Source organism: Phyllobates terribilis, unplaced genomic scaffold, assembly GCF_046119375.1.
Source record: "Phyllobates terribilis strain yellow unplaced genomic scaffold, ASM4611937v1 Scaffold_4__5_contigs__length_816908805, whole genome shotgun sequence".
NCBI classification, from domain to species: Eukaryota; Metazoa; Chordata; class Amphibia; order Anura; family Dendrobatidae; genus Phyllobates; species Phyllobates terribilis.
Genome location: NW_027362764.1, coordinates 675,723,794 through 675,992,843, shown reverse-complemented (window position 1 = coordinate 675,992,843; position 269,050 = coordinate 675,723,794). Strand labels below are relative to the sequence as shown.

The window sequence follows — 269,050 nt, the reverse complement described above, 5'->3', positions numbered from 1 at the left end:
AAATGATGATCTGGTGTCGGACTGCAATCGGGTTGAGAGGTAGAGACTACCAAGCCATGGTAGAACCCGTGTACTCAGACAGCAGGCCCACCATTTTGACAGCCCGGGGGGTGGTTGATGTCCGTCATGGGAGGGTGGCCGTCCGCATCCTCAACATTGGGGAGAGGGAAGTACACTTACCCAGGTACGCTACACTCGCCAAACTGTTTGTTGTCGAACACCAAGCTATCAGGGCCGTGGAACCCTTGCCTCCATCTCCTCAGGCGGAGGGTAATGGCTCCCAGAAACAAAAGGAGGACTGGTGCCAGAAACTCCATGTGGGTGCTGACTCCACTCCCCTGCACCAAAAACAAGGAGTCTACCGGGTGGTACAGGAGTACGAGAGAGTCTTTAGTAAGCACCCGCTGGACTTCGGCAGAGTAAAGGGGATAGAACACCACATCCCCACAGGGAGCCACCCACCAATAAAAGAGAGACACAGGCCTGTACCCCCTGCACATTATCAGAACGCCAAGGGCATGCTAAGAGAGATGAAGGAAGCTGGGGTCATTAGAGATAGCTGTAGCCCCTGGGCAGCCCCCTTGGTTCTGGTGAAAAAGAAAGACGGCACCATGAGAATGTGCGTGGACTATAGACAAATCAACCGTATCACCCACAAAGACACATACCCGCTGCCTAGAATAGAGGAGTCTTTAGCCGCACTAAAATCTGCTAACTTCTTTTCTACTTTGGACCTTACTAGCGGGTACTGGCAGGTTCTTGTGGCAGAGGCTGACAAGGAGAAGACCGCCTTCACCACCCTGATGGGACTGAGCGAGTTCAACTGTATGCCTTTCGGGCTCTGCAACGCACCAGGGACCTTCCAGCGGCTGATGGAATGCTGTCTAGGGCACCGAAACTTCAATACAATCCTCCTTTACCTGGACGACGTGATCGTCTATTCGAAGACCTACGAGGACCATCTAAAGCACCTGGCCGAGGTGTTCGAAGCCCTGGCAGGCTATGGCCTGAAGGTGAAACCATGGAAGTGTCACCTGCTGAAACCAAAGGTCCAGTACCTAGGGCACGTGGTAAGCGCGGAAGGAGTGGCCCCCGACCCTGACAAAGTCACGGCAATCAAGAGCTGGCCAAGCCCCTCGAACATCAAAGAGGTGAGACAGTTTCTCGGGTTGGTAGGCTACTACCGAAGGTTCATCCCCGGGTTCACTAAGATGGCAGCTCCTATGCAGGACCTCCTGATCGGACAGTCTAAGTCCCGAAGTCAAAAGCCACCCTTCAAGTGGGATAAACCGGAAGAGGAGTCCTTCCGCCAGCTAAAGATGGCCCTCACGGGGGATGAGATCCTGGCCTACCCTGATTACGGCCAGCCTTTCATTCTCCACACAGATGCCAGTAATGTGGGACTGGGAGCCGTACTGTGCCAAAACCAACAGGGCAGAGAACGGGTGATCGCATACGCCAGTCGGAAGCTGAGGCCCACCGAGAGGAACCCGGAGAATTACAGCTCCTTCAAGCTAGATTTCTTGGCGGTGGTGTGGGCCGTGACGGAACGCTTCAAGCATTACCTGGCCTCTGCAAAGTTCACCGTGTACACGGACAACAACCCGTTGACACACCTGGACAATGCAAGACTGGGTGCCCTGGAACAGCGGTGGATGGCCCGTCTCTCCAACTATGACTTCGTGATCAAGTACCAGGCAGGCAAAACCAACGCCAATGCGGACGATCTATCAAGAATGCCTCACTTACCTGAAGGTGACGAAGACCCAGAAGAGCTGGAGGAGGTAGAACTCCCCGCGTTTCACCGGTATGGAGCCGCTCAACACTCTCACCGCGTGAAGGAGGACTATCTAACAACTGTGATGATGAATCCCCTACCTCACCACAGCTGGGCCGAGACCCAAGATAGTGACCCTGCAGTCCGCCTGGTGAAAGATCTGCTGACCCGGGAAGACACCCGCCTAGATCCAGATGCCCCAGAGGAAGCCAAGCAGCTAAGGAAGGAGAAGAGCAAGCTGTTCCTCTACGAAGGCAAGTTGTGCAGAAGGATTGTCAACCACCGGACGCACGAGCTGACCTGGCAAGTCGTGGTCCCAAAGCGAGATGCAGCTATGGTCCTGGGGGCTTTCCATGACAGAGCGGGACACTTCGGTTGGAAGAAACTGGAGTTCCTACTAAGAGGAAGGTTCTTTTGGGTCGGCATGAGAGGAGCTGTAGAAAAATGGTGCAGAGACTGTGGCCCTTGTCACCTGAGGAGGAAGGACCGCACCAGCCAGAAGACACCCTTGAGGCCCATCGTCACCATGCAGCCTCTTGAGCTGGTAGCTCTGGACCATGTCAAATTGGCTCCCAGCCGGTCAGGATACATCTATGCCCTGACAATCGTGGACCACTATTCCCGTTTTCTAGTGGTGGTCCCGGAAAAGGACTTGACAGCCCAAACAGCGGCCAGAGCCTTCCAGCAATACTTCTGCCGTCCACACGGGTATCCGGAACAGGTCCTGACAGACCAGGGTCCAGCGTTCGAGGCTGAAATCTTCCAGGAGTTCTGCAACCTCTATGGCTGTAAGAAAATTCGGACAATGCCTTACCATCCACAAACCAACGGGATGTGTGAGAAGATGAACAATATAGTCATTGATCTCCTGAAGACGTTGCCCCTGGAGGAACGCAGCCTGTGGCCAGAAAAACTGCCGGACCTGATAGACCTATACAACAATATCCCGGTGAATGCTACCAACTGCACCCCGGCTTACCTGATGCGAGCCAGACCGGGTAAGCTGCCCGTAGACCTGGAGATGGGAGTCCTAATACCTGAGGACACCTCCCCGGATGCGGACTGGGATACGGAAAGGCAACTGCAGTACAAGAAGGTACAGGAGAGTGTGGAGAAGAGCCTGGCCCAGGTGAGAGAGAAGCAAGAAAGACTCTTCAATCAACACGCCCCTGCTGGTCCCCTAGAACCTGGTGAGCAAGTCCTAAAGCGAAAAAGAAGGCTACATAAGTTGGACGACCAGTGGGAAAGGGAACCCTACACCGTACTGCAGTCTGACCACGACAACCCAAAGGTGTGCGTAATCACCAAGGACGGAGGAGAAACCACTAGTGTCGTCTCCAGAGACCACCTCAAAAGGTGCCCCGAGCAACTCCGTAGTGCAGAAGAGGATCAGAGTGACCTTGAACCCGCAGAGGACAAGGAAGAAATGATCAGCACCATTCTCGGAGAGTTCCCTCAGTCCTGGACTCGCATAAATGATGCCATAGTGGTACCCGTCCTGCATTTCCTGCAACCGGCCCAGCAACAACCAACACCAGAGCCGGAAGGTGAAGAGGAGCCAGCAGTTCCAGAGGCAGAAGAGCCTGTACCAGCAGCCCAGGAGAGTCAACCCTCTGCTGACAGTGAGCCTGCCATGCCTGCGGTAAGCCAAAGAACCCGCAGACAGCTGCCTGCCCTACCTGTACACCCAGTTGGTAGCTGTACCCCTAACGCTAGTGGGGAAAGCCAGGTTGGTCCACCACCAGACAGTGGGTTAAGGAGGTCAACCAGGAGCACAAAGGGGCAGATACCCGCTCGCTGGAGAATATAGAGTGTACTAAGATTGTAAATAACCCTGTTGCCAAATGTTGAAATGTTTGCCAAGTTACCTGCATGTTTATTAATAGTGTGTTTCAGTTTCTTGCAGCTACCGTAAGGACTCACAGGTTATGGACTTTTTATAACCGGGACCTTGTATGGACTGCATTCTGAGCCTAACCCAGGAATGAACTAAGACTGTGAAGGACTTGGGGTAGGACAGACCCCCACCTGGTTAAGGCTCCCGTTGTATTGGTGATATGGACACCCGGTCACAGGCCACACTGTGACCTTAAGAACTCAATTTGTGCGTCGTCTGTCTATTAATGTTTTATTGTTATGCATATTGTCTTGTTTATTGTTTAGTCCCGGAGTACTAAATTTCACTAGGGGGGAATGTGTCACCCTGGCCTGGATGCCACAAAATGTATTAAAGCTGTGTCTGAGAGCAAGGGGGAGGTTCTCTGGTCAGGGGAACATTAGCATGCAATGCCTCCTGTCTCAGGCCAGAAGGGGGAGCAGGCTGCCCCTATAAAAGCTGGTGCTGGGGGCAGGGTTAGAGAGAACTGGATTGCCTGTCTCAGCTCTGAGACGTGTCCCAGAGTGGAGCAGGGACAGAAAGTTGATTGCACCTAAGAGGAAGTGTGGCAGGAGGAGAGCCACAAGCCAGAGACAAGAGGCGAAGAGAGTCTGTCTTGGCAGAGAAAAGACTTAATTTTACCAGACTTTGGTGTCTGAGGCTGGAAGGATTCCACATCCCCCAGCAGAGAACCAGTCCGCAAGGGACTGTACATTCCTTGGCCGAAGAAGCCTGGAGGCCCTGCCACAACTGAAGAGACCAGTAAAGCCGTACAAGGCTGGGAGCAGAAAGGAACCCACGTCGCAGGCCATACAGGCGAGAATACACGGAAAGCTCGAAAACGTGGGCTGTTACCCTATCAGGAGGAGATAGCCAGAAGGAGCGCAGAAAGCACGGTAGGCCTACACCCTCACCCTGACCAGGGCCAATTTCCCCATTGCTCTCAGACGTCCAGGTCCCCTCCTAGCCGGGACTGTTTATGGGTCAGTTTACCTGTTGTAGTAAAGACCCTGGACTGCAACTTGTTGTCTGTGTGCTCCTTGCTCCTCCCGCACTATCAGCACTGGGATTCTCACTGCCATCACTCCCACCATCCATTATACTGCCCTGGGGCCGCACTCTTCCCGCGGGGAGTCACACTACCCTAGCTGCACACCTCATCAGCCCCAGCGGTCTGCATGCAGCAGCGGTTCCTAATAACCGCAATCCACGGGTGGCGTAGTCGGACATTATTAGCAGAACGTAGCAGACTACCATTGGCCTGACCACCCTGAGCCACGGAACCGGGTCGCCACTACTACCCCCATCGTCTCCCTATTGCCCGGAACCGAGTGCCCCACGGCCCAGGGGGCGAGTCATATGCATCAGACTCTCCTGCCTGTTTTATGATTTCAGGGCCCTATCAGGAATCACCCCCCCCTCCCCAATTCCTTCTGCACCTTCCTTGCCTTCCTTGCACTGAGGTTAGCTCTTTGGCAGCCGTCTGGCTTGGTTACACAAGCTTCTTTGCAGAGATACATGTTACTTCTGCTGGCCCTCGCTAGGCGGCCGGCATCCAAAACCTTCCCTGGGCACCTGCTGAAAGCCTGGCCCCTTCACGGCCCCGGGTGCTTTTAACGCCATCATTTCCACGCGGCGAGCTGCGGAGTCAATAAGCACTCCTAGCCGTGACAAGGAGCTCGGTGTCAGGCCTGCGTGAAGGCGGCGGGGTAGCATACTTAGCTGCCAACTGGCTCAGAGGCCTTGGGGCTTCCATCATCTAAGTTACTTAAGGTCGGTGTCCGGCAAGGCGGCGGTCCATGCTAGCCGAGCTGGGCAGTAGGGCAAAACGTCATCAAAATGGTCTACAGCACCCGGTGTTCCCAGGAGGTCTCCCATCCAAGTACTGTCTGAGCCCAGCCCTGCTTTGCTCCCGAGATCAGACGAGATCGGGCGTATCCAAGGTGGTATGGCCAGTAGACGCTGCTCGATCCATCGCTCGGCCAGCCTTTCTCAGGATCGCTTGGTGGCGAGCAATCTGGCCGTGACGGGGCGGGCTCCGAAGGGTCCATGCAAAGTCTGTGCCGTCCCTACAGGTGTGGTTTGTTTAGCAGTGATTCACCCGCCGCATCAGGTGTCTTCAAAAATGTCTCGGCGCAGGGTCTCCTGCAGGCTAAACCCTTCATCACGGTAATGTGACAGAAAGAGCAAGCTGGACCCGTAACTTGGGGGCGGAGCGAGACGTCCAGGGGTGAATGAAGGAAGAGGGTGAGATGGTTGCCAGTGACTTTGAGCTGCTCTTCAGGGGGGAGGGTCGTGTTGCCTGCAAAAGTCTTCTGCTTGGGGTTACCGGTGGTTGCCTCCAGCCACGCGGGAGACGCTTGTCCTGGTGAAAAGGAGCCTAGTATTAAAAGTAAAGAAGCAACAATGCTGGAGGCCCACGGTGATCAGAAGGATGCTGGTATTTTGCAGAGATGAAATAGCGCAAGAGAGAAAGCAAATGAAAAAAAGAAAAGAGAATGAATGTGTGCACTTGTGAAAGGGAATGGAAAAAAGGCATAGAAGAGAGTGCCCCCTGCTGGTGGAAGGAAGGAAAAAGCAAAAGCCTACAGCACCTGGTATTCCCAGGCTATCTCCCATCCAAGTACTAACCAGACCCAACCATGCTTAGCTTCCAAGATCAGACAAGATCGGTCGTGTTCAGTGTGGTGTGGCCGTAGGCAGAAACAAGCCTCTCACTTGCTGCTTTTCTACTTTGACGTCTGGCTGCCGGCTGCTCTTTCCAGTGCTCAGCAAGACCAGGTCCTTTTGTGCTTTCCCTTTTCTTCAATTTTTTTGCTGGCTTCCTTAAAAGGTCTTGTAGACTCAACGCCCCACTCAGAGCCGCTGAGCTCACTGATCGGCTGCAGCGCTGTCGACGGTACGTCAGCTTCACGGCCAATGCCACAGGCCGGGAGCAGAGGCGAGACTCACCGGTAGACCCGGGTAGGGTGAGTAGAGCGCGGTTAGTTGCTTTCTAATAGGCTGCAGCCGGGGATTAACTTTTAATGAAAGGGAACAATCCCTTTGACTGTCTGCAGCACGCCACACCTAGGAAGCGCACTCTCACACACAAGCCAGCATGCACACGTGCTCGCACCTGACAACACCCCCTATCTGCACCTACAACCTCTCCGTCACCATGCGTCAGACTCTCCTGCCTGTTTTATGATTTCAGGGCCCTAGCAGGAATCACCCCCCCCCTCCCCAATTCCTTCCACATCTTCCTTGCCTTCCTTGCACTGAGGATAGCTCTTTGTCAGCCGTCTGGCTTGGTTACACAAGCTTCTTTGCAGAGAAACATGTTACTTCTGCTGGCCCTCGCTAGGCGGCCGGCATCAAAAACCTTCCCTGGGCACCTGCTGTAAGCCTGGCCCCTTCACGGCCCTGGGTGCTTTTAACGCCATCATTTCCACACGGCGAGCTGCGGTGTCAATGGGCACTCCTAGCCGTGGCAAGGAGCTCGGTGTCAGGCCTGCGTAGTAGCGTACTTAGCTGCCAACTGGCTCAGAGGCCTTGGGGCTTCCATCATCTAAGTTACTTAAGGTCGGTGTCCGGCAAGGCGCCGTTCCATGCTAGCCGAGCTGGGCAGTAGGGCAAAACGTCATCAAAATGGTCTACAGCACCTGGTGTTCCCAGGAGGTCTCCCATTCAAGTACTGTCCGAGCCCAGCCCTGCTTAGCTTCCAAGATCAGACGACATCGGGCGTATCCAAGGTGGTATGGCCAGTAGATGCTGCTCGATCCATCGCCCGGCCAGCCTTTCTCAGCATCGCTTGATGGCGAGCAATCTGGCCGTGACGGGGCGGGCTCCGAAGGGTCCATGCAAAGGCTGTGCCGTCCCTACAGGTGGGGTTTGTTTAGCAGTGATTCACCCGCCGCATCAGGTGTCTTAAAAAATGTCTTGGCGCTGTGTCTCCTGCAGGCTAAACCCTTCATCGCGGTAATGTGACAGAAAGAGCAAGCTGGACCCGTAACTTGGGGGCGGAGCGAGACGTCCATGGGTGAATGAAGGAAGAAGGTGAGATGGTTGCCAGTGACTTTGAGCTGCTCTTCAGGGGGGAGGGTCGTGTTGCCTGCAAAGGTCTTCTTCTTGGGGTGACCGGTTGTTGCCTCCAGCCACATGGGAGACGCTGGTCCTGGTGAAAAGGAGCCTAGTATTAAAAGTAAAGAAGCAACAATGCTGGAGGCCCACGGTGATCAGAAGGATGCTGGTATTTTGCAGAGATGAAATAGCGCAAGAGAGAAAGCAAATGAAAAAAAGAAAAGAGAATGAATGTGTGCACTTGTGAAAGGGAATAGAAAAAAGGCATAGAAGAGAGTGCCCCCTGCTGGTGGATGGAAGGAAAAGGCAAAAGCCTACAGCACCTGGTATTCCCAGGCAGTCTCCCATCCAAGTACTAACCAGGCCTGACCCTGCTTAGCTTCCAAGATCAGACTTGATCAGGCGTGTTCAGGGTGGTGTGGCCTTAGGCAGAGACAAGTTTCTCACTTGCTGCTTTTCTACTTTGACGTCTGGCTGCCGGCTGCCCTTTCCAGTGCTCAGCAAGACCAGGTCCTTTTGTGCTTTCCCTTCTCTTCAACTTTTTTGCTGGCTTCCTTAAAAGGTCTTGTAGACACAACGCCCCACTCAGAGCCGCTGAGCTCACTGATCGGCTGCAGCGCTGTCGACGGAACGTCGGCTTCATGGCCAATGCCACAGGCCGGGAGCAGAGGCGAGACTCACCGGTAGACCCGGGTAGGGTGAGTAGAGCGCGGTTAGTTGCTTTCTAATAGCCTGCAGCCGGGGAATAACTTTTAATGAACGGGAACAATCCCTTTGACTGTCTGCAGCGCGCCACACCTAGGAATCGCACTCTCACACACAAGCCAGCATGCACACGTGCTCGCACGTGAAAACACCCCCTATCTGCCCCTACAACCTCTCCGTCACCATGCGTCAGACTCTCCTGCCTGTTTTATGATTTCAGGGCCCTAGCAGGAATCACCCTCCCCTCCCCAATTCCTTCCGCACCTTCCTTGCCTTCCTTGCACTGAGGTTAGCTCTTTGGCAGCCGTCTGGCTTGGTTACACAAGCTTCTTTGCAGAGAAACATGTTACTTCTGCAGGCCCTCGCTAGGCGGCCGGCATCCAAAACCTTCCCTTGGCACCTGCTGAAAGCTTGGCCCCTTCACAGCCCCGGGCGCTTTTAACGCCATCATTTCCACACGGCGAGCTGCGGAGTCAATAAGCACTCCTAGCCGTGACAAGGAACTCGGTGTCAGGCCTGCTTGAAGGGCGGCGGGGTAGCGTACTTAGCTGCCAACTGTCTCAGAGGCCTTGGGGCTTCCATCATCTAAGTTACTTAAGGTCGGTGTCCGGCAAGGCTCCGTTCCATGCTAGCCGAGCTGGGCAGTAGGGCAAAACGTTATCAAAATGGTCTACAGCACCCAGTGTTCCCAGGAGGTCTCCCATCCAAGTACTGTCTGAGCCCAGCCCTGCTTTGCTTCCGAGATCAGACGAGATCGGGCATATCCAAGCTGGTATGGCCAGTAGACGCTGCTTGATCCATCGCCCGGCCAGCCTTTCTCAGGATCGCTTGGTGGCGAGCAATCTGGCCGTGACGGGGCGGGCTCCGAAGGGTCCATGCAAAGTCTGTGCCGTCCCTACAGGTGTGGTTTGTTTAGTAGTGATTCACCCGCCGCATCAGGTGTCTTCAAAAATGTCTCGGCGCAGGTCTCCTGCAGGCTAAACCCTTCATCACGGTAATGTGACAGAAAGAGCAAGCTGGACCCGCAACTTGGGGGCGGAGCGAGACGTCCAGGGGTGAATGAAGGAAGAGGGTGAGATGGTTGCCAGTGACTTTGAGCTGCTCTTCAGGGGGGAGGGTCGTGTTGCCTGCAAAGGTCTTCTGCTTGGGGTTACCGGTGGTTGCCTCCAGCCACGCGGGAGACGCTGGTCCTGGTGAAAAGGAGCCTAGTATTAAAAGTAAAGAAGCAACAATGCTGGAGGCCCACGGTGATCAGAAGGATGCTGGTATTTTGCAGAGATGAAATAGCGCAAGAGAGAAAGCAAATGAAAAAAAGAAAAGAGAATGAATGTGTGCACTTGTGAAAGGGAATGGAAAAAAGGCATAGAAGAGAGTGCCCCCTGCTGGTGGAAGGAAGGAAAAAGCAAAAGCCTACAGCACCTGGCATTCCCAGGCGGTCTCTGTTAAATGGTTAATTATGGAAATTCATTTGGAATGTTAATCGATAATCATTTTTCTGAGTTCTATCCCTCAGCCATCGTGTCTAGTTGACATGCGCTATTTGTGTGTGTATTTTTGGTTCACTACCATATGTAGAACAGGTGTCCATACGACTGGCTATAAAAGCCCATGGTACAGAAAGGGGGGCTCTCTTGCTCTGCCCACCCCACAAGACACAGAATCTTCATGCTGAGAAGCAGATGACATGTAGGCCTGGACACTTGCTGGACAAAGACATGATTTACCAGCCAGGATCCAAGGAAAGAGGGTGAATCTCAACAATTAAGCTAATTATGGACTAAGGGACAATTACTTTATAACTAATTATTGTATGTACCTGCTGCAATCTGATTCTTTTTAATGGACAATCCAAGAATAAATAGATACATTTTTTTATAAGAATATCGTGATATTGATACTTTGAGAAGACCTCAGTAGAAAAAAATAATACAGGAAGAGTATTATTTTACAATGGTGATCCAGCCAGTCCTGTTTTTTTTTTTTTTAATTAAGTAAGTGAATTTCTTCCGTGAACAAGGGGGAAGTCCTGACGAGCTGAACAGCTGTTGTTCACGTGTCAGTAAATTCACTAGTTTGTCACGAGAAGCAGAAAGGACCTACAGACTGAGGAAAGACAGGAAGCAGAGGTACTAACAAGGAACAGAATCACACAGGAAAAGAATCAGACGAACTGAAGACAGGACGTGCTGATAAAGAGAAGCCAAGGAATCTTAAGGTAAGCAAAATATGGATATAATTTCTTCTTTTGCTAAACAAAGTAATATTAATTTCAAAGTTAATGTAGGAGATGACAGAAGTTTTGTGGCTCAGTTTATACAAAGAATGTGAATTGCAGAATTTACAGTTAACTTCTAAATTGGTAAATAGAGACAAACAGAAATTGAGAAATATTCTACATTTGGTAGATTTTTTTCATAGTCTTGTGTTAGAGATTTCTAAGCAGGAAAATAGTGTAGAAGTGTCAGACGGTGATACTGATTCTGACTGTAATGTGGAAAATGAACAAGAAGTAAGACACGTGTCTGTAACTGAAGGTGACCTTGGGTCTGACCAAGAGACGGACATACAGAAACCTGACATGGGAGGAGACATGACTGACATATGAGAAACCAACATACTAGGTGATGTGGGAGGAGACGTGAGTGACGTAGGAGGAACGGACGTACAAGAGCCACTAAAAATATCAGAGAATTCTGGAATTACCCAGGCTCAACTACAAATTAAAATGAGGAAAAATTAGCTGAAATTATACAAAATCATGCCAAAATATGATGTCAAAATCCATGCCTGTAGAAATTCATAAACATTTGAGAGCTTCTCTGATAAGTTTGATTTATCCAATGAGGAGAGGAATCAATTATTTAAAATATGGATTCCTGTGACATTGTCCAGACGTTTACATTTAATGCCCAGTGAAAATGACTCTCCTAATGGATGGGAAAATGATTCGGACAGATTAAGATATTTGATTTATTGTGTCAGAAAGGATTTTCCCAACATAGAAGATCTGCAGAAACTAAGGATTGGTAGGAAGGAATGTACATATACATTCATGTCCATATTTGAACGGTTGTACAAAGCTCTCATCAAAAATGGAAAAGTACAACATATGATAACAACTTTTGTACAAAAATTCAAATTCCTAAATTCAGTTTCCCAAGTTATGGCATCACAAAAAAATTCATTATTTGAATGTGCGCAGATGCTGGATTTTTTTAGAAAACATGAGAATCGTGAAAAGAAAATAAATCAAGCTAAATTTATAAAACCAGGAAAGGTAAAATCTTACCAAAAGCCAATATCAAACTCTCCTAGACTGAGTCATCCCCATAGTGAACTCTATCAAATACGCAGAAGATTTCATATATGTTATAAGCCATATCAGCCAGTGCAAAGATCCATCTCTCCACAGAATGAGTTAATTCTCAATCAGAACTGTGATTCTCTAAAAAGGAAAATGGCTGAAACTGATGGACAGAGACAGGTGAGACGACCAACTCACAGTGACGTCATGGAATGTGGACAGAAGAACAGGCAGTTCTCTGAGGTTTTGAAGGATAGAAAAATGTCTTTCCTAAATAGGGCGTTCCTGGAGATATTTGAGAGAGACAGAAGATTTGGTTTAGGAAGTGGCTAAGGAAAAACTGTAATTACAATGTTGTATCAAAATGTAATACAATATCTCAATATTTATTTATAATCTTATACAGTAAAATTGTAGTTACATAGTTTCTAATAGTTCATATATATATATATATATATATATATATATATATATATATATATACACTTGTCTAAGTAGAGATTGCGTATAATTGTATTTATATATACGTTTATAAAATATATATATATATATTAATTAATAAATTAGAACTTCATATATATAAATTTAAGTAGCAATATTTTGAATTACATTAGAACCAACCAATATATGTATAAGATATTTAAATAATTCTGTTTCTGTATGAATTTGATATTTAATTTTATTTTCTTATATTTCCTTAGAGTTTTCATTCCAAAGCAGGATTTGATCAAAGAACTCTAAAATGGATTTATTTCTTTATTCACACAGGAAGTGAAAAAATTGCATGATTTTATGTGTATAACATTTTAAAATAATAACAATATATCTAGTTGAACTATAATATATATGTAATACTTATCAATTCTTTTGTGTTGCTAATATTTTCTGTGCATGAAGTGTTCGTGCAAATTAAAGTAGCTTTACAGCATGACGTGTGACAGCTGCGGCCTTTGAACTTTGAGCTAATAGTATAGGATCCCACTCATTCTATTTTCAACTGATGTAACTTAAGACCGGACAGCCAGTGAAAAAAGAATCTAAGACAAGAGTTTTTTCAAGTGTCTGAAATTCCAGTGACTTACTCTCATATTATATAATATCTACTTGGGGAATATTCAAAGAAATATAAAGATATTCAATTGATATGGCAATGCGCATTAATAAATTGGGATACAACAATTTTGGGTTAAATATATATATATATATATATATATATATATATCTAAAACTTCATATGTGGAATGTTTGAGTTGAACAGATCTGTGAATGTCAGAGTGAAGGTGACAGATGAGTAAATCAGCAGCTGCTAAGTGTGATTGATGTGACAGAGACCTCGTATGTTTGTATGTTTGAAAAAATAAAAATGTTTCTTTATGTGAAGGTACAAAAATATATTTAATTCTGAGGAAATTATAATACATAATTAGGTATTATCTACATATATATATTTCTATATTTCTTTAATAATTATTATTTCTTGATTTAACTAATAGTGGATAAGGGCAACCACACATCAAAATGGTTTACAAAGCAAATTTATATTTAGAATAATTTTCCACATGATAATATTCTTGAATAACTATAATATTATTTTTAATGGTTACCTAAATAGGTACACACCTCTCTTTAGTCAAATCTATGCTATTCATCGATATGAAATTTATGCACAATATTTCTAGAAGAATAATTATTTTTAATTTGGTTCTGATATATACATAAATTTTATAAAATAATATTTTTGGTATAAAGGGGGAAAATGTGTTTTTGATCCTGATTACATAATCACTTTTGATCAATACTTATTTTTCACACATTTTAATAAAGAAGAAATAATAATAAGATACTATGGTATAATTAAGAAAGGTATTGCATGCAAATTTCTTATTTTTTTCTTTTTTAATTTTTTAATTCTCATTTGATTTTATTTGAGTTCAATATCTCAATTGAGAAAACACATTAATATTTAATAAAGTAATGTCTAATACTAGAGTATTGCTTCATTAAATATATATTGCTAAGGAAAAAAACGTTTACATTTTCTGAGTAAACACTAGTGTTGAGCCACCCCCGTAGTGTTCGAGTTCGGTTCGGTTCGTCGAACACCCGTGTGGTCGCCGAACTGTTCGTCGAACTGTTCGTCGAACACCTTCGAACACCGTTAAAAACAATGGCAGGCAAACAAAAACACATAGAAACACATAGAAAACACCTTCAAAGGTGTCCAAAAGCTGACAAACTGCTCAGAAGACACAACTAACACATGGAAAAGTGACAAGTACATATAGTCATGCGAAAAGAAAAGAGGTGGAGGAGTAAAAGGAGGGGGAGACACAGATATAGGCATGTCATGCCCTTCTAAAATCCAAAAAGTGAGAAGCCGAGACGGCCAGTCCGCTCCTGCCCGTGCCACCTCCGTGTCGCCGGGTTTGTGCCAGAGCCGCGGTGAACCCTGACGGCCAGCCCCCCTCTCCCAATACTGGTGCCTGTCCGCTGGGGGGTCGAGAGAGCCCCCCTGTGGTGGAGGCAGCTCTAAGCTTTTTAATTTAAATTGTCCCTCTAATTTGAATGAATACACTTTAAATCCATTTACAAGGATCTATTGGAGGGCAAGTCTCATGCCAGCAGCCGCGTAATTCCAGCTCCAGTAGCGTCCACTAAAGCTGCTGCAGTTAAAAAGCTTTTATAAGGATCGAGCTCGGCTGTCCACCGCAAGGCATCCTAGTGCCAATCCCAGCCCCTATGCCTTGGGGTGCCTCCTGATGCTCTTCACTAAGTATCCCGTGGTCCCGAAGCATTTCCTTTGAAAAAATTAAGTGTCCAAACTACAGGTGGTGTAGCTTGCTTAACAGCCGGGATAATCCGCTGACTAGCAGACACTGCTACTAGGCACAAAGTATTTCCTGGGCTAGATGCAGTTAAAAATTTGTAAGTAGATACTCTCGTTGGATGCTGAGAAAGCATTCCATAGAGTCTCCTGGCACGCCATATATGATTCTCTTAAAAAGCTTGGGGTAGGGGTCTAGGGGACCCTTTTATAGCCAAAATCACGGCCCTGTATCACAATACGTCACCTAGGCTGAAGATAAATGGAACTGTAGCACCGAGGGCTCGGTTGCTACAGACGTATTGCACCTCACCCAGAGGTGTGATATCTCACTCTCAGATAAGGATGGAGTGTGGATCAGGACCCGACACCTGCATGCATTACACCACATTGCCGTGGGGCAGGGCGACCAATATGCCCCTGAGATGGGCACGACAGTCCCTGTCCCTGGCTGGAGTGGGGGGAGGGAACACTGAGGAAAGGGAACCCTGCAGTGCAGGAGCAGGGAGGAAGCAGTTCCTGGGTGCATTGAGAAGGGAGTATAAAAGGTGGGCACCATCTTAGTTCAGTGCAGAGAAGTCTGAGCAGAAGTGGCAGGGAGCAGGGGCTCTGCATGAGCTCTGCTCCGGAGGCGGGCCTAGTAACAGAGGCCCAGGCCTGCAAGAGGGAGAAGGAAGGAAGAGGAGCGGAGAAGGCTCCAGGAACGAGGAATGAAGGGATCCCAGGGGTGCGGACGGGCGAGTCGCCACCGCACGCCCGAATCCACCTGCGTGGAGGGGTCAGGCCAAAGGGGGAGACCGGTCCCCGAACTAGTGGAGGCAGGAAACGACCCTCAGCTAGAAACCGGAGGCTCTGACATTTTATGTGGCGCAGCCCCTTGCTCCACCCGCTAGGAAGGCACCACATAGGGTCAGGGAAACTGGCGCCAAGTTTACCAAGAGGAGGCCCGAGGCAGCCGGACAGAAGTGTTGGTAAGAAAGGCCAGACAAAGGACACACAAAGGGGGTCCTGTGAAGCGCTCCAAAGTTATCTGGGAGTTGTCTGAGCCCCTCACCTGGTGAGCACAGTACGACGTGGGCAGCCGTTACCTGCAGACGTGGTCTGGATAATAAGAACTGTGAGTAAAGGCCCTGAACTGCATCACTGACTCCGTGTCGTTACTGCTGCTGCCCTGCACCATCACCCCCATCCTCCGCATACACTGCCCTGAGGCTATACTCCTCCCGTGGGGAGTTATGCTGCGCTCTGCTGCACCCACAACACCAGCCTTAGCGGTCTGCCCTGTAGCGGCGGTTCACTCTGACCGCAATCCACGGGTGGCGTAGTCGGACATTTAAACATCAAAACCACATAAATAGTTCCGCCACTGGTTTGACCGCCCTGAGCCACGGAACCGGATCGCCGCCACGAAGACTACAACCACCAGCATCCACCAAAAAGGGTCCGGCTCCGGGTGTCCCAAGGCCCAGGGGGTGCGTCAGAACATTTTCATCACCTTTCACAATCACCAATGGGACAAGGCAGGGATGTCCTCTGTCCCCTCTCTTATACATCCTCGTGACGGAGCACCTGCTCTCATCAATTCGCCATAACCCCAATATTAGGTGGATTGAGGTGGGAGGCACCGAGCACAAGTGCTCTCTATTTGCTGATGATGTCCTAGTATATATCACTCAATCACATATATCCATCCCTGCTGTTATGGCTGAAATAGATCACTTTGTTACATGGTAAAATTTTAAAATCAATGCAGCGAAGTCTGAGGCCCTCGATGTCTCCCTCCCTAAATCCATATAGGATTCCATCCAGTCCAACTTTCCCTTTGCCTGGCCCTCACAGGGTATCAAATACTTAGGAATTCCTATTCATAGAGACCTCTCCCATCTATGTTATCTTAATTTTGGGCCCTTTATTGAACAATTCCATACAGACCACGGTTGGCAAGTTAGAACTGTAAGATTCACTACGTGAACCACTGGTGTTTTGTGGAAAAGCACATGTACACCGCGTTCCAAATTATTATGCAAAAAGTGTTTAGGAGTGATAAGGGAAGAATTTGTTTGTTTGTCAGTTAAACTCATTGATGGTGATGTGTGTCAGGGCTCTTTATATCACTGTAAGCAATTGCAGACACCTGTGCTAATTAGTTTGGCAGGTGTGTCCAATGAAAGGCAAGACTACTTAAGAAGGCTCTCTCACATTATTAAGCAGCCTACATTTTCTGCCAAAATGGGAAAGAAAAAGGATGTGTCGGCTGCTGAGAAGCAACAAATTGTGGAGTGTTTAGGTCAAGGCATGACTACAATCAACATTGTGCGATGATCAGGATGAAGTGTCTTGGCAATCAAGAAGTTTGTAGCTGATTCACAGTACACACGTGTGCGTGCTGATAAGGGCAAATTGACGACTCTTTCCTACAGGCAATTACGTCAGGTTGAAACAGCAGCGGCAAAAAAGCCTTGTCATAGCAGCAGACAAGTTTTTGAAGCTGCTTGTGCCTCCAACGTCCCCCGAACAACAAGATGCAGGGTCCTTCAGAGGTTTGCAGCTGTGCATATGCCATCCTGTCGACCTCCTCTATCCACTTCACACAAGCAGAAACGGCTCCAGTGGGCCAAACATTACATGAAGACTGATTTCAAAACTGTTTTGTTCACGGATGAGTGCCGTGCAGCGCTCGATGGTCCAGATGAATGGAGTGGAGGATGGCTGGTTGATGGACACCCCACGCAAACATGGCTACAGCGCCAACAAGGAGGAGGTGGAGTAATGTTTTGGGCTGGAATCATGGGGAGAGAGATTGTCGGCCCCTTTAGGATCCCTGAAGGCGCTAAAGATGAACTCCATAATGTATGTGGATTTTCTCAAACAGCACTTCCTGCCATGGTTCAAGAAGAAGAACCGTGTATTTCACAGCAAGATCATTTTTCTGCATGATAATGCACCATCTCATGCTGCACATAAAACATCTGCATCTCTGGCTGATATGGGCATAAAAGGGGACAAACTTATGGTGTGACCCCCATGCTCCCCTGACCTCTACCCCATTCAGAACCTTTGGAGCATCATTAAAAGGAGTGTCTATGATGGCGGGAGGCAGTTCACATCTAAGCAACAGCTCTGGGAGGGTATTCTGTCCTCATGCAAAACAATTGAAGCAGAAACCATCCAAAACCTGACAAATTCAATGGACGAGAGAGTTCAGAAGCTCCTTTCGAACAAGGGGTCCTATGTGAAAATGTAACATCACCTAGAATAAAGTTTTGAGTTGAAAACTGTTTGATATCAGTTTCTAACAACCTGCTAATGCTTATAATTTCAAAAATGACCATTTTTTTGGTCTTTATTAAAATGAAAAGGTTGATCGAAAAGTTTGGGGGATCTAAGAGTGTGGCAACCCAGTAGTCATGATTACTTCGAATTCTGACAATATGAGGGTCATGCTGCAGGTAGTGCAGCAAGAAGGCACTTATGTGTCTTGCGCATCTCGGAGCCCCAAAATTATTTTCCGGGCTAGATGCAGCTAAAAATTATTTTTAATTTTAAATCTGGTGAAGCTTATTATAGATGGCCTAATAGGATCAGTGCTGCACACTGCTACAAAGCCCAAATTATTTTCCAGTCAAGATACAGATAAACATGATTAGTAATTTGAAAGCTTAAAACGGTTGGTAGGGTGATTTTAACAAATCATCAAGCTTTTACTCTCCCCAGGATGACACAGGGGTAGAAAAGTCGTTTCGGATCCATGATTTGTTCATCTTTATGAACGTGAGTCTGTCTACATTATCAGTGGAGAGCCGCGTGCGCTTATCTGTCAGCACACCACCAGCAGCGCTGAACACACGTTCAGACAGAACGCTGGCTGCGGGGCATGACAAGATCTCCAAGGCGTAAGTGGCTAGCTCCGGCCATTTATCCAGATTGGAAGCCCAAAAAGAGCAAGGGTCCAGTGACACAGTCGTGGCTTCAATGTTTACTTGGAGATACTCCTGTACCATCGTCTCTAGGCGTTGACTATGTGTCAGACTTCTTGTCTCCTGTGGCCTTGCAAAGGATGGGCTAAAAAAGTGGTGAAATGATTCCGCAAAATTGATGTTACCAGCAGATACTGTGGTTCTGTTACGGTTTGAGTGCTGAACACTTGACGGTCCCACGGTTGGCAAGTTGGAACTGTGAGATTCACTACGTGCACCACTGGTATTTTGTGGAAAAGCACATGTAAGATTCTGCAACAGTCTCTGCTGATACTCCTGCATGCGTGCATCCCTTTCTATGGCAGGAATAATTACTGCAAATTTACTTTTGTACCGGGGATCTAACAGTGTGGCAACCCAGTAGTCAGGATTATTTCTAATTCTCACAATTCGAGGGTCATGTTGCAGGTAGTGCAGCAAGAAGGCACTCATGTGTGTTGCGCATCCAGGAGCACCAAGTCCCTGTTGTGTTGGTGGCGAGGTAACAATCATGCTTCCTTCCTCTGTCCTCTCCCCCCAACCTCGCACAACAGAAATGTGATCAAGGTCTCCCTCATCTGATGAGTCTTCCATCAGTTCGTCCTCCACTTCTTCCTGGGCTCCTGCACCTTCCTCACTAGTTTGGCTGCTACCATGCGCCCTGGTAATGTCACGGGTGTGTTGCCACGAAGATCGTCACGAGTACACAGCCTGACTTCTCGCAGCTGACTTGTTGGTGCTTTGTGTTTTCTCGGCAGTGTAGGAGTTAATTCTCTCTCTCTCTGGGCTAGCTGAGGTCCAGCCTCGCCCAGCTGCAATCAATGCTTCTTTAGTGAGACTCCTTTATATTCCTGCAGGTCTGTTTGGGAGGTGTCGGTGAAAGCTTTTCATTCAGACTTACAGAGCGGATCGTGGTGTTTGGAGTTGCTGAGATAAGTGTATTTGGAAGTGTGTTTTCCCTTTCCTCGCTTTATCATTTATCTCCTTTCCCGTTGGTGTTCCCTCTGTTGTAGTTGTTTAGAAGTTGTATGCAAGGTGGTTTTGGTTTTTCCCTTGTACTGTCTCGTTCGTCTAAATTCTGTGTGTGGGCATATTATTTCTGGTTCCCTATTGTTGTGATCGGGGTCCTTCTCAGGACTAGATTACTTAGGTGCAGGGATCCTCAGAAGGTAGGGGTTACGCTGGCGGCCTGGACCTCTGTACCTTTAACAGTACCTCCAGGATGAGGGATTAGTCAGGGCCCCAGCTTAGGGTCAGCTTAGGCCCCCTACCTCCAGTATTCTGTGACAGTGTGACATTTTCACCGACCATCTTAGTTTTTCTCCAGCTACCATGGATCCAGTAGCCGGTCTAGCTCGGCAGTTGCAGAGTTTGTCCATGGGGCTGGCGGACGTTAGGTCCAAGGTTTTGCATCCTCTGGAGCAAGCCGGACCAGAACCTAAAGTAGCTCTCCCTGACAGGTTCACTGGGGGGCGGGACAAGTTTTTTGTTTTCCGGGAGGCATGCAAATTGTACTTTCGGCTGCGGCCTCGGTCATCGGGCAGTGAAGAACAAAGGGTGGGAATTGTCATCTCGCTCCTACAAGGGGACCCACAATCTTGGGCGTTCTCTCTTCCCCCAAGCTCCCCGGTTCTCCAGTCAGTGGATAGGTTTTTCGCTGCTCTGGGACTCGTATATGATGACCCAGATCGGATCTCCCTTGCTGAGTCTAAGTTACGTAGGATTCAGCAGGGAGATCGTCCGGCGGAGGAATTCTGTTCGGAGTTCCGTAGGTGGGTCACGGACACCCAGTGGAATGACCCGGCTCTTAGGAGCCAGTTTTGTCATGGTTTATCCGACAAATTACAGGATGTGTTGGCACAGTATGACTCTCCCGCGTCACTGGAAGCCGCTATGGCCCTTGCTATTCGCGTTGACAGACGGCTTCGGGAGAGGTGCGGGATAACTCTACCCCCTGTAATGTCTCCACCTCCTACAAGGTCCCCTCATATGGTGGTTCCCCTGGTCAGTCCGGAGGAGCCTATGCAATTAGGAGGGACATCATTTCGGGGAAGGGGACCGGTGGTGCACCATAAGACAGGAAGGTGTTTTCTCTGCGGGAAAAAGGGACATTTTATTGGGGGGTGTCCATCCCGTCCCTTGCAGAGTAAAGAGTCGTCGAAAAAACTGTTGATCCCAGGTTGTGTGGTGGACGGCAATCTGGGAGTAGGTATTTCGTCCCTAGGTTCGTCTCAGTTTCTCGTACCGGCGGAGGTGGTGGTGGGTACGAGAACTGAGAGGATATCTGTTCTTCTGGATAGTGGGGCCGGGGCTAATCTGGTTGATGCTCGGTTTGCCCGGGTTCAAGGTATGCGATTGAGTGAGTTGGCTAAACCCATCCCCATATTCTCGATCGATGCCAGACCTCTCGGTCAGGGAAGTCTTTTGCAAGCTGTGCATGGCGTAAAACTTCAAGTGGGGGCAATACATAAAGAACTGTTGTCTTGCTACGTGTTGGAGGGTCTTCCCACTCCTATAGTGTTGGGCCTTCCTTGGTTAGCTAAGCATAACCCGGTTATTAATTGGCAAACCAGAGAGATAAGCCAATGGAGTAAATTCTGTAATAAAAACTGCATGAACACGGTCATCGGTGCGGTTACTCCTTGGGTCTTACCTCCATTTCTGGCGGACTTTGAGGATGTATTCTCGGAGAATGGGTGTCAGGAACTACCTCCTCATCGCGTGTATGACTGTTCTGTAAAACTGCTCCCTGAGGCCAAGTTACCTAAAGCTAGGTTGTATAACCTTTCTGGTCCTGAGAGGCAGGCCATGAAGGATTATATTTCTGAAAGTCTGGCTAAGGGGCATATTAGACCTTCATCTTCTCCGGTGGCCGCGGGGTTCTTCTTTGTTAAGAAGAAAGATGGAGGCCTACGCCCTTGCCTGGATTTCCGTGAACTTAATCGGATTACGGTCCGAGATCCGTATCCGCTCCCACTTATTCCCGATCTCTTTAATCAGATCGTGGGCGCCAAATGGTTCTCTAAGTTGGATCTCAGGGGGGCGTACAATCTGATTAGGATGAAGGAGGGGGATGAGTGGAAGACGGCTTTTAACACTCCGGAGGGGCATTATGAGAACCTTGTCATGCCATTCGGTCTGACTAATGCCCCGGCGGTGTTTCAACACTTTGTTAATGATATTTTTCGCCACCTGGTGGGACAGTTTGTTGTCATATATCTGGATGATATCTTAATTTACTCGCCGGATCTGGTGTCTCATCAGGAGCACGTTAGACAGGTGTTACAGATCTTGCGGGATAATAAACTGTATGCCAAGTGGGAAAAGTGTGTGTTCGCCGTACAGGAACTCCAGTTTTTAGGCTTCATGGTTTCAGCGTCCGGTTTTCGTATGGACCCTGGGAAAGTGCGGGCAGTTCTTGAGTGGGATCGACCGGAGAATCTTAAGGCACTACAACGTTTCCTGGGGTTTGCTAACTATTACCGGAAGTTCATTCGTAATTTCTCGTCCATGGTTAAGCCTCTCACAGACATGACTAAAAAGGGGACGGATTTTTCTAGGTGGTCTGACAAGGCTTGTCAAGCATTCTCCTCCTTGAAAAAATGTTTTGCCTCGGCACCCATACTCATTCAACCTGATGCGTCACAGCCATTCATTGTAGAGGTAGACGCTTCCGAGGTAGGGGTGAGAGCAGTATTATCACAGGGTTCGTCCCCTGGTAAGTGGCATCCGTGCGCCTTTTTCTCTAAAAAATTGTCGTCCGCTGAGAGGAATTACGATGTCGGCAATAGGGAACTCTTGGCCATTAAGTTAGCTTTTGAGGAGTGGCGCCATTTTTTGGAGGGGGCAGTTCATCCGGTCACCGTCATCACCGATCACAAGAACCTGCTATATCTGGAGTCCGCTAAACGTCTGAATCCCAGACAAGCTAGGTGGTCATTGTTTTTTACCAGGTTTAATTTCGTCGTTACATATCGTCCTGGGTCTAAAAATGTAAAGGCGGATGCCTTATCTCGTAGTTTCCCTGGGGCCGGGAATACGGACGACCCGATTCCTATTCTTCAGGAGGGGGTGGTGGTTTCGGCAGTATGCTCTGAGCTGGAGGAGGAGATATTGGAGGCTCAGGGAGACGCCCCTGTTGGACCTCCGGGGAGACTGTTCGTTCCAGTTGCGACAAAAGGTGATCGAGGCACACCATAACTCAGTTTTTGCAGGACACCCGGGGAGTAAAGCAACTGTGGATCTCCTCTCGCGTCGGTTTTGGTGGCCTAACTTACATAAAGAGGTGGTAACTTTTTTCGCGTCCTGTGGGGTTTGTGCGCGCTCTAAGACCTCACATACCCGTCCGTCTGGGGCCCTCTTACCTTTGAAGATCCCGGAGCGTCCTTGGACTCATCTGTCTATGGACTTTATTACTGACCTCCCTCCGTCTTCGGGTAAAACGGTCATACTCTTTGTAGTGGACAGGTTCAGCAAGATGGCACATTTTATCGCTCTTCCGGCTCTCCCTAATGCTAAAACTCTTGCGCAGGTGTTCATTGGGGAGATTGTGAGGCTTCACGGGGTACCCTCCGAGGTGGTGTCTGATCGGGGGTCTCAGTTTGTGTCCAAGTTCTGGAAGGCGTTTTGTGCACGGCGGGGGATGCATTTGTCATTCTCGTCGGCTTTTCATCCTCAGACCAATGGTCAGACGGAACGTATGAACCAGAGCTTGGAGACATATCTTCGGTGTTTTGTGTCAGAGAACCAGGAGGACTGGGCTTCTTTCCTACCTCTGGCAGAGTTTGCTCTCAATAATAGGCGGAGCGAGTCCACTGGTAAGTCCCCGTTTTTTGGGGCATATGGTTTTCACCCCCAGTTTTGTACTTTCAGTAGGGGGGGCTCTTCGGGGGTTCCGGAGGAGGAACGATTTTCCTCATCTCTCGCTTCAGTATGGAGAGGGGTGCTGAAGAATCTGAATACTATGGGGAACCGATACAAACGTATGGCTGATAGGAGGAGAGTGTCTGGTCCGGACCTAAGTGTGAACGATCAGGTATGGTTGTCTACCAGGAATATTAAACTTAAGGTTCCCTCCTGGAAACTGGGTCCCAGGTTCATCGGGCCGTACAGAATCAGTTCTGTTATTAATCCGGTGGCATTCCGTCTTGACCTCCCCCCTACGTTTAAAATTCACAACGTGTTTCACAGATCATTGCTTAAGAGGTATGTGGCGCCGGTGGTACCGTCACCTTTACCTCCCCCTCCTGTGGTTGTCAATGGTAACTTGGAGTTCCAGGTATCGAGGGTCATTGATTCACGCTTTAATCGCCGGTCCCTTCAGTACTTGGTTCATTGGAAGGGGTATGGTCCTGAGGAGAGGATGTGGGTTCCTGCATCGGATATTAACGCAGACCGATTAGTTCGGGCCTTCCACACGACTCACCCGGATAAACCTGGCCCTGAGGGTCCAGAGGCCCCTCGTAGAAGGGGGGGTACTGTCACGGGTGTGTTGCCACGAAGATCGTCACGAGTACACAGCCTGACTTCTCGCAGCTGACTTGTTGGTGCTTTGTGTTTTCTCGGCAGTGTAGGAGTTAATTCTCTCTCTCTCTGGGCTAGCTGAGGTCCAGCCTCGCCCAGCTGCAATCAATGCTTCTTTAGTGAGACTCCTTTATATTCCTGCAGGTCTGTTTGGGAGGTGTCGGTGAAAGCTTTTCATTCAGACTTACAGAGCGGATCGTGGTGTTTGGAGTTGCTGAGATAAGTGTATTTGGAAGTGTGTTTTCCCTTTCCTCGCTTTATCATTTATCTCCTTTCCCGTTGGTGTTCCCTCTGTTGTAGTTGTTTAGAAGTTGTATGCAAGGTGGTTTTGGTTTTTCCCTTGTACTGTCTCGTTCGTCTAAATTCTGTGTGTGGGCATATTATTTCTGGTTCCCTATTGTTGTGATCGGGGTCCTTCTCAGGACTAGATTACTTAGGTGCAGGGATCCTCAGAAGGTAGGGGTTACGCTGGCGGCCTGGACCTCTGTACCTTTAACAGTACCTCCAGGATGAGGGATTAGTCAGGGCCCCAGCTTAGGGTCAGCTTAGGCCCCCTACCTCCAGTATTCTGTGACAGTGTGACAGGTAAAACCATCTCCCCCACCCTCACATGCCTGCCGCCTTGGTGCTGCCGACCGTCTGGACCTTGCAGATGTTAGCCCTTCCGCATACAACTCCTCCTCCTCTACTTCCTCCACCTCCTCTTGTGCCACCACCTGACTCCGAATTCTGTTTAACATGTGCTCCAGCATGTAAATCACCGGAATAGTCATGCTGATAATGGCATCGTCAGCACTAAACATCTTCGTCGCCATTTCAAAACTGTGCAGAAGGGTGCATAGGTTCCTGATCTGAGACCACTCCTCCAGCATGATTTGCCCCACCTCTGAATCTCGTTGGCCCAGGCTATACGTCAGAACGTATTGCACCAGGGCTTGTCGGTGCTGCCACAGTCGCTGCAACATGTGCAGAGTTGAATTCCACCGGGTAGGCACATCGCATTTTAGCCGGTGAAGTGGCAGGCCCAACGACTTCTGTAGAGATGTAAGTCGCTGAGCTGCGGGATGCGAACGGCGGAAGTGAGCACACAGCGACCGTGCCCTCTGCAGAAGGCCATCTAGTCTGGGATAGTGGGCTAAAAATTGCTGGACAACCAGGTCCAACACGTGAGCCATACAAGGCACGTGTGTGACATTGCCCCAGCGAAGGGCCGCACCCAGGTTTGCAGCATTGTCGCACACGGCCTTCCCTGGTTTCAGGTCCAGTGGAGACAACCATTCATGAAATTGGTTCTCCAGAGCTGACCACAACTCCTCAGCTGTGTGACTCACATTTCCCAGACATTTCAAAGTAAAAACCGCCTGATGACGTTGAGCCCTACTGCCAGCATAGTAAGGAGGTGTGCAGGATCCCTTCTGCGCAGTTAGAAAGCTTGTGGCATGACCAGACAGGCTTTGGGTGCAGGTGGAAGACCGAGAGGAGGTTGAGGAGGAAGAAGCAGTGGAGGAACTTTGACATAAAGAGGATTGACGCACAACTCGTGGGGACGGCAAGACTTGGACAGCAGCCCCTTGTACTGCTGTCACCATAGTTACCCAGTGCCCAGTCAGCGACATGTAACGCCCCTGTCCATGCCTACTCGTCCAAGTGTCTGTGGTGAAATGCACCCTGTCACACACAGAGTTTCTCAAAGAAGCGGTGATGTTGTGTGCGACATGCTGGTGGAGCGCAGGCACACCTTTCTTTGAGAAGTAGTGCCGACTGGGCATCTGCTACTGGGGCACTGCGACGGACATAAGGTCTCGAAAATCCTCTGTGTCCACCAGGCGGAAAGGCAGCATTTCTGTAGCCAAGAGCTTGCAGATGGTGAAATTCAACCTCTTAGCTTTCTCATGGCTAGGAGGAAATGGTCTTTTACTTGTCCACATCTGAGGGACCGAGGGCTGGCTATTGTGCTTAGACGGGGTTGATAAGGGTGTCCCCGGCAAACTGCCGGTCTGTGAGGAAGATGCAGGCGGACATGTTAGGTTGCCTTGATCCAAAGGTGGTGCTATCGATGTCGGACAGCGCTCAACACCAGCTGGTGTTACCACCTCCAAAGAAAATGATGACCTGCCAATCACGCTGGCTGTTGCGGGTAAAGAGGTGGCAGGTCTGCGCCCCAAAACAGGTGTGACTGCTGTCCCCCCAGTCACAGAGGATGAAGAGGCCGCGGATGCACAAGATATGGCAGACGGTGATTGGCCCGGCTGGCTAGGCCGCATTGTAGCACACTGAGCTTCCCACTGCAACTTATGCTTCATGTCCATGTGCCGGTTCATGCATGAAGTACTCAAACTATGTATTTTTTGGCCTCTACTTAGCTTTTGCTGACAAATGTTACGGATAACACGAGTTGGGTCATCTTTATCGATCTGAAAAAATGCCCAGGCTATGCAAGGCTTAGCACCCATGCGACCTGAAGAGCCACCACGACTTGTGGTGAGAGGCAGAGTTGTGTTTGAGGATGCAGTTGTTGACGTGCTTCCAGTACTACGTCTCTGTCCAGGAAGGCGCAACCTGACCTCGTCGTCACTAGCATCTTCCTCCACCTCCTCTGCTGACCTCATCTCTTGGCTGACTGTGGGTTGACAGTAAGTGGGATCTCCGACCTCATCATCATCACCCTGTGCGTTATCACACCCGTCGTCCTCAGAGCCAACCTGTTCCTGCCCTGACAAAAAACTAAAGTTTTCGCTCCAATCAGGTATTTGAGTCTTATCATCGTCTTCCTCATTGTCTCCACCAACAGGAGTTACAGTTTGGGAATGAGGGTCTACATTATGGTCAGAACCTTCTGCGTCTGGTCCTGGATCCGACTCATAAATATTCTGGGCATCAGTGCAGATCATTTCCTCGTCTGGATTCACAGAAGCGCTGGAGTCGACCTCTGATTCCCAGGCTATAGTATGAGTAAACAGCTCTGCAGACTCAACCATCTGTTCTACCTTATACTCAGACGGGCAGCTGGAGATTTGGGAGCTGTGAGGAAGCAAGTGCGATTTGGGTGACACCTTTGAGGACTGGAGTATTTGTGATGTTGAAGTTGATGTGGAGGAGAACCCACTTAAAGGAGCACTTGATATCCGTTGAAGCACCTGCTGTTTTTGTGCCTCATCTGGAATTTGTAGCGATTGGCGTGGCCGTAAGAAAGGGATCTTATCACATTGTCCGCTAAAAGAAGTAGACATTTTAGTTTGGCTGGAAGATGGTCTTTCTTCTGCACCTACCCCACGGACACAACCTTTTTTCCCCTTCCCAACACGCCTATTCCCCTTTCCACCAGCAGCAGGCCTTTTTCCACTCATTTTGGTGGTTAACTAATTCACAACTCTGGAGTTGTTTGCACAAAAAAACAATGGATGGTAACCGAGCAGAGCTGAGTGGCCAAACTGTGGTATTAGGCCAAAACTATTGGCTGGGTTAGATGCAGAAAAAAATTATTTTTAATTTGCAACCTGATGGAGGTCAGTATAGATGGACTAATAGACCAAGTCCCACACACTGCTAGAAGCCCAAATATTTTTCAGAGCTAGATGCAGAAAAAAATTATTTTTAATTTGCAACCTGATGGAGGTCAGTATAGATGGACTAATAGACCAAGTCCCACACACCGCTAGAAGCCCAAATATTTTTTCAGAGCTAGATGCAGAAAATTTTTTTATTCAATTTGCAACCTGATGGAGGTCAGTATAGATGGACTAATAGACCAAGTCCCACACACTGCTAGAAGCCCAAATATTTTTTCAGAGCTAGATGCAGAAAAAAATTATTTTTAATTGCAACCTGATGGAGGTCAGTATAGATGGACTAATAGACCAAGTCCCACACACTGCTAGAAGCCCAAATATTTTTTCAGAGCTAGATGCAGAAAAAAATTATTTTTAATTTGCAACCTGATGGAGGTCAGTATAGATGGACTAATAGAACAAGTCCCACACGCTGCTAGAAGCCCAAATATTTTTTCAGAGATAAATGAAGAAAAAAATTATTTTTAATTTGCAACCTGATGGAGGTCAGTATAGATGGACTAATAGACCAAGTCCCACACACTGCTAGAAGCCCAAATATTTTTTCAGAGCTAGATGCAGAAAAAAAATATTTTTAATTTGCAACCTGATGGAGGTCAGTATAGATGGACTAATAGACCAAGTCCCACACACCGCTAGAAGCCCAAATATTTTTTCAGAGCTAGATGCAGAAAAAAATTATATTCAATTTGCAACCTGCTGGAGGTCAGTATAGAAGGACTAATAGAACAAGTCCCACACACTGCTAGAAGCCCAAATATTTTTTCAGAGCTAAATGAAGAAAAAAATTATTTTTAATTTGCAACCTGATGGAGGTCAGTATAGATGGACTAATAGACCAAGTCCCACACACTGCTAGAAGCCCAAATATTTTTTCAGAGCTAGATGCAGAAAAAAATTATATTCAGTTTGCAACCTGATGGAGGTCAGTATAGATGGACTAATAGAATGATGCTATGCCCAAAAGATTTTACTTCACTAGGTGCAGTAAAAAAATTGGTATTCTATACACAGGTGGTATATCTTGCAACACAGATAGGCTACTCCACTGACTAACACACTCTGCAATAGGCCAAAAAGGATTAGCTTTGCTAGATTCAGCCAAATGCTGTGAAAAAAACTTGCACAGCACTGGCACAGACCTGCCTGGCAAAAACTGATAGGAACTGATGTAACCTAGTCCTGAAAAGGACTCCAATTACAATTAGTCTTTACTCCCACAATCTATCTATTTAAGAGCACAGACCTGCCTGATAAAAGTCGTAGGAAATGCTGTAACCTAGTCCTTAAAAGGACTGCAATCACAACTATTCCCTACTCCCAAGCTATCTGTATATTTGTGCGAAAATTGGCTTGAAATTAACAAGGTATAGCGCACACAGCAACAGCGGTGCCGTCTAACACGCAGCTGCAGCAGTGAGAAAATGGTGGCGACGGGGAAAATGGCTTGGTCTTATAGGGCAAGGACATGTGACATACACTGCCAATCACACATGCCCTTGCTTGTGTGAAAAAAAGCACTTCGCTCCGTGTGTGCGCTGCTGATAGGCTGACAGATTGCACCTCCCCACTGCAAATGCGGGAAAGAGAAAAAAAAATGGAGATCTTCATTGTTCCTGCAGAGATCCATCCCCTGCCCCTCCCCCCGCCCCGCTGTACACTCAAACTGCGTATTAACATTAATTTTCATCATTACTGAGAAAAAATCCAGTTATGATTTTGGTGCACGAACAGTTATCGAACATAACCTCGAACAGCCGAATTTTTCTCAAATTGTTCGTGTTCGCCGACCGGCTCGAACACCGCCCAAAACAGCTCGAATTTGAGATTGGCGAACAGTTCGAGTAGAACAACGCTCAACTCTAGTAAACACAACAATTCATTCATTCATTTATTCATTCATTCATTCATTCATTCCTACATTCATATATTTATTCATTTTGGTTCAGGAGTATACATTCTTTGATATTATTGGTTTAATAAAGATATAAAAACTTGTTTTTTCAAAATACACTGACACCTATGGGTTGGAAAAGGTAATTACACCTATGACATAAAAATGTTCTATCATATGGAGAACTTGATTGATAATGAATTATTATCTATTATTGTTTATTATTCCAAACATAATTTATTTTAATATTTTGATAATAATTAGATGGATATTACTGATTGCTATGGTACGCTGTGATATTATAGGTTAGGAAAAACTGCCAGATTTGGTATCAGATTAGGGAATGAAGACTTCAATCAAGACATCGCAATTATGAATTCTATCTTAATAAAGACTTTTAATTTTTATAAATCAAAGAGATTCTCAAAAGTTACAAGAAGAAGCAACTGATATCCGGACGTCTCAGAAGGTAACAGGTGTGAATGCTGAGTGTTATAATAGACTGTGTCCATTACATACAATACAATTCACACCACTGATCACCAGGACGGCAGAGGACGATGATCCTATATGTACTGTGTTATGTTCAAGTTTCATCACGTTCCAGTGATTTCACCTGCAACGCTTCAATGAAAGCTGGTGAACAGGTAATACCTGGCATATGTGTAGTGTATATAAAGGACTCAGTACTGGTTATGGTGCTATATAAAGCAGGGAAGTGTTAAGTTAACCCTTGCTTTACTGACCAAAGACGTCACATCTGTTACCAAAAGTGACACGAGACCAGTGCGGACACACGGAAGATTCCAAAGACGATCCAACGTAAGTCCAGGTGACACTGCACAGATATTAAAGCTACATTTCATCCATGGACTTTGTTTTCTTATCAACTGACACACATGATCTTTCTAATAAAGAGTACAGTTTATGGACTGAACAATAATGAACACAATTATGGACTGTACAATATCTACATGCTGTAATTTATTTCAAAGGAGTTTTCATCTAAAGACTGTGTTATAAAAGAACCAAGAAGAAGACGAGACGACGACCCGATTACATCAGATGATGACGATTGAACCCGCGATTGCTTCAATTTAGATATAGGGAAGTATAATTATACATATTAAATGAATATTAGTCACGGCTTACCATAACATGAATTCACATCATTATATAGCAATAATCCGATATTGATACTATTATTACTATTATTATTATTATGGAAATTTAATGATATTGCCAAGGAAGAAGGAAAGAAAAAATGATTGATGAATGTATCTTCTTTTGAGATATTTCAGTTAAAGTCCTTTTATTCTCAAAAAAGGGGGAAATGTTAAATGGTTAATTCTGGAAATTCATTTGGAATGTTAATCGATAATCATTTTTCTGAGTTCTATGCCTCAGCCATCGTGTCTAGTTGACATGCGCTATTTGTGTGTGTATTTTTGGTTCACTACCATATGTAGAACAGGTGTCCATACGACTGGCTATAAAGGCCCATGGTACAGAAAGGGGGGGCTCTCTTGCTCTGCCTACCCCACAAGACACAGAATCTTCATGCTGAGAAGCAGATGACATGTAGGCCTGGACACATGCTGGACAAAGACATGATTTACCAGCCAGGATCCAAGGAAAGATAGGTGAATCTCAACAATTAAGCTAATTATGGACAAATGGACAATTACTTTCTAACTAATTATTGTATGTACCTGCTGCAATCTGATTCTTTTTAATGGACAATCCAAGAATAAATAGATACATTTTTTTATAAGAATATCGTGATATTGATACTTTGAGAAGTCCTCAGTAGATAAAAATAATACAGGAAGAGTATCATTTCACAGTCTCCCATCCAAGTACTAACCAGGCCCGACCCTGCTTAGCATCCGAGATCAGATGAGATCAGGCGTGTTCAGGGTGGTGTGGCCATAGACAGAGACAAGCCTCTCACTTGCTGCTTTTCTACTTTGACGTCTGGCTGCCGGCTGCCCTTTCCAGTGCTCAGCAAGACCAGGTCCTTTTGTGCTTTCCCTTCTCTTCAATTTTTTTGCTGGCTTCCTTAAAAGGTCTTGTAGACACAACGCCCCACTCAGAGCCGCTGAGCTCACTGATCGGCTGCAGCGCTGTCGACGGAACGTCAGCTTCACGGCCAATGCCACAGGCCGGGAGGAGAGGCGAGACTCACCGGTAGACCCGGGTAGGGTGAGTAGAACGCGGTTAGTTGCTTTCTAATAGCCTGCAGCCGGGGATTAACTTTTAATGAAAGGGAACAATCCCTTTGACTGTCTGCAGCGCGCCACACCTAGGAAGCGCACTCTCACACACAAGCCAGCATGCACACGTGCTCGCACGTGACAACACCCACTATCTGCCCCTACAACCTCTCTGTCACCATGCGTCAGACTCTCCTGCCTGTTTTATGATTTCAGGGCCCTAGCAGGAATCACCCCCCCTCCCCAATTCCTTCCGCACCTTCCTTGCCTTCCTTGCACTGAGGTTAGCTCTTTGTCAGCCGTCTGGCTTGGTTACACAAGCTTCTTTGCAGAGAAACATGTTACTTCTGCTGGCCCTCGCTAGGCGGCCGGCATCCAAAACCTTCCCTGGGAACCTGCTGAAAGCCTGGCCACTTCACGGCCCCGGGTGCTTTTAATGCCATCATTTCCACACGGCGAGCTGCGGCGTCAATAAGCACTCCTAGCCGTGGCAAGGGGCTCGGTGTCAGGCCTGCATGAAGGCGGCGGGGTAGCGTACTTAGCTGCCAACTGGCTCAGAGGCCTTGGGGCTTCCATCATCTAAGTTACTTAAGGTCGGTGTCCGGCAAGGCGCCGTTCAATGCTAGCCGAGCTGGGCAGTAGGTAAAAACGTCATCAAAATGGTCTACAGCACCCGGTGTTCCCAGGAGGTCTCCCATCCAAGTACTGTCCGAGCTCAGCCCTGCTTTGCTTCCGAGATCAGATGAGATCGGGCGCATCCAAGGTGGTATGGCCAGTAGAAGTTGCTCGAACCATCGCCCGGCCAGCCTTTCTCAGGATCGCTTGGTAGCGAGCAATCTGGCCGTGACGGTGCGGGCTCCGAAGGGTCCATGCAAAGTCTGTGCCGTCCCTACAGGTGTGGTTTATGTAGCTGTGATTCACCCGCCCCATCAGGTGTCTTCAAAAATGGCTCGGCGCAGGGTCTCCTGCAGGCTAAACCCTTCATCGCGGTAATGTGACAGAAAGAGCAAGCTGGACCCGTAACTTGGGGGCGGAGCGAGACGTTCAGGAGTGAATGAAGGAAGAGGGTGAGATGGTTGCCAGTGACTTTGAGCTGCTCTTCAGGGGGGAGGGTCGTGTTGACTGCAAAGGTCTTCTGCTTGGGGTTACCGGTGGTTGCCTCCAGCCACCCGGGAGACGCTGGTCCTGGTGAAAAGGAGCCTAGTATTAAAAGTTAATAAGCAACAATGCTGGAGGCCCACGGTGATCAGAAGGATGCTGGTATTTTGCAGAAATGAAATAGCGCAAGAGAGAAAGCAAATGAAAAAAAGAAAAGAGAATGAATGTGTGCACTTGTGAAAGGGAATGAAAAAAAGGCATAGAAGAGAGTGCCCCCTGCTGGTGGAAGGAAGGAAAAAGCAAAAGCCTACAGCACTTGGCATTCCCAGGCGGTCTCTGTTAAATGGTTAATTATGGAAATTCATTTGGAATGTTAATCGATAATCATTTTTCTGAGTTCTATGCCTCAGTCATTGTGTCTAGTTGACATGCGCTATTTGTGTGTGTATTTTTGGTTCACTACCATATGTAGAACAGGTGTCCATACGACTGGCTATAAAAGCCCATGGTACATAAAGGGGGGGCTCTCTTGCTCTGCCCACCCCACAAGACACAGAATCTTCATGCTGAGAAGCAGATGACATGTAGGCCTGGACACATGCTGGACAAATTCATGATTTATCAGCCAGGATCCAAGGAAAGATGGGTGAATCTCAACAATTAAGCTAATTATGGACAAATGGACAATTACTTTATAACTAATTATTGTATGTACCTGCTGCAATCTGATTCTTTTTAATGGACAATCCAAGAATAAATAGATACATTTTTTTATAAGAATATCGTGATATTAATACTTTGAGAAGTCCTCAGTAGAAAAAAATAATACAGGAAGAATATTATTTTCCAATGGTGAGCCAGCCAGTCCTGTTTTTTTGTTTTATAAATTAAGTAAGTGAATTTCTTCCGTGAACAGGGGGGGAGTCCTGACGAGCTGAACAGCTGTTGCTCACGTGTCAGTAAATTCACTAGTTTGTCACGAGAAGCAGAAAAGACCTACAGACTGAGGAAAGACAGGAAGCAGAGGTACTAACAAGGAACAGAATCACACAGGAAGAGAATCAGACGAACTGAAGACAGGACGTGCTGATAAAGAGAAGCCAAGGTATCTTAAGGTAAGCAAAATATGGATATAATTTCTTGTTTTGCTAAACAAAGTAATATTAATTTCAAAGTTAATGTAGGAGATGAGATAGAAGTTTTGTGGCTCAGTTTATACAAAGAATGTTAATTGCAAAATTTACAGTTAACTTCTAAATTGGTAAATAGAGACAAAGAGAAATTGAGAAATATTCTACATTTGGTAGATTTTTTTCATAGTCTTGTGTTAGAGATTTCTAAGCAGGAAAATAGTGTAGAAGTGTCAGACGGTGATACTGATTCTGACTGTAATGTGGAAAATGAACAAGAAGTAAGACACGTGTCTGTAACTGAAGGTGACCTTGGGTCTGACCAAGAGACGGACATACAGAAATCTGACATGGGAGGAGACATGACTGACATACGAGAAACCGACATACTAGGTGATGTGGGAGGAGACGTGAGTGACGTAGGAGGAACGGACGTACAAGAGCCACTAAAAATATCAGAGAATTCTGGAATTACCCAGGCTCAACTCCAAATTAAAATGAGGAAAAATTTGCTGAAATTATACAAAATCATGCCAAAATATGATGTCAAAATCCATGCCTGTAGAAATTCAGAGACATTTGAGAGCTTCTCTGATAAGTTTGATTTATCCAATGAGGAGAGGAATCAATTATTTAAAATATGGATTCCTGTGACATTGTCCAGACGTTTACATTTAATGCCCTGTGAAAATGACTCTCCTAATGGATGGGAAAATGATTCGGACAGATTAAGATATTTGATTTATTGTGTCACAAAGGATTTTCCCAACATAGAAGATCTGCAGAAACTAAGGATTGGTAGGAAGGAATGTACATATACATTCATGTCCATATTTGAACGGTTGTACAAAGCTCTCATCAAAAATGGAAAAGTACAACATATGATAACAACTTTTGTACAAAAATTCAAATTCCTAAATTCAGTTTCCCAAGTTATGGCATCACAAAAAAAATCATTATTTGAATGTGCGCAGATGCTGGATTTTGTTAGAAAACATGAGAATCGTGAAAAGAAAATAAATCAAGCTAAATTTATAAAACCAGGAAAGGTAAAATCTTACCAAAAGCCAGCATCAAACTCTCCTAGACTGAGTCATCCCCATAGTGAACTCTATCAAATACGCAGAAGATTTCATATATGTTATAAGCCATATCAGCCAGTGCAAAGATCCATCTCTTCACAGAATGAGTTAATTCTCAGTCAGAACTGTGATTCTCTTAAAAGGAAAATGGCTGAAACTGATGGACAGAGACAGGTGAGACGACCAACTCACAGTGACGTCATGGAATGTGGACAGAAGAACAGGCAGTTCTCTGAGGTTTTGAAGGATAGAAAACTGTCTTTCCTAAATAGGGCGTTCCTGGAGATATTTGAGAGAGACAGAAGATTTGGTTTAGGGAGTGGCTAAGGAAAAACTGTAATTATAATGTTGTATCAAAATGTAATACAATGTCTCAATATTTATTTATAATCTTAAACAGTAAAATTGTAGTTACATAGTTTATAATAGTTCATATATATATATATATATATATATATATATATAAATATACACTTGTCTAAGTAGAGATTGCGTATAATTGTATTTATATATACGTTTATAAAATATATATATATATATTAATTAATAAATTAGAACTTCATATATATAAATTTAAGTAGCAATATTTTGAATTACATTAGAACCAACCAATATATGTATAAGATATTTAAATAATTCTGTTTCTGTATGAATTTGATATTTAATTTTATTTTCTTATATTTCCTTAGAGTTTTCATTCCAAAGCAGGATTGGATCAAAGAACTCTAAAATGGATTCATTTCTTTATTCACACAGGAAGTGAAAAAATTGCATGATTTTATGTGTATAACATTTTAAAATAATAACAATATATCTAGTTGAACTATAATATATATGTAATACTTATTAATTCTTTTGTGTTGCTAATATTTTCTGTGCATGAAGTGTTCGTGCAAATTAAAGTAGCTTTACAGCATGACGTGTGACAGCTGCGGCCTTTGATCTTTGAGCTAATAGTATAGTATCCCATTCATTCTATTTTCAACTGATGTAACTTAAGACCGGGCAGCCAGTGAAAAAAGAATCTAAGACAAGAGTTTTTTCAAGTGTCTGAAATTCCAGTGACTTACTCTCATATTATATAATATGTACTTGGGGAATATTCAAAGAAATATAAAGATATTCAATTGATATGGCAATGCGCATTAATAAATTGGGATACAACAATTTTGGGTTAAATATATATATATATATATCTAAAACTTCATATGTGGAATGTTTGAGTTGAACAGATCTGTGAATGTCAGAGTGAAGGTGACAGATGAGTAAATCAGCAGCTGCTAAGTGTGATTGATGTGACAGAGGCCTCGTATGTTTGTATGTTTGAAAAAAAAAAAATGTTTCTTTATGTGAAGGTACAAAAATATATTTAATTCTGAGGAAATTATAAAACATAATTAGGTATTATCTACATATATATATTTCTATATTTCTTTAATAATTATTATTTCTTGATTTAACTAATAGTGGATAAGGGCAACCACACATCAAAATGGTTTACAAAGCAAATTTATATTTAGAATAATTTTCCACATGATAATATTCTTGAATAACTATAATATTATTTTTAATGGTTACCTAAATAGGTACACACATCTCTTTAGTCAAATCTATGCTATTCATCGATATGAAATTTATGCACAATATTTCTAGAAGAATAATTATTTTTAATTTGGTTCTGATATATACATAAATTTTATAAAATAATATTTTTGGTATTAAGGGGGAAAATGTGTTTTTGATCCTGATTACATAATCACTTTTGATCAATACTTATTTTCCACACATTTTAATAAAGAAGAAATAATTATAAGGTACTATGGTATAATTAAGAAGGGTATTACATGCAATGTTGCATAATTTAATATTTTTTGGTGGTACAAGGTTATGACAAATATGAAATCATCCAAATAATGGAGATATAAGGGTATTTTTTATGGAGAATAAAATTACTCTGCATTTGTTATTAAAATTTAAAGGCCTTATTTTTATTTTTATTCTTATTTTTACTCTTAATTTTATTTTTCATTTTTACAATTTTATTCTTACTTTATACTTCTTATTTTTCTATTTTTTCATTTTTTAATTCTCATTTGATTTTATTTGAGTTCAATATCTCAATTGAGAAAACACATTAATATTTAATAAAGTAATGTCTAATACAAGAGTATTGCTTCATTAAATATATATTGCTAAGGAAAAAAATGTTTACATTTTCTGAGCAAACACAACAATTCATTCATTCATTTATTCATTCATTCATTCATTCATACATTCATATATTTATTCATTTTGGTTCAGGAGTATACATTCTTTGATATTCTTGGTTTAATAAAGATATAAAAACTTGTTTTTTCAAAATACACTGACACCTATGGGTTGGAAAAGGTAATTACACCTATGACATAAAAATGTTCTATCATATGGAGAACTTGATTGATAATGAATTATTATCTATTATTGTTTATTATTCCAAACATAATTTATTTTAATATTTTGATAATAATTAGATGGATATTACTAATTGCTATGGTACGCTGTGATATTATAGGTTAGGAAAAACTGCCAGATTTGGTATCAGATTAGGGAATGAAGACTTCAATCAAGACATCGCAATTATGAATTCTATCTTAATAAAGACTTTTAATTTTTATAAATCAAAGAGATTCTCAAAAGTTACAAGAAGAAGCAACTGATATCCGGACGTCTCAGAAGGTAACAGGTGTGAATGCTGAGTGTTATAATAGACTGTGTCCATTACATACAATACAATTCACACCACTGATCACCAGGATGGCAGAGGACGATGATCCTATATGTACTGTGTTGTGTTCAAGTTTCATCACGTTCCAGTGGTTTCTTATCACCCTCAACGCTTCAATGAAAGCTGGTGAACAGGTAATACCTGGCATATGTGTCCTGTATATAAAGGACTGAGTACTGGTTATGGTGCTATATAAAGCAGGAAAGTGTCAAGTTAACCCTTGCTTTACTGACCAAAGACGTCACATCTGTTCCAAAAGTGACACGAGACCAGTGCGGACACACGGAAGATTCCAAAGACGATCCAACGTAAGTCCAGGTGACACTGCACAGATATTAAAGCTACATTTCATCCATGGACTTTGTTTTCTTATCAACTGACACACATGATCTTTCTAATAAAGAGTACAGTTTATGGACTGAACAATAATGAGCACAATTATGGACTGTACAATATCTACATGCTGTAATTTATTTCAAAGGAGTTTTCATCTAAAGACTGTGTTATAAAAGAACCAAGAAGATGACGACCCGATGACATCAGATGATGACGATTGAACCCGCGATTGCTTCAATTTAGATATAGGGAAGTATAATTATACATATTAAATGAATATTAGTCACGGCTTACCATAACATGAATTCACATCATTATATAACAATAATCCGATATTGATACTATTATTACTATTATTATTATTATGGAAATTTAATGATATTGCCAAGGAAGAAGGAAAGAGAAAATGATTGATGAATGTATCTTCTTTTGAGATTTTTCAGTTAAAGTCCTTTTATTCTCAAAAAAGGGGGAAATGTTAAATGGTTAATTCTGGAAATTCATTTGGAATGTTAATCGATAATCATTTTTCTGAGTTCTATGCCTCAGCCATCGTGTCTAGTTGACATGCGCTATTTGTGTGTGTATTTTTGGTTCACTACCATATGTAGAACAGGTGTCCATACGACTGGCTATAAAAGCCCATGGTACAGAAAGGGGGGGCTCTCTTGCTCTGCCCACCCCACAAGACACAGAATCTTCATGCTGAGAAGCAGATGACATGTAGGCCTGGACACATGCTGGACAAAGACTTGATTTACCAGCCAGGATCCAAGGAAATATGGGTGAATCTCAACAATTAAGCTAATTATGGACAAATGGACAATTACTTTATAACTAATTATTGTATGTACCTGCTGCAATCTGATTCTTTTTAATGGACAATCCAAGAATAAATAGATACATTTTTTTATAAGAATATCGTGATATTGATACTTTGAGAAGTCCTCAGTAGAAAAAAAATAATACACGAAGAGTATTATTTTACAGTCTCACATCCAAGTACTAACCAGGCCTGACCCTGCTTAGCTTCCGAGATCAGATGAGATCGGGCGTATCCAAGGTGGTATGGCCAGTAGACGGTGCTCGATTCATCGCCCGGCCAGCCTTTCTCAGGATCGCTTGGTGGCGAGCAATCTGGCCGTGACGGGGCGGGCTCCGAAGGGTCCATGCAAAGGCTGTGCCGTCCCTACAGGTGTGGTTTGTTTAGCAGTGATTCACCCGCCGCATCAGGTGTCTTCAAAAATGTCTCGGTGCAGGGTCTCCTGCAGGCTAAACCCTTCATCGCGGTAATGTGACAGAAAGAGCAAGCTGGACCCGTAACTTGGGGGCGGAGCGAGACATCCAGGGGTGAATGAACGAAGAGGGTGAGATGGTTGCCAGTGACTTTGAGCTGCTCTTCAGGGTTGAGGGTCGTGTTGCCTGCAAAGGTCTTCTGCTTGGGGTTACTGGTGGTTGCCTCCAGCCACGCGGGAGACGCTGGTCCTAGTGAAAAGGAGCCTAGTATTAAAAGTAAAGAAGCAACAATGCTGGAGGCCCAGGGTGATCAGAAGGATGCTGGTATTTTGTAGAGATGAAATAGCGCAAGAGAGAAAGCAAATGAAAAAAAGAAAAGAGAATGAATGTGTGCACTTGTGAAAGGGAATGGAAAAAAGGCATAGAAGAGAGTGCCCCCTGCTGGTGGAAGGAAGGAAAAAGCAAAAGCCTACAGCACCTGGTTTTCCAAGGGAGTCTCCAATCCAAGTAGTAACCAGGCCCAACCCTCCTTAGCTTCCAAGATCAGACGACATTGGGCCTGTTCAGGGTGGTGTGGGCAAAGGCAGAGACAAGCCTCTCACTTGCTGCTTTTCTACTGTGACGTCTGGCTGCCGGCTGCCCTTTCCAGTGCTCAGCAAGACCAGGTCCTTTTGTGCTTTGCCTTCTCTTCAATTTTTTTGCTGGCTTCCTTAAAATGTCTTGTAGACACAACGTCCCACTCAGAGCCGCTGAGCTCACTGATCGGCTGCAGCGCTGTCGACGGAACGTCAGCTTCACGGCCAATACCACAGGCCGGGAGCAGAGGCGAGACTCACCGGTAGACCCGGGTAGGGTGAGCAGAGCGCGGTTAGTTGCTTTCTAATAGCCTGCAGCCGGGGATTAACTTTTAATGAAAGGGAACAATCCCTTTGACTGTCTGCAGCGTGCCACACCTAGGAAGCGCACTCTCACACACAAGCCAGCATGCACACGTGCTCGCACGTGACAACACCCCCTATCTGCCCCTACAACCTCTCCGTCACCATGCGTCAGACTCTCCTGCCTGTTTTCTGATTTCAGGGCCCTAGCAGGAATCACCCCACCCTCCCCAATTCCTTCCGCACCTTCCTTGCCTTCCTTGCACTGAGGTTAGCTCTTTGGCAGCCGTCTGGCTTGGTTACACAAGCTTCTTTGCAGAGAAACATGTTACTTCTGCTGGCCCTCGCTAGGTGGCCGGCATCCAAAACCTTCCCTGGGCACCTGCTGAAAGCCTGGCCCCTTCACGGCCCCGGGTGCTTTTAACGCCATCATTTCCACACGGCGAGCTGCGAAGTCAATAAGCACTCCTAGCCGTGGCAAGGAGCTCGGTGTCAGGCCTGTGTGAAGGCGGCGGGGTAGCGTACTTAACTGCCAACTGGCTCAGAGGCCTTGGGGCTTCCATCATCTAAGTTACTTAAGGTCGATGTCCGGCAAGGCGCCGTTCCATGCTAGCCGAGCTGGGCAGTAGGGCAAAACGTCATCAAAATGGTCTACAGCACCCGGTGTTCCCAGGAGGTCTCCCATCCAAGTACTGTCCGAGCCCAGCCCTACTTTGCTTTCAAGATCAGACGAGATCGGGCGTATCCAAGGTGGTATGGCCAGTAGACGCTGCTTGATCCATCGCCCGGCCAGCCTTTCTCATAATCGCTTTGTTATGATCTGCTACAGAGACTAAGGAAAGAAAGGAGATCTATCCCTACAATAGAACTAAGCTAGATCCCTACGATGTAACGGGGAACCTGATCCTGCGATCAGACCCTCTAAAGTCCTCGGCTAGTCTGAACGCAGACCTATAGATGTGAGGGAGGGATCCCTACAAGATCTAGGGCCTGGGAAAAGTTGGACACCTCCTAGCAGAAATAGTAGCAGTCAAAGACAAACACACAACAAAAAGGCATAGGGGTCAGAAGACCTTGCAAAACTAACAGAGAACGGCAACAGAGCAACAAGCTAGCTCAACAGTAGTAAATACAAATGAAGTCCAGCAAAGCCAGGAGGGCAGAGCCGGATTAAATAGGCAAAATGGTCATGTGACCAGCAAACTAAAAAAAAACTAACAGGAGAGTTGTAACAGTACCCCCTCTTCTAAGAGGATCCTCCAGATCCCCTAGGCCCAGGCTTACCAGGAAACTTCCTGTGAAACGCTCGGACAAGTCTGGGGGCAGAAACATAATCCGCTCTCACCCATGAGTTATCCTCAGGTCCGAAACCCTTCCAAGCGACGAGATACTGCAAACTCCCTCTATACCGTCTAGAATTTAGGATGCGGGAAATTTCATATTCCCCGTCCTCCACCACCGGAGGAACAGTGGCAGAGGCGTCACCATCTGACACATCAGCTTTTTTCAACAGAGAAACATGAAACACCGGATTAATCCTCCAGGACGTAGGAACCTCCAGCCTAACAGCAGATTGGTTAACTATCTGAAGTACCTTAAAGGGCCCTACGAACTTGGGACCCAATTTTTTAGAAGGAATCCTCAATCGCAGATTCTTAGAGGACAACTAAACCATGTCACCAACTGCAAACAAAACCTTTTGCCGTTTCCTATCAAAGTACCTCTTAGATTTTTTGTTAGCCTCCTGAAGATTACCACGCACATCCGTCCAAACTCTCTCCAAATCACTGGAAAAACTCTCCTCCTCAGGCACAGCCGAAACCAATTTGGAAAATGACCCAAAAGACGGATGTCTCCCAGAACAACAAAAAAAATGCGAACACCCAGCAGAAGAGGATGTATGGTTGTTAAGAGCAAATTCATCAAGTGGCAGAAACTCAGACCACCCCTATTGATTGTCTGCCACAAAACAACGCAAGAACTGCTCAACATCCTGGTTCTTCCTTTCTGTCTGGCCATTAGACTCAGGATGATATCCGGATGAAAACGACAAATGAACTCCCAACCTGTCACAAAAGGCACGCCAAAAATGAGCCACGAACTGAGGTCCCCTATCAGAAATAATGTCAGTAGGAACACCATGTAGTCTGACAATCTCCTTGACAAAGGCCTTAGCGAGTGTCTTAGCGCAAGGCAGTTTGATGAAGGGAACCAAGTGACACATCTTGCTAAAACGGTCCACGACCAACCAGATGACCGTGAAACCTTCAGAGGGAGGAAGGTCAGTAATAAAGTCCATAGCCAGATGTGTCCAAGGTGCACTAGGAACCTCCAGAGGGCAAAGCATCCCCGCAGCAGGAGCATGCGAAGACTTGGATCTTGCACACACAGTACATTGGCGCACCCACTTAATGACTTCCTTCTGCCATCCAGGCCACCAAAAACTGCGACCCACAAGTCGCTTGGTCTCAGAAATTCCTGGATGACCTGCCAACCGAGACTCATGACACTCAACAAACAAATCTCTCCTAAAGGTCCTAGGCACAAACAACCTCCCATGGGGAGTGTTAGATGGGGCATTCTCCTGTGCTTTAAGAATCTCATCCTCCAAAACGGAGTCCAAAGCAGCAATCACAACACCTTCTTGTAAAATGGTCTCCTCTTCCTCCTCAACACCGACTATGGGAGAAAAGCTGCGAGACAAAGCATCCGCTTTAACATTCTCGGTACCCGGGATGTAAGTAACGGAAAAATTAAACCGCGAGAAAAAAAGTGCCCACCTAGCCTGACGGGCATTCAAGCGCTTGGCAGCATCAAGATAGATCAGATTTTTATCATCAGTGAAAACCTGAATGGGAAATTCAGCACCTTCCAAGAGATGACGCCAGTGTTCAAATGCGAGTTTAATCGCCAGCAATTCCCGATTATCAATATCGTAATTAAGTTCAGTCTCGGAAAATTTTTTTGAAAAAGAGGCACAGGGATGTACTCCATCCTTGTTTTCCTGAGACAACACCGCACCAACCCCCACCGAAGAAGCATCAACCTCAACCAAAAACGGCTTAGTCACATCAGGCTGCATAAGGATGGGAGCAGAGGTGAACCTCTCCTTTAGAAACACAAAAGCTTCAATGGCCTCAGAAGTCCACTGAACCGCATTAGCACCTTTCCTGGTGAGATCGGTCAGCGGTTTGACAATAATAGAAAATTTTTTTATGAATTTTCTGTAATAATTGGCGAAACCCAAAAACCTCTGTATCGATTTCAAACCAATAGGCCTAGGCCATTCCTGCACAGCTTGAACTTTAACCGGGTCCATCTCAAAACCTTCACTGGAGATAATGTAGCCCAAAAAACTAATTCTCTGTACAGCGAACTCACATTTCTCCAGCTTAGCAAAAAGCGAATTGTCCATTAATAACTGTAATACCTCACGTACGCTCCGCCAATGAGACTCCAGATCCGGCGAATAAATCAAAATGTCATCCAAATACACAACCACATTTTTGCCGATTAAAGGTCTAAGGATATCATTAATAAGATTCTGAAAAAATGCTGGAGCATTGGTGAGACCAAAAGGCATAACCAGATTCTCAAAATGACCGACAGGAGTGTTAAAAGCAGTCTTCCATTCATCACCCTCCTTCATGCGCAACAAATTGTATGCCCCCCGGAGATCAATTTTAGAGAACCACTTGGCCCCCACTAACTGGTTAAATAAATCAGGAATCAATGGCAGTGGGTAAGGATTGCGTACAGTAATTTTATTAATCTCACGAAAGTCCAGACAAGGACGTAAACCGCCATCTTTTTTTTTTACAAAAAAAAATCCAACAGCCACAGGAGACTTGGAAGGCCTAATGTGACCGGCGGCCAAGCTTGTCTGTATGTATTCTTCCAAAGCCTTTCTTTCAGGAATAGTAAGATTAAATAAACGACTCTTAGGAAGAGTCGCGCCAGGGACAAATTCAATGGTACAATCATAGTCTTTATGGGGAGGCAAAACCTGCGACTCCTCCTCAGAAAAAACTCTCCAAAAATCCTGAAGAGGTACAGGCAATTCCCCTCTATCCACAGCAGCAATGTGCCCGTTACAACACTTGTCATAACACTTAGGGCTCCAGGACTTAATTTCATTGGTAGACCAATCCAGTACAGGATTGTGCAATTTTAACCAGGGTAACCCCAATATTACTGGAGAAGGCAAATTATCCAATACCACCAAATCCAAATTCTCTTGATGAATACCATTAATAGTGAGGGGAAATTCACAGACCTTGTGAGTAACACTCTTCAAGGGAGAGCCATCGACAGAAACCACAGCAATAGGGGATGACAAAGTTTTAGGTTCTAATCTAAGTTTTTCCAAGAATCCCCCATCAATCACATTCAGAGTAGATCCACAATCCACAAATACCCGAAATTCAATTAATTCATCCTGAGCAGCAGTAGTGGCAGATAGGAATACTCCCTTAGAATTTAAACAGGCAATACGAGCATGACTGACCATTTTTTTTTTCTTTCTTCTTATGAAGCACACAGCTCTTAATAAAATGACCAGAATTTCCTCAATAGAAACACAAGCCTTCAGAAAGTCGGCGGTCTTTTTCCTGAGAGCGGGGTGCCATCGCCCCAATTTCCATCGGCTCTCCATTGTCAGCACAGAACCTCTCAGGACTCGAAGCTGACATAGCAGAGGATTTGCTCTCATTAACCCTTTCACGCAGTCTCCTGTCCACCCGTATAGCTAATTGCATTGCCTCCTGCAAGTTTCCAGGTGTGGGATAAGCAATCAGTAAATCCTTTACCCTTTCACATAGCCCTGCAAGAAACAAGCTTTTCAGAGCAGAATCGCTCCACCCCACCTGGGCAGACCACCGACGGAAGTGAGAACAATATTTTTCCACATTACCTGATCCCTGCCTCAAACGTCTTAATTCAGACTCAGCAGATGAGACACGATCAGGATCATCGTACAACAAACCGAAAGCAGAAAAAAAACTATCCACTGATCTAAAGCACGGATCACTAGGTTGGAGAGAGAAGGCCCATCCCTGAGGATCTTTGCGCAAAAGTGACATTATGATCCCTATGCGCTGTGATTCATCACCAGAGGATCCGGGTCTCAAACGAAAATATAATAGACAAGCATTTTTAAAAGAAAAAAAATCTTGTTTTTCGCCAAAAAATAGATCAGGCAGACGTACCTTAGGTTCCACAAAATGCGCTCCAGAACAGCTACTCACGTGTTGTTGGAGCTTGGTCACCTCCAGAGAGAGTCCCTGCAAGCGTTGAGCCAAATCTTGCACCGAGACCATGATGGAAAACTGGAGGTCTTTCCTTAGAGAATTTTTTTTTTTTTTTTATGGCTGGAATTACTGTTATGATCTGCTACAGAGACTAAGGAAAGAAAGGAGATCTATCCCTACAATAGAACTAAACTAGATCCCTACGATGTAGCGGGGAACCTGATCCTGCGATCAGACCCGCTAAAGTCCTCGGCTAGTCTGAACGCAGACCTATAGATGTGAGGGAGGGATCCCTACAAGATCTAGGGACTGGGAAAAGTTGGACACCTCCTAGCAGAAATAGTAGCAGTCAAAGAAAAACACACAACAAAAAGGCATAGGGGTCAGAAGACCTAGCAAAACTAACAGAGAACGGCAACAGAGCAGCAAGCTAGCTCAACAGTAGTAAATACAAATGAAGTCCAGCAAAGCCAGGAGGGCGGAGCCGGATAAAATAGGCAAAATGGTCATGTGACCAGCAAACTAAAAAAAACCTAACAGGAGAGTTGTAACACGCTTGGTGGCGAGCAATCTGGCCGTGACGGGGCGGGCTCCGAAGGGTCCATGCAAAGGCTGTGCCGTCCCTACAGGTGTGGTTTGTTTAGCAGTGATTCACCCGCCGTATCAGGTGTCTTCAAAAATGTCTCGGCACAGGGTCTCCTGCAGGCTAAACCCTTCATTGCGGTAATGTGACAGAAAGAGCAAGCTGGACCCGTAACTTGGGGGCGGAGCGAGACGTCCAGGGGTGAATGAAGGAAGAGGGTGAGATGGTTGCCAGTGACTTTGAGCTGCTCTTCAGGGGGGAGGGTCGTGTTGCCTGCAAAGATCTTCTGCTTGGGGTTACCGGTGGTTGCCTCCAGCCACGCGGGAGATGCTGGTCCTGGTGAAAAGGAGCCTAGTATTAAAAGTAAAGAAGCAACAATGCTGGAGGCCCACGGTGATCAGAAGGATGCTGGTATTTTGCAGAGATGAAATAGCGCAAGAGAGAAAGCAAATGAAAAAAAGAAAAGAGAATGAATGTGTGCACTTGTGAAAGGGAATGGAAAAAAGGCATAGAAGAGAGTACCCCCTGCTGGTGGAAGGAAGGAAAAAGCAAAAGCCTACAGGACCTGGTACTCCCAGGCAGTCTCCCATCCAAGTACTAACCAGGCCCAACCCTGCTTAGCTTCCAAGATCAGACGAGATCGGGCGTGTTTAGGGTGGTGTGGCCTAAGGCAGAAACAAGCCTCTCACTTGCTGCTTTTCTACTTTGAAGTCTGGCTGCCGGATGCACTTTCCAGCGTTCAGGAAGACCAGGTCCTTTTGTGCTTTCCCTTCTCTTCAATTTTTTTGCTGGCTTCCTTAAAAGGTCTTGAAGATAGAACGCCCCACTCAGAGCCGCTGAGCTCACTGATCGGCTGCAGCGCTGTCGACGGAACGTCAGCTTCACGGCCAATGCCACAGGCCGGGAGCAGAGGCGAGACTCACCGGTAGACCCGGGTAGGGTGAGTAGAGTGCGGTTAGTTGCTTTCTAATAGCCTGCAGCCGGGGATTAACTTTTAATGAAAGGGAACAATCCCTTTGACTGTCTGCAGCGCGCAACACCTAGGAAGCGCACTCTCACACACAAGCCAGCATGCACACGTGCTCGCACGTGACAACACCCCCTATCTGCCCCTACAACCTCTCCGTCACCATGCGTCAGACTCTCCTGCCTGTTTTATGATTTCAGGGCCCTAGCAGGAATCACCCCCCCTCCTCAATTACTTCCGCACCTTCCTTGCCTTCCTTGCACTGAGGTTAGCTTTTTGTCAGCCGTCTGGCTTGGTTACACAAGCTTCTTTGCAGAGAAACATGTTACTTCTGCTGGCCCTCGCTAGGCGGCCGGCATCCAAAACCTTCCCTGGGCACCTGCTGAAAGCCTTGCCCCTTCACGGCCCCGGGTGCTTTTAACGCCATCATTTCCACACGGCGAGCTGCGGAGTCAATAAGCACTCCTAGCCGTGGCAAGGAGCTCGGTGTCAGGCCTGCTTGAAGGGCGGCGGGGTAGCGTACTTAGCTGCCAACTAGCTCAGAGACCTTGGGGCTTCCATCATCTAAGTTACTTAAGGTCGGTGTCCGGCAAGGCGCCGTTCCATGCAAGCCGAGCTGGGCAGTAGGGCAAAACGTCATCAAAATGGTCTACAGCACCCAGTGTTCCCAGGAGGTCTCCCATCCAAGTACTGTCTGAGCCCAGCCCTGCTTTGCTTCCGAGATCAGATGAGATCAGGCATATCCAAGGTGGTATGGCCAGTAGACGCTGCTTGATCCATCGCCCGGCCAGCCTTTCTCAGGATCGCTTGGTGGCGAGCAATCTGGCCGTGACGGGGCGGGCTCCGAAGGGTCCATGCAAAGGCTGTGCCATCCCTACAGGTGTGGTTTGTTTAGCAGTGATTCACCCGCCGTATCAGGTGTCTTCAAAAATGTCTCGGCCCAGGATCTCCTGCAGGCTAAACCCTTCATCGCGGTAATGTGACAGAAAGAGCAAGCTGGACCCGTAACTTGGGGGTGGAGCGAGACGTCCAGGGGTGAATGAAGGAAGAGGGTGAGATGGTTGCCAGTGACTTTGAGCTGCTCTTCAGGGGGGAGGGTCGTGTTGCCTGCAAAGGTCTTCTGCTTGGGGTTACCGGTGGTTGCCTCCAGCCACGTGGGAGACACTGGTCCTGGTGAAAAGGAGCCTAGTATTAAAAGTAAAGAAGCAACAATGCTGGAGGCCCACGGTGATCAGAAGGATGCTGGTATTTTGCAGAGATGAAATAGCGCAAGAGAGAAAGCAAATGAAAAAAAGAAAAGAGAATGAATGTGTGCACTTGTGAAAGGGAATGGAAAAAAGGCATAGAAGAGAGTGCCCCCTGCTGGTGGAAGGAAGGAAAAAGCAAAAGCCTACAGCACCTGGTATTCCCATGCAGTCTCCCATCCAAGTACTAACCAGGCCCAATCCTGCATATCTTCCAAGATCAGATGACATTGGGCTTGTTCAGGGTGGTGTGGGCATAGGCAGAGACAAGCTTCTCAATTGCTGCTTTTCTACTTTAAAGTCTTGCTGCCGGCTGCCCTTTCCAGTGCTCAGTAAGACCAGGTCCTTTTGTGCTTTCCCTTCTCTTCAATTTTTTTGCTGGCTTCCTTAAAAGGTCTTGTAGACAGAAGGCCCCACTCAGAGCCGCTGAGCTCACTGATCGGCTGCAGCGCTGTCGACGGAACGTCGGCTTCACGGCCAATGCCACAGGCCGGGAGCAGAGGCGAGACTCACCGGTAGACCCGGGTAGGGTGAGTAGAGAGCGGTTAGTTGCTTTCTAATAGCCTGCAGCCGGGGATTAACTTTTAATGAAAGGGAACAATCCCTTTGACTGTATGCAGCGCGCCACACCTAGGAAGCGCACTCTCACACACAAGCCAGCATGCACACGTGCTCGCACGTGACAACACCCCCTATCTGCCCCTACAACCTCTCCGTCACCATGCGTCAGACTCTCCTGCCTGTTTTATGATTTCAGGGCCCTAGCAGGAATCACCACCCACCCTCCCCAATTCCTTCCGCACCTTCCTTGCCTTCCTTGCACTGAGGTTAGCTCTTTGTCAGCCGTCTGGCTTGGTTACACAAGCTTCTTTGCAGAGAAACATGTTACTTCTGCTAGCCCTCGCTAGGCGGCCGGCATCCAAAACCTTCCCTGGGCACCTGCTGAAAGCCTGGCCCCTTCACGGCCCCGGGTGCTTTTAACGCCATCATTTCCACATGGCGAGCTGCGGAGTCAATAAGCACTCCTAGCCGTGGCAAGGAGCTCGGTGTCAGGCCTGCTTGAAGGCGGCGGGGTAGCGTACTTAGCTGCCAACTGGCTCAGAGGCCTTGGGGCTTCCATCATCTAAGTTACTTAAGGTCGGTGTCCGGCAAGGCGCCGTTCCATGCTAGCCGAGCTGGGCAGTTGGGCAAAACGTCATCAAAATGGTCTACAGCACCCGGTGTTCCCAGGAGGTATCCCATCCAAGTACTGTTCGAGCCCAGCCCTGCTTTGCTTCTGAGATCAGACGAGATCAGGCGCATCCAAGGTGGTATGGCCAGTAGACGCTGCTCGATCCATCGCCCGGCCAGCCTTTCTCAGGATCGCTTTGTTATGATCTGCTACAGAGACTAAGGAAAGAAAGAAGATCTATCCCTACAATAGAACTAAGCTAGATCCCTACGATGTAACGGGGAACCTGATCCTGCGATCATACTCACTAAAGTCCTCGGCTAGTCTGAACGCAGACCTATAGATGTGAGGGAGGGATCCCTACAAGATCTAGGGACTGGGAAAAGTTGGACACCTCCTAGCAGAAATAGTAGCAGTCAAAGACAAACATACAACAAAAAGGCATAGGGGTCAGAAGACCTAGCAAAACTAACAGAGAACGGCAACAGAGCAACAAGCTAGCTCAACAGTAGTAAATACAAATGAAGTCCAGCAAAGCCAGGAGGGCGGAGCCGGATTAAATAGGCAAAATGGTCATGTGACCAGCAAACTAAAAAAAACCTAACAGGAGAGTTGTAACAGTACCCCCTCTTCTAAGAGGATCCTCCGGATCCCCTAGGCCCAGGCTTACCAGGAAACCTCCTGTGAAACGCTCGGACAAGTCTGGGGGCAGAAACATAATCCGCTCTCACCCATGAGTTATCCTCAGGTCCGAAACCCTTCCAAGCGACGAGATACTGCAAACTCCCTCTATACCGACTAGAATTTAGGATGCGGGAAATTTCATATTCCCCGTCCTCCACCACCGGAGGAACAGTGGCAGAGGCGTCACCATCCGACACATCAGCTTTTTTCAACAGAGAAACATGAAACACCGGATTAATCCTCCAGGACGTAGGAACCTCCAGCCTAACAGCAGATTGGTTAACTATCTGAAGTACCTTAAAGGGCCCTACGAACTTGGGACCCAATTTTTTAGAAGGAATCCTCAATCGCAGATTCTTAGAGGACAACCAAACCATGTCACCAACCGCAAACAAAATCTCTTGCCGTTTCCTATCAAAGTACCTCTTAGATTTTTTGTTAGCCTCCTGAAGATTACCACGCACATCCGTCCAAACTCTCTCCAAATCACCGGAAAAACTCTCCTCCTCAGGCACAGCCGAAACCAATTTGGAAAATGACCCAAAAGACGGATGTCTCCCAGAACAACAAAAAAAAGGCGAACACCTAGCAGAAGAGGATGTATGGTTGTTAAGAACAAATTCAGCAAGTGGCAGAAACTCAGACCACCCCTCTTGATTGTCTGCCACAAAACAACGCAAGAACTGCTCAACATCCTGGTTCTTCCTTTCTGTCTGGCCATTAGACTCAGGATGATATCCAGATGAAAACGACAAATGAACTCCCAACCTGTCACAAAAGGCACGCCAAAAACGAGCCACGAACTGAGGTCCCCTATCAGAAATAATGTCAGTAGGGACACCATGTAGTCTGACAATCTCCTTGACAAAGGCCTTAGCGAGTGTCTTAGCGCAAGGCAGTTTGATGAAGGGAACCAAGTGACACATCTTGCTAAAACGGTCCACGACCACCCAGATGACCGTGAAACCTTCAGAGGGAGGAAGGTCAGTAATAAAGTCCATAGCCAGATGTGTCCAAGGTGCACTAGGAACCTCCAGAGGGCAAAGCAACCCCGCAGAAGGAGCATGCGAAGACTTGGATCTTGCACACACAGTACATTGGCGCACCCACTTAATGACTTCCTTCTGCAATCCAGGCCACCAAAAACTGCGACCCACAAGTCTCTTGGTCTCAGAAATTCCTGGATGACCTGCCAACCGAGACTCATGACACTCAACAAACAAATCTCTCCTAAAGGTCCTAGGCACAAACAACCTCCCATGGGGAGTGTTAGATGGGGCATTCTCCTGTGCTTTAAGAATCTCATCCTCCAAAACGGAGTCCAAAGCAGCAATCACAACACCTTCTTGTAAAATGGTCTCCTCTTCATCCTCAACACCGACCATGGGAGAAAAGCTGCGAGACAAAGCATCCGCTTTAACATTCTTGGTACCCGGGATGTAAGTAACGGAAAAATTAAACCGCGAGAAAAAAAGTGCCCACCTAGCCTGACGGGCATTCAAGCGCTTGGCAGCATCAAGATAGATCAGATTTTTATGATCAGTGAAAACCTGAATGGGAAATTCAGCACCTTCCAAGAGATGACGCCAGTGTTCAAATGCGAGTTTAATCGCCAGCAATTCCCGATTATCAATATCGTAATTAAGTTCAGTCTCGGAAAATTTTTTTGAAAAAAAGGCTCAGGGATGTACTCCATTCTTGTTTTCCAGAGACAACACCGCACCAACCCCCACCGAAGAAGCATCAACCTCAACCAAAAACGGCTTAGTCACATTAGGCTGCATAAGGATGGGAGCAGAGGTGAACCTCTCCTTTAGAAACACAAAAGCGTCAATGGCCTCAGAAGTCCACTGAACCGCATTAGCACCTTTCCTGGTGAGATCGGTCAGCGGTTTGACAATAATAGAAAATTTTTTTATGAATTTTCTGTAATAATTGGCGAAACCCAAAAACCTCTGTATCGATTTCAAACCAATAGGCCTAGGCCATTCCTGCACAGCTTGAACTTTAACCGGGTCCATCTCAAAACCTTCACTGGAGATAATGTAGCCCAAAAAACTAATTCTCTGTACAGCGAACTCACATTTCCCCAGCTTAGCAAAAAGCGAATTGTCCATTAATAACTGTAATACCTCAAGTACGCTCCGCCAATGAGACTCCAGATCCGGCGAATAAATCAAAATGTCATCCAAATACACAACCACATTTTTGCCGATTAAAGGTCTAAGGATATCATTAATAAGATTCTGAAAAAATGCTGGAGCATTGGTGAGACCAAAAGGCATAACCAGATTCTCAAAATGACCGACAGGAGTGTTAAAAGCAGTCTTCCATTCATCACCCTCCTTCATGCGCAACAAATTGTATGCCCCCCGGAGATCAATTTTAGAGAACCACTTGGCCCCCACTAACTGGTTAAATAAATCAGGAATCAATGGCAGTGGGTATGGATTGCGTACAATAATTTTATTAATCTCACGAAAGTCCAGACAAGGACGTAAACCGCCATCTTTTTTTTTTACAAAAAAAAATCCAACAGCCACAGGAGACTTGGAAGGCCTAATGTGACCGGCGGCCAAGCTTGTCTGTATGTATTCTTCCAAAGCCTTTCTTTCAGGAATAGTAAGATTAAATAAACGACTCTTAGGAAGAGTCGCGCCAGGGACAAATTCAATCGTACAATCATAGTCTCTATGGGGAGGCAAAACCTGCGACTCCTCCTCAGAAAAAACTCTCCAAAAATCCTGAATAGGTACAGGCAATTCCCCTCTATCCACAGCAGCAATGCGCCCGTTACAACACTTGTCATAACACTTAGGGCTCCAGGACTTAATTTCATTGGTAGACCAATCCAGTACAGGATTGTGCAATTTTAACCAGGGTAACCCCAATATTACTGGAGAAGGCAAATTATCCAATACCACCAAATCCAAATTCTCTTGATGAATACCATTAATAGTGAGGGGAAATTCACAGACCTTGTGAGTAACACTCTTCAAGGGAGAGCCATCGACAGAAACCTCAGCAATAGGGGATGACAAAGTTTTAGGTTCTAATCTAAGTTTTTCCAAGAATCCCCCATCAATCACATTCAGAGTAGATCCACAATCCACAAATACCCGAAATTCAATTAATTCATCCTGAGCAGCAGTAGTGGCAGATAGGAATACTCCCTTAGAATTTAAACAGGCAATACGAGCATGACTGACCATTTTTTTTTCTTTCTTCTTACGAAGCACACAGCTCTTAATAAAATGACCAGAATTTCCGCAATAGAAACACAAGCCTTCAGAAAGTCGGCGGTCTTTTTCCTGAGAGCGGGGTGCCATCGCCCCAATTTCCATCGGCTCTCCATTGTCAGCACAGAACCTCTCAGGACTCGAAGCTGACATAGCAGAGGATTTGCTCTCATTAACCCTTTCACGCAGTCTCCTGTCCACCCGTATAGCTAATTGCATTGCCTCCTGCAAGTTTCCAGGTGTGGGATAAGCAATCAGTAAATCCTTTACCCTTTCACATAGCCCTGCAAGAAACAAGCTTTTCAAAGCAGAATCGTTCCACCCCACCTGGGCAGACCACCGACGGAAGTGAGAACAATATTTTTCCACATTACCTGATCCCTGCCTCAAACGTCTTAATTCAGACTCAGCAGATGAGACACGATCAGGATCATCGTACAACAAACCCAAAGCAGAAAAAAAACTATCCACTGATCTAAAGCACGGATCACTAGTTTGGAGAGAGAAGGCCCATCCCTGAGGATCTTTGCGCAAAAGTGACATTATGATCCCTATGTGCTGTGATTCATCACCAGAGGATCCGGGTCTCAAACAAAAATATAATAGACAAGCATTTTTAAAAGAAAAAAAATCTTGTTGTTTGCCAAAAAATAGATCAGGCAGACGTACCTTAGGTTCCACAAAATGCGCTCCAGAACAGCTACTCACGTGTTGTTGGAGCTTGGTCACCTCCAGAGAGAGTCCCTGCAAGCGTTGAGCCAAATCTTGCACCGAGACCATGATGGAAAACTGGAGGTCTTTCCTTAGAGAAATTTTTTTATTTATTTTATTTTTATGGCTGGAATTACTGTTATGATCTGCTACAGAGACTAAGGAAAGAAAGGAGATCTATCCCTACAATAGAACTAAACTAGATCCCTACGATATAACGGGAAACCTGATCCTGCGATCAGAACCGCTAAAGTCCTCGGCTAGTCTGAACGCAGACATATAGATGTGAGGGAGGGATCCCTACAAGATCTAGGGACTGGGAAAAGTTGGACACCTCCTAGCAGAAATAGTAGCAGTCAAAGACAAACACACAACAAAAAGGCATAGGGGTCAGAAGACCTAGCAAAAGAAAGGCAACAGAGCAACAAGCTAGCTAAACAGTAGTAAATACAAATGAAGTCAAGCAAAGCCAGGAGGGCGGAGCCGGATTAAATAGGCAAAATGGTCATGTGACCAACAAACTAAAAAAAACCTAACAGGAGAGTTGTAACACGCTTGGTGGCGAGCAATCTGGCCGTGACGGGGCGGGCTCCAAAGGGTCCATGCAAAGGCTGTGCCGTCCCTACAGGTGTGGTTTGTTTAGCAGTGATTCACCCGCCGCATCAGGTGTCTTCAAAAATGGCTCGGCGCAGGGTCTCCTGCAGGCTAAACCCTTCATCGCGGTAATGTGACAGAAAGAGCAAGCTGGACCCGTAACTTGGGGGCGGAGCGAGACGTCCAGGGGTGAATGAAGGAAGAGGGTGAGATGGTTGCCAGTGACTTTGAGCTGCTCTTCAGGGGGGAGGGTCGTGTTGCCTGATGAAATAGCGCAAGAGAGAAAGCAAATGAAAAAAAGAAAAGAGAATGAATGTGTGCACTTGTGAAAGGGAATGGAAAAAAGGCATAGAAGAGAGTGCCCCCTGCTTGTGGAAGGAAAGAAAAAGCAAATGCCTACAGCACCTGGTATTCCCAGGCGGTCTCTGTTAAATGGTTAATTATGGAAATTCATTTGGAATGTTAATCGATAATCATTTTTCTGAGTTCTATGACTCAGCCATCGTGTCTAGTTGACATGCGCTATTTGTGTGTGTATTTTTGGTTCACTACCATATCTAGAACAGGTGTCCATACGACTGGCTAAAAAAGCCCATGGTACAGAAAGGGGGGGCTCTCTTGCTCTGCCCACCCCACAAGACACAGAATCTTCATGCTGAGAAGCAGATGACATGTAGGCCTGGACACATGCTGGACAAAGACATGATTTACCAGCCAGGATCCAAGGAAAGATGGGTGAATCTCAACAATTAGGCTAATTATGGACAAATGGACAATTACTTTATAACTAATTATTGTATGTACCTGCTGCAATCTGATTCTTTTTAATGGACAATCCAAGAATAAATAGATACATTTTTTTATAAGAATATCGTGATATTGATACTTTGAGAAGTCCTCAGTAGAAAAAAATAATACAGGAAGAGTATTATTTTACAATGGTGAGCCAGCCAGTCCTGTTTTTTTGTTTTTTAAATTAAGTAAGTGAATTTCTTCCGTGAACAAGGGGGGAGTCCTGACGAGCTGAACAGCTGTTGTTCACGTGTCAGTAAATTCACTAGTTTGTCACGAGAAGCAGAAAGGACCTACAGACTGAGGAAAGACAGGAAGCAGAGGTACTAACAAGGAACAGAATCACACAGGAAAAGAATCAGACAAACTGAAGACAGGACGTGCTGATATAGAGAAGCCAAGGAATCTTAAGGTAAGCAAAATATGGATATAATTTCTTCTTTTGCTAAACAAAGTAATATTAATTTCAAAGTTAATGTAGGAGATGACATAGAAGTTTTGTGGCTCAGTTTATACAAAGAATGTGAATTGCAGAATTTACAGTTAACTTCTAAATTGGTAAATAGAGACAAACAGAAATTGAGAAATATTCTACATTTGGTAGATTTTTTTCATAGTCTTGTGTTAGAGATTTCTAAGCAGGAAAATAGTGTAGAAGTGTCAGACGGTGATACTGATTCTGACTGTAATGTGGAAAATGAACAAGAAGTAAGACACGTGTCTGTAACTGAAGGTCTGACCAAGAGACGGACATACAGAAACCTGACATGGGAGGAGACATGACTGACATACGAGAAACCGACATACTAGGTGATGTGGGAGGAGACTTGAGTGACGTAGGAGGAACGGACGTACAAGAGCCACTAAAAATATCAGAGAATTCTGGAATTACCCAGGCTCAACTCCAAATTAAAATGAGGAAAAATTTGCTGAAAGTATACAAAATCATGCCAAAATATGATGTCAAAATCCATGCCTGTAGAAATTCAGAGACATTTGAGAGCTTCTCTGATAAGTTTGATTTATCCAATGAGGAGAGGAATCAATTATTTAAAATATGGATTCCTGTGACATTGTCCAGACGTTTACATTTAATGCCCTGTGAAAATGACTCTCCTAATGGATGGGAAAATGATTCAGACAGATTAAGATATTTGATTTATTGTGTCACAAAGGATTTTCCCAACATAGAAGATCTGCAGAAACTAAGGATTGGTAGGAAGGAATGTACATATACATTCATGTCCATATTTGAACGGTTGTACAAAGCTCTCATCAAAAATGGAAAAGTACAACATATGATAACAACTTTTGTACAAAAATTCAAATTCCTAAATTCAGTTTCCCAAGTTATGGCATTACAAAAAAATTCATTATTTGAATGTGCGCAGATGCTGGATTTTGTTAGAAAACATGAGAATCGTGAAAAGAAAATAAATCAAGCTAAATTTATAAAACCAGGAAAGGTAAAATCTTACCAAAAGCCAATATCAAACTCTCCTAGACTGAGTCATCCCCATTGTGAACTCTATCAAATACGCAGAAGATTTCATATATGTTATAAGCCATATCAGCCAGTGCAAAGATCCATCTCTCCACAGAATGAGTTAATTCTCAGTCAGAACTGTGATTCTCTAAAAAGGAAAATGGCTGAAACTGATGGACAGAGACAGGTGAGACGACCAACTCACAGTGACGTCATGGAATGTGGACAGAAGAACAGGCAGTTCTCTGAGGTTTTGAAGGATAGAAAAATGTCTTTCCTAAATTGGGCGCTCCTGGAGATATTTGAGAGAGACAGAAGATTTGGTTTAGGGAGTGGCTAAGGAAAAACTGTAATTATAATGTTGTATCAAAATGTAATACAATGTCTCAATATGTATTTATAATCTAATACAGTAAAATTGTAGTTACATAGTTTCTAATAGTTCATATATATATATATATATATATATATATATATATATATATATATATATATATATATACACTTGTCTAAGTAGAGATTGCTAAACCTAAAAATAGACACATCAACCAATGAATAATAAATGATTAGATTTTATTAAATAGTTGAATTAAAAATCACAATGACAAAACGGGAAAGGGGATAAAATCCGAAAGAGACATACGCAAGGGAAAATTAATGACTGACTCCATCCATATAAATTATAATAGCATTAAAAGGATGGCAGTGGATATAAATAACAATATGTAAATGGGATAAAATCTATATAAATATAGATAAACAATGGATAGATAAAAAATATAAAGTGCACGATACAAATTCATACAAGTGTACTAATAATATATATGACCATAAATTATTAATGATATGAATTAATGAATATACAAAATATATTTCAATATAATAATAAATACAAAACAATAAATGGTATAATATATTAAATTAAATAGATGAAGTTTATATAAGGTGCATAATAGTATATCAATCCATTCAAAGAATCGCCAACTACATAAGAATACCACTAGTAATCACTCAGTGGGTAAAAAACAGTCAAGAGGGTGCATATAGGATTATGTAAGCACATGTACTAACCCGACGCGCGTTTCGCTGTTGCTTTCTCAAGGATACAATGAGACTGAATAAATCAGGGCATATATATATATGTAGAGCTAATAGCTCATTATTATAGACCGGTGGTGCATGAGGAGTAGCTGTGCAGATCATGCATGATCGTGTCGGCGCGGCCTCCCCCCAGGGAGACGCGTCTCCATAGAGCGCGGCTGTCCAGGATGAGGCGGCGCCGGCGTGCGTGTCAGCTTGGAGCGCAAGAAAAATGGAGGAACCGGAAATGACGTTAAACAGTGTAACGTTATGACAGGACGAGGCGGTGCCAACGTGCGTGTCAGCTTGGAACGCAAAAGAAGAGGAACCGGAAGTGACATTAGACTGTGTAACGCTAAGAATGAGGGAAATCCCAATCGTACTACTAAAAAGAAAACAGTGTAAAAATAGGTGTGGACAAATATGAAACAGTAGAAAAAGTGAAACAAAGATACAAATAAATCATTCCATAAATACATAAATACATAGGCATAAAGCCAAAAATGTATATATACATATATAAATAAATATATATATATATAAAAAAATATATATATACATAATGTACATATAAAACATGTGGTGAACATATAATAAGTCATATGACTGAAGTGATACATAAGTGTAAAATGTGAAGAATATATGTAGAAAGCGGTTCCATCATCACAGGGCGTTGATCCGGCGTTTTCACTAAAAATCACACAATAATCACGAACCACCAAGAAAAACCTTCGGATAGAGCAAAGAAACTAGAAAGAAATATAAAAAGGGGGCATTTAAAACGAATAAAAAATAAATAAATAAATACAAGAACCAATAAATGAAGTGCACATAAGTTAATCAAAGAAAGGGAGCAAAACTATAAGACTCATTAAGACCACGGGGAGACATAGATTCTAAAACGGCGATCCATTTCACCTCTTTTTGTGCCAAAAGTTTTTTCCATTTTCCACCCCGAATCCCCGGATAAACACGATCAATCCCACTTACCTTTAAAGTTGACGGATCACAGTTGTGGAATTTTTTAAAATGACGAGGAATGGTCTTTAATTCTTCAAGATTTTCATTGTCACTAGCTGCCCTTATGTCTAGGACATGTTCACGTGTCCTTCTATGTAATTCCCTCGTAGTCATTCCAATATAGATCTTATTACACGGACATCTGGCGCTATATATGACGCCTACTGTGTTACATGTCACTGTATGAGTAATTTTTAAAGTCCTAGAATTGTCAGCATTCGTGAAAATCTTTGTTGAGTCAATATTAGGGCAGGCTACGCACCCACCACAGGGTCGACAGCCCCATTGTGGGCCCTTGGAATCAAAGAGGTATTTGTTATTAGTTGTCAGATGACTATGAACTAGCATATCTCGTAGATTTCGAGATCTTCGATAAGTGATCGTAGGATTTTTTGAAATATAAGGTGCTAGTGATGGATCAAGTTCCAGAATCCGCCAATGTTTCTTCAATGCAGTCCAAATTTCAGGGCTTTTTGTGTTAAAAGTGGAAATGAATCTCACCACATCTGTTTCTTATATAATAGATCTTTCCTTTTAGAAAATTTAGCCCTTCGATAGCTACGCTGAATGATTTTATTATTATAGCCTCTTTCACGAAGTCGATTTTTTAATAAGTCAGCTTGGGTTTCAAATTTGGCGTCACTTGAACAAATCCGACGTATTCTAAGGAATTGTCCAATTGGAATGTTTTCCACAAGATTCCTAGGATGTGAGGAGGCAGCATATAGGAGGGAATTCACCGAAGTTGGTTTACGAAATACGTCTGTGTGAATAGAACCATCCTGGTCGATATCCAACAACACGTCCAAAAACTCAATTTTGTGTTGTCCACACTTAAAGGTCAGCCTTATATTGAGGTCGTTTTCATTGAGAGCCATCATAAAAGATACGAGGTCCTCATGGGATCCCTGCCATAAAAAGAAGATGTCATCAATGAAACGACCCCAATACAAAACCTTGTCAATATTGGGAATGGGATCAGTCATAAAAATCTTCCTCTCCCACAGCCCCAGGAACAAATTGGCATACGAGGGGGCACAAGCTGCCCCCATAGCGGTTCCCTGGAGCTGTAGGAAGAAGGCATCCTTAAAAATAAAAAAATTATGTTTCAAGACGAAGTCCAACAATATGGTGATGAAATCACCAAAATCCCTATCGACATTTGACATCTCCAAGAAGGCTATCACCGCCCTAATCCCATCATCATGGCGAATAGATGTATAGAGGGATTCAACGTCACATGTAACTAAGACGACGCTCCCATCCTCCTGAATTCCATCAATTTTCTTCAGAAAGTCTGAAGTGTCTTTTAGATATGACGGTAGGGTTTCCACAATGGGACGTAAGGTATAATCAATCAGTTTACAAATGGATTCACAATAGTTGTCGACACCAGATACGATGGGCCTACCTGGAGGATTGGTGAGGTCCTTATGGGTCTTAGGGAGGACGTAAAATGTTGAAATCAATGGATCTTTTTTAAAAAGGTAAGACATTTCTTGTTTATTCAAGGTTCCCCTCCGGACCGCATCATTGAGAATGATCTCAAGGGAGCTCTGAAATTTAGATAGAGGATTAAATGTTAATTTCTTATAAGTTGTTTCATCATTTAAATGACGTCTAACTTCTTTCTCATATTTTGGTAGAGGGAGCAGTACGATATTACCCCCCTTGTCTGAGGGTTTAATGACTATATTTGGAAGTGATTGTAATTCCTTAATCGCCTTCCTCTCCTCTCTACTACAGTTGTCAAATGAAATTGAGGTTGGTATCTGTTTAAATTCGTCACTTACCAATTGCACAAATAATTCTATATTCGAGTACATCGAAAGGGGAGGAAAACGCTGAGACTTCGGAATAATGGATGATGGAAATTTACCCATTGATTTGACAGTTTGCTCCTCCAAAAGACTCTCAAGGGTCCTCAAGGCCTCCCGTTCTTCTATAGTAGAGAAAACGTTATCATCATTACATTTTTTATGAAATATTTTTTTAAAAGTCAATTTACGGGCGAAGAGGTGAAGATCTTTGAGACCAGTAAATAAATCGAAACCACTAGTTGGTGAAAACGTTAAACCCTTCATTAGAACGTTAGTCTGAGGGGTAGTGAGAATGTGATCCGTCAGATTGATTACCTTTAATGTGGATTTAGACATGCCAGCCTCCATCAGAGTGGTTTGTTTAGAGTGATTTCTCCAGTGATTTTGCCTCTTCTGACCCAGTCTTGTGTTATAGTTGAATTTAGATGAAGAGGAATCAATAGATTCATTGTCGGTTGACATGTGGGAGGACTCTGAGCTTCTCCGTTCGTCCTGAAAGGATCTTGTAAATTTCCATTTATACATCCTATTACTGCTTTTGTCAGATTGATCACGTAGATATTTGTTGGTCTTAGTGGTGCTAATTTGTTTCTCCCATAAGGAAAAACAAGCTTCCATATCTTCACTAAATTTTTCAAAATCTGTCACTGGAATCAAGGATTTAAGTTTTGCTTCATTGTTACTAATCTCAGAGTCAATATCATTGAGAGTGGTGCCATTTTTATTAATAATGAGGCCCAAAAATTCACAAGAACATCTATCACAGGATTCCTCCCATCGATTGACAAAATCAGAGTCTTCCCTCCCATAGGAAGGAAAGACCTGTATGCGTAGGCCCCGTGGAATAAGTTTCTCCTTAACATATTGTTCCAACGAAAATTTGTTCCACCATGTTTTTATGCGACGGTGGTAAAGTAATTTCAAAGTGCGCTTACATTCATTGATGTCAACTTGAGCAGTGTTATCTAATTGAATCCCTTTCCCTTTAAATACTGATAAAGCTTGTGAATGCCATACGGCCTCTTTGGCTTTGAAATCCATGGTTGGAATGATCAGACCTCTGTAAATATACAGGATATATAACCACAAAAAAAATTAGCTTAATAAAGCAAAAAATATTAAACGTTTATGTGTCAATTACAAATCTAAACCTAAAAATAGACACATCAACCAATGAATAATAAATGATTAGATTTTATTAAATAGTTGAATTAAAAATCACAATGACAAAACGGGAAAGGGGATAAAATCCGAAAGAGACATACGCAAGGGAAAATTAATGACTGACTCCATCCATATAGATTATAATAGCATTAAAAGGATGGCAGTGGATATAAATAACAATATGTAAATGGGATAAAATCTATATAAATATAGATAAACAATGGATAGATAAAAAATATAAAGTGCACGATACAAATTCATACAAGTGTACTAATAATATATATGACCATAAATTATTAATGATATGAATTAATGAATATACAAAATATATTTCAATATAATAATAAATACAAAACAATAAATGGTATAATATATTAAATTAAATAGATGAAGTTTATATAAGGTGCTTAATAGTATATCAATCCATTCAAAGAATCGCCAACTACATAAGAATACCACTAGTAATCACTCAGTGGGTAAAAAACAGTCAAGAGGGTGCATATAGGATCATGTAAGCACATGTACTAACCCGAGCTGTGTCTCACATCCGACGCGCGTTTCGCTGTTGCTTTCTCAAGGATACAATGAGACTGAATAAATCAGGGCATATATATATATATGTAGAGCTAATAGCTCATTATTATAGACCGGTGGTGCATGAGGAGGAGCTGTGCAGATCATGCATGATCGTGTCGGCGCGGCCTCCCCCCAGAGAGACGCGTCTCTTGACTGTTTTTTACCCACTGAGTGATTACTAGTGGTATTCTTATGTAGTTGGCGATTCTTTGAATGGATTGATATACTATTATGCACCTTATATAAACTTCATCTATTTAATTTAATATATTATACCATTTATTGTTTTGTATTTATTATTATATTGAAATATATTTTGTATATTCATTAATTCATATCATTAATAATTTATGGTCATATATATTATTAGTACACTTGTATGAATTTGTATCGTGCACTTTATATTTTTTATCTATCCATTGTTTATCTATATTTATATAGATTTTATCCCATTTACATATTGTTATTTATATCCACTGCCATCCTTTTAATGCTATTATAATCTATATGGATGGAGTCAGTCATTAATTTTCCCTTGCGTATGTCTCTTTCGGATTTTATCCCCTTTCCCGTTTTGTCATTGTGATTTTTAATTCAACTATTTAATAAAATCTAATCATTTATTATTCATTGGTTGATGTGTCTATTTTTAGGTTTAGATTTGTAATTGACACATAAACGTTTAATATTTTTTGCTTTATTAAGCTAATTTTTTTTGTGGTTATATATCCTGTATATTTACAGAGGTCTGATCATTCCAACCATGGATTTCAAAGCCAAAGAGGCCATATGGCATTCACAAGCTTTATCAGTATTTAAAGGGAAAGGGATTCAATTAGATAACACTGCTCAAGTTGACATCAATGAATGTAAGCGCACTTTGAAATTACTTTACCACCGTCGCATAAAAACATGGTGGAACAAATTTTCGTTGGAACAATATGTTAAGGAGAAACTTATTCCACGGGGCCTACGCATACAGGTCTTTCCTTCCTATGGGAGGGAAGACTCTGATTTTGTCAATCGATGGGAGGAATCCTGTGATAGATGTTCTTGTGAATTTTTGGGCCTCATTATTAATAAAAATGGCACCACTCTCAATGATATTGACTCTGAGATTAGTAACAAAGAAGCAAGACTTAAATCCTTGATTCCAGTGACAGATTTTGAAAAATTTAGTGAAGATATGGAAGCTTGTTTTTCCTTATGGGAGAAACAAATTAGCACCACTAAGACCAACAAATATCTACGTGATCAATCTGACAAAAGCAGTAATAGGATCTATAAATGGAAATTTACAAGATCCTTTCAGGGCGAACGGAGAAGCTCAGAGTCCTCCCACATGTCAACCGACAATGAATCTATTGATTCCTCTTCATCTAAATTCAACTATAACACAAGACTGGGTCAGAAGAGGCAAAATCACTGGAGAAATCACCCTAAACAAACCACTCTGATGGAGGCTGGCATTTCCAAATCCACATTAAAGGTAATCAATCTGACGGATCACATTCTCACTACCCCTCAGACTAACGTTCTAATGAAGGGTTTAACGTTTTCACCAACTAGTGGTTTCGACTTATTTACTGGTCTCAAAGATCTTCACCTCTTCGCCCGTAAATTGACTTTTAAAAAAATATTTCATAAAAAATGTAATGATAACGTTTCCTCTACTATAGAAGAACGGGAGGCCTTGAGGACCCTTGAGAGTCTTTTGGAGGAGCAAACTGTCAAATCAATGGGTAAATTTCCATCATCCATTATTCCGAAGTCTCAGTGTTTTCCTCCCCTTTCGATGTACTCGAATATAGAATTATTCGTGCAATTGGTAAGTGACGAATTTAAACAGATACCAACCTCAATTTCATTTGACAACTGTAGTAGAGAGGAGAGGAAGGCGATTAAGGAATTACAATCACTTCCAAATATAGTCATTAAACCCTCAGACAAGGGGGGTAATATCGTACTGCTCCCTCTACCAAAATATGAGAAAGAAGTTAGACGTCATTTAAATGATGAAACAACTTATAAGAAATTAACATTTAATCCTCTATCTAAATTTCAGAGCTCCCTTGAGATCATTCTCAATGATGCGGTCCGGAGGGGAACCTTGAATAAACAAGAAATGTCTTACCTTTTTAAAAAAGATCCATTGATTTCAACATTTTACGTCCTCCCTAAGACCCATAAGGACCTCACCAATCCTCCATCGTATCTGGTGTCGACAACTATTGTGAATCTGTTTGTAAACTGAATGATTATACCTTACGTCCCATTGTGGAAAACCTACCGTCATATCTAAAAGACACTTCAGACTTTCTGAAGAAAATTGATGGAATTCAGGTGGATGGGAGAGTCGTCTTAGTTACATGTGACGTCGAATCCCTCTATACATCTATTCTCCATGATGATGGGATTAGGGCGGTGATAGCCTTCTTGGAGATGTCAAATGTGGATAGGGATTTTGGTGATTTCATCACCATATTGTTGGACTTCGTCTTGAAACATAATTTTTTTATTTTTAAGGATGCCTTCTTCCTACAGCTCCAGGGAACCGCTATGGGGGCAGCTTGTGCCCCCTCGTATGCCAATTTGTTCCTGGGGCTGTGGGAGAGGAAGATTTTTATGACTGATCCCATTCCCAATATTGACAAGGTTTTGTATTGGGGTCGTTTCATTGATGACATCTTCTTTTTATGGCAGGGATCCCATGAGGACCTCGTATCTTTTATGATGGCTCTCAATGAAAACGACCTCAATATAAGGCTGACCTTTAAGTGTGGACAACACAAAATTGAGTTTTTGGACGTGTTGTTGGATATCGACCAGGATGGTTCTATTCACACAGACGTATTTTGTAAACCAACTTCGGTGAATTCCCTCCTATATGCTGCCTCCTCACATCCTAGGAATCTTGTGGAAAACATTCCAACTGGACAATTCCTTAGAATACGTCGGATTTGTTCAAGTGACGCCAAATTTGAAACCCAAGCTGACTTATTAAAAAATCGACTTCGTGAAAGAGGCTATAATAATAAAATCATTCAGCGTAGCTATCGAAGGGCTAAATTTTCTAAAAGGAAAGATCTATTATATAAGAAACAGATGCGAGGAACAATGGATGTGGTGAGATTCATTTCCACTTTTAACACAAAAAGCCCTGAAATTTGGACTGCATTGAAGAAACATTGGCGGATTCTGGAACTTGATCCATCACTAGCACCTTATATTTCAAAAAATCCTACGATCACTTATCGAAGATCACGAAATCTACGAGATATGCTAGTTCATAGTCATCTGACAACTAATAACAAATACCTCTTTGATTCCAAGAGCCCACAATGGGGCTGTCGACCCTGTGGTGGGTGCGTAGCCTGCCCTAATATTGACTCAACAAAGATTTTCACGAATGCTGACAATTCTAGGACTTTTAAAATTACTCATACAGTGACATGTAACACAGTAGGCGTCATATATAGTGCCAGATGTCCGTGTAATAAGATCTATATTGGAATGACTACGAGGGAATTACGTAGAAGGACACGTGAACATGTCCTAGACATAAGGGCAGCTAGTGACAATGAAAATCTTGAAGAGTTAAAGACCATTCCTCGTCATTTTAAAAAATTCCACAACTGTGATCCGTCAACTTTAAAGGTAAGTGGGATTGATCGTGTTTATCCGGGGATTCGGGGTGGAAAATGGAAAAAACTTTTGGCACAAAAAGGTGAAATGGATCACCGTTTTAGAATCTATGTCTCCCCGTGGTCTTAATGAGTCTTATAGTTTTGCTCCCTTTCTTTGATTAACTTATGTGCGCTTCATTTATTGGTTCTTGTATTTATTTATTTATTTTTTATTCGTTTTTAATGCCCCCTTTTTATATTTCTTTCTAGTTTCTTTGCTCTATCCGAAGGTTTTTCTTGGTGGTTCGTGATTATTGTGTGATTTTTAGTGAAAACGCCGGATCAACGCCCTGTGATGATGGAACCGCTTTCTACATATATTCTTCACATTTTACACTTATGTATCACTTCAGTCATATGACTTATTATATGTTCACCACATGTTTTATATGTACATTATGTATATATATATTTTTTTATATATATATATATTTATTTATATATGTATATATACATTTTTGGCTTTATGCCTATGTATTTATGTATTTATGGAATGATTTATTTGTATCTTTGTTTCACTTTTTCTACTGTTTCATATTTGTCTACACCTATTTTTACACTGTTTTCTTTTTAGTAGTACGATTGGGATTTCCCTCATTCTTAGCGTTACACAGTCTAATGTCACTTCCGGTTCCTCTTCTTTTGCGTTCCAAGCTGACACGCACGTTGGTACCGCCTCGTCCTGTCATAACGTTACACTGTTTAACGTCATTTCCGGTTCCTCCTTTTTTCTTGCGCTCCAAGCTGACACGCACGCCGGCGCCGCCTCATCCTGGACAGCCGCGCTCTATGGAGACGCGTCTCTCTGGGGGGAGGCCGCGCCGACACGATCATGCATGATCTGCACAGCTCCTCCTCATGCACCACCGGTCTATAATAATGAGCTATTAGCTCTACATATATATATATGCCCTGATTTATTCAGTCTCATTGTATCCTTGAGAAAGCAACAGCGAAACGCGCGTCGGATTTGAGACACAGCTCGGGTTAGTACATGTGCTTACATGATCCTATATGCACCCTCTTGACTGTTTTTTACCCACTGAGTGATTACTAGTGGTATTTTTATGTAGTTGGCGATTCTTTGAATGGATTGATATACTATTATGCACCTTATATAAACTTCATCTATTTAATTTAATATATTATACCATTTATTGTTTTGTATTTATTATTATATTGAAATATATTTTGTATATTCATTAATTCATATCATTAATAATTTATGGTCATATATATTATTAGTACACTTGTATGAATTTGTATCGTGCACTTTATATATTTTTTATCTATCCATTGTTTATCTATATTTATATAGATTTTATCCCATTTACTTATTGTTATTTATATCCACTGCCATCCTTTTAATGCTATTATAATCTATATGGATGGAGTCAGTCATTAATTTTCCCTTGCGTATGTCTCTTTCGGATTTTATCCCCTTTCCCGTTTTGTCATTGTGATTTTTAATTCAACTATTTAATAAAATCTAATCATTTATTATTCATTGGTTGATGTGTCTATTTTTAGGTTTAGATTTGTAATTGACACATAAACGTTTAATATTTTTTGCTTTATTAAGCTAATTTTTTTTGTGGTTAAGTAGAGATTGCGTATAATTGTATTTATATATGCGTTTATAAAATATATATATATATATATATATATATTAATTAATAAATTAGAACTTCATATATATAAATTTAAGTAGCAATATTTTGAATTACATTAGAACCAACCAATATATGTATAAGATATTTAAATAATTCTGTTTCTGTATGAATTTGATATTTAATTTTAATTTCTTATATTTCCTTAGAGTTTTCATTCCAAAGCAGGATTTGATCAAAGAACTCTAAAATGGATTTATTTCTTTATTCACACAGGAAGTGAAAAAATTGCATGATTTTATGTGTATAACATTTTAAAATAATAACAATATATCTAGTTGAACTATAATATATATGTAATACTTATTAATTCTTTTGTGTTGCTAATATTTTCTGTGCATGAAGTGTTCGTGCAAATTAAAGTAGCTTTACAGCATGACGTGTGACAGCTGTGGCCTTTGAACTTTTAGCTAATAGTATAGGATCCCATTCATTCTATTTTCAACTGATGTAACTTAAGACCGGGCAGCCAGTGAAAAAAGAATCTAAGACAAGAGTTTTTTCAAGTGTCTGAAATTCCAGTGACTTACTCTCATATTATATAATATGTACTTGGGGAATATTCAAAGAAATAGAATCATAGAATCATAGAATGGTAGAGTTGGAAGGGACCTCCTGGGTCATCTGTTCCAACCCCCTGCTCAAAGCAGGATTCACTAGATCATCTCAGACAGATGTCTGTCCAGCCTCTGTTTGAAGACGTCCATTGAAGGGGAACTCACCACCTCTCGTGGCAGCCTGTTCCACTCATTAATCACCCTAACTGTCAAAAAGTTTTTTCTAATATCTAATCTGTGTCTCCTCCCATTTAGTTTCATCCCATTGCTTCTAGTCTTTCCTTGTGCAAATGAGAATAAAGATGATCCTTCTACAATGTGACAGCCCTTGACATATTTGTAGACAGCTATTAAGTCTCCTCTCAGTCTTCTTTTTTGCAAGCTAAACATTCCCAAATCCTGCAACCGTTCCTCATAGGACATGGTTTGCAGACCAGTCACCATTCTGGTCGCTCTTCTCTGAACTTGCTCCAGTTTGTCTATGTCTTTTTTAAAATGTGGTGCCCAAAACTGTACACATTATTCCAGATGAGGTCTGACCAAAGAGGAGTAAAGACGGATAATGACTTCACGTGATCTAGACTGTATGCTTCTGTTAATACATCCCAGAATTGTATTTGCCTTTTTTGCTGCTGCATCACACTGTTGACTCATGTTCAGTCTATGATCTATTAGTATACCTAAGTCTTTTTCACATGTACTGTTGCTTAGCTCTATTCCTCCCATTCTGTATATGCTTTTTTCATTTTTTATTGCCCAGATGTAGTACTTTGCATTTTTCCCTGTTAAAAACCATTCTGTTGGTTGCTGCCCACTGCTCCAGTTTATTTAGGTCTTTTTGAATCCTCTCTCTTCTCTAGTATTAGCTATCCCTCCTAGCTTTGTGTCATCAGCAAATTTAATCAGTTTACCCTCAATTCCTTCATCTAAATCATTGATAAAGATGTTGAACAATACAGGTCCCAGGACGGAGCCCTGTGGTACCCAACTTGAGACATTCATCCAGCTGGATGTGAAGCCATTTACAACCACCCTTTGAGTCCGATCACTAAGCCAGTTATGAATCCACCTAACAGTTGCCTGGTCCATTGCATACTTGGTCATTTTTTCAATAAGGATGGTGTGAGATACTTTGTCAAATGCTTTGCTGAAGTCAAGATATACTATATCTACAGCATTTCCCTGATCCACCCAGTCAGTGATTCTGTCATAGAAGGAAATTAAGTTAGTCTGACATGACTTGTTAGTTACAAACCCATGCTGACTCTGGTTAATCACTTCATTCTTATCCATGTACTTACATACATGTTGTTTAATAATTTGTTCAAAAATCTTTCCTGGTATAGAAGTCAGACTCACCGGCCTATAGTTCCCTGGGTCCACCTTCTTCCCCTTTTTGAAGATAGGAACAACATTTGCTCTTCTCCAGTCTTCTGGGACTTCTCCTGTTCTCCAAGAATTTTCAAAGATTATGGAGAGTGGTTCTAAAATTTCTTCTACGATCTCCTTCAGTACTCTGGGGTGTAATTCATCTGGACCTGGAGACTTGAACTCATTTATGTTAGCTAAATATTCCCTCACAATCTTTCTGTTTACAGATAACTTGGATTCCTCTATTCCTTTAAAAGGACAGTGGAGATCAGTTGATGTTACATTTTCTTTCTGAGAGAAAACAGATGCAAAATAAGAATTAAAACGTTCGGCCTTCTCAACATCCTCTCTTACCATTTCTCCATTTTCATCCTGTAAAAATCCTATAGCATCTTTGACTTTTCTTTTACTTTTGACATACCCCCAAAATCCTTTTTTATTGCTTTTGACATCTCTTGCAAGCCTTAATTCATTGTCAGCTTTAGCTAACCTGATACGTGCCCTGCTGGATCTACAGACTGCATTATAATCTTCTTTAGATATGCCTCACTCTTTCCATTTAATAAACATTTCTTTCTTTCTTTTTAGCATGTGTTTAAGTTCTGTGTTCATCCATCCTGGTTTCCTTAAATGCTTCCCATTCTTCCTACTTTTCGGGATTGTTAACGATTGTGCTTTGAGAATCTCATTTTTAAAAATTTCCCATCCTTCCTGGACATTTTTGTCCTTAAGGACATCCAGCCATTGGATCCCTCCTATTCTCTTTCTGATTCTCTTAAAATCTGCCTTTCTAAAATCTAACCTTGAAGTTTGAGTCTTCACATGTCTTCCTCCTCTAGTTATCCAAAATTCTATAATAGCATTATCGCTGCCTCCTAGGGTCCCAGCCACCTTTACCTCCTCAACCATTTCCTCCCTGTTTATAAGGATTAGATCCAAAGTAGCAGATCCACTTGTTTTCTCCCCTACAAGATAAAGTTGTCAGCAAGAGAGGATAAGAATTTGCTTGATCTGTTAGTTTTACTTGACAGAGATTCCCAACAAATGTCTGGATAGTTGAAATCTCCCATGACCACTACGTCATATTTTTTGAAGAACTTGGTCATTTGATACATAAAGAGTTCATCCATATCTTCAGCTTGCCCAGGTGGCCTGTAGTAAATGCCTACAATGGTGTCCTTTCCGTTGTTCTCTCCTTGTATTCTTACCCAAACAGTTTCCACAGAACTCCCAGTCTCTGAAGCTTCAATCTCTGTGCAGATATACGCTTTTCTAACATACAATGCAACACCTCCTCCTCGTTTATCAAGTCTGTTTCTTGCAAATAAGTTGTATCCTTTTAGCCTTTTATTCCAATCATGTGTATCGTCCCACCAAGTTTCAGTGATTCCAATGACATCATATTCCTTTTCCTGCGTTAGTAGTTCCAATTCTCCTTGTTTGTTGCCCATGCTTTGTGCATTTGTATAAAAACATTTTAGTTTGTGATTGGTTTCTCTTCCTCCCATATTTTTATTATTTAAATTGTTTTGTCTTTGTTCTTCCTTTCCACTTCCAGTAGCAGAGATCTCAATAGTATTTGTCAGCTGTATGGCTTTTTCTGGCCTTTTGCTTCCCTTCCCACATTGTTCTAGTTTAAAGCTCTTCTGATGAGTGTAGCAAGGCGACTTCCAAATACATGTTTTCCAGTCTTCGTAAGGTGCACCCCATCTCTAGCAAGTAGTCCATCGTATAGGTAATTCATTCCGTGATCCAGAAATCCAAATCCTTGTTGACGGCACCATCGACGTAGCCAGTTGTTCACCTGTAGAATCTTATTCCACCTCATTGTTCCATGGCCATCCACTGGGAGGATGGATGAGAAGACCACCTGCGCTCCCAATTCTTTCACTTTCTTGCCTAAGTCTTCAAAGTCACTGCAGATGGTTTCCAGGTCCTTTCTTGCGGTGTCATTTGTCCCCACATGTAGTAGCAGGAATGGGTAGTGATCTGTAGGTCTGAAGAATCTTGATATCCTGTCAGACACATCTTTAATTTTTACTCCTGGAAGACAGCGCATTTCTGTTGAGGTTATGTCTGGTCTGCAGATAGCGGCCTCTGTTCCTCTTAACAGGGAATCCCCCATGACCACCACTCTCCGTTTTTTCTTCACAACATTCTTCTTTTTCCATCCAGGAGGATTCTGAGGGCTTACAAGGTTATTCATTGCTGGCAAAGTCTTATTTTGCTGTATTTTTTCATGGTTCTCCTGCGTGAGAGCCTGGTACTGGTTCCTGAGCAGTATGGGTGCTGACTGCCTCTCGATCCTCCTGCTTCTGTTGGTCACATGCTTCCATTCCTCTGTTTCGTCAGGTGCAGTTCGAATTTCTTCTCTTTCTGAATCATGAAGAGATAATTCTGCTCTGTCTAAGAACTCTTCACCTTCCTTAATGATTTTCAAGGTAGTTAACCTCTCTTCTAGATTTCGCAACTTTTCCTCCAACAGGGACACAAGCTTGCATTTCTGGCATGTGAAGTTTGGCTTTTCCACTGGCAAGTCTGTGAACATGTAGCAGGATATGCAGCTCCCCAAATGGCTCCTGGACTCTTCCATGTTCTTATTGTTAATGTTCTGAAAACAGTGAAAAAAGCATAAAAAAAAAGCTTTACCGATGTCCTCTTTTCAGCTCCAACAGCCAAAATCCAGTGTTCTTTGAGCTCGCGGAGACTCTTTACTTACCCCAAAATGCAGTGGGAATATGCAAATTAGCTCCTCAGGACTCCTCCCCTGGTTTACCGATGTCCTCTTTTCAGCTCCAACAGCCAAAATCCAGTGTTCTTTGAGCTTGCGGAGACTCTTCACTTACCCCAAAATGCAGTGGGAATATGCAAATTATCTCCTCAGGACTCCTCCCCTGGTTTACCGATGTCCTCTTTTCAGCTCCAACAGCCAAAATCCAGTGTTCTTTGAGCTCGCAGAGACTCTTCACTTACCCCAAAATGCAGTGGGAATATGCAAATTATCTCCTCAGGACTCCTCCCCTGGTTTACCGATGTCCTCTTTTCAGCTCCAACAGCCAAAATCCAGTGTTCTTTGAGCTCGCAGAGACTTTACACTTACCCCAAAATACAGTGGGAATATGCAAATTATCTCCTCAGGACTCCTCCCCTGGTTTACTGATGTCCTCTTTTCAGCTCCAACAGCCAAAATCCAGTGTTCTTTGAGCTCGCGGAGACTCTTCACTTACCCCAAAATGCAGTGGGAATATGCAAATTATCTCCTCAGGACTCCTCCCCTGGTTTACCGATGTCCTCTTTTCAGCTCCAACAGCCAAAATCCAGTGTTCTTTGAGCTCGCAGAGACTCTTCACTTACCCCAAAATGCAGTGAGAATATGCAAATTATCTCCTCAGGACTCCTCCCCTGGTTTACCGATGTCCTCTTTTCAGCTCCAACAGCCAAAATCCAGTGTTCTTTGAGCTCGCGGAAACTCTTCACTTACCCCAAAATGCAGTGGGAATATGCAAATTATCTCCTCAGGACTCCTCCCCTGGTTTACCGATGTCCTCTTTTCAGCTCCAACAGCCAAAATCCAGTATATAAATATAAAGATATTCAATTGATATGGCAATGCGCATTAATAAATTGGGATACAACAATTTTGGGTTAAATATATATATATATCTAAAACTTCATATGTGGAATGTTTGAGTTGAACAGATCTGTGAATGTCAGAGTGAAGGTGACAGATGAGTAAATCAGCAGCTGCTAAGTGTGATTGATGTGACAGAGGCCTCGTATGTTTGTATGTTTGAAAAAAAAAATGTTTCTTTATGTGAATTCACAAAAATATATTTAATTCTGAGGAAATTATAATACATAATTAGGTATTACAGTGCCTACAAGTAGTATTCAACCCCCTGCAGATTTAGGTGGTTGACACATGCGGAATTAACTTGGCATTGTGACATTTGTACTGTAGATCAGCCTGGAAGTGGGAAATGCACTGCAGCAACTTTTTTTTTGTTTTTTTGTTTTTTTTAAAACGTTAAAAGTTAATTCAGAGTGTCATTTATTATTCAACCCCTCAAACCACAAGAATTCTGTTTGTTCCCTCTAAAGTATTAAGAAGTAGTTCAGGCACCAAGAATAATGAGCTTCACATGTGTGGATTAAAGATCTCTTTTGCCAGCCTTTTCTGACTATTTAAGACCCTCCCCAAACTTGTGAACAGCACTCAGACATGGTCAACATGGGAAAGACAAAAGAGCATTCCAAGGCCATCAGAGACAAGATCGTGGAGGGTCACAAGGCTGGCAAGGGGTACAAAACCCTTTCCAAGGAGTTGGGCCTACCTGTCTCCACTGTTGGGAGCTTCATCCGTAAGTGGAAGGCTTATGGAACTACTGTTAGCCTTCCACGGCCTGGACAGCCTTTGAAAGTGTCCTCCCGTGCCGAGGCCAGGCTTGTCCGAAGAGCCAAGGCTAACCCAAGGACAACAAGGAAGGAGCTCTGGGAAGATCTCATGGCAGTGGGGACATTGGTTTCAGTCAATACCATAAGTAACGTACGCCACCGCAATGGTCTCCGTTCCAGACGAGCCCGTAAGGTACCTTTACTTTCAAAGCGTCATGTCAAGGCTCGTCTACAGTTTGCTCATGATCACTTGGAGGACTCTGAGACAGACTGGTTCAAGGTTCTATGGTCTGATCGAGATCTTTGGTGCCAACCACACACGTGACGTTTGGAGACTGGATGGCACTGCATACGACCCCAAGAATACCATCCCTACAGTCAAGCATGGTGGTGGCAGCATCATGCTGTGGGGCTGTTTCTCTGCCAAGGGGCCTGGCCATCTGGTCCGCATCCATGGGAAGATGGATAGCACGGCCTACCTGGAGATTTTGGCCAAGAACCTCCGCTCCTCCATCAAGGATCTTAAGATGGATCGTAATTTCATCTTCCAACAAGACAACGACCCAAAGCACACAGCCAAGAAAACCAAGGCCTGGTTCAAGAGGGAAAAAGTCAAGGTGTTAGAGTTGCCTAGTCAGTCTCCTGACCTTAACCCAATTGAAAACTTGTGGAAGGAGCTCAAGAATAAAGTCCACATGAGACACCCAAAGAACCTAGATAACTTGGAGAAGATCTGCATGGAGGAGTGGGCCGAGATAACTCCACAGACCTGTGCCGGCCTGATCAGGTCTTATAAAAGACTATTATTAGCTGTAATTGCAAACAAGGGTTATTCCACAAAATATTAAACATAGAGGTTGAATAATAATTGACCCACACTTTTATGTTTAAAATTTAATAAAATTCAACTGAGCAACATAACTTTTTGGTTTGTAAGATTTATGCTTCTGTTCATAAAACCTACTCTCGTTTGCAGTTTGAAGGCTCTAACTTATTTGCAGGGGGTTGAATACTACTTGTAGGCAATGTATCTACATATATATATTTCTATATTTCTTTAATAATTATTATTTCTTGATTTAACTAATAGTGGATAAGGGCAACCACACATCAAAATGGTTTACAAAGCAAATTTATATTTAGAATAATATTCCACATGATAATATTCTTGAATAACTATAATATTATTTTTAATGGTTACCTAAATAGGTACACACCTCTCTTTAGTAAAATCTATGCTACTCATCGATATGAAATTTATGCACAATATTTCTAGAAGAATAATTATTTTTAATTTGGTTCTGATATATACATAAATTTTATAAAATAATATTTTGGTGTGAAGGGGGAAAATGTGTTTTTGATCCTGATTACATAATCACTTTTGATCAATACTTATTTTCCTCACATTTTAATAAAGAAGAAATAACAATAAGGTACTATGGTATAATTAAGAAGGGTATTACATGCAAAGTTGCATAATTTAATATTTTTTGGTGGTACAAGTTTATGACAAATATGAAATCATCCAGATAATGGAGATATAAGGGTATTTTTTATGGAGAATATAATTACTCTGCATTTGTCATTAAAATTTAAAGGCCTTATTTTTATTTTTATTCTTATTTTTACTCTTAATTTTATTTTTCATTTTTAAAATTTTATTCTTACTTTATACTTCTTATTTTTCTATTTTTTCATTTTTTAATTCTCATTTGATTTTATTTGAGTTCAATATCTCAATTGAGAAAACACATTCATATTTAATAAAGTAATGTCTAATACAAGAGTATTGCTTCATTAAATATATATTGCTAAAGAAAAAAATGTTTACATTTTCTGAGTAAACACAACAATTCATTCATTCATTTATTCATTCATTCATTCATTCATACATTCATATATTTATTCATTTTGGTTCAGGAGTATACATTCTTTGATATTATTGGTTTAATAAAGATATAAAAACTTGTTTTTTCAAAATACACTGACACCTATGGGTTGGAAAAGGTAATTACACCTATGACATAAAAATGTTCTATCATATGGAGAACTTGATTGATAATGAATTATTATCTATTATTGTTTATTATTCCAAACATAATTTATTTTAATATTTTGATAATAATTAGATGGATATTACTGATTGCTATGGTACGCTGTGATATTATAGGTTAGGAAAAACTGCCAGATTTGGTATCAGATTAGGGAATGAAGACTTCAATCAAGACATCGCAATTATGAATTCTATCTTAATAAAGACTTTTAATTTTTATAAATCAAAGAGATTCTCAAAAGTTACAAGAAGAAGCAACTGATATCCGGACGTCTCAGAAGGTAACAGGTGTGACTGCTGAGTGTTATAATAGACTGTGTCCATTACATACAATACAATTCACACCACTGATCACCAGGACGGCAGAGGACGATGATCCTATATGTACTGTGTTGTGTTTAAGTTTCATCACGTTCCAGTGGTTTCTTATCACCTGCAACGCTTCAATGAAAGCTGGTGAACAGGTAATACCTGGCATATGTGTCCTGTATATAAAGGACTGAGTACTGGTTATGGTGCTATATAAAGCAGGAAAGTGTCAAGTTAACCATTGCTTTACTGACCAAAGACGTCACATCTGTTCCAAAAGTGACACGAGACCAGTGTGGACACACGGAAGATTCCAAACACGATCCAACGTAAGTCCAGGTGACACTGCACAGATATTAAAGCTACATTTCATCCATGGACTTTGTTTTCTTATCAACTGACACACATGATCTTTCTAATAAAGAGTACAGTTTATGGACTGTACAATATCTACATGCTGTAATTTATTTCAAAGGAATTTTCATCTAAAGACTGTGTTATAAAAGAACCAAGAAGAAGACGAGACGACGACCCAATGACATCAGATGATGACGATTGAACCCGCGATTGCTTCAATTTAGATATAGGGAAGTATAATTATACATATTAAATGAATATTAGTCACGGCTTACCATAACATGAATTCACATTATTATATAACAATAATCCGATATTGATACTATTATTACTATTATTATTAGGGAAATTTAATGATATTGCCAAGGAAGAAGGAAAGAAAAAATGATTGATGAATGTATCTTCTTTTGAGAAATTTCAGTTAAAGTCCTTTTATTCTCAAAAAAGAGGGAAATGTTAAATGGTTAATTATGGAAATTCATTTGGAATGTTAATCGATAATCATTTTTCTGAGTTCTATGCCTCAGCCATCGTGTCTAGTTGACATGCGCTATTTGTGTGTGTATTTTTGGTTCACTACCATATGTAGAACAGGTGTCCATACGACTGGCTATAAAAGCCCATGGTACAGAAAGGGGGGGCTCTCTTGCTCTGCCCACCCCACAAGACACAGAATCTTCATGCTGAGAAGCAGATGACATGTAGGCCTGGACACATGCTGGACAAAGACATGATTTACCAGCCAGGATCCAAGGAAAGATGGGTGAATCTCAACAATTAATCTAATTATGGACAAATGGACAATTACTTTATAACTAATTATTGTATGTACCTGCTGCAATCTGATTCTTTTTAATGGACAATCCAAGAATAAATAGATACTTTTTTTATAAGAATATCGTGATATTGATACTTTGAGAAGTCCTCAGTAGAAAAAAATAATACAGGTAGAGTATTATTTTACAGTCTCCCATCCAAGCACTAACCAGGCCTGACCCTGCTTAGCTTCCAAGAGCAGATGAGATCGGACGTGTTCAGGGTGGTGTGGCCGTAGGCAGAGACAAGCCTCTCACTTGCTGCTTTTCTACTTTGACTTCTGGCTGCCGGCTGCCCTTTCCAGTGCTCAGCAAGACCAGGTCCTTTTGTGCTTTCCCTTCTCTTCAATTTTTTTGCTGGCTTCCTTAAAAGGTCTTGTAGACACAACGCCCCACTCAGAGCCACTGAGCTCACTGATCGGCTGCAGCGCTGTCGACGGAACGTCAGCTTCACGGCCAATGCCACAGGCCGGGAGCAGAGGCGAGACTCACCGGTAGACCCGGGTAGGGTGAGTAGAGCGCAGTTAGTTGCTTTCTAATAGGCTGCAGCCGGGGATTAACTTTTAATGAAAGGGAACAATCCCTTTGACTGTCTGCAGCGCGCCACACCTAGGAAGCGCACTCTCACACACAAGCCAGCATGCACACGTGCTCGCACGTGACAACACCCCCTATCTGCCCCTACAACCTCTCCATCACCATGCGTCAGACTCTCCTGCCTGTTTTATGATTTCAGGGCCCTAGCAGGAATCACCCCCCCACTCCCCAATTCCTTCCGCACCTTCCTTGCCTTCCTTGCACTGAGGTTAGCTCTTTGTCAGCCGTCTGGCTTGGTTACACAAGCTTCTTTGCAGAGAAACATGTTACTTCTGCTGGCCCTCGCTAGGTGACCGGCATCCAAAACCTTCCCTGGGCACCTGCTGAAAGCCTGGCCCCTTCACGGCCCCGGGTGCTTTTAACGCCATCATTTCCACACGGCGAGCTGCGGAGTCAATAAGCACTCCTAGCCGTGGCAAGGAGCTCGGTGTCAGGCCTGCGTGAAGGCGACGGGGTAGCGTACTTAACTGCCAACTGGCTCAGAGGCCTTGGGGCTTCCATCATCTAAGTTACTTTGGGTCGGTGTCCGGCAAGGCGCCGTTCCATGCTAGCCGAGCTGGGCAGCAGGTAAAAATATCATCAAAATAGTCTACAGCACCCGGTATTCCCAGGAGGTCTCCCATCCAAGTACTGTCCAAGCCCAGCCCTGCTTTGCTTTTGAGATCAGATGAGATCAGGTGTATCCAAGGTGGTATGGCCAGTAGAAGCTGCTCGATCCATCGCCCGGCCAGCCTTTCTCAGGATCGCTTGGTGGCGAGCAATCTGGCCGTGACGGGGCGGGCTCCGAAGGGTCCATGCAAAGTCTGTGCCGTCCCTACAGGTGTGGTTTGTTTAGCAGTGATTCACCCGCCGCATCAGGTGTCTTCAAAATTGGCTCGGCGCAGGGTCTCCTGCAGGCTAAACCCTTCATCGCGGTAATGTGACAGAAAGAGCAAGCTGGACCCGTAACTTGGGGGCGGAGCGAGACGTCCAGGGGTGAATGAAGGAAGAGGGTGAGATGGTTGCCAGTGACTTTGAGCTGCTCTTCAGGGGGGAGGGTCGTGTTGCCTGCAAAGGTCTTCTGCTTGGGGTTACCGGTGGTTGCCTCCAGCCACGGGGGAGACGCTGGTCCTGGTGAAAAGGAGCCTAGTATTAAAAGAAAAGAAGCAACAATGCTGGAGGCCCACGGTGATCAGAAGGATGCTGGTATTTTGCAGAGATGAAATAACGCAAGAGAGAAAGCAAATGAAAAAAAGAAAAGAGAATGAATGTGTGCACTTGTGAAAGGGAATGGAAAAAAGGCATAGAAGGGAGTGCCCCCTGCTGGTGGAAGGAAGGAAAAAGCAAAAGCCTACAGCACCTGATATTCCCAGGTGGTCTCCCATCCAAGTACTAACCAGGCCCAACCCTGCTTAGCTTTTGAGATCAGACAAGATTGGGTGTATTCATGGTGGTGTGGCCGTAGGCAGAGACTAGCCTCTCACTTGCTGCTTTTCTACTTTGACGTCTGGCTTCCGGCTGCAGTTTCCAGTGCTCAGCAAGACCAGGTCCTTTTGTGCTTTCCCTTCTCTTCAATTTTTTTGCTGGCTTCCTTAAAAGGTCTTGTAGATACAACGCCCCACTCAGATCCGCTGAGCTCACTGATCGGCTGCAGCGCTGTCGACGGAACGTCAGCTTCACGGCCAATGCCACAGGCCGGGAGCAGAGGCGAGACTCACCGGTAGACCCGGGTAGGGTGAGTAGAGCGCGGTTAGTTGCTTTCTAATAGGCTGCAGCCAGGGATTAACTTTTAATGAAAGGGAACAATCCCTTTGACTGTCTGCAGCGCGCCACACCTAGGAAGCGCACTCTCACACACAAGCCAGCATGCACACGTGCTCGCACGTGACAACACCCCCTATCTGCCCCTGCAACCTCTCCGTCACCATGTGTCTCAGCCTGGCCTGGATGCCACAAAATGTATTAAAGCTGTGTCTGAGAGCAAGGGGGAGGTTCTCTTGACAGGGGAACATTAGCATGCAATGCCTCCTGTCTCAGGCCAGTAGGGGGAGCAGGCTGCCCCTATAAAAGCTGGTGCTGGGGGCAGGGTTAGAGAGAACTGGATTGCCTGTCTCAGCTCTGAGACGTGTCCCAGAGTGGAGCAGGGACAGAAAGTTGATTGCACCTAAGAGGAAGTGTGGCAGGAGAAGAGCCACAAGCCAGAGACAAGAGGCAAAGAGAGCCTGTCTTGGCAGAGAAAAGACTTTATTTTACCAGACTTTGGTGTCTGAGGCTGGACGGATTCCACATCCCCCAGCAGAGAACCAGTCCGCAAGGGACTATACATTCCTTGGCCTAAGAAGCCTGGAGGCCCTGCCACAACTGAAGGGACCAGTAAAGCCGTACAAGGCTGGGAGCAGAAAGGAACCCACGTCGCAGGCCATACAGGCGAGAATACAAGGAAAGCTCGGAAACGTGGGCTGTTACCCTATCAGGAGGAGATAGCCAGAAGGAGCGCAGAAAGCACGGTAGGCCTACACCCTCACCCTGACCAGGGCCAATTTCCCCGTTGCTTTCAGACGTCCAGGTCCCCTCCTAGCCGGGACTGTTTATGGGTCAGTTTACCTGTTGTAGTAAAGACCCTGGACTGCAACTTGTTGTCTGTGTGCTCCTTGCTCCTCCCGCACTATCAGCACTGGGATTCTCACTACCATCACTCCCACCATCCATTATACTGCCCTGGGGCCGCACTCTTCCCGTGGGGAGTCACACTACCCTAGCTGCACACCTCATCAGCCCCAGCGGTCTGCATGCAGCGGCGGTTCCTAATAACCGCAATCCACGGGTGGCGTTGTCGGACATTATCAGCAGAACGTAGCAGACTACCATTGGCCTGACCACCCTGAGCCACGGAACCGGGTCGCCACTACTACCCCCATCGTCTCCCTATTGCCCGGATCCGAGTGCCCCACGGCCCAGGGGGCGAGTCAGCTTTGGCGTAGTCGGCAGGATTTCGTGCCCGCAACCACCGGGTACTGCGTGCCTGAAAAAGACTTTTGTAAACTTACCTGTGGCGAAGTTTCCCGCCATCCGGAGCCGATTCCCGCCATCGGACGCCATCTTGGACCGTTTCCCGCCGTCTTCTGCCTTCTTCCCGCCATCCGCAGCTGCTTCCCGCCATTGGACGCCATCTTCAGGACGCCGCGCGGGAAGAAGAGGGGCGTGGACGTCAAAACCGCGCGAGATCCGAAGCTCCGCCCCACGCTCCGACGCTGCGCAATTTCCTGGAAGGGAGAGAGAGCAACGCTGACGTCATTAGGACGCGACGCCAGGTCCTCGTCCATAGCAGCAGCAGCGGAGCCGCGGCCTACAGAAGAGGATCGCCGGAAGGTAGGCCACACTTAACTAGGGGGGAGGAAGATGTCAGACACAGAGGCACCCTCTACCACCAACGCAGCTGCAGCAGCAGCGATGCCCTTTTCCCTGCCCTACATCCCTGGAGCGGCCTGGCTGCCCAAATACTCAGGGGAGCCCCATGCCCTAACTGACTTTAAGGAAAGGCTATACAGTTTGTTCCAGGTTTACCCCCTGACAGAGGAGCAGAAGGTCAGCATATTGACAGGGCAGTTAACTGGCGCAGCCCAAAGGGAGGTAAAATCATGGCCCACTGAGGAGAAAAGGACTGTGAAGGGTATCCTGGCCCGGCTGCGGGGTACCTTTGATACACGTACCTCCGCTGAGATTAAAATGAGGTTCTATGGATGTAGGCAGCGGGCACAGGACAGCATCAGAGACTATGCCCTAAATCTGCAGGAAGCCTTGAGGGCTATTCAACAAACTGACCCTGGCAGTGTGCAGGAAACCGATAAGCTGCTAACAGAACAATTCATAGAAGGTCTGCTGTCTAGCGCCCACAGGGCCCAACTGCGCCTCATGTTCTTTCAGAACCCCGACCTGACCTTTGCCCAATTTATGGACAGGGCCATAAGGGTGCTCCGTGAATCTGCAACCAGTGGCGCTATAAACCCCCGGCGCCCTGCTATCACCTACCACCAGGAGGCGGCGCCCTCCTCTATGGACTCCGTGGAGGCTGATGCACAGGCCCTGAACCAAGCCCCGTCGAAAGGCCTGCACCACCAAGTCCAGGAGCTAACCAGGAGCGTCGCGGCTTTGACCAGAACCGTCCAGGCGTTGCAAGTGGACCCGTCAAGACCCATCGAGCTGGCTTCAAGTCCGGAGGATGTCCCGTGGCGTCGACAGAGGAGGATCCCGTCGTTCCGAGGGAGGCCCACAGACCGCTACGCAGAGGATGGACAGCCCATTTGCCGTCGATGCAACCAGCCCGGACACATTTCCAGGTACTGTAATTTAAACGGGTCCAACCTGGGGCAGAGGGCCGACCCCCAGGCATAAGATCACCAGGCCCTTATAATTGGCGTGATAAGTACGTTGGGGGGCACCCGGTTTTACCCGTGGTGCTGGACGGTATCCCCATGAGCGCCTTGCTGGATACTGGGTCGCAAGTAACCACAATCCCTTATGTATTTTTTAAGCAGTATTGGACTGATGCTGATATCACACGGTATCCAGACAGTAACTTGAGCATCATCGCCAGTAATGGCTTACCCGTGCCTCAGATGGGGTTCAAGGAGATGACCATTAAAATTGGTAAAGTTTAACTGCCGGCACAGGGAGTGATTATTGTGGACATTGACCGTCATGAAAGTCACCCTAAAATAACTGTGGGTACTAACATAATTGAAAATTGTCTTTCAGAGGTAATTGTAATTCTACAACAGGTGGCGGTGAATGCTAGTTCCAGCCAACAGAGGGTCCTCAACAAGGACATAAAAGCCCTGATGAGACGGCAGCAGGTAGAACTGTCTGGTGGTGAGATCGGTAGCGTAAGACTGAGTGACCCATTCCCCATTTCAATGCCTCCCAAAAGTGAAATGATGATCTGGTGTCGGACTGCAATCGGGTTGAGAGGTAGAGACTACCAAGCCATGGTAGAACCCGTGTACTCAGACAGCAGGCCCACCATTTTGACAGCCCGGGGGGTGGTTGATGTCCGTCATGGGAGGGTGCCCGTCCGCATCATCAACATTGGGGAGAGGGAAGTACACTTACCCAGGTACGCTACACTCGCCAAACTGTTTGTTGTCGAACACCAAGCTATCAGGGCCGTGGAACCCTTGCCTCCATCTCCTCAGGCGGAGGGTAAAGGCTCCCAGAAACAAAAGGAGGACTGGTGCCAGAAACTCCATGTGGGTGCTGACTCCACTCCCCTGCACCAAAAACGAGGAGTCTACCGGGTGGTACAGGAGTACGAGAGAGTCTTTAGTAAGCACCCGCTGGACTTCGGCAGAGTAAAGGGGATAGAACACCACATCCCGACAGGGAGCCACCCACCAATAAAAGAGAGACACAGGCCTGTACCCCCTGCACATTATCAGAACGCCAAGGGCATGCTAAGAGAGATGAAGGAAGCTGGGGTCATTAGAGATAGCTGTAGCCCCTGGGCAGCCCCCTTGGTTCTGGTGAAAAAGAAAGACGGCACCATGAGAATGTGCGTGGACTATAGACAAATCAACCGTATCACCCACAAAGACGCATACCCGCTGCCTAGAATAGAGGAGTCTTTAGCCGCACTAAAATCTGCTAACTTCTTTTCTACTTTGGACATTACTAGCGGGTACTGGCAGGTTCTTGTGGCAGAGGCTGACAAGGAGAAGACCGCCTTCACCACCCCGATGGGACTGAGCGAGTTCAACTGTATGCCTTTCGGGCTCTGCAACGCACCAGGGACCTTCCAGCGGCTGATGGAATGCTGTCTAGGGCACCGAAACTTCGAGACGGTCCTCCTTTACCTGGACGACGTGATCATCTATTCGAAGACCTACGAGGACCATCTAAAGCACCTGGCCGAGGTGTTCGAAGCCCTGGCAGGCTATGGCCTGAAGGTGAAACCATGGAAGTGTCACCTGCTGAAACCAAAGGTCCAGTACTAGGGCAAGTGGTAAGCGCGGAAGGAGTGGCCCCCGACCCTGACAAAGTCACGGCAATCAAGAGCTGGCCAAGCCCCTCGAACATCAAAGAGGTGAGACAGTTTCTCGGGTTGGTAGGCTACTACCGAAGGTTCATCCCCGGGTTCACTAAGATGGCAGCTCCTATGCAGGACCTCCTGATCGGACAGTCTAAGTCCCGAAGTCAAAAGACACCCTTCAAGTGGGATAAACCGGAAGAGGAGTCCTTCCACCAGCTAAAGATGGCCCTCACGGGGGATGAGATCCTGGCTTACCCTGATTACGGCCAGCCTTTCATTCTCCACACAGATGCCAGTAATGTGGGACTGGGAGCCGTACTGTCCCAAAACCAACAGGGCAGAGAACGGGTGATCGCATACGCCAGTCGGAAGCTGAGGCCCACCGAGAGGAACCCGGAGAATTACAGCTCCTTCAAGCTAGAATTCTTGGCGGTGGTGTGGGCCGTGACGGAACGCTTCAAGCATTACCTGGCCTCCGCAAAGTTCACCATATACACGGACAACAACCCGTTGACACACCTGGACAATGCAAGACTGGGTGCCCTGGAACAGCGGTGGATGGCCCGTCTCTCCAACTATGACTTCGTGATCAAGTACCGGGCAGGCAAAAAAAACGCCAACGCGGACACCCTATCAAGAATGCCTCACTTACCTGAAGGTGACGAAGACCCAGAAGAGCTGGAGGAGGTAGAACTCCCCGCGTTTCACCGGTATGGAGCCGCTCAACACTCTCACCACGTGAAGGAGGAGGATCTAACAACTGTGATGATGAATCACCTACCTCACCACAGCTGGGCTGAGACCCAAGATAGTGACCCTGCAGTCCGCCTGGTGAAAGATCTGCTGACCCGGGAAGACGCCCGCCTAGATCCAGATGCCCCAGAGGAAGCCAAGCAGCTATGGAAGGAGAAGAGCAAGCTGTTCCTCTACGAAGGCAAGTTGTGCAAAAGGATTGTCAACCACCGGACGCACGAGCTGACCTGGCAAGTCGTGGTCCCAAGGCGAGATGCAGCTATGGTCCTGGGGGCTTTTCATGACAGAGCGGGACACTTCGGTTGTAAGAAACTGGAGTCTCTACTAAGAGGAAGGTTCTTTTGGGTCGGCATGAGAGGAGCTGTAGAAAAATGGTGCAGAGACTGTGGCCCTTGTCACCTGAGGAGGAAGGACCGCACCAGCCAGAAGACACCCTTGAGGCCCATCGTCACCACGCAGCCTCTTGAGCTGGTAGCTCTGGACCATGTCAAATTGGCTCCCAGCCGGTCAGGATACATCTATGCCCTGACAATCGTGGACCACTATTCCCGTTTTCTAGTGGTGGTCCCGGTAAAGGACTTGACAGCCCAAACAGCGGCCAGAGCCTTCCAGCAATACTTCTGCCGTCCACACGGGTATCCGGAACAGGTCCTGACAGACCAGGGTCCTGCGTTCGAGGCTGAAATCTTCCAGGAGTTCTGCAACCTCTATGGCTGTAAGAAAATTCGGACAACGCCTTACCATCCACAAACCAACGGGATGTGAGAGAAGATGAACAATATAGTCATTGATCTCCTGAAGACGTTGCCCCTGGAGGAACGCAGCCTGTGGCCAGAAAAACTGCCGGACCTGATAGACCTATACAACAATATCCCGGTGAATGCTACCAACTGCACCCCGGCTTACCTGATGCGAGCCAGACCGGGTAAGCTGCCCGTAGACCTGGAGATGGGAGTCCTAATACCTGAGGACACCTCCCCGGATGCGGACTGGGATACGGAAAGGCAACTGCAGTACAAGAAGGTACAGGAGAGTGTGGAGAAGAGCCTGGCCCAGGTGAGAGAGAAGCAAGAAAGACTCTTCAATCAACACGCCCCTGCTGGTCCCCTAGAACCTGGTGAGCAAGTCCTAAAGCGAAAAAGAAGGCTACATAAGTTGGACGACCAGTGGGAAAGGGAACCCTACACCGTACTGCAGTCTGACCACGACAACCCAAAGGTGTGCGTAATCACCAAGGACGGAGGAGAAACCACTAGTGTCGTCTCCAGAGACCACCTCAAAAGGTGCCCCGAGCAACTCCGTAGTGCAGAAGAGGATCACAGTGACCTTAAACCCGCAGAGGACAAGGAAGAAATGATCAGCACCATTCTTGGAGAGCTCCCTCAGTCCTGGACTCGCATAAATGATGCCATAGTGGTACCCGTCCTGCATTTCCTGCAACCGGCCCAGCAACAACCAACACCAGAGCCGGAAGGTGAAGAGGAGCCAGCAGCCAGCAGTTCCAGAGGCAGAAGAGCCTGTACCAGCAGCCCAGGAGAGTCAACCCTCTGCTGACAGTGAGCCTGCCATGCCTGCGGTAAGCCAAAGACCCCGCAGACAGCTGCCTGCCCTACCTGTACACCCAGCTGGTAGCTGTACCCCTAACGCTAGTGGGGAAAGCCAGGTTGGTCCACCACCAGACAGTTGGTTAAGGAGGTCAACCAGGAGCACAAAGGGGCAGATACCCGCTCGCTGGAGAATATAGAGTGTACTAAGATTGTAAATAACCCTGTTGCCAAATGTTGAAATGTTTGCCAAGTTAAATGCATGTTTATTAATAGTGTGTTTCAGTTTCTTGCAGCTACCGTAAGGACTCACAGGTTATGGACTTTTTATAACCGGGACCTTGTATGGACTGCATTCTGAGCCTAACCCAGGAATGAACTAAGACTGTGAAGGACTTGGGGTAGGACAGACCCCCACCTGGTTAAGGCTCCCGTTGTATTGGTGATATGGACACCCGGTCACAGGCCACACTGTGACCTTAAGAACTCAATTTGTGCGTCGTCTGTCTATTAATGTTTTATTGTTATGCATATTGTCTTTGTTTATTGTTTAGTCCCGGAGTACTAAATTTCACTAGGGGGGAATGTGTCACCCTGGCCTGGATGCCACAAAATGTATTAAAGCTGTGTCTGAGAGCAAGGGAGGGTTCTCTGGTCAGGGGAACATTAGCATGCAATGCCTCCTGTCTCAGGCCAGTAGGGGGAGCAGGCTGCCCCTATAAAAGCTGGTGCTGGGGGCAGGGTTAGAGAGAACTGGATTGCCTGTCTCAGCTCTGAGACGTGTCCCAGAGTGGAGCAGGGACAGAAAGTTGATTGCACCTAAGAGGAAGTGTGGCAGGAGGAGAGCCACAAGCCAGAGACAAGAGGCGAAGAGAGCCTGTCTTGGCAGAGAAAAGACTTAATTTTACCAGACTTTGGTGTCTGAGGCTGGAAGGATTCCACATCCCCCAGCAGAGAACCAGTCCGCAAGGGACTGTACATTCCTTGGCCTAAGAAGCCTGGAGGCCCTGCCACAACTGAAGGGACCAGTAAAGCCGTACAAGGCTGGGAGCAGAAAGGAACCCACGTCGCAGGCCATACAGGCGAGAATACACGGAAAGCTCGGAAACGTGGGCTGTTACCCTATCAGGAGGAGATAGCCAGAAGGAGCGCAGAAAGAACGGTAGGCCTACACCCTCACCCTGACCAGGGCCAATTCCCCCGTTGGTCTCAGACGTCCAGGTCCCCTCCTAGCCGGGACTGTTTATGGGTCAGTTTACCTGTTGTAGTAAAGACCCTGGACTGCAACTTGTTGTCTGTGTGCTCCTTGCTCCTCCCGCACTATCAGCACTGGGATTCTCACTACCATCACTCCCACCATCCATTATACTGCCCTGGGGCCGCACTCTTCCCGTGGGGAGTAACACTACCCTAGCTGCACACCTCATCAGCCCCAGTGGTCTGCATGCAGCAGCGGTTCCTAATAACCGCAATCCACGGGTGGCATAGTCGGACATTATTAGCAGAACGTAGCAGACTACCATTGGCCTGACCACCCTGAGACACGGAACCGGGTCGCCACTACTACCCCCATCGTCTCCCTATTGCCCGGATTCGAGAGCCCCACGGCCCAGGGGGCGAGTCACATGCATCAGACTCTCCTGCCTGTTTTATGATTTCAGGGCCCTATCAAGAATCACCCCTCCCCCTCCCCAATTCCTTCCGCACCTTCCTTGCCTTCCTTGCACTGAGGTTAGCTCTTTGGCAGCCGTCTGGCTTGGTTACACAAGCTTCTTTTCAGAGATACATGTTACTTCTGCTGGCCCTCGCTAGGCGGCCGGCATCCAAAACCTTCCCTGGGCACCTGCTGAAAGCCTGGCCCCTTCACGGCCCCGGGTGCTTTTAACGCCATCATTTCCACACGGCGAGCTGCGGAGTCAATAAGCACTCCTAGCCGTGACAAGGAGCTCGGTGTCAGGCCTGCGTGAAGGCGGCGGGGTAGCGTACTTAGCTGCCAACTGGCTCAGAGGCCTTGGGGCTTCCATCATCTAAGTTACTCAAGGTCGGTGTCCGGCAAGGCGCCGTTCCATGCTAGCCGAGCTGGGCAGTAGGGCAAAACGTCATCAAAATGGTCTACAGCACCCGGTGTTCCCAGGAGGTCTCCCATCCAAGTACTGTCTGAGCCCAGCCCTGCTTTGCTCCCAAGATCAGACGAGATCGGGCGTATCCAAGGTGGTATGGCCAGTAGACGCTGCTCGATCCATCGCCCGGCCAGCCTTTCTCGGGATCGCTTGGTGGCGAGCAATCTGGCCGTAACGGGGCAGGCTCCGAAGGCTCCATGCAAAGTCTGTGCCGTCCCTACAGGTGTGGTTTGTTTAGCAGTTATTCACCCGCCGCATCAGGTGTCTTCAAAAATGTATCGGCGCAGGGTCTCCTGCAGGCTAAACCCTTCATCACGGTAATGTGACAGAAAGAGCAAGCTGGACCCGTAACTTGGGGGCGGAGCGAGACGTCCAGGGGTGAATGAAGGAAGAGGGTGAGATGGTTGCCAGTGACTTTGAGCTGCTCTTCAGGGGGGAGGGTCGTGTTGCCTGCAAAGGTCTTCTGCTTGGGGTTACCGGTGGTTGCCTCCAGCCACGCGGGAGACGCTTGTCCTGGTGAAAAGGAGCCTAGTATTAAAAGTAAAGAAGCAACAATGCTGGAGGCCCACGGTGATCAGAAGGATGCTGGTATTTTGCAGAGATGAAATAGCGCAAGAGAGAAAGCAAATGAAAAATAGAAAACAGAATGAATGTGTGCACTTGTGAAAGGGAATGGAAAAAAGGCATAGAAGAGAGTGCCCCCTGCTGGTGGAAGGAAGGAAAAAGCAAAAGCCTACAGCACCAGGTATTCCCAGGTTATCTCCCATCCAAGTACTAACCAGGCCCAACCATGCTTAGCTTCCAAGATCAGACAAGATCGGGCGTGTTCAGGGTGGTGTGGCCGTAGGCAGAAACAAGCTTCTCACTTGCTGCTTTTCTACTTTGAAGTCTGGCTGACGGCTGCCCTTTCCAGTGCTCAGCAAGACCAGGTCCTTTTGTGCTTTCCCTTCTCTTCAATTTTTTTGCTGGCTTCCTTAATAGGTCTTGTAGACAGAATACCCCACTCAGAGCCGCTGAGCTCACTGATCGGCTGCAGCGCTGTCGACGGAATGTCAGCTTCACGGCCAATGCCACAGGCTGGGAGCAGAGGCGAGACTCACCGGTAGACCCGGGTAGGGTGAGTAGAGCGCGGTTAGTTGCTTTCTAATAGCCTGCAGCCGGGGATTAACTTTTAATGAAAGGGAACAATCCATTTGACTGTCTGCAGCGTGCCACACCTAGGAAGCGCACTCTCACACACAAGCCAGCATGCACACGTGCTCGCACGTGAAAACACCCCCTATCTGCCCCTACAACCTCTATGTCACCATGCGTCAGACTCTCCTGCCTGTTTTATGATTTCAGGGCCCTAGCAAGAATCACCCCCCCCCTCCCCAATTCTTTCCGCACCTTCCTTGCCTTCCTTGCACTGAGGTTAGCTCTTTGGCAGCCGCCTGGCTTGGTTACACAAGCTTCTTTGCAGAGAAACATGTTACTTCTTCTGGCCCTCGCTAGGCGGTCGGCATCCAAAACCTTCCCTGGGCACCTGCTGAAAGCCTGGCCCCTTCAAGGCCCCGGGTGCTTTTAACGCCATCATTTCCACACGGCGAGCTGAGGAGTCAATAAGCACTCCTAGCCGTGACAAAGAGCTCAGTGTCAGCCCTGCGTGAAGGCGGCAGGGTAGCGTACTTAGCTGCCAACTGGCTCAGAGGCCTTGGGGCTTCCATCATCTAAGTTACTTAAGGTCGGTGTCCGGCAAGGCGCCATTCCATGCTAGCCGAGCTGGGCAGTAGGGCAAAACGTCATCAAAATGGTCTACAGCACCCGGTGTTCCCAGGAGGTCTCCCATTCAAGTACTGTCCAAGCCAAGCCCTGCTTTGCTTCCAAGATCAGACGAGATCAGGCGTATCCAAGGTGATATGGCTAGTAGACGCTGCTGGATCCATCGCCCGGCCAGCCTTTCTCAGGATCGCTTGGGGACGAGCAATCTGGCCGTGTCGGGGCGGGCTCCGAAGGGTCCATGCAAAGGCTGTGCCGTCCCTACAGGTGTGGTTTGTTTAGCAGTGATTCACCCACCGCATAAGGTGTCTTCAAAAATGTCTCGGCGCAGGGTCTCCTGCAGGCTAAACCCTTCATCACGGTAATGTGACAGAAAGAGCAAGCTGGACCCGTAACTTGGGGGCGGAGCGAGACGTCCAGGGGTGAATGAAGGAAGAGGGTGAGATGGTTGCCAGTGACTTTGAGCTGCTCTTCAGGGGGGAGGGTCGTGTTGCCTGCAATGTCTTCTGCTTGGGGTTACCGGTGGTTGCCTCCAGCCACCCGGGAGACGCTGGTCCTGGTGAAAAGGAGCCTAGTATTAAAAGTAAAGAAGCAACAATGCTGGAGGCCCACAGTGATCAGAAGGATGCTGGTATTTTGCAGAGATGAAATAGCGCAAGAGAGAAAGCAAATGAAAAAAAGAAAAGAGAATGAATGTGTGCACTTGTGAAAGGGAATGGAAAAAAGGCATAAAAGAGAGTGCCCCCTGCTGGTGGAAGGAAGGAAAAAGCAAAAGCCTGCAGCACCTGGCATTCCCAGGCGGTCTCTGTTAAATGGTTAATTATGGAAATTCATTTGGAATGTTAATCGATAATCATTTTTCTGAGTTCTATGCTTCAGCCATCGTGTCTAGTTGACATGCGCTATTTGTGTGTGTATTTTTGGTTCACTACCATATGTAGAACAGGTGTCCATACGACTGGCTATAAAAGCCCATGGTACAGAAAGGGGGGGGCTCTTTTGCTCTGCCCACCCCACAAGACACAGAATCTTCATGCTGAGAAGCAGATGACATGTAGGCCTGGACACATGCTGGACAAAGACATGATTTACCAGCCAGGGTCCAAGGAAAGATGGGTGAATCTCAACAATTAAGCTAATTATGGACAAATGGACAATTACTTTATAACTAATTATTGTATGTACCTGCTGCAATCTGATTCTTTTTAATGGACAATCCAAGAATAAATAGATACATTTTTTTATAAGAATATCGTGATATTGATACTTTGAGAAGTCCTCAGTAGAAAAAAATAATACAGGAAGAGTATTATTTTACAATGGTGAGCCAGCCAGTCCTGTTTTTTTGTTTTTTAAATTAAGTAAGTGAATTTCTTCCGTGAACAAGGGGGAAGTCCTGACGAGCTGAACAGCTGTTGTTCACGTGTCAGTAAATTCACTAGTTTGTCACAAGAAGCAGAAAGGAACTACAGACTGAGGAAAGACAGGAAGCAGAGGTACTAACAAGGAACAGAATCACACAGGAAAAGAATCAGACGAACTGAAGACAGGACGTGCTGATAAAGAGAAGCCAAGGAATCTTAAGGTAAGCAAAATATGGATATAATTTCTTCTTTTGCTAACAAAGTAATATTAATTTCAAAGTTAATGTAGGAGATGACATAGAAGTTTTGTGGCTCAGTTTATACAAAGAATGTGAATTGCAGAATTTATAGTTAACTTCTAAATTGGTAAATAGAGACAAACAGAAATTGAGAAATATTCTACATTTGGTAGATTTTTTTCATAGTCTTGTGTTAGAGATTTCTAAGCAGGAAAATAGTGTAGAAGTGTCAGACGGTGATACTGATTCTGACTGTAATGTGGAAAATGAACAAGAAGTAAGACACGTGTCTGTAACTGAAGGTGACCTTGGGTCTGACCAAGAGACGGACATACAGAAACCTGACATGGGAGGAGACATGACTGACATACGAGAAACCGATATACTAGGTGATGTGGGAGGAGACGTGAGTGACGTAGGAGGAACGGACGTACAAGAGCCACTAAAAATATCAGAGAATTCTGGAATTACCCAGGCTCAACTCCAAATTAAAATGAGGAAAAATTTGCTGAAATTATACAAAATCATGCCAAAATATGATGTCAAAATCCATGCCTGTAGAAATTCAGAGACATTTGAGAGCTTCTCTGATAAGTTTGACTTATCCAATGAGGAGAGGAATCAATTATTTAAAATATGGATTCCTGTGACATTGTCCAGACGTTTACATTTAATGCCCTGTGAAAATGACTCTCCTAATGGATGGGAAAATGATTCGGACAGATTAAGATATTTGATTTATTGTGTCACAAAGGATTTTCCCAACATAGAAGATCTGCAGAAACTAAGGATTGGTAGGAAGGAATGTACATATACATTCATGTCCATATTTGAACGGTTGTACAAAGTTCTCATCAAAAATGGAAAAGTACAACATATGATAACAACTTTTGTACAAAAATTCAAATTCCTAAATTCAGTTTCCCAAGTTATGGCATCACAGAAAAATTAATTATTTGAATGTGCGCAGATGCTGGATTTTGTTAGAAAACATGAGAATCGTGAAAAGAAAATAAATCAAGCTAAATTTATAAAACCAGGAAAGGTAAAATCTTACCAAAAGCCAATATCAAACTCTCCTAGACTGAGTCATCCCCATAGTGAACTCTATCAAATACGCAGAAGATTTCATATATGTTATAAGCCATATCAGCCAGTGCAAAGATCCATCTCTCCACAGAATGAGTTAATTCTCAGTCAGAACTGTGATTCTCTAAAAAGGAAAATGGCTGAAACTGATGGACAGAGACAGGTGAGACGACCAACTCACAGTGACGTCATGGAATGTGGACAGAAGAACAGGCAGTTCTCTGAGGTTTTGAAGGATAGAAAAATGTCTTTCCTAAATAGGGCGTTCCTGGAGATATTTGAGAGAGACAGAAGATTTGGTTTAGGGAGTGGCTAAGGAAAAACTGTAATTACAATGTTGTATCAAAATGTAATACAATGTCTCAATATTTATTTATAATCTTATACAGTAAAATTGTAGTTACATAGTTTCTAATAGTTCATATATATATATATATATATATGTATATATATATATATATATATATACTCTTGTCTAAGTAGAGATTGCGTATAATTGTATTTATATATACGTTTATAAAATATATATATATATATTAATTAATAAATTAGAACTTCATATATATAAATTTAAGTAGCAATATTTTGAATTACATTAGAACCAACCAATATATGTATAAGATATTTAAATAATTCTGTTTCTGTATGAATTTGATATTTAATTTTATTTTCTTATATTTCCTTAGAGTTTTCATTCCAAAGCAGGATTTGATCAAAGAACTCTAAAATGGATTTATTTCTTTATTCACACAGGAAGTGAAAAAATTGCATGATTTTATGTGTATAACATTTTAAAATAATAACAATATATCTAGTTGAACTATAATATATATGTAATACTTATTAATTCTTTTGTGTTGCTAATATTTTCTGTGCATGAAGTGTTCATGCTAATTAAAGTAGCTTTACAGCATGACGTGTGACAGCTGCGTCCTTTGAACTTTGAGCTAATAGTATACGATCCCACTCATTCTATTTTCAACTGATGTAACTTAAGACCGGGCAGCCAGTGAAAAAAGAATCTAAGACAAGAGTTTTTTCAAGTGTCTGAAATTCCAGTGACTTACTCTCATATTATATAATATGTACTTGGGGAATATTCAAAGAAATATAAAGATATTCAATTGATATGGCAATGCACATTATTAAATTGGGATACAACAATTTTGGGTTAAATATATATATATATATATATATATATATATATATATATCTAAAACTTCATATTTGGAATGTTTGAGTTGAACAGATCTGTGAATGTCAGAGTAAAGGTGACAGATGAGTAAATCAGCAGCTGCTAAGTGTGATTGATGTGACAGAGGCCTCGTATGTTTGTATGTTTGAAAAAATAAAAATGTTTCTTTATGTGAAGGTACAAAAATATATTTAATTCTGAGGAAATTATAATACATAATTAGGTATTATCTACATATATATATTTCTATATTTCTTTAATAATTATTATTTCTTGATTTAACTAAGAGTGGATAAGGGCAACCACACATCAAAATGGTTTACAAAGAAAATGTATATTTAGAATAATTTTCCACATGATATTATTCTTGAATAACTATAATATTATTTGTAATGGTTACCTAAATAGGTACACACCTCTCTTTAGTCAAATCTATGCTACTCATCGATATGAAATTTATGCACAATATTTCTAGAAGAATAATTATTTTTAATTTGGTTCTGATATATACATAAATTTTATAAAATAATATTTTTGGTATTAAGGGGGAAAATGTGTTTTTGATCCTGATTACATAATCACTTTTGATCAATACTTATTTTCCACACATTTTAATAAAGAAGAAATAATAATAAGGTACTATGGTATAATTAAGAAGGGTATTACATGCAAAGTTGCATAATTTAATATTTTTTGGTGGTACAAGGTTATGACAAATATGAAATCATCCAGATAATGGAGATATAAGGGTATTTTTTATGGAGAATATAATTACTCTGCATTTGTCATTAAAATTTAAAGGCCTTATTTTTATTCTTATTTTTACTCTTAATTTTATTTTTCATTTTTAAAATTTTATTCTTACTTTATATTTCTTATTTTTCTATTTTTTCATTTTTTAATTCTCATTTGATTTTATTTGAGTTCAATATCTCAATTGAGAAAACACATTAATATTTAATAAAGTAATGTCTAATACAAGAGTATTGCTTCATTAAATATATATTGCTAAGGAAAAAAATGTTTACATTTTCTGAGTAAACACAACAATTCATTCATTCATTTATTCATTCATTCATTCATTCATACATTCATATATTTATTCATTTTGGTTCAGTAGTATACATTCTTTGATATTATTGGTTTAATAAAGATATAAAAACTTGTTTTTTCAAAATACACTGACACCTATGGGTTGGAAAAGGTAATTACACCTATGACATAAAAATGTTCTATCATATGGAGAACTTGATTGATAATGAATTATTATCTATTATTGTTTATTATTCCAAACATAATTTATTTTAATATTTTTATAATAATTAGATGGATATTACTGATTGCTATGGTACGCTGTGATATTATAGGTTAGGAAAAACTGCCAGATTTGGTATCAGATTAGGGAATGTAGACTTCAATCAAGACATCGCAATTATGAATTCTATCTTAATAAAGACTTTTAATTTTTATAAATCAAAGAGATTCTCAAAAGTTACAAGAAGAAGCAACTGATATCCGGACGTCTCACAAGGTAACAGGTGTGAATGCTGAGTGTTATAATAGACTGTGTCCATTACATACAACACAATTCACACCACTGATCACCAGGACGGCAGAGGACGATGATCCTATATGTACTGTGTTGTGTTCAAGTTTCATCACGTTCCAGTGGTTTCTTATCACCTGCAACGCTTCAATGAAAGCTGGTGAACAGGTAATACCTGGCTTATGTGTCCTGTATATAAAGGACTGAGTACTGGTTATGGTGCTATATAAAGCAGGAAAGTGTCAAGTTAACCCTTGCTTTACTGACCAAAGACGTCACATCTGTTCCAAAAGTGACACGAGACCAGTGCGGACACACGGAAGATTCCAAAGACGATCCAACGTAAGTCCAGGTGACACTGCACAGATATTAAAGCTACATTTCATCCATGGACTTTGTTTTCTTATCAACTGACACACATGATCTTTCTAATAAAGAGTACAGTTTATGGACTGAACAATAATGAACACAATTATGGACTGTACAATATCTACATGCTGTAATTTATTTCAAAGGAGTTTTCATCTAAAGACTGTGTTATAAAAGAACCAAGAAGAAGACGAGACGACGACCCGATGACATCAGATGATGACGATTGAACCCGCGATTGCTTCAATTTAGATATAGGGAAGTATAATTATACATATTAAATGAATATTAGTCACGGCTTACCATAACATGAATTCACATCATTATATAGCAATAATCCGATATTGATACTATTATTACTATTATTATTATTATGGAAATTTAATGATATTGCCAAGGAAGAAGGAAAGAAAAAATGATTGATGAATGTATCTTCTTTTGAGATTTTTCAGTTAAAGTCCTTTTATTCTCAAAAAAGGGGGAAATGTTAAATGGTTAATTATGGAAATTCATTTGGAATGTTAATCGATAATCATTTTTCTGAGTTCTATGCCTCAGCCATCGTGTCTAGTTGACATGCGCTATTTGTGTGTGTGTTTTTGATTAACTACCATATGTAGAACAGGTGTCCATACGACTGGCTATAAAAGCCCATGGTACAGAAAGGGGGGGCTCTCTTGCGCTGCCTACCCCACAAGACACAGAATCTTCATGCTGAGAAGCAGATGACATGTAGGCCTGGACACATGCTGGACAAAGACATGATTTACCAGCCAGGATCCAAGGAAAGATTAAGCTAATTATGGACAAATGGACAATTACTTTCTAACTAATTATTGTATGTACCTGCTGCAATCTGATTCTTTTTAATGGACAATCCAAGAATAAATAGATACATTTTTTTATAAGAATATCGTGATATTGATACTTTGAGAAGTCCTCAGTAGATAAAAATATTACAGGTAGAGTATTATTTTACAGTCTCCCATCCAAGTACTAACCAGGCCTGACCCTGCTTAGCATCCGAGATCAGATGAGATCGGGCGAGTTCAGGGTGGTGAGGTCGTAGGTAGAAACAAGCCTCTCACTTGCTGCTTTTCTACTTTGACGTCTGGCTGCCGGCTGCACTTTCCAGTGCTCAGCAAGACCAGGTCCTTTTGTGCTTTCCCTTCTCTTCAATTTTTTTGCTGGCTTCCTTAAAAGGTCTTGTAGACAGAAGGACCCACTCAGAGCCGCTGAGCTCACTGATCGGCTGCAGCGCTGTCGATGGAATGTCAGCTTCGCGGCCAATGCCATAGGCCGGGAGCAGAGGCGAGACTCACGGGTAGACCCGGGTAGGGTGAGTAGAGCGCGGTTAGTTGCTTTCTAATAGTGTGCAGCCGGGGATTAACTTTTAATGAAAGGGAACAATCCCTTTGACTGTCTGCAGCGCGCCACACCTAGAAAGTGCCCTCTCACACACAAGCCAGCATGCACACGTGCTCGCACGTGACAACACCCCCTATCTGCCCCTACAACCTCTCCGTCACCATGCGTCAGACTCTCCTGCCTGTTTTATGATTTCAGGGCCCTAGCAGGAATCACCCACCCCCCCTCCCCAATTCCTTCCACACGTTCCTTGCCTTCCTTGCACTGAGGTTAGCTCTTTGTCAGCCGTCTGGCTTGGTTACACAAGCTTCTTTGCAGAGAAACATGTTTCTTCTGCTGTCCCTCGCTAGGCGGCCAGTATCCAAAACCTTCCCTGGGCACCTGCTGAAAGCCTGGCCCCTTCACGGCCCCGGGTGCTTTTAACGCCATCATTTCCACATGGCGAGCTGCGGAGTCAATAAGCACTCCTAGCCGTGGCAAGGAGCTCGGTGTCAAACCTGCGTGAAGGGCGGCGGGGTAGCGTACTTAGCTGCCAACTGGCTCAGAGACCTTGGGGCTTCCATCATCTAAGATACTTAAGGTCGGTGTCCGGCAAGGCGCCGTTCCATGCTAGCCGAGCTGGGCAGTAGGGCAAAACATCATAAAAATGGTCTACTGCACCCTGTGTTCCCAGGAGGTCTCCCATCCAAGTACTGTCCAAGCCCAGCCCTGCTTTGCTTCCGAGATCAGACGAGATCAGGCGTATCCAAGGTGGTATGGTCAGTAGACACTGAACGATCCATCGCCCGGCCAGCCTTTCTCAGGATCGCTTGGTGGCGAGCAATCTGGCCGTGACGGGGCAGGCTCCGAAGGGTCCATGCAAAGGCTGTGCCGTCCCTACAGGTGTGGTTTGTTTAGCAGTGATTCACCCGCCGCATCAGGTGTCTTCAAAAATGGCTCGGCGCAGGGTCTCCTGCAGGCTAAACCCTTCATCGCGGTAATGTGACAGAAAGAGCAAGCTGGACCCGTAACTTGGGGGCGGAGCGAGACGTCCAGGGGTGAATGAAGGAAGAGGGTGAGATGGTTGCCAGTGACTTTGAGCTGCTCTTCAGGGGGGAGGGTCGTGTTGCCTGCAAAGGTCTTCTGCTTGGGGTTACAGGTGGTTGCCTCCAGCCCCCCGGGAGACGCTGGTCCTGGTGAAAAGGAGCCTAGTATTAAAAGTAAATAAGCAACAATGCTGGAAGCCCACGGTGATCAGAAGGATGCTGGTATTTTGCAGAGATGAAATAGCGCAAGAGAGAAAGCAAATGAAAAAAAGAAAAGAGAATGAATGTGTGCACTTGTGAAAGGGAATGTAAAAAAGGCATAGAAGAGAGTGCCCCCTGCTGGTGGAAGGAAGGAAAAAGCAAAAGCATACAGCACCTGGTATTCCCAGGCGGTCTCCCATCCAAGTAATAACCAGGCCCAACCCTGCTTAGGCTCCGAGATCAGACAAGATTGGGCGTCTTTAGGGAGGTGTGGCTGTAGGCAGCGACAAGCCTCTCACTTGCTGCTTTTCTACTTTGAAGTCTGGCTGCCGGATGCCCTTTCCAGTGTTCAGCAAGACCAGGTCCTTTTGTGCTTTCACTTCTCTTCAATTTTTTTTCTGGCTTCCTTAAAAGGTCTTGTAGACAGAACGCCCCACTCAGAGCCGCTGAGCTCACTGATTGGCTGCAGCGCTGTCGACGGAATGTCAGCTTCGCGGCCAATGCCACAGGCCGGGAGCAGAGGCGAGACTCACGGGTAGACCCGGGTAGGGTGAGTAGAGCGCGGTTAGTTGCTTTCTAATAGCCTGCAGCCGGGGATTAACTTTTAATGAAAGGGAACAATCCCTTTGACTGTCTGCAGCGCGCCACACCTAGGAAGTGCACTCTCACACACAAGCCAGCATGCACACGTGCTCGCACGTGACAACACCCCCTATCTGCCCCTACAACCTCTCCGTCACCATTCGTCAGACTCTCCTGCCTGTTTTATGATTTCAGGGCCCTAGCAGGAATCACCCCCCCCTCCCCAATTCCTTCCGCATGTTCCTTGCCTTCCTTGCACTGAGGTTAGCTCTTTGTCAGCCGTCTGGCTTGGTTACACAAGCTTCTTTGCAGAGAAACATGTTACTTCTGCTGGCCCTCGCTAGGCGGCCGGCATCCAAAACCTTCTCTGGGCACCTGCTGAAAGCCTGGCCCCTTCAAGGCCCCGGGTGCTTTTAACGCCATCATTTCCACACAGCGAGCTGCGGAGTCAATAAGCACTCCTAGCCGTGGCAAGGAGCTCGGTGTCAAGCCTGCGTGAAGGCGGCGGGGTAGCGTACTTAGCTGCCAACTGGCTCAGAGGCCTTGGGGCTTCCATCATCTAAGTTACTTAAGGTCGGTGTCCGGCAAGGCGCCGTTCCATGCTAGCCGAGCTGGGCAGTAGGGCAAAACGTCATCAAAATGGTCTACAGCACCTGGTGTTCCTAGGAGGTCTCCCATCCAAGTACTGTCCAAGCACAGTGCTGCTTTGCTTCCGAGATCAGATGAGATCGAGCGTATCCAAGTTGGTATGGCCAGTAGACGCTGTGCAATCCATCGCCCGGCCAGTCTTACTAAGGATCGCTTGATGGCGAGCAATCTGGCCGTGACGGGGCGGGCTCCGAAGGGTCCATGCAAAGTCTGAGCCGTCCCTACAGGTGTGGTTTGTTTAGCAGTGATTCACCCGCCGCATCAGGTGTCTTCAAAAATGTTTCGGCGCAGGGTCTCCTGCAGGCTAAACCCTTCATCGTGGTAATGTGACAGAAAAGGCAAGCTGAACTCGTAACTTGGGGGCGGAGCGAGACGTCCAGGGGTGAATGAAGGAAGAGGGTGAGATGGTTGCCAGTGACTTTGAGCTGCTCTTCAGGGGGGAGTGTCGTGTTGCCTGCAAAGGTCTTCTGCTTGGGGTTACCGGTGGTTGCCTCCAGCCACCCGGGATACGCTGGTCCTGGTGAAAAGGAGCCTAGTATTAAAAGTAAATAAGCAACAATGCTGGAGGCCCACGGTGATCAGAAGGATGTTGGTATTTTGCAGAGATGAAATAGCGCAAGAGAGAAAGCAAATGAAAAAAAGAAAAGAGAATGAATGTGTGCACCTGTGAAAGGGAATGGAAAAAAGGCATAGAAGAGAGTGCCCCCTGCTGGTGGAAGGAACGAAAAAGCGAAAGCCTACAGCACCTGGTATTCCCAGGTGGTCTCCCATCCAAGTACAAACCAGGCCCAACACTGCTTAGTTTCTGAGATCAGACAAGATCAGGCATGTTCAGGGTGGTGTGGCCGTAGGCAGAGATGAGCCTCTCACTTGCTGCTTTTCTACCTCGAAGTCTGGCTGCCGGATGCCCTTTCCAGTGTTCAGCAAGACCAGGTACTTTTGTGCTTTCCCTTCTCTTCAATTTTTTTGCTGGCTTCCTTAAAAGGTCTTGTAGACAGAACGCCCCACGCAAAGCCACTGAGCTCACTGATCGGCTGCAGCGCTGTCGACGGAACGTCGGCTTCACGGCCAATGCCACAGGCCGGGAGCAGAGGCGAGACTCACCGGTAGACCCGGGTAGGGTGAGTAGAGCGCGGTTAGTTGCTTTCTAATAGCCTGCAGCCGGGGATTAACTTTTAATGAAAGGGAACAATCCCTTTGACTGTCTGCAGCGCGCCACACCTAGGAAGCGCACTCTCACACACAAGCCAGCATGCACACGTGCTCGCACGTGACAACACCCCCTATCTGCCCCTACAACCTCTCCGTCACCATGCGTCAGACTCTCCTGCCTGTTTTATGATTTCAGGGCCCTAGCAGGAATCCCCCCCCTCCCCAATTCCTTCCGCACCTTCCTTGCACTGAGGTTAGCTCTTTGTCAGCCGTCTGGCTTGGTTACACAAGCTTCTTTGCAGAGAAACATGTTACTTCTGCTGACCCTCGCTAGGCGGCCGGCATCCAAAACTTTCCCTGAGCACCTGCTGAAAGCCTGGCCCCTTCACGGCCCCGGGTGCTTTTAACGCCATCATTTCCACACGGCGAGCTGCGGAGTCAATAAGCACTCCTAACCGTGGCAAGGAGCTCGGTGTGAGGCCTGCGTGAAGGGCGGCTGGGTAGAGTACTTGACTGCCAACTGGCTCAGAGGCTTTGGGGCTTCCATCATCTAAGTTGCTTAAGGTCGGTGTCCGGCAAGGCGCCGTTCCATGCTAGCCGAGCTGGGCAGTAGGGCAAAACTTCATCAAAATGGTCTACAGCACCCAGTGTTCCCAGGAGGTCTCCCATCCAAGTACTGCTGAGCCAAGCTCTGCTTTGCTTCCGAGATCAGATAAGATCAGGCGTATCCAAGGTGGTTTGGCCAGTAGACGCTGCTCAATCCATCGCCCGGCCAGCCTTTCTCAGGATCGCTTGGTGGCGAGCAATCTGGCCGTGACGGGGCGGGCTCCGAACGGTCCATGCAAAGGCTGTGCCATCCCTACAGGTGAGGTTTGTTTAGCAGTGATTCACCCGCCGCATCAGGTGTCTTCAAAAATGTCTCGGCGCAGGGTCTCCTGCAGGCTAAACCCTTCATCGTGGTAATGTGACAGAAAGAGCAAGCTGGACCCGTAACTTGGGGGCATAGCGAGACGTCCAGGGGTGAATGAAGGAAGAGGGTGAGATGGTTGCCAGTGACTTTGAGCTGCTCTTCAGGGGGGAGGGTCGTGTTGCCTGCAAAGGTCTTCTGCTTGGGGTTACCGGTGGTAGCCTCCAGCCACGCGGGAGACGCTAGTCCTGGTGAAAAGGAGCCTAGTATTAAAAGTAAAGAAGCAACAATGCTGGAGGCCCACGGTGATCAGAAGGATGCTGGTATTTTGCAGAGATGAAATAGCGCAAGAGAGAAAGCAAATGAAAAAAAGAAAAGAGAATGAATGTGTGCACTTGTGAAAGGGAATGGAAAAAAGGCATAGAAGAGAGTCCAAAGCAGCAATCACAACACCTTCTTGTAAAATGGTCTCCTCTTCCTCCTCAACACCGACCATGGGAGAAAAGCTGCGAGACAAAGCATCCGCTTTAACATTCTTGGTACCCGGGATGTAAGTAACGGAAAAATTAAACCGCGAGAAAAAAAGTGCCCACCTAGCCTGACGGGCATTCAAGCGCTTGGCAGCATCAAGATAGATCAGATTTTTATGATCAGTGAAAACCTGAATGGGAAATTCAGCACCTTCCAAGAGATGACGCCAGTGTTCAAATGCGAGTTTAATCGCCAGCAATTCCCGATTATCAATATCGTAATTAAGTTCAGTCTCGGAAAATTTTTTTGAAAAAAAGTCACAGGGATGTACTCCATCCTTGTTTTCCTGAGACAACACCGCACCAACCCCCACCGAAGAAGCATCAACCTCAACCAAAAACGGCTTAGTCACATCAGGCTGCATAAGGATGGGAGCAGAGGTGAACCTCTGCTTTAGAAACACAAAAGCTTCAATGGCCTCAGAAGTCCACTGAACCGCATTAGCACCTTTCCTGGTGAGATCGGTCAGCAGTTTGACAATAATAGAAATTTTTTTTATGAATTTTCTGTAATAATTGGCAAAACCCAAAAACCTCTGTATCGATTTCAAACCAATAAGCCTAGGCCATTCCTGCACAGCTTGAACTTTAACCGGGTCCATCTCAAAACCTTCACTGGAGATAATGTAGCCCAAAAAACTAATTCTCTGTACAGCGAACTCACATTTCTCCAGCTTAGCAAAAAGCGAATTGTCCATTAATAACTGTAATACCTCACGTACGCTCCGCCAATGAGACTCCAGATCCGGCGAATAAATCAAAATGTCATCCAAATACACAACCACATTTTTGCCGATTAAAGGTCTAAGGATATCATTAATAAGATTCTGAAAAAATGCTGGAGCATTGGTGAGACCAAAAGGCATAACCAGATTCTCAAAATGACCCACAGGAGTGTTAAAAGCAGTCTTCCATTCATCACCCTCCTTCATGCGCAACAAATTGTATGCCCCCCGGAGATCAATTTTAGAGAACCACTTGGCCCCCACTAACTGGTTAAATAAATCAGGAATCAATGGCAGTGGGTAAGGATTGCGTACAGTAATTTTATTAATCTCACGAAAGTCCAGACAAGGACGTAAACCGCCATCTTTTTTTTTTACAAAAAAAATCCAACAGCCACAGGAGACTTGGAAGGCCTAATGTGACCGGCGGCCAAGCTTGTCTGTATGTATTCTTCCAAAGCCTTTCTTTCAGGAATAGTAAGATTAAATAAACGACTCTTAGGAAGAGTCGCGCCAGGGACAAATTCAATGGTACAATCATAGTCTCTATGGGGAGGCAAAACCTGCGACTCCTCCTCAGAAAAAACTCTCCAAAAATCCTGAATAGGTACAGGCAATTCCCCTCTATCCACAGCAGTAATGCACCCGTTACAACATTTGTCATAACACTTAGGGCTCCAGGACTTAATTTCATTGGTAGACCAATCCAGTACAGGATTGTGCAATTTTAACCAGGGTAACCCCAATATTACTGGAGAAGGCAAATTATCCAATATCACCAAATCCAAATTCTCTTGATGAATACCATTAATAGTGAGGGGAAATTCACAGACCTTGTGAGTAACACACTTCAAGGGAGAGCCATCGACAGAAACCACAGCAATAGGGGATGACAAAGTTTTAGGTTCTAATCTAAGTTTTTCCAAGAATCCCCCATCAATCACATTCAGAGTAGATCCATAATCCATAAATACCCGAAATTCAATTAATTCATCCTGAACAGCAGTAGTGGCAGATAGGAATACTCCCTTAGAATTTAAACAGGCAATACGAGCATGACTGACCATTTTTTTTTCTTTCTTCTTACGAAGCACACAGCTCTTAATAAAATGACCAGAATTTCCGCAATAGAAACACAAGCCTTCAGAAAGTCGACGGTCTTTTTCCTGAGAGCGGGGTGCCATCACCCCAATTTCCATCGGCTCTCCATTGTCAGCACATAACCTCTCAGGACTCGAAGCTGACATAGCAGAGGATTTGCTCTCATTAACCCTTTCACGCAGTCTCCTGTCCACCCGTATAGCTAATTGCATTGCCTCCTGCAAGTTTCCAGGTGTGGGATAAGCAATCAGTAAATCCTTTACCCTTTCACATAGCCCTGCAAGAAACAAGCTTTTCAAAGCAGAATCGTTCCACCCCACCTGGGCAGACCACCGACGGAAGTGAGAACAATATTTTTCCACATTACCTGATCCCTGCCTCAAACGTCTTAATTCAGACTCAGCAGATGAGACACGATCAGGATCATCGTACAACAAACCCAAAGCAGAAAAAAAACTATCCACTGATCTAAAGCACGGATCACTAGGTTGGAGAGAGAAGGCCCATCCCTGAGGATCTTTGCGCAAAAGTGACATTATGATCCCTATGCGCCATGATTCATCACCAGAGGATCCGGGTCTCAAACTAAAATATAATAGACAAGCATTTTTAAAAGAAAAAAAATCTTGTTGTTACCTTAGGTTCCACAAAATGCGCTCCAGAACAGCTACTCACGTGTTGTTGGAGCTTGGTCACCTCCAGAGAGAGTCCCTGCAAGCGTTGAGCCAAATCTTGCACCGAGACCATGATGGAAAACTGGAGATCTATCCTTAGAGAATTTTTTTTTTTTTTTTTTTTTATGGCTGGAATTACTGTTATGATCTGCTACAGAGACTAAGGAAAGAAAGGAGATCTATCCCTACAAAAGAACTAAACTAGATCCCTACGATGTAACGGGGAACCTGATCCTGCGATCAGACCCGCTAAAGTCCTCAGCTAGTCTGAACGCAGACCTATAGATGTGAGGGAGGGATCCCTACAAGATCTAGGGACTGGGAAAAGTTGGACACCTCCTAGCAGAAATAGTAGCAGTCAAAGACAAACACACAACAAAAAGGCATAGGGGTCAGAAGACCTAGCAAAACTAACAGAGAACGGCAACAGAGCAACAAGCTAGCTCAACAGTAGTAAATACAAATGAAGTCCAGCAAAGCCAGGAGGGCGGAGCCGGATTAAATAGGCAAAATGGTCATGTGACCAGCAAACTAAAAAAAACCTAACAGGAGAGTTGTATCAGACTTGGTTGCGAGCAATCTGGCCGTGACGGGTCTGGCTCCGAAGGGTCCATGCAAAGGCTGTGCCGTCCCTACAGGTGTGGTTTGTTTAGCAGTGATTCACCCGCCGCATCAGGTGTCTTCAAAAATGGCTCGGCGCAGGGTCTCCTGCAGGCTAAACCCTTCATCGCGGTAACGTGACAGAAAGAGCAAGCTGGACCCGTAACTTGGGGGCGGAGCGAGACGTCCAGGGGTGAATGAAGGAAGAGGGTGAGATGATTGCCAGTGACTTTGAGCTGCTCTTCAGGGGGGAGGGTCGTGTTGCCTGCAAAGGTCTTCTGCTTGGGGTTACCGGTGGTTGCCTCCAGCCACGCGGGAGACGCTGGTCCTGGTGAAAAGGAGCCTAGTATTAAAAGTAAAGAAGCATCAATGCTGGAGGCCCACGGTGATCAGAAGGATGCTGGTATTTTGCAGAGATGAAATAGCGCAAGAGAGAAAGCAAATGAAAAAAAGAAAAGAGAATGAATGTGTGCACTTGTGAAAGGGAATGGAAAAAGGCATAGAAGAGAGTGCCCCCTGCTGGTGGAAGGAAGGAAAAAGCAAAAGCCTACAGCACCTGGTATTCCCAGGTGGTCTCCCATCCAAGTACTAACCAGTAGAGATGAGCGTTGTTCTACTCGAACTGGTCGCCAATCTCAAATTCGAGCTGTTTTGGGCGGTGTTCGAGCCGTTCGGCGAACACGAACAATTTGAGAAAAATTCTGCTGTTCGAGGTTATGTTCAATAACTGTTCGTGCACCAAAATCATAATTGGATTTTTTCTCAGTAATGATGAAAATTAATGTTAATACGCAGTTTGAGTGTACAGCGGGGTGGGGGGAGGGGCAGGGGATGGATCTCTGCAGGAACAATGAAGATCTCCATTTTTTTTCTCTTTCCCGCATTTGCAGTGGGGAGGTGCAATCTGTCAGCCTATCAGCAGCGCACACACGGAGCGAAGTGTTTTTTTTCACACAAGCAAGGGCATGTGTCATTGGCAGTGTATGTCACATGTCCTTGCCCTATAAGACCAAGCCATTTTCCCCGTTGCCACCATTTTCTCACTGCTGCAGCTGCGTGTTAGACGGCACCGCTGTTGTTTGTTAATTTCAAGCCAATTTTCGCACAAATCTACAGATAGCAGTCCTTTTAAGGACTAGGTTACAGCATTTCCTACGACTTTTATCAGGCAGGTCTGTGCTCTTAAATAGATAGATTGTGGGAGTAAAGACTAATTGTAATTGGAGTCCTTTTCAGGACTAGGTTACATCAGTTCCTATCAGTTTTTGCCAGGCAGGTCTGTGCCAGTGCTGTGCAAGTTTTTTTCACAGCATTTGGCTGAATCTAGCAAAGCTGATCCTTTTTGGCCTATTGCAGAGTGTGTTAGTCAGTGGAGTAGCCTATCTGTGTTGCAAGATATACCACCTGTGTATAGAATACCAATTTTTTTACTGCACCTAGTGAAGTAAAATCTTTTGGGCATAGCATCATTCTATTAGTCCATCTATACTGACCTCCATCAGGTTGCAAATTGAATATAATTTTTTTCTGCATCTAGCTCTGAAAAAATATTGGGCTTCTAGCTGTGTGTGGGACTTGTTCTATGAATACATCTATACAGACCTCCATCAGGTTGCAAACTGAATATATTTTTTTCTGCATCTACCTCTGAAAAAATATTGGGCTTCTAGCTGTGTTTGGGACTTGTTCTATTAATCCATCTATACAGACCTCCATCAGGTTGCAAACTGAATATATTTTTTTCTGCATCTACCTCTGAAAAAATATTGGGCTTCTAGCTGTGTGTGGGACTTGTTGTATTAGTCCATCTATACTGACCTCCATCAGGTTGCAAACTGAATATATTTTTTCTGCATCTACCTCTGAAAAAATATTGGGCTTCGAGCTGTGTGTGGGACTTGTTCTATTAATCCATCTATACAGACCTCCATCAGGTTGCAAACTGAATATATTTTTTTCTGCATCTACCTCTGAAAAAATATTGGGCTTCTAGCTGTGTGTGGGACTTGTTGTATTAGTCCATCTATACTGACCTCCATCAGGTTGCAAACTGAATATATTTTTTTCTGCATCTACCTCTGAAAAAATATTGGGCTTCTAGCTGTGTGTGGGACTTGTTGTATTAGTCCATCTATACTGACCTCCATCAGGTTGCAAACTGAATATATTTTTTTCTGCATCTACCTCTGAAAAAATATTGGGCTTCTAGCTATGTGTGGGACTTGTTCTATTAATCCATCTATACAGACCTCCATCAGGTTGCAAACTGAATATATTTTTTTCTGCATCTACCTCTGAAAAAATATTGGGCTTCTAGCTATGTGTGGGACTTGTTCTATTAATCCATCTATACAGACCTCCATCAGGTTGCAAACTGAATATATTTTTTTCTGCATCTACCTCTGAAAAAATATTGGGCTTCTAGCTGTGTGTGGGACTTGTTGTATTAGTCCATCTATACTGACCTCCATCAGGTTGCAAACTGAATATATTTTTTTCTGCATCTACCTCTGAAAAAATATTGGGCTTCTAGCTGTGTGTAGGACTTGTTGTATTAGTCCATCTATACTGACCTCCATCAGGTTGCAAACTGAATATATTTTTTTCTGCATCTACCTCTGAAAAAATATTGGGCTTCTAGCTGTGTGTGGGACTTGTTGTATTAGTCCATCTATACTGACCTCCATCAGGTTGCAAACTGAATATATTTTTTTCTGCATCTACCTCTGAAAAAATATTGGGCTTCTAGCTGTGTGTAGGACTTGTTGTATTAGTCCATCTATACTGACCTCCATCAGGTTGCAAACTGAATATATTTTTTTCTGCATCTACCTCTGAAAAAATATTGGGCTTCTAGCTGTGTGTGGGACTTGTTCTATTAATCCATCTATACAGACCTCCATCAGGTTGCAAATTGAATATAATTTTTTTCTGCATCTAACCCAGCCAATAGTTTTGGCCTAATACCACAGTTTGGCCACTCAGCTCTGCTCGGTTCCCATCCATTGTTTTTTTGTGCAAACAACTCCAGAGTTGTGAATTAGTTAACCACCAAAATGAGTGGAAAAAGGCCTGCTGCTGGTGGAAAGGGGAATAGGCGTGTTGGGAAGGGGAAAAAAGGTTGTGTCCATGGGGTAGGTGTTAAAGCAACAGTAACATCTGCAGAAGAAAGACCATCTTCCAGCCAAACTAAAATGTCTACTTCTTTTAGCGGACAATGTGATAAGATCCCTTTCTTACGGCCACGCCAATCGCTACAAATTCCAGATGAGGCACAAAAACAGCAGGTGCTTCAACGGAGATCAAGTGCTCCTTTAAGTGGGCTCTCCTCCACATCAACTTCAACATCACAAATACTCCAGTCCTCAAAGGTGTCACCCCAATCGCACTTGCTTCCTCACAGCTCCAAAATCTCCAGCTGCCCGTCTGAGTATGAGGTAGAACAGATGGTTGAGTCTGCAGAGCTGTTTATTCATACTATAGCCTGGGAATCAGAGGTCGACTCCAGCGCTTCTGTGAATCCAGACGAGGAAATGATCTGCACTGATGCCCAGAATCTTTATGAGTCGGATCCAGGACCAGACGCAGAAGGTTCTGACCATAATGTAGACCCTCATTCCCAAACTGTAACTCCTGTTGGTGGAGACAATGAGGAAGACGATGATAAGACTCAAATACCTGATTGGAGCGACAACTTTAGTTTTTTGTCAGGGCAGGAACAGGTTGGCTCTGAGGACGACGGGTGTGATAACGCACAGGGTGATGATGATGAGGTCGGAGATCCCACTTACTCTCAACCCACAGTCAGCCAAGAGATGAGGTCAGCAGAGGAGGTGGAGGAAGATGCTAGTGACGACGAGGTCAGGTTGCGCCTTCCTGGACAGAGACGTAGTACTGGAAGCACGTCAACAACTGCATCCTCAAACACAACTCTGCCTCTCACCACAAGTCGTGGTGGCTCTTCAGGTCGCATGGGTGCTAAGCCTTGCATAGCCTGGGCATTTTTTCAGATCGATAAAGATGACCCAACTCGTGTTATCTGTAACATTTGTCAGCAAAAGCTAAGTAGAGGCCAAAAAATACATAGTTTGAGTACTTCATGCATGAACCGGCACATGGACATGAAACATAAGTTGCAGTGGGAAGCTCAGTGTGCTACAATGCGGCCTAGCCGGCCGGGCCAGCCACCGTCTGCCATATCTTGTGCATCCGCGGCCTCTTCATCCTCTGTGACTGGGGGGACAGCAGTCACACCTGTTTTGGGGCGCAGACCTGCCACCTCTTTACCCGCAACAGCCAGCGTGATTGGCAGGTCATCATTTTCTTTGGAGGTGGTAACACCAGCTGGTGTTGAGCGCTGTCCGACATCGATAGCACCACCTTTGGATCAAGGCAACCTAACATGTCCACCTGCATCTTCCTCACAGACCGGCAGTTTGCCGGGGACACCCTTATCAACCCCGTCTAAGCACAATAGCCAGCCCTCGGTCCCTCAGATGTGGACAAGTAAAAGACCATTTCCTCCTAGCCATGAGAAAGCTAAGAGGTTGAATTTCACCATCTGCAAGCTCTTGGCTACAGAAATGCTGCCTTTCCGCCTGGTGGACACAGAGGATTTTCGAGACCTTATGTCCGTCGCAGTGCCCCAGTACCAGATGCCCAGTCGGCACTACTTCTCAAAGAAAGGTGTGCCTGCGCTCCACCAGCATGTCGCACACAACATCACCGCTTCTTTGAGAAACTCTGTGTGTGACAGGGTGCATTTCACCACAGACACTTGGACGAGTAGGCATGGACAGGGGCGTTACATGTCGCTGACTGGGCACTGGGTAACTATGGTGACAGCAGGACAAGGGGCTGCTGTCCAAGTCTTGCCGTCCCCACGAGTTGTGCGACAATCCTCTTTATGTCAAAGTTCCTCCACTGCTTCTGCCTCCTCAACCTCCTCTCGGTCTTCCACCTGCACCCAAAGCCTGTCTGGTCATGCCACAAGCTTTCTAACTGCGCAGAAGGGATCCTGCACACCTCCTTACTATGCTGGCAGTAGGGCTCAACGTCATCAGGCGGTTTTTACATTGAAATGTCTGGGAAATGTGAGTCACACAGCTGAGGAGTTGTGGTCAGCTCTGGAGAACCAATTTCATGAATGGTTGTCTCCACTGGACCTGAAACCAAGGAAGGCCGTGTGCGACAATGCTGCAAACCGGGGTGCGGCCCTTCGCCGGGGCAATGTCACACACGTGCCTTGTATGGCTCACGTGTTGAACCTGGTTGTCCAGCAATTTTTAGCCCACTATCCCAGACTAGATGGCCTTCTGCAGAGGGCACGGTCGCTGTGTGCTCACTTCCGCTGTTCGCATCCCGCAGCTCAGCGACTTACATCTCTACAGAAGTCGTTGGGCCTGCCACTTCACCGGCTAAAATGCGATGTGCCTACCCGGTGGAATTCAACTCTGCACATGTTGCAGCGACTGTGGCAGCACCGACAAGCCCTGGTGCAATACGTTCTGACGTATAGCCTGGGTCAACGAGATTCAGAGGTGGGGCAAATCACGCTGGAGGAGTGGTCTCAGATCAGGGACCTATGCACCCTTCTGCACAGTTTTGAAATGGCGACGAAGATGTTTAGTGCTGACGATGCCATTATCAGCATGACTATTCCGGTGATTTACATGCTGGAGCACATGTTAAACAGAATTCGGAGTCAGGTGGTGGCACAAGAGGAGGTGGAGGAAGTAGAGGAGGAGGAGTTGTATGCGGAAGGGCTAACATCTACAAGATCCAGACGGTCGGCAGCACCAAGGCGGCAGGCATGTGAGGGTGGGGGAGATGGTTTTACCAGGGCGCATGGTAGCAGCCAAACTAGTGAGGAAGGTGCAGGAGCCCAGGAAGAAGTGGAGGACGAACTGATGGAAGACTCATCAGATGAGGGAGACCTTGATCACATTTCTGTTGTGCGAGGTTCGGGGGAGAGGACAGAGGAAGGAAGCATGATTGTTACCTCGCCACCAACACAATAGGGACTTGGTGCTCCTGGATGCGCAACACACATGAGTGCCTTCTTGCTGCACTACCTGCAACATGACCCTCGAATTGTGAGAATTAGAAATAATCCTGACTACTGGGTTGCCACACTGTTAGATCCCCGGTACAAAAGTAAATTTGCAGAAATTATTCCTGCCATAGAAAGGGATGCACGCATGCAGGAGTATCAGCAGAGACTGTTGCAGAATCTTACATGTGCTTTTCCACAAAATACCAGTGGTGCACGTAGTGAATCTCACAGTTCCAACTTGCCAACCGTGGGACCGTCAAGTGTTCAGCACTCAAACCGTAACAGAACCACAGTATCTGCTGGTAACATCAATTTTGCGGAATCATTTCACCACTTTTTTAGCCCATCCTTTGCAAGGCCACAGGAGACAAGAAGTCTGACACATAGTCAACGCCTAGAGACGATGGTACAGGAGTATCTCCAAGTAAACATTGAAGCCACGACTGTGTCACTGGACCCTTGCTCTTTTTGGGCTTCCAATCTGGATAAATGGCCGGAGCTAGCCACTTACGCCTTGGAGATCTTGTCATGCCCCGCAGCCAGCGTTCTGTCTGAACGTGTGTTCAGCGCTGCTGGTGGTGTGCTGACAGATAAGCGCACGCGGCTCTCCACTGATAATGTAGACAGACTCACGTTCATAAAGATGAACAAATCATGGATCCGAAATGACTTTTCTACCCCTGTGTCATCCTGGGCAGAGTAAAAGCTTGATGATTGGTTAAAATCACCCTACCAACCGTTTTAAGCTTTCAAATTACTAATCATGTTTATCTGTATCTTGGCTGGAAAATAATTTGGGCTTTGTAGCAGTGTGCAGCACTGATCCTATTAGGCCATCTATACTAAAGCTTCACCAGATTTAAAATTAATAATAATTTTTAGCTGCATCTAGCCTGGAAAATAATTTTGGGGCTCCGAGATGCGCAAGACACATAAGTGCCTTCTTGCTGCACTACCTGCAGCATGACCCTCATATTGTCAGAATTCGAAGTAATCATGACTACTGGGTTGCCACACTCTTAGATCCCCCAAACTTTTCGATCAACCTTTTCATTTTAATAAAGACCAAAAAAATGGTCATTTTTGAAATTATAAGCATTAGCAGGTTGTTAGAAACTGAAATCAAACAGTTTTCAACTCAAAACTTTATTCTAGGTGATGTTACATTTTCACATAGGACCCCTTGTTCGAAAGGAGCTTCTGAACTCTCTCGTCCATTGAATTTGTCAGGTTTTGGATGGTTTCTGCTTCAATTGTTTTGCATGAGGACAGAATACCCTCCCAGAGCTGTTGCTTAGATCTGAACTGCCTCCCGCCATCATAGACACTCCTTTTAATGATGCTCCAAAGGTTCTGAATGGGGTACAGGTCAGGGGAGCATGGGGGTCACACCATAAGTTTGTCCCCTTTTATGCCCATATCAGCCAGAGATGCAGATGTTTTATGTGCAGCATGAGATGGTGCATTATCATGCAGAAAAATGATCTTGCTGTGAAATACACGGTTCTTCTTCTTGAACCATGGCAGGAAGTGCTGTTTGAGAAAATCCACATACATTATGGAGTTCATCTTTAGCGCCTTCAGGGATCCTAAAGGGGCCGACAATCTCTCTCCCCATGATTCCAGCCCAAAGCATTACTCCACCTCCTCCTTGTTGGCGCTGTAGCCGTGTTTGCGTGGGGTGTCCATCAACCAGCCATCCTCCACTCCATCCATCTGGACCATCGAGCGCTGTACGGCACTCATCCGTGAACAAAACTGTTTTGAAATCAGTCTTCATGTAATGTTTGGCCCACTGGAGCCGTTTCTGCTTGTGTGAAGTGGATAGAGGAGGTCGACAGGATGGCGTATGCACAGCTGCAAACCTCTGAAGGACCCTGCATCTTGTTGTTCGGGGGACGTTGGAGGCACAAGCAGCTTCAAAAACGTGTCTGCTGCTATGACAAGGCTTTTTGGCCGCTGCTCTTTCAACCTGACGTAATTGCCTGTAGGAAAGAGTCCTCAATTTGCCCTTATCAGCACGCACACGTGTGTACTGTGAATCAGCTACATACTTCTTGATTGCCAAGACACTTCATCCTGATCATCGCACAATGTTGATTGTAGTCATGCCTTGACCTAAACACTCCACAATTTGTTGCTTCTCAGCAGCCGACACATCCTTTTTCTTTCCCATTTTGGCAGAAAATGTAGGCTGCATAATAATGTGAGAGAGCCTTCTTAAATAGTCTTGCCTTTCATTGGACACACCTGCCAAACTAATTAGCACAGGTGTCTGCAATTGCTTACAGTGATATAAAGAGCCCTGACACACATCACCATCAATGAGTTTAACTGACAAACAAACAAATTCTTCCCTTATCACTCCTAAACACTTTTTGCATAATAATTTGGAACGCAGTGTACATGTGCTTTTCCACAAAACACCAGCGGTTCACGTAGTGAATCTTACAGTTCTAACTTGCCAACCGTGGTCTGTATGGAGTTGTTCAATAAAGGGCCCAAAATTAAGATAACATAGATGGGAGAGGTCTCTATGAATAGGAATTCCTAAGTATTTGATACCCTGTGAGGGACAGGCAAAGGGAAAGTTGGACTGGATGGAATCCTATATGGATTTGGGGAGGGAGACATCGAGGGCCTCAGACTTCGCTGCATTGATTTTAAAATTTGACCATGTAACAAAGTGATCTATTTCAGCCATAACAGCAGGGATGGATATATGTGATTGAGTGATATATACTAGGACATCATCAGCAAATAGAGAGCACTTGTACTCGGTGCCTCCCACCTCAATCCACCTAATATTGGGGTTATGGCGAATTGATGAGAGCAGGTGCTCCGTCACTAGGATGTATAAGAGAGGGGACAGAGGACATCCCTGCCTTGTCCCATTGGTGATTGTGAAAGGTGATGAAAATGTTCTGACGCACCCCTGGGCCTTGGGACACCCGGAGCCGGACCCTTTTTGGTGGATGCTGGTGGTTGTAGTCTTCGTGGCGGCGACCCGGTTCCGTTGCTCAGGGCGGTCAAACCAGTGGCGGAACTATTTATGTGGTTTTGATGTTTAAATGTCCGACTACGCCACCCGTGGATTGCGGTCAGAGTGAACCGCTGCTACAGGGCAGACCGCTGAGGCTGGTGTTGTGGGTGCAGCAGAGCGTAGCATAACTCCCCACGGGAGGAGTATAGCCTCAGGGCAGTGTATGCGGAGGATGGGGTTGATGGTGCAGGGCAGCAGCAGTAACGACACGGAGTCAGTGATGCAGTCCAGGGCCTTTACTCACAGTTCTTATTATCCAGACCACGTCTGCAGGTAACGGCTGCCCACGTCGTACTGTGCTCACCAGGTGAGGGGCTCAGACAACTCCCAGATAACTTTGGAGCACTTCACAGGACCCCCTTTGTGTGTCCTTTGTCTGGCCTTTCTTACCAACATTTCTGTCCGGCTGCCTCGGGCCTCCTCTTGGTAAACTTGGCGCCAGTTTCCCTGACCCTATGTGGTGCCTTCCTAGTGGGTGTAGCGAGGGGCTGCGCCACATAAAATGTCAGAGCCTCCGGTTTCTAGCTGAGGGTCGTTTCCTGCCTCCACTAGTTCGGGGACCGGTCTCCCCCTTTGGCCTGACCCCTCCACGCAGGTGGATTCGGGCGTGCGGTGGCGACTCGCCCGTCCGCACCCCTGGGATCCCTTCATTCCTCGTTCCTGGAGCCTTCTCCGCTCCTCTTCCTTCCTTCTCCCTCTTCCAGGCCTGGGCCTCTGTTACTAGGCCCGCCTCCGGAGCAGAGCTCATGCAGAGCCCCTGCTCCCTGCCACTTCTGCTCAGACTTCTCTGCACTGAACTAAGATGGTGCCCACCTTTTATACTCCCTTCTCAATGCACCCAGGAACTGCTTCCTCCCTGCTCCTGCACTACAGGGTTCCCCTTCCTCAGTGTTCCCTCCCCCCACTCCAGCCAGGGACAGGGACTGTCGTGCCCATCTCAGGGGCATATTGGTCACCCTGCCCCACGGCAATGTGGTGTAATGCATGCAGGTGTCGGGTCCTGATCCACACTCCATCCTTACCTGAGAGTGAGATATCACACCTCTGGGTGAGGTGCAATACGTCTGTAGCAACCGAGCCCTCAGGGTGCTACAGTTCCATTTATCTTCAGCCTAGGTGACGTATTGCGATACAGGGCCGTGACTTTGGCTATAAAAGGGTCCCCTAGACCCCTACCCCAAGCTTTTTAAGAGAATCATATATGGCGTGCCAGGAGACTCTATGGAATGCTTTCTCAGCATCCAACGAGAGTATCTAATTACAAATTTTTAACTGCATCTAGCCCAGGAAATACTTTGTGCCTAGTAGCAGTGTCTGCTAGTCAGCGGATTATCTCGGCTGTTAAGCAAGCTACACCACCTGTAGTTTAGACACTTAATTTTTTCAAAGGAAATGATTCGGGACCATGGGATACTTAGTGAAGAGCATCAGGAGGCACCCCAAGGCATAGGGGCTGGGACTGGCATTAGGATGCCTTGCGGTGGACAGCCGAGCTCGATCCTTATAAAAGCTTTTTAACTGCAGCAGCTTTAGTGGACGCTACTGGAGCTGGAATTACGCGGCTGCTGGCATGAGACTTGCCCTCCAATAGATCCTTGTAAATGGATTTAAAGTGTATTCATTCAAATTAGAGAGACAATTTAAATTAAAAAGCTTAGAGCTGCCTCCACCACAGGGGGGCTCGCTCGACCCACCAGCGGACAGGCACCAGTATTGGGAGAGGGGGGCTGGCCGTCAGGGTTCACCGCGGCTCTGGCACAAACCCGGCGACACGGAGGTGGCACGGGCAGGAGCGGACTGGCCGTGTCGGCTTCTCACTTTTTGGATTTTGGAAGGGCATGACATGCCTATATCTGTGTCTCCCCCTCCTTTTACTCCTCCACCTCTTTTATTTTCGCATGACTATATGTAATTGTCACTTTTCCATGTGTTAGTTATGTCTTCTGAGCAGTTTGTCAGCTTTTGGACACCTTTGAAGGTGTTTTCTATGTGTTTCTATGTGTTTTTGTTTGCCTGCCATTGTTTTTAACGGTGTTCGAAGGTGTTCGACGAACAGTTCGGCGAACACACGGGTGTTCGACGAACCGAACCGAACTCGAACACTACGGGGGTGGCTCAACACTAATCAGAAGGATGCTGGTATTTTGCAGAGATGAAATAGCACAAGAGAGAAAGCAAATGAAAAAAAGAAAAGAGAATGAATGTGTGCACTTGTGAAAGGGAATGGAAAAAAGGCATAGAAGAGAGTGCCCCCTGCTGGTGGAAGGAAGGAAAAAGCAAAAGCCTACAGCACCTGGTATTCCCAGGTGATCTCCCATTCAAGTACTAACCAGGCCCAACCATGCATAGCTTCCAAGATTAGACAACATTGGGCCTGTTCAGGGTGCTGTGGGAATAGACAGAGACTAGCCTCTCAATTGCTGCTTTTCTACTTTGACGTCTGGCTGCCGGCTGCCCTTTCCAGTGCTCAGCAAGACCAGGTCCTTTTGTGCTTTCCCTTCTCTTCAATTTTTTTGCTGGCTTCCTTAAAAGGTCTTGTAGACAGAAGGCCCCACTCAGAGCCGCTGAGCTCACTGATCGGCTGCAGCACTGTCGACGGAACGTCGGCTTCACGGCCAATGCCACAGGCCGGGAGCAGAGGCGAGACTCACCGGTAGACCCGGGTAGGGTGAGTAGAGCGCGGTTAGTTGCTTTCTAATAGCCTGCAGCCGGAGATTAACTTTTAATGAAAGGGAACAATCCCTTTGACTGTCTGCAGCGCGCCACAGCTAGGAAGCGCACTCTCACACACAAGCCAGCATGCACACGTGTTCGCACGTGACAACACCCCCTATCTGCCCCTACAACCTCTCCGTCACCATGCGTCAGACTCTCCTGCCTGTTTTATGATTTCAGGGCCCTAGCAGGAATCACCCCCCCCCTTCCCCAATTCCTTCCGCACCTTCCTTGCCTTCCTTGCACTGAGGTTAGCTCTTTGTCAGCCGTCTGGCTTGGTTACACAAGCTTCTTTGCAGAGAAACATGTTACTTCTGCTGGCCCTCGCTAGGCGGCCGGCATCCAAAACCTTCCCTGTGCACCTGCTGAAAGCCTGGCCCCTTCACGGCCCCGGGTGCTTTTAACGCCATCATTTCCACACGGCGAGCTGCGGAGTCAATAAGCACTCCTAGCCATGGCAAGGAGCTCGGTGTCAGGCCTGCGTGATAGCGTACTTAGCTGCCAACTGGCTCAGAGGCCTTGGGGCTTCCATTATCTAAGTTACTTAAGGACGGTGTCCGGCAAGGCGCCGTTCCATGCTAGCCGAGCTGGGCAGTAGGGCAAAACGTCATCAAAATGGTCTACAGCACCCGGTGTTCCCAGGAGGTCTCCCATCCAAGTACTGTCCAAGCCCAGCCCTGCTTTGCTTTTGAGATAAGACGAGATCGGGCATATCCAAGGTGGTAGGACCAGTAGACGCTGCTCGATCCATCGCCCGGCCAGCCTTTCTCAGGATCGCTTGGTGGCGAGCAATCTGGCCGTGACGGGGCGGGCTCCGAAGGGTCCATGCAAAGGCTGTGCCGTCCCTACAGGTGTGGTTTGTTTAGCAGTGATTCACCCGCCGCATCAGGTGTCTTCAAAAATGTCTCGGCGCAGGGTCTCCTGCAGGCTAAACCCTTCATCGCGGTAATGTGACAGAAAGATCAAGCTGGACCCGTAACTTGGGGGCGGAGCGAGACGTCCAGGGGTGAATGAAGGAAGAGGGTGAGATGGTTCCCAGTGACTTTGAGCTGCTCTTCAGGGGGGAGGGTCGTGTTGCCTGCAAAGGTCTTCTGCTTGGGGTTACCGGTTGTTGCCTCCAGCCACACGGGAGACGCTGGTCCTGGTGAAAAGGAGCCTAGTATTAAAAGTAAAGAAGCAACAATGCTGGAGGCCCACGGTGATCAGAAGGATGCTGGTATTTTGCAGAGATGAAATAGCGCAAGAGAGAAAGCTAATGAAAAAAAGAAAAGAGAATGAATGTGTGCACTTGTGAAAGGGAATGGAAAAAAGGCATAGAAGAGAGTGACCCCTGCTGGTGGAAGGAAGGAAAAAGCAAAAGCCTACAGCACCTGGTATTCCCAGGCAGTCTCCAATCCAAGTATTAACCAGGCCCAATCCCGCTTAGCTTCTAAGATCAGACAAGATAGGGCGTGTTCAGGGTGGTGTGGCCGTAGGCAGAAACAAGCCTCTCACTTGTTGCTTTTCTACTTTGAAGTCTTGCTGCCGGCTGCCCTTTCCAGTGCTCAGCAAGACCAGGTCCTTTTGTGCTTTCCCTTCTCTTCAATTTTTTTGCTGGCTTCCTTAAAAGGTCTTGTAGACACAACGCCCCACTCAGAGCCGCTGAGCTCACTGATCGGCTGCAGCGCTGTCGACGGAACGTCTTCTTCACGGCCAATGCCACAGGCCGGGAGCAGAGGCGAGACTCACCGGTAGACCCGGGTAGGGTGAGTAGAGCGCGGTTAGTTGCTTTCTAATAGCCTGCAGCCGGGGATTAACTTTTAATGAAAGGGAACAATCCCTTTGACTGTCTGCAGCGCGCCACACCTAGGAAGTGCACTCTCACACACAAGCCAGCATGCACACGTGCTCGCACGTGACAACACCCCCTATCTGCCCCTACAACCTCTCCGTCACCATGCGTCAGACTCTCCTGCCTGTTTTATGATTTCAGGGCCCTAGCAGGAATCACCCCCCCTCCCCAATTCCTTCCTTGCCTTCCTTGTACTGAGGTTAGCTCTTTGTCAGCCGTCTGGCTTGGTTACACAAGCTTCTTTGCAGAGAAACATGTTACTTCTGCTGGCCCTCGCTAGGTGGCTGGCAGCCAAAACTTTCCCTGGGCACCTGCTGAAAGTCTGGCCCCTTCACGGCCCCGTGTGCTTTTAACGCCATCATTTCCACACGGCGAGCTGCGGAGTCAATAAGCACTCCTAGCCATGGCAAGGAGCTCGGTGTCAGGCCTGCGTGAAGGCGGCGGGGTAGCGTACTTAGCTGCCAACTGGCTCAGAGGCCTTGGGGCTTCCATCATCTAAGTTACTTAAGGTCGGTGTCCGGCAATGCGCCGTTCCATGCTAGCCGAGCTGGGCAGTAGGGCAAAACGTCATCAAAATGGCCTACAGCACCCGGTGTTCCCAGGAGGTCTCCCATCCAAGTACTGTCCAAGCCCAGTCCTGCTTTGCTTCCGAGATCAGACAAGATCGGGTGTATCCAAGGTGGTATGGCCAGTAGACGCTGCTCGATCCATCGCCCGGCCAGCCTTTCTTAGGATCGCTTGGTGGCGAGTAGTGTTGAGTGATACCTTCCGATATCAGGAAATATCGTATCGGATTGGATCGGGCCGATACCCAAAAAGTATCGGATATCGCCGATTCCGATACCGGAAACCAATGCAAGTCAATGGGACACAAATATCGGAATGAAAATAAACCCTTTCTTTCCTTGTAGGTTAATTCTACATGAAGTAAAACAACTAAGAATAATGTAGAATGACATGAAAAGCCGGCAATTCATCAGCGGCATTCACCGGTACCCGACAATTTACAACAGAAAGAATAGAGCTTCACACATAGATTAGATAGATAGAAACATGTCAGTCACATATATATGAAGTACAGTGACAGTGTTGCTTACTGTACTTGTCATTTAGTGTAAAGGATTTATTAAAAAAAATATTAGTGTTTTCGTGCACCGTCTCTTTAAAAAAGCCGGCCGGCAATTCAGCATCTGTACCCGACAATTTATAACAGACAAAATAGAGCTTCACACATAGATTAGATAGATAGAAACATGTCAGTCACATATATAAGAAGTACAGTGACAGTGTTGCTTACAGAACTTGTCATTTAGTGTAAAGGATTTATTTAAAAAAATAATAGTGTTTTCATGCACCGTCTCTTTAAGAAAGCCGGCCGGCAATTCAGCATCTGTACCCGACAATTTAGAATAGAAGGAATAGAGAATCACACATAGATTAGATAGATAGAAACATGTCAGTCACATATATATGAAGTACAGTGATAGTGTTGCTTACTGTACTTGTCATTTAGTGTAAAGGATTTATTTAAAAAAATAATAGTGTTTTCATGCACCGTCTCTTTAAGAAAGCCGGCCGGCAATTCAGCATCTGTACCCGACAATTTAGAATAGAAGGAATAGAGAATCACACATAGATTAGATAGATAGAAACATGTCAGTCACATATATATGAAGTACAGTGATAGTGTTGATTACTGTACTTGTCATTTAGTGTTAAAATAAAGGATTTATTTAAAAAAAAATTGGCGTGGGGTTCCCCTTAATTTTAGGCTCTAGCGGAGGTTAAGCAGACAGCTGGGGCAAATGTTTGAAGCCTGGGAAGGGGGTAATACCCACGGAGCTTCCCAGGCTACTAATATCAGCCCCCAGCTGAATACCTAGCCTTTACTAGCTATTAAAATGGGGGACCCCCCCAAAAAATTGACGTGGGGTCCCCCCTAATTTAATAGCTAGCACAGGCTAGGCAGACAGCTGGGGGCTGATATTAATAGCCCAGGAAGGGTGCCATGAATATTGGCCCCCTCCCAGGCTAGAAACACCAGCCGTCAGCCGCCCCAGAAATGGCGCATCCATAGGATGCGCCAATTCTGGCACTTAGCCTCGCTCTTCCACGCTGCCCTGGTGCGGTGGCAGGGGGTAATAGGGTTGGGGTTGATGTCAGCTTATAATGCCAGCTGACATCAAGCCCAGGTTAGTAATGGAGAGGCGTCTATAAGACACCCCCATTACTAACCCCATAGTCAAAGTTAAAAAAAACACAAACACCCAGAATAAAGTCCTTTAATTGAAATAAAGACACAATCCTTTATTGTTCTAAATTAAACCATACTTACCGTCACGCCCATTCCAGCTGAAGCCAACGATCTCCTGCAATAAAAGAAAAATAATAAAGCAACCTCATCCTTACCTTTCGATGGTTCCCAGGACAGCTCCAGCTCTGCTACATCGAGATGACAGGCTGGACCGCAGCAGAAAGCTGCCATCCAGCCTGTCATCCCGCAGACACTGAGAAGCGCAGGCATGCTTGCGCTCCTCAGTGTCTCTCTGTGACGTCATCCAGATGAGCCGAGTTCATGTCCAATGAACTCAGCTCACCTCATGCACGTCACTGACAGCGTGGGAAAATTCTCCTGCACTCAGCGCTTCAGCGTGAGAATTCTCCCACGCTGTCAGTGACATACATGAGGTGAGGTCATGTCCAATGAACTCAGCTCACCTCATGCACGTCACTGACAGCGTGGGAAAATTCTCACGCTGAAGTGCTGAGTGCAGGAGAATTTTCCCACGCTGTCAGTGACGTACATGAAGTGAGCGGAGTTCATTGGACATGACCTCGGCTCATCTGGATGCCGTCACAGCCAGACACTGAGGAGTGGAAGTATGCCTGCGCTTCTCAGTGTCTGCGGGATGACAGGATGGATGGCAGCGTTCTGCTGCGGTCCAGCCTGTCATCTCGATGTAGCAGAGCTGAAGCTGTCGTGGGAGCCATGGAAAGGTAAGGATGAGGTTGCTTTATTATTTTACTTTTATTGCAGGAGATCGTTGGCTTCAGCTGGAATGGGCGTGGTGGTAAGTATGGTTTAATTTAGAACAATAAAGAATTGTGTGTTTATTTCAATTAAAGGACTTTTTTCTGGGTGTTGTGTTTTTTTAAATACTTTACTAGAAATTCATGGTGGTCATGTCTAATATTGGCGTGACCCCATGAATTTTGGGCTTAGGGCCAGCTGATAATGCCAAGCTGGCCTTAACCCCTTTATTACCCAGTGAGCCACCGCACCAGGGCCCTGGATGAGTTGGGTACAGCGCCAGAAGATGGCGCTTCTATGAACGCGCCATTTTCTGGGGCGGCTGCGGACTGCAATTTGCAGCGGGGGTGGCCCAGAAAGCTTGGGTCTCCCTGCGCTGCGGATTCCAGCCCCCAGCTGCCTAGTTGTATCTGGCTGGGCACAAAAATAGGGCGAAGCCCCACGCATTTTTTTTTAAAATTATTTCATGAAATTCATGGAATAATTAAGAAAAAAAGGGCTTCCCTATATTGTTGTGTCCAACCAGGTACAAATAGGCAGCTGGTGGTTGGGGGCAGCCCATTCCTGCCTGCTGTACCTGGCTGGACACAAATATAGTGCGAAGCCCCACGTCAATTTTTTTTTAATTATTTCATGAAATAATTTTTTTAAAAAAGGGCTTCCCTATATTGTTGTGTCCGGCCAGGTACAAATAGGCAGCTGGTGGTTGGGGGCAGCCTGTTCCTGCCTGCTGTACCTGGCTGGACACAAATATAGGGCGAAGCCCCACGTCAATTTTTTTTAAAATAAGTCCTTTATTTTAACACTAAATGACATTTGAGGAGTTAATAAAGATGCAGTCCCTAAATTATTATTTATTTTTTAATTAATTTTTCCCAAAACTTTTGACGTGGGCTTCGCCATATTTTTGTATGCCAGCCAGGTACAGCATCCAGCTTCTATGAACGCGCCATTTTCCGGGGTGGCTGCGCACTGCAATTTTCAGCGGGGGGAGGGGGGGGGCAGAAAGCTTGGGCCTCCCTGCGCTGCAGATTCCATCCCCCAGCTGCCTAGTTGTACCTGGCTGGACACAAAAATAGGGAGAAGCTTCACGTATTTTTTTTTTTTAATTATTTCATGAAATTCATGAAATAATTAAGAAAAAAAGGGCTTCCCTATATTGTTGTGTCCAACCAGGTACAAATAGGCAGCTGGTGGTTGGGGGCAGCCCGTTCCTGCCTGCTGTACCTGGCTGGACACAAATATAGTGCGAAGCCCCACGTCAATTTTTTTTAAATCATTTCAGGAAATTCATGAAATAATTTAAAAAAATTGATGTGGGGCTTCGCCCTATATTTGTGTCCAGTCAGGTACAGCAGGCAGGAACGGGCTGCCCCCAACCACCAGCAGCCTATTTGTACCTAGCCGGACACAACAATATAGGGAAGCCCTTTTTTTCTGAATTATTCCATGAATTTCATGAATTTAAAAAAAAAAAAACGTGGAGCTTCGCCCTATTTTTGTGTCCAGCCAGGTACAACTAGGCAGCTGGGGGCTGGAATCTGCAGCGCAGGGAGGCCCAAGCTTTCTGGGCCCCACCCGCTGCAAATTGCAGTCCGCAGCCGCCCCGGAAAATGGCGCGTTCATAGAAGCGCCATCTTCTGGCGCTGTACCCAACTCATCCAGGGCCCTGATGCGGTGGCTCACTGGGTAATAAAGGGGTTAAGGCCAGCTTGGCATTATCAGCTGGCCCTAAGCCCGAAATTCATGGGGTCACGCCAATATTAGACATGACCACCATGAATTTCTAGTAAAGTATTTAAAAAAAACGCAAACACCCAGAAAAAAGTCCTTTAATTGAAATAAACACACAATTCTTTATTGTTCTAAATTAAACCATACTTACCATCACGCCCATTCCAGCTGAAGCCAACGATCTCCTGCAATAAAAGAAAAATAATAAAGCAACCTCATCCTTACCTTTCCATGGCTCCCACGACGGCTCCAGCTCTGCTACATCGAGATGACAGGCTGGACCGCAGCAGAACGCTGCCATCCAGCCTGTCATCCCGCAGACACTGAGAAGCGCAGGCATACTTCCACTCCTCAGTGTCTGGCTGTGACGGCATCCAGATGAGCCGACAATGAACTCGGCTCACCTCATGTACGTCACTGACAGCGTGGGAGAATTCTCCTGCACTCAGCGCTTCAGCGTGAGAATTTTCCCACGCTGTCAGTGACGTGCATGAGGTGAGGTCATGTCCCATGAACTCGGCGCACCTCATGCACGTCACTGACAGCGTGGGAGAATTCTCACGCTGAAGCGCTGAGTGCAGGAGAATTTTCCCACGCTGTCAGTGACGTGCATGAGGTGAGCTGAGTTCATTGGACATGACCTCGGCTCATCTGGATGACGTCACAGAAAGACACTGAGGAGCGCAAGCATGCCTGCGCTTCTCAGTGTCCGCGGGATGACAGGCTGGATGGCAGCGTTCTGCTGCGGTCCAGCCTGTCATCTCGATGTAGCAGAGCTGAAGCTGTCCTGGGAACCATGGAAAGGTAAGGATGAGGTTGCTTTATTATTTTACTTTTATTGCAGGAGATCGTTGGCTTCAGCTGGAATGGGTGTGGCGGTAAGTATGGTTTAATTTAGAACAATAAAGAATTGTGTCTTTATTTCAATTAAAGGACTTTTTTCTGGGTGTTTGTGTTTTTTTTAAATACTTTACTAGAAATTCATGGCGGTCATGTCTAATATTGGCGTGACCCCATGAATTTCGGGCTTAGGGCCAGCTGATAATGCCAAGCTGGCCTTAACCCCTATATTACCCAGTGAGCCACCGCACCAGGGCCCTGGATGAGTTGGGTACAGCGCCAGAAGATGGCGCTTCTATGAACGCGCCATTTTCCGGGGCGGCTGCGGACTGCAATTTGCAGCGGGTGGGACCCAGAAAGCTTGGGTCTCCCTGCGCTGCAGATTCCAGCCCCCAGCTGCCTAGTTGTACCTGGCTGGACACAAAAATAGGGCGAAGCGCCACACATTTTTTTTTTTAATTATTTCATGAAATTCATGGAATAATTAAGAAAAAAAGGGCTTCCCTATATTGTTGTGTCCGGCTAGGTACAAATAGGCAGCTGGTGGTTGGGGGCAGCCCGTTCCTGCCTGCTGTACCTGGCTGGACACAATTATAGGGCGAAGCCCCACATAATTTTTTTTTAATTATTTCATGAATTTCCTGAAATAATTAAAAAAAAATTGACGTGGGGCTTCACACTATATTTGTGTCCAGCCAGGTACAGCAGGCAGGAACGGGCTGCCCCCAACCACCAGCTGCCTATTTGTACCTAGCCGGACACAACAATATAGGGAAGCCCTTTTTTTCTTAATTATTCCATGAATTTCATGAAATAATTAAAAAAAAAAAAACGTGGAGCTTCTCCCTATTTTTGTGTCCAGCCAGGTACAACTAGGCAGCTGGGGGATGGAATCTGCAGCGCAGGGAGGCCCAAGCTTTTTGCCCTCCCCCCCCCCGCTGAAAATTGCAGTCCGCGGCCGCCCCGGAAAATGGCGCGTTCATAGAAGCTGGATGCTGTACCTGGCTGGCATACAAAAATATGGCGAAGCCCACGTCAAAAGTTTTGGGAAAAATTTATTAAAAAATAAATAATAATTTAGGGACTGCATCTTTATTAAGTCCTCAAATGTCATTTAGTGTTAAAATAAAGGATTTATTTAAAAAAAAAATGGCGTGGGATCCCCCATAATTTTAGTCTCTAGCGGAGGTTAAGCAGACGGCTGGGGCAGATGTTTGAAGCCTGGGAAGGGGGTAAAACCCACGGAGCTTCCCAGGCTACTAATATCAGCCCCCAGCTGAATACCTAGCCTTTACTAGCTATTAAAATGGGGGACCCCCCAAAAAAAAATGACGTGGGGTCCCCTCTATTTTAATAGCTAGCAAAGGCTAGGCAGACAGCTGGGGGCTGATATTAATAGCTCAGGAAGGGTGCCATGAATATTGGCCCCCTCCCAGGCTAGAAACACCAGCCGTCAGCCGCCCCAGAAATGGCGCATCCATAGGATGCGCCAATTCTGGCACTTAGCCTCGCTCTTCCACGCTGCCCTGGTGCGGTGGCAGGGGGTAATAGTGGTGGGGTTCATGTCAGCGCCAGCTGCCATGAAGCCCAGGTTAGTAATGATGGCCGTCTATATGACACCCCCATTACTAACCTACAAAGTGTTAAAAAGAAAAAACACACTACACCCAGAAAAAAATAATTTATTTGAAATAAAACACCATTTTATTTAATTCTTAGTTTACTAAAAAAAAAATAGTTACCTGTCCACGTTCCTGCTCTGATCTCCCATGCACAGCTGTCACATCTGGAGATGGTGACAGCTGTGCATGGCTGCTGTAAGCTCACGCTGCCGGGAACACGTCCGCTCCCGGCAGCGGGAGCCACTGACTGAGGTCACCGGAGTGCATTCAGGCAGCGCAGCTCCGGAGACCTCCTTTACGGCAGTGCTGTACCGTGGGAATTTCTCACGATACAGCAGTGCCGTAAAGGAGCTAACCGGAGCAGCGCTGCCTGAACTCCGGTGAACCCTTACGGCCCCGTCATTCTAGCGGCGGCAGCGGTTCAGAGCGGTCACATTCTATGTGGCTGCTCTGAACTGGAGATCTTCGTGGGACACTCGTGGACTACTACGGAGGGGTAAGGATAAGGTTGTGGTTTATTATTTTATATTTTATTACAGGAGATCGATGGCTTCGGGGAATTAGGTGTCTTGGTGAGTATAGGTGTAGTTTTTTATTTTTTACTTTATTTTAGGTGGCGATCGGCGGGGACAGGTAATGTATGAACTAATTTCTTTTAGGTAACCACTGGCCACCAATGACATGTATTTAACATTTATTGGGGACACAGTAGGGCAATTTAAATAGCAGGATCAGGCTGATGGGAACTACTGCTCCCATCGAGCTGATCCTGCTGGCAGGAGTGGACGGGGGACAGACATAGGCCGATGGGAGTAGTAGTGTCACATCGGCCTATGTCTGCCCGCACACACACCCGCACACACACCCGCACACACACACCCCGCACACACACCCGCACACACACCCCGCACACACACACACCCCGCACACACTAATCATGACGGGTCCGGGAGGTGAGGCTGACCTGTGCGGCCGTGGGAAAGTTGATGTGAGTTCATGCAGTCAAGCATGAACTCACATGAACCCTCTGAGGGCACCGCGGCTACTTCAAATGAACAGCTGATCGGCATCACCTGATACCTCAGCTGTTCATTTGAAATAACCGGCGGGAAAGCGCAGCACAGAACGGGAAAGCCGGCGGTGAAGTCTTTTCACTGCCGGCTTCCCCGCCCGGGTCCTTCGCTCCTTGGTGCTGCGCTCCCCGCCCGGTCCTAATTTACGATCGGGATGGGAGGTGGCGAGGGGAGCGGAGGATCGGGGTGGGAGGCTGCGGGGAAGCAGTATGGGGCTGCGTGATTGTTTAAAAGCCGGCGGCTTTTTACCGCGCGCCGGCTTTTAAACAATCAGGAGAATTCTCCCACGCTGGGATGGCATTCTGATGACAAGCTGGATCGCAGCTGAGCGCTGCCATCCAGCTTGTCATCCTTCAGAGACACTGCAGAGCGCAGGCATTATGGGAACTTCCGATTCCGGTATTCGATATTATAAAAGTATCGGAATTAAGTATCGGAATTCCTATACAGTGAATATCGGCCGATACCCGATATTTCAGTATCGGAATGCTCAACACTAGTGGCGAGCAATCTGGCCGTGACGGGGCAGGCTCCGAAGGGTCCATGCAAAGGCTGTGCCGTCCCTACAGGTGTGGTTTGTTTAGCAGTGATTCACCCGCCGCATCAGGTGTCTTCAAAAATGTCTCGGCGCAGGGTCTCCTGCAGGCTAAACCCTTCATCGCGGTATTGTGACAGAAAGAGCAAGCTGGACCCGTAACTTGGGGGCGGAGCGAGACGTCCAGGGGTGAATGAAGGAAGAGGGTGAGATGGTTGCCAGTGACTTTGAGCTGCTCTTCAGGGGCGAGGGTCATGTTGCCTGCAAAGGTCTTCTGCTTGGGGTTACCGGTGGTTGCCTCCAGCCATGAGGGAGACGCTGGTCCTGGTGAAAAGGAGCCTAGTATTAAAGTAAAGAAGCAACAATGCTGGAGGCCCACGGTGATCAGAAGGATGCTGGTATTTTGCAGAGATGAAATAGCGCAAGAGAGAAAGCAAATTAAAAAAAGAAAAGAGAATGAATGTGTGCACTTGTGAAAGGGAATGGAAAAAAGACATAGAAGAGAGTGCCCCCTGCTGGTGGAAGGAAGGAAAAAGCAAAAGCCTACAGCATTTGGTATTCCCAGGTGGTCTCCCATCCAAGTACTAACCAGGCCCAACCCTGCTTAGCTTCTGAGATCAGACAAGATCGTGCATGTTCAGAGTGGTGTGGCCATAAGCAGAGACAGGTCTCTCACTTGCTGCTTTTCTACTTTGACATCTGGCTGCCGGCTGCCCTTTCCAGTGCTCAGCAAGACCAGGTCCTTTTGTGCTTTCCCTTCTCTTCAATTTTTTTGCTGGCTTCCTTAAAAGGTCTTGTAGACACAACGCCCCACTCAGAGCCGCTGAGCTCACTGATCGGCTGCAGCGCTGTCGACCGAACGTCAGCTTCACGGCCAATGCCACAGGCCGGGAGCAGAGGCGAGACTCACCGGTAGACCCGGGTAGGGTTGAGTAGAGCGCGGTCAGTTGCTTTCTAATAGCCTGCAGCCGGGGATTAACTTTTAATGAAAGGGAACAATCCCTTTGACTGTCTGCAGCGCGCCACACCTAGGAAGCGCACTCTCACACACAAGCCAGCATGCACACGTGCTCGCACGTGACATCACCCCCTATCTGCCCCTACAACCTCTCCGTCACCATGCGTCAGACTCTCCTGCCTGTTTTATGATTTCAGGGCCCTATCAGGATTCACCCCCCCTCCCCAATCCCTTCACCACCTTCCGCACCTTCCTTGCACTGAGGTTAGCTCTTTGTCAGCCGTCTGGCTTGGTTACACAAGCTTCTTTGCAGAGATACATGTTACTTCTGCTGGCCCTCGCTAGGCGGCCGGCATCCAAAACCTTCCCTGGGCACCTGCTGAAAGCCTGGCCCCTTCACGGCCCCGGGTGCTTTTAATGCCATCATTTCCACACGGCGAGCTGCGGAGTCAATAAGCACTCCTTGCCGTGACAAGGAGCTCGGTGTCAGGCCTGCGTGAAGGCGGCGGGGTAGCGTACTTAGCTGCCAACTGGCTCAGAGGCCTTGGGGCTTCCATCATCTAAGTTACTTAAGGTCGGTGTCCGGCAAGGCGCCGTTGCATGCTAGCCGAGCTGGGCAGTAGGGCAAAACGTTATCAAAATGGTCTACGGCACCCGGTGTTCCCAGGAGGTCTCCCATCCAAGTACTGTCTGAGCCCAGCCCTGCTTTGCTTCCGAGATCCGACGAGAATGGGCGTATCCAAGGTGGTATTGCCAGTAGACGCTGCTTGATCCATCGCCCGGCCAGCCTTTCTCAGGATCGCTTGGTGGCGAGTGTAACATACCTGGCGGCGTCCTTGCATAGTGGTCCATCTCCCACTGTGCAAGAGCTCGCACTTGATCTCCTGTCCAGAATGTCTCTCTGGCTTCCCTCCATGCTGTCTGTTTGTGTCTGTTTCTGCTGCTTAAGGGCGGCGCCCGATCACTTCCTGCTTTTTGTACCTGCTGTTTGTCACACCCCTTGTGCGTCCTCAGCCTATTGCTGTCTGTCACCTGGTATATAGCTCAGCTGCTCCCATCTATCCCTGCCTGAGCATAGTGTTTCATTCAGTGTGTGCTTGCACTCTGAAGGTGCCAGGTCCCGTTCTTTGTCTCCTGCCTTGCGGTATCAGTTCCCGTGTCTGAACTGAGTCCTGTCTATGTCTCCTGCCTTGCGGTATCAGTTCCCGTGTCTGAACTGAGTCCTGTCTTTGTCTCCTGCCTTGCGGTATCAGTTCCCGTGTCTGAACTGAGTCCTGTCTATGTCTCCTGCCTTGCGGTATCAGTTCCAGTGTCTGAACTGAGTCCTGTCTGTGTACTCTTGCCTGCTGCCTCTCCTGGAGGCTGTATTTCCAGTCCTGTCTGAACACGCTCCTAACCTGTTCCTCCCGCCTTCTAGGGGCAGATTACCTAGACCCGCTCCTGTATCTTTTCTGTCCTGTCTGAACACGCTCCTTGCCTGTTCGTCCCGCCTCTCTGGGGGCCGTATTCCCAGACCCGCTCCTGTATTCCGCTGCAGTGTCGGTCTCCTCCGTACACTCAGTTCCAGTCTAAACTCTCTCCTATCCTTTACCTGTTTTGTCTCTATGTCCGTTCCCTTCCTTTTTCTGCAGAGTCTGAATTCGTACCTAACTCCTGCTTGTTGTCTCTGTACTCCCGTTTGTGAGTTTGTGGTCCACTCGCTACTTCACTGCAAGTACCCTGTGGGTATCTGGCTCTGCCTTTCTCTTCCTGTCTGTTCCGTGTGAACAGAGCCCTGTCCCCCCTGCTCTGCTTTGTTTGCCGCTCTGCGGTTTCCGCTCTGATCCTGCCTTGTTTACCGCTCTGCGGTTTCCGCTCTGCTCCTTCCTTGTTTACCGCTCTGCGGTTTCCGCTCTGCTCCTGCCTTGTTTACCGCTCTGCGGTTTCCGCTCTGCTCCTGCTTAGCTTGCCGCTCTTGCGGTTTCTGCCCTGCTCTTGCCTTGCTGGCCGCTCCTGCGGTTTCCGCTCTGCTCCTGCCTTGTTTGCCGCTCTGCGGTTTCCGCTCTGCTACTGCCTACTTAGCCGCTCTGCGGTTTCCGCTCTGCTCCTGCCTTGTTTGCCGCTCTGCGGTTTCCGCTCTGCTCCTGCCTACTTAGCCGCTCTGCGGTTTCCGCTCTGCTCCTGACTTGTTTACCGCTTTGCGGTTTCCGCTCTGCTCCTGCCTTGTTTACCGCTCTGCAGTTTCCGCCCTGCTCCTGCCTTGTTTACCGCTCTGCGGTTTCCGCTCTGCTCCTGCTTAGCTTGCCGCTCTTGCGGTTTCCACTCTGCTCTTGCCTTGCTTGCCGCTCCTGCGGTTTCTGCTCTGCATCTGCTCGCTGCTCCGGCAGTCCTGTCCTGCTCTGCTTCTGCTCGCTGCTCCGGCAGTCCCGTCCTGCTCTGCATCTGCTCGCTGCTCCGTCATTCCTGTCCTGCTCTGCTTGCGCTCGCTGCTCCGGCAGTCCCGTCCTGCTCTGCTCTTACCCACCGCTTCGGGCATTCCCTCTCTGCTGTGTTTGGCTGCTGCATCTGCGGTTCTGTTTCTGTGACCCAGTCTGTACTGGGTCTTGTCCTCTCTGTGCTCCAGCCCATCCTTTCGGCCAGTACCTCCCCGCCTGCATACTCGCCTGTATCCACCCGTCTGCATACCTGCCGTGTTCGCTTATATCCACCAGTCTGTGCCAGCCTATCCTGCCTGTTCCAGTAATCCCTGTGTGGGTCAACCCCCGTGTTCGGAGTTTGATCTGGAGTAGCACCTGGTCCCTCTGCTCGGTTTCTGCTTGGTGCACTGGCGTCGTATGCCGCCGTGCCACCTTGGTCGGATCGGCCAGATACTTAGTCACGCCCCTCCAGGCACTCTCCGGTTCATGGTCCAGTGGAACCACTACTCCCGCACACGCCAGTCAGTCCGGGCGTGTGCATAACAGCATGCTCAGGCCATGGTTCCCGTTGAGCCCCACGGCCTTCGCTCTCTGAGACGTTTTCTAGTGAATACATGTATTAAAAATAAATAGATAATTTTTTTTTTCCCTTAGCTGAGTTCCAGGCGAATTACGCACCGTCCAGATGGATCTATCAGCTCTCGTTCCTGCGGATCCGCCACGATACTATGGGGATCCAAGACAGTGTCGTGCATTTGTGGAGCAATGCATGCTACACTTTAAGGCCTACCCTCTCTATTTTCCTTCCGATTGGGCTAAAGTGGCCTTTATGATTGACTACCTAGCGGGTGATGCCTTGAAATGGGTCACCCCCCTATGGGAAGCATGGGATCCTGTCGTCCTTGACCTGCAGGCCTTTCTGGTGGCCTTTCGTGTGGTCTTCGAGGACCCTAACCCTGAAGCCCCTGCTGAAGCTTCACTTCCCAATATCCCGGAGCAGCCCCGATGGGTAATGTGTGTGGGTAGCGCAATAGTCCTCCAGCCCAATGAGACTACTGCCCACCCAGAATCCTCACAGGGTGACTACGCTTTCCGGAATACTTCTCCCAACCTCAAGAGGCAGTCCAGACGTGCTAGTCGTAGAGGCAAGCCGTCACGCCAGGGTCTGTCCTCCCTGAGACCTCCTGACCCCAACCTTGAAGTCCCTACTGAAGCTTCATCTCCCTGTATCCCGGAGAAGCCCCAACGGGTAATGTGCGTGGGTAGTGCACCAGTTCTCCTGCCCTAAGAGACTTCTGCCCATCCAGACTCCACACAGGAGAACTTCCTGCACCCGGCATCAGATGCTTCACCCACTTTAACCGGTGTGCATGTCCAAGGATGCTCCAAAGCTGTGGTTACCTCAGAGTCTGTGCACCTCTACTACCTGGTGGAGGACCCCCTGTTGCCTCCTGAATCCTCCGGGATACCACTCGATAACAAATGGAGAGAGACTTCTCTACACCCGGTACTCGATACATTGTCCGCTTCGTCCTGTGAGCCTGACAATGGGTACCCCAAAGTGGTAGTTACCCCCGAGTCTCTACACCCCTCCAACCAGGCAGAGGACCTCCAGTTGTCTCCTGAACCCTTCGGGGTGCTACCTGGTTGCGAAAGGACAGAGACTCTCCTATACTCTGTACCTGATACCTCGCTCGCTTCATCCAGTGAGTCCAACCTAGTGTACTCCGAAGCAGAGGTTAACCATGAGTCTCTACACCCCTCTGACCAGGCAGAGGACCTCCATTTGTCTCCAGAACCATTCGGGGTGCCACCTGGTGGTGAATGGACAGAGACTTTCCTATATCCTGGATCTGATACCTCGCTTGCTTCGTCCAGTGAGTCCGACCTAGTGTACTCTGAAGCAGAGGTTACCCGTGAGTCTCTACACCCCTCTGACCAGGCGGAGGACCTCCAGTTGTCTCCAGAACCGTTCGGGGTGCCACCTGGTGGTGAATGGACAGAGACTTTCCTATACTCGGTACCCGATACCTCGCCTGCTTCGTCCAGTGAGTCCGACCTTGTGTACTCTGAAGCAGATGTTTTCTCTGAGCCTCTGCACTCTTCTGACCCGGCGGAGGACCTCCAGTTGTTTCCTGAATCCTCCGGGGTACCACCAGATAACAAAGAGGCAGTGACTTTTCCTCATCCTGTACCTGATAACCCGTCTATTTCTTCCTGTGAGCTTGACAAGATGTACCTCGAAGCAGAGATTACCCCCAAGTCTCTGTCCCCCTCCAACCCGGTGGAGGACTTCCAGTTGTCTCCTGTACCCTCTGGGATGCCACCTGAATGTATGTGGAGTGAGACTTCCTTGTGTGCTGTTCCTGGTACTCCACCCATTTCGTCTGTTGCTAAGGGTGGCTGGATGGGAGGTAGCATCCTAGCTACCCAGAGGAGACCAGTTTTTCCGGTGGACAGTGGAAGTGATCTCTTCGAAGGGAAGAATTGGCCCTCAAATTCCCTGCGGGAGATTCTGGCAGGCCTGAAGAAGAGGGGGCGTAAGGGGGGGTACTGTAACATACCTGGCGGCGTCCTTGCATAGTGGTCCATCTCCCACTGTGCAAGAGTGCGCACTTGATCTCCTGTCCAGAATGTCTCTCTGGCTTCCCTCCATGCTGTCTGTTTGTGTCTGTTTCTGCTGCTTAAGGGCGGCGCCCGATCACTTCCTGCTTTTTGTACCTGCTGTGGGTCACACCCCTTGTGCGTCCTTAGCCTATTGCTGTCTGTCACCTGGTATATAGCTCAGCTGCTCCCATCTATCCCTGCCTGAGCATAGTGTTTCATTCAGTGTGTGCTTGCACTCTGAATCTGCCAGTTCCCGTTCTTTGTCTCCTGCCTTGCGGTATCAGTTCCCGTGTCTGAACTGAGTCCTGTCTATGTCTCCTGCCTTGCGGTATCAGTTCCCGTGTCTGAACTGAGTCCTGTCTTTGTCTCCTGCCTTGCGGTATCAGTTCCCGTGTCTGAACTGAGTCCTGTCTATGTCTCCTGCCTTGCGGTATCAGTTCCCGTGTCTGAACTGAGTCCTGTCTGTGTACTCTTGCCTGCTGCCTCTCCTGGAGTCTGTATTTCCAGTCCTGTCTGAACACGCTCCTAGCCTGTTCCTCCCGCCTTCTAGGGGCCGATTACCTAGACCCGCTCCTGTATCTTGTCTGTCCTGTCTGAACACGCTCCTTGCCTGTTCGTCCCGCCTCTCTGGGGGCCGTATTCCCAGACCCGCTCCTGTATCCCACTGCAGTGTCGGTCTCCTCCGTACACTCAGTTCCAGTCTGAACTCTCTCCTATCCTTTACCTGTTTTGCCTCTATGTCCGTTCCCTTCCTTTTTCTGCAGAGTCTGAACTCGTACCTAACTCCTGCTTGTTGTCTCTGTACTCCCGTTTGTGAGTTTGTGGTCCACTCGCTACTTCACTGCAAGTACCCTGTGGGTATCTGGCTCTGCCTTTCTCTTCCTGTCTGTTCCGTGTGAACAGAGCCCTGTCCCCCCTGCTCTGCTTTGTTTGCCGCTCTGCGGTTTCCGCTCTGCTCCTGCCTTGTTTACCGCTCTGCGGTTTCCGCTCTGCTCCTGCCTTGTTTACCGCTCTGCGGTTTCCACTCTGCTCCTGCCTTGTTTACCGCTCTGCGGTTTCCGCAATGCTCCTGCCTTGTTTACCGCTCTGCGGTTTCCGCTCTGCTCCTGCTTAGCTTGCCTCTCTTGCGGTTTCTGCCCTGCTCTTGCCTTGCTTGCCGCTCCTGCGGTTTCTGCTATGCTCCTGCCTTGTTTGCCGCTCTGCGGTTTCTGCTCTGCTCCTGCCTTGTTTGCCGCTCTGCGGTTTCCGCTCTGCTCCTGCCTACTTAGCCGCTCTGCGGTTTCCACTCTGCTCCTGACTTGTTTACCGCTCTGCGGTTTCCGCTCTGCTCCTGCCTTGTTTACCGCTCTGCGGTTTCCGCTCTGCTCCTGCCTTGTTTACCGCTCTGCGGTTTCCGCTCTGCTCCTGCTTAGCTTGCCTCTCTTGCGGTTTCTGCCCTGCTCTTGCCTTTCTTGCCGCTCCTGCGGTTTCTGCTATGCTCCTGCCTTGTTTGCCGCTCTGCGGTTTCTGCTCTGCTCCTGCCTTGTTTGCCGATCTGCGGTTTCCGCTCTGCTCCTGCCTACTTAGCCGCTCTGCGGTTTCCGCTCTGCTCCTGCCTTGTTTACCGCTCTGCGGTTTCCGCTCTGCTCCTGCCTTGTTTACCGCTCTGCGGTTTCCGCTCTGCTCCTGCCTTGTTTACCGCTCTGCGGTTTCCGCTCTGCTCCTGCTTAGCTTGCCGCTCTTGCGGTTTCCACTCTGCTCTTGCCTTGCTTGCCGCTAATGCGGTTTCTGCTCTGCATCTGCTCGCTGCTCCGGCAGTCCTGTCCTGCTCTGCTTCTGCTCGCTGCTCCGGCAGTCCCGTCCTGCTCTGCATCTGCTCGCTGCTCCGGCAGTCCTGTCCTGCTCTGCTTGCGCTCGCTGCTCCGGCAGTCCCGTCCTGCTCTGCTCTTGCCCACCGCTTCGGGCATTCCCTCTCTGCTGTGTTTGGCTACTGCATCTGCGGTTCTGTTTCTGTGACCCAGTCTGTACTGGGTCTTGTCCTCTCTGTGCTCCAGCCCGTCCTTTCGGCCAGTACCTCCCCGCCTGCATACTCGCCTGTATCCACCCGTCTGCATACCTGCCGTGTTCGCTTATATCCACCAGTCTGTGCCAGCCTAACCTGCCTGTTCCAGTAATCCCTGTGTGGGTCAACCCCCGTGTCCGGAGTTTGACCTGGAGTAGCACCTGGTCCCTCTGCCCGGTTTCTCCTTGGTGCACTGGCGTCGTATGCCGTCGTGCCACCTTGGTCGGATAGGCCAGATACTTAGTCACGCTCCTCCAGGCACTCTCCAGTTCATGGTCCCGTGGAACCACTACTCCCACTCATGCCAGTCAGTCCGGGCGTGTGCATAAAAGCGAGCAATCTGGCCGTGACGGGGCGGGCTCCGAAGGGTCCATGCAAAGTCTCTGCCGTCCCTACAGGTGTGGTTTGTTTAGCAGTGATTCACCCGCCACATCAGGTGTCTTCAAAAATGTCTCGGCGCAGGGTCTCCTGCAGGCTAAACCCTTCATCGCGGTAATGTGACAGAAAGAGCAAGCTGGACCCATAACTTGGGGGCGGAGCGAGACGTCCAGGGGTGAATGAAGGAAGAGGGTGAAATGGTTGCCAGTGACTTTGAGCTGCTCTTCAGGGGGGAGGGTTGTGTTGCCTGCAAAGGTCTTCTGCTTGGGGTTACCGGTGGTTGCCTCCAGCCACGCGGGAGACGCTGGTCTTGGTGAAAAGGAGCCTAGTATTAAAAGTAAAGAAGCAACAATGCTAGAGGCCCACGGTGATCAGAAGGATGCTGGTATTTTGCATAGATGAAATAGCGCAAGAGAGAAAGCAAATGAAAAAAAGAAAAGAGAATGAATGTGTGCACTTGTGAAAGGGAATGGAAAAAAGGCATAGAAGAGAGTGTCCCCTGCTGGTGGAAGGAAGGAAAAAGCAAAAGCCCACAGCACCTGGTATTCCCAAGTGGTCTCCTATCCACGTACTAACCAGGCCTGACCCTGCTTAGCTTCCGAAATCAGATGAGAGCAAGCGTGTTCAGGGTGGTGTGGCCGTAGGCAGAGACAAACCTCTCACTTGCTGCTTTTCTACTTTGAAGTCTGGCTGCCGGCTGCCCTTTCCAGCGCTCAGCAAGACCAGGTCCTTTTGTGCTTTCCCTTCTCTTCAATTTTTTTGCTGGCTTCCTTAAAAGGTCTTGTAGACAGAACGCCCCACTCAGAGCCACTGACCTCACTGATCGGCTGCAGCGCTGTCGACGGAACGTCAGCTTCACGGCCAATGCCACAGGCCGGGAGCATAGGCGAGACTCACCGGTAGACCCGGGTAGGGTGAGTAGAGCGCGGTTAGTTGCTTTCTAATAGCCTGCAGCCGGGGATTAACTTTTAATAAAAGGGAACAATCCCTTTGACTGTCTGCAGCGCGCCACACCTAGGAAGCGCACTCTCACACACAAGCCAGCATGCACACGTGCTCGCACGTGACAACACCCCCTATCTGCCCCTACAACCTCTCCGTCACCATGCGTCAGACTCTCCTGCCTGTTTTATGATTTCAGGGCCCTAGCAGGAATTACCCTCCCCCCCTCCCCAATTCCTTCCTTGCCTTCCTTGCACTGAGGTTAGCTCTTTGTCAGCTGTCTGGCTTGGTTACACAAGCTTCTTTGCAGAGAAACATGTTACTTCTGCTGGCCCTCGCTAGGCGGCCGGCATCCAAAACCTTCCCTGGGCACCTGCTGTAAGCCTGGCCCCTTCACGGCCCCGGGTGCTTTTAACGCCATCATTTCCACACGGCGAGCTGCGGTGTCAATAGGCACTCCTAGCCGTGGCAAGGAGCTCGGTGTCAGCCCTGCGTGGTAGCGTACTTAGCTGCCAACTGGCTCAGAGGCCTTGGGGCTTCCATCATCTAAGTTACTTAAGGTCGGTGTCCGGCAAGGCGCCGTTCCATGCTAGCCGAGCTGGGCAGTAGGGCAAAACGTCATCAAAATGGTCTACAGCACCCAGTGTTCCCAGGAGGTCTCCCATCCAAGTACTGTCTGAGCCCAGATCTGCTTTGCTTCCGAGATCAGACAAGATCGGGCGTATCCAAGGTGGTATGGCCAGTAGACGCTGCTCGATCCATCGCCTGGCCAGCCTTTCTCAGGATCGCTTGGTGGCGAGCAATCTGGCCGTGACGGAGCGGGCTCCGAAGGGTCCATGCAAAGGCTGTGCCATCCCTACAGGTTTGGTTTGTTTAGCAGTGATTCACCCGCCGCATCAGGTGTCTTCAAAAATGTCTTGGTGCTTTGTCTCCTACAGGCTAAACCCTTCATCGTGGTAATGCACAAGAAAGAGCAAGCTGGACCCGTAACTTGGGGGCGGAGCGAGACGTCCAGGGGTGAATGAAGGAAGAGGGTGAGATGGTTGCCAGTGACTTTGAGCTGCTCTTCAGGGGGGGGGGTCGTGTTGCCTGCAAAGGTCTTCTGCTTGGGGTTGCCGGTGGTTGCCTCCAGCCACGCGGGAGACGCTGGCCCTGGTGAAAAGGAGCCTAGTATTAAAAGTAAAGAAGCAACAATGCTGGAGGCCCACGGTGATCAGAAGGATGCTATATTTTGCAGAGATGAAATAGCGCAAGAGAGAAAGCAAATGAAAAAAAGAAAAGAGAATGAATGTGTGCACTTGTGAAAGGGAATGGAAAAAAGGCATAGAAGAGAGTGCCCCCTGCTGGTGGAAGGAAGGAAAAAGCAAAAGCTTACAGCACCTTGTATTCCCAGGTGGTCTCCCATCCAAGTACTAACCAGGCCCAACCCTGCTTAACTTCCAAGATCGGACAAGATCGGGCGTGTTCAGGGTGGTGTGGCCGTAGGCAGAGACAAGCCTCTCACTTGCTGCTTTTCTACTTTGACGTCTGGTTGCCGGCTGCCCTTTCCAGTGCTCAGCAAGACCAGGTCCTTTTGTGCTTTCCATTCTCTTCAATTTTTTTGCTGGCTTATTTAAAAGGTCTTGTAGACACAATGCCCCACTCAGAGCCGCTGAGCTCACTGACCGGCTGCAGCGCTGTCGACGGAACGTCGGCTTCACGGCCAATGCCACAGGCCGGGATCATAGGCGAGACTCACCGGTAGACCCGGGTAGGGTGAGTAGAGCGCGGTTAGTTGCTTTCTAATAGCCTGCAGCCGGGGATTAACTTTTAATGAAAGGGAACAATCCCTTTGACTGTCTGCAGCGCGCCACACCTAGGAAGCGCACTCTCACACACAAACCAGCATGCACACGTGCTCGCACGTGACAACACCCCCAATCTGCCCCTACAACCTCTCCGTCACCATGCGTCAGACTCTCCTGCCTGTTTTATGATTTCAGAGCCCTAGCAGGAATCACCCCCCCCTCCCCAATTCCTTCCGCACCTTCCTTGCACTGAGGTTAGCTCTTTGTCAGCCGTCTGGCTTGGTTACACAAGCTTCTTTGCAGAGAAACATGTAACTTGTGCTGGCCCTCGCTAGGCGGCCGGCATCCAAAACCTTATCGGGCACCTGCTGAAAGCCTGGCCCCTTCACGGCCCTGGGTGCTTTTAACGCCATCATTTCCACACAGCGAGCTGGGGAGTCAATAAGCACTCCTAACCGTGACAAGGAGCTCGGTGTCAGGCCTGCGTGGTAGCGTCCTTGGCTGCCAATTGGCTAAGAGGCCTTGGGGCTTCCATTATCTAAGATACTTAAGGTCGGTGTCCGGCAAGGCGCCTTTCCATGCTAGCCGAGCTGGGCAGTAGGGCAAAACGTCATCAAAATGGTCTACAGCACCCAGTGTTCCCAGGAAGTCTCCCATCCAAGTACTATCCGAGTCCAGCCCTGCTTTGCTTCCGAGATCAGACGAGATCGGGCATATCCAAGGTGGTATGGCCAGTAGACACTGCTTGATCTATCGCCCGGCCAGCCTTTCTCAGGATCGCTTGGTGGCGAGCAATCTGGCCGTGACGGGGCGGTCTCCGAAGGGTCCATGCAAAGGCTGTGCCGTCCCTACAGGTGTGGTTTGTTTAGCAGTGATTCACCCGCCGCATCAGGTGTCTTCAAAAATGTCTCGGCGCAGGGTCTCCTGCAGGCTAAACCCTTCATCGCGGTAATGTGACAGAAAGAGCAAGCTGGACCCGTAACTTGGGGGCGGAGCGAGACGTCCAGGGGTGAATGAAGGAAGAGGGTGAGATGTTTGCCAGTGACTTTGAGCTGCTTTTCAGGAGGGAGGGTCGTGTTGACTGCAAAGGTCTTCTGCTTGGGGTTACCGGTGGTTGCCTCCAGCCACGCGGGAGACGCTGGCCCTGGTGAAAAGGAGCCTAGTATTAAAAGTAAAGAAGCAACAATGCTGGAGGCCCACGGTGATCAGAAGGATGCTGGTATTTTGCAGAAATGAAATAGCGCAAGAGAGAAAGCAAATGAAAAAAAGAAAAGAGAATGAATGTGTGCACTTGTGAAAGGGAATGGAAAAAAGGCGTAGAAGAGAGTGCCCCCTGCTGGTGGAAAGAAGGAAAAAGCAAAAGCCTACTGCACCTGGAATTCCCAGGCGGTCTCCCATCCAAGTACTAACCAGGCCCAACGCTGCTTAGCTTCCAAGATCAGACGATATCGGGCGTATCTAAGGGTGTATGGCCAGTAGACGCTGCTTGATCCATCGCCCGGCCAGCCTTTCTCAGGATCGCTTGGTGGCGAGCAATCTGGCCGTGACGGGGCGGGCTCCGAAGGGTCCATGCAAAGGCTGTGCCGTCCCTACAGGTGTGGTTTGTTTAGCAGTGATTCACCCGCCGCATCAGGTGTCTTCAAAAATGTCTCGGCGCAGGGTCTCCTGCAGGCTAAACCCTTCATCGCGGTAATGTGACAGAAAGAGCAAGCTGGACCCGTAACTTGGGGGCGGAGCGAGACGTCCAGGGGTGAATGAAGGAAGAGGGTGAGATGGTTGCCAGTGACTTTGAGCTGGTCTTCAGGGGGGAGGGTCGTGTTGCATGCAAAGGTCTTCAGCTTGGGGTTACCGCTGGTTGCCTCCAGCCACGCGGGAGATGCTGGTCCTAGTAATTAAAGTAAAGAAGCAACAATGCTGGAGGCCCACGGTGATCAGAAGGATGCTGGTATTTTTCAGAGATGAAATAGCGCAAGAGAGAAAGCAAATGAATAAAAGAAAAGAGAATGAATGTGTGCACTTGTGAAAGGGAATGGAAAAAAGGCATAGAAGAGAGTGCCCCCTGCTGGTGGAAGGACGGAAAAAGCAAAAGCCTAAAGCACCTGGTATTCCCAGGCGGTCTCCTATCCAAGTACTAACCAGGCCCGACCCTGCTTAGCTTCCGAAATCAGGCTTGTTCAGGGTGGTGTGGCCGTAGGCAGAGACAAGCCTCTCACTTGCTTCTTTTCTACTTTGAAGTCTGGCTGCTGGATGCCCTTTCCAGTGTTCAGCAAGACCAGGTCCTTTTGTGCTTTCCCTTCTCTTCAATTTTTTTGCTGGCTTCCTTAAAAGGTCTTGTAGACACAACGCCCCACTCAGAGCCGCTGAGCTCACTGATCGGCTGCAGCGCTGTCGACGGAACGTCAGCTTCACGGCCAATGCCACAGGCCGGAAGCAGAGGCGATACTCACCGGTAGACCCGGGTAGGGTGAGTAGAGCGCGGTTAGTTGCTTTCTAATCGCCTGCAGCCGGGGATTAACTTTTAATGAAAGGGAACAATCCCTTTGACTGTCTGCAGAGCGCCACACCTAGGAAGCGCACTCTCACACACAAGCCAGCATGCACACATGCTCGCACGTGACAACACCCCCTATCTGCCCCTACAACCTCTCCGTCACCATGCGTCAGACTCTCCTGCCTGTTTTATGATTTCAGGGCCCTAGCAGGAATCACCCCCCCTCCCCAATTCCTTCCTTGCCTTCCTTGCACTGAGGTTAGCTCTTTGTCAGCCGTCTGGCTTGGTTACACAAGCTTCTTTGCAGAGAAACATGTTACTTCTGCTGGACCTCGCTAGACGGCCGGCATCCAAAACCTTCCCTGGGCACCTGCTGAAAGCCTGGCCCCTTCACGGCCCCGGGTGCTTTTAACGCCATCATTTCCACACGGCGAGCTGCGGAGTCAATAAGCACTCCTAGCCGTGGCAAGGAGCTCGGTGTCAGGCCTGCGTGAAGAGCGGCGGGGTAGCGTACTTAGCTGACAACTGTCTCAGAGGCCTTGGGGCTTCCATCATCTAAGTTACTTAAGGTCGGTGTCCGGCAAAGCGCCGTTCCATGCTAGCCGAGCTGGGCAGTAGGGCAAAACGTCATCAAAATGGTCTACAGCACCCGGTGTTCCCAGGAGGTATCCCATCCAAGTACTGTCCGAGCCCAGCCCTGCTTTGCTTCCGAGATCAGACGAGTTCAGGCGTATCCAAGGTGGTATTGCCAGTAGACGCTGCTTGATCCATCGCCCGGCCAGCCTTTCTCAGGATCGCTTGGTGGCGAGCAATCTGGCCGGGACGGGGCGGGCTCCGAAGGGTCCATGCAAAGGCTGTGCCGTCCCTACAGGTGTGGTTTGTTTAGCAGTGATTCACCCGCCACATCAGGTGTCTTCAAAAATGGATCGGCGCAGGGTCTCCTGCAGGCTAAACCCTTCATCGCGGTAATGTGACAGAAAGAGCAAGCTGGACCCGTAACTTGGGGGCGGAGCGAGACGTCCAGGGTGAATGAAGGAAGAGGGTGAGATGGTTGCCAGTGACTTTGAGCTGCTCTAAAGTGGGGAGGGTCGTGTTGCCTGCAAACGTCTTCTGCTTGGGGTTACCGGTGGTTGCCTCCAGCCACGCGGGAGATGCTGGTCCTGGTGAAAAGGAGCCTAGTATTAAAAGTAAAGAAGCAACAATGCTGGAGGCCCACGGTGATCAGAAGGATGCTGGTATTTTGCAGAGATGAAATAGCGCAAGAGAGAAAGCAAATGAAAAAAAGAAAAGAGAATGAGTGTGTGCACTTGTGAAAGGGAATGGAAAAAAGGCATAGAAGAGAGTGCCCCCTGCTGGTGGAAGGAAGGAAAAAGCAAAAGCCTACAGCACCTGGTATTCCCAGGCAGTCTCCCATCCAAGTACTAAACAGGCCCAACCCTGGTTAGCTTCCGAGATCAGACAAGATCAGGCATGTTCAGGGTAGTGTGGCCATAGGCAGAGACAAGCTTCTCACTTGCTGCTTTTCTACTTTGAAGTCTGGCTGCCGGCTGCCCTTTCCAGTGCTCAGCAAGACCAGGTCCTTTTGTGCTTTCCCTTCTCTTCAATTTTTTTGCTGGCTTCCTTAAAAGGTCGTGTAGACACAACGCCCCACTCAGAGCCGCTGAGCTCACTGATCGGCTGCAGCGCTGTCGACGGAACGTCAGCTTCACAGCCAATGCCACAGGCCGGGAGCAGAGGCGAGACTCAACGGTAGACCCGGGTAGGGTGAGTAGAGCGCGGTTAGTTGCTTTCTAATAGGCTGCAGCCGGGGATTAACTTTTAATGAAAGGGAACAATCCCTTTGACTGTCTGCAGCGCGCCACACCTAGGAAGCGCACTCTCACACACAAGCCAGCATGCACACGTGCTCACACGTGACAACACCCCCTATCTGCCCCTACAACCTCTACGTCACCATGCGTCAGACTCTCCTGCCTGTTTTATGATTTCAGGGCCCTAGCAGGAATCACCCCCCCTCCCCAATTCCTTCCTTGCCTTCCTTGCACTGAGGTCAGCTCTTTGGCAGCCGTCTGGCTTGGTTACACAAGCTTCTTTGTAGAGAAACATGTTACTTCTACTGGCCCTCACTAGGCGGCCGGCATCCAAAACCTTCCCTGGGCACCTGCTGAAAGCCTGGCCCCTTCACGGCCCCGGGTGCTTTTAACGCCATCATTTCCACACGGCGAGCTGCGGAGTCAATAAGCACTCCTAGCCGTGGTAAGGAGCTCGGTGTCAGGCCTGTGTGAAGGGCGGCGGGGTAGCGTACTTAGCTGCCAACTGGCTCAGAGGCCTTGGGGCTTCCATCATCTAAGTTACTTAAGGTCGGTGTCCGGCAAGGCGCCGTTCCATGCTAGCCGAGCTGGGCAGTAGGGCAAAACGTCATCAAAATGGTCTACAGCACCCGGTGTTCCCAGGAGGTCTCCCAATCAAGTACTGTCCGAGCCCAGCCCTGATTTGCTTCCGAGATCAGACGAGATCGGGCGTATCCAAGGTGGTATGGCCAGTAGATGCTGCTGGATCCATCGCCCGGCCAGCCTTTCTCAGGATCGCTTGATGGCGAGCAATCTGGCCGTGACGGGGCGGGCTCCGAAGGGTCCATGCAAAGGCTGTGCCGTCCCTACAGGTGTGGTTTGTTTAGCAGTGATTCACCCGCCGCATCAAGTGTCTTCAAAAATGGCTCGGCGCAGGGTCTCCTGCAGGCTAAACCGTTCATCGCGGTAATGTGACAGAAAGAGCAAGCTGGACCCGTAACTTGGGGGCAGAGCGAGACGTCCAGGGGTGAATGAAGGAAGAGGGTGAGATGGTTGCCAGTGACTTTGAGCTGCTCTTCAGGGGGGAGGGTCGTGTTGCCTGCAAAGGTCTTCTGCTTGGGGTTACCGGTGGTTGCCTCCAGCCACCCGGGAGACGCTGGTCCTGGTGAAAAGGAGCCTAGTATTAAAAGTAAATAAGCAACAATGCTGGAGGCCCACGGTGATCAGAAGGATGCTGGTATTTTGCAGAGATGAAATAGCGCAAGAGAGAAAGCAAATGAAAAAAAGAAAAGAGAATGAATGTGTGCACTTGTGAAAGGGAATGGAAAAAAGGCATAGAAGAGAGTGCCCCCTGCTGGTGGAAGGAAGGAAAAAGCAAAAGCCTACAGCACCTGGCATTCCCAGGCGGTCTCTGTTAAATGGTTAATTATGGAAATTCATTTGGAATGTTAATCGATAATCATTTTTCTGAGTTCTATGCCTCAGCCATCGTGTCTCGTTGACATGCGCTATTTGTGTGTGTATTTTTTGTTCACTACCATATGTAGAACAGGTGTCCATACGACTGGCTATAAAAGCCCATGGTACAGAAAGGGGGGGCTCTCTTGCTCTGCCCACCCCACAAGACACAGAATCTTCATGCTGAGAAGCAGATGACATGTAGGCCTGGACACATGCTGGACAAAGACATGATTTACCAGCCAGGATCCAAGGAAAGATGGGTGAATCTCAACAATTAAGCTAATTATGGACAAATGGACAATTACTTTATAACTAATTATTGTATGTACCTGCTGCAATCTGATTCTTTTTAATGGACAATCCAAGAATAAATAGATACATTTTTTTATAAGAATATCGTAATATTGATACTTTGAGAAGTCCTCAGTAGAAAAAAATAATACAGGAAGAGTATTATTTTACAATGGTGAGCCAGCCAGTCCTGTTTTTTTGTTTTTTAAATTAAGTAAGTGAATTTCTTCCGTGAACAAGGGGGGAGTCCTGACGAGCTGAACAGCTGTTGTTCACGTGTCAGTAAATTCACTAGTTTGTCACGAGAAGCAGAAAGGACCTACAGACTGAGGAAAAACAGGAAGCAGAGGTACTAACAAGGAACAGAATCACACAGGAAAAGAATCAGACGAACTGAAGACAGGACGTGCTGATAAAGAGAAGCCAAGGAATCTTAAGGTAAGCAAAATATGGATATAATTTCTTGTTTTGCTAAACAAAGTAATATTAATTTCAAAGTTAATGTAGGAGATGATATAGAAGTTTTGTGGCTCAGTTTATACAAAGAATGGAACGGACGTACAAGAGCCACTAAAAATATCAGAGAATTCTGGAATTACCCAGGCTCAACTCCAAATTAAAATGAGGAAAAATTTGCTGAAATTATACAAAATCATGCCAAAATATGATGTCAAAATCCATGCCTGTAGAAATTCAGAGACATTTGAGAGCTTCTCTGATAAGTTTGATTTATTCAATGAGGAGAGGAATCAATTATTTAAAATATGGATTCCTGTGACATTGTCCAGACGTTTACATTTAATGCCCTGTGAAAATGACTCTCCTAATGGATGGGAAAATGATTCGGACAGATTAAGATATTTGATTTATTGTGTCACAAAGGATTTTCCCAACATAGAAGATCTGCAGAAACTAAGGATTGGTAGGAAGGAATGTACATATACATTCATGTCCATATTTGAACGGTTGTACAAAGCTCTCATCAAAAATGGAAAAGTACAACATATGATAACAACTTTTGTACAAAAATTCAAATTCCTAAATTCAGTTTCCCAAGTTATGGCATCACAAAAAAATTCATTATTTGAATGTGCGCAGATGCTGGATTTTGTTAGAAAACATGAGACTCGTGAAAAGAAAATAAATCAAGCTAAATTTATAAAACCAGGAAAGGTAAAATCTTACCAAAAGCCAATATCAAACTCTCCTAGACTGAGTCATCCCCATAGTGAACTCTATCAAATACGCAGAAGATTTCATATACTGTATGTTATAAGCCATATCAGCCAGTGCAAAGATCCATCTCTCCACAGAATGAGTTAATTCTCAGTCAGAACTGTGATTCTCTAAAAAGGAAAATGGCTGAAACTGATAGACAGAGACAGGTGAGACGACCAACTCACAGTGACGTCATGGAATGTGGACAGAAGAACAGGCAGTTCTCTGAGGTTTTGAAGGATAGAAAACTGTCTTTCCTAAATAGGGCGTTCCTGGAGATATTTGAGAGAGACAGAAGATTTGGTTTAGTGAGTGGCTAAGGAAAAACTGTAATTATAATGTTGTATCAAAATGTAATACAATGTCTCAATATTTATTTATAATCTTATACAGTAAAATTGTAGTTACATAGTTTCTAATAGTTGATGTATATATATATATATATATATATATACTTGTCTAAGTAGAGATTGCGTATAATTGTATTTATATATACGTTTATAAAATATATATATATATATTAATTAATAAATTAGAACTTCATATATATAAATTTAAGTAGCAATATTTTGAATTACATTAGAACCAAACAAAATATGTATAAGATATTTAAATAATTCTGTTTCTGTATGAATTTGATATTTAATTTTATTTTCTTATATTTCCTTAGAGTTTTCATTCCAAAGCAGGATTTGATCAAAGAACTCTAAAATGGATTTATTTCTTTATTCACACAGGAAGTGAAAAAAATGCATGATTTTATGTGTATAACATTTTAAAATAATAACAATATATCTAGTTGAACTATAATATATATGTAATACTTATTAATTCTTTTGTGTTGCTAATATTTTCTGTGCATGAAGTGTTCGTGCAAATTAAAGTAGCTTTACAGCATGACGTGTGACAGCTGCGGCCTTTGAACTTTGAGCTAATAGTATAGGATCCCATTCATTCTATTTTCAACTGATGTAACTTAAGACCGGGCAGCCAGTGAAAAAAGAATCTAAGACAAGAGTTTTTTCAAGTGTCTGAAATTCCAGTGACTTACTCTCATATTATATAATATGTACTTGGGGAATATTCAAAGAAATATAAAGATATTCAATTGATATGGCAATGCGCATTAATAAATTGGGATACAACAATTTTGGGTTAAATATATATATATACAGTACAGACCAAAAGTTTGGACACACATTCTCATTTAAATATTTTTCTGTATTTTCTTGACTATGAAAATTGTACATTCACACTGAGGGCATCAAAACTATGAATTAACACATGTGGAATTATATACTTAACAAAAAAGTGTGAAACAACTGAAAATATGTCTTATATTCTAGGTTCTTCAAAGTAGCCACCTTTTGCTTTGATGACTGCTTTGCACACTCTTGGCATTCTCTTGATGAGCTTCAAGAGGTAGTCACCGGAAATGGTCTTCCGTCAATATTGAAGGAGTTCCCAGAGATGCTAAGCACTTGTTGGCCCTTTTGCCTTCACTCTGCGGTCCAGCTCACCCCAAACCATCTCGATTGGGTTCAGGTCTGGTGACTGTGGAGGCCAGGTCATCTGGCCTAGCACCCCATCACTCTCCTTCTTGGTCAAATAGCCCTTACACAGCCTGGAGGTGTATTTGGGGTCATTGTCCTGTTGAAAAATAAATGATGGTCCAACTAAACGCAAACAGGATGGAATAGCATGCCGCTGCAAGATGCTGTGGTAGCCCTGCTGGTTCAGTATGCCTTCAATTTTGATTAAATCCCCAACAGTGTCACCATCAAAGCACCCCAACACCATCACACCTCCTCCTCCATACTTCACGATGGGAACCAGGCATGTAGAGTCCATCCGTTCACCTTTTCTGCGTCGCACAAAGACACGGTGGTTGAAACCAAAGATCTCAAATTTGGACTCATCAGACCAAAGCACAGATTTCCACTGGTCTAATGTCCATTCCTTGTGTTCTTTAGCCCAAACAAGTCTCTTCTGCTTGTTGCCTGTCCTTAGCAGTGGTTTCCTAGCAGCTGTTTTACCATGAAGGCCTGCTGCACAAAGTCTCCTCTTAACAGTAGTTGAAGAGATATGTCTGCTGCTAGAACTCTGTGTGGCATTGACCTGGTCTCTAATCTGAGCTGCTGTTAACCTGCGATTTCTGAGGCTGGTGACTCGGATAAACTTATCCTCAGAAGCAGAGGAGACTCTTGGTCTTCCTTTCCTGGGGCGGTCCTCATGTGAGACAGTTTCTTTGTAGCGCTTGATGGTTTTTGCAACTGCACTTGGGGACACTTTCAAAGTTTGCCCAATTTTTCAGATTGACTGACCTTAATTTCTTAAAGTAATGATGGCCACTCGTTTTTCTTTACTTAGCTGATTTTTTCTAGCCATAATACAAATTCTAACAGTCTATTCAGTAGGACTATCAGCTGTGTATCCACCAGACTTCTGCACAACACAATTGAAGGTCCCAACCCCATTTATAAGGCAAGAAATCCCACTTATTAAACCTGACAGGGCACACCTGTGAAGTGAAAACCATTTCCGGTGACTACCTCTTGAAGCTCATCAAGAAAATGCCAAGAGTGTGCAAAGCAGTCATCAATGCAAAAGGTGGCTACTTTGAAGAACCTAGAATAGAAGACATATTTACAGTTGCTTCACACTTTTTTTGTTAAGTATATAATTCCACATGTGTTAATTCATAGTTTTGAAGCCTTCAGTGTGAATGTACACTTTTCATAGTCATGAAAATACCGAAAAATCTTTAAATGAGAAGGTGTGTCCAAACTTTTGGTCTGTACTGTATATCTAAAACTTCATATGTGGAATGTTTGAGTTGAACAGATCTGTGAATGTCAGAGTGAAGGTGACAGATGAGTAAATCAGCAGCTGCTAAGTGTGATTGATGTGACAGAGGCCTCATATGTTTGTATGTTTGAAAAAAAAAAAATGTTTCTTTATGTGAAGGTACAAAAATATATTTAATTCTGAGGAAATTATAATACATAATTAGGTATTATCTACATATATATATTTCTATATTTCTTTAATAATTATTATTTCTTGATTTAACTAATAGTGGATAAGGGCAACCACACATCAAAATGGTTTACAAAGCAAATTTAAATTTAGAATCATTTTCCACATGATAATATTCTTGAATAACTATAATATTATTTTTAATGGTTACCTAAATAGGTACACACCTCTCTTTAGTCAAATCTATGCTACTCATCGATATGAAATTTATGCACAATATTTCTAGAAGAATAATTATTTTTAATTTGGTTCTGATATATACATAAATTTTATAAAATAATATTTTTGGTATTAAGGGGGAAAATGTGTTTTTGATCCTGATTACATAATCACTTTTGATCAATACTTATTTTCCACACATTTTAATAAAGAAGAAATAATAATAAGGTACTATGGTGTAATTAAGAAGGGTATTACATGCAAAGTTGCATAATTTAATATTTTTTGGTGGTACAAGGTTATGACAAATATGAAATCATCCAGATAATGGAGCTATAAGGGTATTTTTTATGGAGAATATAATTACTCTGCATTTGTCATTAAAATTTAAAGGCCTTATTTTTATTTTTATTCTTATTTTTACTCTTAATTTTATTTTTCATTTTTAAAATTTTATTCTTACTTTATACTTCTTATTTTTCTATTTTTTCATTTTTTAATTCTCATTTGATTTTATTTCAGTTCAATATCTCAATTGAGAAAACACATTAATTTTTAATAAAGTAATGTCTAATACAAGAGTATTGCTTCATTAAATATATATTGCTAAGGAAAAAAATGTTTACATTTTCTGAGTAAACACAACAATTCATTCATTCATTTATTCATTCATTCATTCATTCATACATTCATATATTTATTAATTTTGGTTCAGGAGTATACATTCTTTGATATTATTGGTTTAATAAAGATATAAAAACTTGTTTTTTCAAAATACACTGACACCTATGGGTTGGAAAAGGTAATTACACCTATGACATAAAAATGTTCTATCATATGGAGAACTTGATTGATAATGAATTATTATCTATTATAGTTTATTATTCCAAGCATAATTTATTTTAATATTTTGATAATAATTAGATGGATATTACTGATTGCTATGGTACGCTGTGATATTATAGGTTAGGAAAAACTGCCAGATTTGGTATCAGATTAGGGAATGAAGACTTCAATCAAGACATCGCAATTATGAATTCTATCTTAATAAAGACTTTTAATTTTTATAAATCAAAGAGATTCTCAAAAGTTACAAGAAGAAGCAACTGATATCCGGACGTCTCAGAAGGTAACAGGTGTGAATGCTGAGTGTTATAATAGACTGTGTCCATTACATACAATACAATTCACACCACTGATCACCAGGACGGCAGAGGACGATGATCCTATATGTACTGTGTTGTGTTAAAGTTTCATCACGTTCCAGTGGTTTCTTATCACCTGCAACGCTTCAATGAAAGCTGGTGAACAGGTAATACCTGGCATATGTGTCCTGTATATAAAGGACTGAGTACTGGTTATGGTGCTATATAAAGCAGGGAAGTGTCAAGTTAACCCTTGCTTTACTGACCAAAGACGTCACATCTGTTCCAAAAGTGACACGAGACCAGTGCGGACACACGGAAGATTCCAAAGACGATCCAACGTAAGTCCAGGTGACACTGCACAGATATTAAAGCTACATTTCATCCATGGACTTTGTTTTCTTATCAACTGACAAACATGATCTTTCTAATAAAGAGTACAGTTTATGGACTGAACAATAATGAACACAATTATGGACTGTACAACATCTACATGCTGTAATTTATTTCAAAGGAGTTTTCATCTAAAGACTGTGTTATAAAAGAACCAAGAAGAAGACGAGACGACGACCCGATGATATCAGATGATGACGATTGAACCCGCGATTGCTTCAATTTAGATATAGGGAAGTATAATTATACATATTAAATGAATATTAGTCACGGCATACCATAACATGAATTCACATCATTATATAACAATAATCCGATATTGATACTATTATTACTATTATTATTATTATGGAAATTTAATGATATTGCCAAGGAAGAAGGAAAGAAAAAATGATTGATGAATGTATCTTCTTTTGAGATATTTCAGTTAAAGTCCTTATATTCTCAAAAAAGGGGGAAATGTTAAATGGTTAATTATGGAAATTCATTTGGAATGTTAATCGATAATCATTTTTCTGAGTTCTATGCCTCAGCCATCGTGTCTAGTTGACATGCGCTATTTGTGTGTGTATGTTTGGTTCACTACCATATGTAGAACAGGTGTCCATACGACTGGCTATAAAAGCCCATGTTACAGAAAGGGGGGGCTCTCTTGCTCTGCCCACCCCACAAGACACAGAATCTTCATGCTGAGAAGCAGATGACATGTAGGCCTGGACACATGCTGGACAAAGACATGATTTACCAGCCAGGATCCAAGGAAAGATGGGTGAATCTCAACAATTAAGCTAATTATGGACAAATGGACAATTACTTTATAACTAATTATTGTATGTACCTGCTGCAATCTGATTCTTTTTAATGGACAATCCAAGAATAAATAGATACATTTTTTTATAAGAATATCGTGATATTGATACTTTGAGAAGACCTTAGTAGAAAAAAAAAAATACAGGAAGAGTATTATTTTACAGTCTCCCATTTAAGTACTAACCAGGCCTGACCCTGCTTAGCTTCTGAGAACAGATGAGATTGGGCATGTTAAGGGTGGTGTGGCCGTACGCAGAGACAAGCCTCTCACTTGCTGCTTTTCTACTTTGACGTGTGGCTGCCGGCTGCCCTTTCCAGTGCTCAGCAAGACCAGATCCTTTTGTGCTTTCCCTTCTCTTCAATTTTTTTGCTGGCTTACTTAAAAGGTCTTGTAGACACAACGCCCCACTCAGAGCCACTGAGCTCACTGATCGGCTGCAGCGCTGTCGACGGAACGTCAGCTTCACGGCCAATGCCACAGGCCGGGAGCAGAGGCGAGACTCACCGGTAGACCCAGGTAGGGTGAGTAGAGCGCGGTTAGTTGCTTTCTAATAGCCTGCAGCCGGGGATTAATTTTTAATGAAAGGGAACAATCCCTTTGACTGTCTGCAGCGCGCCACACCTAGGAAGCGCACTCTCACACACAAGCCAGCATGCACACGTGCTCGCACGTGACAACACCCCCTATCTGCCCCTACAACCTCTCCGTCACCATGCATCAGACTCTCCTGCCTGTTTTATGATTTCAGGGCCCTAGCAGGAATCAACCAACCCCCTCCACAATTCCTTCCGCACCTTCCTTTACTTCCTTGCACTGAGGTTAGCTCTTTGTCAGCCGTCTGGCTTGGTTACACAAGGTTCTTTGCAGAGAAACATGTTACTTCTGCTGGCCCTCGCTAGGCGGTCGGCAGCCAAAACCTTCCCTGGGCACCTTCTGAAAGCCTGGCCCCTTCACGGCCCCAGGTGCTTTTAACGCCATCATTTCCACACGGCGAGCTGCGGAGTCAATAAGCACTCCTAGCCGTGGCAAGGAGCTCGGTGTCAGGTCTGCGTGAAGGGCGGTGGGGTAGCGTACTTAGCGGCCAACTGGCTCAGAGGCCTTGGGGCTTCCATCATCTAAGTTACTTAAGTCGGTGTCCGGCAAGGCATCTTTCCATGCTAACTGAGATGGGCAGTAGGGCAAAATGTCATCAAAATGGTCTACAGCACCCGGTGTTCCCAGGAGGTCTCCCATCTTAGTACTGTCCGAGCCCAGCCCTGCTTTGCTTCTGAAATCAGAAGAAATTGGGCGTATCCAAAGTGGCATGGCCAATAGACTTTGCTCGATCCATCGCCCGGCCAGCCTTTCTCAGGAACGCTTGATGGCAAGCAATCTGGCCGTGACGGGGCGGGCTCCGAAGGGTCCATGCTAAGGCTGTGCCGTCCCTACAGGTGTGGTTTGTTTAGTAGTGATTCACCCGCCGCATCAGGTGTCTTCAAAAATGTCTCGGCGCAGGGTCTCATGCAGGCTAAACCCTTCATCGCGGTAATGTGACAGAAAGAGCAAGCTGGACCCGTAACTTGGGGGCGGAGCGAGACGTCCAGGGGTGAATGAAGGAAGAGGGTGAGATGGTTGCCAGTGACTTTGAGCTGCTCTTCAGAGGGGAGGGTCGTGTTGCCTGCAAAGGTCTTCTGCTTGGGGTTACCGGTGGTTGCCTCCAGCCACGCGGGAGACGCTGGTCCTGGTGAAAAGGAGCCTAGTATTAAAAGTAAAGAAGCAACAATGCTGGAGGCCCACGGTGATCAGAAGGATGCTGGTATTTTGCAGAGATGAAATAGCGCAAGAGAGAAAGCAAATGAAAAAAAGAAAAGAGAATGAATGTGTGCACTTGTGAAAGGGAATGGAAAAAAGGCATAGAAGAGAGTGCCCCCTGCTGGTGGAAGGAAGGAAAAAACAAAAGCCTAGAGCACCTGGTATTACCAGTTGGTCTCCCATCCAAGTACTAACCAGGCCTGACCCTGCTTAGCTTCCGAGATCAGACAAGATCGGGTATGTTCAGGGAGGTGTGGCCATAGGCAGAGACAAGCCTCTCACTTGCTGCTTTTCTACTTTGACGTCTGGCTGCCGGCTGCCCTTTCCAGTGCTCAGCAAGACCAGGTCCTTTTGTGCTTTCCCTTCTCTTCAATTTTTTTGCTGGCTTCCTTAAAAGGTCTTGTAGACACAACACCCCACTCAGAGCTGCTGAGCTCACTGATCGGCTGCAGCGCTGTCGACGGAACGTCAGCTTCAAGGCCAATTCCACAGGCCGGGAGCAGAGGCGATACTCACAGGTAGACCCGGGTAGGGTGAGTAGAGCGCGGTTAGTTGCTTTCTAATAGCCTGCAGCCGGGGATTAACTTTTAATGAAAGGGAACAATCCCTTTGACTGTCTGCAGCGCGCCACACCTAGGAAGCGCACTCTCACACACAAGCCAGCATGCACACGTGCTCGCACGTGACAACACCCCCTATCTGCCTCTACAACCTCTCCGTCACCATGCGTCAGAATCTCCTGCCTGTTTTATGATTTCAGGGCCCTAGCAGGAATGACCCCCCCCCCCCAATTCCTTCCACACCTTCCTTGCCTTACTAGCACTGAGGTTAGCTCTTTGTCAGCCGTCTGGCTTGGTTACACAAGCTTCTTTGCAGAGAAACATGTTACTTCTGCTGGCCCTCGCTAGGCGGCCGGCATCCAAAACCTTCCCTGGGCACTGCTGAAAGCCTGGCCCCTTCACGGCCCCGGGTGCTTTTAACGCCATCATTTCCACATGGCGAGCTGCGGAGTCAATAAGCACTCCTAGCCGTGGCAAGGAGCTCGGTGTCAGGCCTGCGTGAAGGCGGCGGGGTAGCGTACTTTACCTGCCAACTGGCTCAGAGGCCTTGGGGCTTCCATCATCTAAGTTACTTAAGGTCGGTGTCCGGCAAGGCGCCGTTCCATGATAGTCGAGCTGGGCAGTAGGGCAAAACTTCATCAAAATGGTCTACAGCACTCAGTGTTCCCAGGAGGTCTCCAATCCAAGTACTGTCCGAGCCCAGCCCTGCTTTGCTTCCGAGATCAGACGAGATCGGGCGTATCCAAGGTAGTATGGCCAGTAGACGCTGCTTGATCCATCGCCTGGCCAGCCTTTCTCAGGATCGCTTGGTGGCGAGCAATCTGGCCGTGACGGGGCGGGCTCCGAAGGGTCCATGCAAAGGCTGTGCCGTCCCTACAGGTGTGGTTTCTTTAGCAGTGATTCACCCGCCGCATCAGGTGTCTTCAAAAATGTCTCGGCGCAGGGTCTCCTGCAGGCGAAACCCTTCATTGCGGTAACGTGACAAAAAGAGCAAGCTGGACCCGTAACTTGGGGGCGGAGCAAGACGTCCAGGGGTGAATGAAGGAAGAGGGTGAGATGGTTGCCAGTGACTTTGAGCTGTTCTTCAGGGGGGAGGGTCGTGTTGCCTGCAAAGGTCTTCTGCTTGGGGTTACCGGTGGTTGCCTCCAGCCAAGCGGGAGACGCTGGTCCTGGTGAAAAGGAGCCTAGTATTAAAAGTAAAGAAGCAACAATGCTGGAGGCCCACGGTGATCAGAAGGATGCTGGTATTTTGCAGAGATGAAATAGCGCAAGAGAGAAAGCAAATGAAAAAAAGAAAAGAGAATGAATGTGTGCACTTGTGAAAGGGAATGGAAAAAAGGCAAAGAAGAGAGTGCCCCCTGCTGGTGGAAGGAAGGAAAAAGCAAAAGCCTACAGCACCTGGTATTCCCAGGTGGTCTCCCATCCAAGCACTAACCAGGCCTGACCCTGCTTAGCTTCCAAGATCAGACAAGATCGGGTGTGATCAGGGTGGTGTGGCCGTAGGCAGAGACAAGACTCTCACTTGCTGCTTTTCTACTTTGACGTCTGGCTGCCGGCTGCCCTTTCCAGTGCTCAGCAAGACCAGGTCCTTTTGTGCTTTCTCTTCTCTTCAATGTTTTTGCTGGCTTCCTTAAAAGGTCTTGTAGACACAACGTGCCACTCAGAGCCGCTGAGCTCACTGATCGGCTGCAGCGCTGTCGACGGAACGTCAGCTTCACGGCCAATGCCACAGGCCGGGAGCAGAGGCGAGACCCACCGGTAGACCCGGGTAGGGTGAGTAGAGCGCGGTTAGTTGCTTTCTAATAGGCTGCAGCCGGGGATTATCTTTTAATGAAAGGGAACAATCCCTTTGACTGTCTGCAGCGCGCCACACCTAGGAAGCGCACTCTCACACACAAGCCAGCATGCACACGTGCTCGCACGTGACAACACCCCCTATCTGCCCCTACAACCTCTCCATCACCATGCGTCAGACTCTCCTGCCTGTTTTATGATTTCAGGGCCCTAGCAGGAATCACTCCCCCCCTCCCCAATTCCTTCCTTGCCTTCCTTGCACTGACGTTAGCTCTTTGTCAGCCGTCTGGCTTGGTTACACAAGCTTCTTTGCAGAGAAACATGTTACTTCTGCTGGGCCTCGCTAGGCGGCTGGCATCCAAATCCTTCCCCGGGCACCTGCTGAAAGCCTGGCCCCTTCACGACCCCGGGTGCTTTTAACGCCATAATTTCCATATGGCGAGCTGTGGAGTCAATAATCACTCCTAGCCGTGACAAGGAGCTCGGTATCAGGACTGCGTGAAGGCGGCGGGGTAGCGTACTTAGCTGCCAACTGGCTCAGAGGCCTTGGGGCTTCCATCATCTAAGTTACTTAAGGTCGGTGTCCGGCAAGGCGCCGTTCCATGCTAGCCGAGCTGGGCAGTAGGGCAAAACATCATCAAAATGGTCTACAACACCCGGTGTTCCCAGGAGGTCTCCCATCCAAGTACTGTCTGAGCCCGGCCCTGCTTTGCTTCCGAGATCAGACGAGATCGTGCGTATCCAAGGTGTTATGGCCAGTAGACGCTGCTTAATCCATCGCCCGGCCAGCCTTTCTCAGGATCGCTTGGTGGCGAGCAATCTGGCCGTGACGGGGCGGGCTCCGAAGGGTCCATGCAAAGGCTGTGCCGTCCCTACAGGTGTGGTTTGTTTAGCAGTGATTCACCCGCCGCATCAGGTGTCTTCAAAAATGTCTCGGCGCAGGGTCTCCTGCAGGCTAAACCCTTCATCGCGGTAATGTGACAGAAAGAGCAAGCTGGATCCGTAACTTGGGGGTGGAGCGAGAGGTCCAGGGGTGAATGAAGGAAGAGGGTGAGATGGTTGCCAGTGACTTTGAGCTGCTCTTCAGGGGGGAGGGTCATGTTGCCTGCAAAGGTCTTCTGCTTGGGGTTACTAGTGGTTGCCTCCAGCCACGCAGGAGACGCTGGCCCTGGTGAAAAGGAGCCTAGTATTAAAAGTAAAGAAGCAACAATGCTGGAGGCCCACGGTGATCAGAAGGATGCTGGTATTTTGCAGAGATTAAATAGCGCAAGAGAGAAAGCAAATGAAAAAAAGAAAAGAGATTGAATGTGTGCACTTGTGAAAGGGAATGGAAAAAAGGCATAGAAGAGAGTGCCCCCTGCTGGTGGAAAAAAGGAAAAAGCAAAAGCCTACTGCACCTATTATTCCCAGATGGTCTCCCATCCAAGTACTAACCAGGCCCAGCCCTGCTTAGCTTCCAAGATCAGATGAGATCAGGCGTATCCAAGGTGGTATGGCCAGTAGACGCTGCTCAATCCATCGCCCGGCCAGCCTTTCTCAGGATCGCTTGGTGGCGAGCAATCTGGCCGTGACGGGGCGGGCTCCGAAGGGTCCATGCAAAGGTTGTGCCATCCCTACAGGTGTGGTTTGTTTAGCAGTGATTCACCCGCCGCATCAGGTGTCTTCAAAAATGTCTCGGCGCAGGGTCTCCTGCAGGCTAAACCCTTCATCGCGGTAATGTGACAGAAAGAGCAAGCTGGACCCGTATCTTGGGGGCGGAGCGAGACGTCCAGGGGTGAATGAAGGAAGAGGGTGAGATGGTTGCCAGTGACTTTGAGCTGCTCTTCAGGGGGGAGGGTCGTGTTGCCTGCAAAGGTCTTCTGCTGGGGGTTACCGGTGGTTGCCTCCAGCCACGCGGGAGACGCTGGTCCTGGTGAAAAGTAGCCTAGTATTAAAAGTAAAGAAGCAACAATGCTGGAGGCCCACGGTGATCAGAAGGATGCTGGTATTTTGCAGAGATGAAATAGCGCAAGAGAGAAAGCAAATGAAAAAAAGAAAAGAGAATGAATGTGTGCACTTGTGAAAGGGAATGGAAAAAAGGCATAGAAGAGAGTACCCCCTGCTGGTGGAAGGAAAGAAAAAGCAGAAACCTAAAGCACCTGGTATTCCCAGGCAGTCTCCCATCCAAGTACTAACCAGGCCCAACCCTGTTTAGTTTCCAAGATCAGATGAGATCAGGCATGTTCAGGGTGGTGTGGCCATAGGCAGAGACAAGTCTCTCACTTGCTGCTCTTCTACTTTGAAGTCTGGCTGCCGGATACCCTTTCCAGTGTTCAGCAAGACCAGGTACTTTTGTGCTTTCCCTTCTCTTCAATTTTTTTGCTGGCTTCCTTAAAAGGTCTTGTAGACACAACACCCCACTCAGAGCCGCTGAGCTCACTGATCGGCTGCAGCGCTGTCGACGGAACGTCAGCTTCACGGCCAATGCCACAGGCCGGAAGCAGAGGCGAGACTCACCGGTAGACCCGGGTAGGGTGAGTAGAGCGCGGTTAGTTGCTTTCTAATCGCCTGCAGCCGGGGATTAACTTTTAATGAAAGGGAACAATCCCTTTGACTGTCTGCAGCGCGCCACACCTAGGAAGCGCACCCTCACACACAAGCCATCATGCACACGTGCTCGCACTTGACAACACCCCCTGCCCCTACAACCTCTCCGTCACCATGCGTCAGACTCTCCTGCCTGTTTTATGATTTCAGGGCCCTAGCAGGAATCACCCCCCCTCCCCAATTCCTTCCTTGCCTTCATAGAATCATAGAATCATAGAATGGTAGAGTTGGAAGGGACCTCCTGGGTCATCTGGTCCAACCCCCTGCTCAAAGCAGGATTCACTAGATCATCTCAGACAGATGTCTGTCCAGCCTCTGTTTGAAGACGTCCATTGAAGGGGAACTCACCACCTCTCGTGGCAGCCTGTTCCACTCATTAATCACCCTAACTGTCAAAAAGTTTTTTCTAATATCTAATCTGTGTCTCCTCCCATTTAGTTTCATCCCATTGCTTCTAGTCTTTCCTTGTGCAAATGAGAATAAAGATGATCCTTCTACAATGTGACAGCCCTTGACATATTTGTAGACAGCTATTAAGTCTCCTCTCAGGCTTCTTTTTTGCAAGCTAAACATTCCCAAATCCTGCAACCGTTCCTCATAGGACATGGTTTGCAGACCAGTCACCATTCTGGTCGCTCTTCTCTGAACTTGCTCCAGTTTGTCTATGTCTTTTTTAAAATGTGGTGCCCAAAACTGTACACAGTATTCCAGATGAGGTCTGACCAAAGAGGAGTAAAGACCGATAATGACTTCACGTGATCTAGACTGTATGCTTCTGTTAATACATCCCAGAATTGTATTTGCCTTTTTTCTGCTGCATCACACTGTTGACTCATGTTCAGTCTATGATCTATTAGTATACCTAAGTCTTTTTCACATGTACTGTTGCTTAGCTCTATTCCTCCCATTCTGTATATGCTTTTTTCATTTTTATTGCCCAGATGTAGTACTTTGCATTTTTCCCTGTTAAAAACCATTCTGTTGGTTGCTGCCCACTGCTCCAGTTTATTTAGGTCTTTTTGAATCCTCTCTCTCTCTTCTCTAGTATTAGCTATCCCTCCTAGCTTTGTGTCATCAGCAAATTTAATCAGTTTACCCTCAATTCCTTCATCTAAATCATTGATAAAGATGTTGAACAATACAGGTCCCAGGACGGAGCCCTGTGGTACCCCACTTGAGACATTCATCCAGCTGGATGTGAAGCCATTTACAACCACCCTTTGAGTCCGATCACTAAGCCAGTATTGAATCCACCTAACAGTTGCCTGGTCCATTGCATTCTTGGTCATTTTTTCAATAAGGATGGTGTGAGATACTTTGTCAAATGCTTTGCTGAAGTCAAGATATACTATATCTACAGCATTTCCCTGATCCACCCAGTCAGTGATTCTGTCATAGAAGGAAATTAACTTAGTCTGACATGACTTGTTAGTTACAAACCCATGCTGACTCTGGTTAATCACTTCATTCTTATCCATGTACTTACATAAATGTTGTTTAATAATTTGTTCAAAGATCTTTCCTGGTATAGAAGTCAGACTCACCGGCCTATAGTTCCCTGGGTCCACCTTCTTCCCCTTTTTGAAGATAGGAACAACATTTGCTCTTCTCCAGTCTTCTGGGACTTCTCCTGTTCTCCAAGAATTTTCAAAGATTATGGAAAGTGGTTCTAAAATTTCTCCTACGAACTCCTTCAGTACTCTGGGGTGTAATTCATCTGGACCTGGAGACTTGAACTCATTTATGTTAGCTAAATATTCCCTCACAATCTTTCTGTTTAAAGATAACTTGGATTCCTCTATTCCTTTAAAAGGACAGTGAAGATCAGTTGATGTTACATTTTCTTTCTGAGAGAAAACAGATGCAAAATAGGAATGAAAAAGTTCGGCCTTCTCAACATCCTCTCTTCCCATTTCTCCATTTTCATCCTGTAAAAATCCTATAGCATCTTTGACTTTTCTTTTACTTTTGACATACCCCCAAAATCCTTTTTTATTGCTTTTGACATCTCTTGCAAGCCTTAATTCATTGTCAGCTTTAGCTAACCTGATACGTGCCCTGCAGGATCTGCAGACTGCATTATAATCTTCTTTAGATATGCCTCCCTCTTTCCATTTAATAAACATTTCTTTCTTTCTTTTTAGCATGTGTTTAAGTTCTGTGTTCATCCATCCTGGTTTCCTTAAATGCTTCCCATTCTTCCTACTTTTCGGGATTGTTAACGATTGTGCTTAGAGAATCTCATTTTTAAAAATTTCCCATCCTTCCTGGACATTTTTGTCCTTAAGGACATCCAGCCATTGGATCCTTCCTATTCTCTTTCTGAGTCTTTTAAAATCTGCCTTTCTAAAATCTAACCTTGAAGTTTGAGTCTTCACATGTCTTCCTCCTCTAGTTATCCAAAATTCTATAATAGCATGATCGCTGCCTCCTAGGGTCCCAGCCACCTTTACCTCCTCAACCATTTCCCCCCTGTTTATAAGGATTAGATCCAAAGTAGCAGATCCCCTTGTTTTCTCCCCTACCTTTTGGAAGATAAAGTTGTCAGCAAGAGAGGATAAGGATAACCTTCCTTGCACTGAGGTTAGCTCTTTGTCAGCCGTCTGGCTTGGTTACACAAGCTTCTTTGCAGAGAAACATGTTACTTCTGCTGGCCCTCGCTAGGCGGCCGGCATCCAAAACCTTCCCTGGGCACCTGCTGAAAGCCTGGCCCCTTCACGGCCCCGGGTGCTTTTAACGCCATCATTTCCACACGGCGAGCTGCGGAGTCAATAAGCACTCCTAGCCGTGGCAAGGAGCTCGGTGTCAGGCCTGCTTGAAGGCGGCGGGGTAGCGTACTTAGCTGCCAACTGGCTCAGAGGCCTTGGGGCTTCCATCATCTAAGTTACTTAAGGTCGGTGTCCGGCAAGGCGCCGTTCCATGCTAGCCGAGCTGGGCAGTAGGGCAAAACGACATCAAAATGGTCTACAGCACCCGGTGTTCCCAGGAGGTCTCCCATCCAAGTACTGTCTGAGCCCAGCCCTGCTTTGCTTCCGAGATCAGATGAGATCGGGCGTATCCAAGGTGGTATGGCCAGTAGACGCTGCTCGATCCATCGCCCGGCCAGCCTTTCTCAGGATCGCTTGGTGGCGAGCAATCTGGCCGTGACGGGGCGGGCTCCGAAGGGTCTATGCAAAGGCTGTGCCGTCCCTACAGGTGTGGTTTGTTTAGCAGTGATTCACCCGCCGCATCAGGTGTCTTCAAAAATGGCTCGGCGCAGGGCCTCCTGCAGGCTAAACCCTTCATCGCGGTGATGTGACAGAAAGAGCAAGCTGGACCCGTAACTTGGGGGCGGAGCGAGACGTCCAGGGGTGAATGAAGGAAGAGGGTGAGATGGTTGCCAGTGACTTTGAGCTGCTCTTCAGGGGGGAGGGTCGTGTTGCCTGTAAAGGTCTTCTGCTTGGGGTTACCGGTGGTTGCCTCCAGCCACGTGGGAGACACTGGTCCTAGTATTAAAATTAAAGAAGCAACAATGCTGGAGGCCCACGGTGATCAGAAGGATGCTGGTATTTTGCAGAGATGAAATAGCGCAAGGGAGAAAGCAAATGAAAAAAAGAAAAGAGAATGAATGTGTGCACTTGTGAAAGGGAATAGAAAAAAGGCACAGAAGAGAGTGCCCCCTGCTGGTGGAAGGAAAGAAAAAGCAAAAGCCTACAGCACCTGGTAGTCCCAGGCTGTCTCACATCCAAGTACTAACCAGGCCTGACACTGCTTAGCTTCCGAGATCAGACGAGATCAGGCGTGTTCAGGGTGGTGTGGCCGTACAAGCCTCTCACTTGCTGCTTTTCTACTTTGACGTCTGGCTGCCGGCTGCCCTTTCCAGTGCTCAGCAAGACCAGGTCCTTTTGTGCTTTCCCTTCTCTTCAATTTTTTTTCCTGGCTTCCTTAAAAGGTCTTGTAGACACAACTAGTGTTGAGCCACCCCCGTAGTGTTCGAGTTTGGTTCGGTTCGTCGAGCACCCGTGTGTTCGTCGAACTGTTCGTCGAACTGTTCGTCGAACTGTTCGTCGAACTGTTCGTCGAACTGTTCGTCGAACTGTTCGTCGAACTGTTCGTCGAACTGTTCGTCGAACACCTTCGTACACCGTTAAAAACAATGGCAGGCAAACAAAAACACATAGAAACACATAGAAAACACCTTCAAAGGTGTCCAAAAGCTGACAAACTGCTCAGAAGACATAACTAACACATGGAAAAGTGACAAGTACATATAGTCATGCGAAAATAAAAGAGGTGGAGGAGTAAAAGGAGGGGGAGACACAGATATAGGCATGTCATGCCCTTCTAAAATCCAAAAAGTGAGAAGCCGACACGGCCAGTCCGTTCCTGCCCGTGCCACCTCCGTGTCGCCGGGTTTGTGCCAGAGCCGCGGTGGACCGTGACGGCCAGCCCCCCTCTCCTAATACTGGTGCCTGTCCGCTGGTGGGTCGAGCCCCCCGCGGTGGGGGGGGGAGTAACATCTGCAGAAGAAAGACCATCTTCCAGCCAAACTAACATGTCGTCTTCTTTTCGTGGACAATGTGATACGATCCCTTTGTTACGGACACGCCCATCGCTACAAATTCCAGATGAGGCACAAAAACAGCAGGTGCTTCAGCGGATATCAAGTGCTCCTTCAAGTGGGCTCTCCTCCACCTCAACTTCAACATCACAAATACTCCAGTCCTCAGAGGTGTCACCCCAATCGCACTTGCTTCCTCACAGCTCCCAAGTCTCCAGCTGCCGGTCTGAGTATGGGGTAACACAGATGGTTGAGTCTGCACAGCTGTTTACTCATACTATAGCCTGGGAAACGGAGGTCTGCTCCAGAGCTTCTGTTAATCCAGACGAGGAAATGATCTGCACTGATGCCCAGAATCTTTATAAGTCGGATCCAGGACCAGATGAAGAAGGTTCTGAGCATAATGTAGACCCTCGTTCCCAAACTGTAACTCCTGTTGGTGGAGACAATGATGAAGACGATGATGAGACTCAAATACCTGATTGGAGCGACAACTTGACTTTTCGGTCAGGGCAGGAAGAGGTTGGCTTTGAGGACAACGGGTGTGATAACACACAGGGTGATGATGACAAGGTTGGAGATCCCACTTACTGTCAACCCACAGTCAGCCAGTCGATGAGGTCACCCGGGCCTTTGCCTGGCCTTTGGGATGTCGCGGTGGTCGGCTCCCTGGCCCGTACCCTGGGGTCACTCTTTAAAAGGGTGGATAATTGTTAATTTTATAAGAGTTTGTGACACCACCTGTGGTATCTGGTGAGAAGCACCAGCGCTGCAGCAGTCCACTGAGGCCCGTGATAAGGCAGCTCGATGGTATAGCTCCCCACAGGTGGAGCTAGGTCTCAGGTCAGCGTATGCAGGGGGAATGCAGGACAGGCGAGACCCAGCTGGGTCAGAGCAAGAACGGAAACGGACACGGTAGTCACTTCAGTACCTTTTACTGGAGGAAATTCAGGCACATCCTGGAGCACTGTAGGGTGAAGGGTGCATATCAGGATCCTCCCCAATGAGCGGGTGTAGGGCCTCCTGTTTCTTGCCTCTGCGCAGTAAGTTTCTGACCTGCCTGGAGCTAGGCCTAACTTTGTCTCTGTCCTGCGCTGGCTGACCTTGTGGTAGGGCCTTCTCTTGAAGTTCACGCTCCCAGTATGCGGGGCCTAAGCGTCTCCTGGCTCTGTTACGTATCAGCACCTTAGCGATCCTGGGACTTGTAGTTCTCCAGGGATTCCGGTTATGCCTTACTGGGTCATAGAGATCCCGGTAAGCTCGGATCCGGTGTCCGGTAAATGCTTCGGGGTGAGCTGGTTAAGCTCCTCTGCCCCTTATGTACTAACTCGCCACTCGCCTTCGGCCTACTCGGGCCCTCAATAGGCTATACACACTAACGGCAGCTTGCCGCGCTTCACCGATCTTATGACGCCGGCACACCTTAAGCTCTATCTGGGCTCCCTGAATCTAGCTAGCAGGAGCCTCATGCTCCACTGCTGAACTATTAACTGAGTTCTCTAGACTAGACTGAGCTACACTGCAGACTGACCTCTCTTAGGCTTCTCTACTGCAGGAACTCTTCAGAGGAACTGAACTGCCTAGCTCCACCTTCCCTATTTATATCCCTAACGGGCTCCCTCTGCTGGTCTGAGGTGGAAGGTGGAGATGTGTGAATGTTTATGGGGGCCTCTTGTGGAGGATTCCATCAATACACTCTTCTAGGATCTGTGATACCAAGCACAGCGGGGCGTCACAGATGCTATTGAGGACGAGGTTAGGTTGCGCCTTCCTGGACAGAGACGGAGTACTGGAAGCACGTCAACAACTGCATCCTCAACCACAACTCCGCCTCTGACCACAAGTCGTAGTGGCTCTTCAGGTCGCATGGGCTCTAAGCCTTGCATAGCCTGGGCATTTATTCAGATCGATAAGGATGACCCAACTCGTGTTATCTGTAATATTTGTCACCAAAAGCTAAGTAGAGGCCAAAAAATCGATAGTTTGAGTACTTCATGCATGTACCGTCACATGGATATGAAGCATAAGTTGCAGTGGGAAGCTCACTGTGCTACAATGCGGCCTAGCAGGCTGGGCCAACCACCGTCTGCCCCATCTTGTGCATCCGCGGCCTCTTCATCCTCTGTGACTGGGGGGACAGCAGTCACACATGTTTTTGGACGCAGACCTGCCACCTCTTTACCTGCAACAGCCAGTGTGATTGGCAGGTCGTCAGTTCATTGGGAAGTGGAAACACCTGCTGGTGTTGAGAGCTCTCTGACATCGAGAGCACCACCTTTGGATCAAGGCAACCTAACATGTCCGCCTGCATCTTCCTCACAGACTGGCAGTTTGCCAGGGACACCCTACTCAACCCCGTCAAAGCACAACAGCCAGCCCTCGGTCCCTCAGATGTGGACAAGTAAAAGACCATTTCCTCCTAGCCATGAGAAAGCTAAGAGGTTGAATTTCACCATCTGCAAGCTGTTGGCTACAGAAATGCTGCCTTTCCGCCTGGAGGACACAGTGGATTTTTGAGACCTTATGTCCATCGCAGTGCCCCAGTACCAGATGCCCAGTCGGCACTACTTCTCAAAGAAAGGTGTGCCTGCGCTCCACCAGCATGTCGCACACAACATCACCGCTTCTTTGAGAAACTCTGTGTGTGACAGGGTGCATTTCACCACAGACACTTGGACGAGTAGGCATGGACGGGGGCGTTACATGTCGCTGACAGGGCACTGGGTAACTATGGTGACATCAGGACAAGGGGCTGCTGTCCAAGTCTTGCCATCCCCGCGAGTTGTACGTCATTCCTCTATCTAGAAGTTCCTCCACTGCTTCTGCCTCCTCAACCTCCTCTCGGTCCTCCACCTGCACCCAAAGCCTGTCTGGTAATGCCACCTGCTTTCTAACTGCGCACCTCCTTACTATGCTGGCAGCAGGGCTCAACGGCATCAGTGTTTACTTTGAAATGTCTGGGAAATGTGAGTCACACAGCTGAGGACTTGTGGTCAGCTCTGGAGACCCAGTTTCATGAATGGTTGTCTCCACTGGACCTGCAACCAGGGAAGGCCGTGTGCGACAATGCTGCAAACCTGGGTGCGGCCCTTCGCCGGGGCAATGTTACACACGTGCCTTGTATGGCTCACGTGTTGAACCTGGTTGTCCATAAATTTTTAGCCCACTATCCCGGACTAGATGGCCTTCTGCAGAGGGCACGGTCGCTGTGTGCTCACTTCCGCCGTTCGCATCCCGCAGCTCAACGACTTACATCTCTACAGAAGTCGTTGGGCCTGCCAGTTTACCGGCTGAAATGCGATGTGCCGACACGGTGGAATTCAACTCTGCACATGTTGCAGCGACTGTGGCAGCATCGACAAGTCCTGGTGCAATAGTTTCTGACGTATAGCCTGGGCCAACGAGATCCAGAGGTGGGGCAAATCACACAGCAGGAGTGGTCTCAGATCAGGGACCTATGAAATTGACGCGCCCCCTGGGCCGTGGGGTACCCGGAGCCGGGCCGGTAGACGCTGGGGGTTGTAGTCACTGTGGCGGTGACCCGGTCCGTGACCCAGGGCGGTCAATCCAACGGTAATTTGTATATATGGATTTTATAATGTCCGACTACGCCACCTGTGCAGTGCGGCCAAAGGGGCCGCCGCTGCGGAACAGTCCTCTGAAGCTGGTGGTTTTGCTGCAATGGTATTATTACTCACCACAGGAAGAGTGTAGCTTCAGGGCAGTGTGGGTGGATGATGGTGGTTGTAGTGCAGGGAGACAGTAATGAACACAGAGTCTGTGTGATGCAGTCCCAAGATCTTTACTCACAGTTGTTGCAGTCCAGATTACAGGTACCAGAGCTATCTCACCCGTCGTGCTGTGCGTACTCAGTGAGGGGCTCAGTCCACCCCCAGATAGCTCCGGAGTACTTAGCAGGACCCCCTTCTGTGTGTCCTTTCTCTGGCCTTCTCCCTGCACCTCACACCCAGTGACACTTCTATCCGGTATCCTCGGGCCTTGGCGGGCGACTTGTGTTCCGTCCCCTGGGTCCTATGTGGCTACCTTCTTAGTGAGACTGGTGTGGACTTTTGCCTGCAGTACATGAAATGCTGCAGCCTCCGGTTTCTAGTTGAGCCTTGCTGTTTCTCCTCTAGTTGAGGGACTGGTTCCCCTTATCTGGCCTGACCCCTCTACCTCCTGGTAGCAGCGGGAGTACAGGTGGCCTTCTGCACGGCCCGTAGCCCTAGGGTCCCTTTGGTTCCCGGAGCCTTCCTGCTCCCACTCCTCTCTTCTCTCCTTCAGTCCTGGGCCTCCCAGGCTAGGCCCGCCTCCGGAGCAGAGCTCATGTCGAGCCTCTGCTCCTGTCACTTTTCCTCCTCTGACTGGCTTGCTCTTTCTAAGATGGCTTCCTATTTATACTCTCCCTGTCATGTGCTCCCCTAAGCTGCTCCCCTAAGCACCCACTACATAGGATCCTCCCACCAGCTAGGGACCTGGGACTGTGCTCTCCCTTAGGAGCAATCTCACCCTAACCCCACTGCGGGTATGTGTTGGATGCAGGTGTTAGGGTCCCGAGCCATACGCCTTCCTTACCTGAGGGTGAGATACCACACCTCTGGGTGAGATGCAGTAACTCTGTGGTGACTGCACCCTCAGGGGCGCCACACACCTTTCTGCACAGTTTTGAAATGGCGACGAAGATGTTTAGTGCTGACGATGCCATTATCAGCATAACTATTCCGGTGATTTACATGCTGGAGCACACATTAAACAGAATTCAGAGTCAGGTGGTCGGACAAGAGGAGGTAGAGGAAGTAGAGGAGGAGTCGTATGCGGAAGGGATAACATCTCCAAGGTCCAGACGGTTGGCAGCACCAAGGAGGCAGGCATGGGAGGGTGGGGGAGAGGGATTAAACAGGGCGCATGGTAGCAGCCAAACTGTTGAGGAAGGTGCAGGAGCCGAGGAAGAAGTGGAGGATGAACTGGCGATGGGCATGGAAGACTCATCAGATGAGGGAGACCTTGATCACATTTCTGTTGTGCGAGGTTGGTGGGAGAGGGCAGAGGAAAGAAGCATGATTCTTACCTCGCTACCAACACAACAAGGACATGGTCCTCCTGGATGCGCAAGACACATGAGTGCCTTCTTGCTGCACTACCTGCAACATGACCCTCAGATTGCAGAATTCGAAGTAATCTCGACTACTGGGTTGCCACACTCTTAGATCCCCGGTACAAAAGTAAATTTGCCGAAATAATTCCTGCCATAAAAAGGGATTGACGCATGCAGGAGTATCTGCAGACGCTGTTGCAGAATCTTACATGTGCTTTTCCACAAAACACCAGTGGTGCACGAAGTGAATCTCACAGTTCTAACTTGCCAACCGCGGGACTGTCGAGTCTTCATCACTCAAACCGTAACAGTAACACAGTATCTGCTGGTAACAGCAATTTTGTGAAATCGTTTCACCACTTTTTTAGACCATCCTTTGCAAGGCCACAGTAGACAAGAAGTCTGCCACATAGTCAATGCCTAGAGAGGATGGTGCAGGAGTATCTCCAAGTGAACATCGAAGCCATAACTGTGTCACTGGACCCTTGCTCATTTTGGTACTCCAATCTGGAAAAATGGCCGGAGCTCGCCACTCACGCCTTGGAGATCTTGTCATGCCCTGCAGCCAGTGTTCTCTCTGAACGTGTGTTCAGCGCTGCTGATGGTGTGCTGACAGATAAGCGCACGCGGCTGTCCACTGAGAATGTAGACAGACTCACGTTCATAAAGATGAACAAATCATGGATTCGCAAGGACTTTTCTAATCCTGTGTTATCCTTGGGAGGCTAAAAGCTTGAGGATTTGGTAATATCACCTCACCAACCGTTTTAAGCAACTGTGGGGCAATTGATGCCACTTAACCCTAGAACGCATGACCATAAAAATCTACACTTTCATATACCTGGGGCCTTTTAGGCCCGTGTGCAAATAACATTGAATAACTCAAACTCAAATGACAAACAACTATATACATGAAGAATACCTAGAGTTTCAAAATTCTAACTAAAGTAATCTTGCAGAAAATAGAAAACAATTAACAGGGCGGGACTGCGAGGCCCCAGGTATGCGTTCTAGGGTTAAGTGGTGTCTGTGCCACAATTTTGGGAAAAAATGGAAACACTTTTTGGAGTCCCCTTGCTGTGTCTTACGTGACGTTGGCATCGTCAATTCCAGGTGGGTTGGGTCGCTCGCCCCCCCTTTTAACTGTAAGAAACTACATACACTATGGCTTGGGGTAACACAGATGATTGAGTCTGAAGAGCTGTTTACTCAGAGGTCTGCTCCAAATCTTCAGTGTCTGCTAGTCAGCGTAGAATTTTTAACTACATCTAGCCTAGGCAATACTTTGGGCGTAGTAGCCCAGCTGCGAAGCAAGCTGCACCGCCTGTGTATCTAATAAGAATTTTTAAATGCATCTAGCCTAGGCAGACTGTGGGGACCCCCAACCAAACCCAGACGCTCAGCCCCCCTACCGCCCCCCTTTCCTTGACAATACAATAATGTAACTCTTACAACTGGATGGGTGAGGATCGGTCACAGCTTTATTAACTCTTTATACTCATTCCATTAGAAAGACATTTTATTTCTAAAATAATTCAGCTTGTTGCAGCATGCCCTGGGTCTCCACTCCGGCAACTTGGCCAACAAGTGTAACTCTCCAACATGTCCTTTCTATTTCCAGGCCACGGAGGATCCTGCGTACTCGTATGCAGGACTCTGACCACCACCCATCACTCTTAACGCTTGTTCCACTCCGTCCTGGAGTCCTGACAGGAATATGTCCAGTCCAATATCCATTAAGTGAACACCGTCGGGCCGTATGAGGCCTGCTTTATCTCCTTCCAGTTGTCGGTGTCGTACCACTACACCGCCTCTGTCTCTTCTAAATTTTGCCATCCGAATATTTATTACCCGCCTTGTCCGTTCGATGGCCGTGATGTCTCGCGCACCTTGCCATACCGCTATCGGCACAATCTCTGACCATACTATAGCTAGTTTTGTGAAAAGTTCTCTGAAGCGCTCAGTGTCTAGTTTCATTATTGCCATTAGTTATGCGCTCTTGTGATGACCTAGGTTGTTTCCCCCGGCCTGTATAACTAAGATGACCAGACATCTTGCCTCTCTCCCTACCTTGATTACCTCCATTAGTACCTGTGGACATAGCAGGCCTCTAATACCTCTCCAGTTGAAATATGTGTTATGAAACTCTAATTTCCTCCCGCCTGGGCGGACTTTCGCCCTTTAATCTGCCCAATATATATACGAGTGGCCTATCACCCACACTGTTGGCTTAGCATCACCTGTAAAAGAAACAAACCACGTTAGGATAACAAGTCCGGTCTTATGTATCTTGCCAAACACGTGGATCACCATCTCTCTATCCTCTGAACTTCCGTTTCTGACAGTCCTGCTCTTGCTGCTTCTGTGGCCGCGCCTATGCGGAATGAGTGTGTCCCGTAATCTTTGGGGTGGTTCCCTGCCGATGTTATGCATTTATTAAATATAGCTTGGAACTGGTATCTTGATAATGGCGTCCCATCAATGTGTGATAGGAACAAATTACTTTGTGATCTGATGGTTAGATATGGTTTTACTATTGTTACCCGACTCAGTGTACCGTTTGTGGGTTGTAGAAGTACCCAAGTGCCCCTGCCCGCTGGAACCATTTTCGATTTGTGTATGCGTAGACGTATTGCATTATTGCCTATGACTACGTCCTGGTGTAATAAGCCTCCACTGGTGCTAATTTTGGATTGAGGGACTAATTCGCTTATGCATAGCGCCCCGAAGAAGGCGATCACAAATGCAGTAGACAGTAGTGTTGCTTCAAATTGTGAGTGTCATGTTAATGGTGTTAGGGATATGATGTGAGAAATCAGTTTTAGTGACACGGGACGGGACGTCTACACTCCTGACTTGGCTGACCCCTTTTCCACCCTTTTATGGATTGTCTGATGATGAATCTTTGTCACATCTCCCCAATTCAGTAGTTGGAAGTGAAATGCTACTCCGGTCAGACACCGCTGCGCTGACGCCCCTGATATGCCCCTCATCATTAGCTGGTGGAGAAATTCTATGGTGACTTGTGATCTGGCTTGTTCACATTGGTCAACCCATCTGCCTGCTACTAGTTGTGTCCACTCTTCCCATGCCTTAACGTATGCTTGCCACGTCGACGGGGCAACTGACGCTCTGATTAATGGCATCAACTATTCGCCACTAGATCCCATAGGGAAGGTGGGCAACTGTTGTCCCGATGGGTGGGCATTGTGGAAGAGCTCTGTGAAAATCTGCCAATTGAATTGTTATAAAGCGTTAGCAGCAGCTTTAGACCCCTCAGCATAGTGGCTAGCGCGGACCCATACATTGTGTTTTAGGCACAGGAATGCTAGCCTGGGTAGTAGGCCTAGCACTGGGAGAGACGATGATGCCATCTTATTAATGCAGTGCGCTAAGCTGGTGTTTTTTGTTATGAAGCGTATATTTTTGTAAGCCAGGAGCGCGCCCCATATTTCTATTGCTACCACTATTGGGAAGAAAAATTATTTTCAGGGCTAGATGCAGCGAAAAATTATTATTAATTGAAAAGCTGGTGGAGCTTGGTATAGATGGCCTAATACAATGAGACCCACACACTGCTAGAAGGCCAAATATTTTTTCAGAGGTAGATGCAGACAAAAAATTATTTTGAATTTGCAACCTGATGGAGGTCAGTATAGATGACTAATAGAACAAGTCCCACAGACTGCTAGAAGGCCAAATATTTTTTCAGTGCTAGATGCAGAAAAAAATTATATTCAGTTTGCAACCATATGGAGGTCAGTATAGATGGACTAATAGAACAAGTCCCACACACAGCTAGAAGCCCAAATATTTTTTCAGAGGTAGATGCAGAAAAAAATTATATTCAGTTTGCAACCTGATGGAGGTCTGTATAGATGGATTAATAGAACAAGTCCCACACACAGCTAGAAGCCCAATATTTTTTCAGAGGTAGGTGCAGAAAAAAATATATTCAGCTTGCAACCTGATGGAGGTCTGTATAGATGGATTAATAGAACAAGTCCCACACACAGCTAGAAGCCCAATATTTTTTCAGAGGTAGATGCAGAAAAAAATTTATTCAGTTTGCAACCTGATGGAGGTCTGTATAGATGGATTAATAGAACAAGTCCCACACACAGCTAGAAGCCCAATATTTTTTCAGAGGTAGATGCAGAAAAAAATATATTCAGTTTGCAACCTGATGGAGGTCAGTATAGATGGACTAATAGAACAAGTCCCACACACTGCTAGAAGGCCAAACATTTTTTCAGAGCTAGATGCAGAAAAATATTATATTCAATTTGCAACCTGATGGAGGTCAGTATAGATGGAATAATAGAACAAGTCCCACACACAGCTAGAAGGCCAAATATTTTTTCAGAGGTAGATGCAGAAAAAAATTATATTCAGTTTGCAACCTTATGGAGGTCAGTATAGATGGACTAATAGAACAAGTCCCACACACAGCTAGAAGCCCAAATATTTTTTCAGAGGTAGATGCAGAAAAAAATTATATTCAGTTTGCAACCTGATGGAGGTCTGTATAGATGGATTAATAGAACAAGTCCCACACACAGCTAGAAGCCCAATATTTTTTCAGAGGTAGATGCAGAAAAAAATATATTCAGTTTGCAACCTGATGGAGGTCTGTATAGATGGATTAATAGAACAAGTCCCACACACAGCTAGAAGCCCTATATTTTTTCAGAGGTAGATGCAGAAAAAAATATATTCAGTTTGCAACCTGATGGAGGTCAGTATAGATGGACTAATAGAACAAGTCCCACACACTGCTAGAAGGCCAAACATTTTTTCAGAGCTAGATGCAGAAAAATATTTTATTCAATTTGCAACCTGATGGAGGTCAGTATAGATGGACTAACAGAACAAGTCCCACACACAGCTAGAAGGCCAAATATTTTTTCAGAGGTAGATGCAGAAAAAAATTATGTTCAGTTTGCAACCTTATGGAGGTCAGTATAGATGGACTAATAGAACAAGTCCCACACACAGCTAGAAGCCCAAATATTTTTTCAGAGGTAGATGCAGAAAAAAATTATATTCAGTTTGCAACCTGATGGAGGTCAGTATAGATGGACTAATAGAACAAGTCCCACACACTGCTAGAAGGCCAAACATTTTTTCAGAGCTATATGCAGAAAAATATTATATTCAATTTGCAACCTGATGGAGGTCAGTATAGATGGACTAATAGAACAAGTCCCACACACAGCTAGAAGGCCAAATATTTTTTCAGAGGTAGATGCAGAAAAAAATTATATTCAGTTTGCAACCTTACGGAGGTCAGTATAGATGGACTAATAGAACAAGTCCCACACACAGCTAGAAGCCCAAATATTTTTTCAGAGGTAGATGCAGAAAAAAATTATATTCAGTTTGCAACCTGATGGAGGTCTGTATAGATGGATTAATAGAACAAGTCCCACACACAGCTAGAAGCCCAATATTTTTTCAGAGGTAGATGCAGAAAAAAATATATTCAGTTTGCAACCTGATGGAGGTCTGTACAGATGGATTAATAGAACAAGTCCCACACACAGCTAGAAGCCCAATAATTTTTCAGAGGTAGATGCAGAAAAAAATTTATTCAGTTTGCAACCTGATGGAGGTCAGTATAGATGGACTAATACAACAAGTCCCACACACAGCTAGAAGCCCAATATTTTTTCAGAGGTAGATGCAGAATAAAATATATTCAGTTTGCAACCTGATGGAGGTCTGTATAGATGGATTTATAGAACAAGTCCCACACACAGCTAGAAGCCCAATATTTTTTCAGAGGTAGATGCAGAAAAAAATATATTCAGTTTGCAACCTGATGGAGGTCTGTATAGATGGATTAATAGAACAAGTCCCACACACAGCTAGAAGCCCAATATTTTTTCAGAGGTAGATGCAGAAAAAAATATATTCAGTTTGCAACCTGATGGAGGTCTGTATAGATGGATTAATAGAACAAGTCCCACACACAGCTAGAAGCCCAATATTTTTTCAGAGCTAGATGCAGAAAAAAATTATATTCAATATGCAACCTGATGGAGGTCAGTATAGATGGACTAATAGAATGATGCTATGCCCAAAAGATTTTACTTCACTAGGTGCAGTAAAAAAATTGGTATTCTATACACAGGTGGTATATCTTGCAACACAGATAGGCTACTCCACTGACTAACACACTCTGCAATAGGTCAAAAAGGATTAGCTTTGCTAGATTCAGCCAAATGCTGTGAAAAAAACTTGCACAGCACTGGCACAGACCTGCCTGGCAAAAACTGATAGGAACTGATGTAACCTAGTCCTGAAAAGGACTCCAATTACAATTAGTCTTTACTCCCACAATCTATCTATTTAAGAGCACAGACCTGCCTGATAAAAGTCGTAGGAAATGCTGTAACCTAGTCCTTAAAAGGACTGCAATCACAACTATTCCCTACTCCCAAGCTATCTGTAGATTTGTGCGAAAATTGGCTTGAAATTAACAAGGTATAGCGCACACAGCAACAGCGGTGCCGTCTAACACGCAGCTGCAGCAGTGAGAAAATGGTGGTGACGGGGAAAATGGCTTGGTCTTATAGGGCAAGGACATGTGACATACACTGCCAATGACACATGCTCTTGCTTGTGTGAAAAAAAGCACTTCGCTCCGTGTGTGCGCTGCTGATAGGCTGACAGATTGCACCTCCCCACTGCAAATGCGGGAAAGAGAAAAAAAAATGGAGATCTTCATTGTTACTGCAGAGATCCATCCCCTGCCCCTCCCCCCACCCCGCTGTGCACTCAAACTGCGTATTAACATTAATTTTCATCATTACTGAGAAAAAATCCAGTTATGATTTTGGTGCACGAACAGTTATCGAACATAACCTCGAACAGCCGAATTTTTCTCAAATTGTTCGTGTTCGCCGAACGGCTCGAACACCGCCCAAAACAGCTCGAATTTGAGATTGGCGAACAGTTCGAGTAGAACAACGCTCATCTCTAGACACAACGCCCCACTCAGAGCCGCTGAGCTCACTGATCGGCTGCAGCGCTGTCGACGGAACGTCAGCTTCACGGCCAATACCACAGGCCGGGAGCAGAGGCGAGACTCACCGGTAAACCCGGGTAGGGTGAGCAGAGCGCGGTTAGTTGCTTTCTAATAGCCTGCAGCCGGGGATTAACTTTTAATTAAAGGGAACAATCCCTTTGACTGTCTGCAGCGCGCCACACCTAGGAAGTGCACTCTCACACACAAGCCAGCATGCACACGTGCTCGCACGTGACAACACCCCCTATCTGCCCCTACAACCTCTCCGTCACCATGCGTCAGAATCTCCAGCCTGTTTTATGATTTCAGGGCCCTAGCAGGAATCACCCCCCCCTCCCCAATTCCTTCCTTGCCTTCCTTGCACTGAGGTTAGCTCTTTGTCATCCGTCTGGCTTGGTTACACAAGCTTCTTTGCAGAGAAACATGTTACTTCTGCTGGCCCTCGCTAGGCGGCCGGCATCCAAAACCTTCCCTGGGCACCTGCTGAAAGCCTGGCCCCTTCACGGCCCCGGGTGCTTTTAACGCCATCATTTCCACACGGCGAGCTGCGGAGTCAATAAGCACTCCTAGCCGTGGCAAGGAGCCCGGTGTCAGGCCTGCGTGAAGGCGGCGGGCTAGCGTACTTAGCTGCCAACTGGCTCAGAGGCCTTGGGGCCTCCATCATGTAAGTTACTTAAGGTCGGTGTCCGGCAAGGCACCGTTCCATGCTAGCCGAGCTGGGCAGTAGGGCTAAACGTCATCAAAATGGTCTACAGCACCCGGTGTTCCCAGGAGGTATCCCATTCAAGTACTGTCCGAGCCCATCCCTGCTTTGCTTCCGAGATCAGACGAGATCAGGCATATCCAAGGTGGTATGGCCAGTAGACGCTGCTCGATCCATCGCCCGGCCAGCCTTTCTCAGGATCGCTTGGTGGCGAGCAATGTGGCCGTGACGGGGCGGGCTCCGAAGGGTCCATGCAAAGGCTGTGCCGTCCCTACAGGTGTGGTTTGTTTAGCAGTGATTCACCCGCCGCATCAGGTGTCTTCAAAAATGTCTCGGCGCAGGGTCTCCTGCAGGCTAAACCCTTCATCGCGGTAATGTGACAGAAAGAGCAAGCTGGACCCGTAACGTGGGGGCGGAGCGAGACGTCCAGGGGTGAATGAAGGAAGAGGGTAAATGGTTGCCAGTGACTTTGAGCTGCTCTTCAGTGGGGAGGGTCGTGTTTCCTGCAAAGGTCTTCTGCTTGGGGTTACCGGTGGTTGCCTCCAGCCACGCGGGAGACGCTGGTCCTGGTGAAAAGGAGCCTAGTATTAAAAGTAAAGAAGCAACAATGCTGGAGGCCCACGGTGATCAGAAGGATGCTGGTATTTTGCAGAGATGAAATAGCGCAAGAGAGAAAGCAAATGAAAAAAAGAAAAGAGAATGAATGTGTGCACTTGTGAAAGGGAATGGAAAAAAGGCATAGAAGAGAGTGCCCCCTGCTGGTGGAAGGAAGGAAAAAGCAAAAGCCTATAGCACCTGGTATTCCCAGGCAGTCTCCCATCCAAGTAATAACCAGGCCCATCCCTGCTGAGTTTCCAAGATCAGACGAGATCGGTTGTGTTCAGGGTGGTGTGGCCGTAGGCAGAGACAAGCCTCTCACTTGCTGCTTTTCTACTTTGACGTCTGGCTGCCGGCTGCCCTTTCCAGTGCTCAGCAAGACCAGGTCCTTTTGTGCTTTCCCTTTTCTTCAATTTTTTTGCTGGCTTCCTATTTTTTTGCTGGAGTCCTGAGGAGATAATTTGCATATTCCCACTGCATTTTGGGGTAAGTGAAGAGTCTCCGCGAGCTCAAAGAACACTGGATTTTGGCTGTTGGAGCTGAAAAGAGGACATCGGTAAACCAGGGGAGGAGTCCTGAGGAGATAATTTGCATATTCCCACTGCATTTTGGGGTAAGTGAAGAGTCTCCGCGAGCTCAAAGAACACTGGATTTTGGCTGTTGGAGCTGAAAAGAGGACATCGGTAAACCGCGCGCCGGCATTTTGAAGCTTTTTTTTTTTAAGCTTTTTTCACTGTTTTCAGAACATTAACAATAAGAACATGGAAGAGTCCAGGACCCATTTGGTGAGCTGCATATCCTGCTACATGTTCACAGACTTGCCAGTGGAAAAGCCAAACTTCACATGCCAGAAATGCAAGCTTGTGTCCCTGTTGGAGGAAAAGTTGCGAAATCTAGAAGAGAGGTTAACTACCTTGAAAATCATTAAGGAAGGTGAAGAGTTCTTAGACAGAGCAGAATTATCTCTTCATGATTCAGAAAGAGATGAAATTCGAACTGCACCTGACGAAACAGAGGAATGGAAGCATGTGACCCACAGAAGCAGGAGGATCGAGAGGCAGTCAGCACCCATACTGCTCAGGAACCAGTACCAGGCTCTCACGCAGGAGAGCCATGAAGAAATACAGCAAAATAAGACTTTGCCAGCAATGAATAACCTTGTAAGCCCTCAGAATCCTCCTGGATGGAGAAAGAAGAATGTTGTGAAGAAAAAACGGAGAGTGGTGGTCATGGGGGATTCCCTGTTAAGAGGAACAGAGGCCGCTATCTGCAGACCAGACATAACCTCAAGAGAAATGTGCTGTCTTCCAGGAGCAAAAATTAAAGATGTGTCTGACAGGATATCAAGACTCTTCAGACCTACAGATCACTACCCATTCCTGCTAATACATGTGGGGACAAATGACACCGCAAGAAAGGACCTGGAAACCATCTGCAGTGACTTTGAAGACTTAGGCAAGAAAGTTAAAGAATTGGGAGCGCAGGTGGTCTTCTCATCCATCCTCCCAGTGGATGGCCATGGAACAATGAGGTGGAATAAGATTCTACAGGTAAACAACTGGCTACGTCGATGGTGCCGTCAACAAGGATTTGGATTTCTGGATCACGGAATGAATTACCTATACGATGGACTACTTGCTAGAGATGGGGTGCACCTTGCGAAGACTGGAAAACATGTATTTGGAAGTCGCCTTGCTACACTCATCAGATGAGCTTTAAACGAGAACAATGTGGGAAGGGAAGCAAAAGGCCAGAAAAAGCCATACAGCTGACAAATACTATTGAGATCTCTGCTACTGGAAGTGGAAAAGAAGAACAAAGACAAAACAATTTAAATAATAAAAATATGGGAGGAAGAGAAACCAATCACAAACTAAAATGTTTTTATACAAATGCACATAGCATGGGCAACAAACAAGGAGAATTGGAACTACTAATGCAGGAAAAGGAATATGATGTCATTGGAATCACTGAAACTTGGTGGGACGATACACATGATTGGAATAAAAGGCTAAAAGGATACAACTTATTTGCAAGAAACAGACTTGATAAACGAGGAGGAGGTGTTGCATTGTATGTTAGAAAAGCGTATATCTGCACAGAGATTGAAGCTTCAGAGACTGGGAGTTCTGTGGAAACTGTTTGGGTAAGAATACAAGGAGAGAACAACGGAAAGGACACCATTGTAGGCATTTACTACAGGCCACCTGGGCAAGCTGAAGATATGGATGAACTCTTTATGTATCAAATGACCAAGTTCTCCAAAAAATATGACGTAGTGGTCATGGGAGATTTCAACTATCCAGACATTTGTTGGGAATCTCTCTCAAGTAAAACTAACAGGTCAAGCAAATTCTTATCCTCTCTTGCTGACAACTTTATCTTCCAAAAGGTAGGGGAGAAAACAAGGGGATCTGCTACTTTGGATCTAATCCTTATAAACAGGGAGGAAATGGTTGAGGAGGTAAAGGTGGCTGGGACCCTAGGAGGCAGCGATCATGCTATTATAGAATTTTGGATAACTAGAGGAGGAAGACATGTGAAGACTCAAACTTCAAGGTTAGATTTTAGAAAGGCAGATTTTAAGAGACTCAGAAAGAGAATAGGAGGGATCCAATGGCTGGATGTCCTTGAGGACAAAAATGTCCAGGAAGGATGGGAAATTTTTAAAAATGAGATTCTCAAAGCACAATCGTTAACAATCCCGAAAAGTAGGAAGAATGGGAAGCATTTAAGGAAACCAGGATGGATGAACACAGAACTTAAACACTTGCTAAAAAGAAAGAAAGAAATGTTTATTAAATGGAAAGAGGGAGGCATATCTAAAGAAGATTATAATGCAGTCTGCAGATCCTGCAGGGCACGTATCAGGTTAGCTAAAGCTGACAATGAATTAATGCTTGCAAGAGATGTCAAAAGCAATAAAAAAGGATTTTGGGGGTATGTCAAAAGTAAAAGAAAAGTCAAAGATGCTATGGGATTTTTACAGGATGAAAATGGAGAAATGGTAAGAGAGGATGTTGAGAAGGCCGAACTTTTTAATTCCTATTTTGCATCTGTTTTCTCTCAGAAAGAAAATGTAACATCAACTGATCTTCACTGTCCTTTTAAAGGAATAGAGGAATCCAAGTTATCTGTAAACAGAAAGATTGTGAGGGAATATTTAGCTAACATAAATGAGTTCAAGTCTCCAGGTCCAGATGAATTACACCCCAGAGTACTGAAGGAGATCGTAGAAGAAATTTTAGAACCACTCTCCATAATCTTTGAAAATTCTTGGAGAACAGGAGAAGTCCCAGAAGACTGGAGAAGAGCAAATGTTGTTCCTATCTTCAAAAAGGGGAAGAAGGTGGACCCAGGGAACTATAGGCCGGTGAGTCTGACTTCTATACCAGGAAAGATCTTTGAAAAAATTATTAAACAACATGTATGTAAGTACATGGATAAGAATGAAGTGATTAACCAGAGTCAGCATGGGTTTGTAACTAACAAGTCATGTCAGACTAACTTAATTTCCTTCTATGACAGAATCACTGACTGGGTGGATCAGGGAAATGCTGTAGATATAGTATATCTTGACTTCAGCAAAGCATTTGACAAAGTATCTCACACCATCCTTATTGAAAAAATGACCAAGTATGCAATGGACCAGGCAACTGTTAGGTGGATTCATAACTGGCTTAGTGATCGGACTCAAAGGGTGGTTGTAAATGGCTTCACATTCAGCTGGATGAATGTCTCAAGTGGGGTACCACAGGGCTCCGTCCTGGGACCTGTATTGTTCAACATCTTTATCAATGATTTAGATGAAGGAATTGAGGGTAAACTGATTAAATTTGCTGATGACACAAAGCTAGGAGGGATAGCTAATACTAGAGAAGAGAGAGAGAGGATTCAAAAAGACCTAAATAAACTGGAGCAGTGGGCAGCAACCAACAGAATGGTTTTTAACAGGGAAAAATGCAAAGTACTACATCTGGGCAATAAAAATGAAAAAAGCATATACAGAATGGGAGGAATAGAGCTAAGCAACAGTACATGTGAAAAAGACTTAGGTATACTAATAGATCATAAACTGAACATGAGTCAACAGTGTGATGCAGCAGCAAAAAAGGCAAATACAATTCTGGGATGTATTAACAGAAGCATACAGTCTAGATCACGTGAAGTCATTATCGGTCTTTACTCCTCTTTGGTCAGACCTCATCTGGAATACTGTGTACAGTTTTGGGCACCACATTTTAAAAAAGACATAGACAAACTGGAGCAAGTTCAGAGAAGAGCGACCAGAATGGTGACTGGTCTGCAAACCATGTCCTATGAGGAACGGTTGCAGGATTTGGGAATGTTTAGCTTGCAAAAAAGAAGACTGAGAGGAGACTTAATAGCTGTCTACAAATATGTCAAGGGCTGTCACATTGTAGAAGGATCATCTTTATTCTCATTTGCACAAGGAAAGACTAGAAGCAATGGGATGAAACTAAATGGGAGTAGACACAGATTAGATATTAGAAAAAACTTTTTGACAGTTAGGGTGATTAATGAGTGGAACAGGCTGCCACAAGAGGTGGTGAGTTCCCCTTCAATGGACGTCTTCAAACAGAGGCTGGACAGACATCTGTCTGAGATGATCTAGTGAATCCTGCTTTGAGCAGGGGGTTGGACCAGATGACCCAGGAGGTCCCTTCCAACTCTACCATTCTATGATTCTATGATTCTATGATTCTTAAAAGGTCTTGTAGACTCAACGTCCCACTCAGAGCCGCTGAGCTCACTGATCGGCTGCAGCACTGTCGACGGAACGTCAGCTTCATGGCCAATGCCACAGGCCGGGAGCAGAGGCGAGACTCACCGGTAGACCCGGGTAGGGTGAGTAGAGCGCGGTTAGTTGCTTTCTAATAGGCTGCAGCCGGGGATTAACTTTTAATGAAAGGGAACAATCCCTTTGACTGTCTGCAGCACGCCACACCTAGGAAGCGCACTCTCACACACAAGCCAGCATGCACACGTGCTCGCACGTGACAACACCCCCTATCTGCCCCTACAACCTCTCCGTCACCATGCGTCAGACTCTCTTGCCTGTTTTATGATTTCAGGGCCCTAGCAGGAATCACCCCCCCCTCCCCAATTCCTTCCACACCTTCCTTGCCTTCCTTGCACTGAGGTTAGCTCTTTGGCAGCCATCTGGCTTGGTTACACAAGCTTCTTTGCAGAGAACCATGTTACTTCTGCTGGCCCTCGCTAGGCGGCCGGCATCCAAAACCTTCCCTGGGCACCTGCTGAAAGCCTGGCCCCTTCACGGCCCCGGGTGCTTTTAACGTCATCATTTCCACACAGCGAGCTGCGGAGTCAATAAGCACTCCTAGCCGTGACAAGGAACTCGGTGTCAGGCCTGCGTGAAGGCGGCGGGGTAGCGTACTTAGCTGCCAACTGGCTCAGAGGCCTTAGGGCTTCCATCATCTAAGTTACTTAAGGTCGGTGTCCGGCAAGGCGCCGTTCCATGCTAGCCGAGCTGGGCAGTAGGGCAAAACGTTATCAAAATGGTCTACAGCACCCGGTGTTCCCAGGAGGTCTCCCATCCAAGTACTGTCCGAGCCCAGCCCTGCTTTGCTTCCGAGATCAGATGAGAACAGGCGTATCCAAGGTGGTATGGCCAGAAGATGCTGTTTGATCCATCCCCCGGCCAGTCTTTCTAAGGATCGCTTTGTGGCGAGCAATCTGGCCGTGACGGGGCGGGCTCCGAAGGGTCCATGCAAAGGCTGTGCCGTCCCTACAGGTGTGGTTTGTTTAGCAGTGATTCACCCGCCGCATCAGGTGTCTTCAAAAATGTCTCGGCGCAGGGTCTCCTGCAGGCTAAACCCTCCATCGTGGTTATGTGACAGAAAGAGCAAGCTGGACCCCTAACTTGGGGGTGGAGCGAGACGTCCAGGTGTGAATGAAGGAAGAGGGTGAGATGGTTGCCAGTGACTTTGAGCTGCTCTTCAGGGGGGAGGGTCGTGTTGCCTGCAAAGGTCTTCTGCTTGGGGTTACCGGTGGTTGCCTCCAGCCACGCGGGAGACGCTGGTCCTGGTGAAAAGGAGCCTAGTATTAAAAGTAAAGAAGCAACAATGCTGGAGGCCCACGGTGATCAGAAGGATGCTGGTATTTCGCAGAGATGAAATAGCGCAAGAGAGAAAGCAAATGAAAAAAAGAAAAGAGAATGAATGTGTGCACTTGTGAAAGGGAATGGAAAAAAGGCATAGAAGAGAGTGCCCCCTGCTGGTGGAAGGAAGGAAAAAGCCTACAGCACGTGGTATCTCCAAGGGGTCTCCCATCCAAGTACTAACCAGGTGCATCCCTGCTTAGCTTCCAAGATCAGATGAGATCAGGCGTGTTCAGGGTGGTGTGGCCATAAGCAGAGACAAGCCTCTCACTTGCTGCTTTTCTACTGTGACGTCTGGCTGCCGGCTGCCTTTTCCAGTGCTCAGCAAGATCAGGTCCTTTTGTGCTTTCCCTTCTCTTCAATTTTTTTGCTGGCTTCCTTAAAAGGTCTTGTAGACACAACGTCACACTCAGAGCCGCTGAGCTCACTGATCGGCTGCAGCGCTGTCGACGGAACGTCAGCTTCACGGCCAATACCACAGCCCGGGAGCAGAGGCGAGACTCACCGGTAGACCCGGGTAGGGTGAGCAGAGCGCGGTTAGTTGCTTTCTAATAGCCTGCAGCCGGGGATTAACTTTTAATGAAAGGGAACAATCCCTTTGACTGTCTGCAGCGCGCCACACCTAGGAAGCGCACTCTCACACACAAGCCAGCATGCACACGTGCTCGCACGTGACAACACCCCCTATCTGCCCCTACAACCTCTCCGTCACCATGCGTCAGACTCTCCTGCCTGTTTTATGATTTCAGGGCCCTAGCAGGAATCACCCCCCCTTCCCAATTCCTTCCGCACCTTCCTTGCCTTCCTTGCACTGAGGTTAGCTCTTTGTCAGCCGTCTGGCTTGGTTACACAAGCTTCTTTGCAGAGAAACATGTTACTTCTGCTGGCCCTCGCTAGGCGGCCGGCATCCAAAACCTTCCCTGGGCACCTGCTGAAAGCCTGGCCCCTTCACGGACCCGGGTGCTTTTAACGCCATCATTTCCACACGGCGAGCTGCGGAGTCAATAAGCACTCCTAGCCGTGGAAAGGAGCTCGGTGTCAGGTCTGCGTGAAGGGCGGCGGGGTAGCGTACTTAGCTGCCAACTGGCTCAGAGGCCTTGGGGCTTCCATCATCTAAGTTCCTTTGGGTCGGTGTCCGGCAAGGCGCCGTTCCATGCTAGCCAAGCTGGGCAGTAGGTAAAAACGTCATCAAAATGGTCTACAGCACCCGGTATTCCCAGGAGGTCTCCCATCCAAGTACTGTCCGAGCCCAGCCCTGCTTAGCTTCCGAGATCAGACGAGATCGGGCGTATCCAAGGTGGTATGTCCAGTAGACACTGCTTGATCCATCGCCCGGCCAGCCTTTCTCAGGATCGCTTGGTGGCGAGCAATCTGGCCGTGACGGGGCGGGCTCCGAAGGGTCCATGCAAAGGCTGTGCCGTCCCTACAGGTGTGGTTTGTTTAGCAGTGATTCACCCGCCGCATCAGGTGTCTTCAAAAATGTCTCGGCGCAGGGTCTCCTGCAGGCTAAACCCTTCATCGCGGTAATGTGACAGAAAGAGCAAGCTGGACCCGTAACTTGGGGGCGGACCGAGACGTCCAGGGGTGAATGAAGGAAGAGGGTGAGATGGTTGCCAGTGACTTTGAGCTGCTCTTCAGGGGGGAGGGTCGTGTTGCCTGCAAAGGTCTTCTGCTTGGGGTTACCGGTGGTTGCCTCCAGCCACGCGGGAGACGCTGGTCCTGGTGAAAAGGAGCATAGTATTAAATGTAAAGAAGCAACAATGCTGGAGGCCCACGGTGATCAGAAGGATGCTGGTATTTTGCAGAGATGAAATAGCGCAAGAGAGAAAGCAAATGAAAAAAAGAAAAGAGAATGAATGTGTGCACTTGTGAAAGGGAATGGAAAAAAGGCATAGAAGAGAGTGCCCCCTGCTGGTGGAAGGAAGGAAAAAGCAAAAGCCTACAGCACCTGGCATTCCCAGGCGGTCTCTGTTAAATGGTTAATTATGGAAATTCATTTGGAATGTTAATCGATAATCATTTTTCTGAGTTCTATGCCTCAGCCATCGTGTCTAGTTGACATGCGCTATTTGTGTGTGTATTTTTGGTTCACTACCATATGTAGAACAGGTGTCCATACGACTGGCTATAAAAGCCCATGGTAGAGAAAGGGGGGGCTCTCTTGCTCTGCACACCCCACAAGACACAGAATCTTCATGCTGAGAAGCAGATGACATGTAGGCCTGGACACATGCTCGACAAAGACATGATTTACCAGCCAGGATCCAAGGAAAGATGGGTGAATCTCAACAATTAAGCTAATTATGGACAAATGGACAATTACTTTATAACTAATTATTGTATGTACCTGCTGCAATCTGATTCTTTTTAATGGACAATCCAAGAATAAATAGATACATTTTTTATAAGAATATCGTGATATTGATACTTTGAGAAGTCCTCAGTAGAAAAAAAAATACAGGAAGAGTATTATTTTACAATGGTGAGCCAGCCAGTCCTGTTTTTTTGTTTTTTAAATTAAGTAAGTGAATTTCTTCCGTGAACAAGGGGGGAGTCCTGACGAGCTGAACAGCTGTTGTTCACGTGTCAGTAAATTCACTAGTTTGTCACGAGAAGCAGAAAGGACCTACAGACTGAGGAAAGACAGGAAGCAGAGGTACTAACAAGGAACAGAATCACACAGGAAAAGAATCAGACGAACTGAAGACAGGACGTGCTGATAAAGAGAAGCCAAGGAATCTTAAGGTAAGCAAAATATGGATATAATTTCTTCTTTTGCTAAACAAAGTAATATTAATTTCAAAGTTAATGTTGGAGATGACATAGAAGTTTTGTGGCTCAGTTTATACAAAGAATGTGAATTGCAGAATTTACAGTTAACTTCTAAATTGGTAAATAGAGACAAACAGAAATTGAGAAATATTCTACATTTGGTAGATTTTTTTCATAGTCTTTTGTTAGAGATTTCTAAGCAGGAAAATAGTGTAGAAGTGTCAGACGGTGATACTGATTCTGACTGTAATGTGGAAAATGAACAAGAAGTAAGACACGTGTCTGTAACTGAAGGTGACCTTGGGTCTGACCAAGAGACGGACATACAGAAACCTGACATGGGAGGAGACATGACTGACATACGAGAAACCGACATACTAGGTGATGTGGGAGGAGACGTGACTGACGTAGGAGGAACGGACGTACAAGAGCCACTAAAAATATCAGAGAATTCTGGAATTACCCAGGCTCAACTCCAAATTAAAATGAGGAAAAATTTGATGAAATTATACAAAATCATGCCAAAATATGATGTCAAAATCCATGCCTGTAGAAATTCAGAGACATTTGAGAGCTTCTCTGATAAGTTTGATTTATCCAATGAGGAGAGGAATCAATTATTTAAAATATGGATTCCTGTGACATTGTCCAGACGTTTACATTTAATGCCCTGTGAAAATGACTCTCCTAATGGATGGGAAAATGATTTGGACAGATTAAGATATTTGATTTATTGTGTCACAAAGGATTTTCCCAACATAGAAGATCTGCAGAAACTAAGGATTGGTAGGAAGGAATGTACATATACATTCATGTCCATATTTGAACGGGTGTACAAAGCTCTCATCAAAAATGGAAAAGTACAACATATGATAACAACTTTTGTACAAAAATTCAAATTCCTAAATTCAGTTTCCCAAGTTATGGCATCACAAAAAGATTCATTATTTGAATGTGCGCAGATGCTGGATTTTGTTAGAAAACATGAGAATCGTGAAAAGAAAATAAATCAAGCTAAATTTATAAAACCAGGAAAGGTAAAATCTTACCAAAAGCCAATATCAAACTCTTCTAGACTGAGTCATCCCTATAGTGAACTCTATCAAATACGCAGAAGATTTCATATATGTTATAAGCCATATCAGCCAGTGCAAAGATCCATCTCTCCACAGAATGAGTTAATTCTCAGTCAGAACTGTGATTCTCTAAAAAGGAAAATGGCTGAAACTGATGGACAGAGACAGGTGAGACGACCAACTCACTGTGACGTCATGGAATGTGGACAGAAGAACAGGCAGTTCTCTGAGGTTTTGAAGGATAGAAAAATGTCTTTCCTAAATAGGGCGTTCCTGGTGATATTTGAGAGAGACAGAAGATTTGGTTTAGGGAGTGGCTAAGGAAAAACTGTAATTATAATGTTGTATCAAAATGTAATACAATGTCTCAATATTTATTTATAATCTTATACAGTAAAATTGTAGTTACATAGTTTCTAATAGTTCATATATATATATACATATATATATATATACACTTGTCTAAGTAGATATTGCGTATAATTGTATTTATATATACGTTTATAAAATATATATATATATATATTAATTAATAAATTAGAACTTCATATATATAAATTTAAGTAGCAATATTTTGAATTACATTAGAACCAACCAATATACAGTGCCTACAAGTAGTATTCAACCCCCTGCAGATTTAGGTGGTTGACACATGCGGAATTAACTTGGCATTGTGACATTTGTACTGTAGATCAGCCTGGAAGTGGGAAATGCACTGCAGCAACTTTTTTTTTGTTTTTTTGTTTTTTTAAAACGTTAAAAGTTAATTCAGAGTGTCATTTATTATTCAACCCCTCAAACCACAAGAATTCTGTTTGGTCCCCCTAAAGTATTAAGAAGTAGTTCAGGCACCAAGAATAATGAGCTTCACATGTGTGGATTAAAGATCTCTTTTGCCAGCCTTTTCTGACTATTTAAGACCCTCCCCAAACTTGTGAACAGCACTCAGACATGGTCAACATGGGAAAGACAAAAGAGCATTCCAAGGCCATCAGAGACAAGATCGTGGAGGGTCACAAGGCTGGCAAGGGGTACAAAACCCTTTCCATGGAGTTGGGCCTACCTGTCTCCACTGTTGGGAGCATCATCCGTAAGTGGAAGGCTTATGGAACTACTGTTAGCCTTCCACGGCCTGGACAGCCTTTGAAACTGTCCTCCCGTGCCGAGGCCAGGCTTGTCCGAAGAGTCAAGGCTAACCCAAAGACAACAAGGAAGGAGCTCCGGGAAGATCTCATGGCAGTGGGGACATTGGTTTCAGTCAATACCATAAGTAACGTACTCCACCGCAATGGTCTCCGTTCCAGACGAGCCCGTAAGGTACCTTTACTTTCAAAGCGTCATGTCAAGGCTCGTCTACAGTTTGCTCATGATCACTTGGAGGACTCTGAGACAGACTGGTTCAAGGTTCTATGGTCTGATGAGACCAAGATCGAGATCTTTGGTGCCAACCACACACGTGACGTTTGGAGACTGGATGGCACTGCATACGACCCCAAGAATACCATCCCTACAGTCAAGCATGGAGGTGGCAGCATCATGCTGTGGGGCTGTTTCTCTGCCAAGGGGCCTGGCCATCTGGTCCGCATCTATGGGAAGATGGATAGCACGGCCTACCTGGAGATTTTGGCCAAGAACCTCCGCTCCTCCATCAAGGATCTTAAGATGGATCGTAATTTCATCTTCCAACAAGACAACGACCCAAAGCACACAGCCAAGAAAACCAAGGCCTGGTTCAAGAGGGAAAAAGTCAAGGTGTTGGAGTGGCCTAGTCAGTCTCCTGACCTTAACCCAATTGAAACCTTGTGAAAGGAGCTCAAGAATAAAGTCCACATGAGACACCCAAAGAACCTAGATAACTTGGAGAAGATCTGCATGGAGGAGTGGGCCAAGATAACTCCACAGACCTGTGCCGGCCTGATCAGGTCTTATAAAAGACGATTATTAGCTGTAATTGCAAACAAGGGTTATTCCACAAAATATTAAACATAGGGGTTGAATAATAATTGACCCACACTTTTATGTTTAAAATTTAATAAAATTCAACTGAGCAACATAACTTTTTGGTTTGTAAGATTTATGCTTCTGTTCATAAAACCTACTCTCGTTTGCAGTTTGAAGGCTCTAACGTATTTGCATCTTATCAAACCAGCTAAATCTGCAGGGGGTTGAATACTACTTGTAGGCACTGTATGTATAAGATATTTAAATAATTCTGTTTCTGTCTGAATTTGATATTTAACTTTATTTTCTTATATTTCCTTAGAGTTTTCATTCCAAAGCAGGATTTGATCAAAGAACTCTAAAATGGATTTATTTCTTTATTCACACAGGAAGTGAAAAAATTGCATGATTTTATGTGTATAACATTTTAAAATAATAACAATATATCTAGTTGAACTATAATATATATGTAATACTTATTAATTCTTTTGTGTTGCTCATATTTTCTGTGCATGAAGTGTTCGTGCAAATTAAAGTAGCTTTACAGCATGACGTGTGACAGCTGCGGCCTTTGAACTTTGAGCTAATAGTATAGGATCCCATTCATTCTATTTTCAACTGATGTAACTTAAGACCGGGCAGCCAGTGAAAAAAGAATCTAAGACAAGAGTTTTTTCAAGTGTCTGAAATTCCAGTGACTTACTCTCATATTATATAATATGTACTTGGGGAATATTCAAAGAAATATAAAGATATTCAATTGATATGGCAATGCGCATTAATAAATTGGGATACAACAATTTTGGGTTAAATATATATATATATATATATATATATATAAAACTTCATATGTGGAATGTTTGAGTTGAACAGATCTGTGAATGTCAGAGTGAAGGTGACAGATGAGTAAATCAGCAGCTGCTAAGTGTGATTGATGTGACAGAGGCCTCGTATGTTTGTATGTTTGAAAAAAAAAATGTTTCTTTATGTGAAGGTACAAAAATATATTTAATTCTGAGGAAATTATAATACATAATTAGGTATTATCTACATATATATATTTCTATATTTCTTTAATAATTATTATTTCTTGATTTAACTAATAGTGGATAAGGGCAACCACACATCAAAATGGTTTACAAAACAAATTTATATTTAGAATAATTTTCCACATGATAATATTCTTGAATAACTATAATATTATTTTTAATGGTTACCTAAATAGGTACACACCTCTCTTTAGTTAAATCTATGCTACTCATCGATATGAAATTTATGCACAATATTTCTAAAAGAATAATTATTTTTAATTTGGTTCTGATATATACATAAATTTTATAAAATAATATTTTTGGTATTAAGGGGGAAATGTGTTTTTGATCCTGATTACATAATCACTTTTGATCAATACTTATTTTCCACACATTTTAATAAAGAAGAAATAATAATAAGGTACTATGGTATAATTAAGAAGGGTATTACATGCAAAGTTGCATAATTTAATATTTTTTGGTGGTACAAGGTTATGACAAATATGAAATCATCCAGATAATGGAGATATAAGGGTATTTTTTATGGAGAATATAATTACTCTGCATTTGTCATTAAAATTTAAAGGCCAGATTTTTATTTTTATTCTTATTTTTACTCTTAATTTTATTTTTCATTTTTAAAATTTTATTCTTACTTTATACTTCTTATTTTTCTATTTTTTCATTTTTTAATTCTCATTTGATTTTATTTGAGTTCAATATCTCAATTGAGAAAACACATTAATATTTAATAAAGTAATGTCTAATACAAGAGTATTGCTTCATTAAATATATATTGCTAAGGAAAAAAATGTTTACATTTTCTGAGTAAACACAACAATTCATTCATTCATTTATTCATTCATTCATTCATTCCTACATTCATATATTTATTCATTTTGGTTCAGGAGTATACATTCTTTGATATTATTGGTTTAATAAAGATATAAAAACTTGTTTTTTCAAAATACACTGACACCTATGGGTTGGAAAAGGTAATTACACCTATGACATAAAAATGTTCTATCATATGGAGAACTTGATTGATAATGAATTATTATCTATTATTGTTTATTATTCCAAACATAATTTATTTTAATATTTTGATAATAATTAGATGGATATTACTGATTGCTATGGTACGCTGTGATATTATAGGTTAGGAAAAACTGCCAGATTTGGTATCAGATTAGGGAATGAAGACTTCAATCAAGACATCGCAATTATGAATTCTATCTTAATAAAGACTTTTAATTTTTATAAATCAAAGAGATTCTCAAAAGTTACAAGAAGAAGCAACTGATATCCGGACGTCTCAGAAGGTAACAGGTGTGAATGCTGAGTGTTATAATAGACTGTGTCCATTACATACAATACAATTCACACCACTGATCACCAAGACGGCAGAGGACGATGATCCTATATGTACTCTGTTGTGTTCAAGTTTCATCACGTTCCACTGGTTTCTTATCACCTGCAACGCTTCAATGAAAGCTGGTGAACAGGTAATACCTGGCATATGTGTCATGTATATAAAGGACTGAGTACTGGTTATGGTGCTATATAAAGCAGGAAAGTGTCAAGTTAACCCTTGCTTTACTGACCAAAGACGTCACATCTGTTCCAAAAGTGACACGAGACCAGTGCGAACACACGGAAGATTCCAAAGACGATCCAACGTAAGTCCAGGTGACACTGCACAGATATTAAAGCTACATTTCATCCATGGACTTTGTTTTCTTATCAACTGACACACATGATCTTTCTAATAAAGAGTACAGTTTATGGACTGAACAATAATGAACACAATTATGGACTGTACAATATCTACATGCTGTAATTTATTTCAAAGGAGTTTTCATCTAAAGACTGTGTTATAAAAGAACCAAGAAGAAGACGAGACGACGACCCGATGACATCAGATGATGACGATTGAACCCGCGATTGCTTCAATTTAGATATAGGGAAGTATAATTATACATATTAAATGAATATTAGTCGCGGCTTACCATAACATGAATTCACATCATTATAAAACAATAAACCGATATTGATACTATTATTACTATTATTATTATTATGGAAATTTAATGATATTGCCAAGGAAGAAGGAAAGAAAAAATGATTGATGAATGTATCTTCTTTTGAGAAATTTCAGTTAAAGTCCTTTTATTCTCAAAAAAGGGGGAAATGTTAAATGGTTAATTATGGAAATTCATTTGGAATGTTAATCGATAATCATTTTTCTGAGTTCTATGCCTCAGCCATCGTGTCTAGTTGACATGCGCTATTTGTGTGTGTATTTTTGGTTCACTACCATATGTAGAACAGGTGTCCATACGACTGGCTATAAAAGCCCATGGTACAGAAAGGGGGTAGCTCTCTTGCTCTGCCCACCCCACAAGACACAGAATCTTCATGCTGAGAAGCAGATGACATGTAGGCCTGGACACATGCTGGACAAAGACATGATTTACCAGCCAGGATCCAAGGAAAGATGGGTGAATCTCAACAATTAAGCTAATTATGGACAAATGGACAATTACTTTATAACTAATTATTGTATGTACCTGCTGCAGTCTGATTCTTTTTAATGGACAATCCAAGAATAAATAGATACATTTTTTTATAAGAATATCGTGATATTGATACTTTGAGAAGTCCTTAGTAGAAAAAAAATAACACAGGAAGAGTATTATTTTACAGTCTCCCATCCAAGTACTAACCAGGCCCAACCCTGCTTAGCTTCCAAGATAAGGTGTGTTCAGGGTGGTGTGGCCGTAGGCAGAGACAAGCCTCTCACTTGCTGCATTTCTACTTTGACGTCTGGCTGCCGGCTGCCCTTTCCAGTGCTCAGCAAGACCAGGTCCTTTTGTGCTTTCCCTTCTCTTCAATTTTTTTGCTGGCTTCCTTATAAGGTCTTGTAGACACAACGCCCCACTCAGAGCCGCTGAGCTCACTGATCGGCTGCAGCGCTGTCGACGGAACGTCAGCTTCACGGCCAATGCCACAGGCTGGGAGCAGAGGCGAGACTCACCGGTAGACTCGGGTAGGGTGAGTAGAGTGCGGTTAGTTGCTTTCTAATAGCCTGCAGCCAGGGATTAACTTTTAATGAAAGGGAACAATCCCTTTGACTGTCTGCAGCGCGCCACACCTAGGAAGCGCACTCTCACACACAAGCCAGCATGCACACGTGCTTGCACGTGACAACACCCCCTATCTGCCCCTACAACCTCTCCGTCACCATGCGTCAGACACTCCTGCCTGTTTTATGATTTCAGGGCCCTAGCAGGAATCACCCCCCCCTCCCCAATTCCTTCCGCACCTTCCTTGCCTTCCTTGCACTGAGGTTAGCTCTTTGTCAGCCGTCTGGCTTGGTTACACAAGCTTCTTTGCAGAGAAACATGTTACTTCTGCTGGCCCTCGCTAGGCGGCCGGCATCCAAAACCTTCCCTGGGCACCTGCTGAAAGCCTGGCCCCTTCACGGCCCCGGGTGCTTTTAATGCCATCATTTCCACACGGCGAGCTGCGGAGTCAACAAACACTCCTAGCCGTGGCAAGGAGCTCGATTTCAGGCCTGCGTGAAAGCGGCGGGGTAGCGTACTTAGCTGCCAACTGGCTCAGAGGCCTTGGGGCTTCCATCATCTAAGTTACTTAAGATCGGTGTCCGGCAAGGCGCCGTTCCATGCTAGCCGAGCTGTGCAGTAGGGCAAAACGTCATCAAAATAGTCTACAGCACCCGGTGTTCCCAGGAGGTCTCCCATCCAGGTACTGTCCAAGCCCAGCCCTGCTTTGCTTCCAAGATCAGACGAGATCGGGCGTATCCAAGGTGGTATGGCCAGAAGACGCTGTCTGATCCATCACCCGGCCAGCCTTTCTCAGGATCGCTTGGTGGCGAGCAATCTGGCCGTGACGGGGCGGGCTCTGAAGGGTCCATGCAAAGGCTGTGCCATCCCTACAGGTGTGGTTTGTTTAGCAGTGATTCACCCGACGCATCAGGTGTCTTCAAAAATGTCTCGGCGCAGGGACTCCTGCAGGCTAAACCCTTCATCGCGGTAATGTGACAGAAAGAGCAAGCTGGACGCATAACTTGGGGACGGAGCGAGACGTCCAGGGGTGAATGAAGGAAGAGGGTGAGATGGTTGCCAGTGACTTTGAGCTGCTCTTTAGGGGGGAGGGTCGTGTTGCCTGCAAAGGTCTTCTGCTTGGGGTTACCGGTGGTTGCCTCCAGGCACGCGGGAGACGCTGGTCCTGGTGAAAAGGAGCCTTCTATTAAAAGTAAAGAAGCAACAATGCTGGAGGCCCACAGTGATCAGAAGGATGCTGGTATTTTGCAGAGATGAAATAGCGCAAGAGAGAAAGCAAATGAAAAAAAGAAAAGAGAATGAATGTGTGCACTTGTGAAAGGGAATGGAAAAAAGGCATAGAAGAGAGTGCCCCCTGCTGGTGGAAGGAAGGAAAAAGCAAAAGCCTACAGCACCTGGCATTCCCAGGCGTTCTCTGTTAAATGGTTAATTATGGAAATTCATTTGGAATGTTAATCGATAATCATTTTTCTGAGTTCTATGCCTCAGCCATCGTGTCTAGTTGACATGCACTATTTGTGTGTGTATTTTTGGTTCACTACCATATGTAGAACAGGTGTCCATATGACTGGCTATAAAAGCCCATGGTACAGAAAGGGGGGGCTCTCTTGCTCTGCCCACCCCACAAGACACAGAATCTTCATGCTGAGAAGCAGATGACACGTAGGCCTGGACACATGCTGGACAAAGACATGATTTACCAGCCAGGATCCAAGGAAAGATGGGTGAATCTCAACAATTAAGCTAATTATGGACAAATGGACAATTACTTTATAACTAATTATTGTATGTACCTGCTGCAATCTGATTCTTTTTAATGGACAATCCAAGAATAAATACATTTTTTTATAAGAATATTGTGATATTGATACTTTGAGAAGTCCTCAGTAGAAAAAAATAATACAGGAAGAGTATTATTTTACAATGGTGAGCCAGCCAGTCCTGTTTTTTTGTTTTTTAAATTAAGTAAGTGAATTTCTTCCGTGAACAAGGGGGGAGTCCTGACGAGCTGAACAGCTGTTGTTCACGTGTCAGTAAATTCACTAGTTTGTCACGAGAAGCAGAAAGGACCTACAGACTGAGGAAAGACAGGAAGCAGAGGTACTAACAAGGAACAGAATCACACAGGAAAAGAATCAGACGAACTGAAGACAGGACGTGCTGATAAAGAGAAGCCAAGGAATCTTAAGGTAAGCAAAATATGGATATAATTTCTTCTTTTGCTAAACAAAGTAATATTAATTTCAAAGTTAATCTAGGAGATGACATAGAAGTTTTGTGGCTCAGTTTATACAAAGAATGTGAATTGCAGAATTTACAGTTAACTTCTAAATTGGTAAATAGAGACAAACAGAAATTGAGAAATATTCTACATTTGGTAGATTTTTTTCATAGTCTTGTGTTAGAGATTTCTAAGCAGGAAAATAGTGTAGAAGTGTCAGACGGTGATACTGATTCTGACTGTAATGTGGAAAATGAACAAGAAGTAAGACATGTGTCTGTAACTGAAGGTGACCTTGGGTCTGACCAAGAGACGGACATACAGAAACCTGACATGGGAGGAGACATGACTGACATACGAGAAACCGATATACTAGGTGATGTGGGAGGAGACGTGAGTGACGTAGGAGGAATGGACGTACAAGAGCCACTAAAAATATCAGAGAATTCTGGAATTACCCAGGCTCAACTCCAAATTAAAATAAGGAAAAATTTGCTGAAATTATACAAAATCATGCCAAAATATGATGTCAAAATCCATGCCTGTAGAAATTCAGAGACATTTGAGAGCTTCTCTGATAAGTTTGATTTATCCAATGAGGAGAGGAATCACTTATTTAAAATATGGATTCCTGTGACCTTGTCCAGACGTTTACATTTAATGCCCTGTGAAAATGACTATCCTAATGGATGGGAAAATGATTCGGACAGATTAAGATATTTGATTTATTGTGTCACAAAGGATTTTCCCAACATAGAAGATCTGCAGAAACTAAGGATTGGTAGGAAGGAATGTACATATACATTCATGTCCATATTTGAACGGTTGTACAAAGCTCTCATCAAAAATGGAAAAGTACAACATATGATAACAACTTTTGTACAAAAATTCAAATTCCTAAATTCAGTTTCCCAAGTTATGGCATCACAAAAAAATTCATTATTTGAATGTGCGCAGATGCTGGATTTTGTTAGAAAACATGAGAATCGTGAAAAGAAAATAAATCAAGCTAAATTTATAAAACCAGGAAAGGTAAAATCTTACCAAAAGCCAATATCAAACTCTCCTAGACTGAGTCATCCCCATAGTGAACTCTATCAAATACACAGAAGATTTCATATATGTTATAAGCCATATCAGCCAGTGCAAAGATCCATCTCTCCACAGAATGAGTTAATTCTCAGTCAGAACTGTGATTCTCTAAAAAGGAAAATGGCTGAAACTGATGGACAGAGACAGGTGAGACGACCAACTCACAGTGACGTCATGGAATGTGGACAGAAGAACAGGCAGTTCTCTGAGGTTTTGAAGAATAGAAAAATGTCTTTCCTAAATAGGGCGTTCCTGGAGATATTTGAGAGAGACAGAAGATTTGGTTTAGGGGGTGGCTAAGGAAAAACTGTAATTATAATGTTGTATCAAAATGTAATACAATGTCTCAATATTTATTTATAATCTTATACAGTAAAATTGTAGTTACATAGTTTCTAATAGTTCATATATATATATATATACACTTGTCTAAGTAGAGATTGCGTATAATTGTATTTATATATACGTTTATAAAATATATATATATATATTAATTAATAAATTAGAACTTCATATATACAAATTTAAGTAGCAATATTTTGAATTACATTAGAACCAACCAATATATGTATAAGATATTTAAATAATTCTGTTTCTGTATGAATTTGATATTTAATTTTATTTTCTTATATTTCCTTAGAGTTTTCATTCCAAAGCAGGATTTGATCAAAGAACTCTAAAATGGATTTATTTCTTTATTCACACAGGAAGTGAAAAAAATGCATGATTTTATGTGTATAACATTTTAAAATAATAACAATATATCTAGTTGAACTATAATATATATGTAATACTTATTAATTCTTTTGTGTTGCTAATATTTTCTGTGCATGAAGTGTTCGTGCAAATTAAAGTAGCTCTACAGCATGACGTGTGACAGCTGCGGCCTTTGAACTTTGAGCTAATAGTATAGGATCCCATTCATTCTATTTTCAACTGATGTAACTTAAGACCGGGCAGCCAGTGAAAAAAGAATCAAAGACAAGAGTTTTTTCAAGTGTCTGAAATTCCAGTGACTTACTCTCATATTATATAATATGTACTTGGGGAATATTCAAAGAAATATAAAGATATTCAATTGATATGGCAATGCGCATTAATAAATTGGGATACAACAATTTTGGGTTAAATATATATATATATATATATAAAACTTCATATGTGGAATGTTTGAGTTGAACAGATCTGTGAATGTCAGAGTGAAGGTGACAGATGAGTAAATCAGCAGCTGCTAAGTGTGATTGATGTGACAGAGGCCTCGTATGTTTGTATGTTTGAAAAAAAAAAAATGTTTCTTTATGTGAAGGTACAAACATATATTTAATTCTGAGGAAATTATAATACATAATTAGGTATTATCTACATATATATATTTCTATATTTCTTTAATAATTATTATTTCTTGATTTAACTAATAGTGGATAAGGGCAACCACACATCAAAATGGTTTACAAAGCAAATTTATATTTAGAATAATTTTCCACATGATAATATTCTTGAATAACTATAATATTATTTTTAATGGTTACCTAAATAGGTACACACCTCTCTTTAGTCAAATCTATGCTACTCATCGATATGAAATGTATGCACAATATTTCTAGAAGAAGAATTATTTTTAATTTGGTTCTGATATATACATAAATTTTATAAAATAATATTTTTGGTATTAAGGGGGAAAATGTGCTTTTGATCCTGATTACATAATCACTTTTGATCAATACTTATTTTCCACACATTTTAATAAAGAAGAAATAATAATAAGGTACTATGGTATAATTAAGAAAGGTATTACATGCAAAGTTGCATAATTTAATATTTTTTGGTGGTACAAGGTTATGACAAATATGAAATCATCCAGATAATGGAGATATAAGGGTATTTTTTATGGAGAATATAATTACTCTGCATTTGTCATTAAAATTTAAAGGCCTTATTTTTATTTTAATTCTTATTTTTACTCTTAATTTTATTTTTCATTTCTAAAATTTTATTCTTACTTTATATTTCTTATTTTTTTCTTTTTTAATTTTTTAATTCTCATTTGATTTTATTTGAGTTCAATATCTCAATTGAGAAAACACATTAATATTTAATAAAGTAATGTCTAATACAAGAGTATTGCTTCATTAAATATATATTGCTAAGGAAAAAAATGTTTACATTTTCTGAGTAAACACAACAATTCATTCATTCATTTATTCATTCATTCATTCATTCATTCATTCATTCATACATTCATATATTTTTTCATTTTGGTTCAGGAGTATACATTCTTTGATATTATTGGTTTAATAAAGATATAAAAACTTGTTTTTTCAAAATACACTGACACCTATGGGTTGGAAAAGGTAATTACACCTATGACATAAAAATGTTCTATCATATGGAGAACTTGATTGATAATGAATTATTATCTATTATTGTTTATTATTCCAAACATAATTTATTTTAATATTTTGATAATAATTAGATGGATATTACTGACTGCTATGGTACGCTGTGATATTATAGGTTAGGAAAAACTGCCAGATTTGGTATCAGATTAGGGAATGAAGACTTCAATCAAGACATCGCAATTATGAATTCTATCTTAATAAAGACTTTTAATTTTTATAAATCAAAGAGATTCTCAAAAGTTACAAGAAGAAGCAACTGATATCCGGACGTCTCAGAAGGTAACAGGTGTGAATGCTGAGTGTTATAATAGACTGTGTCCATTACATACAATACAATTCACACCACTGATCACCAGGACGGCAGAGGATGATGATCCTATATGTACTGTGTTGTGTTCAAGTTTCATCACGTTCTAGTGGTTTCTTATCACCTGCAACGCTTCAATGAAAGCTGGTGAACAGGTAATACCTGGCATATGTGTCTTGTATATAAAGGACTGAGTACTGGTTATGGTGCTATATAAAGCAGGAAAGTGTCAAGTTAACCCTTGCTTTACTGACCAAAGACGTCACATCTATTCCAAAAGTGACACGAGACCAGTGCAGACACACGGAAGATTCCAAAGATGATCCAACGTAAGTCCAGGTGACACTGCACAGATATTAAAGCTACATTTCATCCATGGACTTTGTTTTCTTATCAACTGACACACATGATCTTTCTAATAAAGAGTACAGTTTATGGACTGAACAATAATGAACACAATTATGGACTGTACAATATCTACATGCTGTAATTTATTTCAAAAGAGTTTTCATCTAAAGACTGTGTTATAAAAGAACCAAGAATAAGACGAGACGACGACCCGATGACATCAGATGATGACGATTGAACCCGCGATTGCTTCAATTTAGATATAGGGAAGTATAATTATACATATAAATGAATATTAGTCACGGCTTACCATAATATGAATTCACATCATTATATAACAATAATCCGATATTGATACTATTATTACTATTATTATTATTATGGAAATTTAATGATATTGCCAAGGAAGAAGGAAAGAAAAAATGATTGATGAATGTATCTTCTTTTGAGAAGTTTCAGTTAAAGTCCATTTATTCTCAAAAAAGGGGGAAATGTTAAATGGTTAATTATGGAAATTCATTTGGAATGTTAATCGATAATCATTTTTCTGAGTTCTATGCCTCAGCCATCGTGTCTAGTTGACATGCGCTATTTGTGTGTGTATTTTTGGTTCACTACCATATGTAGAACAGGTGTCCATACGACTGGCTATAAAAGCCCATGGTACAGAAAGGGGGGGCTCTCTTGCTCTGCCCACCCCACAAGACACAGAATCTTCATGCTGAGAAGCAGATGACATGTAGGCCTGGACACATGCTGGACAAAGACATGATTTACCAGCCAGGATCCAAGGAAAGATGGGTGAATCTCAACAATTAAACAATTAAGCTAATTATGGACAAATGGACAATTACTTTATAACTAATTATTGTATGTACCTGCTGCAATCTGATTCTTTTTAATGGACAATCCAATAATAAATAGATACATTTTTTTATAAGAATATCGTGATATTGATACTTTGAGAAGTCCTCAGTAGAAAAAAATAACACAGGAAGAGTATTATTTTACAGTCTCCCATCCAAGTACTAACCAGGCTCGACCCTGCTTAGCTTCCAAGATCAGATGAGATCCGGTGTGTTCAGGGTGGTGTGGCCGTAGGCAGAGACAAGACTCTGACTTGCTGCATTTCTACTTTGACGTCTGGCTGCCAGCTGCCCTTTCCAGTGCTCAGCAAGACCAGGTCCTTTTGTGCTTTCCCTTCTCTTCAATTTTTTTGCTGGCTTCCTTAAAAGGTCTTGCAGACACAACGCCCCACTCAGAGCCGCTGAGCTCACTGATCGGCTGCAGCGCTGTCGACGGAACGTCAGCTTCATGGCCAATGCCACAGGCCGGGAGCAGAGGCGAGACTCACCGGTAGACCCGGGTAGGATGAGTAGAGCGCGGTTAGTGGCTTTCTAATAGGCTGCAGCCGGGGATTAACTTTTAACGAAAGGGAACAATCCCTTTGACTGTCTGCAGCGCGCCACACCTAGGAAGCGCACTCTCACACACAAGCCAGCATGCACACGTGCTCGCACGTGACAACACCCCCTATCTGCCCCTACAACCTCTCCGTCACCATGCGTCAGACTCTCCTGCCTGTTTTATGATTTCAGGGCCCTAGCAGGAATCACCCCCCCTCCCCAATTTCTTCCGCACCTTCCTTGCCTTCCTTGGACTGAGGTAAGCTCTTTGTCAGCCGTCTGGCTTGGTTACACAAGCTTCTTTGCAGAGAACCATGTTACTTCTGCTGGCCCTCGCTAGGCAGCCGGCATCCAAAACATTCCCTGGGCACCTGCTGAAAGCCTGGCCCCTTCACGGCCCTGGGTGCTTTTAACGCCATCATTTTCACACGGCGAGCTGCGGAGTCAATAAGCACTCCTAGCCGTGGCAAGGAGCTCGGTGTCAGGCCTGCGTGAAGGGCGGCGGGGTAGCGTACTTAGCTGCCAACTGGCTCAGAGGCCTTGGGGCTTCCATCATCTAAGTTACTTAAGGTCAGTGTCCGGCAAGGCGCCGTTCCATGCTAGCCGAGCTGGGCAGTAGGGCAAAACGTCATCAAAATGGTCTACAGCACCCGGTGTTCCCAGGAGGTATCCCATTCAAGTACTGTCCGAACCCAGCCCTGCTTTGCTTCCGATATCAGACGAGATCGGGCGAATCCAAGGTGGTATGGCCAGTAGACGCTGCTCGATCCATCGCCCGGCCAGCCTTTCTCAGGATCGCTTGATGGCGAGCAATCTGGCCGTGATGGGGCGGGCTCCGAAGGGTCCATGTAAAGGCTGTGCCGTCCCTACAGGTGTGGTTTGTTTAGCAGTGATTCACCCGCCGCATCAGGTGTCTTCAAAAATGGCTCGGCGCAGGGTCTCCTGCAGGCTAAACCCTTCATCGCGGTAATATGACAGAAAGAGCAAGCTGGACCCGTAACTTGGGGGCGGAGCGATACATCCAGGGGTGAAGGAAGGAAGAGGGTGAGATGGTTGCCAGTGACTTTGAGCTGCTCTTCAGGGGGGAGGGTCGTGTTGCCTGCAAAGGTCTTCTGCTTGGGGTTACCGGTGGTTGCCTCCAGCCACCCGGGAGATGCTGGTCCTGGTGAAAAGGAGCCTAGTATTAAAAGTAAATAAGCAACAATGCTGGAGGCCCACGGTGATCAGAAGGATGCTGGTATTTTGCAGAGATGAAATAGCGCAAGAGAGAAAGCAAATGAAAAAAAGAAAAGAGAATGAATGTGTGCACTTGTGAAAGGGAATGGAAAAAAGGCATAGAAGAGAGTGCCCCCTGCTGGTGGAAGGAAGGAAAAAGCAAAAGCCTACAGCACCTGGCATTCCCAGGCGGTCTCTGTTAATTGGTTAATTATGGAAATTCATTTGGAATGTTAATCGATAATGATTTTTCTGAGTTCTATGCCTCAGCCATCGTGTCTAGTTGACATGCGCTATTTGTGTGTGTATTTTTGGTTCACTACCATATGTAGAACAGGTGTCCATACGACTGGCTATAAAAGCCCATGGTACAGAAAGGGGGGGCTCTCTTGCTCTGCCCACCCCACAAGACACAGAATCTTCATGCTGAGAAGCAGATGACATGTAGGCATGGACAAATGCTGGACAAAGACATGATTTACCAGCCAGGATCCAAGGAACGATGGGTGAATCTCAACAATTAAGCTAATTATGGACAAATGGACAATTACTTTATAACTAATTATTGTATGTACCTCCTGCAATCTGATTCTTTTTAATGGACAATCCAAGAATAAATAGATACATTTTTTATAAGAATATCGTGATATTGATACTTTGAGAAGTCCTCAGTAGAAAAAAATAATACAGGAAGAGTATTATTTTACAATGGTGAGCCAGCCAGTCCTGTTTTTTTGTTTTTTAAATTAAGTAAGTGAATTTCTTCCGTGAACAAGGGGGGAGTCCTGACGAGCTGAACAGCTGTTTTTCACGTGTCAGTAAATTCAATAGTTTGTCACGAGAAGCAGAAAGGACCTACAGACTGAGGAAAGACAGGAAGCAGAGGTACTAACAAGGAACAGAATCACACAGGAAAAGAATCAGACGAACTGAAGACAGGACGTGCTGATAAAGAGAAGCCAAGGAATCTTAAGGTAAGCAAAATATGGATATAATTTCTTCTTTTGCTAAACAAAGTAATATTAATTTCAAAGTTAATGTAGGAGATGACAAAGAAGTTTTGTGGCTCAGTTTTTACTAAGAATGTGAATTGCAGAATTTACAGTTAACTTCTAAATTGGTAAATAGAGACAAACAGAAATTGAGAAATATTCTACATTTGGTAGATGTTTTTCATAGTCTTGTGTTAGAGATTTCTAAGCAGGAAAATAGTGTAGAAGTGTCAGACGGTGATACTGATTCAGACTGTAATGTGGAAAATGAACAAGAAGTAAGACACGTGTCTGTAACTGAAGGTGACCTTGGGTCTGACCAAGAGACGGACATACAGAAACCTGACATGGGAGGAGACATGACTGACATACGAGAAACCGACATACTAGGTGATGTGGGAGGAGACGTGAGTGACGTAGGAGGAACGGACGTACAAGAGCCACTAAAAATATCAGAGAATTCTGGAATTACCCAGGCTCAACTCCAAATTAAAATGAGGAAAAATTTGCTGAAATTATACAAAATCATGCCAAAATATGATGTCAAAGTCCATGCCTGTAGAAATTCAGAGACATTTGAGAGCTTCTCTGATAAGTTTGATTTATCCAATGAGGAGAGGAATCAATTATTTAAAATATGGATTCCTGTGACATTGTCTAGACGTTTACATTTAATGCCCTGTGAAAATGACTCTCCTAATGGATGGGAAAATGATTCGGACAGATTAAGATATTTGTTTTATTGTGTCACAAAGGATTTTCCCAACATAGAAGATCTGCAGAAACTAAGGATTGGTAGGAAGGAATGTACATATACATTCATGTCCATATTTGAACGGTTGTACAAAGCTCTCATCAAAAATGGAAAAGTACAACATATGATAACAACTTTTGCACAAAAATTCAAATTCCTAAATTCAGTTTCCCAAGTTATGGCATCACAAAAAAATTCATTATTTGAATGAGCGCAGATGCTGGATTTTGTTAGAAAACATGAGAATCGTGAAAAGAAAATAAATCAAGCTAAATTTATAAAACCAGGAAAGGTAAAATCTTACCAAAAGCCAATATCAAACTCTCCTAGACTGAGTCATCCCCATAGTTAACTCTGTCAAATACGCAGAAGATTACATATATCTTATAACCCATATCAGCCAGTGCAAAGATCCATCTCTCCACAGAATGAGTTAATTCTCAGTCAGAACTGTGATTCTATAAAAGGGAAAATGGCTGAAACTGATGGACAGAGACAGGTGAGACGACCAACTCACAGTGACGTCATGGAATGTGGACAGAAGAACAGGCAGTTCTCTGAGGTTTTGAAGGATAGAAAAATGTCTTTCCTAAATAGGGCGTTCCTGGAGATATTTGAGAGAGACAGAAGATTTGGTTTTGGGAGTGGCTAAGGAAAAACTGTAATTATAATGTTGTATCAAAATGCAATACAATGTCTCAATATTTATTTATAATCTTATACAGTAAAATTGTAGTTACATAGTTTCTAATAGTTCATATATATATATATATATATATATATATATATATATATACACTTGTCTAAGTAGAGATTGCATATAATTGTATTTATATATACGTTTATAAGATATATATATATATATATATTAATTAATAAATTAGAACTTCATATATATAAATTTAAGAAGCAATATTTTGAATTACATTAGAACCAACCAATATATGTATAAGATATTTAAATAATTCTGTATCTGTATGAATTTGATATTTAATTTTATTTTCTTATATTTCCTTAGAGTTTTCATTCCAAAGCAGGATTTGATCAAAGAACTCTAAAATGGATTTATTTTTTTATTCACACAGGAAGTGAAAAAATTGCATGATTTTATGTGTATAACATTTTAAAATAATAACAATATATCTAGTTGAACTATAATATATATGTAATACTTATTAATTCTTTTGTGTTGCTAATATTTTCTGTGCATGAAGTGTTCGTGCAAATTAAAGTAGCTTTACAGCATGACGTGTGACAGCTGCGGCCTTTGAACTTTGAGCTAATAGTATAGGATCCCATTCATTCTATTTTCAACTGATGTAACTTAAGACCGGACAGCCAGTGAAAAAAGAATCTAAGACAAGAGTTTTTTCAAGTGTCTGAAATTCCAGTGACTTACTCTCATAATATATAATATGTGCTTGGGGAATAGTCAAAGAAATATAAAGATATTCAATTGATATGGCAATGCGCATTAATAAATTGGGATACAACAATTTTGGGTTAAATATATATATATATATCTAAAACTTCATATGTGGAATGTTTGAGTTGAACAGATCTGTGAATGTCAGAGTGAAGGTGACAGATGAGTAAATCAGCAGCTGCTAAGTGTGATTGATGTGACAGAGGCCTCGTATGTTTGTATGTTTGAAAAAAAAAAATGTTTCTTTATGTGAAGGTACAAAAATATATTTAATTCTGAGGAAATTATAATACATAATTAGGCATTATCTACATATATATATTTCTATATTTATTTAATAATTATTATTTCTTGATTTAACTAATAGTGGATAAGGGCAACCACACATCAAAATGGTTTACAAAGCAAATTTATATTTAGAATAATTTTCCACATGATAATATTCTTGAATAACTATAATATTATTTTTAATGGATACCTAAATAAGTACACACATCTCTTTAGTCAAATCTATGCTACTCATCGATATGAAATTTATGCACAATATTTCTAGAAGAATAATTATTTTTAATTTGGTTCTGATATATACATAAATTTTATAAAATAATATTTTTGGTATTAAGGGGGAAAATGTGTTTGTGATCCTGATTACATAATCACTTTTGATCAATACTTATTTTCCACACATTTTAATAAAGAAGAAATAATAATAAGGTACTATGGTATAATTAAGAAGGGTATTACATGCAAAGTTGCATAATTTAAAATTTTTTGGTGGTACAAGGTTATGACAAATATGAAATCATCCAAATAATGGAGATATAAGGGTATTTTTTATGGAGAATATAATTACTCTGCATTTGTTATTAAAATTTAAAGGCCTTATTTTTATTTTTATTCTTATTTTTACTCTTAATTTTATTTTTCATTTTTAAAATTTTATTCTTACTTTAAACTTCTTATTTTTCTATTTTTTCATTTTTTAATTCTCATTTGATTTTATTTGAGTTCAATATCTCAATTGAGAAAACACATTACTATTTAATAAAGTAATGTCTAATACAAGATTATTGCTTCATTAAATATATATTGCTAAGGAAAAAAATGTTTACATTTTCTGAGTAAACACAACAATTCATTCATTCATTTATTTATTCATTCATTCATTCATTCATACATTCATATATTTATTCATTTTGGTTCAGGAGTATACATTCTTTGATATTATTGGTTTAATAAAGATATAAAAACTTGTTTTTTCAAAATACACTGACACCTATGGGTTGGAAAAGGTAATTACACCTATGACATAAAAATGTTCTATCATGTGGAGAACTTGATTGATAATGAATTATTATCTATTATTGTTTATTATTCCAAACATAATTTATTTTAATATTTTGATAATAATTAGATGGATATTACTGATTGCTATGGTACGCTGTGATATTATAGGTTAGGAAAAACTGCCAGATTTGGTATCAGATTAGGGAATGAAGACTTCAATCAAGACATCGCAATTATGAATTCTATCTTAATAAAGACTCTTAATTTTTATAAATCAAAGAGATTCTCAAAAGTTACAAGAAGAAGCAACTGATATCCTGACATCTCAGAAGGTAACAGGTGTGAATGCTGAGTGTTATAATAGACTGTGTCCATTACATACAATACAATTCACACCACTGATCACCAGGACGGCAGAGGACGATGATCCTATATGTACTGTGTTGTGTTCAAGTTTCATTACGTTCCAGTGGTTTCTTATCACCTGCAACGCTTCAATGAAAGCTGGTGAACAGGTAATACCTGGCATATGTGTCCTGTATATAAAGGACTGAGTACTGGTTATGGTGCTATATAAAGCAGGAAAGTGTCAAGTTAACCCTTGCTTTACTGACCAAAGACGTCACATCTGTTCCAAAAGTGACACGAGACCAGTGCGGACACACGGAAGATTCCAAAGACGATCCAACGTAAGTCCAGGTGACACTGCACAGATATTAAAGCTACATTTCATCCATGGACTTTGTTTTCTTATCAACTGACACACATGATCTTTCTAATAAAGAGTACAGTTTATGGACTGAACAATAATGAGCACAATTATGGACTGTACAATATCTACATGCTGTAATTTATTTCAAAGGAGTTTTCATCTAAAGACTGTGTTATAAAAGAACCAAGAAGAAGACGAGACGACGACCCGATGACATCAGATGATGACGATTGAACCTGCGATTGCTTCAATTTAGATATAGGGAAGTATAATTATACATATTAAATGAATATTAGTCACGGCTTACCATAACATGAATTCACATCATTATATAACAATAATCCGATATTGATACTATTATTACTATTATTATTATTATGGAAATTTAATGATATTGCCAAGGAAGAAGGAAAGAAAAAATGATTGATGAATGTATCTTCTTTTGAGATTTTTCAGTTAAAGTCCATTTATTCTCAAAAAGGGGGAAATGTTAAATGGTTAATTATGGAAATTCATTTGGAATGTTAATCGATAATCATTTTTCTGAGTTCTATGCCTCAGCCATCGTGTCTAGTTGACATGCGCTATTTGTGTGTGTATTTTTGGTTCACTACCATATGTAGAACAGGTGTCCATACGACTGGCTATAAAAGCCCATGGTACAGAAAGAGGGGGCTCTCTTGCTCTGCCCACCCCAAAAGACACAGAATCTTCATGCTGAGAAGCAGATGACATGTAGGCCTGGACACATGCTGGACAAAGACATGATTTACCAGCCAGGATCCAAGGAAAGATGGGTGAATCTCAACAATTAAACAATTAAGCTAATTATGGACAAATGGACAATAACTTTATAACTAATTATTGTATGTACCTGCTGCAATCTGATTCATTTTAATGGACAATCCAAGAATAAATAGATACATTTTTTTATAAGAATATCGTGATATTGATACTTTGAGAAGTCCTCAGTAGAAAAAAATAATACAGGTAGAGTTTTATTTTACAGTCTCCCATCCAAGTACTAACCAGTCCTGACCATGCTTAGCTTCCAAGATCAGATGAGATTGGGCGTGTTCAGGGTGGTGTGGCCGTAGGCAAAGACAAGCCTCTCACTTGCTGCTTTTCTACTTTGACGTCTGGCTGCCGGCTGCCCTTTCCAGTGCTCAGCAAGACCAGGTCCTTTTGTGCTTTCCCTTCTCTTCAATTTTTTTGCTGGCTTCCTTAAAAGGTCTTGTAGACAAAATGCCCCACTCAGAGCCGCTGAGCTCACTGATCGGCTGCAGCGCTGTAGACAGAACGTCAGCTTCACGGCCAATGCCACAGGCCGGGAGCAGAGGCGAGACTCACCGGTAGACCCGGGTAGGTTGAGTAGAGCGCGGTTAGTTGCTTTCTAATAGCCTGCAGCCGGGGATTAACTTTTAATGAAAGGGAACAATCCCTTTGACTGTCTGCAGCGCGCCACACCTAGGAAGCGCCCTCTTACACAAAAGCCAGCATGCACACGTGCTCGCACGTGACAACACCCACTATCTGCCCCTACAACCTCTCCGTCACCATGCGTCAGACTCTCCTGCCTGTTTTATGATTTCAGGGCCCTAGCAGGAATCACCCCCTACCCTCCCCAATTCCTTCCGCACCTTCCTTGCACTGAGGTTAGCTCTTTGTCAGCCGTCTGGCTTGGTTACAAAAGATTCTTTGCAGAGAAACATGTTACTTCTGCTGGCCCTCGCTAGGCGGCCGGCATCCAAAACCTTCCCTGGGCACCTGCTGAAAGCCTGGCCCCTTCACGGCCCCGGGTGCTTTTAACGCCATCATTTCCACACGGCGAGCTGCGGAGTCAAAAAGCACTCCTAGCCGTGTTGCCTGCAAAGGTCTTGTGCTTGGGGTTACCGGTGGTTGCCTCCAGCAACGCGGGAGATGCTGGTCCTGGTGAAAAGGAGCCTAGCATTAAAAGTAAAGAAGCAACAATGCTGGAGGCCCAGGGTGATCAGAAGGATGCTGGTATTTTGCAGAGATGAAATAGCGCAAGAGAGAAAGCAAATGAAAAAAAGAAAAGAGAATGAATGTGTGCACTTGTGAAAGGGAATGGAAAAAAGGCATAGAAGACAGTGCCCCCTGCTGGTGGAAGGAAGGAAAAAGCCAAAGCCTACAGCACCTTGTATTCCCAGGTGGTCTCCCACCCAGTACTAACCAGGCCCAACCCTGCTTAGCTTTCAAGATCAGACGAGATTGGGCATGTTCAGGGTGAGTAGAGCGCGGTTAGCTGCTTTCTAATAGGCTGCAGCCGGGGATTAAATTTTAATGAAAGGGAACAATCCCTTTGACTGTCTGCAGCGCACCACACCTAGGAAGCGCACTCTCACACACAAGCCAGCATGCACACGTGCTCGCACGTGACAACACCCCCTATCTGCCCCTACAACCTCTCCGTCACCATGCATCAGACTCTCCTGCCTGTTTTTTGATTTCAGGGCCCTATCAGGAATGACCCCCCCCCAGTTCCTTCCGCACCTTCCTTGCCTTCCTTGCCCTGAGGTAAGCTCTTTGGCAGCCGTCTGGCTTGGTTACACAAGCTTCTTTGCAGAGATACATGTTACTTCTGCTGGCCCTTGCTAGGCGGCCGGCATCCAAAGCCTTCCCTGGGCACCTGCTGAAAGCCTGGCCCCTTCACGGCCCCGGGTGCTTTTAACGCCATCATTTCCACACGGCGTGCTGCGGAGTCAATAAGCACTCCTAGCCGTGACAAGGAGCTCGGTGTCAGGCCTGCGTGAAGGCGGCGGGGTAGCGTACTTAGCTGCCAACTGGCTCAGAGGCCTTGGGGCTTCCATCATTTAAGTTACTTAAGGTCGGTGTCCGGCAAGGCGCCGTTCCATGCTAGCCGAGCTGGGCAGTAGGCAAAACGTCATCAAAATGGTCTACAGCACCCGGTGTTCCCAGGAGGTCTCCCATTCAAGTACTGTCTGAGCCCAGCCAGGCTTTGCTTCCGAGATCAGACGAGATCGGGCGTATCCAAGGTGGTATGGCCAGTAGACGGTGCTCGATCCATCGCCCGGCCAGCCTTTCTCAGGATCGCTTGGTGGCGAGCAATCTGGCCGTGACGGGGCGGGCTCCGAAGGGTCCATGCAAAGGCTGTGCCGTCCCTACAGGTGTGGTTTGTTTAGCAGTGATTCACCCGCCGCATCAGGTGTCTTCAAAAATGTCTCGGCGCAGGGTCTCCTGCAGGCTAAACCCTTCATCGCGGTAATGTGACAGAAAGAGCAAGCTGGACCCGTAACTTGGGGCGGAGCGAGACGTCCAGGGGTGAATGAAGGAAGAGGGTGATATGGTTGCCAGTGACTTTGAGCTGCTCTTCAGGGGGGAGGGTCGTGTTGCCTGCAAAGGTCTTCTGCTTGGGGTTACCGGTGTTTTACTCCAGCCACCCGGGAGACGCTGGTTCTGGTGAAAAGGAGCCTAGTATTAAAAGTAAATAAGCAACAATGCTGGAGGCCCACGGTGATCAGAAGGATGCTGGTATTTTGCAGAGATGAAATAGCGCAAGAGAGAAAGCAAATGAAAAAAAGAAAAGAGAATGAATGTGTGCACTTGTGAAAGGGAATGGAAAAAAGGCATAGAAGAGAGTGCCCCCTGCTGGTGGAAGGAAGGAAAAAGCAAAAGCCTACAGCACCTGGCATTCCCAGGCGGTCTCTGTTAAATGGTTAATTATGGAAATTCATTTGAAATGTTAATCGATAATGATTTTTCTGAGTTCTATGCCTCAGCCATCGTGTCTAGTTGACATGCGCTATTTGTGTGTGTATTTTTGGTTCACTACCATATGTTGAACAGGTGTCCATACGACTGGCTATAAAAGCCCATGTTACAGACAGGGGGGGCTCTCTTGCTCTGCCAACCCCACAAGACACAGAATCTTCATGCTGAGAAGCAGATGACATGTAGGCCTGGAGACATGCTGGACAAAGACATGATTTACCAGCCAGGATCCAAGGAAAGATGGGTGAATCTCAACAATTAAGCTAATTATGGACAAATGGACAATTACTTTATAAATAATTATTGTATGTACCTGCTGCTATCTGATTCTTTTTAATGGACAATCCAAGAATAAATAGATACATTTTTTTATAAGAATATCGTGATATTGATACTTTGAGAAGTCCTCAGTAGAAAAAAATAATACAGGAAGAGTATTATTTTACAATGGTGAGCCAGCCAGTCCTGTTTTTTTGTTTTTTAAATTAAGTAAGTGAATTTCTTCCGTGAACAAGGGGGGAGTCCTGACTAGCTGAACAGCTGTTGTTCACGTGTCAGTAAATTCACTAGTTTGTCACGAGAAGCAGAAAGGACCTACAGACTGAGGAAAGACAGGAAGCAGAGGTACTAACAAGGAACAGAATCACACAGGAAAAGAATCAGACGAACTGAAGACAGGACGTGCTGATAAAGAGAAGCCAAGGAATCTTAAGGTAAGCAAAATATGGATATAATTTCTTCTTTTGCTAAACAAAGTAATATTAATTTCAAAGTTAATCTAGGAGATGACATAGAAGTTTTGTGGCTCAGTTTATACAAAGAATGTGAATTGCAGAATTTACAGTTAACTTCTAAATTGGTAAATAGAGACAAACAGAAATTGAGAAATATTCTACATTTGGTAGATTTTTTTCATAGTCTTGTGTTAGAGATTTCTAAGCAGGAAAATAGTGTAGAAGTGTTAGACGGTGATACTGATTCTGACTGTAATGTGGAAAATTAACAAGAAGTTAAACACGTGTCTGTAACTGAAGGTGACCTTGGGTCTGACCAAGAGACGGACATACAGAAACCTGACATGGGAGGAGACATGACTGACATACGAGAAACCGACATACTAGGTGATGTGGGAGGAGACGTGAGTGACGTAGGAGGAACGGACGTACAAGAGCCACTAAAAATATCAGAGAATTCTGGAATTACCCAGGCTCAACTCCAAATTAAAATGAGGAAAAAATTGCTGAAATTATACAAAATCATGCCAAAATATGATGTCAAAATCCATGCCTGTAGAAATTCAGAGACATTTGAGAGCTTCTCTGATAAGTTTGATTTATCCAATGAGGAGAGGAATCAATTATTTAAAATATGGATTCCTGTGACATTGTCCAGACGTTTACATTTAATGCCCTGTGAAAATGACTCTCCTAATGGATGGGAAAATGATTCGGACAGATTAAGATATTTGATTTATTGTGTCACAAAGGATTTTCCCAACATAGAAGATCTGCAGAAACTAAGGATTGGTAGGAAGGAATGTACATATACATTCATGTCCATATTTGAGCGGTTGTACAAAGCTCTCATCAAAAATGGAAAAGTACAACATATGATAACAACTTTTGTACAAAAATTCAAATTCCTAAATTCAGTTTCCCAAGTTATGGCATCACAAAAAAATTCATTATTTGAATGTGCGCAGATGCTGGATTTTGTTAGAAAACATGAGAATCGTGAAAAGAAAATAAATCAAGCTAAATTTATAAAACCAGGAAAGGTAAAATCTTACCAAAAGCCAATATCAAACTCTCCTAGACTGAGTCATCCCCATAGTGAACTCTATCAAATACGCAGAAGATTTCATATATGTTATAAGCCATATTAGCCAGTGCAAAGATCCATCTCTCCACAGAATGAGTTAATTCTCAGTCAGAACTGTGATTCTCTAAAAAGGAAAATGGCTGAAACTGATGGACAGAGACAGGTGAGACGACCAACTCACCTCACAGTGACGTCATGGAATGTGGACAGAAGAACAGGCAGTTCTCTGAGGTTTTGAAGGATAGAAAAATGTCTTTCCTAAATAGCGCGTTCCTGGAGATATTTGAGAGAGACAGAAGATTTGGTTTAGGGAGTGGCTAAGGAAAAACTGTAATTATAATGTTGTATCAAAATGTAATACAATGTCTCAATATTTATTTATAATCTTAAACAGTAAAATTGTAGTTACATAGTTTCTAATAGTTCATATATATATATATATGTATATATATATACACTTGTCTAAGTGGAGATTGCGTATAATTGTATTTATATATACGTTTATAAAATATACAGTACAGAGCAAAAGTTTGGACACACCTTCTCATTTAAACATTTTTCTGTATTTTCATGACTATGAAAACTGTACATTCACACTGAAGGCATCAAAACTATGAATTAACACATGTGGAATTATATAGTTAACAAAAAATTGTGAAACAGCTGAAAATATGTCTTATATTCTAGGTTCTTCAAAGTAGCCACCTTTTGCTTTGATGACTGCTTTGCACACTCTTGGCATTCTCTTGATGAGCTTCAAGAGGTAGTCACCGGAAATTGTCTTCCAACAATCTTGAAGGAATTCCCAGAGATGCTTAGCACTTGTTGGCCCTTTTGCCTTCTCTCTGCGGTCCAGCTCACCCCAAACTATCTCAATTGTCTTCAGGTCTGGTGACTGTGGAGGCCAGGTCATCTGGCGTAGCACCCCATCACTCTCCTTGGTCAAATAGCCCTTACACAGCCTGGAGGTGTGTTTGGGGTCATTGTCCTGTTGAAAAATGAATGATGGTCCAACTAAACACAAACAGGATGGAATAGCATGCCGCTGCAAGATGCTGTGGTAGCCATGCTGGTTCAGTATGCCTTCAATTTTGAATAAATCCCCAACAGTGTCACAAGCAAAGCACCCCCACACCATCACACCTCCTCCTCCATGCTTTACGGTGGGAACCAGGCATGTAGAGTCCATCCGTTTACCTTTTCTGTGTCGCACAAACACACGGTGGTTGGAACCAAAGATCTCAAATTTGGACTCATCAGACCAAAGCACAGATTTCCACTGGTCTAATGTCCATTCCTTGTGTTCTTTAGCTCAAACAAGTCTCTTCTGCTTGTTGCCTGTCCTTAGCAGTGGTTTCCTAGCAGCTATTTTACCATGAAGGCCTGCTGCACAAAGTCTCCTCTTAACAGTTGTTGTAGAGATGTGTCTGCTGCTAGAACTCTGTGTGGCATTGACCTGGTCTCTAATCTGAGCTGCTGTTAACCTGCGATTTCTGAGGCTGGTGACTCGGATAAACTTATCCTCAGAAGCAGAGGTGACTCTTGGTCTTCCTTTCCTGGGGCGGTCCTTATGTGAGCCAGTTTCTTTGTAGATCTTGATGGTTTTTGCAAATGCACTTGGGGACACTTTCAAAGTTTTCCCAATTTTTCGCACTGACTGACCTTCATTTCATAAAGTAATGATGGCCATTCGTTTTTCTTTAATTAGCTGCTTTTTTCTTGCCATAATACAAATTCTAACAGTCTATTCAGTAGGACTATCAGCTGTGTATTCACCAGACTTCTGCACAACACAACTGCTGGTCCCAACCCCATTTATAAGGCAAGAAATCCCACTTATTAAACCTGACAGGACACACCTGTGAAGTGAAAACCATTTCCAGTGAATACCTCTTGAAGCTCATCAAGAGAATGCCCAGAGTGTGGAAAGCAGTCATCAAAGCAAAAGGTGGCTACTTTGAAGAACCTAGAATATAAGACATATTTTCAGTTGTTTCACACTTTTTTGTTAAGTATATAATTCTACATGTGTTAATTCATAGTTTTGATGCCTTCAGTGTGAATGTACAATTTTCATAGTCATGAAAATACAGAAAAATGTTTAAATGAGAAGGTGTGTCCAAACTTTTGGTCTGTACTGTATATATATATATATTAATTAATAAATTAGAGCTTCATATATATAAATTTAAGTAGCAATATTTTGAATTACATTAGAACCAACCAATATATGTATAAGATATTTAAATAATTCTGTTTCTGTATGAATTTGATATTTAATTTTATTTTCTTATATTTCCTTAGAGTTTTCATTCCAAAGCAGGATTTGATCAAAGAACTTTAAAATGGATTTATTTCTTTATTCACACAGGAAGTGAAAAAATTGCATGACTTTATGTGTATAACATTTTAAAATAATAACAATATATCTAGTTGAACTATAATATATATGTAATACTTATTAATTCTTTTGTGTTGCTAATATTTTCTGTGCATGAAGTGTTCGTGCAAATTAAAGTAGCTTTACAGCATGACGTGTGACAGCTGCGGCCTTTGAACTTTGAGCTAATAGTATAGGATCCCATTCATTCTATTTTCAACTGATGTAACTTAAGACCGGGCAGCCAGTGAAAAAAGAATCTAAGACAAGAGTTTTTTCAAGTGTCTGAAATTCCAGTGACTTACTCTCATATTATATAATATGTACTTGGGGAATATTCAAAGAAATATAAAGATATTCAATTGATATGGCAATGCGCATTAATAAATTGGGATACAACAATTTTGGGTTAAATATATATATATATATATATATATATATATATATAAAACTTCATATGTGGAATGTTTGAGTTGAACAGATCTGTGAATGTCAGAGTGAAGGTGACAGATGAGTAAATCAGCAGCTGCTAAGTGTGATTGATGTGACAGAGGCCTCGTATGTTTGTATGTTTGAAAAAAAAAATGTTTCTTTATGTGAAGGTACAAAAATATATTTAATTCTGAGGAAATTATAATACATAATTAGGTATTATCTACATATATATTTCTATATTTCTTTAATAATTATTATTTCTTGATTTAACTAATAGTGGATAAGGGCAACCACACATCAAAATGGTTTACAAAGCAAATTTATATTTAGAATAATTTTCCACATGATAATATTCTTGAATAACTATAATATTATTTTTAATGGTTACCGAAATAGGTACACACCTCTCTTTAGTCAAATCTATGCTACTCATCGATATGAAATTTATGCACAATATTTCTAGAAGAATAATTATTTTTAATTTGGTTCTGATATATACATAAATTTTATAAAATAATATTTTTGGTATTAAGGGGGAAAATGTGTTTTTGATCCTGATTACATAATGACTTTTGATCAATACTTATTTTCCACACATTTTAATAAAGAAGAAATAATAATAAGGTACTATGGTATAATTAAGAAGGGTATTACATGCAAAGTTGCATAATTTAATATTTTTTGGTGGTACAAGGTTATGACAAATATGAAATCATCCAGATAATGGAGATATAAGGGTATTTTTTATGGAGAATATAATTACTCTGCATTTGTCATTAAAATTTAAAGGCCTTATATTTATTTTTATTCTTATTTTTACTCTTAATTTTATTTTTCATTTTTAAAATTGTATTCTTACTTTATACTTCTTATTTTTCTATTTTTCAATTTTTAATTCTCATTTGATTTTATTTGAGTTCAATATCTCAATTGAGAAAACACATTAATATTTAATAAAGTAATGTCTAATACAAGAGTATTGCTTCATTAAATATATATTGCTAAGGAAAAAAATGTTTACATTTTCTGAGTAAACACAACAATTCTTTCATTCATTTATTCATTCATTCATTCATTCATACATTCATATATTTATTCATTTTGGTTCAGGAGTATACATTCTTTGATATTATTGGTTTAATAAAGATATAAAAACTTGTTTTTTCAAAATACACTGACACCTATGGGTTGGAAAAGGTAATTACACCTATGACATAAAAATGTTCTATCATATGGAGAACTTGATTGATAATGAATTATTATCTATTATTGTTTATTATTCCAAACATAATTTATTTTAATATTTTGATAATAATTAGATGGATATTACTGATTGCTATGATACGCTGTGATATTATAAGTTAGGAAAAACTGCCAGATTTGGTATCAGATTAGGGAATGAAGACTTCAATCAAGACATCGCAATTATGAATTCTATCTTAATAAAGACTTTTAATTTTTATAAATCAAAGAGATTCTCAAAAGTTACAAGAAGAAGCAACTGATATCCGGACGTCTCAGAAGGTAACAGGTGTGAATGCTGAGTGTTATAATAGACTGTGTCCATTACATACAATACAATTCACACCACTGATCACCAGGATGGCAGAGGACGATGATCCTATATGTACTGTGTTGTGTTCAAGTTTCATCACGTTCCAGTGGTTTCTTATCACCTGCAACGCTTCAATGAAAGCTGGTGAACAGGTAATACCTGGCATATGTGTCCTGTATATAAAGGACTGAGTACTGGTTATGGTGCTATATCAAGCAGGAAAGTGTCAAGTTAACCCTTGCTTTACTGACCAAAGACGTCACATCTGTTCCAAAAGTGACACGAGACCAGTGTGGACACACGGAAGATTCCAAAGACGATCCAACGTAAGTCCAGGTGACACTGCACAGATATTAAAGCTACATTTCATCCATGGACTTTGTTTTCTTATCAACTGACACACATGATCTTTCTAATAAAGAGTACAGTTTATGGACTGAACAATAATGAGCACAATTATGGACTGTACAATATCTACATGCTGTAATTTATTTCAAAGGAGTTTTCATCTAAAGACTGTGTTATAAAAGAACCAAGAAGAAGACGAGACGACGACCCGATGACATCAGATGATGACGATTGAACCCGCGATTGCTTCAATTTAGATATAGGGAAGTATAATTATACATATTAAATGAATATTAGTCACGGCTTACCATAACATGAATTAACATCATTATATAACAATAATCCGATATTGATACTATTATTACTATTATTATTATTATGGAAATTTAATGATATTGCCAAGGAAGAAGGAAAGAAAAAATGATTGATGAATGTATCTTCTTTGGAGAAGTTTCAGTTAAAGTCCTTTTATTCTCAAAAAAGGGGGAAATGTTAAATGGTTAATTATGGAAATTCATTTGGAATGTTAATCGATAATCATTTTTCTGAGTTCTATGCCTCAGCCATCGTGTCTAGTTGACATGCGCTATTTGTGTGTGTATTTTTGGTTCACTACCAAATGTAGAACAGGTGTCCATACGACTGGCTATAAAAGCCCATGGTACAGAAAGGGGGGGCTCTCTTGCTCTGCCCACCCCACAAGACACAGAATCTTCATGCTGAGAAGCAGATGACATGTAGGCCTGGACACATGCTGGACAAAGACATGATTTACCAGCCAGGATCCAAGGAAAGATGGGTGAATCTCAACAATTAAGCTAATTATGGACAAATGGACAATTACTTTATAACTAATTATTGTATGTACCTGCTGCAATCTGATTCTTTTTAATGGACAATCCAAGAATAAATAGATACATTTTTTTATAAGAATATCGTGATATTGATACTTTGAGAAGTCCTCAGTAGAAAAAAAAGAATACAGGAAGAGTATTATTTTACAGTCTCCCATCCAAGTACTAACCAGGCCCAACCCTGCTTAGCTTCCGAGATCAGATGAGATTGGGCGTATTCAAGTTGGTATGGCCAGTAGACGCTGCTCAATCCATCGCCCGGCCAGCCTTTCTCAGGATCGCTTGATGGCGAGAAATCTGGCCGTGACGGGGCGGGCTCCGAAGGGTCCATGCAAAGACTGTGCCGTCCCTACAGGTGTGGTTTGTTTAGCAGTGATTCACCCGCCGCATCAGGTGTCTTCAAAAATGTCTCGGCGCAGGGTCTCCTGCAGGCTAAACCCTTCATCGCGGTAATGTGACAGAAAGAGCAAGCTGGACCCGTAACTTGGGGGCGGAGCGAGACGTCCAGGGGTGAATGAAGGAAGAGGGTGAGATGATTGCCAGTGATTTTGAGCTGCTCTTCAGGGGGGAGGGTCGTGTTGCCTGCAAAGGTCTTCTGCTTGGGGTTACCGGTTGTTGCCTCCAGCCACACGGGAGACGCTGGTCCTGGTGAAAAGGAGCCTAGTATTAAAAGTAAAGAAGCAACAATGCTGGGGGCCCAGGGTGATCAGAAGCATGTTGGTATTTTGCAGAGATGAAATAGCGCAAGAGAGAAAGCAAATGAAAAAAAGAAAAGAGAAGGAATGTGTGCACTTGTGAAAGGGAATGGAAAAAAGGCATAGAAGAGAGTGCCCCCTGCTGGTGGAAGGAAGGAAAAAGCAAAAGCCTACAGCACCTGGTATTCCCAGGTGGTCTCCCATCCAAGTAATAACCAAGTCCAACCCTGCTTAGTTTCCAAGATCAGATGAGATCGGGCGTGTTCAGGGTGGTGTGGCCGTAGGCAGAAACAAGCCTCTCACTTGCTGCTTTTCTACTTTGAAGTCTGGCTGCCGGATGCCCTTTCCAGTGTTCAGCAAGACCAGGTCCTTTTGTGCTTTCCCTTCTCTTCAATTTTTTTGCTGGCTTCCTAAAAAGGTCTTGTAGACAGAACGCCCCACTCAGAGCCACTGAGCTCACTGATCGGCTGCAGCGCTGTCGACGGAACGTCAGCTTCACGGCCAATGCCACAGGCCAGGAGCAGAGGCGAGACTCACCGGTAGACCCGGGTAGGGTGAGTAGAGCGCGGTTAGTTGCTTTCTAATAGCCTGCAGCCGGGGATTAACTTTTAATGAAAGGGAACAATCCCTTTGACTGTCTGCAGCGCGCCACACCTAGGAAGCGCACTCTCACACACAAGCCAGCATGCACACGTGCTCGCACGTGACAACACCCCCTATCTGCCCCTACAACCTCTCCGTCACCATGCGTCAGACTCTCCTGCCTGTTTTATGATTTCAGGGCCCTAGCAGGAATCACCCCCCCCCCAATTCCTTCCGCACCTTCCTTGCCTTCCTTGCACTGAGGTTAGCTCTTTGTCAGCTGTCTGGCTTGGTTACACAAGTTTCTTTGCAGAGAAACATGTTACTTCTTCTGGCCCTCGCTAGGCGGCCGGCATCCAAAACCTTCCCTGGGCACCTGCTGAAAGCCTGGCCCCTTCACGGCCCCGGGTGCTTTTAACACCATCATTTCCACACGGCGAGCTGCGGAGTCAATAAGCACTCCTAGCCGTGGCAAGGAGCTCGGTGTCAGGCCTGCGTGAAGGCGGCGGGGTAGCGTACTTAGCTGCCAACTGGCTCAGAGTCCTTGGGGCTTCCATCATCTAAGTTACTTAAGGTCGGTGTCCGGCAAGGCGCCGTTCCATGCTAGCCGAGCTGGGCAGTAGGGCAAAACGTCATCAAAATGGTCTACAGCACCCGGTGTTCCCAGGACGTATCCCATCCAAGTACTGTTGGAGCCCAGCCCTGCTTTGCTTCGGAGATCAGACGAGATCAGGCGCATCCAAGGTGGTATGGCCAGTAGACGCTGCTCGATCCATCGCCCGGCCAGCCTTTCTCAGGATCGCTTGGTGGCAAGCAATCTGGCCGTGACGGGGTGGGCTCCGAAGGGTCCATGCAAAGGCTGTGCCGTCCCTACAGGTGTGGTTTGTTTAGCAGTGATTCTCCCGCCGCATCAGGTGTCTTCAAAAATGGCTCGGCGCAGGGTCCCCTGCAAGCTAAACCCTTCATCGCGGTAATGTGACAGAAAGAGCAAGCTGGACACGTAACTTGGGGGCGGAGCGAGACGTCCAGGGGTGAATGAAGGAAGAGGGTGAGATGGTTGCCAGTGACTTTGAGCTGCTCTTCAGGGGGGAGGGTCGTGTTGCCTGCAAAGGTCTTCTGCTTGGGGTTACCGGTTGTTGCCTCCAGCCACCCGGGAGACGCTGGTCCTGGTGAAAAGGAGCCTAGTATTAAAAGTAAAGAAGCAACAATGCTGGAGTTCAACGGTGATCAGAAGGATGCTGGTATTTTGCAGAGATGAAATAGCGCAAGAGAGAAAGCAAATGAAAAAAAGAAAAGAGAATGAATGTGTGCACTTGTGAAAGGGAATGGAAAAAAGGCATAGAAGAGAGTGCCCCCTGCTGGTGGAAGGAAGGAAAAAGCAAAAGCCTACAGCACCTGGTAATCCCAGGTGCTCTCCCATCCAAGTACTAACCAGGCCCAACCCTGCTTAGCTTCCTAGATCAGATGAGATTGGGTGTGTTCAGGGTGGTGTGGCCGTAGGCAGAAACAAGTCTCTCACTTGCTGCTTTTCTAATTTGACGTCTGGCTGCCGGCTGCCCTTTCCAGTGCTCAGCAAGACCAGGTCCTTTTCATAGAATCATAGAATCATAGGATGGTAGAGTTGGAAGGGACCTCCTGGGTTATCTGGTCCAACCCCCTGCTCAAAGCAGGATTCACTAGATCATCTCAGACAGATGTCTGTCCAGCCTCTGTTTGAAGACGTCCATTGAAGGGGAACTCACCACCTCTCGTGGCAGCCTGTTCCACTCATTAATCACCCTAACTGTCAAAAAGTTTTTTCTAATATCTAATCTATGTCTCCTCCCATTTAGTTTCATCCCATTGCTTCTAGTCTTTCCTTCTGCAAATGAGAATAAAGATCATCCTTCTACAATGTGACAGCCCTTGACATATTTGTAGACAGCTATTAAGTCTCCTCTCAGTCTTCTTTTTTGCAAGCTAAACATTCCCAAATCCTGCAACCGTTCCTCATAGGACATGGTTTGCAGACCAGTCACCATTCTGGTCGCTCTTCTCTGAACTTGCTCCAGTTTGTCTATGTCTTTTTTAAAATGTGGTGCCCAAAACTGTACACAGTATTCCAGATGAGGTCTGACCAAAGAGGAGTAAAGACCGATAATGACTTCACGTGATCTAGACTGTATGCTTCTGTTAATACATCCCAGAATTGTATTTGCCTTTTTTCCTGCTGCATCACACTGTTGACTCATGTTCAGACTATGATCTATTAGTATACCTAAGTCTTTTTCACATGTACTGTTGCTTAGCTCTATTTCTCCCATTCTGTATATGCTTTTTTCATTTTTATTGCCCAGATGTAGTACTTTGCATTTTTCCCTGTTAAAAACCATTCTGTTGGTTGCTGCCCACTGCTCCAGTTTATTTAGGTCTTTTTGAATCCTCTCTCTCTCTTCTCTAGTATTAGCTATCCCTCCTAGCTTTGTGTCATCAGCAAATTTAATCAGTTTACCCTCAATTCCTTCATCTAAATCATTGATAAAGATGTTGAACAATACAGGTCCCAGGACGGAGCCCTGTGGTACCCCACTTGAGACATTCATCCAGCTGGATGTGAAGCCATTTACAACCACCCTTTGAGTCCGATCACTAAGCCAGTTATGAATCCACCTAACAGTTGTCTGGTCCATTGCATACTTGGTCATTTTTTCAATAAGGATGGTGTGAGATACTTTGTCAAATGCTTTGCTGAAGTCAAGATATACTATATCTACAGCATTTCCCTGATCCACCCAGTCAGTGATTCTGTCATAGAAGGAAATTAAGTTAGTCTGACATGACTTGTTAGTTACAAACCCATGCTGACTCTGGTTAATCACTTCATTCTTATCCATGTACTTACATACATGTTGTTTAATAATTTGTTCAAAGATCTTTCCTAGTATAGAAGTCAGACTCACCGGCCTATAGTTCCCTGGGTCCACCTTCTTCCCCTTTTTGAAGATAGGAACAACATTTGCTCTTCTCCAGTCTTCTGGGACTTCTCCTGTTCTCCAAGAATTTTCAAAGATTATGGAGAGTGGTTCTAAAATTTCTTCTACGATCTCCTTCAGTACTCTGGGGTGTAATTTATCTGGACCTGGAGACTTGAACTCATTTATGTTAGCTAAATATTCCCTCACAATCTTTCTGTTTACAGATAACTTGGATTCCTCTATTCCTTTAAAATGTCAGTGAAGATCAGTTGATGTTACATTTTCTTTCTGAGAGAAAACAGATGCAAAATAGGAATTAAAAAGTTCTTCCTTCTCAACATCCTCTCTTACCATTTCTCCATTTTCATCCTGTAAAAATCCTATAGCATCTTTGACTTTTCTTTTACTTTTGACATACCCCCAAAATCCTTTTTTATTGCTTTTGACATCTCTTGCAAGCCTTAATTCATTGTCAGCTTTAGCTAACCTGATACGTGCCCTGCATGATCTGCAGACTGCATTATAATCTTCTTTAGATATGCCTCCCTCTTTCCATTTAATAAACATTTCTTTCTTTCTTTTTAGCATGTGTTTAAGTTCTGTGTTCATCCATCCTGGTTTCCTTAAATGCTTCCCATTCTTCCTACTTTTCGGGATTGTTAACGATTGTGCTTTGAGAATCTCATTTTTAAAAATTTCCCATCCTTCCTGGACATTTTTGTCCTTAAGGACATCCAGCCATTGGATCCTTCCTATTCTCTTTCTGAGTCTCTTAAAATCTGCCTTTCTAAAATCTAACCTTGAAGTTTGAGTCTTCACATGTCTTCCTCCTCTAGTTATCCAAAATTCTATAATAGCATGATCGCTGCCTCCTAGGGTCCCAGCCACCTTTACCTCCTCAACCACTTCCTCCCTGTTTATAAGGATTAGATCCAAAGTAGCAGATCCCCTTGTTTTCTCCCCTACCTTTTGGAAGATGAAGTTGTCAGCAAGAGAGGATAAGGATAACCCTTCTTGCACTGAGGTTAGCTCTTTGTCAGCCATCTGGCTTGGTTACACAAGCTTCTTTGCAGAGAAACATGTTACTTCTGCTGGCCCTCGCTAGGCGGCCGGCATCCAAAACCTTCCCTGGGCACCTGCTGAAAGCCTGGCCCCTTCACGGCCCCGGGTGCTTTTAACGCCATCATTTCCACACGGCGAGCTGCGGAGTCAATAAGCACTCCTAGCCGTGGCAAGGAGCTCGGTGTCAGGCCTGCGTGAAGGCGGAGGGGTAGCGAACTTAGCTGCCAACTGGCTCAGAGGCCTTGGGGCTTCCATCATCTAAGTTACTTAAGGTCGGTGTCCGGCAAGGCGCCGTTCCATGCTAGCCGAGCTGGGCAGTAGGGCAAAAGGTCATCAAAATGGTCTACAGCACCCAGTATTCCCAGGAGGTCTCCCATTCAAGAACTGTCCGAGCCCAGCCCTGCTTTGCTTCCGAGATCAGACAAGATCGGGCATATCCAAGGTGGTATGGCCGGTAGACGCTGCTCGATCCATTGCCCTTCCAGCCTTTCTCAGGATCGCTTGGTGGCGAGCAATCTGGCTGTGACGGGGCGGGCTCCGAAGGGTCCATGCAAAGGCTGTGCCGTCCCTACAGGTGTGGTTTGTTTAGCAGTGATTCACCCTCCGCATCAGGTGTCTTCAAAAATGTTTTGGCGCAGGGTCTCCTGCAGGCTAAACCCTTCATCGCGGTAATGTGACAGAAAGAGCAAGCTGGATCCGTAACCTGGGGGCGGAGCGAGACGTCCAGGGGTGAATGAAGGAAGAGGGTGAGATGGTTGCCAGTGACTTTGAGCTGCTCTTCAGGGGGGAGGGTCGTGTTGCCTGCAAAGGTCTTCTGCTTGGGGTTACCGGTGGTTGCCTCCAGCCGCGCGGGAGACGCCGGTCCTGGTCAAAAGGAGCCTAGTATTAAAAGTAAAGAAGCAACAATGCTGGAGGCCCACGGTGATCAGAAGGATGCTGGTATTTTGCAGAGATGAAATAGCGCAAGAGAGAAAGCAAATGAAAAAAAGAAAAGAGAATGTATGTGTGCACTTGTGAAAGGGAATGGAAAAAAAGCACAGAGGAGAGTGCACCCTGCTGGTGGAAGGAAAGAAAAGGCAAAAGCATACTGCACCTGGTATTCCTAGGCAGTCTCCCATCCAAGTACTAACCAGGCCTGACCCTGCTTAGCTTCCAAGATCAGATGAGACCAGGCTTGTTCAGAGTGGTGTGGCCTTAGGGACAGACAAGCTTCTCACTTGCTGCTTTTCTACTTTGAAGTCTGGCTGCCGGCTGCCCTTTCTAGAGCTCAGCAAGACCAGGTCCTTTTGTGCTTTCCCTTCTCTTCAATTTTTTTGCTGGCTTCCTTAAAAGGTCTTGTAGACACAACGCCCCACTCAGAGCCGCTGAGTTCACTGATTGGCTGCAGCGCTGTCGACGGAACGTCAGCTTCACGGCCAATGCCACAGGCCGGGAGCAGAGGCGAGACTCACCGGTAGACCCGGGTAGGGTGAGTAGAGCGCGGTTAGTTGCTTTCTAATAGCCTGCAGCCGGGGATTAACTTTTAATGAAAGGGAACAATCCCTTTGACTGTCTGCAGCGCGCCACACCTAGGAAGCGCACTCTCACACACAAGCCAGCATGCACACGTGCTCGCACGTGACAACACCCCCTATCTGCCTCTACAACCTCTCCGTCACCATGCGTCAGACTCTCCTGCCTGTTTTATGATTTCAGGGCCCTAGCAGGAATCACCCCCCCCTCCCCAATTCCTTCCGCACCTTCCTTGCCTTCCTTGCACTGAGGTTAGCTCTTTGTCAGCTGTCTGGCTTGGTTACACAAGCTTATTTGCAGAGAAACATGTTACTTCTGCTGGCCCTCGCTAGGCGGACGGCATCCAAAACCTTCCCTGGACACCTGCTGAAAGCCTGGCCCCTTCATGGCCCCGGGTGCTTTTAACACCATCATTTCCACATGGCGAGCTGCGGAGTCAATAAGCACTCCTAGCCGTGGCAAGAATCTCGGTGTCAGTCCTGCGTGAAGGTGCGGGCTAGCGTACTTAGCTGCCAACTGGCTCAGAGGCCTTGGGGCTTCCATCATCTAAGTTACTTAAGGTCGGTGTCCGGCAAGGCGCCGTTCCATGCTAGCCGAGCTGGGCAGTGGGGCAAAACGTCATCAAAATGGTCTACAGCACCCGGTGTTCCCAGGAGGTATCCCATCCAAGTACTGTCCAAGCCCAGCCCTGCTTTGCTTCCGAGATCAGACGAGATCAGGCATATCCAAGGTGGTATGGCCAGTAGACTCTGCTCGATTCATCGCCCGGCCAGCCTTTCTCAGGATCGCTTGGTGGCGAGCAATCTGGCCGTGATGGGGCCAGCTCCGAAGCGTCCATGCAAAGGCTGTGCCGTCCCTACAGGTGTGGTTTGTTTAGCAGTGATTCACCCGCCGCATCAGGTGTCTTCAAAAATGGCTCGGCGCAGGGTCTCCTGCAGGCTAAACCCTTCATCGCGGTAATGTGACAGAAAGAGCAAGCTGGACCCGTAACTTGGGGGCGGAGCGAGACATCCAGGGGTGAATGAAAGAAAAGGGTGAGATGGTTGCCAGTGACTTTGAGCTGCTCTTCAGGGCTGACAGTCGTGTTGCCTGCAAAGGTCTTCTGCTTGGGGTTACCGGTGGTTGCCTCCAGCCACGCGGGAGACGCTGGTCCTGGTGAAAAGGAGCCTAGTATTAAAAGTAAAGAAGCAACAATGCTGGAGGCCCACGGTGATCAGAAGGATGCTGGTATTTTGCAGAGATGAAATAGCGCAAGAGAGAAAGCAAATGAAAAAGAGAAAAGAGAATGAATGTGTGCACTTGTGAAAGGGAATGGAAAAAAGGCATAGAAGAGCGTGCCCCCTGCTGGTGGAAGGAAGGAAAAAGCAAAAGCCTGCAGTACCTTGTATTCCCAGGCAGTCTCCCATCCAAGTACTAACCAGACCCAACCCTGCTTAGATTCCAAGATCAGGCAAGATCGGGCGCATTCAGGGTGCTGTGGCTGTAGGCGCCAACCAAGCCTCTCACTTGCTGCTTTTCTACTTTGAAGTCTGGCTGCCGGCTGCCCTTTCCAGTGCTCAGCAAGACCAGGTCCTTTTGTGCTTTCTCTTCTCTTCTATTTTTTTGCTGGCTTCCTTAAAAGGTCTTGTAGACACAACGCCCCACTCAGAGCCGCTGAGCTCACTGATCGGCTGCAGCGCTGTCGACGGAACGTCAGCTTCACGGCCAATGCCACAGGCTGGGAGCAGAGGCGAGACTCACCGGTAGACCCGGGTAGGGTGAGTAGAGCGCGGTTAGTTGCTTTCTAATAGCCTGCAGCCGGGGATTAACTTTTAATGAAAGGGAACAATCCCTTTGACTGTCTGCAGCGCGCCACACCTAGGAAGCGCTATCTCACACACAAGCCAGCATGCACACGTGCTCGCATGTGACAACACCCCCTATCTGCCCCTACATCCTCTCCGTCACCATGCGTCAGACTCTCCTGCCTGTTTTATGATTTCAGGGCACTAGCAGGAATTACCCCCCCCTCCCCAATTCCTTCCGCACCTTCCTTGCCTTCCTTGCACTGAGGTTAGCTCTTTGTCAGCCGTCTGGCTTGGTTACACAAGCTTCTTTGCAGAGAAACATGTTACTTCTGCTGGCCCTCGCTAGGCGGCCGGCATCCAAAACCTTCCCTGGGCACCTGCTGAAAGCCTGGCCCCTTCACGGCCCCGGGTGCTTTTAACGCCATAATTTCCACACGGCGAGCCAATTGTGCTTAATGACACGGAGTCAATAAGCACTCCTAGCCGTGGCAAAGAGCTCGGTGTTCGGCCTGCGTGAAGGCGGCGGGGTAGCGTACTTAGCTGCCAACTGGCTCAGAGGCCTTGGGCTTCCATCATCTAAGTTACTTAAGGTCGGTGTCCGGCAAGGCGCCGTTCCATGCTAGCCGAGCTGGGCAGTAGGGCAAAACGTCATCAAAATGGTCTACAGCACCCGGTGTACCCAGGAGGTCTCCCATCCAAGCCCAGCCCTGCTTTGCTTCTGAGATCAGATGAGATCAGGCGTATCCAAGGTGGTATAGCCAGTAGATGCTGCTCGATCCATCGCCTGGCCAGCCTTTCTCAGGATCGCTTGGTGGCGAGCAATCTGGCCGTGACGGGGCGGGCTCCGAAGGGTCCATGCAAAGGCTGTGCCATCCCTACAGGTGTGGTTTGTTTAGCAGTGATTCACCCGCTGCATCAGGTGTCTTCAAAAATGTCTCGGCGCAGGGTCTCCTGCAGGCTAAACCCTTCATCGCGGTAATGTGACAGAAAGAGCAAGCTGGACCTGTAACTTGGGGGCGGAGCGAGACGTCCAGGGGTGAATGAAGGAAGAGGGTGAGATGGTTGCCAGTGACTTTGAGCTGCTCTTCAGGGGGGAGGGTCGTGTTGCCTGCAAAGGTCTTCTGCTTGGGGTTACCAGTGGTTGCCTCCAGCCACGCGGGAGACGCTGGTCCTGGTGAAAAGGAGCCTAGTATTAAAAGTAAAGAAGCAACAATGCTGGAGGCCCACGGTGATCAGAAGGATGCTGGTATTTTGCAGAGATGAAATAGCGCAAGAGAGAAAGCAAATGAAAAAAAGAAAAGAGAATGAATGTGTGCACTTGTGAAAGGGAATGGAAAAAAGGCATAGAAGAGAGTGCCCCCTGCTGGTGGAAGGAAAGAAAAAGCAAAAGCCTACAGCACCTGGTATTCCCAGGCAGTCTCCCATCCAAGTACTAAGCAGGCCCAACCCTGGTTAGCTTCTGAGATCAGACAAGATCAGGCTTGTTCAGGGTAGTGTGGCCATAGGCAGTGACAAGTCTCTCACTTGCTGCTTTTCAACTTTGAAGTCTGGCTGCCGGCTGCCCTTTCCAGTGCTCAGCAAGACCAGGTCCTTTTGTGCTTTCCCTTCTCTTCAATTTTTTTGCTGGCTTCCTTAAAAGGTCTTGTAGACACAACGCCCCACTCAGAGCCGCTGAGCTCACTGATCGGCTGCAGCACTGTCGACGGAACGTCAGCTTCACGGCCAATGCCACAGGCCGGGAGCAGAGGCGAGACTCACCGGTAGACCCGGGTAGGGTGAGTAGAGCGCGGTTAGTTGCTTTCTAATAGCCTGCATCCGGGGATTAACTTTTAATGAAAGGGAACAATCCCTTTGACTGTCTGCAGCGCCTCACACCTAGGATGCGCACTCTCACACACAAGCCAGCATGCACACGTGCTCGCACGTGACAACACCCCCTATCTGCCCCTACAACCTCTCCGTCACCATGCGTCAGACTCTCCTGCCTGTTTTATGATTTCAGGGCCCTAGCAGGAATCACCCCCCCCCTCCCCAATTCCTTCCACACCTTCCTTGCCTTCCTTGAACTGAGGTTAGCTCTTTGTCAGCCGTCTGGCTTGGTTACACAAGCTTCTTTGCAGAGAAACATGTTACTTCTGCTGGCCCTCGCTAGGCGGCCGGCATCCAAAGCCTTCCCTGGGCACCTGCTGAAAGCCTGGCCCCTTCACGGCACCGGGTGCTTTTAACGCCATCATTTCCACACGGCGAGCTGCGGAGTCAATAAGCACTCCTAGCCGTGGCAAGGAGCTCGGTGTCAGGCCTGCGTGAAGGCGGCAGGGTAGCGTACTTAGCTGCCAACTGGCTCAGAGGCCTTGGGGCTTCCATCATCTAAGTTACTTAAGGTCGGTGTCCGGTAAGGCGCCGTTCCATGCTAGCCGAGCTGGGCAGTAGGGCAAAACGTCGTCAAAATGGTCTACAGCACCCGGTGTTCCCAGGAGGTATCCCATCCAAGAAATGTCCGAGCCCAGCCATGCTTTGCTTCCGAGATCAGACGAGATCAGGCGTATCCAAGGTGGTATGGCCAGTAGACGCTGCTTGATCCATCACCCGGCCAGCCTTTGTCAGGATCGCCTGGTGGCGACCAATCTGGCCGTGACGGGGCGGGCTCCGAAGGGTCCATGCAAAGGCTGTGCCGTCCCTACAGGTGTGGTTTATTTAGCAGTGATTCACCCGCCGCATCAGGTGTCTTCAAAAATGGCTCGGCGCAGGGTCTCCTGCAGGCTAAACCCTTCATCGCGGTAATGTGACAGAAAGAGCAAGCTGGTCCCGTAACTTGGGGGCTGAGCGAGACGTCCAGGGGTGAATGAAGGAAGAGGGTGAGATGGTTGCCAGTGACTTTGAGCTGCTCTTCAGGGGGGAGGGTCGTGTTGCCTGCAAAGGCCTTCTGCTTGGGGTTACCGGTGGTTGCCTCCAGCCACCCGGGAGACGCTGGTCCTGGTGAAAAGGAGCCTAGTATTAAAAGTAAAGAAGCAACAATGCTGGAGGCCCACGGTGATCAGAAGGATGCTGGTATTTTGCAGAGATGAAATAGCGCAAGAGAGAAAGCAGATGAAAAAAAGAAAAGAGAATGAATGTGTGCCCTTGTGAAAGGGAATGGAAAAAAGGCATAGAAGAGAGTGCCCCCTGCTGGTGGAAGGAAGGAAAAAGCAAAAGCCTACAGCACCTGGCATTCCCAGGCGGTCTCTGTTAAATGGTTAATTATGGAAATTCATTTGGAATGTTAATCGATAATCATTTTTCTGAGTTCTATGCCTCAGCCATCGTGTCTAGTTGACATGCGCTATTTGTGTGTGTATTTTTGGTTCACTACCATATGTGGAACAGGTGTCCATACGACTGGCTATAAAAGCCCATGGTACAGAAAGGGGGGGCTCTCTTGCTCTGCCCACCCCACAAGACACAGAATCTTCATGCTGAGAAACAGATGACATGTAGGCCTGGACACATGCTGGACAAAGACATGATTTACCAGCCAGGATCCAAGGAAAGATGGGTGAATCTCAACAATTAAGCTAATTATGGACAAATGGACAATTACTTTATAACTAATTATTGTATGTACCTGCTGCAATCTGATTCTTTTTAATGGACAATCCAAGAATAAATAGATACATTTTTAATAAGAATATCGTGATATTGATACTTTGAGAAGTCCTCAGTAGAAAAAAATAATACAGGAAGAGTATTATTTTACAATGGTGAGCCAGCCAGTCCTGTTTTTTTGTTTTTTAAATTAAGTAAGTGAATTTCTTCCGTGAACAAGGGGGGAGTCCTGACGAGCTGAACAGCTGTTGTTCACGTGTCAGTAAATTCACTAGTTTGTCACGAGAAGCAGAAAGGACCTACAGACTGAGGAAAGACAGGAAGCAGAGGTACTAACAAGGAACAGAATCACACAGGAAAAGAATCAGACGAACTGAAGACAGGACGTGCTGATAAAGAGAAGCCAAGGAATCTTAAGGTGAGCAAAATATGGATATAATTTCTTCTTTTGCTAAACAAAGTAATATTAATTTCAAAGGTAATGTAGGAGATGACATAGAAGTTTTGTGTCTCAGTTTATACAAAGAATGTGAATTGCAGAATTTACAGTTAACTTCTAAATTGGTAAATAGAGACAAACAGAAATTGAGAAATATTCTACATTTGGTAGATTTTTTTCATAGTCTTGTGTTAGAGATTTCTAAACAGGAAAATAGTGTAGAAGTGTCAGACGGTGATACTGATTCTGACTGTAATGTGGAAAATGAACAAGAAGTAAGACACGTGTCTGTAACTGAAGGTGACCTTGGGTCTGACCAAGAGACGGACATACAGAAACCTGACATGGGAAAATTCAGAGACATTTGATAGCTTCTCTGATAAGTTTGATTTATCCAATGAGGAGAGGAATCAATTATTTAAAATATGGATTCCTGTGACATTGTCCAGACGTTTACATTTAATGCCCTGTGAAAATGACTCTCCTAATGGATGGGAAAATGATTCGGACAGATTAAGATATTTGATTTATTGTGTCACAAAGGATTTTCCCAACATAGAAGATCTGCAGAAACTAAGGTTTGGTAGGAAGGAATGTACATATACATGCATGTCCATATTTGAATGGTTGTACAAAGCTTTCATCAAAAATTGAAAAGTACAACATATGATAACAACTTTTGTACAAAAATTCAAATTCCTAAATTCAGTTTCCCAAGTTATGGCATCACAAAAAAATTCATTATTTGAATGTGCGCAGATGCTGGATTTTGTTAGAAAACATGAGAATCGTGAAAAGAAAATAAATCAAGCTAAATTTATAAAACCAGGAAAGGTAAAATCTTACCAAAAGCCAATATCAAACTCTCCTAGACTGAGTCATCCCCATAGTGAACTCTATCAAATACACAGAAGATTTCATATATGTTATAAGCCATATCAGCCAGTGCAAAGATCCATCTCTCCACAGAATGAGTTAATTCTCAGTCAGAACTGTGATTCTCTAAAAAGGAAAATGGCTGAAACTGATGGACAGAGACAGGTGAGACGACCAACTCACTGTGACGTAATGTAATGTGGTCAGAAGAAAAGGCAGTTCTCTGAGGTTTTGAAGGATAGAAAAATGTCTTTCCTAAATAGGGCGTTCCTGGAGATATTTGAGAGAGACAGAAGATTTGGTTTAGGGAGTGGCTAAGGAAAAACTGTAATTATAATGTTGTATCAAAATGTAATACAATGTCTCAATATTTATTTAAAATCTCATACAGTAAAATTGTAGTTACATAGTTTCTAATAGTTCATATATATATATATATATATATATATATATATATATATACACTTGTCTAAGTAGAGATTGCGTATAATTGTATTTATATATACGTTTATAAAATATATATATATATATATACAGTGCCTACAAGTAGTATTCAACCCCCTGCAGATTTAGCTGGTTTGATAAGATGCAAATAAGTTAGAGCCTTCAAACTGCAAACGAGAGTAGGTTTTATGAACAGAAGCATAAATCTTACAAACCAAAAAGTTATGTTGCTCATTTGAATTTTATTAAATTTTAAACATAAAAGTGTGGGTCAATTATTATTCAACCCCTATGTTTAATATTTTGTGGAATAACCCTTGTTTGCAATTACAGCTAATAATCGTCTTTTATAAGACCTGATCAGGCCGGCACAGGTCTGTGGAGTTATCTTGGCCCACTCCTCCATGCAGATCTTCTCCAAGTTATCTAGGTTCTTTGGGTGTCTCATGTGGACTTTATTCTTGAGCTCCTTCCACAAGTTTTCAATTGGGTTAAGGTCAGGAGACTGACTAGGCCACTCCAATACCTTGACATTTTCCCTCTTGAACCAGGTCTTGGTTTTCTTGGCTGTGTGCTTTGGGTCGTTGTCTTGTTGGAAGATGAAATTATGATCCATCTTAAGATCCTTGATGGAGGAGCGGAGGTTCTTGGCCAAAATCTCCAGGTAGGCCGTGCTATCCATCTTCCCATGGATGCGGACCAGATGGCCAGGCCCCTTGGCAGAGAAACAGCCCCACAGCATGATGCTGCCACCACCATGCTTGACTGTAGGGATGGTATTCTTGGGGTCGTATGCAGTGCCATCCAGTCTCCAAACGTCACGTGTGTGGTTGGCACCAAAGATCTCGATCTTGGTCTCATCAGACCATAGAACCTTGAACCAGTCTGTCTCAGAGTCCTCCAAGTGATCATGAGCAAACTGTAGACGAGCCTTGACATGATGCTTTGAAAGTAAAGGTACCTTACGGGCTCGTCTGGAACGGAGACCATTGCGGTGGAGTACGTTACTTATGGTATTGACTGAAACCAATGTCCCCACTGCCATGAGATCTTCCCGGAGCTCCTTCCTTGTTGTCCTTGGGTTAGCCTTGACTCTTCGGACAAGCCTGGCCTCGGCACGGGAGGACACTTTCAAAGGCTGTCCAGGCCGTGGAAGGCTAACAGTAGTTCCATAAGCCTTCCACTTACGGATGATGCTCCCAACAGTGGAGACAGGTAGGCCCAACTCCTTGGAAAGGGTTTTGTACCCCTTGCCAGCCTTGTGACCCTCCACGATCTTGTCTCTGATGGCCTTGGAATGCTCTTTTGTCTTTCCCATGTTGACCATGTCTGAGTGCTGTTCACAAGTTTGGGGAGGGTCTTAAATAGTCAGAAAAGGCTGGCAAAAGAGATCTTTAATCCACACATGTGAAGCTCATTATTCTTGGTGCCTGAACTACTTCTTAATACTTTAGGGGGACCAAACAGAATTCTTGTGGTTTGAGGGGTTGAATAATAAATGACACTCTGAATTAACTTTTAACGTTTTAAAAAAACAAAAAAACAAAAAAAAAGTTGCTGCAGTGCATTTCCCACTTCCAGGCTGATCTACAGTACAAATGTCACAATGCCAAGTTAATTCCGCATGTGTCAACCACCTAAATCTGCAGGGGGTTGAATACTACTTGTAGGCACTGTATATATTAATTAATAAATTAGAACTTCATATATATAAATTTAAGTAGCAATATTTTGAATTACATTAGAACCAACCAATATATGTATAAGATATTTAAATAATTCTGTTTCTGTATGAATTTGATATTTAATTTTATTTTCTTATATTTCCTTAGAGTTTTCATTCCAAAGCAGGATTTGATCAAAGAACTCTAAAATTGATTTATTTCTTTATTCACACAGGAAGTGAAAAAATTGCATGATTTTATGTGTATAACATTTTAAAATAATAACAATATATCTAGTTGAACTATAATATATATGTAATACTTATTAATTCTTTTGTGTTGCTAATATTTTCTGTGCATGAAGTGTTCGTGCAAATTAAAGTAGCTTTACAGCATGACGTGTGACAGCTGCGGCCTTTGAACTTTGAGCTAATAGTATAGGATCCCATTCATTCTATTTTCAACTGATGTAACTTAAGACCGGGCAGCCAGTGAAAAAAGAATCTAAGACAAGAGTTTTTTCAAGTGTCTGAAATTCCAGTGACTTACTCTCATATTATATAATATGTACTTGGGGAATATTCAAAGAAATATAAAGATATTCAATTGATATGGCAATGCGCATTAATAAATTGGGATACAACAATTTTGGGTTAAATATATATATATATATATCTAAAACTTCATATGTGGAATGTTTGAGTTGAACAGATCTGTGAATGTCAGAGTGAAGGTGACAGATGAGTAAATCAGCAGCTGCTAAGTGTGATTGATGTGACAGAGGCCTCGTATGTTTGTATGTTTGAAAAAAAAAATGTTTCTTTATGTGAAGGTACAAAAATATATTTAATTCTGAGGAAATTATAATACATAATTAGGTATTATCTACATATGTATATTTCTATATTTCTTTAATAATTATTATTTCTTGATTTAACTAATAGTGGATAAGGGCAACCACACATCAAAATGGTTTACAAAGCTAATTTATATTTAGAATAATTTTCCACATGATAATATTCTTGAATAACTATAATATTATTTTTAATGGTTACCTAAATAGGCACACACCTCTCTTTAGTCAAATCTATGCTACTCATCGATATGAAATTTATGCACAATATTTCTAGAAGAATAATTATTTTTAATTTGGTTCTGATATATACATAAATTTTATAAAATAATATTTTTTGGTATTAAGGGGGAAAATGTGTTTTTGATCCTGATTACATAATCACTTTTGATCAATACTTATTTTCCACACATTTTAATAAAGAAGAAATAATAATAAGGTACTATGGTATAATTAAGAAGGGTATTACATGCAAAGTTGCATAATTTAATATTTTTTGGTGGTACAAGGTTATGACAAATATGAAATCATCCAGATAATGGAGATATAAGGGTATTTTTTATGGAGAATATAATTACTCTGCATTTGTCATTAAAATTTAAAGGCCTTATATTTATTTTTATTCTTATTTTTACTCTTAATTTTATTTTTCATTTTTAAAATTTTATTCTTACTTTATACTTCTTATTTTTCTATTTTTTCATTTTTTAATTCTCATTTGATTTTATTTGAGTTCAATATCTCAATTGAGAAAACACATTAATATTTAATAAAGTAATGTCTAATACAAGAGTATTGCTTCATTAAATATATATTGCTAAGGAAAAAAATGTTTACATTTTCTGAGTAAACACAACAATTCATTCATTCATTTATTCATTCATTCATTCATTCATACATTCATATATTTATTCATTTTGGTTCAGGAGTATACATTCTTTGATATTATTGGTTTAATAAAGATATAAAAACTTGTTTTTTCAAAATACACTGACACCTATGGGTTGGAAAAGGTAATTACACCTATGACATAAAAATGTTCTATCATATGGAGAACTTGATTGATAATGAATTATTATCTATTATTGTTTATTATTCCAAACATAATTTATTTTAATATTTTGATAATAATTAGATGGATATTACTGATTGCTATGGTACGCTGTGATATTATAGGTTAGGAAAAACTGCCAGATTTGGTATCAGATTAGGGAATGAAGACTTCAATCAAGACATCGCAATTATGAATTCTATCTTAATAAAGACTTTTAATTTTTATAAATCAAAGAGATTCTCAAAAGTTACAAGAAGAAGCAACTGATATCCGGACGTCTCAGAAGGTAACAGGTGTGAATGCTGAGTGTTATAATAGACTGTGTCCATTACATACAATACAATTCACACCACTGATCACCAGGACGGCAGAGGACGATGATCCTATATGTACTGTGTTGTGTTCAAGTTTCATCACGTTCCACTGGTTTCTTATCATCTGCAACGCTTCAATGAAAGCTGGTGAACAGGTAATACCTGGCATATGTGTCCTGTATATAAAGGACTGAGTACTGGTTATGGTGCTATATAAAGCAGGAAAGTGTCAAGTTAACCCTTGCTTTACCGACCAAAGACTTCACATCTGTTCCAAAAGTGACACGAGACCAGTGCGGACACACGGAAGATTCCAAAGACGTAAGTCCAGGTGACACTGCACAGATATTAAAGCTACATTTCATCCATGGACTTTGTTTTCTTATCAACTGACACACATGATCTTTCTAATAAAGAGTACAGTTTATGGACTGAACAATAATGAACACAATTATGGACTGTACAATATCTACATGCTGTAATTTATTTCAAAGGAGTTTTCATCTAAAGACTGTGTTATAAAAGAACCAAGAAGAAGACGAGACGACGACCCGATGACTTCAGATGATGACGATTGAACCCGCGATTGCTTCAATTTAGATATAGGGAAGTATAATTATACATATTAAATGAATATTAGTCGCGGCTTACCATAACATCAATTCACATCATTATATAACAATAATCCGATATTGATACTATTATTACTATTATTATTATTATGGAAATTTAATGATATTGCCAAGGAAGAAGGAAAGAAAAAATGATTGATGAATGTATCTTCTTTTGAGATTTTTCAGTTAAAGTCCTTTTATTCTCAAAAAAGGGGGAAATGTTAAATGGTTAATTATGGAAACTCATTTGGAATGTTAATCGATAATCATTTTTCTGAGTTCTATGCCTCAGCCATCGTGTCTAGTTGACATGCGCTAGTTGTGTGTGTATTTTTGGTTCACTACTGATAGGAAAATTAGTATACCATATCAATTAATCCCTTTTAATATAACCCTTTAACACTCCTATAAACCAATGTAGTAAAATATGCTGCTTAAACAACTAAATTATAATAAGATTAATCAATAATCTCTAAGCAAAGATGTAAAGTTTACCCAAGCCACTGTGGAATTTGCAGGGGTTGCTTATCTTAGTCAAAATGCCCTTTTGAGGTCAGGTTGATCTAGGGAAAGCACATTGACCAACAAAACAGGTACATTGCATCAAGTAATTATATAAGTACATAGGTAAGTATTTTATGTAATCGCCTGATTACTAATGATTCGATGCTAGTTGTTTATATTGTAAGATGATTGGTTATGTTATAATCTTCCTATGTCCCACCTACTATGTACAACCCACAATTTATACTATAAGAATTGTGCCCCAATACAATGGAGGCAGTTCTGTTCTAATATTGATCAGAGCTCTTGTGGCTACAATAAAACTTTCTTTAATCTGCAGAGATAGTGTGTGCACTCATCCTTTCGGAGACTGAGACGTTATTCCATATCAGTTGGTGCCGAAACCCGGGACCTCACGCCGCTACTTTGGACGGGAGAATTGCAAGCTGTATGCTGGCTGGACAGGTGGATCACTACTACAAAAGCGCGCTGCAGGTGAGAATTCCCTGTTGTTTGGGTGGTCATCCACTTTGGGCTGTCAGTAACTTCTTGTTCCTGTCCAGTAGCGTCTGAGGTATTTATTTTAGCCTTTATTTTATCCACTCTCCCAAAGGGTATATAGTAAATGTACGTAAGGTATTAGAGTTTATTTCAATGTTATAAAGTTTTACTGTCATGTAAATATTGCTGATATTTCTGGTCTGTTTCCTGAGAGAGCTGTGTAATATACTATTGTTACTATTGTTTACCTAATCAATATATCACTCACACTCACTGCCAGTTTCTCCTGTTCAGTGAACGTTTCACAAGCACAAGCTAATGAGACGGGACAGTGGTATTAATATTGCACAGCACTCTGAGCAAACATATTGGAATAACCAGATAAAAATTACAAATAGACATACGGTTATTGTCATTAATTGTTTGAACTAATAACTTAGTTTAGAAAAATAAGTTTGAAAAGTGATAAGAAACTTAGTATCATTCATATATATATATATATATTTACACTGAATATTGTTAACTCATAAGTTGGTCTGACGAGACCCACATTTATTTCCTGTAATAAAATAACTCCAAAGAGGAAATGGGGAATGTCCATAGCAATTGTGCTAAACCCGGCAAAACCCCACAGAAGGAAATTAAATGTGTACAATACTCAGAAGGGAGTCCAATGATTTATATGATTGATACATATGGGCAACCAGCATTCAATATATGGACTAGATGGAGATCTGTTTTGCCTGATCTACCAATCGAAGGCACATTAGATATTACTCTATTAAAGACTATATCACCTTGCTGTATCAGTGAGGAAGAACAGAAAATGTACTGTTCTTGGTTAGAAGTAGCTGCATCTACCACTAATCCAGTATCCGTGACTCCTCTTATGCCTCTTGCCCCACCATCATATTATTCTAGTAAACCAAAATTATTAAATATGATGGATTGTGATGATGAACAAATGATAGCCTGCATGGCCCAGAGCCTGATAGACCAAGCCCGGGCTGCCAGAGTTGCACAAGCAGCTCAGCCTTATGCATCCGTAACCACACCTTCCCCATTGCAAGCTTCTGCCCCAATAGGTCCCGATGCACCTTTATCCATGATCACAGATACTGGTTTTATAAAAACAAGCCCATCATCATCTGGTGCTAGTATAGATGAGAAGGTGCATGAAGGAACACTTGCTAGAACCACTGTAGTAAGAGAAGAATTATACCCAAATAGGGAATTGGAAGAATATTCTGACAAAACACCAATAATAGATAAAAATTATACCAATGTAAGCACAGATAACATTATAACTGAAGGTAGAAGGCGCCTACAAAGCAATCCCCCTGCTCAAATGTACCCCATGCAAGAAATCACAGGCCCAGGTAACCAGTCATGGAAGATGAGAAAACCTTACACTTGCACTGATTTGTTTGAGATAAATAAGCAAGTGGGTGAATATAGGAAAAATCCCAGAAGATCTTGGGAAATGTTAGATAAGATCTTTCATACACATCAACTATATGGTCAAGATATTCTACAAATCTTGCATACTGAATTTACACCTGCAGAGGTTGTAGAATTACTTAAGAATACTCAATATACTGGACCTAATCCAGAGTTCAAAATTGATGAGGTACAAAATCAGTGGGATAAAATTCGTCACAATTATAAGGAAATGTTTAAGCAAACCCCTGATTGGAATGCTATAAGCAATATACAACAAGGGTCAACTGAATCAGTAAGAGAGTATTATCACAGATTCAGTCAGTTGGTGAAAGATCAGAGTGGTGAAAAAAGTCTATTTGAAGTTCCTGAAGTAGCTATAATTCTTATCCAAACATTTGTTGATGGGTTAACTAAGGTGTTAAAAAGCAGATTAACCACTCAGATGCCTCATTGGAAAACTTTAACTATGGATAGTGTGTTAGCTGATTTATATCATTACGAGAAAAATCTAGAGGGGGCACAAAAGAAAAAGGAAGAAAGATTAATGCAGTTACAAATATCTGCTACAGAGAGAACTCTGAAAACCACAGGCACTGCTAACAAGGATGACAACTCAAAAGGGAAGGATTTTAGGTGTTTCAATTGCAATGGGAAGGGTCACATTGCCAGGTATTGCAAGAAACCAAAGAAACAACAAAAGCAGGAAGAAGATAAACAGAGTTGACTAGATGATAGTGAAACTGTGCAATATATGGTTAACCCTTTAATGCCTTTAAACACTTCTTCCTTTTCCTCTAGAGAACCAGTTTTACACTGTGAAGTGGCAGGAGAAACTGTACCTTTTCTCATTGACACAGGTGCTTCAGTGTCTCTAATTAATGATAACTCATTCCTTCCCAAAACAGGAGAAAAATTGAAAATGGTTGGAGTCACAGGAAAACCTAATTTTCTTTCTATTTCAGATCCAACTAGGGTTACTATAGGTCCCATTACAACTGAACATTCTTTTCTGTTGTCAGCAGATGCCCCAATAAGCCTCCTGGGACGGGACCTGCTATGTAAACTGAATTGTACCATATTTTGTACCCCGGATGGAGTACATTTACAGGTACCCAAGGGTCATACGGAGGATGCAGTGAATTTATTGTACATGAGTCCAGATACCATATTGGTCTCCAAAATATTGGATCCGGCGGTAGAATCAATGTTGACAAAGGTCCCACCTAAATTGTGGAATGCTGATTCTACTGAGGTTGGTAACATGAATCATGTCCAACCTGTACAAATTGACTTAAAACCTCACTGTATCCTCCCCTGTAAACCTCAATACCCATTAAAACCAGAAGCTGAAGTTGGCATAGCCCCAACTATTAAATCACTCTTGATACAAGGTGTGTTGAAGAAAATTCAGAGTCCATGTAACAGTCCTATTTTCCCCATCAAGAAACCTGGTAGTAAGGGACAGTGGAGGATGGTTCAAGATCTAAGGACCATAAATGAAGTGGTTGTACCATTACACCCAGTCGTTCCAAATCCAGCTACTATCTTAATGCAGATCCCAGCAAATAGTTCTTATTTTTCTGTCATAGATCTGTGTTCCGCTTTCTTCTCCATCCCCATTCACCCTGACTCCCAGTACCTTTTTGCCTTTACTTACAGAGGACAGCAGTATACATGGACTCGGTTGCCACAAGGTTTTCTAAACTCACCTACCATCTTCAGTCAAGCACTCAGTAACAACCTGGCAGATCTAGTGCTCCCATGCGGATCCATCTTGATTCAGTATGTGGATGACCTGTTGTTGTGTTCTGTTTCAAAAGATGAGAGTCTGGAAGATACAGAAGCCCTTCTGTGCTTTCTAGCAGAAAACGGACACAAAGCAGCACTTGCCAAGTTGCAACTGTGCCAGACTAAGGTAGTATACATTGGACACTGTTTGACAAAAGGACTAAGACATCTCTTGACAGAAAGAGTAATGGCCATTAAACATATGACCATTCCCTATAACAAGAAACAGATGAGACAGTTTTTAGGGATGGTTGGATACAGTAGACAGTGGATTCCTTGTTTTTCTTTATATTCCACACCACTGTATGCCCTTACCAAAGATACTGTCCCAGAACCTTTTGAGTATACAGAGGAAGTTCAAACTGCTTTTGTAGAACTGAAGGAAGCCTTGATCTCTGCCCCTGCTCTTGGTTTACCCAATTATGCTCTCCCTTTTCATCTTTTTTGCCATGAAGTACAAGGGCATGCTCAAGCTGTATTGACTCAACGTCATAATTATGCTAACAAACCAATTGCCTACTACAGCTCAGAACTAGAGCCGGTTGCACGAGGAATGCATGCTTGTCTTAAGGCCGTTGCAGCAGCAGCATTTTCTGTGGAGAAATCTGCAGACCTGGTTCTCATGCACTCCTTGATTGTATGGGTCCCCCACTCTGTGTATGCACTGCTCAACTGCCAGAGGACCAAGCATGTCACCCAGGCCAGACTTACCAGATGGGAAGTGACACTCTTACAGCCAAGTCACATCACTTTACGCAGATGTTCCCAGTTGAACCCTGCTACTTTACTACCATATGAGACACTCTTGTCTCAGAGAGAGGGAGTGAATGGTGAGACTGGTGAATTTGACACAGACAGTGAGTTTGACAGAATGGCATGCCCTGATGAACATGATTGTGTACTTCACACGCAAACATTGACACTGCCTAGGGCAGATTTACAAGAAGAACCGCTGCAAAACCCAGATATGGTGTTTTACGTTGATGGAAGTTGCCACAGGCAAACAGACACAGGAGAATTGAATTCTGGGTTTGCAGTAGTGGATGACCACAATGTGGTCCATGCTGAAGCATTAGGAACACCACACTCAGCACAAAGAGCAGAACTAATTGCACTCACAAAAGCATGCCAGCTAGCAGAAGGACAACGTGTTAACATTTATTCAGACTCAAGGTACGCATTTGGTGTAATACATGATTTTGGTACTATATGGAAAATGAGAAATTTTCTCACTGCTAGTGGTTCTCCAATAAGCCACTCAGGAGAAATTGCTCAGTTACTTGATGCAGTGAATCTCCCAAAGGAGATTGCTGTCATCAAGTGTCAGGCTCATACCACTGGACAAGATCCAGTAGCAAAAGGAAACAACAGAGCTGATGCAGCTGCAAAAACGGCAGCAAGCAAAGTTTTAAACACCCATATGATGAATCTGATTGAAATCCCAAATTGGGAAAAACTGTAAACAATGCAAAATAATTGTTCTCCTCAGGAAAAGGCCCGATGGAAGGACATAGGATGCACCCAGGATTCAGAAGGCCTCTGGAGAAACGGTGAAGGTAAACCAGTGGCCGCAAAATCTCTGCTGACAGCGTTAGCAGATGCTGCACATGTTTTAACCCATGGAGGTAAAACCGTGATGCAAAATTTGGTATATACGTACTGGTGTGCACCAGGTTTCACAGTTATTGCAAAAAGAAAATGTTTGTCTTGTCAAACATGTCTCCAGCAAAATGCTGGAGGAGCTGTGAAAGCCCCACCTTCTCACCTCCCATCAACCACGGGTCCTTTCCAAATTCTGCAGATTGATTACATTCAACTACCTAAAGTTGGTAGATTGCAATATGTCTTGGTATGTGTTGATCAATTCTCAGGGTGGGTAGAGGCTTATCCAACAGCCTCACAGACAGCAGAAATAACTGCTTCAAAGATATGTAAGGAATTTGTGTGTAGATATGGTATTCCACAGGTAATATCTAGTGATCAAGGTCCTGCATTTACAGGTAAAGTGTTCCAAAAAGTATGTTCAATGATAGGAGTAAAACAACAATTGCATACTCCTTATCACCGACAAGCTAGTGGGAAAGTGGAAAGGTATAACCGAACCATAAAAGAGAAACTAGCAAAATGTTGTAAAGAAACAGGTATGAAGTGGCCAGATGCCCTACCTTTGGTATTAATGGATATCAGAATAACACCACGAGGTCTTTTACAGTTATCACCTTTTGAGATTCTGTATGGCAAGATACCTAATCACCCACTTTCACCCCCAGAAACTGCCCAGGCTGCTCAGAATACCTTGAATGTGGACTACGTCTTACGATTGCAAAAACAACTAAAAGACATTGCCCAGAGTGTACATCTACAGCAACCACAAGTCACTTTGTCCTGTCACGAGGTGCAGCCAGGAGACTACGTGTTGGTACGTAAATTCTTGAGATCTGGTTCCCTTACAGAACGGTGGGAAGGTCCATACCAAGTCCTGTTGACAACCCCTACCAGCGTTAAGGTAGAAGGAAGAGGGACGTGGATCCACGCATCTCACTGCAAAAGAGTGCAACCCACTGCCGAGACGACATCTTCATCTGCGCCAGATAAAGAAGATCCAGCTGACATCATCTGTACCACACACCCTGAGCTGCACCCCTAAGTAAGTTTTTGTGGTCTGAGACAAAGCAGAAATACGCTTCTCTCAGGCTGCCACCTAAGTCGCTGCTGTAACAGCTGAAGATTATTCCAGCGCTGTTCTTCCATCGCGTGCAGAGGATAAAACAAAGAAGAAGATGTCACTCTATGAGCAGTTATATGGACTACATGCGAGCAAAAGACTCTGGGGAGCGGTGATAGGCCTATGTAGTCTTTTGGTGATAATGGTGTGTTTACACAGTTTAAGTGAATGTTCTACGTCCACAGATACTGATAATCCAATAATACCACTAGATCCATTCTTGGGAGGGAGGAAGAAAAGAGGTATCCCAGATGTTCATGACTGTATAGAGTACTATTGTAAACCTAATGGTTATGAAGCCCGGTGCATAGTTTGGTGTTTTGATGATAGAGAATTCCTTCGAGGTAAACGGGAGTTACATGAACACCTACAAGAGCCGTGGGACAATAAATTGTTAAATATGCATGACACTATAGCCAAGCGCACAGGAACTAAAGATTGTTGGATATGCACTCTGCAGCATCGGCGTCTCTGCCCCGTTCTAGGCAGAGACGCCGTCCCTCTCACCTCCCCGCTCCTGGCGCGGCGTCCTCCAGCGCTTCTCTCCCCGCTGCTTCCGGCACGCGCTCCTTCCCCGGCAGTGTGCTTAGGGCGCGCGCGCGCTCCCCCTCTCTTAAAGGGACCGCGCGCGCCGTCCTAAGGAGTCCCCGGCCAATTGCCGGAGGACCTCCCATATAAAAGGCACCTCCTCCAAAATGGAGGTGCCCGAGCAATGTTGTAGCACTGTTCACTACTCTGCTTCAGCCCTCAGGTCCCGTTTCCAGTTACCTGCCAGATACCTGCCAGATTCCTGCCAGTCTGCTGTCTAATTCCTGCCTGTTATCCTGCTACCTGCCTGATAGCCTGAGGTCCGAAGGTCTGCCTTCCAACTCCTGTCAGTCTGTCTAAGGACCAGCTTGCCCGCTCACCTGGGAGCGCTCATCTGCTGCCTGTCTGCTAGCCTACCAGGAGGCTCTGCCGTCACGTGCTGTGACCACCCGCCTGTCCAGAGACTCCTGCCCGCTCACCTGGGAGCGCTCATCTGCTACCTGTCTGTTGGTCTTCCTGGAGGCTCCGCCGTCACATGCTGTGACCACCCGATTATCCAGAGACTCTCGCCTGCTCACCTGGGAGCTCACGTCTATCATCTGCCGCCACAGGTCGTACCAATCCTTTACCCAGAGACTGCCCCGGTCACTTGCCGTGACCTCCTGCCCGTTCATCCAGAGACTGCCCCGGTCACTTGCCGTGACCTCCTGTCCGTTCATTCAGAGACTGTCCCAGTCACCTGCTGTGACTGCCTGCCCGTCTACCCTGGTCGCCACCCGCTCCCTTACAATGACCGCCCCCTTGTATAGTAGCTCAGAAGTTCCGCCTCCCAGACCCGTTACAGTTTGCTCGGGCACCGGAACCCGGTGGCACCCAAGCTCCCTCGCTCTCGGACCTGTGTCATGAACTGTCCCGTCAGAGGTCCCAACAGGAGTCCATCCTGGGTCACCTGCGGAATGTCAATTCTCGCCTGGACACTCTGACTGCTCTGCCTGCAACCACCGCCAGTGCCATTACTCGCAATCCGGCAGCTCCACTGCCCACTAATAACATGGTATCCTACCCCAGACCCCGGCTTTCTGCACCTCCTCGTTTCGGAGGCGACTCCGCCCATGCTCGGGGCTTCATAAATCAGTGCACCCTGCACTTTGAACTCCTGTCTCACCAGTTTAACTCCGACCGGGCCAAAATTGCCTTCATCATGTCCCATCTCACCGGAGAGGCCCTGGCCTGGCTAAATCCTCTATGGGAGAGAGGAGACCCCCTGGTGTCCGACTTGCCTGCCTTTCTCACGGCTTTCCGGAAAGTCTTCGACGAACCCGGACGGAAGACCTCATCCGCATCATCTCTGCTACGCCTCTGTCAGGGAAGTCTCACCGTGGGCCAATATGCCATACGGTTCCGTACCCTTGCCTCGGAGCTGGCCTGGGATAATGACGCTCTGGTTTCCGTCTTCTGGGAGGGTCTGTCCGGCCGTATTAAAGATGAACTTGCCGGTCGGGACATTCCTACCACTCTCGATGACCTAATAACTCTTGCCATCCGGATTGACCTGCGGTTCCAGGAGCGTGCCAAAGAGGTCACCCGTGAGAGGAGGTTTCCACGTCTAGCTCCTACTTTTCAGAAACCCGTCACTCCCTCCGTCTCTCCTCAGCTACACTCTCCTGAGCCTATGCAGGTCGACCAGACCAAGACGGTCGGTTCTCGCCAAGAATCTCGCCGAGCCGAGGGAAGCTGTTTCTATTGTGGCAGTATGAAGCACTTCATCCGTTCCTGCCCGGAAAAGCCGGGAAACGCCAGTGTCTAGGACCACTCGGAGAGGTCGTCCTAGACAAAAGTAAGCCCTCTCCGTCTCTGACCTTACCGGTCTCTATTGCTTGGGGAGAAAACTGTCTCTTTGAACTCGCCCATCTGGATTCTGGAGCTGCTGGAAACCTCATCTCCCAGTCTCTGGTAGAGAGATACCATATTCCCACCAAGTCCCTGGCTGAACCATTGTCAGTCGCCTCCGTGGATGGAAGACTTCTCTCGGAGACCATCCTGCTCGTCACCGAACCCATAACCCTGCAGGTGGGAATGCTGCACTCTGAGGAGATCTCATTCCATGTGCTGTCCGGACTTTCTCACTCCCTGTTGCTAGGTCTACCCTGGCTCCAGACATATGAAACCGTATTGAACTGGCGGTCCGGTGAAGTACTCCGATGGGGTCCTGACTGCCATAGGACCTGCCTGGTCCCGGTCCGTCCACTTCGCCCTCAGCCTACTCCAGCTAACTTACCTGGTCTCCCGGCTCCCTACTGGCCCTATGCGGACGTCTTTGGTAAGAAGGAAGCTGAGACGTTGCCACCCCATAGGCCATACGATTGCCCGATCGACCTGGTACCTGGCACCACTCCTCCCCGTGGGCGTATCTATCCGTTGTCTGCAGCCGAGACCCGAGCCATGTCTGAGTACATTGAAGAGAATCTGGCTAGGGGATTTATCCAAAAATCTACCTCCCCGGCTGGAGCCGGATTCTTCTTTGTCAAAAAGAAAGACGGCTCGCTACGTCCCTGTATTGACTACAGAGGACGCAATCTCATCACGGTAAAAAACAAATATCCCCTGCCACTCATCTCCGAATTGTTTGACCGTCTCAAGGGCGCCAGGATCTTCTCCAAGCTGGATCTACAAGGAGCGTATAATCTGGTCCGTATCCGTCAAGGAGACGAGTGGAAGACGGCATTCAATACCCGGGACGGTCACTACGAGTACCTTGTGATGCCCTTCGGTCTCTGTAATGCTCCCGCGGTCTTTCAGGAACTAGTCAACGACATCTTCCGTGACCTCCTGTACTCCTGCGTAGTGGTATACCTGGACGATATCTTGGTCTTCTCTCCGGATCTCCCCACACACCGGAGGGATGTTCGTCAGGTCCTGCTTAGGCTTCGGCAGAACCACCTTTACGCCAAATACGAGAAGTGCCTCTTCGATCAGACCTCCCTTCCGTTCTTGGGCTATGTCATCTCCCAAACAGGTCTGCAAATGGATCCCGAGAAGCTCTCTTCCGTTCTAAAATGGCCTCGTCCTGAAGGTTTGAAGGCGATACAGCGATTCCTGGGCTTCGCTAATTATTATCGTCTTTTCATCCCACACTTCTCGTCTCGGACTGCTCCCATATCTGCACTTACCCGTAAGGGGGCTAACCCCAGGACATGGTCGCCTGAAGCCGAGGAGTCCTTCCTTTCCCTAAAGAAAGCCTTCGCCTCTGCTCCCGTCCTGCACCGTCCGGACTGTAATAAACAATTCTACCTGGAGGTTGATGCCTCCTCCTCCGGAGCCGGAGCGGTGCTCACCCAGAAGTCTTCTACCGGGAGAATGGTAACGTGCGGCTTCTTCTCCAAAATCTTCTCCTCGTCGGAGCGCAACTACTCCATTGGAGACCGGGAATTGCTAGCCATCAAATTGGCACTGGGAGAGTGGCGCTATCTGCTTGAAGGGGCTCTCTACCCGGTAATTATCTACACGGATCACAAAAACCTGGCATATCACCAAAATGCCCAGAGACTCAATCCTCGCCAGGCCCGGTGGTCGTTGTTTTTTGCCCGCTTCGACTTCATTCTTCATTTCCGTCCTGCGGACAAGAACGTCAAAGCTGATGCCTTGTCCCGGTCCTTCCTGTCCTCCGATCAAGAGGAGGAACCTACGCACATCATCGACTCCTCCAAGGTGATGAATGTGGCCCCCTTGGATCTGACTCGTCTTCCACCCGGTAAGACGTTCGTAGCTGTGCCAGATCGGGAGAGGGTTCTTCGCTGGGGACATTCTTCTAAACTAGCTGGCAATGCTGGCCAAAAGAAGACCTTCCAACTTATTACCCGGCATTACTGGTGGCCTACCCTGCGTAAGGACGTGGTAGACTTCGTCGCGGCCTGTTCATCCTGTGCCCGTAACAAAGTTCCCCGACATCTACCTGCCGGCCATCTCCTGCCCCTTCCCGTACCTGCTGCTCCTTGGCAACACATCGCTATGGACTTTATCACCGACCTTCCAGTTTCTGCCGGTTGTACTGTCATTTGGGTTGTCGCTGACCGTTTTTCTAAGATGGCCCACTTCATTCCCCTGCCTGGTCTTCCGTCTGCACCCAAGCTGGCTAAAGACTTTATCCGCCACATCTTCCGTCTCCATGGTCTGCCCCTCCACATCGTGTCGGATCGTGGGGTTCAGTTCACCTCTCGCTTCTGGAGAGCCACATGTAAGCTGCTGGACATTACCCTGGATTTCTCCTCCGCTTACCACCCTCAGTCCAATGGTCAAGTGGAGCGGATCAATCAGATCTTGTCCAGCTACCTCCGGCACTTCGTTGATGCTCACCACTCGGACTGGGTGGATCTCCTACCATGGGCCGAGTTCTCTTATAACAACCATGAGAGCGAGTCCTCTTCCAAATCCCCGTTCTTTATAGTCGGTGGCCAACATCCCCGGATTCCACTTCCTGTCTCCGTTTCTGTGGACAACCCTGCTGCGGAGTCTCTTGTCAGCGAATTTTCTACTATTTGGGAGAGCACCAGGTCCGCTCTTCTTCTCTCCTCTGAGCGGATGAAGAGATATGCTGATAAGAGACGTCTGGATCCGCCCCAATTCCGTCCGGGAGACAAGGTTTGGCTCTCATCCAAACATGTGCGGCTCAAAGTACCCTCCTACAAGTTGGGTCCTCGATTCATCGGCCCCTTCGAAGTCCTCAGGCAAATTAACCCTGTGGCCTACAAATTAAAACTCCCGGCCACCCTACTGATCCCCAACTCCTTCCACGTATCTCTCCTCAAACCCGTTGTCTTTAACTTTTTTTCCAAAAATCCAGGTGCCCCTCCTGCTCCGGTTTCCGCTGATGACATCTTTGAGGTAGAGAGTATTCTGGCCTCCAAGAGGGTAAGAGGAAAAACCTTTTTTCTGGTAGATTGGAAGGGGTTTGGTCCTGAGGAGAGAACTTGGGAACCCAGGGAGAACATCAACGCCCCGCTTCTCCTTGAGAAATTTCTTTCTGACCAAAAAAAGAGGGGGCCTAAAGGGGGGGGTACTGTAGCATCGGCGTCTCTGCCCCGTTTTAGGCAGAGACGCCGTCCCTCTCACCTCCCCGCTCCTGGCGCGGCGTCCTCCAGCGCTTCTCTCCCCGCTGCTTCCGGCACGCGCTCCTTCCCCGGCAGTGTGCTTAGGGCGCGCGCGCGCTCCCCCTCTCTTAAAGGAACCGCGCGCGCCGTCCTAAGGAGTCCCCGGCCAATTGCCGGAGGACCTCCCATATAAAAGGCACCTCCTCCAAAATGGAGGTGCCCGAGCAATGTTGTAGCACTGTTCAATACTCTGCTTCAGCCCTCAGGTCCCGTTTCCAGTTACCTGCCAGATACCTGCCAGATTCCTGCCAGTCTGCTGTCTAATTCCTGCCTGTTATCCTGCTACCTGCCTGCTAGCCTGAGGTCCGAAGGTCTGCCTTCCAACTCCTGTCAGTCTGTCTAAGGACCAGCTTGCCCGCTCACCTGGGAGCGCTCATCTGCTGTCTGTCTGCTAGCCTACCAGGAGGCTCTGCCGTCACATGCTGTGACCACCCGCCTGTCCAGAGACTCCAGCCCGCTCACCTGGGAGCGCTCATCTGCTACCTGTCTGTTGGTCTTCCTGGAGGCTCCGCCGTCACATGCTGTGACCACCCGATTATCCAGAGACTCTCGCCTTCTCACCTGGGAGCTCACGTCTATCATCTGCCGCCACAGGTCGTACCAATCCTTTACCCAGAGACTGCCCCGGTCACTTGCCGTGACCTCCTGCCCGTTCATCCAGAGACTGCCCCGGTCACTTGCTGTGACCTCCTGCCCGTTCATCCAGAGACTGCCCCGGTCACTTGCCGTGACCTCCTGCCCGTTCATCCAGAGACTGCCCCGGTCACTTGCCGTGACCTCCTGTCCGTTCATTCAGAGACTGTCCCAGTCACCTGCTGTGACTGCCTGCCCGTCTACCCTGGTCGCCACCCGCTCCCTTACAAGGACCGCCCCCTTGTATAGTAGCTCAGAGGTTCCGCCTCCCAGACCCGTTACACACTCATTCACCAATATCCTCAAAATCTATGCCTTTCTTAGCTACTCCTGTACCAATGGAGGAACTTATCCTGTCATTGGAAGAAACTTTCACATTCCCCACAAATCTAAGTGCTTCACGATATAACAACACTCGTGTGTCCCTTCCAATAGCAGGATGGACAGCTCCACCATGGTGGGTAGCGATTCGAGATCTATCCCTCATTACACCCCACAGCATAGCTGTATGTGGTCCAGGATCTACCAGCATACGATGTAATAGAATTAATATTACAAATAATGAGTTGGGATCCATACCTGTTAATCTAGAATCATTACAGGTTATATTTCTACCAAGTCATGTCCCTTATACATCAGAAAATAATGAAGGATCTACTATATTCGGGGGCCTAGTATACGAATTAACCGAAGGAACATCAGGTTTGTTGCATGATTTAATAAATAGTTCAGGATATAATGAAGATACGAATACATGCAATCAAACAGTAAGAGGAATACTAAGACACCCCTGGTGCCCGTCCCCGAGGTTACAACCCCTCATATGGTATGCATCTGAAATTTCTTATAGGTTACTATCCCATTTAGGTGGAGAACATATCATTCTTCCAGAAAATATGTATTATGTTTGTGGAACTTTTGCTTACAAATTTCTACCTTATGATGGCGTTGGTACATGTACCCTAGCAAGATTGACCCTAGCTAAATGGACCATCGCCCATGATGAGATAGACCTTGATCAGATACCAATACATATGATGCAGAAGAGAAGAGCTAAAACCCAGCCTTTGATACACACTCCATGGTACACAAAGTTTGGACTCACTCTCACAATTACAGGATTGGCTATCCACAATTCTCATAACATTGAACAATTAGCAGAATTGCTTGATAATGTCACAGATGAAGTATTCGATGCCATCCTAATACTAAACAATCAAACTCGGTTTCATGCAAAAGTACTAAATCAACATACTATAGTATTGGACTATTTAACGGCCAGTCAAGGAGGTATGTGTCAGATAATCGGTCCTGCCTGTTGCAACTATGTAGATGCCAATTTTTCAGTCAGAGTAGATAAACACATCGCCAAAGCCATGGAATTAAAAGAAAGATTCAGAGAAGAACATTCCCATGATGATGAAACCATTTTTAGCAGTTGGTTACAATGGTTGAAACCTGCTAACTGGTTTAAAGGTATAGGAGGATGGATTGTCGGTGTAGGTCACATGTTCCTACAAATTTGTCTGTTTGCTTTCATCATCATATTGCTCATAAAATTATGTAAGTGGGCCATAAACAAAATCCGAAGACCCAAGAACGTCTTAAACGTTCATCTCCTTCCGGCAAATGAAAATTCTGAAATACCTCTCCTTGCTCCTCCCCCTCCTTTTCGGAGAGAGGGCAGAAGATACTATTACTTTGATGTAGAGGTGTAAGTGACAAGTGATAATATTATTATCAGAGAGAGGAAAATGATAGGAAAATTAGTATACCATATCAATTAATCCCTTTTAATATAACCCTTTAACACTCCTATAAACCAATGTAGTAAAATATGCTGCTTAAACAACTAAATTATAATAAGATTAATCAATAATCTCTAAGCAAAGATGTAAAGTTTACCCAAGCCACTGTGGAATTTGCAGGGGTTGCTTATCTTAGTCAAAATGCCCTTTTGAGGTCAGGTTGATCTAGGGAAAGCACATTGACCAACAAAACAGGTACATTGCATCAAGTAATTATATAAGTACATAGGTAAGCATTTTATGTAATCGCCTGATTACTAATGATTGGATGCTAGTTGTTTATATTGTAAGATGATTGGTTATGTTATAATCTTCCTATGTCCCACCTACTATGTACAACCCACAATTTATACTATAAGAATTGTGCCCCAATACAATGGAGGCAGTTCTGTTCTAATATTGATCAGAGCTCTTGTGGCTACAATAAAACTTTCTCAAATCTGCAGAGATAGTGTGTGCACTCATCCTTTGGGAGACTGAGACGTTATTCCATATCAACTACCATATGTAGAACAGGTGTGCCATACGACTGGCTATAAAAGCCCATGGTACAGAAAGGGGGGGCTCTCTTGCTCTGCCCACCCCACAAGACACAGAATCTCCATGCTGAGAAGCAGATGACATGTAGGCCTGGACACATGCTGGACAAAGACATGATTTACCAGCCAGGATCCAAGGAAAGATGGGTGAATCTCAACAATTAAGCTAATTATGGACAAATGGACAATTACTTTATAACTAATTATTGTATGTACCTGCTGCAATCTGATTCTTTTTAATGGACAATCCAAGAATAAATAGATACATTTTTTTATAAGAATATCGTGATATTGATACTTTGAGAAGTCCTCAGTAGAAAAAAATAATACAGGAAGAGTATTATTTTACAGTCTCCCATGCAAGTACTAACCAGGCCCAACCCTGCTTAGCTTCCGAGATCAGATGAGAGCGGGCGTGTTCAGGGTGGTGTGGACATAGGCAGAGACAAGCCTCTCACTTGCTGCTTTTCTACTATGACGTCTGGCTGCCGGCTGCCCTTTCCAGTGCTCAGCAAGACCAGGTCCTTTTGTGCTTTCCCTTCTCTTCAATTTTTTTGCTGGCTTCCTTAAAAGGTCTTGTAGACACAACGCCCCACTCAGAGCCGCTGAGCTCACTGATCGGCTGCAGCGCTGTCGACGGAACGTCAGCTTCACGGCCAATGCCACAGGCCGGGAGCAGAGGCGAGACTCACCGGTAGACGCGGGTAGGGTGAGTAGAGCGCGGTTAGTTGCTTTCTAATAGCTTGCAGCCGGGGATTAACTTTTAATGAAAGGGAACAATCCCTTTGACTGTCTGCAGCGCGCCACACCTAGGAAGCGCACTCTCACACACAAGCCAGCATGCACACGTGCTCGCACGTGACAACACCCCCTATCTGCCCCTACAACCTCTCCGTCACCATGCGTCAGACTCTCCTGCCTGTTTTATGATTTCAGGGGCCTAGCAGGAATCACCCCCCCCTCCCCAATTCCTTCCGCACCTTCCTTGCACTGAGGTTAGCTCTTTGTCAGCCGTCTGGCTTGGTTACACAAGCTTCTTTGCAGAGAAACATGTTACTTCTGCTGGCCCTCGCTAGGCGGCCGGCATCCAAACCTTCCCTGGGCACCTGCTGAAAGCCTGGCCCCTTCACGGCCCTGAGTGCTTTTAACGCCATCATTTCCACACGGCGAGCTGCGGAGTCAATAAGCACTCCTAGCCGTGGCATGGAGCTCGGTGTCAGGCCTGCGTGAAGGGCGGCGGGGTAGCGTACTTAGCTGCCAACTTGCTCAGAGGCCTTGGGGCTTCCATCATCTAAGTTACTTAAGGTCGGTGTCCGGCAAGGCACCGTTCCATGCTAACCGAGCTGGGCAGTAGGTAAAAACGTCATCAAAATGGTCTACAGCACCCAGAGTTCCCAGGAGGTCTCCCATCCAAGTACTGTCTGAGCCCAGCCTTGCTTTGCTTCCGAGATCAGATGAGATCGGGCGTATCCAAGGTGGTATGGCCAGTAGAAGCTGATTGATCCATCGCCCGGCCAGCCTTTCTCAGGATCGCTTGGTGGCGAGCAATCTGGCAGTGATGGGGCAGGCTCCGAAGGGTCCATGCAAAGTCTGTGCCGTCCCTACAGGTGTGGTTTGTTTAGCAGTGATTCACCCGCCACATCAGGTGTCTTCAAAAATGGCTCGGCGCAGGTTCTCCTGCAGGCTAAACACTTCATCGCGGTAATGTGACAGAAAGAGCAAGCTGGACCCGTAACTTGGGGGCGGAGCGAGACGTCCAGGGGTGAATGAAGGAAGAGGGTGAGATGGTTGCCAGTGACTTTGAGCTGCTCTTCAGGGGGGAGAGTCGTGTTGCCTGCAAAAGTCTTCTGCTTGGGGTTACCGGTTGTTGCCTCCAGCCACCCGGGAGACGCTGGTCCTGGTGAAAAGGAGCCTAATATTAAAAGTAAAGAAGCAACAATGCTGGAGGCCCACGGTGATCAGAAGGATGCTGGTATTTTGCAGAGATGAAATAGCGCAAGAGAGAAAGCAAATGAAAAAAAGAAAAGAGAAAGAATGTGTGCACTTGTGAAAGGGAATGGAAAAAAGGCATAGAAGAGAGTGCCCCCTGCTGGTGGAAGGAAGGAAAAAGCAAAAGCCTACAGCACCTGGTATTCCCAGGCAGTCTCCCATCCAAGTACCAACCAGGCGCAACGCAGCTTAGCTTCCGAGATCAGACAAGATCGGGCGTGTTTATGGTGGTGTGGCCATGGGCAGAGACAAGCCTCTCACTTGCTGCTTTTCTACTTTGAAGTCTGGCTGCCGGATGCCCTTTCCAGTGTTCAGCAAGACCAGGTCCTTTTGTGCTTTCCCTTCTCTTCAATTTTTTTGCTGACTTCCTTAAAAGGTCTTGTAGACACAACGCCCCACTCAGAGCCGCTGAGCTCACTGATCGGCTGCAGCGCTGTCGACGGAACGTCAGCTTCACGGCCATTGCCACAGGCCGGGAGCAGAGGCGAGACTCACTGGTAGACCCGGGTAGGGTGAGTAGAGCGCGGATAGTTGCTTTCTAATAGCCTGCAGCCGGGGATTAACTTTTAATGAAAGGGAACAATCCCTTTGACTGTCTGCAGCGCGCCACACCTAGGTAGCGCACTCTCACACACAAGCCAGCATGCACACGTGCTCGCACGTGACAACACCCCCTATCTGCCCCTACAACCTCTCCGTCACCATGCGTCAGACTCTCCTGCCTGTTTTATGATTTCAGGGCCCTAGCAGGAATCACCCCCCCTCCCCAATTCCTTCCTTGCCTTCATAGAATCATAGAATCATAGAATCATAGAATGGTAGAGTTGGAAGGGACCTCCTGGGTCATCTGGTCCAACCCCCTGCTCAAAGCAGGATTCACTAGATCATCTCAGACAGATGTCTGTCCAGCCTCTGTTTGAAGACGTCCATTGAAGGGGAACTCACCACCTCTCGTGGCAGCCTGTTCCACTCATTAATCACCCTAACTGTCAAAAAGTTTTTTCTAATATCTAATCTGTGTCTCCTCCCATTTAGTTTCATCCCATTGCTTCTAGTCTTTCCTTGTGCAAATGAGAATAAAGATGAACCTTCTACAATGTGACAGCCCTTGACATATTTGTAGACAGCTATTAAGTCTCCTCTCAGTCTTCTTTTTTGCAAGCTAAACATTCCCAAATCCTGCAACCGTTCCTCATAGGACATGGTTTGCAGACCAGTCACCATTCTGGTCGCTCTTCTCTGAACTTGCTTCAGTTTGTCTATGTCTTTTTTAAAATGTGGTGCCCAAAACTGTACACAGTATTCCAGATGAGGTCTGACCAAAGAGGAGTAAAGACCGATAATGACTTCACGTGATCTAGACTGTATGCTTCTGTTAATACATCCCAGAATTGTATTTGCCTTTTTTGCTGCTGCATCACACTGTTGACTCATGTTCAGCCTATGATCTATTAGTATACCTAAGTCTTTTTCACATGTACTGTTGCTTAGCTCTATTCCTTCCATTCTGTATATGCTTTTTTCATTTTTATTGCCCAGATGTAGTACTTTGCATTTTTCCCTGTTAAAAACCATTCTGTTGGTTGCTGCCCACTGCTCCAGTTTATTTAGGTCTTTTTGAATCCTCTCTCTCTCTTCTCTAGTATTAGCTATCCCTCCTAGCTTTGTGTCATCAGCAAATTTAATCAGTTTATCCTCAATTCCTTCATCTAAATCATTGATAAAGATGTTGAACAATACAGGTCCCAGAACGGAGCCCTGTGGTACCCCACTTGAGACATTCATCCATCTGGATGTGAAGCCATTTACAACCACCCTTTGAGTCCGATAACTAAGCCAGTTATGAATCCACCTAACAGTTGCCTGGTCCATTGCATACTTGGTCATTTTTTCAATAAGGATGGTGTGAGATACTTTGTCAAATGCTTTGCTGAAGTCAAGATATACTATATCTACAGCATTTCCCTGATCCACCCAGTCAGTGATTCTGTCATAGAAGGAAATTAAGTTAGTCTGACATGACTTGTTAGTTACAAACCCATGCTGACTCTGGTTAATCACTTCATTCTTATCCATGTACTTACATACATGTTGTTTAATAATTTGTTCAAAGATCTTTCCTGGTATAGAAGTCAGACTCACCGGCCTATAGTTCCCTGGGTCCACCTTCTTCCCCTTTTTGAAGATAGGAACAACATTTGCTCTTCTCCAGTCTTCTGGGACTTCTCCTGTTCTCCAAGAATTTTCAAAGATTATGGAGAGTGGTTCTAAAATTTCTTCTACGATCTCCTTCAGTACTCTGGGGTGTAATTCATCTGGACCTGGAGACTTGAACTCATTTATGTTAGCTAAATATTCCCTCACAATCTTTCTGTTTACAGATAACTTGGATTCCTCTATTCCTTTAAAAGGACAGTGAAGATCAGTTGATGTTACATTTTCTTTCTGAGAGAAAACAGATGCAAAATAGGAATTAAAAAGTTCGGCCTTCTCAACATCCTCTCTTACCATTTCTCCATTTTCATCCTGTAAAAATCCCATAGCATCTTTGACTTTTCTTTTACTTTTGACATACCCCCAAAATCCTTTTTATTGCTTTTGACATCTCTTGCAAGCCTTAATTCATTGTCAGCTTTAGCTAACCTGATACGTGCCCTGCAGGATCTGCAGACTGCATTATAATCTTCTTTAGATATGCCTCTGTAATGCACACGCCCGGACTGACTGGCGTGTGCGTGTTTATGTAGTGATTCCACTGTGCCATGAACCGGAGAGTGCCTGGAGGGGCGTAACTAAGTATCTGCCCGATCCGACCAAGGTCGCACGATGGCATACGACGCCAGTGCACCAGGGAGGAACCGAGCAGAGGAACCAGGGTCTACTCCAGGTCAGACTCCGGACACGGCTGTTGACCCACACCGGGGAATACAGGAACAGGCAGACTAGAGCACAGGCTGGGTAGGGTCCAGTACAGACTGGGAGACAAATTCGAAACCGCAAACGCGGTGGACAGAGCTGAGCAAAGCGAAAACCGCAGACGCGACGGACAGAGCAGAGCAAAGCGAAAACCGCAGACGCGGCAGACAGAGCTGAGCAAAGCGAAAACCGCAGACGTGGCGGACAGAGCAGAGCAAAGTGAAAACCGCAGACGCGGCGGACAGAGCTGAGCAAAGCGAAAACCGCAGACGCGGCGGACAGAGCAGAGCAAAGCGAAAACCGCAGACGCGGCGGACAGAGCTGAGCAAAGCGAAAACCGCAGAGGCGGCGGACAGAGCTGAGCAAAGCAAAAACCGCAGACGCGGCGGACAGAGCTGAGCAAAGCGAAAACCGCAGACGCGGCGGACAGAGCTGAGCAAAGCGAAAACCGCAGACGCGGCGGACAGAGCTGAGCAAAGCGAAAACCGCAGACGCGGCGGAAAGAGCTGAGCAAAGCGAAAACCGCAGACGCGGCGGACAGAGCTGAGCAAAGCGAAAACCGCAGACGCGGCGCACAGAGCTGAGCAAAGCGAAAACCGCAGACGCGGGGCGGACAGAGCAGAGCAAAGCAAAAACCGCAGACGCGGGGCGGACAGAGCAGAGCAAAGCGAAAACCGCAAACGCGGCGGACAGAGCAGAGCAATGCGAAAACCGCAGACGCGGCGGACAGAGCTGAGCAAAGCGAAAACCGGAGACGCGGCGGACAAAGCTGAGCAAAGCGAAAACCGCAGACGAGGCGGACAGAGCTGAGCAAAGCGAAAACCGCAGACGCGGCGGACAGAGCTGAGCAAAGCGAAAACCGCAGACGCGGCGGACAGAGCTGAGCAAAGCGAAAACCGCAGACGCGGGGCGGACAGAGCAGAGCAAAGCGAAAACCGCAGACGCGGCGGACAGAGCAGAGCAAAGCGAAAACCGCAGACGCGACGGACAGAGCTGAGCAAAGCGAAAACCGCAGACGCGGCGGACAGAGCCGAGCAAAGCGAAAACCGCAGACGTGGCGGACAGAGCCGAGAAAAGCGATAACCGCAGACGCGGGGCGGACAGAGCTGAGCAAAGCGAAAACCGCAGACGCGGCGGACAGAGCTGAGCACAGCGAAAACCGCAGACGCGGCGGACAGAGCTGAGCACAGCGAAAACCGCAGATGCGGCGGACAGAGCTGAGCAAAGCGAAAACCGCAGACGCGGCGGACAGAGCTGAGCAAAGCGAAAACCGCAGAGGCAGCGGACAGAGCTGAGCAAAGCGAAAACCGCAGAGGCGGCGGACAGAGCTGAGCAAAGCGAAAACCGCAGACGCGGCGGACAGAGCTGAGTAAAGCGAAAACCGCAGACGCGGCGGACAGAGCTGAGCAAAGCGAAAACCGCAGACGCGGCGGACAGAGCTGAGTAAAGCGAAAACCGCAGACGCGGCGGACAGAGCTGAGCAAAGCGAAAACCGCAGACGCGGCGGACAGAGCTGAGCAAAGCGAAAACCGCAAACGCGGCGGACAGAGCTGAGCAAAGCGAAAACCGCAGACGCGGCGGACAGAGCTGAGCAAAGCGAAAACCGCAGACGCGGCGGACAGAGCTGAGCAAAGCGAAAACCGCAGACGCGGCGCACAGAGCTGAGCAAAGCGAAAACCGCAGACGCGGGGCGGACAGAGCAGAGCAAAGCAAAAACCGCAGACGCGGGGCGGACAGAGCAGAGCAAAGCGAAAACCGCAGACGCGGCGGACAGAGCAGAGCAAAGCGAAAACCGCAGACGCGGCGGACAGAGCAGAGCAAAGCGAAAACCGCAGACGCGACGGACAGAGCTGAGCAAAGCGAAAACCGCAGACGCGGCGGACAGAGCCGAGCAAAGCGAAAACCGCAGACGCGGCGGACAGAGCCGAGCAAAGCGATAACCGCAGACGCGGGGCGGACAGAGTAGAGCAAAGCGAAAACCGCAGACGCGGCGGACAGAGCAGAGCAAAGCGAAAACCGCAGAAGCGGCGGACAGAGCTGAGCAAAGCGAAAACCGCAGACGCGGCGGACAGAGCTGAGCAAAGCGAAAACCGCAGAGGCGGCGGACAGAGCTGAGCAAAGCGAAAACCGCAGAGGCGGCGGACAGAGCTGAGCAAAGCGAAAACCGCAGACGCGGCGGACAGAGCTGAGTAAAGCGAAAACCGCAGACGCGGCGGACAGAGCTGAGCAAAGCGAAAACCGCAGACGCGGCGGACAGAGCTGAGTAAAGCGAAAACCGCAGACGCGGCGGACAGAGCTGAGCAAAGCGAAAACCGCAGACGCGGCGGACAGAGCTGAGCAAAGCGAAAACCGCAGACGCGGCGGACAGAGCTGAGCAAAGCGAAAACCGCAGACGCGGCGGACAGAGCTGAGCAAAGCGAAAACCGCAGACGCGGCGGACAGAGCTAAACAAAGCGAAAACCGCAGACGCGGCGGACAGAGCTGAGCAAAGCGAAAACCGCAGACGCGGCGGACAGAGCTGAGCACAGCGAAAACCGCAGACGCGGCGGACAGAGCTGAGCACAGCGAAAACCGCAGACGCGGCGGACAGAGCTGAGCACAGCGAAAACCGCAGACGCGGCGGACAGAGCTGAGCAAAGCGAAAACCGCAGACGCGGGGCAGACAGAGCAGAGCAAAGCGAAAACCGCAGACGCGGCGGACAGAGCTGTGCAAAGCGAAAACCGCAGACGCGGCGGACAGAGCTGAGCAAAGCGAAAACCGCAGACGCGGGGCAGACAGAGCAGAGCAAAGCGAAAACCGCAAACGCGGCAGACAGAGCTGAGCAAAGCGAAAACCGCAGACGCGGCGGACAGAGCTGAGCAAAGCGAAAACCGCAGACGCGGCGGACAGAGCTGAGCAAAGAGAAAACCGCAGACGCGGCGGACAGAGCTGAGCAAAACGAAAATCGCAGACGCGGAGGACAGAGCTGAGCAAAGCGAAAACCGCAGACGCGGGGCGGACAGAGCAGAGCAAAGCGAAAACCGCAGACGCGGCGGACAGAGCAGAGCAAAGCGAAAACCGCAGACGCGGCGGACAGAGCTGAGCAAAGCGAAAACCGCAGACGCGACGGACAGAGCAGAGCAAAGCGAAAACCGCAGACGCGGCGGACAGAGCTGAGCAAAGCGAAAACCGCAGAGGCGGCGGACAGAGCTGAGCAAAGCGAAAACCGCAGACGCGGCGGACAGAGCTGAGTAAAGCGAAAACCGCAGACGCGGCGGACAGAGCTGAGCAAAGCGAAAACCGCAGACGCGGCGGACAGAGCTGAGTAAAGCGAAAACCGCAGACGCGGCGGACAGAGCTGAGCAAAGCGAAAACCGCAGACGCGGCGGACAGAGCTGAGCAAAGCGAAAACCGCAGACGCGGCGGACAGAGCTGAGCAAAGCGAAAACCGCAGACGCGGCGGACAGAGCTGAGCAAAGCGAAAACCGCAGACGCGGCGGACAGAGCTAAACAAAGCGAAAACCGCAGACGCGGCGGACAGAGCTGAGCAAAGCGAAAACCGCAGACGCGGCGGACAGAGCTGAGCACAGCGAAAACCGCAGACGCGGCGGACAGAGCTGAGCACAGCGAAAACCGCAGACGCGGCGGACAGAGCTGAGCACAGCGAAAACCGCAGACGCGGCGGACAGAGCTGAGCAAAGCGAAAACCGCAGACGCGGGGCAGACAGAGCAGAGCAAAGCGAAAACCGCAGACGCGGCGGACAGAGCTGTGCAAAGCGAAAACCGCAGACGCGGCGGACAGAGCTGAGCAAAGCGAAAACCGCAGACGCGGGGCAGACAGAGCAGAGCAAAGCGAAAACCGCAAACGCGGCAGACAGAGCTGAGCAAAGCGAAAACCGCAGACGCGGCGGACAGAGCTGAGCAAAGCGAAAACCGCAGACGCGGCGGACAGAGCTGAGCAAAGAGAAAACCGCAGACGCGGCGGACAGAGCTGAGCAAAACGAAAATCGCAGACGCGGAGGACAGAGCTGAGCAAAGCGAAAACCGCAGACGCGGGGCGGACAGAGCAGAGCAAAGCGAAAACCGCAGACGCGGCGGACAGAGCAGAGCAAAGCGAAAACCGCAGACGCGGCGGACAGAGCTGAGCAAAGCGAAAACCGCAGACGCGACGGACAGAGCAGAGCAAAGCGAAAACCGCAGACGCGGCGGACAGAGCTGAGCAAAGCGAAAACCGGAGACGCGGCGGACAAAGCTGAGCAAAGCGAAAACCGCAGACGAGGCGGACAGAGCTGAGCAAAGCGAAAACCGCAGACGCGGCGGACAGAGCTGAGCAAAGCGAAAACCGCAGACGCGGCGGACAGAGCTGAGCAAAGCGAAAACCGCAGACGCGGGGCGGACAGAGCAGAGCAAAGCGAAAACCGCAGACGCGGCGGACAGAGCAGAGCAAAGCGAAAACCGCAGACGCGACGGACAGAGCTGAGCAAAGCGAAAACCGCAGACGCGGCGGACAGAGCCGAGCAAAGCGAAAACCGCAGACGCGGCGGACAGAGCCGAGAAAAGCGATAACCGCAGACGCGGGGCGGACAGAGCTGAGCAAAGCGAAAACCGCAGACGCGGCGGACAGAGCTGAGCACAGCGAAAACCGCAGACGCGGCGGACAGAGCTGAGCACAGCGAAAACCGCAGATGCGGCGGACAGAGCTGAGCAAAGCGAAAACCGCAGACGCGGCGGACAGAGCTGAGCAAAGCGAAAACCGCAGAGGCGGCGGACAGAGCTGAGCAAAGCGAAAACCGCAGAGGCGGCGGACAGAGCTGAGCAAAGCGAAAACCGCAGACGCGGCGGACAGAGCTGAGTAAAGCGAAAACCGCAGACGCGGCGGACAGAGCTGAGCAAAGCGAAAACCGCAGACGCGGCGGACAGAGCTGAGTAAAGCGAAAACCGCAGACGCGGCGGACAGAGCTGAGCAAAGCGAAAACCGCAGACGCGGCGGACAGAGCTGAGCAAAGCGAAAACCGCAAACGCGGCGGACAGAGCTGAGCAAAGCGAAAACCGCAGACGCGGCGGACAGAGCTGAGCAAAGCGAAAACCGCAGACGCGGCGGACAGAGCTGAGCAAAGCGAAAACCGCAGACGCGGCGCACAGAGCTGAGCAAAGCGAAAACCGCAGACGCGGGGCGGACAGAGCAGAGCAAAGCAAAAACCGCAGACGCGGGGCGGACAGAGCAGAGCAAAGCGAAAACCGCAGACGCGGCGGACAGAGCAGAGCAAAGCGAAAACCGCAGACGCGGCGGACAGAGCAGAGCAAAGCGAAAACCGCAGACGCGACGGACAGAGCTGAGCAAAGCGAAAACCGCAGACGCGGCGGACAGAGCCGAGCAAAGCGAAAACCGCAGACGCGGCGGACAGAGCCGAGCAAAGCGATAACCGCAGACGCGGGGCGGACAGAGTAGAGCAAAGCGAAAACCACAGACGCGGCGGACAGAGCAGAGCAAAGCGAAAACCGCAGAAGCGGCGGACAGAGCTGAGCAAAGCGAAAACCGCAGACGCGGCGGACAGAGCAGAGCAAAGCAAAAACCGCAGACGCGGGGCGGACAGAGCAGAGCAAAGCGAAAACCGCAAACGCGGCGGACAGAGCAGAGCAATGCGAAAACCGCAGACGCGGCGGACAGAGCTGAGCAAAGCGAAAACCGGAGACGCGGCGGACAAAGCTGAGCAAAGCGAAAACCGCAGACGAGGCGGACAGAGCTGAGCAAAGCGAAAACCGCAGACGCGGCGGACAGAGCTGAGCAAAGCGAAAACCGCAGACGCGGCGGACAGAGCTGAGCAAAGCGAAAACCGCAGACGCGGGGCGGACAGAGCAGAGCAAAGCGAAAACCGCAGACGCGGCGGACAGAGCAGAGCAAAGCGAAAACCGCAGACGCGACGGACGGAGCTGAGCAAAGCGAAAACCGCAGACGCGGCGGACAGAGCCGAGCAAAGCGAAAACCGCAGACGCGGCGGACAGAGCCGAGAAAAGCGATAACCGCAGACGCGGGGCGGACAGAGCTGAGCAAAGCGAAAACCGCAGACGCGGCGGACAGAGCTGAGCACAGCGAAAACCGCAGACGCGGCGGACAGAGCTGAGCACAGCGAAAACCGCAGATGCGGCGGACAGAGCTGAGCAAAGCGAAAACCGCAGACGCGGCGGACAGAGCTGAGCAAAGCGAAAACCGCAGACGCGGCGGACAGAGCTGAGTAAAGCGAAAACCGCAGACGCGGCGGACAGAGCTGAGCAAAGCGAAAACCGCAGACGCGGCGGACAGAGCTGAGCAAAGCGAAAACCGCAAACGCGGCGGACAGAGCTGAGCAAAGCGAAAACCGCAGACGCGGCGGACAGAGCTGAGCAAAGCGAAAACCGCAGACGCGGCGGACAGAGCTGAGCAAAGCGAAAACCGCAGACGCGGCGCACAGAGCTGAGCAAAGCGAAAACCGCAGACGCGGGGCGGACAGAGCAGAGCAAAGCAAAAACCGCAGACGCGGGGCGGACAGAGCAGAGCAAAGCGAAAACCGCAGACGCGGCGGACAGAGCAGAGCAAAGCGAAAACCGCAGACGCGGCGGACAGAGCAGAGCAAAGCGAAAACCGCAGACGCGACGGACAGAGCTGAGCAAAGCGAAAACCGCAGACGCGGCGGACAGAGCCGAGCAAAGCGAAAACCGCAGACGCGGCGGACAGAGCCGAGCAAAGCGATAACCGCAGACGCGGGGCGGACAGAGTAGAGCAAAGCGAAAACCGCAGACGCGGCGGACAGAGCAGAGCAAAGCGAAAACCGCAGAAGCGGCGGACAGAGCTGAGCAAAGCGAAAACCGCAGACGCGGCGGACAGAGCTGAGCAAAGCGAAAACCGCAGAGGCGGCGGACAGAGCTGAGCAAAGCGAAAACCGCAGAGGCGGCGGACAGAGCTGAGCAAAGCGAAAACCGCAGACGCGGCGGACAGAGCTGAGTAAAGCGAAAACCGCAGACGCGGCGGACAGAGCTGAGCAAAGCGAAAACCGCAGACGCGGCGGACAGAGCTGAGTAAAGCGAAAACCGCAGACGCGGCGGACAGAGCTGAGCAAAGCGAAAACCGCAGACGCGGCGGACAGAGCTGAGCAAAGCGAAAACCGCAGACGCGGCGGACAGAGCTGAGCAAAGCGAAAACCGCAGACGCGGCGGACAGAGCTGAGCAAAGCGAAAACCGCAGACGCGGCGGACAGAGCTAAACAAAGCGAAAACCGCAGACGCGGCGGACAGAGCTGAGCAAAGCGAAAACCGCAGACGCGGCGGACAGAGCTGAGCACAGCGAAAACCGCAGACGCGGCGGACAGAGCTGAGCACAGCGAAAACCGCAGACGCGGCGGACAGAGCTGAGCACAGCGAAAACCGCAGACGCGGCAGACAGAGCTGAGCAAAGCGAAAACCGCAGACGCGGGGCAGACAGAGCAGAGCAAAGCGAAAACCGCAGACGCGGCGGACAGAGCTGTGCAAAGCGAAAACCGCAGACGCGGCGGACAGAGCTGAGCAAAGCGAAAACCGCAGACGCGGGGCAGACAGAGCAGAGCAAAGCGAAAACCGCAGACGCGGCGGACAGAGCTGAGCAAAGCGAAAACCGCAGACGCGGCGGACAGAGCTGAGCAAAGAGAAAACCGCAGACGCGGCGGACAGAGCTGAGCAAAACGAAAATCGCAGACGCGGAGGACAGAGCTGAGCAAAGCGAAAACCGCAGACGCGGGGCGGACAGAGCAGAGCAAAGCGAAAACCGCAGACGCGGAGGACAGAGCAGAGCAAAGCGAAAACCGCAGACGCGGCGGACAGAGCTGAGCAAAGCGAAAACCGCAGACGCGACGGACAGAGCAGAGCAAAGCGAAAACCGCAGACGCGGCGGACAGAGCTGAGCAAAGCGAAAACCGCAGACTCGGCGGACAGAGCAGAGCAAAGCGAAAACCGCAGACGCGGCGGACAGAGCTGAGCAAAGCGAAAACCGCAGAGGCGGCGGACAGAGCTGAGCAAAGCGAAAACCGCAGACGCGGCGGACAGAGCTGAGCAAAGCGAAAACCGCAGACGCGGCGGACAGAGCTGAGCAAAGCGAAAACCGCAGACGCGGCGGACAGAGCTGAGCAAAGCGAAAACCGCAGACGCGGCGGACAGAGCTGAGCAAAGCGAAAACCGCAGACGCGGGGCGGACAGAGCAGAGCAAAGCGAAAACCGCAGACGCGGCGGACAGAGCAGAGCAAATCGAAAACCGCAGACGCGGCGGACAGAGCTGAGCAAAGCGAAAACCGCAGACGCGACGGACAGAGCTGAGCAAAGCGAAAACCGCAGACGCGGCGGACAGAGCCGAGCAAAGCGATAACCGCAGACGCGGGGCGGACAGAGTAGAGCAAAGCGAAAACCGCAGACGCGGCGGACAGAGCAGAGCAAAGCGAAAACCGCAGAAGCGGCGGACAGAGCTGAGCAAAGCGAAAACCGCAGACGCGGCGGACAGAGCTGAGCAAAGCGAAAACCGCAGAGGCAGCGGACAGAGCTGAGCAAAGCGAAAACCGCAGAGGCGGCGGACAGAGCTGAGCAAAGCGAAAACTGCAGACGCGGCGGACAGAGCTGAGTAAAGCGAAAACCGCAGACGCGGCGGACAGAGCTGAGCAAAGCGAAAACCGCAGACGCGGGGTGGACAGAGCAGAGCAAAGCGAAAACCGCAAACGCGGCAGACAGAGCAGAGCAAAGCGAAAACCGCAGACGCGGCGGACAGAGCTGAGCAAAGCGAAAACCGCAGACGCGGCGGACAGAGCTGAGCAAAGCGAAAACCGCAGACGCGGCGGACAGAGCTGAGCAAAGCGAAAACCGCAGACGCGGCGGACAGAGCTGAGCAAAGCGAAAACCGCAGACGCGGCGGACAGAGCTGAGCAAAGCGAAAACCGCAGATGCGGCGGACAGAGCTGAGCAAAGCGAAAACCGCAGACGCGGCGGACAGAGCTGAGCACAGCGAAAACCGCAGACGCGGCGGACAGAGCTGAGCACAGCGAAAACCGCAGACGCGGCGGACAGAGCTGAGCAAAGCGAAAACCGCAGACGCGGCGGACAGAGCTGAGCAAAGCGAAAACCGCAGACGCGGCGGACAGAGCTGAGCAAAGCGAAAACCGCAGACGCGGCGGACAGAGCTGAGCAAAGCGAAAACCGCAGACGCGGCGGACAGAGCTGAGCAAAGCGAAAACCGCAGACGCGGGGCAGACAGAGCAGAGCAAAGCGAAAACTGCAAACGCGGCGGTCAGAGCTGTGCAAAGCAAAAACCGCAGACGCGGGGCGGACAGAGCAGAGCAAAGCGAAAACCGCAGACGCGGCGGACAGAGCTGAGCAAAGCGAAAATCGCAGACGCGCCGGACAGAGCTGAGCAAAGCGAAAACCGCAGACGCGGCGGACAGAGCTGAGCAAAGCGAAAACCGCAGACGCGGCGGACAGAGCTGAGCAAAGAGAAAACCGCAGACGCGGCGGACAGAGCTGAGCAAAGCGAAAATCGCAGACGCGGAGGAAAGAGCTGAGCAAAGCGAAAACCGCAGACGCGGGGCGGACAGAGCAGAGCAAAGCGAAAACCGCAGACGCGGCGGACAGAGCAGAGCAAAGCGAAAACCGCAGACGCGGCGGACAGAGCTGAGCAAAGCGAAAACCGCAGACGCGACGGACAGAGCAGAGCAAAGCGAAAACCGCAGACGCGGCGGACAGAGCTGAGCAAAGCGAAAACCGCAGACGCGGCGGACAGAGCAGAACAAAGCGAAAACCGCAGACGCGGCGGACAGTGCTGAGCAAAGCGAAAACCGCAGAGGCGGCGGACAGAGCTGAGCAAAGCGAAAACCGCAGACGCGGCGGACAGAGCTGAGCAAAGCGAAAACCGCAGACGCGGCGGACAGAGCTGAGCAAAGCGAAAACCGCAGACGCGGCGGACAGAGCTGAGCAAAGCGAAAACCGCAGACGCAACGGACAGAGCTGAGCAAAGCGAAAACCGCAGACGCGGCGGACAGAGCCGAGCAAAGCGATAACCGCAGACGCGGGGCGGACAGAGTAGAGCAAAGCGAAAACCGCACACGCGGCGGACAGAGCAGAGCAAAGCGAAAACCGCAGAAGCGGCGGACAGAGCTGAGCAAAGCGAAAACCGCAGACGCGGCGGACAGAGCTGAGCAAAGCGAAAACCGCAGAGGCGGCGGACAGAGCTGAGCAAAGCGAAAACCGCAGACGCGGCGGACAGAGCTGAGCAAAGCGAAAACCGCAGACGCGGCGGACAGAGCTGAGCAAAGCGAAAACCGCAGACGCGGCGGACAGAGCTGAGCAAAGTGAAAACCGCAGACGCGGCGGACAGAGCTGAGCAAAGCGAAAACCGCAGACGCGGCGGACAGAGCTGAGCAAAGCGAAAACCGCAGACGCGGCGGACAGAGCTGAGCAAAGCGAAAACCGCAGACGCGGCGGACAGAGATGAGCAAAGCAAAAAACGCAGACGCGGGGCGGACAGAGCAGAGCAAAGCGAAAACCGCAGACGCGGCGGACAGAGCAGAGCAAAGCGAAAACCGCAGACGCGGCGGACAGAGCTGAGCAAAGCGAAAACCGCAGACGCGGCGGACAGAGCTGAGCAAAACGAAAACCGCAGACGCGGCGGACAGAGCTGAGCAAAGCGAAAACCGCAGACGAGGCGGACAGAGCTGAGCAAAGCGAAAACCGCAGACGCGGCGGACAGAGCTGAGCAAAGCGAAAACCGCAGACGCGGCGGACAGAGCTGAGCAAAGCGAAAACCGCAGACGCGGCGGACAGAGCTGAGCAAAGCGAAAACCGCAGACGCGGCGGACAGAGCTGAGCAAAGCGAAAACCGCAGACGCGGCGGACAGAGCTGAGCAAAGCGAAAACCGCAGACGCGGGGCAGACAGAGCAGAGCAAAGCGAAAACTGCAAACGCGGCGGTCAGAGCTGTGCAAAGCAAAAACCGCAGACGCGGGGCGGACAGAGCAGAGCAAAGCGAAAACCGCAGACGCGGCGGACAGAGCTGAGCAAAGCGAAAATCGCAGACGCGGCGGACAGAGCTTTGCAAAGCGAAAACCGCAGACGCGGCGGGCAGAGCTGAGCAAAGCGAAAACCGCAGACGCGGCGGACAGAGCTGAGCAAAGCGAAAACCGCAGACGCGGCGGACAGAGCTGAGCAATGCGAAAACCGCAGACGCGGCGGACAGAGCTGAGCAAAGCGAAAACCACAGACGCGGCGGACAGAGCTGAGCAAAGCGAAAAGCGCAGACGCGGCGGACAGAGATTAGCAAAGCGAAAACCGCAGACGCGGCGGACAGAGCTGAGCAAAGCGAAAACCGCAGACGAGGCGGACAGAGCTGAGCAAAGCGAAAACCGCAGACGCGGCAGACAGAGCTGAGCAAAGCGAAAACCGCAGACGCGGCGGACAGAGCTGAGCAATGCGAAAACCGCAGACGCGGCGGACAGAGCTGAGCAAAGCGAAAACCGCAGACGCGGCGGACAGAGCTGAGCAAAGCGAAAACCGCAGACGCGGCGGACAGAGCTGAGCAAAGCGAAAACCGCAGACGCGGCGGACAGAGCTGAGCAAAGCGAAAACCGCAGACGCGGCGGACAGAGCTGAGCAAAGCGAAAACCGCAGACGAGGCGGACAGAGCTGAGCAAAGCAAAAATCGCAGACGCGGCGGACAGAGCTGAGCAAAGCGAAAACCGCAGACGCGGCGGACAGAGCTGAGCAAAGCGAAAACCGCAGACG

The 269,050-nt window shown here is 45.8% G+C and overlaps 11 non-coding genes and 51 pseudogenes across 11 annotated transcripts; all 62 read right to left on the bottom strand.

The window, feature by feature from the left end:
- Positions 1 to 5,494: 5,494 nt before the first annotated feature.
- On the bottom strand, positions 5,495 to 5,614 carry LOC141267768 (5S ribosomal RNA; annotated as a pseudogene).
- Positions 5,615 to 6,235: 621 nt separating this feature from the next.
- On the bottom strand, positions 6,236 to 6,354 carry LOC141269707 (5S ribosomal RNA; annotated as a pseudogene).
- A 931-nt stretch (positions 6,355 to 7,285) lies between these two features.
- LOC141268625 (5S ribosomal RNA) lies at positions 7,286 to 7,405 on the bottom strand (annotated as a pseudogene).
- Positions 7,406 to 8,026: 621 nt separating this feature from the next.
- On the bottom strand, positions 8,027 to 8,145 carry LOC141268594 (5S ribosomal RNA; annotated as a pseudogene).
- Positions 8,146 to 9,087: 942 nt separating this feature from the next.
- Positions 9,088 to 9,207, bottom strand: LOC141267951 (5S ribosomal RNA; annotated as a pseudogene).
- Positions 9,208 to 32,367: 23,160 nt separating this feature from the next.
- Positions 32,368 to 32,487, bottom strand: LOC141267547 (5S ribosomal RNA; annotated as a pseudogene).
- Positions 32,488 to 40,878: 8,391 nt separating this feature from the next.
- On the bottom strand, positions 40,879 to 40,998 carry LOC141268157 (5S ribosomal RNA; annotated as a pseudogene).
- Positions 40,999 to 46,615: 5,617 nt separating this feature from the next.
- On the bottom strand, positions 46,616 to 46,734 carry LOC141268511 (5S ribosomal RNA; annotated as a pseudogene).
- Positions 46,735 to 47,675: 941 nt separating this feature from the next.
- On the bottom strand, positions 47,676 to 47,795 carry LOC141267374 (5S ribosomal RNA; annotated as a pseudogene).
- A 621-nt stretch (positions 47,796 to 48,416) lies between these two features.
- On the bottom strand, positions 48,417 to 48,535 carry LOC141269772 (5S ribosomal RNA; annotated as a pseudogene).
- A 943-nt stretch (positions 48,536 to 49,478) lies between these two features.
- LOC141267166 (5S ribosomal RNA) lies at positions 49,479 to 49,598 on the bottom strand. Its single transcript, XR_012321179.1, has one exon. It is a non-coding gene; the product is annotated as a 5S ribosomal RNA (ribosomal RNA).
- A 29,411-nt stretch (positions 49,599 to 79,009) lies between these two features.
- Positions 79,010 to 79,129, bottom strand: LOC141267110 (5S ribosomal RNA). The gene has a single exon (XR_012321125.1). It is a non-coding gene; the product is annotated as a 5S ribosomal RNA (ribosomal RNA).
- Positions 79,130 to 79,750: 621 nt separating this feature from the next.
- On the bottom strand, positions 79,751 to 79,869 carry LOC141267527 (5S ribosomal RNA; annotated as a pseudogene).
- Positions 79,870 to 88,833: 8,964 nt separating this feature from the next.
- On the bottom strand, positions 88,834 to 88,953 carry LOC141268350 (5S ribosomal RNA; annotated as a pseudogene).
- A 621-nt stretch (positions 88,954 to 89,574) lies between these two features.
- LOC141267695 (5S ribosomal RNA) lies at positions 89,575 to 89,693 on the bottom strand (annotated as a pseudogene).
- A 942-nt stretch (positions 89,694 to 90,635) lies between these two features.
- On the bottom strand, positions 90,636 to 90,755 carry LOC141269355 (5S ribosomal RNA; annotated as a pseudogene).
- Positions 90,756 to 98,420: 7,665 nt separating this feature from the next.
- LOC141268201 (5S ribosomal RNA) lies at positions 98,421 to 98,540 on the bottom strand (annotated as a pseudogene).
- A 621-nt stretch (positions 98,541 to 99,161) lies between these two features.
- On the bottom strand, positions 99,162 to 99,280 carry LOC141269664 (5S ribosomal RNA; annotated as a pseudogene).
- A 941-nt stretch (positions 99,281 to 100,221) lies between these two features.
- Positions 100,222 to 100,341, bottom strand: LOC141269431 (5S ribosomal RNA; annotated as a pseudogene).
- Positions 100,342 to 100,962: 621 nt separating this feature from the next.
- LOC141266639 (5S ribosomal RNA) lies at positions 100,963 to 101,081 on the bottom strand. The gene has a single exon (XR_012320669.1). It is a non-coding gene; the product is annotated as a 5S ribosomal RNA (ribosomal RNA).
- Positions 101,082 to 102,012: 931 nt separating this feature from the next.
- LOC141270066 (5S ribosomal RNA) lies at positions 102,013 to 102,131 on the bottom strand (annotated as a pseudogene).
- Positions 102,132 to 118,347: 16,216 nt separating this feature from the next.
- Positions 118,348 to 118,467, bottom strand: LOC141270001 (5S ribosomal RNA; annotated as a pseudogene).
- Positions 118,468 to 119,088: 621 nt separating this feature from the next.
- On the bottom strand, positions 119,089 to 119,207 carry LOC141269144 (5S ribosomal RNA; annotated as a pseudogene).
- Positions 119,208 to 120,138: 931 nt separating this feature from the next.
- On the bottom strand, positions 120,139 to 120,258 carry LOC141267763 (5S ribosomal RNA; annotated as a pseudogene).
- Positions 120,259 to 128,936: 8,678 nt separating this feature from the next.
- Positions 128,937 to 129,055, bottom strand: LOC141269198 (5S ribosomal RNA; annotated as a pseudogene).
- A 941-nt stretch (positions 129,056 to 129,996) lies between these two features.
- LOC141269585 (5S ribosomal RNA) lies at positions 129,997 to 130,116 on the bottom strand (annotated as a pseudogene).
- Positions 130,117 to 137,303: 7,187 nt separating this feature from the next.
- Positions 137,304 to 137,422, bottom strand: LOC141269063 (5S ribosomal RNA; annotated as a pseudogene).
- Positions 137,423 to 138,346: 924 nt separating this feature from the next.
- On the bottom strand, positions 138,347 to 138,466 carry LOC141268932 (5S ribosomal RNA; annotated as a pseudogene).
- A 620-nt stretch (positions 138,467 to 139,086) lies between these two features.
- Positions 139,087 to 139,205, bottom strand: LOC141266807 (5S ribosomal RNA). Its single transcript, XR_012320830.1, has one exon. It is a non-coding gene; the product is annotated as a 5S ribosomal RNA (ribosomal RNA).
- Positions 139,206 to 140,125: 920 nt separating this feature from the next.
- On the bottom strand, positions 140,126 to 140,245 carry LOC141268043 (5S ribosomal RNA; annotated as a pseudogene).
- Positions 140,246 to 140,866: 621 nt separating this feature from the next.
- Positions 140,867 to 140,986, bottom strand: LOC141269915 (5S ribosomal RNA; annotated as a pseudogene).
- Positions 140,987 to 141,592: 606 nt separating this feature from the next.
- On the bottom strand, positions 141,593 to 141,701 carry LOC141270078 (5S ribosomal RNA; annotated as a pseudogene).
- A 932-nt stretch (positions 141,702 to 142,633) lies between these two features.
- LOC141268300 (5S ribosomal RNA) lies at positions 142,634 to 142,753 on the bottom strand (annotated as a pseudogene).
- Positions 142,754 to 143,373: 620 nt separating this feature from the next.
- Positions 143,374 to 143,492, bottom strand: LOC141267847 (5S ribosomal RNA; annotated as a pseudogene).
- A 932-nt stretch (positions 143,493 to 144,424) lies between these two features.
- On the bottom strand, positions 144,425 to 144,544 carry LOC141268169 (5S ribosomal RNA; annotated as a pseudogene).
- Positions 144,545 to 153,499: 8,955 nt separating this feature from the next.
- LOC141270236 (5S ribosomal RNA) lies at positions 153,500 to 153,619 on the bottom strand (annotated as a pseudogene).
- Positions 153,620 to 154,240: 621 nt separating this feature from the next.
- Positions 154,241 to 154,359, bottom strand: LOC141268241 (5S ribosomal RNA; annotated as a pseudogene).
- A 940-nt stretch (positions 154,360 to 155,299) lies between these two features.
- Positions 155,300 to 155,419, bottom strand: LOC141268364 (5S ribosomal RNA; annotated as a pseudogene).
- A 621-nt stretch (positions 155,420 to 156,040) lies between these two features.
- Positions 156,041 to 156,159, bottom strand: LOC141267098 (5S ribosomal RNA). The gene has a single exon (XR_012321113.1). It is a non-coding gene; the product is annotated as a 5S ribosomal RNA (ribosomal RNA).
- Positions 156,160 to 157,092: 933 nt separating this feature from the next.
- LOC141269553 (5S ribosomal RNA) lies at positions 157,093 to 157,212 on the bottom strand (annotated as a pseudogene).
- A 621-nt stretch (positions 157,213 to 157,833) lies between these two features.
- On the bottom strand, positions 157,834 to 157,953 carry LOC141267636 (5S ribosomal RNA; annotated as a pseudogene).
- Positions 157,954 to 158,574: 621 nt separating this feature from the next.
- LOC141267258 (5S ribosomal RNA) lies at positions 158,575 to 158,693 on the bottom strand. Its single transcript, XR_012321267.1, has one exon. It is a non-coding gene; the product is annotated as a 5S ribosomal RNA (ribosomal RNA).
- Positions 158,694 to 161,995: 3,302 nt separating this feature from the next.
- Positions 161,996 to 162,115, bottom strand: LOC141267132 (5S ribosomal RNA). The gene has a single exon (XR_012321146.1). It is a non-coding gene; the product is annotated as a 5S ribosomal RNA (ribosomal RNA).
- Positions 162,116 to 162,721: 606 nt separating this feature from the next.
- Positions 162,722 to 162,840, bottom strand: LOC141270228 (5S ribosomal RNA; annotated as a pseudogene).
- A 13,608-nt stretch (positions 162,841 to 176,448) lies between these two features.
- LOC141268177 (5S ribosomal RNA) lies at positions 176,449 to 176,568 on the bottom strand (annotated as a pseudogene).
- A 620-nt stretch (positions 176,569 to 177,188) lies between these two features.
- LOC141269091 (5S ribosomal RNA) lies at positions 177,189 to 177,307 on the bottom strand (annotated as a pseudogene).
- A 5,238-nt stretch (positions 177,308 to 182,545) lies between these two features.
- Positions 182,546 to 182,663, bottom strand: LOC141268995 (5S ribosomal RNA; annotated as a pseudogene).
- Positions 182,664 to 183,279: 616 nt separating this feature from the next.
- Positions 183,280 to 183,398, bottom strand: LOC141269769 (5S ribosomal RNA; annotated as a pseudogene).
- A 941-nt stretch (positions 183,399 to 184,339) lies between these two features.
- Positions 184,340 to 184,459, bottom strand: LOC141266963 (5S ribosomal RNA). Its single transcript, XR_012320982.1, has one exon. It is a non-coding gene; the product is annotated as a 5S ribosomal RNA (ribosomal RNA).
- Positions 184,460 to 193,692: 9,233 nt separating this feature from the next.
- On the bottom strand, positions 193,693 to 193,810 carry LOC141268478 (5S ribosomal RNA; annotated as a pseudogene).
- A 7,651-nt stretch (positions 193,811 to 201,461) lies between these two features.
- Positions 201,462 to 201,581, bottom strand: LOC141268938 (5S ribosomal RNA; annotated as a pseudogene).
- Positions 201,582 to 210,124: 8,543 nt separating this feature from the next.
- On the bottom strand, positions 210,125 to 210,244 carry LOC141268403 (5S ribosomal RNA; annotated as a pseudogene).
- Positions 210,245 to 219,217: 8,973 nt separating this feature from the next.
- LOC141266931 (5S ribosomal RNA) lies at positions 219,218 to 219,336 on the bottom strand. The gene has a single exon (XR_012320950.1). It is a non-coding gene; the product is annotated as a 5S ribosomal RNA (ribosomal RNA).
- A 938-nt stretch (positions 219,337 to 220,274) lies between these two features.
- Positions 220,275 to 220,394, bottom strand: LOC141269855 (5S ribosomal RNA; annotated as a pseudogene).
- A 621-nt stretch (positions 220,395 to 221,015) lies between these two features.
- Positions 221,016 to 221,134, bottom strand: LOC141266872 (5S ribosomal RNA). Its single transcript, XR_012320893.1, has one exon. It is a non-coding gene; the product is annotated as a 5S ribosomal RNA (ribosomal RNA).
- A 2,854-nt stretch (positions 221,135 to 223,988) lies between these two features.
- Positions 223,989 to 224,108, bottom strand: LOC141269162 (5S ribosomal RNA; annotated as a pseudogene).
- A 1,680-nt stretch (positions 224,109 to 225,788) lies between these two features.
- LOC141267651 (5S ribosomal RNA) lies at positions 225,789 to 225,908 on the bottom strand (annotated as a pseudogene).
- Positions 225,909 to 226,529: 621 nt separating this feature from the next.
- LOC141270297 (5S ribosomal RNA) lies at positions 226,530 to 226,648 on the bottom strand (annotated as a pseudogene).
- A 1,687-nt stretch (positions 226,649 to 228,335) lies between these two features.
- LOC141268116 (5S ribosomal RNA) lies at positions 228,336 to 228,454 on the bottom strand (annotated as a pseudogene).
- Positions 228,455 to 229,396: 942 nt separating this feature from the next.
- On the bottom strand, positions 229,397 to 229,516 carry LOC141269206 (5S ribosomal RNA; annotated as a pseudogene).
- Positions 229,517 to 253,776: 24,260 nt separating this feature from the next.
- On the bottom strand, positions 253,777 to 253,896 carry LOC141266923 (5S ribosomal RNA). The gene has a single exon (XR_012320942.1). It is a non-coding gene; the product is annotated as a 5S ribosomal RNA (ribosomal RNA).
- Positions 253,897 to 254,517: 621 nt separating this feature from the next.
- Positions 254,518 to 254,636, bottom strand: LOC141270115 (5S ribosomal RNA; annotated as a pseudogene).
- Between the last annotated feature and the right edge of the window lie 14,414 nt (positions 254,637 to 269,050).